Source organism: Nesoenas mayeri (genome assembly GCF_963082525.1).
Source record: "Nesoenas mayeri genome assembly, chromosome: 3".
NCBI lineage: Eukaryota > Metazoa > Chordata > Aves > Columbiformes > Columbidae > Nesoenas > Nesoenas mayeri.
The window spans coordinates 69,135,897-69,378,242 of record NC_137544.1 but is presented as its reverse complement, the minus strand read 5'-3'; the positions used below and the strand labels follow the sequence as shown (position 1 = coordinate 69,378,242).

General features: G+C 39.1%; 2 protein-coding genes across 3 annotated transcripts in view; both read left to right on the top strand.

The window, feature by feature from the left end:
• Positions 1 to 20,522: 20,522 nt before the first annotated feature.
• Positions 20,523 to 201,135, top strand: GRM1 (glutamate metabotropic receptor 1; the record flags this gene model as incomplete). 2 transcript variants are annotated; one of them, XM_080341807.1, is made up of 8 exons in its annotated part: positions 20,523 to 21,237; positions 58,459 to 58,708; positions 133,454 to 133,689; positions 156,374 to 156,620; positions 162,694 to 162,862; positions 164,729 to 164,855; positions 170,263 to 171,193; positions 199,754 to 201,135. In XM_080341807.1, the coding sequence occupies 8 exons, from the start codon at positions 20,538 to 20,540 to the stop codon at positions 200,592 to 200,594; spliced, it is 3,501 nt and encodes a 1,166-aa protein (XP_080197933.1). The 2 variants fall into 2 exon arrangements, with proteins under 2 accessions (XP_080197933.1, XP_080197934.1); XM_080341808.1 differs by lacking the exon at positions 199,754 to 201,135 and adding an exon at positions 188,317 to 188,377 and having other exon boundaries at positions 20,538 to 21,237.
• A 38,302-nt stretch (positions 201,136 to 239,437) lies between these two features.
• The window catches only part of RAB32 (RAB32, member RAS oncogene family), a gene marked incomplete at its 3' end in the record, with an annotated part of 18,954 nt that continues 16,045 nt past the window's right edge, over positions 239,438 to 242,346 (top strand). Inside the window, exon 1 of the mRNA XM_080342058.1 lies at positions 239,438 to 239,783. Within this exon, the coding sequence (XP_080198184.1) occupies positions 239,555 to 239,783 (229 nt within the window). The 5' untranslated portion in view covers positions 239,438 to 239,554. The remainder of the gene's footprint in view (positions 239,784 to 242,346) is intronic.

Genomic DNA, 242,346 nt, shown 5'->3' with positions numbered 1-242,346 from the left:
TCCGCGGGTGTCCTGGTCGGGCGGCACGTCCGTTATCCGTCGGCAAAGCCTTCTGCCGTGGTGGGGCTGGGAAGGGCAATGGGTTATGTTAACGCCTGTGAGGAACAATGCTGGAGGGGAGATTAAAGCCCCACATGGGGTTTGTGAGATGCTTCAGATCGCTACAATAGGTTTGTCTGAGGGCTGTGGAAAAAAAACGCCGCTTGGGGGAAAACTAGTGAAAACCTTTTAATCTGAGTGACTTTAAGGTGGAATACTCAGGAAGTCTGTCGGGTTTAGAAACTGGCAGAGCAGTGGATATGCCGTCTGGTTGCTGTGGCCAGTCACGCACGGAAGAAGGTGACGCTGAGAAATTATTCCTCAAAGTAGCGGTGATGATGGAGACCTTGGTGCCATCCATGAGGGGAAACACGGTTGAGGAAAAAGGGAAGGCACACGAAGGTCTGTCAAATCAAGCCATTAGTTACATAACGAGTGGATTTTTGGGCGATTAGAACTGCAAAAAGGTCCAATGAGTTTTTAATTACAAATATAACTTCAATAAAAACTGCAAAAACATTTATATTGTTGTGAAATACACAGATCCACCCTGGAGGACTCATAACAACTGTAAATAAACAAATGGGAAAGCCATTTACAAAAAGAAGGTTTTTTTTTTTCTTAGAGCTTATTTGTTAGTCTTTACAAATGTAGTAATTACCGTTCTATGTCTGATTCTCTACCTTTTTTAGCATTTTTGGAAGGGTGAGGCCCTTATGGTTTCAGTGGAGCTGCTCAAAACAGTTGTATGCAATAGCAAAGGGAGCCCTGAGGGTGTTTGCCATTATGCCATGGCGGTTTGGCTATTTTAATTCACAATGTTTAGTTTGCCACGTGAGCATTGGGCATTCCTATATGAAAATTAACGTAAAAGTCATCACTCAGTCCTATATTACAACAGTAAATTACCACAGAATGGAGATAAAAGGGAGGACACTCTGGTGTACCTTGCTATCTAGAACAATAGCAACTGAGGGAAGGATGACTGAGCAAACCTCTTTCATGGGGAGTGTCCTGGGCCCATGGGTGGGCCTGGCTTGGCAGGGCCTGTGGCCAGGCAGGGCTGTGGGGAGCTCAGCCCAGCCCTGCTGTGCTGTTGCTGGGACAGGGGCTGATGGCCCCAGGGGCTGACATGGAGTCCCAGGCTGTGGGGATCTCCCTGAGCAGGGACAGCCAAGGGCTGGTGGTGCTCAGAGAATGCTGTGCTGTAAGCACAGCTTTACTGCTAGCTAGGTTGCTGGCAACTGTATGACAAAACTGCTGTGCAGGTGACAAAAGAGATAATTTTGCTCAAAGTTAAGAAGAAGGTCCTATTAGTTTAAAAACTTAAGGCCAGACCTGGATCACCCTGGGGGCAACTCACCATGGGTCCCCATGCTATGATCCCACCCTCAGTGACCTGTGTCTCTGGGTGTGCTGCCTCCTGGCACAGCAGGTCTGTGCCTTACAGCCTGTCCTACCAAGCCAGTGGCTTAGAGTTGCCTTGGGAGGCTTTCTGTCTTCCTCCTAACAAGAAGGTCTTGTTAAAAGATCCCTTTTTTTGTTGGTTTTTTTTTTTTTTTTTCTTCTTTGATGGAGGCCTTTTATTTCTGGATGTGCCTTTTGGGATTTAGCTGTTGACTCAATCAGTAAGAGAGTGAGCAGCTGAAGTTATGTGATTCTTTAGGAATTTATGAAGCTACCATATTTCACTCCCACCTACTGGCATGCAGCCGTATGCCTGGGCAGGCAGCTCCCTTTGAAGGAATGATACCCAGGTTCACATTGCAAGATGTGAACGTCAGATTTTCCCATCCTGAACTGGCTCTCTTGATGACAGGAGTCAGGGCAGCCAGAGGACAGCAACTCCCATCATGGTTACTGAGGTGAGGGGATGATAAAAGTGGTATGCTGTCAGTCTGTGGCAGCATGGTTTCCTCCCACATGGAACCTCAAATGTGGGACTTCTCATGCAAGTGTCCTGCACCTGCTGTTGACAACCTGATGCTGTGAGAAAGATGGAGTCCCACCAGTGACTGCAGCTCATTCTCCTCCACTTGATGAAGTCTCAGCTCTACCAGCAACGGGAAATGAGGAAGAAAAGGGAAGTCCGCCAGGTGGAACAGTGCCCCTTGCCTGTAGTCTTTAACCAAGAGTACTTGGGAATACAGGGAATATCGATTTCACCTAGTCCATTGCAGGTCACCTGCCTTTTTATTTTGGATTTGGATGGCTCTGAAGGCAGGCCTCTGGTGGTAAGCTTCCCCAGAAATACTAGCACCAGCATTACATGACTGTCCAGTTATTGCAACAAGAGACTCAAGTGGTATGTCAGGCCTGTGCATTATAAAGGATATGGAAGGGTCGTCACAGAGATGAGTGAAACAGAGAGAAACACAAAAAGTTTCCGGATTCTTGTAACGCTGAAGGTCAGTCCTGCTTAAATGCAGACTGGGCACAGCTCCTTCCAGAAGGTCTTAGATACCATATAGGCTGTGCCACTTGCCCAGGAACTAGCCTATATCCAGTGGCATGCCTGATAAAGGCTACACAGATGTAGCCTAAAAGGATTTCTGTAAGGATCCATAATTGTTGTCAAATCTGATCCTAAGGTTAGTAATGAGAAGCAGCATTATCAATGTCCTGGAGTCTATAACTAACAATAAAGCTAGCAAGAAACATTGTAATATCCTACTTCATTATAAATCTGTAAATCCTCTTTAAATGTGATTGATCTACCCTGGCAACAACTTGCAGGTTTCCAGTTCAGAATTGTGAGCCCCTCAAAAGCTCCTTGTGAGAGTGAATATTCTGAATAAGCACTAAACTTTTGCACAGGCTCCATCCACTTCTGAATCCAATAGCTGATGAATCATTTTGAGAAATTTTCCTCATTTTCTTCAAACTGAAAAACATATTACAGATGTAATGTTCTAGCAATAACTATCATACCTAGCCCTTACCTTAGCTTCCCCAGGAACTGGTGACCATCAAAACTTTACCCCTTTCCCACTAAAAGCCCAAAGAGCACTTATTTGACTCAGACTTCTCCAACAAATACACAGCAGCACAAAAAAGAACAGACAAAAGTGACTGAACCAAAACATTACATTGCATGGTCTCCTGCAGGAAACAAATAAAAGAAAAACACACAACAGATGGTAGTCAAATCCCTCACCCATTATTAGAAACTGTTCCAACAACATACATTTCAAGAATCCATATAGAAAGAGCGGACAAGAATCCATACTTCAGTGAGCTCTGTTCACAGGCTAAGGGCTGTGAAGTCCTTGTCTTTTAGTTAACTTTTGTGTTTCTATGGTGTGCATGTCTTCTACTCGATTATTTCCTGTCGGGGGTTGGATTTGTGCTTTCCTTGGTAGTAATGGTGGTTTTTTAAACTTTTAATGTAAAGCACTTGTGAAAGTGAACTTTATTTTCTTATCTGGATGTCATAAAAATTAGTAAGCAAGAAAGAAACCTTTCTGCTTTCAGAACAGGGGAAAATAGCACAAAGAAAGTGCCTGTTCTGCATAATAACTTCTGTCTGAGCCTCTCTTTCTCTCCCCCCCATTCTGTAGGAAATATCTTCTTTAGTTCTCAGGATAAACAAGCTGGTTTTTTTTAAATAAGGGTCAAGAGCAGGTGGAAGAATACCCGTTTCTATTCAGCAGCTAATGGCTAAGGATCCTTGTGATTAGTACCTAGTAATTTCCCTCCTGTTCTAAAGAACTTGAATGCATGAAAGAAGATAATTGCCGATTCATTTAACAAAATAGAAAGGAACAGTATAAAGAGAATAGAATATGATATAAATGAGACCATGTGATTTTCTTGATCACACTTGAGAACATAGCCTCCCTTGCCTATGGATAAAAATTCCCCTTTGCTCTCAGTAGCAACTCTTAAATCCCAGAAATAGTAAGCAAATAAAAGCAGGAGACATGCTACTTTACAAAGGGTCTATTTTCTGAGAGAGGTCGGAGAAAATGGTGTGTTAGTTGATGTAATATTTTAGAGTCCTTTCTACCAGTATTTTAGTTGCAAAGGCAAGAAGACGTTTTCCAAAGAAAGTCAAAATTGTATTTGTCTCCAGATTTTTTCTGTTGACAGAAAATGTGAATGGTTGCAGCAACAGAGGGCAGATAGACTATATTGCCTGCACTACGATGATTGAATGTTGTACTGACAAGCTAATTAAGCATCTATGTGCCTCAGCAAACTAGTTAGAAAACCACTCACTGTGTTAATTGTTTAGTTAACTAGTAGGAAAAATCTTTTGTCTTCTAGAGATAAAAATCACCATATGATAGATATGAAAAGATGGACCCCATGGTATGGCTCCAGTCTATTCCAGATGAATGAATTCATGGTCAGTATCCTGTGTCCTGGGAGGAAATTACGTTCATAGGTTCAGCTCTACCCAACTTCCTTAGTGTTTGGTGTTTTAAAGTGATGTAGCTATCATAGGGGGATTTAAAAGTGTTATCATATAATTGCTACCATCCACAGTGCATGATATTGCTTCAGGCAAAAGAGTAGGAGATGTAAATATTTTTAGAGAGCTACAAAGAACATAGTACTTTTGTGTGCCAAAAGCAACCATGTAAGTCAGTAGGCTAGCTCCTTGGCATGCAGGGAGCAATACCATGGAGCCACGGGATGGCAAGCCAGTCTTTTTTCGCTTCTTCAGGGTTTCAGTTCTGTTCCTGCAAAATAACAATGTTCAATGTATCACTCATGCCCTTCTAGCTCTTAGCACAGCATCTCCTGGAGGAATCTAGCTGCACCCCATGGAATAACACTCTTCAGGCCATCTGGCTCAGCTCACATGTATGCACAATTCTTAGACACTCTTGTCCATCTGCTGCTCAGCTGAGCTACATGCTGGTTTTGTGAAAACCAGGTGATGCACCTGACCTCGGGACTGACGGTAGCATCTCATCAGTCACTGGTGGGAGCTAAGCCCATCTCTCTTTTTCCAAGAGAAAAGGACGGTTAAAAAGACTACCTAAATATAGAGCAGGGAAAAAAAATAACCATGTCATTGCATCTAGGCCATCATCTAGAGTTACTATGTAGGATTTGGAATCCAGTTCGTGAAGTTATTTAAATACCTAAATAAGGTGCTTTCATAGCTTTGGTATTGCTTTTATCAATTTTGGGGTTTTGTATAAGAAAACTGTCTAAAGAAAAATTTTGCTGTTCCTGAGAAAAAGCAAGCCCTCTAATAAAACTGGAATTAAGTAAATAAAATATTTATAACAAAAAAACCCACCAAAACCCTACCAAAAAAACCCACAAAAAAGCCCACAAACACCAAAAAAACAATAAAAGCGTTTGGAAATTTAGGCTTAAAATATAGATGTTTATAACTCAATACATGGCACAGTGGTTTGTAGGAGAGCTGAAGGACACAACAGAGAAATATTTCAGAGATTATCTATTACAGATACCTTTCTTAGTGGTGAAAAATCTATATTTTCACATTCCGGCAAGAGAAAATTTGAATTCATAGCTGACTCTCTAATATAAAAATTAAGCCAATCAAAACTCCTGTGAGCAAAATTCTTCTCTGTGGTTGCACTATGGATAAACAAGCAATTCAAAGTGAAATTGAAACAAAAATATGTGGTTTTCTGGGATAATTTTCTTTTGGACACTTTCCTTATGAAGAAGTAAGAAGCAGTCTTTGTATTTTCTGTCAAAGAAAACATGAACTTCATCAGGGATCAGGATGTTACTTCTTTGATTTATAAAATGACCAGTACAGAAATATCTGCAGTACTCAAGCCACAAGCCAATGTATTTATTTAACACAGGTGGAAATCTGCTTCCAAAGATGTTTCCTTGAGGTTTAACAGGGTTTGATGTTAGAAATATTTCATAAAGATTCATCTAGCTTCATGACAGAAGATTATTACTCATTCTTTTTAGAGGAGTGTTACATTTATTTATCTGTGAAAATTCACCTTCGAGCCCACCGGGATTATTACACCAGCTCAGACAAAGCACGGGGTTTCACAGGAGGTGGGATGTTCCCTCCTCACCACCCAGCATTTGTTTTGGTCTGGAGTTGAGGGAACCAAGGGGCAGCGCTGAATCACGGACTGCACAAGGCATGGAACAGCCGAGGAGATGTCGCAAACCATCAGCAAACTACCCGGTGCTTCAGGGTAGTTACATGTTACCTGGCCCTTGTTAGTGCCAAACAACTTTTCTGCTAGAAGACCAGAATATGTGGTATTTGTGTCTCACTGCAGTGGCTGGATGCTGTGCAGCACTACGCCACAAGGGAATCACAGCGAGGCAGTTCTCAGCTGGGCAGCAGAACTGGCTGCTTTGTGCTGCTAATGCGGTGGGATCTGGTCTCTTTTAGCTTTTATCTGAAAGGCACAGTAAATCTGGAAGAGGAGAGGTCTGCCTCTGGTAGTAGAAGGCTGATGCTGCTGTTCAGGGAAAAATCTTAAGAGACCAGAAGCCTTAAGACCCGCAGCCGTCTGGGGCACTGTGGATCTGTGGAGCAAATCTCTAGCAGAGAGGAGCTGGAAGCATCCCTGAGCTGAGTTTTTACTTTGGCCTGGGATATTAACTTGATAAGGCAGCAATCTTAACTAATGAGAAAGAATGTTTTCTCTGGATATAAATGTCATTGTACTTCAAATAACACATACACCTACACTTTTATTAATCGAACTATGTTTTTGCATGTCTTTGGCTTTAAACTTAGAAATGCAGCTATCAATGAGCTATGAAAAGTTGGTTTGGGGCCCTAAATGTGTGTTTGGTTTTGGTTTTCTACATGGTACCATAGGGAGCCAAACCTAGTAGGGACTGATGGAACTGAGTAAATGAGCATCTCTAGTTTGTGATTTATAACCAACATAGGTGGTGCAAGAAATTTAAGTACTTTACTTGGGCACTTCTATACATAATCACCTTTTCCAATTACAGACACTTGTATTTGAATTGTAATATTTTTCTTTCATCTCTAATATGAAAAGACATCCTCTTTTCATTAGTGTCTAATTTTCCTTTTCCCATCCAGCCAAACCCAGCTGCATGTATTGTGTTCTAGCTGTAAAAAAAAAAAAACCCAAAACACAAAACCCTTAAAAAATAATTAAATGTCTACTGTATTTTCGGTAGGGTAGATGCATAATCTACTATGTAGCACTACAAAGTTTTTACACAAATTTCAATAATAAACCATGCTTCAACCTGATCTCCTTTCTGCTTTCAGTGCTCCAAGGGGTTTTCTTTTTGACTTGTTTTGTTCTAAGGCATTTTCCTACAGGGTGTCCCATCTGTGTATGACAGGACTGTTCATGCTTCTTAGCTGGGGCTGGTAGCACACACCTTCTTTGGCTGGGGAAATGATTCAGCAGAAATTACTGTGCATCACTGAACACAGTCTCAGGTGAAAAAAACCCCACCTTGTCACACAATAATACAATGAAATATTAAATCTCACAACCCTGCTTGAGCAAAAATAAATCTTTCTAATTGAGGAGGTAATTGGGAGGTGCAAAGAAATAGGAAAACAGCTTTTATTTGAAAAATGATTGTGAGAGAAAGTAATGGGGTCAGAGCAAAATAAGTATTTTCCTTTTTTTCCAGCCAAGTATTACTTTTCACTATTCGCAGTTTGTTTCTCTAGGCAATAGGAACAGAATACAAGAATGTTGCAAAAAAATAATCTCCTGGGATGCTTATGAACCTGCAGATGTTCCTAATAGATGTAGACTGGGGTCTGCAGCACAGATGGGAAGTGATAAATGATTAAGATATTATAGGATGTAAATAACAATACTATGATGTTGTGTGTAGGGATACCAGCAAAACAACAGGTGCTTATCTTCTGGCTTGATAAGCATCTTGTTTATGGCTTATCACCAATTGCAACAGCCCCTGACCGAAACATAAGTCAGTGTATTTCTGTTAGGCCCCAGGGGGCACCACCAGCCATGACTGCCCCTGCCTGGCCACCCCCCCAGGGCTCTCAGGTTGGGGGCTGGGATGGGCCCTGTGGACCCCCGTAGGGATCCTCTGCTGCCAAAAGCCCCCAGGGAGCCCTACGACATCTGGTCCTCAAGGAGAGCAATGAAGATACTTCTACCACAGGCCAAAAATGGTTTTTACTTTCACCTGTAACTAGAAACAACATTTGTCAGGAAGCCTGGAAAAGACTAACCTAGTGGGAAATCCGCACAATATCCAGTTTTAACCCATATGCTAGAAATGTGGCAGTGATGTGCACAGCTGCTGCTGCTGGGGTCCTACAAAGAGAGGAGGGTTGGGCAACCTTCCTGTGCTCACTGATGCCCCAGGGTTGGTCCAGCTCCACATGCAGGTCAGTGCATTGTTAATAAGCATGGTGTCAGAAGACCTAAAGACAGACATTGCTGGTAACACAAGGCCAAGTTATTTTCAGAGAACCAGCCACTAACTTGTAAGTTATCCACCAAAAGTGATAAAACCCTGGATGCCGAGTTTTGTTTTCCTTTGCTACCCAGGTAACTCCAGAAGAATTATCTGTTGCTGCCGGTGTTGTTTCAAAATTTTGCTCCATGTTCTTAAGCCAAATAAACACCATTGTTCAAGAAAGGAGAAAGGGGGTAGCGTCCACGCCAAACAAGCCCTCACAGATTTTTTTGTCCCGTTTTCTTGCAACTCAAGAGCTTCCATAAGAGGGTTTTGCCTGGGCAGTTGTGTTTTCCACTTCTGCCTGTTTGGGCCCAGCTGAAATTGTTCAGGCTTGGGTTTGGTTTGCCTGATGAGAGTTTGGTGTGGCTTGACTTTTTGGTGCCACCTTTCCCAGGCAATACACACTCCCTGCATCTGCTTCTGCACAGGCAGGGTGGTTCTCTGAGGAGCCAAGCTGATTCTTCCCATTTGTGCCTTGGATTTCTGTGAGATTCTCCTGAAGTTAATGTTGTTTGGAGCAAAATAGCTTCAAGTTGAGTGATCCTTAAGATACGTGTAAGGTAAAGTAACATAAAGGACAATCTGTTCTAAAGTGGTCTTTGTTTGTTCTTCAAATGCAGATGCTTCCCTGTCTCATAGCCCTAAAGCACAATACACTAAACAAATACCTTTCTCCTGAACAGCCATCTTCTAATATATAATTACGATAATTCTTGTCGGTATTGTATGCTTTCATCCACAGAGTAAGAACTTCATCTAATCAGAATTATCTCATAAACTATATAAAGATGTGATACGCTTTAACACATCAAATGCAGATTGCCTTCAAAGAAAAGGTTTCTGAATACATTATCTACACTATAAAATTAAAAATAGCATCAAACTGAATAACAGCTTCCTCTCACCCACATTTCACATCTCTAACCAAGACGGATAAAATGGGCAAAGAGATAAGACAATTTAATCTCAGCATCCTAGAAAGTATAATTTACAACCATGAAAGGTTAAGAGACTCTTTTCTAATGCCTGTTAGAGCTCTTCCACACTCTCATATCTACTGTGCAACCTCTAGGAGCCAATATGAGTTCTGGTCTTGCAGCACCAGGTATTCCTTGCAGCAATGAATAGGCCAGGATGTATATATATGGATGGAAAGCATCACTGTGATGCAAGGGAAACACGTGTGGTGCTCCCTTCATAGAACAGTAGATCCCTTGAAAGTTTACTAGGCAGGCCTTATTTATTTCTTTATTTATTCATGAGGCTTTTGCTGCATTAGAAATGAATAAACAAAATTAAAAACGAACTAGACAACTGAAGCTGAAGGCAGTCTCACCACATACCCCTAAATTCCTCTCCTTACCTTCCTCCTCAATTTCTAAAAAGAAAACTGAGGACATAAACTTAAGAGCTTAGTTAAATGAGAGTAGAGTTAAGCATATGTCCAAATACTCTTTGGGATCAGGTTCTATACATGTGTCATCAGTCTATTTACATGTACCCACAAAATTAAAGCAACTAGGAAAGATTTTTCATGCAAAATTTAGGCTGCATGATTCAAATTTTAGGATGATCTAGAAAATGGGTTGAAAGTGTGTAAATTATGTCAGTGGCATCCACTACATTTTCTGGTAAAGGAGAGTAAGAAGAATGAAGTGCAGATTTTCTTCCTCTCTTGACAGTGGTTGGAACTTAGAGAAAAAGAAAAGCCAGCTAGGACATAAGATGTTCAGTTAGGCCAAGAGATCTAATAACAGATTTGAAAAAGCCAGTTTTCTGAGATGTGAGCACAAGGCAAAGAAGCCAAACTAAGTGCAGATACCATTGAGAAATCAGAAACACAATAGTAATTAAGATGTTTATATGCAGAACTAGCAAGTGTCTGTTGAATTTAAATAAGGATATGGAAATCAATAGCTGCCTATTACTGTAGTGACAGCAGCTGTCAAATCAATTGAGCTGGTTTGGGGTAATTTATTGGGGACTTATGGTTTGCAGCTCAAGAAAAAGTGCAGCGATGATGAAAAAGAGTCTTTTTAGAAGCTCTTGTCAAGAAAAAGGGAAACAAAACCAAGCATATGCTATAAAAACAAGCACATGCTATAGTTATCTAGAAAATGTCCTCTAGAATAAAAATAAAAGGCTATGCCATGAAATTAAGATGTACTTACACAACAAGCTTGTACAGATAATTTGAAAATGAGGACACTTTGTATAAAAGCCATCATCATGAATATGCAGATATTCTTTAAACATACAACTAACTGCTATTTAGAAATTTTCCCTTAATTGAGTTATCTTAATTTAGTGAAGCTGGTGTTGATTTACTGCATGCTTTATTTACAATATGACAGCACAGCAACTCATCCATGTATTCTTCCTGTTCCTTCATCCATTCATTGCTAATTGAGTTTCAAGAATCACCTTGTGAGTTACAATTAATAATCATGATTAACACGTGATTTACACACATGAGAAAATTAGTGGTTCCATGAGGACCCCACTTTCTTACCCAACCCTGGTAAAATCAGGCACATATAATCAGTCTGCATAATGATCGCTCCACCCTCCACCTCTGAAAATCACCTTTCTTGAGTACCTGATTGTACCTGCCCAGGACAGAGGTGCCAGGTTTTGTGGCTGGTCCAGGGCTGCACTGCCTGTGCACTGGGTTGCCACTGCTTGTTATTTTACCTGCCTCTCTCCCAGTGTGGCTATTTATGTTGGTCTACTTCCTCTAGTCAACTACTGACCTTCACAAATTTGAACAAATGTACTTATTATCTTTGAGACCTTTTCAAATTTCAGCAATTTTTTTCCCTAGTTGCAGATTGAATATTTTTTGGTATTTTGTCAAAGGAGACTGTGGAGGCAGTAAGCACAGTAAGCACACTGCCTTTATTTCCTTAGACAACCAACATAAAAGTTTCCTTTAATTAAGACTGTGTGAGGTTCTTCTCTTTGGGTTTTGTTCACTGCCTCTGGCCTTCTTTCTTGATCATTTTCAGTTTAACCTCATGGCTACAGATAGTAATTACGATTTTTAAAGAACCTAATGGTTTTAGGTGCGTCCTTTTTCCTTGTGTCCAATTCAAAGCATATGAAAGTGTCTGCTGTTTCAGAACATTTTTACTCCACTGTTTATAGAAATTTGTGATGTTAGTGTCTTCTATGTTTTGATCAGCTAGAGTAAAAAAAATTTTAACAGCATGTAAGGAAGACGTGCAGGAAAGCAAACATCAAAGTATGATGTCTGAAGCTCTGTGATCTAATGCATGAACGAAATGTGAGCCATTAATCATAAGTGGACTGGAGATATAAATGGAGTATTGCCTAGTTAGAGAATGGGTGGCAAAAGGCAAATAGCTAATGCAAATGCAAGATAGAAAGCGTTTGAATATAGTTACTGAGGACCAGCATTCGCAGTTGATTAATTCAAGCTGCTGGATCAGCTGGACCTAAAACATATTGTGTTATGGTTGATGTTTGTTTCCCTGCCTTAATAAAAGCAATTTTAAAAAAATCCTAGCATTGCACAGTTGAAGAAGAGTTAAGAAAGTCTGATTCTAGAGGAACTGGGATGTGAAACACCCTAAGGACCAGCCAGTTTTAGCTAGTGGCTGAGGAGGAGCCAGGCACCCCAGGTGAGGATCAAGGTCTTGGCACCCCTGAAATGGCAGCAGACCAGTGAACAGTGCGGCTACTTCACCAGAAGGAAATCACAGAGAAAAAGCAATTAATGTGTCACCAAAACCACAGCAGCATACTGTCAGGGAACTTGGAGGAAAGAGAGTTATAACAATGATTCTAATAGATCCTGAAGTAATGAAATGCTTCCAGAAATGCTTTGCCTGGATAGAAAGTCAAAATGATAAAGTCTGTGTGCAAATTCTTTTATCAAGGCAATTCCTCATGAGGACTATAAATAAAAGAAGTACTTAAAAGAAACATATGTACACTGATACTGTTCTTGTTTTTGTTATAGTACAGAAGATATCAGAACGTGTGTAAACACTTTGTGATAACTATTTTTTTTAATGCTCTGACCTAGCCTCTCATTTTGTAGGTGCAGTGCTTTTGTGTATCAAGTTTTTGAACAAACACACCAAGCCATTTGCAAACAGCTGGAACAGAAAAGTTTGTATGCCCTCATGCCATTTCTGAGTATCAGATTTCTGTTCTGTATGTCTTGCTTCAATAGCTACGTATTAAAAATAAATATAGTATCACCTGGTATTTTATGTCATGTCTCCTTGACCGAAACGTTTGGTTCAGACCAAAGCATGAAAACTGTGTAAACTGCACAAATATAAATATGTGAGCCATGTTAAAAAAATACATATCTGCTCCCTTTTTCAGTGTGGAGTATTTTTCTACGACTGTTTACGGAAGGCAGACCATTGCTGATACCTCTTTATCTCTCTGTTCAACGTAACATGAATCTAGACCAGGTCTCCTTCGGTCTATGCACCCGTTCATTCACTTTGCTCACTCCATAGTGCTTATACTATGCATAATCCAGGCAAGACCAACACAATCTGAAAGAGAGCAAAGCCATGGCGCTTCAATCCCTTTGAATTTATTCCTGCACATCTCTGCAGCTCAATGTATCATGCACTTTGAGATGTATTTTTTCTTTCAAACCCCTTGCATATATGAAACTTCCATTATTTTATTGAGGAACTGTATAATGATGTGCTACTCTATCACATTACCTAAATTTAGAAAAATAATCAAAGTAATGATTGTGAAACTAGAACAATAGGGCTGAAGTTCTCCTAGTTGTCACCTCTGAGTTAATTTATACCCATGTGTAGTGAGAGCAAAGTGAATAAAAGCCAGTCAGCCTGATAGCAGTAATTTCAAGGCATCCTTTCCGTCCATCCTGATCAATGCAAATGCATGAAGGAGGTGCAGTGTAGAAAATAAGAGCAGTTAAAGGTCACCACAAAATCCTATTAATCTTTAAGATATTCCATTCTTCCATTCTTTATTTGCTATTGCAGACTTCAAAAATAGGTATTTAGGGAAGCTGATAAAGGACCTTGTATATACTGTGACATAAACAGCAATAGACTGTAAAGGGGAAAAGTAATGTTCTGGGGTATTCAGCATAAGTTACATTTTTGATCTATTAATTTAGGCTTTTTTTGAGTATTGGAAAACTTCTTTAAAATGTGTCAGATATTTGTTACACATGGTTTGATTACTAGACTGATATTTGTAAAACCTCCATTGATGTCATATGTAAAATATTCCCATTTTGGGAAGACTGTCAGCCTTTTTCATCTCTGACCCTTGTGGTTTTTAATATGAATTTTTTTTTCTTCTTTTTGTTTTGCAAAATATCTAGAAGGGGAATATGTGGTGAAATGAAGGATACCGATAATGGGCAGCAAATACAAAGCTGGTTTCTTCAGTGTTGACTGTAGTCATTGGGGAAATTTCAGAAATTACTAGGTACTTGCAGTTGTTCCTCTGAGCAATGCAGAGATGTGTTGTTTCATAGCTCAGGTAAACATTTGATCTTCCTGAGATACTTCTTCCATTTGTAACTGAAATTGGCAGTGTAAGGGATCACAGCTCCCACAGCTGACCCACAGCTCCAGCCTGAAATCGAGGTGGTGGGAGGGAGCAGGGATACCCTTCCCTCATCTACATTGCAAGGACTTCCTTTCCATATGTAGCTGTTGCCAGTTTTCTGTGGTACCAGACTGGATTCCTGCAGATGGCTTTACACAGAACTGTCCTTGAAAATCACTAGAAAATTCCAGCTAGCAGATGCTTTAACTGCCATATTTCCCACGAACAGAATACCAAATCTTTCTCTATAGGGTACAATGCTTCCTAGTTAAATTCCTCACCCTATTTGTTAGTTACAATCCCATTAAATATACCTGTCTAGTTAGTCTGTATTGAATCCCATATATCTAAGATACTGTCTCTCTCTTCACACTTACATAAGTGTCTGCCTGGCAAGTTCAGCCAGCGTGATTCAGACTGACATTTCCAAATTAAATTAGAAGTCTATGGATTTTAAATGGAGAATCTGAAGCTCAGAAACGTTGGACCTTTGACTTTGAAATGCACTTTTCTTTTTGGCCTGATATAATGTAATCTTGTTGGTATGCGAGTCCCAGCACAGATTTATCTATTTACTCAGGTTGTTTCTTAGGGGATGATTTCAGGGAAATTAGGGGATTTCAGGGCAAGAGAGTTTTATCAGAATTCATCAGGCTGGATAGAATTGGTGTGTGTAAGAGCATGTTGTAAATATTGTGTAGCATTTTGGCCTAGAGGGCACCCTAAGTACATTTTTGCAGTAAAAAAAGGAATAAATACAGTAATGGTTTGAAACATTATCCAGGGCCAAATAGTTGCATTGTTTAGCAAAGGAGACCTTCAGCCGACTTCTTCTTCACTCTTTGGGAGCATCTTCATAGTCATCAGAGCACCAAAATTCATCACTGAGTTTCACAAGAGCAGGCATCTGGGCAATCTCTATGCTTTGAGACACATACCCTTTCTGTAATGAAGGGAAACCAGGTGCTTTTGGCTATTGTCTGTCATTGCTCTGATGGCACAGGTTTGTTGGAAAGAAACCATTCATGACATGAGTTTCCCTTGAGTAGAGGCCCTCTCTTCTAGAGCATGCTCTTGCAGTCTGTCTCCTTAACAGTTGTCACGAAGCACTTCTGCTGAGACTTTTTAATATAGTGTTATAAAAGCAATCAGTTACTTATTTTAAAATGTGGAAAGAATTTATCTTAGCTTATTAACAGCTCTGCTAGCCAGACATGGAAACTGCTGAATAAATCTAGTCCATTCATCATTGCATGGAGTCTATAATCCCTAGAGAGCGTAAAAAATTTACAAGACATCCCCGAATGCTGAATTTTGCATTGATTTTAATCTCAGACTTATTTGAAAGACATTTGAAATCATAACCAGGCAAACACTTCTCTGCTGACTAAATCTCTGAGGAATTTTGTTTATTTTAAAAGGATGTGAAATCTCCTAAGCCTATAAAATAAATAAGCCCAAGATACCATGACTTGAGACAGGGGATGAGAGGATGTTTGATGACTAGCAATGGAAGCTTTCAAATTTCTGGGGATCCTTGGGATCAAGGGGTGTCTATGTCTGTCAATAAAAAAGAGCAGAGAAGAGTAACCCTATATAGCTGTAGGTTTATGTAGACGCTATCACTACTTTCTAAGTATCGCAGAAGTGAGACTTACATTTTGTGAGTTAATACTATTTGGTTTTAATGGATCTACTAGTACAAGGAACAGCTGAGCAATCAGATCTTTTTGAAGCTCCATACCTACTGACATTGATCCATTAATGTTCATTTCCTAGCAGTTGCAGGAAGCGTAAGTAACCAAAACTGTTAAAAATGCTGTTGCTTTGTTTCTTAACAGATAGGGTGACTTGAGAGCTTAAATATAAGGAAAAGGTGAAAACTGTGTCGCTGGCATATGCTTTAGATGAAAACTATGAGAAACATTTGCTTTGCTAAGAGAAAAGGAGAAAATATATTGAATATATTAGGAGGTTGAGATCTGTGTTTCAACTGAGTGAGCCTGCCATATGATGAAATTACTCTAAAACCTTGTTCATGAGCAAAAAAATCAGTATCTACTAGGAAGGGCTACCTATGCATGTTTTTCATTTTTACATTGTTTATGTATAGTAGGTGGCTTTTGTAGATCATTAAAGGAAAGCATATGAGTGAGTGGAATAGAAAGAACTACAGACAATTTTTCACATAGGTGGTATATGTTTTAACTGACTTCAGATAGAAATACATGAGCTTTCTACTTGTTTCTAAGGCAGAATAAAATTGTATAATTTTAGCAGCATTGATCCTTGCAGAATAGCTTCAAATTTCCCTAGTAATTTAGCAGTAGAGTCTGCACAACCAGACAGTTAATCTGACTTTTCCCTCTTCATAGGAAGCAGAGGAGAGAGGAGCTGTGTTTAGGAAACCAAAAGTGGGATCTCAGCAAACAAGGTTTCCAAGCTTCAGTCTCTGCCACTCCAAACTACTGCCCTCTCAAACCATTTTCTACAATACACTGGCCTTTCTCATTACAACTGAACAGAACATTTCCAGTAGAAAAGTTTCTGTTGAAAGAGGTCATTTTGATGAATTAGAAACATTTAATAGGAGCATGCCTGTTGTAGCAAAAAAAAATAAAAATAAAAAAGTTGTAGAAATACTGAAACAGAAGTTCCATTTTAAGCTGATGATTGGTTTCATCTGAAGTAAAAATAATCGTACACTGTGCTACACTGTATAAATTGTTTAAAATAAAAACAGAACAAAACACTTTTGATGCCATCAAAATAGAATATTTCAATCAACCTCCAAGTGATTCTTAAATTGTGTTACATTGGAGACTGAAAATTGTTCACTATTCCTCCATTTCAAGATGGAAAAATAGTCAACATCAGGTAATTTCCCTGGGAAAACAAACATCTCTTACAAGCAACCTCCAGCCCCTGCTCTGTTCTTGCCCTTGTCCTCTGCTTGTCTGATGGCAACTGATATCTCTGCAAAAAATGCAGTCCTGTGTAGTGTCCCAAAGATGGTTACCAGATGATTAAGGTACTATATGTTAAGAAATTTGGGAAAGCAGTAGGACTAGGGGCACAGACTGTTTCTCAGGGGAGAAGTGTTAGATCTGTGGGCCAGGGCAGGATCAGGATGTGTAGGACACAGGGACAGAAAGCAGTGGGATGATTCTGACCTCTTTGGGGGGCACAAGAACAGCAGGGCCAGATGGTGCCCCTGCCCCATGGGGAAGCTTTTGTTTCCACCATGACCACTGGGGAAGACCAAAGCCCCTGCAGTCCCAGTGCCCTCTTTTTCTGGCCTTTCCTAAAGCCTCCTGACATCTCAGGTGTCTTCTCATGAGCCCCACACCTCTGCTAGTTTCCACCAAGTTCTACTAGCTGCTGCAGGGATTGGAGAGGCAGCAGCTGAGGCCATGGCTAGCCATCAAGACCTGGTGACCTGCTGTCCAGTCTTAGCAAAACTCAGACCATCACAGGAAGAAGAACAGCTCTGAGTGACAGCCATGTGTGAGACTCAGCCATATGTGAGACTCAGCAGAAAGATCTGCTATCTTTGTGAGTGCGAGTTCGAGGGAATGAAGGCTACAAGGTGTTAATTGTTGGGAGGACCAATGGGAGCATTAGCAAACACTTTGCCTGCCAGAGCCACCAGAGCAAACCTTTCCCTAAACCACTGGAATAATTTGGTGCAATATGGCAGGTTTGTTGTGTCAAGGGCATAGACTAAAGTTTAGTTATTAAAGCATGGGTGAAGGGGAATTTGTACATGTCAGGATGCCCCAGGAGGCCTGATCCTGGCAGAGCTGCCCCAGGCTGCTCTGCAGCACCCTGGGGAAGTTTCATGCCCAGGTTGAGAGGACAGGCAGCCCCTCTGCCCTGGCTCCCTCTTTGGGAAACATGATCTGCAGAGAAAGTGTGCACCGACAAACTCTTCAGCTGGCTCTTCCATAACGAGCATGGCTTGTATAAACACACAATGCAAGCAAATAAGTAGCTGTGTGACAGTAGAAAAAGTGCAAATATTGACAAAGGGAGAAGACATCCCTGAAGCAGCATTCACTGCAAACCCTTCTCTGAATGAGCAATAGTTAAATGTTTGTCCTTGCCTCTTTCTTTCAAAAGTAGGGCAAATATCTATAGAGTTCCCAGCGGGGAGGTAATCTAACTTTAACTTTTGTACAGTCAAGTAAAACACCTGAGACCTGTGTTAGGGATGCAAGCAGGTCGTCTGAATTATGATTATTCAATCTGGTATTATTTTAATCTGACATGCCTCTCACGTGCTTCATGTAGATTCTTCTTGACCTGAAAACTGTAATCTCAATGCCTTTATCCTTACAGGTTGCAGTATCTTTTTTTTTTTTCCTTTTTTTTTTTTTAATATAAATATTTATTTTAATAGCGAAACCCTGCCTGTGAGGCAGACCGCCACATTTCACTGTCTCAGGTCTACCAAGTGTAGTCTGGGTCCCCTTCGAGCAGCAGTCTCTGGCTTTTGCTCTCGCAGAAGATAATGAATTAAAAGCCGCGGGCGGTGAGACCAAACACCTCCCTTGCAGCCACAGCGTGCTCCAGGTGGTGCTTCCTTGCTCGCTTACAAGAAAATAGCCGAAGAAATTAAGGAGGGGGAGAAAATGACTGATCCTTCTGTATGAGATAATGGATGAGCCCGGGATGACCTGTTTTTTTCCTTGCGGTGGAGCGGTGCTGAAGACAGAGGGCACCAGCGCCCAGCCCACAGCCGTCGCCCCGCCGCCAGCGCGCCAGCTCGGGGCGGCCGGAGAGCCGCCGATGCCGGCTCCGAGCAGGCAGGGAGCCGCTGCCTCACTCGACCAGGTAAGTCTCAGGGGTAACCCTGCAAACAGACCGAGGGGCTCAGCCGTGGAGCTGCCTGTGGGGCAAGCGATGCAGGCAAAAGGCACTCGGGAGACGGGCTTCGGGGCTGCCCGGGGAGCCCACTTCACACGGCTATGCCTGCGTGCATGTGCGGACACATAGACAAGACGGCGGAGCAGCGGACCATCGCCTTCTCCACCACCGGCTCCAGCCCTCCGCGCCGCTCTGCGGGCAGCCCCGCCGCGGCATCCCTGCCCGCCGCCAGGGAGGGTCGGGGGAGCGGCGGCCAGTCTGGGGCGGTGGGTGCCTCGGCCGGGCTCCGCGCCTCGGGGTGCGTGTGTGTGAGTGTGCCTGTGTGCATGCAGGAAGACGGCGGCAGCAGCGCCAGACGGAGGACAGAAGTTTGGGTAAAGCGCCCAGCGGTGCTCGCAGGCAGCCGAGCCGGCGGTGGCGGGGCCGGGGCAGGGAGACACTGAGACAGCGGGACAACAGGACAGCGGGGTACGGGAACAGGGCCACACGGGCCAGCGGGGCGGGGGGACGACGGCACAGGGGGCGGGGGACGGAGGGCCGGCTGCCGGGCGCTGTCCCGGGTGCTGACGGCACCGCCGTGCAACAGGGACCTGGCCCGACCTGGCCGCGCTCCCGCCTCCCCGGGCGGCGGCGGCAGCTGCGCCGCCCACCCCCTTTCTTTCCACGGCTTTTCAAGGCTCAAAGCCCAGCCGCCGGGCTGGCTGCCTCTCCCCACCCGAAGTCTGCATGCAAGGCAGGCGTGCCGGTAAGGCACATCAGGACTTTGCCCGCCGTTGCCTTAGTAACTAATGTGTATTTTCCCCCGCTTGCATATGTGTGTCCCTGGCTGAATTACAGTTTTGCCCCCTACACACGGAAAAGTCAGTCTCAACTGTAAAGCAGTTCGTTTCTTCTTCCCTTCGCTGACCTTTAAATGACATTTCCCGTCGCTGGCGGGGCAGATTGCTCGCTTTCTCTTTTCACCCCCTTTCTGTATTGGAAAAGGAAATTCCTGAACTGAGAGAGATGCCTTCGGGTAGTCAGAATGCGAGAAGAGAAGCACTTGTCACCTCACTTGCAAGGCTAGGGACGCAGGGACCAGGCTAGGACAATTCTCGGATGAGCTAACTACCTTGTGAAATTTCCAAAACTTCCCGGGGGCGGAGGAGAGCGTGTTTGCGGCTGAAGGTGCGGGAAACAGCCGCCTTGGCTTGAAAAGCGGACACGAAAGGGGTCATATAAACTTAGCATATGTGAGTATTTATGATCGCGTGTCAAGGAAAGTAAATATATATTTTACTCCCTCTTGAAACTTCCTTTGGAGAGCTTTTACCGAAGCAAATTGACCTGGACATTTGCGAAAGCAGTCATCTCCTCAAACTGTGCGGGATTGCTTTATTGAGCTCTGGTTTGACATCGGTTTCCCGAATAGCGTGTTTTATCCCCTATTTCTATGCCATCAGGTTAAAAGTCACTAGGATGACGGCTGCCTGGGCACCTTCGAGAGTGATGCTGTAAGATTTCGCTGTGATGGTATTTGGAGCAACTTGGGCGCTGGCGGGGGAAAGCGGATGCCGTTTCCTACATGTCCTTAAACCATGTGCAGGCACGAGGAGCACATGAAATTCGTAACCTGGGTCTGGATGACATCGTGCAACAAAATGATTGGCGTGCTGCTGGTCTTTTTCCCTGCTCTGCTCCTGGAGATGGACGTGCTGCCCAGGAGCGCCGGGCGGAAGGTGCTTCTCTCTGCAGCCTCCTCGCAGCGGTCAGTGGCTCGGATGGACGGGGATGTCATCATCGGGGCCCTCTTCTCTGTCCATCACCAGCCGCCGGCTGAGAAAGTGCCAGAGAGGAAGTGCGGAGAAATCCGGGAGCAATACGGCATCCAGAGAGTAGAAGCCATGTTTCACACTTTGGATAAAATTAACGCCGATCCGGTCTTGCTACCTAACATCACTCTGGGCAGCGAGATCCGAGACTCCTGCTGGCACTCCTCGGTGGCCCTGGAGCAGAGCATCGAGTTCATACGGGACTCCCTCATCTCCATCAGGGACGACAGGGACGGAGGCACCCGCTGCGTTTCCGACTCTCAGCCCCAGCCCCAGACCAGAGTGAAAAAGCCCATCGCGGGGGTCATCGGCCCCGGCTCCAGCTCGGTTGCTATCCAAGTCCAAAATCTGCTCCAGCTCTTCGACATCCCCCAGATCGCTTACTCCGCCACCAGTATCGACCTGAGCGACAAAACGCTGTACAAATACTTCCTCAGGGTGGTCCCCTCCGACACGCTGCAAGCCAGGGCCATGCTCGACATCGTCAAGCGCTACAATTGGACCTACGTCTCCGCCGTTCACACGGAAGGTAGGTATGGGGTAGCCCACTGCCTCCCCGGGGGCCCCCGGCAGTTCCCCGGTCGGCCCCGGAGCGCTGCGCCCTCCGCGGGGGCTCCGCAAGGACGCGTCGGTGCTGGGTTACTCATCGGAATCCCGAGGGAACCGACTTCTCCCCGAGCGAGCACAGACCGCTGCCACCTGGGGAGACCGTGGGGGGAACGGGGAGAAGTGTGTGTTTGTGTGGGCATGCGGTTTCCGCCGGCGCGGAGGAACCCCCCGGCCCCGGGCGCCGCGGCTGCGGGAAACGGGGTGGGGGGGTGAGTCAGAGAGTGGGTTGTTTCAGCAGCGCAGGGAAGCCCGCAAGAAATCAGGCGTCTCCTCCCGATGCCGTCCCCCGTCCTCACTCACACACAGAGTCGTTCGTATTTCTAAATAAAAGTTACCAGATGTGTGCACTGAGATCTGGAGCTGATAGCGGCTCTGGCTGCGTGGGGTGGGGTACGGGCTTTATCTGTGGGGCCGACGAGCAGGTTTTACATGCTCGGTCTCTACCACCACGGGAAGTTTGGCATTTCTGCCTGAGCAAAAGGGAGTCGCGGCTCGGCAGGGACTCCTGGATTAGCTACTGTCTTTGCTGCTTATGAACTCTTTGTCTGGGACTGCAAACACAGAAACCTGCAAAACCCTCTGCAGTACAGACAGCCCCTGGAAAGCCACGTCCCGGGGGAAAGAAAGGGCAGTGGCTAGTTTGTCACCAGGTCTGGGCAAGCATGCTGTCATGAAGCTTAAACAATTGTGAAAAATATTGCTCTGTACAATCTGTTCACAGTCAACAGGTCTTGTTAATTTTAAATATCAAGGCAAGAATAACAAAAGTAAGGGTATTTTTTAAAGGAGGTGTTGGTTTATAGCCAGGGTACGTGAAACAAATTGCAGAAGTAATCCTATAGCCCAGTCATGGTCCTGAAAATGGGATTTTTTGGTACTAAATTGCAAACCCGACCACATTATTGCTGTAATTTTACAACTGTTCTGTTTATCTCACTCTGTCTCTTGCATGGATTTGATTTATTATTCCCCCTGGTTACTGAGCTGACTCCGCACCTTTTATTCTCCCAGAGATTCCTAAGTAAAAAGAATTAAGAACATACATTCTGGTTAATAAGTAAAAGAATCTCCAGGAAGAGTTGCATGTACAACATTCAAAGGTGAATTGAGTTAAAGGGGACACATAAAACACGAAAGTGCTGCAACTTGGAGCGGGGGGAGGGCAGTAAGAGCAGGGAACAATGACCTGACTTTTGCAGTTCATTTATGCCCTGTTCAGATGAGAAAACGAACTACTAGCAAGAGTTGGACAAGAGCTATTAAGATTCTCTATTGCTGACAGATACGATTAGATCTTGTGTCAGGCCAGAGTGAAAAATAAACGTGAAAGGGGTAAATTCTTTGTTGATGTAAATCGCCATCTCGCCCTTCAATGCACTTCAGGGGGCTATGCTAACTCGCAGTGCCCGAGGAGCTGCCTCAAGGGACCTGCTCCCTCTCTCCCTCTCGCTCTCTAGATGCAACTATCGTTGGACCTCTCTCTTTTGGAAAAGACCATAGATTATGAAGATTAATTGTTCATTTTTAGAAGATCAGTACGAGTAGCAATTTCAGTCATTGCTTGTGAGAAATTCTAATTAAATATCTGTTTACATGAATGTGTTACTGACTGATGAAAACTGCTTGTTGCAAGATATTTTTGTAGGATTTGAAGTGATACTTTTGAAAACAGTGGATCAGTTCTACCTTCATAAGCCAATAGTCTCTTCTTAGGAAATGTCACAAGGATTTTGCAGATTATGCAGATTCATATTTGCCTTTGTTTTTAAATTATTATTAATCTGTATCTGCCATACCTTTATTGTTAGATTTAAGTTACAAATTCCACTGGAAATATATAACAAGTTTCAACTTCGGTGTTTCTTTCTGGAAAGATAAGTTATTATCCCTGTCTCAGTTGCTGTTGGGTGGATTCCATGGCTTTTTTTTGGTTGTTTTTTCTTTTTTTTAAGTGAAATTAGAACTCAAGAAAATCGTTGTAAATTGTGCATTCCTGTTGTTTCAAATCCCATGCATTCACCGTGAGAGACTTGCTTGCTGGTACATTAAAGGTGGGATCATTCTTCACAGAAAACACAAAGCCTCTCTGAATAACAGTCTGCATGAACAGGAGCTGCTCCATCCATGCTATGTTTGGAAATATGGGGATAAAGTGTAGTTAGAAACATTCCTCCTCCACGCTTACTCATAGGCCTCTATGCTGTCTTGGTGATGGGCTGCAAAATGTGCTGGGAGGAATTCTAGGGCATCATGGGTTGGAGAATCACTTCAGCAGGGACTGAGAAATGCGCACATTTCTAGAAAATGCACATGTTTCTAGGAAATGCGCAGGTTGACACCGTGAAGAGGTTTCACCTTCTTAGTACTTCAGATCCAGGCTGGTCACTTCTTGAGAGCAGACAAGATGCTTGGTTTCTATCCAACCCCTCGTTTTCACGGGAATGGACAATCCTCAGCTCTTGAAGCCACCCAACCACAAGGGGATGCAGTGAGACCACTGAGCTGATGGACTACCTGTGCCAGCTGGCCTTGCTTCTCAGCCCACAGTGGCCCAGGGGCACAGAAATAACCCAAAGATGATGAGCCCTTACTTCGACAATTTGAACCATCCTATTCCTCTATTTACCCTTTTTCCACTGCTGTACTCTATCTGGAGTTATGTGAATGCCCAAAACAATACCAGTCTACACAATTATACCTTTAATGAAAACCAGAAATAAATACACAATCGGTGCCTGCCTTTCTTAACATGAAGCCTACATATACCATAAAAATGAAGATAATGCAGTCACCCAATGTGCAGCATGGTGTATTTAAGTAGTCTCCAATATCCTACTTTGCATTCACAGAATCACAGAATGTTAGGATTGGAAGGGACTTCACAAGATCATCTAGTCCAATACCCCTGCTGGAGCAGGAACATCTAGATGAGGCTACACAGGAATGTGTCTAGGTGGGTTTTGAATGTCTCCAGAGAAGGAGACTCCACAACCCCCCTGGGCAGCCTGTTCCAGTGTTCTGTTACCCTCACTGAGAAGAAGTTTCTTCTCATATTTAAGTGGAACCTCTTGTGTTCCAGTTTGAACCCATTACCACTTGTCCTATCATTGGTTGTCACCGAGAAGAGCCTGGCTCCATCCTTGTGGCACTCACCCTTTATATATTTATAAACATTAACAAGGTCACCCCTCAGTCTCCTCCAAGCTAAAGAGACCCAGCTCCCTTAGCCTTTCCTCATAAGGGAGATGCTCCACTCCCTTAATCATCTTTGTGGCTCTGCGCTGGACTCTCTTCAGCGGTTCCCTGTCCTTCTTGAACTGAGGGGCCCACAACTGGACACAATATTCCAGGTGTGGTCTCACCATGGCAGAGTAGAGGGGAAGGAGAACCTCTCTTGACCTACTAACCACCCTTCTTCTAATACACCCCAGGATGCTATTGGCCTTCTTGGCCACAAGGGCACAGTGCTGGCTCATGGTTGTCCTGTTGTCCACCAGGACCCCCAGGTCCCTTTCCACTACACTGCTCTCTAATAGGTCATTCCCCAACTTATACTGGAATCTGGGGTTGTTCCTACCCAGATGCCAGACTCTACACTTGCCCTTGTTATATTTTATTAAATTTTTCCCCACCCAACTCTCCAGCCTGTCCAGGTCTCGCTGGATGGCAGCACGGCCTTCTGGCGTGTCAGCCACTCCTCCCAGCTTGGTGTCATCAGCAAGCTTGCTGATAGTACACTCTATTCCCTCATCCAAGTCATTGATTAATATATTGAATAGTATTGGTCCCAGTACTGACCCTTGAGGCACTCCACTAGATACAGGCCTCCAACTAGACTCTGCCCCATTGACCACGACTCTCTGGCTTCTTTCCTTCAGCCAGTTCACAGTCCACCTCATGACCTGATCATCCAGACCACACTTCCTTGGTTCAGCAGCAAATCTGTTAATATGATAATTAGTGTTAATTGCTGGTGACCACATTTAATTGTACACAATCTCTACATCCTAGTACCTGAAGCTGCATGGAGATACCTTGTACCTGTTGGGGGGGTTTTGCAAAGTTGTTTATTGAGATGTACAAACATTGCACTTGGGTAGAAACTTCTCAGTGAATAAAATCTGTTTTCAAAAGGGTGACATAGCACATTGCCCCTTTTAGATTAAAATTGACACATAAAGCTCCACATTTAAGAACAAAGAAAGGTGAGTTACTATGTTTGATTATATTGTTATGTATCTCAGTTGAGCATAGTTGCATATCATAAGAGTGCATTTTTTCCAAAGTGGGCAGTAGGCATTAAATGATGTGAGAAATCTGTGCATTTGCTGTTGGAAGGCTGTGTAACTGTATGGTAGCTGCAAGGCATTTTCAAGGCTATTATTTCTTTAAGGATTCTTCAAAGGTAATTCAGTGTTGGAGTTCTTGGTGTGTGCACATCTCAGCTCTTAGGCTTGGAAGTCATTCTTATCTGGAAATGCACATAAGTGGATGTCTAACTCTGAGCCAAGGCTTCCTATAGAAATCAAAGGCATAAAAAGCACATACGTTAAGCTGGGCACAATCCCAATTGTGATAAGGGCAGAAGGAACTACACTTGCTAAAGGTTTCTTTCAAAGTGTGATATTCTGGTCTTCGATGAGATAACATCAGAGTTAGGTATTATTCTCAACTTACTAGGCAATCACTAGTTATTTGGTCAAACTGTGAAGAACTACAAGAGCACATTTCCTTCCTTGCCCAGAGAAGAGCCCCTGGGCTGCCCCCAGGATGAGACAGGGAACGGTGAGCAGAGATGGCAGGCATCACTTCTGTGCTGTTTTGATGCTGAAGGCACAGAAGTTACTAGGGCTTTATCCAGAAAACACAGAGTGTGTGAGAGGTTGATGTCTGTTACACCAACTTCCAAAACCCACAGGACACCTGCACCCCAGCTAGTGGTCAGCACGGAGTCTCCACCAAATCCATCCTCATCTTCAGCTGTTCCTCATACATGAAGGAGGAAAGATGATGGTGTAAGAAGCCTTTATATCACCTCATCTTCCAAATATCACTTTGTCTTCCAAATGTATCTCTTGTGAATAAGCAAATAGTAATACTTCATGCCTCTGTCTGTCTTTTCATTTAAATCATTGCATACATGTTAGCCTTGTGAAATGTATGCGAGCTTTGTGATACTGTGAAAAAAAATCTGTATGGGCAGAATAGATCCATTTGAGTGCTATTTGTGATTTATGGACCGTTCTTACACTTTACTGTACAAATACCCCTTTATAAACAAAATTTCCATTCCAATAAATCAACATGCAGACTTGGTAGAAACAACTTCAGAAATTGAATGATTAAGTTAATTGCACCAAATTTTGGCTGCTTATAGATTAATTTTACTGAGAGCATGGAGATGTTTCTGTTCTTGATTAGTTTTGTAAGATTTGTATTGCCAGGCTACTCCTTTTGCTTGAGTATAAGGCTTAAAATGAACTATGATGAAGCAGATGGCACAACTGTGAAGACTTTCAGATCAAAGTAGATGGTAGGTAGGTTGTCTTCACAATATTTTTTGATAACCTGACTGCCACACGCTCTCCATTGTAGTAATGTACAGGAAACTAATAAACATGGTTATATATGTTGGAAAGAGGATGAAAGGGAGTGAATCTTGCGCTTTATTGCAAATTTCACAGGAAATAATTTCTTTCAGTAGAACTCACTGAAGTAGCTGTAGAGATGCTAGGAAATATTTGTGTTTAAAGATAAGTGGGGTAATATCCATCAAATAACTCAAAAGAAATAATTTTTGTACAATTGTGTTTAATTTCTCACAATGTGTTTCTACAGCCGTTTTTAACAATGTTACATTATTAATTCCATAGTATCTCTCACTCTTTGATAAAATTATGACCAGGCAATATAGAAGAACAACTCTGATTCAAATGTGTGAAATTTCAGAGTTTGCAAACTGTTCTATAGGTACCAACAGTTACAAAAATGCTCTTAAAGGTTAACCTCATGAAATGTTGTGATTTGTGCCTGAGATGGATGTTCACAAATGCATATTCCAATCTATTTTTTCTCCATTTAACTAGCTTCACTAACCATCTGCAGAGGCTTTGTGACAGTGAAAAAAGGAGAGAGAGATGTCCCAAGGAGGACAGAAATTAATTTGAAAACAACTAGGGACTAGAATATTCCCTGCATAGAATACATTAGTTGTATTTATTAGAAAGTCCTAGAGGAATCATATATAACAATTGAAGTCAACAAATTTATTGTGGGTGACAAACACCGTAGAGATCAAGATAAATTTCTTCTTGAAAATATATTGCTTTGCTGTACTCCTAAATTCACAAATAATATAGCTTTTCAACCACACAACTGGCAGCTGCATGAGTTAAATCAACTCAAAAGGCTCATCCAACTTCTGTGCCTGCCTTCTCAGCGATACTGCTGGAGTTCATATTTATCAGTCAGCACTGTGAGTTCAATTGTGTTTTACTTCTATTTTTGCTGGACTATGCCCTTGCCTTCAGATTTGTATGTCCCATGTTCCTTGTAAACTCCTGCAGGATTCTTGTCTCACTGAAGGGTATTTTAAAAAAGCTAAATGATCTTGACTTTCTCAAAAAGCAATGTGAAAATTCCTCTAAAATATTCCTTTGAACATATGGACATATGGTTTGTAATACGACAGTGCTTGTGCTTAGGTTTCTCAGACAGAAAACCAAATGCTTTTTGAAGTGAAATCATATAACTAGAAGTATTGTCACCCATTGAGAATGCTTCTTCAGGGGTCTGATGTGTCAGTGGGCTGGTAAGTGTAGTGGGAGACCAAAAGCATTGCACCTGCCACATGCAACCCAGAAAAATACTGATCAAAGTCATTACTAAATGGTGCTCAGTGACCCAAGCAAAACAAAGTGAAGATTTCAGTGTATTTTCTGGGTGGCAGGTGTTTGCAGCATAAGCCACCGTCACAGATGGCACTAATTAACAACTGCGCTGGCAGACTCTGAACGGAAGGACCAGAAACTGGCTGGACATGAACTACAATAGTGCTTCACCTGAAGAAAACATCCCTTCATCTATGGGGATCTAAGGGATGCCAAGGGATATCGCCAGAGATGGGTGGGGAGAGGTATGTGACAAATGCTGTACTAGTCCTTCAACAGTGGGCTGAATATTAAAAGAAGAAAGAGCAGGACACATATAGGGCATACCTTCGCAGCTCCATGATATAGTGACTTCCCAAACATTATGGCTACCAGTAACCAATGGACCTTTCCTTCATTAATTCATCTAATCCACTTTTTTATCTGCTTATACTTCAGTCTCTACAGTATCATAAAAATTATTTCTATAACTGAATTGTATGTTGTGTGAACAATTGTTATTTATTTAAAAATATTCCTTGATGATTGCATTACCTTCATACATTCATACAAAACTTCTCATCATTTGTTAATTCTAATCATTAATCTATTCCAACATGAAATGTGAAAAAAAAAAGAGCCATATTCAGTATTCAGAGTGGAGGTACACCATGGTTAAACTCATTCATGAAGTAACAATTTCAGTATTGCTCTCAGACCTTTCCTAATAAACCTTCAGTACTCCATTGCCTTTGTAGCTACCACCATGCACCGAACCGATGTCAGAAAATACTTCAAGATTACGGCAACCCCCTTTTTTTTTATAATGTTAAAGCCTACTTCAGAGGCCATTATACATGAGGTTTTCCTCACATGTGTTACTCTTTGTTTATTAACACAAAATTTATTTCCCACAGTTTGGTTCCTATCTGTTAGCCAATTATTAATCCAGGGCCTTCTGTTGTATTCCATATTACCTCTATTTCTGTCAGAACCTTTAATAAGGGGCCTCATCAAAAGTTTTCTTAAATTCCTAGTACTCTGCAGTGATTGTATAATTTGTATGGTTACTTGCTCCAACAAAGAAATCTAATAAACATTTAAGATGTATGTTTTCTCTGCAAAACCTATGTTGGTTCTCCCCTAATATGGCGTATTTATTTACTTGTGCATTTAAACTGTTTTTGTTATGGTTTCTAACACTTAGCTTTGTGTAGAAGTATCTTAAGTCTGCAGAAACATCATGTCTTTTGCTCATTGGATTACCCTCTATGCCTCTATATAAATTCTGTTAAAAATGAAAACATGAAAATATAACATTGCTTTTTCCACTTTACCAATTTCATCTGTTTTGGCACTAAGGCTAGTTTAACTAGTGGTAACATACCACAACAGAAAATTAGCTGGTATTGGCAATGTGTTAATGTCTGTCTTATGGATTTATTCTAAAATACATTCTATTGACACTCTGAGACAAAAGTTCAATCTTATCCTACATAAAGGAACGACCTCTGTATGAGAACGAAACTATCTGCCTTCACAGGCAGTGCACTCAGAGAATTAATTTAACGTTTCTGTTACGGTTTTACCTTCCCTGAGTGCTCTTTTTATATAACTGGTTATCACTGAATATCAGGCAAGTTTCCCATTTCTGGAATATTTGAAGAATGGTAGATTATCAGGTTCTATGCCTTTATGTCTCAAAATTGTTTCATCTTGTTTTATTTTGGTTTTATATTTCCTTTGTCAAGGTATATCCTGTTGTCTTTCCCTCATTAGGACACAACTTGGACTTTTAAAGTATTTGGTTTATTTTTATGTGTTTTTTAATTATTTTTATTTTGTTTTGTTTTATTTTAATAGCTTTAGGAAATTTACTTTTCTGCTTTATCATGCTGGTTTTTTTTGATCCTTTTGGAGCTTTGGCTTTCAGCATCTCATATATTTCTGAGTAGTTTCAACATAATTTCTTAGTATTTCACTCTTTTGGATGCTCCTTTTAATGTCCTTGAAATTAGCTTTCTCATTTTTACATAATTTATTTTGTTTTAAATTAAATATTACTGTCGCTGATGCAGCTTTTTCTATCCAAATAAGACTGAAGTACAGTCACAATTACAGACTATTTTTTTATAGTTAGGTCTCAATAAGGCCTTGTATACTGCTCAAGGCTAAATCTAGAGTTGCTTCTTCTTTTGTGAGTTCAATGAGCAGATGAGTAACACACATGAAAAATAAATCAATACCCAGTATGTAAGATTCGTCTTCATTTTCCATTATCTAACTACAGTCTGGCAGCACCACATACAGAGCCAGGGTGTGTTAATAGTGTTTTGTGACATGTGGGGTGCTTTTTAATGAAAAGTACTGTGCATCACAAGCTGTACTTTTCTCTTGTGACATGCCGCTACCAAGATGGCTTGTATCTATCAAAAACCAGCGTGACAGATATTTCATTTCACTGAAAAGTCATATTGTTTGTTATACAATGCCATGGTCCTCCATTTGAACAGTTTCCATTTGTTTTCTCTCCTGAATGTTTTCAAACAAATGCATTTCTTAAAGTATATATGAATTTTATTAACAGTCAGCAGTGATTTACAAGCCCCTTTGAAATCTGACATAAATGTTGTAAGGATAGACATTTGGCAGTTCTGGTAGACAAAGCAGAGAAGATCATTGTCCTGTGCTGGTGCAGAGAGCAGGTGTAGCTGTAAGGTGCCTGATCCTCCTCTCATTGAAGTTAGTCTTCTGTTGAGTCCAACGGATCCTGAGCAGGGCTCAGCATGGCTATCAGATGTTGTTTTTTTGAGTTATGGAGCTGACATCCTCTGGAAAGCACTAAAAATCCACAGAGCTTGTGAATGCCACAGACGGAACCTCATAGTTAATTGTAAGTAATGTAAGTACTGTAATTGTAAGTAGTGTAAAACTGTGTGAAGGCAAACCGTGTTTGTTGGATTTGCATACATATTAGAAGATATTAATATACATATTTTTTCCCTCCAACTAGAAGAAGGCTGAATCTAGTTCACTTCTTCCAATACAAACTCCCCAGTGAATTCAACTCTTGTTTCTCTTTGCAAATTGTTTGAGGAGCAAACTTTCATTTTCTTAAATACAATCACAATTTGCAGTTGTTTGACCAGCAACTTTCATCCATATTCAGCTGTGGATATGGATGGATTTGTACAAACAGTAATTCCCCAAACTTTTATTCACACAAATTCATCCTGGCAAACAGCAATAAGAACCAGACATGAATATTGCTCAAGTGACAGCTTTTAGAAATCTGAACAAGCGTTCATAAATACTTTCTTAAAACATCTGGCCAGGCTCCATTGAACATTGAATGTTTCTTCCTCTGTGGAGTAGAATATAAAAGATAAATTTGGAATTAATTGTCAGGACATGAGAAAACCTTTCATGCTTATTTGTATAAGCCTTTCTTACCCACATGGTGCTGTGGAGAAACTTTAGCAAATGGTAATTTGGCATGTAGACCCTCGTGCTGGGTATTGAAAGATGGTGATCCTCCTTGTGCAAATGTATTTCTCTGACTGCAAGCTTCACATGCATAAATCCCAGTCTCTTGCCTGAGCAGCAAATACGTGAAACTGAATATTGACATTACTGTGAAGGAATGCTATATTATCAGCATTGCTGAAACTGGTAGGATTTGAGAGACTGGAAAGTTAAAATCCACTCCTACTGAACTATTAAGAATGGATTACAGCACTGGGCTGACAATATTCTCCTGGAGAATGCCAGGCCATATTTTCTTGGAAGAATAAACTCATGTCCAGGGTCAGATTAAAAACTTTATAGCTATATGAAGTTAAGTGCTGAGCTGGGACAGTCGTTCTGCTGGAATAAATATGTTCAAGATTTTGAGAAGCGGGAATGAGCCAGGCAGCAGCTCTGACAGCCTAGATATCACTTAGCCCTTTCTTGTTTCTTTTCCCCACAAGGCACCACAGTTGTGGTCCTCAGGTGTCACTGCATTCCCTTGTAAATATGCTTAGCCTCCCTCTTGCATGTGGACACCTGCCTGACTCAAACTGTTCTTTGTCCACGGTCAATTTTGACCAGGACTCCAACATCCAACAGCTCAGTCTGTGCATACTAAGTGACATGATGCCAGTGTCAGTCACCCAGAGCCTGAATTTCTCCTCCCTCCCATACAGTGCCCATCTGCAGATGAAATTATACGAATGTCAGGAAGATTTTCCAGGAGCTCCTTCTGGATTTGTCACTCACCTCAGAAAGAGATCCCCAATATTCTGTTAAACACATGCCCATAACCATGCCTCCACTGTTGCCCCTCTGCAAAAAATGAAGGATAAGGCTGTATGTACTAAAAGTTTGAGTCTGCAGTGTGAGGACAGTCATGTACAAAGCTGATGTTATGAAGTTGAGTCAGGCAATGAATATTGATTTCAATATATTATGAGACAGCCAAAAATGGACAGTGTTGAGTTATGCCAAAAATCAAAATGCAAAAGACAAATGAGCTATGCCAGACAGCTCTGGCTACCAAGACAGCAATCCTCAGAAAAATAATAAGATGATGATTCAGGATTCAGCTGACAAAGAATTGTAATTAAATAAAAACCAATCAGTGTGACTCTAGGGAAAATAGGTCTTCTCAAACAAACCTGATTTTTATTCCCTGAGGAAAGTGCAGATTTGGTAGCTACAGACAACAGTGTGGCTGAAATACCTTGAATTTCTGTCAGGCACTGAATTAGCATTATAGGATATTTTTATTAAAAAAGTGCTGTGCAGTGTCAGGAAAACAGATGTCACATACATTATAACTCAGCACACAGACCTCAGCAAGTAAAGTGACCATCAAATGACACAATGTCTACCACAATGCACAGAGCTTGACAAAGTGTCTAATGCCTCACTGTCTTCATCAATGATATACAAAGAATAACTGCTGACAAGATATGCAGATTTGTGAAATGGCCATTAATGGGGAGAAAAGGGAAGATTCAGATCTCTTCGTAAGCTAGGTCCAGTCTAAGAAAATGTGTGCTAATACAGGCAAATGCCAACCATAAATAAAGGAATAAAGCACATGTGCAACTTACATAGAAGAATTGTGATCCCTGAAAGAAATCCTAAATATACTATATGTTTACAGAGGGGCTACATCAAAATAAGAAAACTCAACCTAGAATATAAAAAGCTAACATCATCCTTGAGAGAGTGGCAACTTTACCTCAATCTAAGGATTATTAGCATTAATTTTGCTGTTCTTTGTTCAGTTCTGTTGTCAACATTTTAAAAAGAAAAGTAAAATATTGAAAAGAGAGAGGGATAAAACTCCAAACAATTTGAGGGCTGAAAAAGAATGCCTTGTAGCAGGAATCTAAACAAGCTTAGTCTATCTGGTTTGTTAAAAAAGAGGTACAGCTTGAGTTATCAAAAAGTTTCATTTCGTCCAAGCAAACAAAACCAGTAGGAACCACAGGGCTCTGCATCCTAATGGCTAAATGCATAACAAGTGCCAACTGCTGGTAAGCCAACAAGTTCCAATTAGAAAAAAGACAGTTTTGCTTTTGACAGTGACTAACTACTGGGACAAATGACTGAGGCAAGTGATACATTTTCAGACTTTTGATGTTGTCTAATCAAAATTTGCTGCAGGTGTTCCAGAACAGTTTTATTTGAAATGCAACTCACTGGACACAGCATAGTGGGATCTGGAGTGCACGTATGGGCTGGCGTTGTGCAGGTAGTAAGATGTGAAGAGCTGCTATTTCTTTCTGGCATTAAATCTTGTTCATTTATGGATAGTTTTGATTATGTAAGCAGGCAGGAAAAAAGTTTAATTTAAAGAGTAGCTTAACATTCATGTGTTCACTCAGCTGCTCAGCTGCCTTGGAAAATTTGAAGTATCCTGACCTGTTGATATGGATGGTAGAGGAAGAGAAACTCAGGATGAAATAATCCCCTCCATCAAATTCAGTCCACAGTTGCAGTTTATGTGCATTATATTAAGTCAATATTTGTTCCCTTTCCAGTAGCTGGTGCTTGTCATGCATTTTACTGTCAGATTACAGAGCCCTTTAGTTCCCACTGTTTTTGTTTGCTTGGGGAAAATTTTTGGTTTCATGTGAATTTTATACTGCACTTATTCTCTTACTAGTAACATAAATGTTGGCCCCTGTGACTGAAGAAAACAGCAAGTTTTCTAAAAGGACACAGTGACATTTTTCTATGGTCTCATTAACTAGAATATTGTTTTGTACCTAAAATGATGTAATTCATCTGACAGCCCATGCAAAAAAAAAAAAAAAAACAACACAATAAACTAAACCAAAGACCAACAAACAACAAACAAAAACAAACGGAAAAAACACTGTGGAAGAAAACAAGAAGTTGGTAGCTAGAATAATTAACATTTTGACCCCACATTTTTTCTAGAAAGTAATTCAGTGGTGAATTTTGTGAATGTATGTTTTAATTTCAACAGACAAAATATGGGCATTGGTATTTTCTGGTTGTTTCAGAACACAACAAGCATGTTATAGATGCTATCCATTCATGCAATGTCCTCTTACAAGGCAATTTAGAGTATAGTCATGTTTGAAAATTCATTGTCCTTGTCACACCTACTTGTGCCTTTTCTACTGAGTCCAAATATATGTGAAATAATGTATTCCACTTTTGTCATAGCTGTGGTGTTGCCTGTGAAATCTGAAGCAGAAATGTGCTGGTACCACAAATACCCAAAGCCACATCACTGCTTTTTATAGTTCATATCCTGAGGACACATGAATAATAAAATGCTCTTTAAAATTCTGGCAATACATCTGTATTTACATTCAGAACTATGATGTGACTTTAATGCAGTCAATGGGAGCTACTGACTGAAATTTATCCATACATCTGACTCTATGGAAAGATCCTTTAAGGTGCAGAATACTCTTGCTTGAGTACACCCAAAGCGGTGTGAACAGTAGCTTAACTTTAAGCACTTGAATTATGGAGGACAAGACTTAACCACAGGCTTACAGAACACAGTTTCTGGAGATCACTGACATCACAGCAGTGTCCAGTGCTGTACAAGATTAGGCATGATGTGCTTATCCCACATTAAATACAGGCTTTCTACCAATGAAACTAATGTTTATAAGCCTTGTGAAAGGTCTGTGTAGTGGGTTAGGCTAGGGGGAAACAAAACAACCTTAGAACTGTGCATATCAGAGGATTATGAAAACTAATGAGTGCATTGACTAAAGAAAGGCTACAACCCACTGAGGAAAAAGGGCAGGATTTTGGATGTGCTGCTTTGAAGAGATAGGTAAAAATTAGTTTCCACCATCTTGTCTTTATCAAATTAAAGTGGAGTGCTGAAATAACTGATTAGCTCATCTATCTTTTCTAATTTTGTAACCAGAAGATCAAGGTAAGTAGGCAGCTGAGTGCTGGAAATTCATTGTATTTGCCCATGTAAGAATTAGGATTTATTTTAATGTATTTTATTGGTTTTGCTTTTATTACCCATTTGCTAGAAACTGGATTACACCAGGGTGTAATGCAGTCATCTCAATTTTTTTTTCTCTCTCTTTTTTTAATGAATGCTTTTAGAGTGCTGATTTGTGTGTGCTTAAATTCACAAGCTCGGACAGCAATATCATCATAATACGTGCAAGAAAATAAGACACAGAGCAGAAAAAGAAAGGAACTATTTCTGCGTCTCCACCACACAAAAACTTGTAAAAGGCTACTGGCTTTTTGATGTTACCAGTTTCCTTATATCAGTACAAACTTCAAACTTCCTTGACTTCCAAGGAAGCTATCTTAAATTGCCTATCCTCTAACAAATACTAACTTAAATTACAGAATACACATTTTTTTGTGAACTTTTTTTTTTTTTTTTTTTTAATTACAAATTACAGCTCATATTCAGAATAAGCACTATGTACTTCACTGCTTGGTAGGGAGGTTTCATTGTGTACCCAGCAGAACACCCAAGGTGACTGACTGGGAGATGCCATGGAACAGCACTGGGTTAGTTGGGAGAGACTTGTTGAAGAGATTCTTGAAAAATGATTTGATTTCACTGAATAAGCACCTTCCAAAGGAGGAAGCATCTTATAGGAATCTTCTAACTGTCTCTGTCTCTAACTCTGCATCTCATCATCCCATCCCCTAAAAATGAGAGCTTGTACCTTCCTGTACTAAGTTCTCCTGGTTTTTACCACAGCTCCCTCTCTCAGGCCTGTATCTCAGAATCTATATTAATACCTAAAACTATTTCTATAAAGCTCAGTTGAATATTTATTATTCTTAGAAAGTATTGTGTTCTGGAAAAGCACACACTTATTGCCAGATCTTTCTTCTTGAGTACTGTTCTTTTCATGTTTTTATTATAAGCCACCATATTTTGGTGATTTGAACAAACACATGTAAGAACTTCTGGACCATACAGAAGTGACAATCATGCCCTCAATCACTGGGAAATCTGTATTCTTTAGATTAAAAAAAAAATAAAAATCTGTCTGAGCTGATCTGCAAGCTTAGTTTTCAGACAGGCAAAGAATTTGAAAAAAGGCTTTGTAGTCATTACAGTTAGATCTTAATTAGCTTTTTATTGTTATAAGTTATTTTAATCTAAAAATAGAATTCGCTTTCAACCCGATTCCATTGATGTCAATGGAAGATTTGTCACTAACTTCTGTTGGAAGAGGTTTTGGGTATAATTATTATGCAATTTCAATGCAAATATACATACATACAAGGAAAATGTATAACTATATGAGGAAAGAGGCTTATAAAACAGGGGAGCTGAGGGAAAGCCTGTACATCTTATTAATAGAAACAACATTTTATCAGTTTGCCTCATTTTTATGTGGTAATATTTCAGGAATACATTCTAAGAATGTAAGTCCTTTTAAAGAATTGCTTCATGGTAATGTACATTTGAATTTCAGTCTCAGGGAGACTTGGCTTTATGCTACTACTAATTATCTTTGTGGTGACAAAGGCCATTGTTATTTAGAATAAAAGGAAAAGGATGTTCTCTATACTCTAATCGGGAGCACAAATAGGCAAGGACATACATTATTTCAGCAAACAAGAGAGTGGGAATGATGTACACCTGAAAGCACAGATGTTTTACCCATAATTTCTGCAACTTTGATTTTATTCAGAGCATTTAAGTTCTGCATGCATCAGATTTCTGCTTCACTGCTAATAAGGATTAGATCCAGTAGACAAGAGGGATCCAAATATGTTTCACAATTACATGAAGAAAACTCAAAAAAAATGAGGATATTTTACCTTAATCCTAACTCACTTTAAAATGGTGATTTGCTACACCTCAGCTGTAGAGATAAATGATAAATTAATATATTTATTATGGACAAAAGTGCTTTGGACAACTGAAAATAAATTATCTCAACATTAAAACAATGTTTTATTCAGGGGTACTCTTAGTAAGATCCAAGGAGGGAAACATCGTGTTGGTTCTTACTTTACATGTTATCTCACTGATCACACTGACTGGAAGAGAGTTCAGATCAAATTTTCCTCTGAGAAGATGGGAATACCATTTTGTGAAGCATTACTGTAAAAAGTTACACTGCTGTGTTTTGGAAGAACTTTCTACATGTCGATTGTTCCAAGTGGTGGGTTGACCCTGGCCAGCAGTCAACCACCCACACAGTCACTCGCTCGCTCCTTCCCACTCTGTACCATTGGGATGAGAAGAGAAAATAGGAAGAACGAGAATGAGAAAAGTTTTGAGTCAAGAAAAAGAGAGCTTAATAGATGCAGGAACAAGGAAAAATACTGTAGTGAAAGAAAGGAAATTGCTTACCACATCTGACAGGCAGACCTACACCCAAACAAAGATCTCCAAACAATGACCCCCTTGGAAGCCCAAAACCCCTTTCTACCTCAGTTTTTATCAGTGAGCACATTGTCATATAGTACAGAGTAAGCCCCTGGCCATTTCGAGTCAGCTGTCCTGGTTGTGTCTGCATCCAGTTTCTTGCCTGTCCCCAACCTACTTGCTATGGGGGACGAGGGGGCAGAGTGGGAAAAAGAGAAAGCCTTGGTGCTGTGTGAGCATGCTTCAGTAATAGCTGAAACACTGGTGTGTTAGCAACACTGTTTTAGGAACAAATCAGAAGCACAGCCCTATACAGGCTGCTGTGAAGAAAGTTAACTCCATCCCAGCCAGACCCAGTAGAGTTTAGCTGGAGAAATACCGTATTTCAGTGATTCAGTCACTCTTCCATGTGAAAGATGCATTTTCTTATCCTCTTGTGTCAAAATTGAAGCCGCATTGCCCACTTGTCTGATGAGTGCTCTGAATGCTGAACGGCTTGACTTGAACTTTTATGTCTGCAGAGGTCTTGTTGAGTTTGTAATGTCAACATATTGCAGCTTTCACAACTTAGCATATTAGAGTTAATGACATTAGTGTTTCAACTTGTAGCTAGTCAAGTACTTAAAAGTGTAATATTATTTAATCTAGATTTACAACCTAGAGCACTCTAATGGACAGTTCCCAGGTTGGATGCTTCATGCTTAAGTAGCCTGGATGTCTGTGCGACCGCTCTGCTGACAAGTTATAGAGGCATGTTACAGACAAATGACATTTTCTACACCTAAGTTTGAAAATTTCTTCATGTTAAAGATATTTCCAAGTGTTCTAGAAGCTTGTGAGCATATGAGACTGTTTTGAAATAGGAACTGTATTTTAGGAATGTAGACTAGAGGCAGAAGTACAGCTTTGGTGCCACTCGAGCAGAGGTTTCTGAAGAAACAGTCCAACTCAATATCACATAATTCTTCAAGCATCTTATTCATGGACTCCCCACACTGTATAACTGTCTGTGTACACTTAATCCATTTTAAAATCCAGCCTGGTAAATTCCTTAATATCAATAGTTTCCTTGGAATGTTGTTTTAGAATTTAATTCCTTCTACAATTGAAAGCTGCTTAATGCTTTTATTTTGGTTCTTGCTTTGAAGGGTTTTTTTTTGATCCCAGAAGGAGATTGAGCCCTCAGAAATATCACTTTAAGTAACATCTCCCTGTCTTTCATAATCTTGATGGATATTCATTGAAACTTCACCAGTTTTCTAATATCTTGTAGTACTGGATATTACTGCAGAAACAGTCATAATGCTGTGAAATAGAATAGAATTAAGGTAATATGTTCTCTCTCTGTTACTGCAGTATAACACTTATTTATGTAACTAAAACCTAATTATATTATTTTTGTAAGCACATCATTACCTTCAATGCTACTCTATCATAACCCCTAAGCTAGTGATTGCATTCCATGATGGAGTACAAGATCCTGTATGTGCAGCATTTTTATTTCCTGAGATTTTAAATTAATGTGTGTATTTAAGCTGCATATTTCTTTGTCTATGCCCAGTTTACTGAATTATCTAGATCATGCTGCATTAGTAACTTGTTTCCCAGTCTTTCTGTCATTTGCAAATGTCATTGGTAACGCTTTTGTATTTTTTTTCCAGGTCACTGATTAATGTTAACTAGTAAAATCTATGAAAAGAACCTTATGGGACACAATAAAGAGACACTCATTCAATGAGTATTCACTCACTGCAAGTATATGGTGACACCTACCCGCCAGATTTTAATCTATTTTATGTATGCAACACCGATTCTTATCGTTTCAAGTTCACAGCCAAAATGCCATCCAAAATAAAGGTAGATGACCTGTCGAAAACTAACTGTATTGCATTGACATTATTATTTTTAATAATGAAGCTTGTAAATCCATTGATAAAAGATATTTTGGATTACTGAATTTGAAAGACCTAGTTTCCACATATACATTACAATTGGCACCTGTTACGTTGCCTCACTCTCTTAACTTTTTTCCTACTCAAGTTCCATGACAGCTTGTGAGTTATTTTGTCCAGAATGGATGTCAGGCTGATAGACCTGTAATTACCCAGGTTAACTCACTCATCCTTTTAAAATATTGCCCAATACTGCCTTTGTTGCAATCCTCTGGCACTTTACGAGTTCCAACATATATTGAAAATAATTTCTGGTAGTTCAGAGAGCTCAGCAGCAGCTTCTGTCAGAAGTTATCTGAACACATCAATTTAAAAATGCCTGACTTTTGGAACTGCCACTTGATTTCCTTCTGAATTGGGAATGGAAATTACCATTCTTCATCACCATCAACACCGTCATCGTCTTCTGGTATGTATACATTATCTGTCTCTTTTCCAAAATAAGGAACAAAAACTTCTAAAATGCTTCTTCCCATTCTGCAGGGTCCCTTCTAGCACTGCCCCATCATCATTGTCCTTTATCTGTATCCTTTTATTTCTTTCCTTTTCTGCACTTCCCAGCTTCTAATCTTTCTCTGTTATCTTTTGGACTGCCATACCGCCAACTCTAGCCAAATGGGATAATTTCCTGGTTTGTTTTTTTTTTTTCCAAAACAGGAAGGCTAGTTCAGATCTAAGAAAAGAGCATGGCTGGGTGGGCTTACTGGGAGAGGCTGAGGAAGGCCCAGCTCTGCTCCCCAGCTTCCCTGTGCTTAGTCTGGCAGGAAGGGCTGGTTGGTGTTACTAAGGGAAAGACATGATATGTGAGACAGTAGAGGAGTGACAGCTCCCAATAGAAGTGGTCAGGGCTCCCACACTCCACATCTTGGGAGCTGCCAGGAGTGACCGACCTGCTGCTCCAGAGCTTTCACCCAGCCCTGCATCCCAGGGCCTCTGTTTTGCTCATGTATTCAACAAACTTTGAGTCAGCTCCAGTTACAGAGCTCTCTGCTTAGCAGATGGCTGTTGCTGTGCATGTTCAGATGGCAAATATCTGATGGTGTTGCCCAGACAGGTTGCCCAGTGAACATTTGGGCCACTTGAGTCATTGTTGTGCCTTTAGTTGTGCCTGCAGTTGGTTTTCACATTGAAGAAAATAATATTTTGTTTCTCAAGGATAGTAAGTACAGCAGATATATCACAAGAAATGTCTATTTTGAGTGTAGCATTATGACAGATCTCAACTCCGCGAGAAAAGAAAGAAAAATGGTCATTTACAATTAAATAATTTTTTTTCACAGCACCCTGTAAGTTAGAAATAAAATAGTTCATCCATCTCTTGTTGTATATATACATACATAAACATACAGAAAGGCTTTGTATGTTTTTCATTGACATATTGTTTTGTGTTCATTACTCTCTGCTAATATCCATATCCAGTCAAAATAAAACATTATTTAGGAGGGGAGAAAAAAACAACTAATCCACTCAAATTAAGTTGTCAAGACTAAAATAGCTGGCAGAGTTCTCAAGAAATGTTAAGAAAACCAGAAATCTTTCTGCCTTTGACTTTCTATAGATTTGCAAGATTAGAGTGCAGGCATCGTGTCAAAAGAGCAGTAGTGCTTGCGAGAGAGCATTTATCAAGTGCTAACAAGAGGATGAAGGAAAATTGAAATGACACTACAATCTTATTCTTCATTAAAAGTGAAGTAATGAATTTTCCACTAATTCGTTTTGACAGATGATACTCTGACAGAGTTGACACCTATAACAAAATGTGAGTAAAGTGGATGCAATTCAGGAAGTGATGTTGTAATTTATATATTTTTTTCCCCTATCACTATGATGTCAGTGAAATAGATAATTCAGATTTGCATTTTTTTTTTCTTAATTTATCTTTGACCATCAATTCTTTTTGCTCTAGGCAAATAGCTATCTACAGAAATAGAAAAACCATTAGCTTCTTGGACTGTAAGCAAAACTAAATAATTAATCTGATTAACATTGCCAAGGAGAGATGTAACACCTAACCTCTTTTCCCAGGCAATGTGTGAGGTGACATTTGTGAGCATAACTTTGTTAACAGCCTTTTCTATCTCAAGGTGGATTTTATTCATTGGAGATGCAGACATTTCATTGTAACTGTTCATGAGATTTAACAGAAGATGGCATGTTATGTGGGGGAACACTTGCAAGTTACTTCTCGTAAAGTATCAGTTATAGCTGTCTTTGGGATGCAGAGCCAAAGCAAGGCTGGTAGTCATGTTCCAAGATATTTCAGAGGTATTTCAGCAACATATTTCAGATATAAGTACTAGTCATGATGTTTGTTTATTGAACATTGAGATAGACTCTAATCTGCAGCTGAGAAGTACCAAGTGAAACTCATCACAACAGGATTTAAATTCTGATAAAGGTTCCTGAGCTATTCCTGAGCTTTTCTTTAGACACTATGATGATGCTTCTCTAACACTTACTGAGTGCAAGTGATTCCAAGGAAAGCATCAACCACCACTATGTTTAGCAAGTAGTATAGGGCAAAAAGCTGCAAAGCCACTCCACTAGTGAAGAGGCCACTGAATGCCTCCAGGAAGAAGGTGGTTCTCCTTGGGTGGGTGTATTAGCAGTGTGTCGCCAAACATGATCACAGTGCTGTTGGGAACTTGGCTCCTCAGTTGTCTTTCTGAATGGGTTTTGTTTGCCCACAACTGAATGAATGAATAATCTCAGGGACAACAAGGGCAAAAAGAATCATCAGATACAGTTCCTTTGGCTACAGAGCACTATTCAATAAGTTATTTCAGGAGGTTCCTGGATATTAATTCGGTAAATAAATAGTTTGCTTATTTTCCCTTTTTTTTTTTTTTTTTTTTAAAATAATTGCAATAAGCTGTTAGACGGTGTCTTAAAAATACTATCTTTAAATAAGTAATTAAATTTACCTCTAGCAGAGTCTAGTGATTTACACTTTTTATCAGATCCCATTTTGTTTGCTTTCTAATCTCTTCATTTTATTTGTAGTGTGTTTTATTGATTTGTTATGCCTTTTTTGTAAGCTAAGGATGATGCAATAGGACAGTTTGGAAATATTGCCATTCTATATTGCTAAAATTCTCAGAGGCACTGTATAAGCCTGCAACCCTCATTTTTTTTCAGCAGTCTTTTGCTTGAGCCTCTGTTTTTTTAAAAATAAAATCAATAAAAAATCAGTCCAGCTAATTTCACACTTTTAAAAAGGGGTTCCATTTAAAAATTTGATTTTAATTTATTAAGAGCTTGGAATCTCTCAAAAAGTGATGACCTAAGATTGGGGTAGGAAAACTACTTAGCCAAAAATGGATCTTCTTATGCAAAAATACTATACAAATAGTCATCAGCCAAAATAAAGCCTTTTCAGGGATCAGAAAAAGTAATACAATGATATATCTTTTACTTCAACTGTCTTTCAGCAGACCCAAAAGCTACTTGCATGGACATTAATCTTTTCTTATTCCGTGGTAATCTTGCCTTGGCTGTTCTGTAAGTTGTACTTGACGTTCCTCCAGAGTTCAGTAATGATTTCTGGTGATGTGTTTGTTGGTGGTGATGGTTTGTCTTTTTATTTATTTATTTATTTTTTTTTAAAATACAACTCTTCCATTTTCCCACTCCATACAATGAGTTTTTTTAAAATCAGTTTATCTTAGAAGACCTAACCTGTCTACCTCCTAGGATCCCAAAAGCCTATAACATGCCTGGTCAATGATGCATTTTTTTCTGTTAAACATGGCCCCTCTGTACTACTATAGCCATTCTGGCAATACAATCTCCTTGCTTCTGTGTAGACAGCAAGCACCCAAAGAATATATAGAGGAATACTGGAACCAAGAAAGTCAAAAGTTAGAAGAAAAGTGTTGCTGATTTTTATTAAAATCTCCAGACTTAGACAACTTTAATCCCTTGGTCTTTCTCTGCATCAAACTGCAACAGCATTTTTAAAAAATGTCATAATATAAGCCATAGGTGCTTGTTTTTGTCCTTGTGTATGCATTTACGTCCTGACTCAGTTGTTGAAACCCACATCCTCAAAACAGTAGATTTTGGCCTTTACTTTGCATGCTTTCCAACAGCATATAAATAGTCAAGTTACTAACGTTGAAAATTGAGGTCTGCCTAAAGCGTCTCCTTCTCAATAATATGTTAATATGCATAACCATATGCTTTTCTGATTATATTAAAACCTGGACAGATGTATGTGATAAGATTGTAGTTCCTTTGAAAATACCATAGCAATGTGGGAGATGTTTTTAAGGATAAAACTAATCTTAGACACAAAATCTTGTACACATAAAATACAAAACCTAGCTGTTGTTATGAAGGAAGCAGACCACGGAAAAGTCTAACAGGTGTCTGAAAAATGTGTATGTTCATAGAAATTCTGCCCATGATTTTGAGGTTATTTGTTGCCAAAGGTTTTGCAGGAATGAGCTTGCTCACAGTTGTGCCAGTAATTCCTGTCATCAGGCTGACATTTCAAGAGCAGACTTTTGCATTTGTACTCACCCTCCCAGATGCACCAAAACCACAAGCACTCCCTCCTTTTGTGGGGCTGCAGTGACAGTGGAAGAGAGGCCATCGTATTAGCAGAATGAAGTCAGGGCCAGACAGTCCCTGGCAGGCATGTTTCTCTCTCTGTCCATATGGGAGACTTACAGCTTTGAACGAATTGCTCATGGAAGTTGTACATATTGCATACTTGAGGGAGCTTCTTATGGCCTTATTCCTTTGGGTAAGCATCCTGGAGGGGTTGGAGCTGAATTCTTAAAGGAAATATGCTGGAATCTGTGAGAACAGTTTGTGAATGGTTTTATTTATCACTAGCAGTCTTCTATCTGCCTTTCCCCACTGATATTTTGTCTGCAATCAGGAAGTCTTGAGCTGAATCCTGATGGCATCAAAGGAAATGAGCAGTGGCTAATTTCAATATTACCTTCTGAGGCTCTAAGCAGTTTCAAAGGAGATGGAGAAAAATTTGCATCCAAACATATTTTAAATAAAAGCACTGTTCACTACTTATTGAATACACAGATGGTGAAAAATATAGTATCATTTTAGAACAGAGAAATCCTGCTGATAATAAAGCAGCTAAATACTTTCTGCACTGTGCATATAAATGGGATTTGCCTGGTCTCTGAGCATCTCTGCTGTCATGCAGTGCCGACTCACAGGTGCCCTCAACTTCCCTGCTCCAAGCAGCTGTGGGTTTGTTTCTGTATACAACCACATAATTTACAGATATTTACAGAAATATCACTTGTTTAATCTGATCCAATCATAGGGTCTAATAGGAGAGGGCTCTTCAATAGCCTCTAAGGCAAATCTTATTAACTTAAAGGTGCCCTGTAGGATGACTGCATCATGATCAACTTCTCAAATATACAAGTTCATGCAAATCATACAAAGTATTCAGCTGCCTTAAAAATAGTACTAAGAAAGAAAACACTGAGAATTAATAAAAGGGACATATCAGTGACATCCAAAGTGATATGTGACTGGTATATCTCTTAGTTATGTCTTAAGAAGAATTGCTAGTTTTTTTCAACAGAAGTACGGAAAGTGTCCAGGTTTTCTATGTTCTCTTAGTCAAATCGTGGTGCCCCACTAACATTCATCAACTCTAACTTAAATATCTTGCTCACTATGGAGAAGAGATTACGTGGGACTTGTACAAAGGTCTACCAGGTCTTAAGTGTCAGAAATGCTTTGTTGGAGAGTGAAAGAGTTTATATGAGACCTCAGTGGTATGCAGAATTTGCAGTGATCTCTACACTGCTGATTTTTTTTTCTCTAAGAAGACCCATTCTTCCTCCCCAGCTATTTAAGATTTTATGAACCTTTTATGAGCTCACTGTAATAAATGGCATTACTGTTTTAGTTTTTGGTTGTTGGTGGTTTTTTTTTTTTGTTTTTTTTGTTTTTTTTTTTTTAATACTTGGCCAATTTAAAATCTATGCTTAGTATCAATTTTACGTCTGAAGCTTGATGACAATGCAGAAAAGAAAAAAAAATCAACATTTCCGCCCATCTTAAAAAAAAAAAATATTAAATTGTCCAGTACAATTAGAAACTGAAATTTTGTTTATTTTTGGATACCACTTGTGTTTTGATATGAGCACCAATTCAGTTGATTGTATTTGGATTAGATACAAGAAGCAGATGATATCTAGCCTGAAAACATTTTACATGTCTGAAAGATTCAGTATCTTTTCACTGTATGTTGCTAACATCTTGTCACAGAACATTATGTTACTTCCCACCAGAGGAACATTAGTGATGCTAGGTTATACAATGCCAATATGGAATTTCAGTGTCTCATGCTTTTGGATCATACTCCCATGATATCCAGTCAGGACTTTAGGGACTGATTTTCTAATATGTCCAGTTTTAGAAATATATCGGTTGAACTGCTGTACTCCCTTTGTCAAAAGTAGATCTTGCTGCTGGAGTGAAATACATGGAGTATTTTAGCGCACAGATCAGATCTACCACACTCACTGTCACAAGACCAAGAGGGACCCACATACTCATGTATTGATTCAGTCAAGGCAGAAACATAGAACACCCTGAAAAGCCCCATAGCTCCCCTTGATGGAGACCCTCATCAAAAACCCTGACAGATGCCCTGTCTCACAACACTGGAGCTGGCTGAGGCATCCCCTGTAACATTCTCACCAAGAACATCATATCTGCACATCTGCAGATGGATTTTTCCTCGCTCCCACAGCTGTGAGATTGGAGCCAGCCATGTCGATGGCCACCCTTTTGCTGCTGTCAGGGCCGAAAGTCTTGTTTCTATGCTGCCAGCAAAGCACTTCCCAAATTTGCCCTGCTGTCTGCCACCTCACAGCCTGCTTTGACAGCGGTTAATGACAGTATTCCTGGAGAGCTTGTGCACAGCAAACTGTATAAGCAAAGCTGCCTTGCCCTCAATATTTGGATGCACTTGATATATGCACAGCCCTGGCCTTTCTCCTCCTTTTTCCCACCTGCCACCTGGGGTCACCCACCTTCCTGTGACTCCTTCTCCCCTGCTTTCCCTCTCTACCTGAGTTCCCATGTCAATAAAGGGGACATGGTGTGGCAAAGGTGCTGCCCTGCCAGCAGCCACCCACTGGGTGTTCAGCAGAGGGCTGTTCCCTTTCCTTGGCACATCTTTCCAGGAGCGTTCATTTGAGGTCTGAGCAGCTGAAGCCACACTGGGGTGATGTGCTTGGATTCACATTGTTTTGTGCTGGGAACAGGAGGTTGCTTGGGACCTTCTAGACGACTGTGAAACTTGTGAACACCCAGATGTCATTCCTTAGGAGCTGCCTGTAAGCCAAAGGGCTGTGGGAGTGGAGAAAATAAAACTGCAATATCTGGGGGAAAAAAAAAAAATCCTTTTGCCTTTCTCTGTGAATTGTCTGGTTTCTTAACCCAGCAAAGGGTTCTTCTTTCCCCTCTCCAACAAGCTGTTTTACAGGTCTGCATAGCAGTGTTGCATGGATCTCCCCAAGGACACATGATACCTACAGGTGCTGCAGGGAGCCTCTTGCCCCTGAGGCTGCCCTCATTCGGTCCAGAGAGAACTGGGAGCGGATCTGGGCACACTCCCAGGTGTGGGCACTGGAGGTTTCGGGCTGTAGAAGCGTTGTTGCTGGGTGCAGCCTAGCAAAGCCATATGTACACAGGACTGCTGCCCTTCTTGGCCAGAATGCAACGTGCTGGCCAAGAGAGCTGGCTGCTCCCAGCTGCTGAGGCCAGATAATGGCTGCTATCTCTTTTGTGAAATAGCTTTGTGGTAGTTGTAACAGTTTAGTTATTTTGGGGCTTGGCTAACTTGTTATCTGTGCTCAGTCCCAAATTATACATCTGTAGCTTAATGACAATTCAGAGGAGAGAAGACGAACTGTTCATTTTGCTCTTAATTCACAAGCAGTGTTCTTAAGTGCTCTACAGTATCTCATGTTTTCAGGCTTATCACTTTGTCCTACTTGCATTTAGACAGGTGTTTTGGTTTTTTTTTCTATCTCACAAGTCTGCCCTTCTAAAGTTCACTCTTTTATATTACCTCTGTGGGAGCTACAAAAATTAAACTAATAATTTGTTCTTTGCTTGTGGTAATCCAGCTTTTACATTCATTTCCTGTACTAGCTCTGCCTGGATTCTCAGCATTAACTCACCTTTTAATCTGCAGATACTACAGTAGACTGTGAGGAAAGGTATTTCAAATGTTTCACCAATCAGCAGCAGATATGCCTTTTAATATTGTGTAATTCAAACATTTATATTGTGTTAATCCTTGAGGTTATGAACTCAATTGGAAATGCTGGCATGAATATCTCACCTCAACTTTATCATTGGGGAACTGTTCAAAACTGGGATTTGATTTTTTTTTTTTAAATTTATTTCTGTCAGTCTCAAATCCTACAAACACTTGTGCTCGGTGTTTAACGTCTCTACTCTAAGTCTTTTAAAGCATTACTGTGAATATTCAAGTCAGGATCTGTGACGGTGTTTGCAGAACTGGGACTTCAGCTTAGGGTTGATTAGAAATATTTTCACTAAATGCTTTTTGGACGGGGGGTATTACTGGAAAAAATATTTATAAAGTTACATATTTTTGAAAATATTGATTCTGCAAAAATGAAACACTTCTGCTTAGTTGTCTGGGGTTTTTTTTGCTTATGCATTCCAGTCCTCTTTTCCTAGGCCTTGTTCTTTAATTGTTAAAAATGTCTTTTATTTTTTTCCTTATCTCTAGCTTTTATACTGAGCATCTAAACCTTTCTGGCTTTCATTCTTGTATCAGTCCAAGATACAGAATTGTTTAATATGTTATTCTGTGTTTCTTCCATTGTGCCAATATAATTGATTAGAGATGATTGGCTGTAATAGTCAAAATCAAAAGTAGGCTGTGAGTGTAGACAATTTAGATAATATTAGGAAATTGTATTTATTTTCATCAAATTCTTTAATGGACATGTAAGGCAAAGCAGCCAGTGTCTTTCTTAAACATGTTTAAATTAAAACACAACTCTATCTAAAATAATATGATTTTCTTCTGAATAATAAGATTACAATAACCAGGGATTTGATAAAGCATGCATCAAAAAGCCTATCTAACTCCTCATTTGCAAGAAAACCAGAAGCTTATTCCATTTAAATGAAATGTTTCTCTGATGATGGCTAAGCTATGATTAGGTATACTTTTTAGACAGAAGACTAGGGTTTATTACTTAGATATTATTCCAAACCTGATATAATTCACATCTAGAGTTGTGGTCCACAGAAACAGAAAGTTTTGGTGTCTAAAAATCATAGATAAGCCAAAATTGCCCTAAAGGCCATGAACATTTAGCTCTGGAATTATAGTTCAGGTCAGTAGCTTTTTGGATATTTGTTTCGATTATGTGTTTCAGTAGACAGTAATGAATAAAATTTAATAGTTCATTTGGCCCTCTTAAAATTTAATAAGCATCTGATAGTGTAACCACTGAAATTAAGGACTCCAGTGGGAACAGTTCCAAGCACTAACTTCTCCTTAATAAGATGAGTAGAAAATACACTTCAAAAAGTAATTTTATTTCTAACATACTTTCCAGATACCTCCTAAAATCATTGATAATGTAGGTTATTGGGAAGAGTTCATGGTCTTGCTGACTTTTAATGGAGTATCTTATGATGTTTGGCCTTCTAAGTCTCAGCCTAGAAAAACGTATGATTTGTGAGTATCAGGTTGGATAGGTTCACAACAATAAAAATAACTATGTTTAATTCTCAAAATTGTGGGGAAAGGTTAGAAACTGTGATCTCTCTGTGCCCTCAAGATAAGCAGTAAAAATATGTTTTAAAATTTCCATTAATTCAATTATGTTCAAACCTTCATCCATAGTAGGGTATGTGTGTGTGATTTTTGCTCAAAGTTGGCATCAGTATTTTAAATCTGGTGCTTGAAATGTGAGCTAAACTAAATGTGTAAATGACAAACTGTGAGCAGAACTGACCATGGACTTCATTCCTTCTTTTTTAAATGTTGCTCATATTAAAAAAAAAAAAAAAAAAAAGTGATTATTTTTCTATGTTGATGTCCCTTTTGGGTGTACTTTCTATAGCTATTTTTGTAAATGATTTTACTGACTATAATAGTCACAGCAAGATTTGGAAAAAAAATAGATATTATTCATAGGAGAGTGTTGGAACTTAATTCTTAGGTTTACTTTCTCCAGTCTCATCAAGGAACAGAAAACATCTGTGACCCATTGTTCAACCAATGCTAATCAGCAGAACTAACCAACAGTTCATGTTAAGCAACACTAAATTATTTTTAATACATTTTGAAGAAAACTGGAAGCCAGTAACTGATAAATCATGAACAGAAAAATGAAGTTCCACAAGTAAATTTGTTACAAGTACTGTATATCAGTCAGGGTTGACCTGAAGTACTTCCATTAGAATATAAATAAGCCTCTAAAGCTCCTTGTTAGACACAAAATAAATAAGCACTGGGTATAGCCTTTGAATACATTTAGGAAAAAATATTGGCATAAGACCACATTTTGGCATTTCTCTTATTAGGGAAGTGCAATTTAACAAAAATACCTTCATTACTTCAGGACTGATTCCACCTGTGCTTGTATTTCTGACAAGAATATCAATTAGTTTCTCAATATGATGCACCTGCCTTACTCAGGATGAAGGCTTAAATGTAACCACTTTATCCAGTAGCAGAGTTTTACTTAATTTGGGTTTTCTTTACTGAGATAATACATCACCATGGTAAACTGTAATCTAGCATTTACTAAAATAATGCAAATTTTCTTATCTGAAATAGTCTCACATCTCTGAGAAGCTGGATTATGTTAGGAATACTGAATTGATTTACTTGTAACAATCACCTAACTCCATGCTTTTATCTTCTGTTTTAATTTTCTCCCTTGTACTTGGCTTTACTTGACTTTAGAAAATGAAAAGACTGGTCTGGTCCCAACAGCTCACTTTTTGTATTTCTAGAAGGAATTTAATTTCTGAAGAAAATAAGCTGTAAGCACAGATGGCAGAGATCGGTAGTGTAGCAAAGATTATTCATTTAACTCATCCTTCTGACTTTGTCAGGCTAAAGTACATTTGCTTTGAAATCTGTGGTGAACCCAGGAACATTTGTGAAGATACTTTGAAAGAATACAGAGCATGTACACTGCTATTTCAGTTTCGAATAATGAGTTGTCTTCTCAATAATTAAAAGACAGCAAGGCCTCCATTCAATACAAAATCTCTTTAGCTCTGTCAAAGAAAAATAACCAAGGAAATGTAAGGGAAATGCTGATTCCCACAGTGCCATGAGTTGCTCTGTGAGGCAAGCTGGTGGTGATAAGAGGGTCTGTGGTACTTATGGGTGAGAGTAGGTTATAAGCAGCTGTAGAACTGAGAAGCTGTGTGCCTGGACCTGATCTGAGCAGCAGGGAGCTGTGGGCAATCCAGCTGGTCTCCAGGAGAGGAATACCTGTAGTGGGTGCCTGTGATGTTCGACCTGTATTAAACCGTCCTTGGGGGTCAATGTCAGAAAGATTTGTTTCTCTCTTCTTTAATATCATTGTACTTGGGGAAATTAAAATAGCAACTTCAGCATTCTTTGTAAAAAAGCTTATTTTTTTTTCTTTGTTTATCTGCAAACTACTTACAACAAAATCAGAGGTAGAGTTTTCCTTTTAAACTTTGCAGTTAGACTAGGATTTTAGGTCTAGCAAAGTGTTTTCTTTTGCTATTTTCTCCACTGTTTTGGCCTGGCTGATATCAAAACTGGAGTCCCCGTCCATGCAGCATTTTTCTTTTTTTAAAGTGGCCAGTCCTTTAGGGTTTGTGAAGTGCTCAGACAGCTTAACTTACTTGCTTTGAAGCTGTCCCTTAAAAACACCTGGGGTGAAATGTATTCAGTGAAGAAAGAAAAGAGTGTTGAGAAAGCTAGCTGAGCTCTGAAAAGAAACTGTGATAAATGGCTTTAGCTGTCAAAGTCAACATTAAGTGAAGAGAGTTCATAGAAAAAGGAAACACAAATTCTATTTGGAATAACTGAAAACTGGTGAAAAGCAACCCCTCCTGACATCACTGTGATTTTAGCCTTGAAAAAGATGTTCTCGGGAAACATGGAAGTCATAGAATCATAGGTTCTCTAAATGTCTGGTCTTTGCTGTTTGCATTGTGGCAGAGGAGGGATGTTGTCAGTTCAGCGGTCCTGGAAGGCTTGTGTTGATGATGCTGCTTTCTGTCAGTATAGTATTTATGTTTGGGATATATCAAAATAACACACATGGGATGGATCCATTTCTACAACTTTTAGTTTTTTGCCAGTCTGCTACATTCAGGGAAGAAATGTAGACTTTGGCTTTTATTTTTAACTCTCCCAAACAAAGGAGTGAACAAATGGATGTAAGTGGTCAAATCATTACAGTTTAGAAAGTGACTGCTTGTCATCTGAGACTCATTAGCTGACTATGTATGTGTTTCCAATCTGTTACTAACATACTAGTTTAAATTTGATAGTTAAACTTTTTAATTTTAGCTTGCGATGGACTAAGAGTATGCACATGATTATTTAATATGGTTCAATTGATAAGAAATACATTAAAATGAGATAAATCAGTCATTAACTGACTCTATTCAAAGATGCCCTTGTGGCACAGGGAAACATAAGATGTTATAGGAAGGAAAACTGGCACTCTTTTTTGCCTTAAAAAAAAAAAAATAAATAAAAATTTTCCCCCTCACCAGTCTAAAACCTTCCAGTCTCCCCAGACTTGTATTCCACATCTGTATAGTTACTGCCATATTTAATATTACTACTAGTTTTTAAAAATCAGTTATTGTAACATCAGGAAGTAACTTCATAACCAGATCATGTCCTTGTCCTACTCTTCTCAAATAATCTGCCTCTGCAGTAGAGAAGCTTTTGAGTAGTTACTCCTTGCTGTTATGTCACACAATGCTCTTCTCTTATTTTCTCTCTGCTGAAAAGCAGTTAATTAGCTGAGGAAAAGAGGTGTTTTATAGTGAATCAATACTAAACACAAACAAATTTCATACCTCCAGCAATGTACCTACAATCTTGGGAGAGATGAACAAATCATGATGTTGAGAGAGGAAAGGACAGGGACCTTCCTGTGATATGACTTACCTCTCTAGTACTTTGCAGTGAAGCTAGATTTTGTGGTTATCTTGCCTGTGCACTTCCTTCACTATGTGTTTGCAGGGTATATGTTTTTTTTTGTTTTCACCTTTCATCTCAATTGTGGTTACTACTGCTGTTTAGAGGAACACATGCAGCAAATGAGCCCCTAATGGCAAGAAATAAGTGACCACACCTGAAGGTATTGCTCATGACCCACACAGGTGCAGTATCTTTTTCCTCCCTGCCTTTTTTAATTTAAATCCATTGGAGCGTTATTCCAGGCACTGTCCCCTACTGTGGGTTTTTGTAGGTGTGTCCCTAAAGTGGTCTCTAAAGAAGTAGTTGATATTTCCTATTGAGACAGAAAGCAGAGTGAGAGAACAGATTTGGTCTTCCTCTTCAGAATTCTGGTTTTCTTTCTCTTTAAGTGTGTGTGGCGTTGTGGTTTTGTGCTTTTATTTATTTATTTTATCAGGTGCTAGCCTGTATTTCGAGGGGATGCTTTCTGGAGCACAAACAGGAACAGTTCCTATTTGCTTATACTGCCCCAGAAATAAGTTATAAGCTCCCTGAAAACAGCACTTGCTGTCATGTGGCTTGGGAAGACGCACACAAGCACTCTGTGCATCCCTCAAGAAGACAATCTCCAGGATTCTCATAAGCTTGTAATTGCTGAGGCTACATTTCCACTCAGTTTCATAAATGAAAAAGAAATGGTTCTCTTGACAAAGGGAATAGGGGTAAATTTGCCAAATAGCTATAATAAAAAGAAGAATATAAACCTTTTAGATGGAGCTCATGGGTTTTGCTCCCCATACTGCTCAAGTGTTAATACAAGCAAATGGTATTACTGTGACAAGAAAGTAATACTTACTGTCTCATAGGAGCAATTTATGAGGCTAAATTTTTGGTACTTCCTTCTTTTTGTCTGTTTTCTGTTGATCAAGATAATATCTTTGATTTTTTTTTACTACAGTCTCTTAATGTTTTTGTTAAGATATTTATATTGTGGAATTCCATGAATGAGAATAATTCCCACTACGTGTAGCTCTCACTAGCATCTTCCGGTATGTGGGTCCTTCTCAGGAATGACCTTATACAGTGGTGAAGCAAAGCTCTCTTTGGCACTGAGAGAAGTGTCATGAAAATCCTCTTAATAAAATTGTAGCCATGATAGGGTTAGAATTTACCTTTGCACTGCTGTACAGGGTCTGCTTAAAGCATACAAGGAAAATATTCGGTTCTTTGAACAGGGTACAAGTTGAACAGAGCTGAAAAAAAAGAAAGAAAAAATCATTAAACATGAGCAAGATATTGTGGGTCTCAAAGTATATTGGTGACTCATCCAGTGTTGGGTGAAAGTCAGAAGCAAATTAGTTGTTTGTAGCTTCACAATAATAAATACTTGGCTTTTCACAGCTGATTCTGGTAACACAGCTGATTCTGGTAACAAAAAGCAGTGGAATATAGGATTGAATCTTTCCTTCAATGCCTGTTTCAAAGGAAAAGTAGCCCTCAGTGCATGGCTGTGTTTTAACTCTTCACTGACTACTGTCTTGCGCAGATTTCTGCCATTACACATTTCTCCTCCCAGCTGTTGCATGTGTATGTATTGAAACAGATGTGTGCAGCAAGCTGGTACAGATAGATATGTTCTTGGCTGTTGTACAGAATTAATTAGTGTTTTCTGTTCTATACATACTCTTACATAATGCTTACCCTGCCAGTTGAATGCATTGAACAGTGTATCTAACATCTCACACGCATTCGTTTTCTTCCTGATTTTTCCCGTGGATGGGGGAGATGTGGAGCATGCTGTCTTGCCTTGGGAGCACAGCAAACAGACAAGGAGAGGACCTCTCAGGTCACCACATCTCATCTCTGGCTGGTGCAGACATTTGTGTTACATAATGCCTCTGTGAGCTGAGCCAGCGCCACTCCAACATCAGATTTCTTTTTGTGCTGCTGTTGGAAGCCTGTTCTGCTACTTCTTTCAAATAAGGGTTAGAAAACTTTCATTTTTAGCCTCAAATTGTTTCTGCCTTGTTTTCTTTGCCTCTTTGATCTTGTGTCAGTGTTGTTCTTGATCTTAATTAGGTTTTCTCCTTCTGGGCTGTTTATCACCCTTACTGGATATATATCAACAGTCTTACTCCCTCTTAGCCTATATATTTGTAGGTTGTTGTGCTGTCAGTACAGATGTCACTTTGTTTGAGGTAATTGTTATTTCACCAAAATTAAAGCTTGGAAAAATAATTCCAAGTGGATTTAAGTTTTCATTTCTTGAAATCATTAGCTTGAATTACACAGCATATTTTATGCAGTACTGAATGTATGAGAAAATCCTATCTCACCTTAATACGTAGGTAGGAAACCTAGTGTATTTATTTTCTAATATGCATTGCCTAAACAGCTAAGAAAATTCAGCATAGTCTCCTGGCTCCCCTTAGATAAGACTTTTAGACTAATCCTACTGATTTCAAGTGAGTCTGTGTTGGATAAAGTTCCAAGTGAAGTTGAGAAACTAATTTCCTTCCAAAGCACAATGTGCTTGATAATGGCAAGTCAGCAATGAGGCCATCTTGCTTCAGGCTGGGACCTCAGACAAGTCATAAAAACAGTACAGATGAAACTGCCTAGACCCACGTCCTTGATGACTGCAGGTTATGGCCTATAAACATATGGAAATGTTTCTACCCGTGTCCTTCTTGGCATATTGGATATTAGGAAAAATTTATTCAAGGAAAGGGTTGTGAAAGACTGGAGCAGGCTGCCCAGGGAAGTGGTTTAGTCCCTGGAAGTGTTTAAAAGATGTATCGATGAAGTGCTTAGGGACATGGTTTAGTGCTAGAGTTAGGTTATGGGTGGACTTGAATGTTCTTAAGGGTCTCTTCTAACCAAAGTGATTCTATGATTCTACAGGAGAAGCCCTATATGAGGCCACACCATTTACTCAAATACAGGGTCCTGGGATGGGGCTGCAGGGCTGAGCCCACACAGGAGCTGCTTAGTGCTGCGTTCCCATAGGGCTCAGCTCTTTCTCCCTTCCCCCCTCCCTGCAGCCATGCAGGGCTGTGGCATCACTCCCACTCTGCAGTGTGTCTGGCTCGCAGACAGAAAAGCAGACTGACCTGCTTGCTGTCTCTGGCATCAAGTCACAGTCTGGAAAAGAGGCCATTCTTCTGTGCTGCAAATTTGTGAGAAACTAGAGCAATTCAGTGCAAAAGGCTGGGAAACTTGAGTTTTAACACTAGACCTGTCAGGTTTGCCTGCATGCTAGCATGACTATGACTGTTGTAGTGTGTCCAATCTGCAGCAAATGATACACATTTCCAGAAAAAATGCATTTATTTCTACTGGATTTATAAATTAAAGAATGCCTGAACTTTCCCTTGCTGAGTTTTCTCTCTGGTGGCTACAACTTTTGAGTTGTTGTGATTTTTTTTTTTTTTTAAGAAGTTAGGCTGATTAAGAAGTCTTCCTCTTCGCAATTTTCTATTTCAAACTGTTGCTGCAAAGGGGGAAGGTGGACCTCTTTGGTCACCCACTGGTTGAAAAGGTCTGGGTCTAGAAGTGATCAGCATATATCTGATGTTATTCCCTCAATAAATTAAGCAAGCATCATGGATATGGGTAACATAAAATTAATGCTTCTCTTTTTCAACTATTTCTTGTTACTGTTAATAGATGGGTTTTTTTGTAATCCATCTGCTTCTCTTGTGTGATTGATGTTCATCATAAATGCTGTGCTCATGGCAGGCATAAAATATTCAGAGAAAACCTGAGATATCACCTGTCTCCGTAGCTGAAGGCACTTTGAGTTTTGTAAAGCTGTTGATTAGGCTTCGTAAATCGTATGAATGGGAAAGTGAAGAGAATTTGAGAATGAGCTTTGATGTTGTCTAGAACACAATGTTCAGATATTTCTATATTAGAAAGAGTTATTTCTGAAGGTCTTACAGATAGAAAGTCTCCTATTCCAAGAGAAACATCATGCCTAAATTTTAACTGTCATGAACACTGGTCAGTCAAATTATTGCAAGTGGCTTTCCAAATACTACCAGATCAGTGTGTGTTAAATTTACATCCAACTTTGTCACCATTTACTGCAGGGTAACAATAAACCATGGCAGATGCTCTCTGTTAACCCTCCACACTCCCCAGTAAGGGAAGGTAATAGGAGGAAAAGGGAGAGAGACTTGCAAGTTGAAAATGTTAAAAATGCTTTACTAATGCTACTAATGAATAGAGAAAATAATACGAAATATACAAAACCAATATTGAATATCCTGGGGTAGCACAGTGTTTTCACCCTCCCGTGGTGGGTGGAGGTGGTGTGGCTCCAGCAGCTGCTGGGCAGGCACCCAGAAGTCCTGAGTGGGATTATGCAACAAACTGGAACTGGATTCAGGGATGCAGGGTCTGGAGCCAGGCCTCAGATTGCAGGGATGACAGGCAGGGTCCTCTTCAGATGCCAGCCGTGGTCAAAGACAGTGAGACTGTTGTGATCTCCTACTTTTATAGGGTGTATGAATTGTATGGGATGGAATACTCGGTCAATTTTAGTCACCTGTTCTGTTCGCCCCTCCTTGCAATACATCCCTCTCACTTACGGACGTGCAAAATTTATCAGTAACCTTGACTGCCATAGCAAGAAGTCTAAACCTTTTGCTCTTCAGCATACCATTGCTAACGTTAACAGCTCTGGAGCGCAGTGTCTGAAAAAAAATTTGCAGCCAAATTCAGGAAAGTGCAGTTACTTAGAAAAACTTAGCTGAAAGAAAAATTCGCTAAAAGAGAAACTGGCCTTGTTTTTAACAAAACCAGGACAAATTTTCATTCACTTTTATGACGGTGAACTGCATATGCTACAGAATGGCTTGGAATTTAATCCTTTTTTTTCTCTTTACTGTGTCTGTTTTCCTGGACTAGCACAACTGTGATTTTTGCCATAGACATGCTGATAAAACATTATTCTTACTGTTTGAGCTGCCTTCGCCCCCTTTCCTACCTGTCTATCCCTTGTTTGCCTTTAATATCCACTGTTAAATCAATGTAAGAAAAGAAACTTGCAGTCTTCAGGTCAGTTAAGAGCTACTGACACATGGATATCTTGTTGCTCCACTGAACTCTGAGTATGTTCACATTGGTGGATCTTATTTGCTCTTCCTTCTGCTAATGCTGGCTGTTTTGTTGTTGGTTTTTTTTTTTGAGGAAAACCATCTCTTTCTCATTACAACACCCCTTAATTAGTTAAATCCATGATATAATACAAACTATTTATTTATTTTTTTTTCAACAGGGAATTATGGGGAAAGTGGAATGGAAGCCTTCAAAGAGCTGGCTGCCCAAGAAGGTCTCTGCATTGCTCACTCAGACAAGATCTACAGCAACGCCGGGGAAAAGAGCTTTGATCGCCTGCTCCGCAAGCTGCGTGAAAGGTTACCCAAGGCGAGAGTGGTGGTTTGCTTCTGTGAGGGAATGACGGTGAGGGGGATGCTCATTGCCATGAGACGCCTGGGAGTTCTTGGGGAATTCCTGCTCATTGGAAGGTAAGGCACCGAGTGTGACTTCTCTGCCCGTTCTCTACCCCTCGTCCTGCAGGCAGTCCTTTCACTTCAGAACTGCGCAATTCAGTCTACCTGGAACTTCCGTATTTACTTGTCTAATGAAGGAAAAGAGGTGGCAAGATGGTAGAGCAGATCTCAGGAAGTGGGTATGAACGTGTATGTCAGCTTGATCAGTGGTGTTAACTTTTGCTGAAGTAGATGTTAATTGCTAACTCTTTTATATGAATATATGACATTAGTGCTCTTGTGCTTTTGCAGATTCTAGGGGAATGTTTCATACACAGATTTTAGAACCAAAGTAGGGAGTGAAGAATTCTGGTTTCAGAATATGATCTGGAAGTGTGACACCTGACAAAATTTAATGTGTTTCACTAAAGACGTGTCCTGATAATTTGAACCCCCAAATTATCAAATGGTTTTAATTACTTGAACTTTTTCCAGTTTTATGATTACAACCTGGTATTTGCACTTGTACACTTTGTTCTGGTCTTTATTATTGAAAGCTAGGGCACTGATAATATGCAGACTTGTTTCTTTTTTAAAACATCAAACTTGCTGATGCTCAATTCAGTATGTACGTGTGTTTTTATATTATCAGATAACAGTGCAAACATGTTGGGACAGGCTATATTGTCTTTATCAAAATGAGAATGGTTGCTTTTTTCTTTTAGAGTTTATCTTTGTAAATATTCACTGAAATATGGTCATTTTAGTTCTATCGCATATAGTCTATCCACACTTCCGCTTTTGTGATAGCTCTTATTTTGAGGCTTCTTTGACTTTCACCTTGGTTTTGCAATGCCTTAATGTCTGGTTTACCGTTTCAATGAATCTCGCTCAAGCGATGAGGACTGACATTTTCTATCTTGTCTGTTAGGTTGATAATGTCTTGTTTAATCCTTCTGTTTACTTTTTGTTTCTTTTTTATCTATAGTTTAAACATCATTCCTTCAAGGTCTTTGACAGTTGTCTTCATACCTACTAAGCTTCTGTTGCCTTTTTATTCTGTTGTCATTCTGATCTATCAGACTTCTTTTTGTCCTTTTCTTTCTCTAAAGTCTTTGTCTGTCATTGTCGTGACTGGGATGCTCTTCTTTTACTCTGTGCTATAATATTGGTCTTTTCCTGACTGCATTGCTCAATGCCATCATGATTTCTGAGTCAGGTAGCTAATCTGGCCTAAGTAATCATATGAAAGCAATCAATGGTTCCCTTTCAATTGTTTATTTTTGTTGCAGTCTTTGATTGCAATCTATTTGGTGCAGAGACTGTATTTCTAGAAGCGTGTCTAGATAAGATAGAGCACATTTGGAAAACCATCAGCATTAAAATGGGAGAGTGAGGCAGTATCGAAAAAGGTGTTCTAGATTTGTACATGTACTTTTCATCTGCGTCGTTCAATATGCATCATTTGAAATGAATAATGGAATTTTTCAGGACTGACATCTTTTAAGTATGTTTTTTCAGTGAACAGAAGAAACGATAAAATTAGTCTGAATGACAGCATTCCTGGTCTTTTTGTAAATGTCCTGCAGCCTTGGGCAATGCTGCGCTTCCTTCATGTATTGTAACTCTGTAGTGGTGTCTTATTATTCACCTGCTTTTGTTGCTCCCTCTTGTTACTGTCCAGACAGAGTGCGAAAGGAAATCAATCTCTTACATTAAGCACCAAAACTAGGTACTTTGGTGGTACAAATCTTAGTTTCCTATTAGGTCATTTCCTTAATCCTCCATGGATGTGTGGAATATTTTGGCTTGAAATTTTGACTACAAACTTTTACCCAGCATTATGCTACTCTCTTTTGTTCAGTGGTGTGTCTCAGAATCTGCCCAACAATGTTGTTCTGAGGCTTTGTCAGAAATTCTCACCTATTAAATGTTAATAATGGGATTTCTTTGGAAATCACAACACGTTTTTTCAGATAGGTTTTCACATACCCTTCTTTTATTCTGATAATTGAGTATGGGGGACTCCTTTTTAGGGTTGGGTGGGCTGTTCTGATTGTAAAACAGGCTGGCTATTCCTTTGCACATTCTGGATTGTGCCCAACAGCTGGTTGAAACAAAAAAGTACTACAGGGCTTGCACATGTTTTATATGTACTTGCAGAACTAAAAGAAAAGACATTTTATTTGAATTGTCCTAATTAAGATATTTTAGAAAATGGCAAATCTAGCAAACTTATTCAGAAGTAAGTTTCAGTGAAACTGCAGTGCTATGAATTTGGTCATCTATACACAAACAGGAATGAAGGCACACATTAGCATCTCTCTGACACACTGTTTAGTCTTTTTATTCAAGCACCCAGCTAAGCAAAAACCCCAAAGCCTTTTAAGAACATTCTTTTAATTGAGGAAAGTGATATTGACTGTGAAATCAAGATTTTTTGCAATAATGAGCTAAACAAAGCCTTTAATTTTACCACAGGTTTGTTATCAGCCACACTGTACCAACCCCGTACTCTGCTGTGACTCACTGTAAAGAGGAAGCCTTTACAAAGAGACACCTGGCTAAACAACTCTCTTCCTGCTATACCTTCAATATTACTATTGATCAAAGCAGACAAGAACAGCTTAGCTGACTAAATTCAAGGTATCAGAAAGAGAGTTGGGAGCCAAATTTGACTTCAGTTGAACCTGAGAATGATACATTGGGAATTACACAGGGTCACTGAGCCTCGACTGGTTCATTATATACCGGGGATTTTTTGGGATGGACTGACTCTTCTCAGGCATAGAGTTAGAATGCTATTTATGCCAATATTCTCAAATTCAGATTGGAGATCTAACTAGAAGTTCATACTTCTTTGTTCCTGAAAGGGGGAGTCAATAGTATTAATGAGAAGAAAGGGAATTCCGATTTCTGAATCTGTAGGGAAGCTAGGATTAAGGCAAGACATGATAAGAAGTTACAATCCTGCCTGAGGGAGAATGGCAGATGTTCTGAAGTTGATACAGTGTCCAAATGTAGTGGAGAGTTCAGTAAAAAAAAAAATAAAGCTTTATCATCCTTAATTCCATATCTTTAAAAGTGGCTTATAATCAAAGGGAACGGCGAAGGCAAAAAATGATCATGGCTTTGTATAAAAACAGTGATTAGAATAGTATAGAAATAAACTGTACTCTTATGGGACACAGGTGATAGGGGTTTTTTTAGCAGGAATTAATTTTCACATGAAGAGATTATGTAGAAAGATGTTCAACATCATGTGTCTAATCATGTTTATGCAGGCCACTGGGTTTCATATTACTTAATAAGCATCAATTAGGTTTTGTGAGGATCTTGCAAGATGGATGAATCTCTTGTATATCCCCTGGGATGATGCATCAAGGCAAGGCATGTAACTGACTTTCCAGCATCTGTCTGTGTAATGCAAAGCAAATGAAAGATGTAAACTAAATCCCCAATTTTAAGAGTTACTCTGAGATCACTGGAGAAGAACATGTTAGATAAATAGTTGGAAAGGAAATTTGCAATTTGACAATGTCTCAAACTCCTACACATAATTCTTTGTGTAACCATATGAGGAACTTTAGGAAGGAAGGGATATTTTAGTGCATGTGATATTTTTCAATATAACACTTGGAAATTGAATATGTACGACTTTCCTTTGGTAGGCTTCCCAATGTTTTATGGTCTCCATGACTATCTCTCTATGGGCTGTTGCAGAACTATGAATTTTAAGTGTTGGTATGGTGACCTCCCCTGAAAGTTTGGACACTGGGCTGTGAAGATACAGTTGGACTGTTTACTGTGAACCCAGTGCGTGACAGAGGCCAAGTCAGTTCTTTTTCTATATCATTTCAGCATAGGGTGACAGAGCTTTTATGATGCGTAGTGTGATTAGTTTTTTTCTGACCACTTACCCTTCACAAGCCAATATTAATGATGTTTTCGTCATTTAACTTCACACTTTCTAAAAAAATTGTCAAGGTATTGTTGTCAATGTAAGCTATTTGGTCCTATTATCTAATGTTGGATATGTGGAATTTGATTTCATCCAGATATAAGAGTAAGCAAGTTGTTGGTGAATTGAGTTTACAGAGAAATGTGCCCTGATGTGGTCAATCTCTGGGTGGCAAGGTGTATGAGATGATTTGAGCAGGTGCCTAGGGCAGCTATCACCTTCCAAAGCCTGAACAGGCATGTAATCCCATTGAATTGGTGCACCACTTGAGAGGAGTGCTTGCCTACTTGAATGAAACCCATCAGTTCCTAGCACTGTGACTACTGAGCCTCTGTTTGGCTCCATCAGAGCAGAGGAAGGAGGGCCTCTACATCTGAGGACGCTGTGGTTAAGATAGGTACCCAAACCCTAGCTACAGTAATCACCCCAGTAGTCAAAAAGAAAAATTGGAAGCAGAAATTGACAGCTCCATAGCATCAATTAGTAGTGGAGGAGGAAGAATCTGCTCAGGAGCCTGCTCCTTCAGCAAGGCAACAGGAGAAGGAGGTGACAGAAGTCACTCTATAGGCAGAAATCACCTGGTCCCTGAGTGAACTTTGAGATGTGTGGAATGATTGTCTCTGCCAGCCAGGCCAATGGATTCCTACCTGGTTGCTCAGATGCTGGAATACTGAGGTTGTAAGTCAGGAATTAGAAGGTAAGGAAGCCCAGAAGCTGGGACCAGGGAAAAGACAAAGAAATTGCAAGAGGCAACAATCCAAAACTTCTGCAGGTGGTTCCTGTTGAATGTGAAGACAAGATAACTCCTCAGGGATGATCTTGTAAATTCCCAAGGGAAGCAGACCACCACAGAGAAAGGTGGTGTTTTAATTTGTATCTTTGTTTCTCACTGTCCAAATCTATTTTTATTGGTAATAAATTGAATTACTTTGTTCCAATTTGAGTCTCTTTTGCCTGTGATGGTAACTGTTAAGCAATCTCTCTGTCTTTATTTTGACCCATGAGATTTTTCATACTATTTTCTACCCCTGTCCTGTTGGGTAAGGGTAGTTGGCAAGGGTCTGGGTGGACATTTGGTTGCTGACCAAGGCTAATCCACCACCAATTACATTAGTTGCACTTCTATCAGCATGATGACAGGTATTTCTCTTTCTCTTCCATTCATTTCTGACATCACAAATATAATAAATAACACAGAGTATCACAAATACCACCTTCCATATCTGGCTAAAAAGACTGCCTACCTCTTCCTCCCAGAAGAGTTTCTGGTGCCAGTGGTTCATGCATTACCTACAAATTGACTGAGAATATTCTGCTGCTAGATTAGGATGTTTTTCATAAAGAAGATGACCATTAAACTGTTCTTTTAAGTTAGACTAGCTGAAAGAATGGTGCTGTACTGTGTCTCCAATGTACAGTGTCTTCTTTTACCACACGGGCTGCCCCACGTTTATGAAAAATCAATGAGAAATGTCCACGTTCTCCCAAAGAAGCTGAAGTGCTTTGCAGGGCCAATTTGTTTAACTCCATTTTCAAAATAATATGATTAGCTACTTCTAAGTACCTACAAGATTACAAATAAGTCAGTAAGAGCCAACAGTATGATGTCAGTGGGGAAAAAATAAACCCTGCCTTTGCTAGCCTAGATTATGCAGGATAGGTTTGGGCCTTGTAAATCTGGCAAAAATAGTAGATATCACACAGTGTTGCTCATGATAGTGTTTTGTGCCAGCTTGCTGTGAGTGGAAATGTGGTGTTAAGAAAACTGGTAGTAATCCAGCATTGCCAAATGGATACGATAGAAACCAAACCACTAGCATACCATGTGCTGTTTTTTTGGGGCGAGGGCAGTCTCAGTGTTAAAACTCATGGTGGTTTGAAAACCTTAAATAAAGATGATAACACAAGTGGCATGCTGACAAATAGGAAGACAGTAATTTAAGTAGCAAAAGGTTTACTTTTCATGCTGTTTACAACAGGAAGAGGACTGTTTCATCTGTCTGGTACTTCCACGGCCAAAGATGCTCTGAATGACTGTTACTAAGACTGTTGCTGATGATCCAAGTTAGCGGAAGACTCTGTATTTAAATAGGTGTTCAGATATAATCAGAGGTTTAGCTGGGTTTCAACTGAAATTGCTGGATTAAAATTCAAGTAGATTCCATGAAACGCTGAAATAATTTATGATCAATATTCAAATACTTTCAAAGTCTAACTGAAGTTGGCAGTTAAGCAAAATACTGTCAATGAAGATAGTCCCACCTGGCAACATCAGCAAATTTCCTGAACATTATCAAGGTTGGTAATAGGATACATAACTAAGTCTGGAACCTCAGCACATGTCAGTTTCTACAAATTTGTATTCCTTATTCATTCATGGTTCAATTTGTAGTTGTAGTCTCGCACCTGTTAACTATGATGAGAATTTATAATTAGTGTGGATGAAAACAGCATTGCATGATATAAGAAGACTATGAAAAGGCAAGTTTTGTTTACCCTCTAACCTAAAATAACATCAATCCATGTTAAAATGGGATCACGTGTCAAGCGCCAATTAAATAGGCGTACAATAGAGCAGAACTGCATTTGATTTGAGTTTCGTTGTAGTTTGTGCTTAGATCTCATCAGTAGCCATTCCATGATGATAGTGATGACAAGTTAGATATAAGACTAAGGCTTACTTATCTGGGATTTTAGAGAGCACTTCTGTGCTGATCTTAACAATAAGAACAAAGTTCATATATTCAGAGACAAGAAAATACAAGAAATGTACCTATTGTTTTTGATTGTAAAATAGGAGTTAAGTGTTGCAGTGGGCTATTTTTAATTCCTTTTGTCTGTTCAGTTCCTTCTCCCTTCTATGTGACATGAGGTATACTAGGTTTTGGATATAAACAAACTTATCTCTTCCACATGTGGGCACCCAGAATGAATTTCAAAAACATGTATTAACCCTTAGATATTTCTGTGGATATACTCATTGTTTTTAATGAGGATGACATTTTCAGGAGTTGTAGGTGAGGTATTTGTGCCTTTGTAAGTGTTACTCAATTTTATTAAACATCCTTCCCTGCTCTTTTTTTTTTTTTTTTTTTTGTAACTCAAAATGAGATAGTTTTTTGCTTTATGCAATAAAAATAGATACAAAATAGTAAATTTCGGCCATGGTCTCTTTTTGTTATTCCTAGTTCTTAACAGAAGACTTTAACACATGATTTCCAGTATGGTGCTTGCTAAAGTGAATCCACTTTGGAAGAAAGAGATCACATCACTAACAAGTATAAGACTGTGTTCCAGCAGTCCATGTAAATTCCTCCCCTAATAGTCAAAAAGACATCCGTACTGACAGACAGGAAATACTAGATCTCCAATAGCTTGGAGACATAGGAAAAAACCCAAACCCTTCATCACAATCTTCTTTCTGGGTTGATTTTTCCTATATTTACTTTAGAATTCTTTGTCCTTACATGCCTGGGTATCCAAAGGCTTCCCGAAAGGGCCAAGTTTATAGGGATTTAAGGTTGTAGGTCACGCAGAGGTGAAATGATAAGTTTAAGCTGTATGGGCTCAAATTGGAACACAAGAGGTTCCACTTAAATTTGAGAAGAAACTTCTTCTCAGTAAGGGTAACAGAGCACTGGAACAGGCTGCCAAGAGGGGTTGTGGAGTTTCCTACTCTGGAGACATTAAAGACCCACCTGGACATGTTCCTGTGTAGCCTCATCTAAGTGTTCCTGCTCTGGCAGGGGAATTGGATTAGATGATCTCTTGAGGTCTCTTCCAATCCCTAACATTCTGTAATTCTGTGATTCTGTAAGTGCTTGCAGGCTATCTGTGGTAAGAAGTAGATTAGATGCAGCTTTGAGTATCTCCTGTTCTTGGACAATGGTCATAGATCACCCATTTGATTTCTATACAGGACTTTGAAAGAAAAAAACATATCCCGGCTATTATTTAGAAGTATAGATATCTCTGTATGGATTTTTAATATAAACATTACAAAAAGTAAATACAACAAAGATTGAATACACGTGTAACACTAAAGTGGAAGCAGTATTAATTATTAAAACACAAATATATAAGTTCAGATATTTTAATAAAGTAAATACACAGTTTTTACAGTGATATGAAGGATTGCTGATTTAACAAATACGACATGTGAAAACCTGTTTGAAGGCAATGTACGCTTTTTAATAGTAGTCAATGTACCTTTTTCATAAATGTTGATTGTATCGAGAGGAGAAAAGGGACTGAGATTTTCCTGTTTCTGAATTTATAGTGCAATTGATTGTCAAGGCAAAGTAATGCTCTTTTTCACTTCCTTAAGTGACTGGAATAGGAGGGAAGACAAAAGCACACAACCAAGTATCTTGAAGCACAATACAAAAATTTGAGGCTTAAACTTCATGACGGTAAAACTTGTGAGGACATAACCCCCTTCTTTATGGATTTCTGGTAAAAACTTCCATGATTCTAAGGCAATTTATGCTTTTTACTTATCAAAGGAAAGCCAAGACTTGGTTCAGTGTTTTCAAGTTGTCTTGATGTGGATTCTGCAGAGAGAGTTATCTAAGCTAGTAACATCCAACAAAATGCAAGGAAGGAACAGCCTTGACAGAAATAATTTATCTTTAAATTTTCTGCAAAATCTTCCAATGCAGAAAAAGTGCATCAGTTCAATTTCTCCTTGTTGTCTATGAATTAATATGGATGTTAGAATCATTGAGTTATTACATAGTGGTATGTGTTGTTGATGGATTATTTATCAGGCAGTACATGTTTTATCATGCCTCTGTAGAAATCAGTAGCTGGATGGCTGCTGCTCACCTGGAAGAATATGCTGTACTTCTATGTGAATGAATCATACTGAATGATGCTACCTCAAGGGTCTTTACATAATTTACTTAGGGCCAGATGTTTTCAGGCATGTCTGTGTGTGGCTGGGATTCTTTAGAAATGGCTAGGAAACAAAGCATATTTCTACTGGCAGCAGTTAAAATAAGACCCTAATACCGTGAACTTTGGAATTTCTGCAGTTTACTTCTGCTGCATCCCACAAAAATATGAATCTTCATAATTTTTTCAGGTTTAACTTGTTAATTCTAAACAGTAAAGTAAACTTTTTGTTTTTTGTTTTTTGGGTTTTTTTAAGAAAAAAGCCCAGAAATTAAAGATGAATCTTTCTTGGGATACTTTTTTTCATTTCGTTGTTATTATTTAAGAATAATTATTTTCATGTTTCCTGCCCAGACTTTGTATAAAAATAATTTTTTCTGCTCCAATATATGAATACATGTCATCACTGTTAATAACAGTTCCAGTCCTTGGATAACTAAACAATGTTACCATTATGGGTAAGTTATTGCCTGAAGGTAATCAGAATTGGCTGAGCTGAGTTCATATAATTGACACATGTTTTGGCAAGGAGCAGCATATCAGGAGAAAAAAACAATTTAGGTCCCAATTTAAACACCTTTCTACTGAATCCTGTAAAGCAATGACTGAAAAGCTTTAGAGCTCCTGTGGATAATCAGCTGTCTGCATTTTCACTGCTGCAATTTACTGCTTGTTTAAGCCTTTGGTGCATTGACTAGAGAAGGCAAACTGAAAGCAGGGTACAATGCTGTGGTGAAAGAACATGTATTTCCATATACTTTCCATATACTACCCAATTTTCATTAATTTTTCCCTTTTCTTTCATAAATGCCCTCAACTTAATGGCCTTGCTGGAGAAACCCTGGTGCCTTTCCAAGGCTGGAAAGTGCACCCAGCGTTTAGGAGTCTGAAGAGCTGAATTCATGTGAAGGGAGACTAGCGCTGAAGCATTTATATGAACACACAATGTGGAAGTTTTAGGTCATGCAAAGGTTGTGATCTGACAGCCAAATACATAATGTTTCTGAAGGTGAAATTAGACTGGAATCCAGGCAACTGGCCCATGCTGATAGATCCTTAGTCTGTTGCTTTTCTGCTGAAATTTTCAGCCAAGGCAAATTCTTTTCATTTTGTAGGCATAGTAGTGTCTTAGGACCTGATGTGATGTCAAGAACTTGTTTCACAAAGTTAAAGCTGGCTCTTTCATGTTACTTTTGCCTTGCAAGTACTACCAGTGTGTTTTTATGTAGGACTGAAAGACCACAGAACTGCACAGCTCTTGCCCACCTTTCGCTTCAGTCATTGTTACCTGCATCTTAGTTCAGTCATTTCTACCTCAGATAGGAAGAACCAAAAAAATAATTTCATTTCAAAGCCTTGCAAATTCACTGCTGCCTGATAACTGACCTGGCACTTATTTTAACTGACTTTGAACCATATGCATTATTCACTACAAGCTATTTGTGGGTAAGCTTTGGTACCTTGGGTTTATACAGTTATTTTCCATGCTGGCAATTTGGTTATATTTATTCATTCTGTGGGGAATAAGTTCAAGTTGATTCTTCATGGCCTTATTTTCCTCAAAGACTGGAGGGATGCAATAAAAGTCAGGATTAGAAAGAAAAATACACTACTGTTGTTCAGTTTAGTAGAAAAACATTGTGTTATTTTTCTGCTTTACAGAACAAAACTGAATTATTTTGTTTCAATCCAAAGAAGGCATTGGTAAGAGGCTGAATTTCAGCTCTTGCATGTTAACATGAGGATTAGAAAAACTGCACAATAGGTCAGATTTAAGCATTTCTGTATGCAGAAACAGCAACCTGAATGTGATTCCAGTTATGATTTCTGCTGAATTCTCACAGCAGGTTGAATCATTATAAGTTGCTATTTGTAATGCGTAATCTCTAAATTTTCTCTACTCTTCCTCTAATATATATTTGAATATAATTTTAAGTGCCTCCTTATTGTTATACATTATTTACATTCTTTAGTTGTTCCTTGTATGCACCATCTTGTTCCTTGCACCTTCATCCATCCTTTCTTGGTCTTCCTGTCCCCATGTACCTGAGCCTCAAGACTTTCTTGCCTATTTCTTGCCTATTAAAATACTAAACTCTTCAGCACCTGCCACCATTATGGGGCTTTTTTTTTTTTTTTGTAGTGAAAGGTCTGCACTGTTGGCATAATTTCCTTTTGTGAGGAGTTTTATCATTTTCTTAATCAGAAATAGAGATAAGCAAAAGGTGCTCCTGAAAATCCTACTCATATTACAGAGATACTTGAGAAAGAGGTTAATTTCACAATCTTCTGCTGCCTTCCCTATTTGCTCCTATTATGTTAGGCAGATTGGCTATCTACATCCTTTTTTGGAAGTCTCACCCAAAGCCATAAGTAAATAAACCTAACAATTTAGGAATGCTGTATCCTCTTTTTGTTGATGGATGTGCAATAGCAGTAAAAAAAAAAACACAGCTCCCCCACACCTCAAAAGTAGCTGTGCATCTATGTAAGACTAGCCTTTTTGTTGTTTTCAGCTGTTCTGTTCTTCGCATCACTATTCCCATTAAAAAAATTCAGTATGAACTTTCTTTATCATATTAACCGTTATTGCCTTTACAGACCTGAATTATGTAAAGGTAATTGACTTGAATCTGTTCTCACATGTTATCAACAAAATTTTAAAACTAAATTCTGAGGATAGGCAATGGTATAAAGGGAAAAACTGCAGAGCAGTTCCAACTTCAAGCCTGGTAGCTGATCGTTTTCAGAGTTACAAGCTGAGTAGATATGAACACTCACTAAGAGGTAATGTAATGTAAGCAAACAAACCAGATGCTGAAGTTTATAGAAAGTACTACTGCTAAGGCCAGTGTCCAGACTGATTTACAAAGGAATACACAGAGTACAAAATTAGATGTGTTAATCTGCATGTGTTTCAAATAAATTTGTCTCAGCAGTGTGATTACAATGTATATTAAATGAACTCAGAATGGGAATGGAGAGTTTGAAGTCTTCACAGAAACCTGCTGCTGTCTCTCTGGTAAGAATGGAAATAGAAATCGAGGATGCTAGAGCAAAATAATGTCTCAAGAGCTCTGTTGTCCAAGTATGACCAATTTATTTTTTCCATTTGACTTTATATTTGTGGGATGGGAAGACTTGACTGAAGTAATTGCACAACCTACTAATCCAGTAGGGTATGAATTGTAGAGATGCAGGAAGAATTAAGAAGCAGGAAAGCTAAAAGGCTAAGAAAGGAGAAGTGGTAATATAATGTGAGAAAGAAAACATACATTATAGAAAAACTGGGGAAGTGGGAGAGGACAAGTTATAAGAGTCTGTAGATAATAAAGATTTGGTGAGTGATAGTTTTCATTTCAGGCAATGATTATTTATTCTGATCCAGATTGAGATTTATTAAGATACATGAAACAAGCTGTCTCAGTAAGTTGCAAAAATTGAATGGAAGAGGAATCATGACTCCAAACTGAAGAAAATGGTGGACTGCTAGCCCATCAGGATTCAATGCAAGAATGCTTCTGTTGATATTGAAACTCTTCAGTAAAACACCAGGGGCTGAATTCTGTTTTCATGGTGCTGTGTATCATGGATAATCCTCTGAAGCAAGTACTGTTAAAGTGAGTGTGAAATAAGAATAGCTTTCTAATACAAAGTGCTTACTTGTTAAAACAGAAAAATGTCCATGTGTTCCAGGACTGTGTTTCTGTCAGTGGTGAACATCCAGTGCTTGTGATTCCAAAGAAGATATTTTACTTTTTTCTTTCTCCTCTGTGAAGAAACATCTCCTGGGAGCACCTGATGACTGACTTGCTTCAAGCCAGATGATTGACACTACTTGCAATTTTTAATCTTTGGCATGGAAATTACAGATGTTGTGCTTGTTTGTTAGTGTCTGATTCTTGCTTAAAGATTCCTAAGATATTTACTTCCACAAAAATTCAGTGACGTCCATGATTTCCACATGTTAATCTGAATATAAGAGGATATTTTCTGTGTGCTTTACATTTGCTGGCTTTTAATTGAATCAGGTCTTCCAAATGGAAAAGGAAACAGGAGTATACATGGATTAATTTTCATCATTTATGTTAGACATAACATGTTTTTTTCTCATGTCTTTTTCTAATGAAATGCCCGGCTTTTAACGTTCTGCAAGCTACAGATGTTTTGAGGAAGGAGCAATCTTTTAGGTCTGTGCAGTGCCATAGACAGGGGTACCTTGGCTCATAACTGAGTTAGCTGGTGACAACTGCAACTCACGTAAATAGTAATAATATTTTAAAATTGAATAAAAATGACTTAGGAAATAATGTATAGGAAAGAGTGGGGTGGAGGATTATTTTGCTATTTTAAAAAGAGACTTGCTGTGATGTTAGGATAAATTATATATACTTACTAAAGCCCCATTTTGACATTACAATGGGGTTGTGGCCTCACTGCTTAAGTGGAGATGTTCAGGATCAGCATGAGCAGCTGTGCCACTTGTCCTGAAGCCCATGGAGAGAAGTGGGCCTGGTGCCTGGAGGAGAAAGTGTCTGTATCAAGGCGCTATGGTTCTTTCAGACTGTATGGGTGCACTGAGTAAATCTTCAGTTTCTCTGACAGAGAAACAAAACCAAATACTGCAAAGTGATGGAATACTACCTCAAGTTGTGCTCTTTCTTTTCCTGGCTTGAGCCAATGGAAGTTGTAGGAAAAAATCTAACCTTTCATCTTTTAAAAACTTAAGTTTTCCTTAAGCTAGAGTCCTTGGATTAGAGAAAACCATTTTTGTGAGCAACTTGTAATATTCAGGGCTCCATGTAATCTGACTTTGAGATCACAGTTCCCATTGTAGAACTAGGCTTTATGGTATAAGTGTTGCTGTTTCATTGCCAGGTATTTTACTGGATTGAAATGTACTTTTCCTGTTAACCTCAAATCAGTCTCTGTGTCCATGGGTAAGTAGAGTTACATGTACCTGCCCCTTACCTGTCCAGATCCTCCATCTCTTTGCTCCTGACAGCTTCTGAAAGAAACTTCATACATTGTTAGCACCTAAGTTTGCAGCATAGTGAAAGCTGAAATAGTGGAGACATTGGAAGAATAAATTGAATTTAACATAAAAAAAAGATGCCAACTGTTGTATTGACTGCATTATTCCCTGTTGTAGGTAACTTAATATAAAGCTCTGTGATTCATTTAAATGAAACTGCCACAAATTTTCAGACTGAGATGCAGAAGGAGCCCTATTGTGTAACTGAAATCCCTCCATGAGGTAGGTAGCGATTTATATCCCTCTTGAAGGAGCCAGGGTCTCTTGACCGTTATGGGGTATATGGGGAGCAGAATGATAGGGGCAAATGTACAGAGGGAGAAACAGCTGTACAGTGCTCTAGGTGATATGTATCTGCTTATTGTGAGTTTACAATATAGGAACTCAATTTATGCTGCAGTTGGTAGCAGTTTAGTGGCTGAACTATACATTCTGGAGGCGGTGCTTACAACAAGCCGAAAGAACTTTTAATTACTTTAATAGTTTGTTTTCTTTTCTCAGCAGAAAGAAAAATTTTATTCTTTGCCAACCTGAAACATTTTTGTTAAATACTGAACAATGTTGTGTCATTTCAAAACAAATATGTTATTTCAAAATAGGAAGTCAGAATGTTCTTATTTTGAAAATATTGAAACTATTTCTACCACACACTGTCAAAATAGTCATAATATTTAACCCTCCATGCTTTCCAAATTGGTGAATAATTTTGATCTCCCCATAAGTGTAGTTTCCAGCAGATGTATTATTCATCCATTTCTTTGTAGTTTTAGTAATGCTTTTGAAATCCCTGCTGATAGCGACTCCACAAATCAAAATTTCCCACCATTTTCAGTAGTCTGAGACTCCATTCTGTTCTTATGGATAATGATAGTAACACAAATCTCTTTTTTTTTTTTTTTCCCCCCCCTCTGTGAACTACAACAACACAGTATGATAATTATATAGACTCAAGTCTGTACAAGTACAGGACACTGCAATATGCTTTCTCAGCAGCACAGAATACCTTGAGTACATCAAATCCACCATCTGTTTGCATTGTCTTCCCCTAGGACAGTGACTTGGTTTTCAAATCCTTACTCAAGGTCAGATTTCTCTTCACCCATAAGGAACTTTGTGGTCTTTGACAAAACTATCTAAAATACATGAGAAGTCTTTGGAGTCAAAATTGTGGCTGATGTCTTCACTAAAAGGGCAAAAGAGAGTTTTCTGTAATAGTGTAAAGCACTTCTGTGTAAAATACAAAGTTTCTGTCCGAGAGTGGACTCAAGATGTATGTTACAAGGTATGTGACTACATGATGGCTTCTCTCATCAATACTAATAAAAATATGTACATGAGGAGAACACAGAGTGCATACTCCTTAAACAACTCCGTAGCAAGCAGCTGCAAATGTGCGTTACAACAGAAAAGCTCTATGATACATACTGTATCAGCAAGAGGAGGAAAGAACCAGAGAGGCAGTTGTTCAGGCTCACAGTCCTCCTGTTGGAGGTTAGGCTTTTCCTGCAGTACCTGAGCCAGGAGAGCCATCACCCTGAGCTCTCTACAGATGGCTAGCCTCTGAAGGCACCTGTCCATCCCTCTGTCTCCCTGCTCTCCTGTTGCACTGGCTACAGGGATTAACATGACTCCAAAGTCAAGCAAGAGAAATCCAGACCTCTGAATCTAGCATCAGACATGGAAGTTTGAAAACATTTACAGAGCTAGAAAGAAACAGATTTTCTGTGAAAGGCTTCTGTCTTTCAGGGCAGAAAAGGATCCTGTGCTGACAGCAACAGTTTTATTGTTGAGGAAGGAGGGAAGTTTGTCAGCAAAGAAGCAACAAACTCATTTTTCCCGAACCCCTCGTAACATACTGATTCCTGCTAAGGTAGATGAGAGCTGGATGGTCACCTTCTGGCGTAGTTTCGTTTGTCCTGTATTGCTTCAGTCTTCTGGGAAATGTTCCTGTTTCCATCCATGCACTTCTTGTTGGGGTTGTATGGGTAAGGGCAGGGATGATGTTCTTGTTCTGCACAGATTTGTTTAAAAAAGGCAGCAAAGAGTGAGAGGTCAGGTTAGGAGTTCTGTAAATGGGCCTGCACACCTTCCCACTTAAACATTATGTCTGGACTTTTGTTTTACTGAACGTCCTCACACTTCCTTTTTCTTTTGGCTGTGTGGGTGCCCATCTCCTTTATTGACTTGATCATTTTCACGTTATGCTTACTGACTCAATTCACCTTCACTAACTTATTTTTTCCTCAGATTCTTGTATTTTTCCTCTGTGTCACTGCTGCCTTTTTTACCGTAACTTCACTCCACTTCACAAAGTCCAGCTTATCGAACCTATAACCTGCACACATAAATCTTCCCATTGATTCATAGTTCAGTTCTGAGATGATACAGCCACTGCAGTACAGAAATCTGTGGAGACGGTTGATATGCAAAGCTATTGCTCCTGTTGGTATAATTCTTGCTGTCTTATACTAGTGATGTTTAAAGGAAGTCAGCCTGTACCTGGCATGAAGTAGGGTATAGAGCACTTCTTTCCTGGATGTTCTGGTACTATGAAAATAGTCATGCATAGTCTTTGGTCCTTTGAAGGCATTAGCTGAATTTTGAATCTTAGTTCCTTTAACTGGGAACTGATTCAATTTCTAATAATTTCAAACCAGCTTGTACTTCTTTTTTTTTTTTTTTTTTTTTTTTTTTTTTTTTTAACAATAAAATGCTGAGGGAATTCTGAGGGTTACTGTTCTGAGCAGTGGAGAGACAAGTGATATTGGAAATAGAATGGATATAAAGTTGTACTGGACATTCTCTGAGAAAAACTGAATATGGGACTCACAGAGAAAGCAAAGCCTTAAGCTGTCTCCAGTGAGTTTCCTTTTCACCACTGTTGTGGTGGGGGCTACTGACACAAGGGTGGTGCTTCAGGAACAGGTCAGGTCCTGGATCATAGCTAGGGTCAACAGTGCTGGAGAACCTTCTGACCTCACAGAAGGTTGAGGGGGATCTCCTGAGAACTAAGTGTATCTCTGGGGCTTTGAGCAACTGTTTTCATACCTCTAGACTCTGTTTTGGTTTGTGGTTTCTGTAGAGTGACAGAGGACAACTGAGTTCTCTTATGTCAGAAAGCCAACCATATCCTGGGTTGCATAAAAAGAAGCATGATCAGCAGGTCGAGGGGGTGATTTTTACCCCTTATCCTGCTCTTGTGAGACATCACTTGGAGTACTGCATTCAGCCCTGGGGCCCCCATCATAAGGACAAGGTCCTGTTACAGTGAGTCCAGAGGAGGGCTATGTAGATGATCAGAGGCCTGAAGCACTGCTCCTATGAAGACAAGTTGAGAGAGTTGGGTCAGATGTAAGGAAGAAATTCTTCACCATGATGGTGATGAGGCACTAGAACAGGTTCCCAGAGAAGCTGTGGATGCCCCATCCCTGGCAGTGTTCAAGGCCAGGCTGGATGAGGTTTTGAGCAACCTGGTATCCCTGCCCATGGCAATGGGGTTGGAACTAGATGATATTTATGGTCCCTTCCAACCCTAACCATTCTATGGTTCTGTGCCAAAAGCCAGAGAGCTCATGAAGTTTGTAAGCCTGCAGAGTATGAGCCTATTGCTGATGTGCTGTATTCAACTTTCCTTCCATTTCTTTTTTAATTTGAAAAGTGATAGGCATTTTATATTGGCTTCTAAAATTTAGTATTTGAAGTTTTTCAAACAGAATGAATATCAGCAGTAACCTTGAGGCTATTTTAGAGAGACAACAGGAACTAGGTTTATGATTAGGTTTTTATCTATATCAGAGTTAAGGTCTGGTTTAATATTTCTGGTAACAGAAAAGTAATTTTGCTTCATGTTGACAATCAGCTATGATATGAGTACACATTGCAAATTACTAAGCAGTGTCCTAACTTTTCAATTTAAAGTATGACTAATTTCCTTTATCTATTGTTTGTATTAAAAATTAGATGATGTAGTTTTCATTTACACCAGCATACAGACTATACATACTTGATGCAATTAACATAGCTACATGGAAGGCAGACATATTTTAATACAAAGGCAGATGTCAGTTGGTAATTTTCTGTCATAAAAGTGTGCAATTAAGTAATCTTCTGCTCTGACCTACAGGAGAAGCTGAACCTTGGCTGCAACAAGCATATAAATAGTGGCCCTGTGTAATGAGGAACAAAGGGTGATATTTGCAGCAAAGACAGCATATTATCAGTGTCATCATCACTCTGTAGTTAGCAGCAACTGTTTCCGAAGGGTCTCCCAATGTTACAATTTTACCATTCAAAATCTGGAAAACACTGAACATTTGCTTTTGTGTTACTTTTTTTTTTTTTTTTTCCCTTTTTATTAGTATAGAACAACGTGCAACAACATATTTCAGGCTGCTATTTGCATAAAATTGGCTGATGCCATTTCAAATATTAGTTACTCAGGTGTTACTGGCCAGATAGAGCTTGCCCAGGTTCCTCATTCCCCTGGAAAGGTCCCGTTGCTCCTCGGTTGGGATTCTCTGTGGGGCACAATGCAGAGTTCTCTTTGATGCGGTGCTAGAGCCGAACAGTACATTTGGTAGGCACATATGTCTGGCTCACAAATACTGCTGAATACAGTATACTAAACACAAATACTCCCACTTTGAGAAGGAAAACCATCACTTCTCCCTCCTCCTCTTTCTGTTTAGCCAGCATCATGCTGGTCAGGATTTTAGCTGTGCAGGAGAGATTTCAGAACTGCTCAGCATCCATAGGGCTAGATTCTTCTCTATGTGCTTAGCTCTTTTGAAAGCCTGCTGTAGCTGTCACACTGGGAAATAATGTGCTCTGAGCAAGAAGCTTAATAGTTATCAAAAAGACCCAGAAGTAACTTGGATACCTGGGGACACTGTCCTGAAATAAATTGCGATCTACAACAGCCACTATGACGGCATCTTCTACGGTTTCTGGTCAACCATTTGGCAAGAATTTCCTTTTTCACGTCTTCTTCCTTCTTGGTTTGTCTCTTGTCAGACACCTCCCATGTCTTTTGGAATTCAGTACAAGTAAGAAAATATTGCTAAGCACTTTCTTGATTACCACCTGACAGTCTCCATAGTTGCACCAAAATGAAAAACTGTTCATCAACACATTATGACTGTGATATGTGATACAAGATCCTTACTGGCTGATAATTTCACATAGCTATGAGCCTAGGATTTGGTTTTAAGTGTTATGAAACTGGTCAAACAACGCTTCTCAATTGTGTACGTGTTAATTTATAAGGTGAATTAACACTTTTTTGTTTGTTATGTGCCAAGAAGAGTATGAGAGAGAAAAGCAGAGCACATATACTAATTAACAGGTTCTAATAATGGAGTGAGCCTGTCAGAGTTTCAAACACAGAGGTTTAGATAACTATCAGTTTCTTCTCCAGTTGTGATTATTCCACATCAGTTGTCCCCTAACTTTTCTTGCTCACCAAACCATCATGTAGAAGCAGGACCTGCTGCAAGGCTTGCTGTGTGCAGAGAACATGCTTGATGTGCCAGTGTACGTGGTGAGGGAGGGACTGCAGTGCTGTGCTGGGGCTACAGATGCAGAGTTATTATCATGGCAGGTTATGGCAAGGTAAGGACTGTTTGCCATGCTTTGCTGACCACAATTCTGGGAACAACTGCTGGCCATGATCAGTCCTGGCTACATGCATGTTTGCTTTGAAGAATCTTTATGCTTTGCAGCCTGGGAAATGTTTCATTTATGGCAGTGTGGAGTGCTTACGTATGTAATGGAGAAAAAGTGTAATCGAATGACTTTTTTTTTTTTTTTCTTAATTCTTTTAATGCATCAGAATACACACATCTTAGAGACTCTTTCTTGAGGTAGGCTCACACTCTGTGGTTTCTACTTGGTTAAAAAACTGTGACAAACATGGTTTCCAGTATTTCAGATAAGACTGAGTCCTGAGACAAACTGTCTGCATCCTGAATATTGTGTTTGTAGTCAGTTGTTGCTTATTAATAGTGAACATTTTTTGAATCACTGCTTGACATTTCTAGCAGAGCTGACTTTCAAAAGATTTAGAGTCATTAAGAGTAGACATAAAAAGTCATGCAGTACAGGTTACTAAGAGAGCAGAAACAAGTGATGGGACTAAAGATGAAATCCATCAACACAATCACCTGTTCTTTGTTTTTTTTCCAGCACTTTTTGAAGCAATAACCTTCAATGACTCTAGCTGTATCAGGCTATGGGCTACATTATTAACCTATTTTTTTTTTTCAGAGGTTTTAGGATTGTATTGCTACTTTCATTTGATTTGTTTCTGAGAGCAGGCTGGGGAGATGGTCATGTTTAGCTAAAGCTTGATAGGAAGAAAATACTGATTTATGATTATTATTTCTACTTTGTGGCCCTGAGCAAACCACTCCCGCAAAACAGACATATTTTTTTTTGCAGTCTGTGAAATGGGCATAGTAATGCTTTCTTGGCATTGTTTTTCTGTAGGAGTGTTGTGAGAATTAATGTGTTAATACTTTGCTGTTTTTTTCTAGATTAGAAAATCTCTGTGTATTCAGGTGTTATTTAGGAATATGATTATGTCTGTATATTTCCCTCAGTTGTCCTGAAGTAAAAACATGCTGAAAGTCAAATGATACTTTGGTTACATAAGGAAGATGACAGGGGATAAATGTATGCTATCTAACCAGGATATATTAATCATTTTAAAAATTATTTTTGGAAAAAGAAGTGAAGTTAGTTTACACACAGCACACTAAAGGGAAAATGTAATACGAACTGAACAGATATGGTGTGAAACACCTAGCAATATAATGCTTCCAATGAAAGAGGACAAACATCTTTGGCCTCTCAAACAGTGATACCAAATTATATGTCAACTACATTTGTGTACCAATGACACTGTTTTTGTTTCACGAGGAACAGGATTCACATTAATAAACATTCAATAACAGACACTGATTGGTATGGTGATCTGCTCAATAAGTTTCCATTTTCAGTGGTAAGCCTGGACCTGAGTACTGATAGAAATCTCCACATCTCACCACCTGTTCTGTAAACTATCTAGTTCTTATGGATACTGATTTTTTTTTTTTAAGAAATAATTTGAAAGTACTAAGATTACTTTGTCTCTTACATCAATGTTTAAGGATTTCCCAGTAATTATATGTTTGTTTTTAATTAAAAATGCTCTTCGTAATTAGAGGAAAAAATGAGGACAAAATATAGATATACAACCTGGTTCTAAATTGAAGTATCTGGTACTGGCAAGAAATGTATCATCAATCAGTAATAAGAAATACTATGTAAAGTAGTTCTGTAAAAGGCTACAATTCTGGATAATGGTGAGACAGATGTGAGCAGAAAAATAGACATCTAGCATACATTTGTCCTTAAAAATATAAAATAGTAATTCTACTAATACTAATAAAAACAGTTGACTGTGTCTTGGGGATGCTTAGGAATCTGAGTCATTTCATTAGCAAGAATGGTTGCATTTATATGTTTACTTAAGTTCTTCTATCACAGTGTTGCTGGAATGCCCTTAACACGCAATTTCCATTCACAACAAGGACACAAAAAAAAAAAAGGGAGGGGAAAACATCTCAATACTTTCTTTCAAAATGTAGTATACCTTTTACTTTGTGGATAATCACACTTTCTACTGGCAAAGCTAGATCCATAAGAGATAAGCATCTAAATACTTAGTGATTAAAGTTTTATTAATAGTTCTAAAAATGAATGTGAAAGGGTATGAATTCAGCTGAAACCGACTATTTTTCTTATCTTCTGTAGGAAAAAACAGCCTGTATGGTCAGTCTGCCTGCTCGCCTATCAGGCAGCCTAGAATAAGTATTGACCCTCTTGACCAATTTCAAAAAGATTTGGCAGATGAGTAAAGTTCTTCAGGGTTGAAGTTCCTACCGGTCTTACCACAATTGGCATATGTGCAGAGGGGAAACCCCCAAACAGTGTCCTGCAGCTCAGTGAGAGCTCAAGTGCCCTCTTCTGCCTCGTGGCTCACCAAACAGCACCTCTTCCCTGGCCAGGCAGTCAGCATGGAAAGGGGTCAGATGTGATTCTGCTGAGTCTGAGCTCAAAGAAGGGACTAGCAGAGGCTCTGTGGTTATTCTTTGTGGAGCTGTGTAGAAATGCAGAAACCAACTAGAAAGTGCTTTATTAGCTGCAGTGCTGCTGCAATTAATTTGTTACTGAAATAAATTGGTGTAAATGACTTAGTACTGAATACCCATCAGGAAAAGGGTTTGTTACTGGATGATCTGCAAAATACAGTGAATTCTGGTGTGATAAGAAAGGATAAAAGTGATATTGTTCCTTAATGTAACACAATTGGCATTGCAAATGGCGTTTACTATTCCTTCAGCATTCCAACCTAGCATTTGCAATCAAAAAAGTGGTTACTTGTCTTGGTTGGAAACAATTTGAAATCTGTAAAATAGTTAAAGATTTCTTTCTTTTTACAGTTATTCTTTAAATAAATTATTAAGGAATGTTAAATCTGAAGGAGATGCGTTGCTTATGTACAGATTGAAACCAAGTGGAGTTGTATACATTAACAGCCTTGGCCAAACTGAAGTACCAGATGAATGAATTGGTTCAAAATAGAAAATATGACCCTAGCCACAATAAATGAGTTTTGCTGACAGCTTGGAAGAGGAATCTACCCACCATAGCATAATAAAGTTAAAACATGATTTAATAAAGCAAGAGGTCTTGTGTCAGATAATTCTAGTTAAAGATTTGCCTAAATTGCAGAGTGTAGTGTCAACTGATGCTTAAAGCAGAATCTACTAGAAAATTTGCTGGAACATGTAGACACACACACATTCATCCCCCACTATACTGAGCCAGTACAGGAATTAGAAGTAAATTTCTTTGAGCTAACTAACTCTGAAGTGATGAAATGCCTGTTGTTGATTTGTTTGTTTTCTCTCAATATCCGTTGCCTTCACATACTGCTTTTTCTTGCCAAGTATCACAAGCTACATCATTTTCCAGTTTTCTTGGAGTGTTTCCATTACTAGAATAGTCTAAATTGACTGTTTGATCTAATGTGCTTTGATAACCTACCGGTGAAGTAAGATGTCTTTATGTTGAACAAAACTGAGCTAGACAATGAATGGTGATGTGTGATGAACGTGAGGTTAACTTCCATGGCACTGATAATACTTTTGGTAACAGTAACTTGAGTAGCATATGTTAAGAGCAATACCAGGACTTTTAGTTGCTTCTGTGAAGACAGTAAGTGACAACTTTGGGATTCCTTTTACCAGCATCCAAGGACAGGATATATGCAGCTCACAGATTTAGTTGTCTAGTCATGCTCTCAGTAGAACTCAGATTTTGTATTTTGTGTTTACTGATGCTCTCATGCATAAAGAATAAAAGATAGTGACCCAGACACCACCAGCCTTTTGGATCACGCTTAAAAATAGCACAGTATAGTTTCAACTATGCAGGGTGCTGGATGCTCTCTGTTCAGGACTGATGAGTGATTTTGGCCAAGATCATCATGTGGAGTGCATCAGAGAGAAGTGCCTTTTCATTTTGTATAGTGGAAGCAAGCACAATTTCCTAAGCATCTCTGAGTATGTGCTCATGCTGCAGCTGTAGGCAATAAAATCTTGAGTGTTCTTCAATGTGAGAGGGCTAAATAATACCTTGATGACATTTTTGACATCTTGTAATTCAGCATGGACATGAATGAGTAAGCTAGATAGATGAATGGAATATTAAGGAGATGATTCTCTCATGTGTGTCATGTATCTCCGAGAACATCCAGATGGGTCTTTGGCTTTACCATATTAAAAGGATTTTGCATGTCGGGCTGAAATTGATGATGTTTCAAGGCTAGGGCTGGTTTTTACAAATAACTTAAATTATGTGGGACTGGTCACAAAATTATGTTTTTCTTACTGCTTTTGGGGGAGCAGCAATCATTTACAATAAATTATTTGAAGAATTTTATTGGATGTATTTGACTTGGAAAAGAGGATCTGCCTTTAATCAAACAATCGAGGTTTCAAAATGTATTTTTGAATGTGGATATACACAATTGTGTTAATACACAATATATCCCACACTATCTATTCTACCTTTGAACATGGAATGGTTTTTGTTGCCATACCAACAGTTTGTTTGAAAGTTCAAATGTACTAGACATAACTGTCTTGGATGTGAAGGAATTTTCCTTTCAATATTTTTGTATTGCTATTCACTGTTCATAAAATCACCTTCCGTGAAATCCTGTATTATAAAGGACAATACCACAATGTGAAAATATACTATTTCTTTCATATAGTATGAATAGTGTAAGGAACAATTTGATATAATATGTTGGAGCCTTTGTCAGTGGATTTTTTTATTTTATTTTATTTATTTTTTTTTTTTTAAGCAGGCTTCCCCTGTGTTAAAGAGGAAAGCTTTCATGTAAGTTAGAACAAGTTATCCTTACTTCTTGGTCTATGAATTTCCTCTCTATAGGGATTGAATTGTCCTTAAAGTCATGCAGCCTGTAATGGAAAAGATGCCTCTTTGCTGAGCAACCTTGTGGATATACAAATCACAGTTTCCCTTTTTGGTTCCCTTGGCATCTATGCAAGATTCATAAATATTTTAATCACAGACCTAGCCTAGTATGGGCTTGTTTTTAGAATTTTATATGTAAACAATGAAAATAGAGATGGACATAGATGGAAAGTGATGCAAGCAGCAGGAAGGAAGTACTCATGTATGGAAGAAGGCATGTGATGGTGTCAACAACATATAGTGATCAAGGTGATAAAAGCCTTGCATGAAAAATGTAGATCTTAACTGTCACGTTGTAGAATTAAAAATTTTACATCATTCTTGTGGCATCTTGCAGTGAAATTCAAATTGATTTAAAATAATTTTCTAGACTTTTCCTTTGGGATTTCGTCTGTTGGGTTGTTCAGCTGAGCTGATGAGCCATGAAGGGTTGTGGAAAGACTAGGGTGTGTTTTTAAATATTATACATGTGTAGCTTGTTACTCTGAAGTAAAATAACTAAGCATACAAAAATATCCTTGTATGCCTTGCAGTAAACAGGCATGACTCTTACCTCACTTCCTTGATCTTACATGGATGTATAACTTAACCTCAGTTGACTTAACTTCCAGCATGTTATTCTGTCAACTTTATCTCATGTATGGTATTCAGATGTGGATTTCAGACCTACTTTTGCTATAGAAATCTGTCACTGAATTCTTCCTGTCCTAGAAACCACCAGCTAAGTATATCTTTGTCCTTTCACTTGATATATGTAACCTTACAGCCCAGGAAAAAATTGGTGGTGTTATTGCTTGTAATAGGCCACAAGCTTTTTGCTAGGTTTTGTCTTGGCCTTCCTGGAGCTTTATTTTAGCTTGCAGCACCAATTACCTAATGAGCAGGTGACAGTTACCGGTTTTGTTTAACTTTTCTTTAGCTCTCTGTGATTGTGTGGTTGTGATACTTATTGTTATTTCTACGACTAGTAGTTAATAAAAAGGGCTTACTGTGTGTAGAATGAACTTATCTGTAAGTCTAGAATAAACTGCAGCACGGAGCAGTAAAGGCATGGGGTGACAGGAGGGGTCTTAAAAGCACAGGTGCAGATAGGTACTGGAAATTCCAGGGCTATAAGCATCTCATCATTGGCCTGCAAAGGAATGGGAGCTTGGTAAAACCTGTTTCAGGCATAATAAAGAGAACAAAGAATAGTAACAAAATAGATAATATACAACGAATTTACTCGTAATGTGGACTTGATGACCAGTGAAGAAAAAGAAAGGTGTAGGGCATGTTAGCAAATGTAAAAATTACTCTGAGTGAGGACTAAGAAACTATCCAGCATCACTCTCCTGGAAAAGTTCTCTTGATACTGAATACGTTCCTTCTTTTCTCCTCTCCCCTGCGTGCTCTCATCCCCACCCCCCACCCATCCCCAACCTTAAGGTTGGCAAAACACCAAAGAAATGCATGAAAGTTTGGATATATGTAATTTAAACTGTACATAATTAGATATAAGCAATACATTATACTACATGTTACATTTTAATATGTATGTAATAAAATTTTAGTATCATTGTAACTAGATGAAAAATAATGAATCAGGTTGTTAAGACCAGTTAAACTGACAATGAATTCTTGAGTTTTTATATAAGGTGTGTTTCTTCTGCCCATAACAAAAATTTTAGTGTAAATGATGCAAATTAAGAAATCATTAACTTGAAACAACAAATGGGCAACACACATTTACAGTGAACATGGTATAACTGGTGCCATGCTCTGCATCTGAACCCTCTTTTAAGCCTCATTTAAAAGGAAAAACTGAGTGCCATGATTAAAGTCGCAGCTCAAAGATTCTTCACATTTGGGTGACTTCAGTTGAGCTCTGTATGGACACAAGTAATCTCATGCACAATTCACTGCTGGTTCAGCTAAGTAACCTCTATTATAAATAAATTACCTGCACAACCCTGTATAAATAAAAATATCAGCATTAAATAAATCATGTCAGAAAATAAAAATTAAAACAAAAAATGAGATATTTGGATTTGGATGGTTTTAATTAAACTAGAGAGGAAGCATGTTGTTTCCAAAAGGTTTTGAAGGGAGAAACAATAATTTTTCAGTGTGGTCTGCTAAGCTGTTCTGTTGGGAATGCTAAGCTATTCATGCTGGGAGAGTGCATTGCTTAAATGGCATAGTAAATGCATGGATGCACAGAGATGGCATCACTGTGGTCACATGTGAGTTGGCATTTCCTCCTAATCTCTCTTTGTTAGGCACTTAAAATTTGAAAAAAATGTTATCCATTTGAAGAAATTTCTCATCTTTGATGTCTAACCAAAACTGTTTATATTGTTAATTTTCATTGCAGGAAAGTCTGATAGAATACTATTAATCAGATTTAATTTGTATTAATGAAAAAAAAAGTAATAAATTGCACAGTCTATCTCCTACTCATGTAGCTGAACACTTCATTACTGAAGTTGGCATGAGAATTTCACTAGAAACATTCAGGTAATTATTAATCAGTGGAAGAATAACATTATATCCAATAGAATATAGGATATTTTTCTTTGTACTTACTTGAATAAAAATTCATATTAATCTCAATAAGCAAGGGAGATAATTACCTGATTCATTTTGCAGAATGGCTTAAAGCTTGGTAGTCCTTAATAAACCATTAAGGACTACTACACATGCATGTATATCATACTGTAATATGTTTTCTTCCATTTGAAAATACTGATAAACTGCTTTCTTGCAGCTCACTGATTAAACAAACGTGATGCTGCTTGTTCAGTCTCAATCTCAAACTTGAGTGTTTAAACCTGGTAATACAAAGGGAAATGTAGCCTTTCCTTTTGGTATTTCTGAGCTAAATAAAGAAAGTGCAGATGTACTAGGTTGGTTATTACTTGTAATTATTGAATGTTTCTTGTGGTTTTAGGATTCATTTCTGGAACAAACAAAAGGCAGTCTCTGCAATGGAACTTTATTCCTTCCCCAGAAAATAAATATGCACTTGATTTATCATTTTTTGAGGGGGGAAATAGTGAGTTTGAATCCTGTTGCAGCCTACAAGTTTGAAATGTATCGTGATTGATTTTCTGCTGTTGTTCGTTTTTAAACTGAATTGAGCTGTGAAGGTAAATGGATACATGTGAGTTGAACTAAGCTGGTCAGAGGTATTAGAAGGGGATGCAAGGGCAGGAAGGCTCTCCAGCAGCACATTCATTGCGGAACAAAAATTTCTTTAAGAGCACAGTCAAGTTAGGCACTTTGCCCAGTAAAGCTGCCCCTAACATTAATTTCAGTCCTTTGTAGGAAGCTGTGCCAAAGCCCATCTTTTACATACCTTCGTGTATGAGCATTCACTTGCAGTTTCATATAATCAAACCCAAGTTTTGTTTTTCCAAATGAAAACATAATTCATTGTTGTGTAAGGAAAGAATAACACCCAAACATAGCACTTGTGTTTGCTCCTACTGCCTTTATAGCTGCTTCCTTTATTGTGTCATTTTAATATGGAATGATTAACCTCAATTTTTCAGGTATATGTTTGAGATGTATCTACAGATCAAGACATCTAAACTGGAGTGTCTTAGTGAAGGTGTCAACGTGTATGTCATTTGACCAAGATCCCACTATAGTTACTGGAGAGCAAGCCAACAAAACCTAAAAACTATTCTAGTGTCCCTAAAGCAGACACCTGCTCCCTGGCTGTCTGAACCACTGTCAAGTCTCTGTTACCTGCATTTGGTTAAATTTGTTTTGACTATAACGGCAAATTTGACAACTAGCTCACATATAGGTAAGCATACCTCCATATACACACATAAATTAAGGTTTCATACTGTGAGACTGAATTACAACCAGTATATCTGTGTTTGTGTAGCATCCAGTACAGTGTGTGGAATTTAAGTTGCATTGGTTTTGACGGAAGTGTTTCTGAACAATTTTTGGAGAGACTGACAGTGGTGAAATGACACTTTAATACTTTCTGTGAAATCATGGAGTTTTAGTTTCTCTTTTCAAAGCAACTTTAAAAATTTAAACAACTGCTTACTACAAAATAATAAACTAAACTAAAATAATTTATTTTGTATAACATTATTTTCCTCAAAAGAGAAATATTCAAAATGTTTTTTCACAGAGATCTTTCATGTTTCTAAGTTTCAGACCTTCATAGCTCAAAGCTAAATTCTGAAATCCTCTATATAACTGCCTTCTTTCACAACTATGATGACAATTTCTACACAGAACCATGCAAGAATTAAAGTCTGCTTTCATTTATGATTGTGTCTTAAAACGGTCCAACCCAGGTCTTGCAGTTTCTTTATTGTGTCTTCTGTCCTGAGCTGTAAATATCAAATGTTGTACACTCAGAAAATATGGCATGGTCAGAGAGTGTAGCCCCAGAGAATATGCAATGTGAGCTTTACATAAATTTAGGGTGTAGTGGCAGGGTTAAATACACAAGGGTTTTTTACATACTTTCATTTTCATGTGAGATTTAAACAGAATGATGTCCATCTGAATGCTCACTTGTTGGCTTCAGGTTTTATTTTGGTTTTGTAAGCAATGGGAAAGTATGCATGCAGTGGATAACATCTACATGTAGATGCAATTCAGAGGTATAGAAACTATAAACTTGGACTTTCTCATTTAAGCCAGTGTGGGATACCTGCATGTAAGAGTGCTGTGCTTACTTCAGATACCCGAATGAGTCCTTCCTTAGTTGGTATAATGATCTGTTTATAGGGGGTGAACTGCAGGAAAAAAATCATTTAGTAAGTGATCTTATCAAGTCTGCTCTTCTTATATGTAACTGACTCTTTGATACTTCTGTTCTCCAGAAGGTAAAAGGTATGAGGAGTTTACACTTTGGCTGACAAGCCAGTTATCAAAACTAGAAAAAAGCAGATCTCTAAAGCTTCTCAGTTGCCTGGCCTGTGAAAAATCCAGCTGTGTTTCTATAGCAACTGCAATGGGCCGGTAATGATGTCATCACTCAACAACCAGCTAAAATGCATATCACCTTATTGCAAATACTGGATACAAATAAACATTGATTCATCTAATTGCTAGTATGAATAAAGTTTCCACCTTCTTTTAACAATTTATTACAAAGAAGAAAAGGACTCATACCTGACTGGTCAAAATAGTAACCACATGCAATCATTTGAAAGAGAGGAAATGTCTTTATTGCCAAACTCTGTTCTTTTCAAGCATGTACAATGTAGATAATTACTCAAAGTATTTTTGATGTTTTCAGTCAACTTGGAAAAAATTTCTATGGTACTTGATGTAAATTCTGGGAGAGATTTGTATTTCATTTGCTGAAAGTAACTACTCAAACTGAGTCTTTCGCACACCAGCACCGCTGCCTCTGTGGAGTGGAGCTCTCTGAATGATGTGCAAGCCCAACACTGGATGCAACAGTTGCTACTTGATATTCTTCTCTGCCAGCTACCCTTGGAATAAAGGACTTAGTTTATCTCTGAATTTTGGAAGGAATTGTTGTCTTATGGGAGGTGGAACTATCATTTTCCTTTAATTATTCTCCATAAATCAATGGACAAGTACAAAGTGTCAGTCAAAATTTAGAACAATATTTATAATGCTTTACTAATTTATTATCAAGGTGGTTGTATGTTTTTCTGTGGAGTTTTTATAGAAGAGCTGTATAACACTTCTAGTAGGAATACTTCCTTTTCCCCCCAAATTATGTCTTTCATTGTCAGTTGTATCATGCTGTCTAGCATGATTTTCATTGGGCTGGGTATCTGCAGGCCTGTATTTTCAAGCAGAGACTAAAACAAAGTCCCTGTACTTCTAGTAGAAGTTGTTCACTGTTCTATATCTATAGTTCTCCTCTATCTGAAAAATTACTATATTTTTCTCAACTCTTTCTATATACCTATTGAGAAAAATCTTAGTGTTTACGATCAATGTCTGGTTGACTCTTCTGGGATTGCCCTTCATTTTTGTATTCATTTTCAGAAAATTAATTTGTTAGTTTTTCCGTAATACTCTTGAACTGCTTACTGATTGCAAGTATTTGAAGAGATATGTGGCTCCTTTTTGGGCAGACTTCCCATCTCTGTCTTTCATAGAACTCTATTTCCTGTTGTGGTGGCGAAGGAAAAGTATGAGCTCCTCAGCTGTCTTTTTGTATTTTTGTTGACTCTCCCAGAAAAGGAGCTTTCGTCAAGCTGTGACGCAAGGTGCTACATGGGCTTTCCTCTGACCACTGCAAGGCATCTACCCAGTCTTCCTTCTTTCTTGCTTCTATTTTTGGCCTTAACTTCTTGATCTTTTTCTTTATTCCTCAGTTCAATCTCTGCTTTGCACTCACCTCATCTCCAAAGCTCTTTGCTTCTTTTCTAGTCCTAGGTGCAAGTCAGCAGTTCTTCTCCAGCTTGACTTATCAGTGTCTTTCTGTAGCCCTGTCTTGGCTCTCTAGCTGCCTGATGTAGTCCTGCCTTGGCTTCTTTCTCTTCATATTGAACGCAACAACTGTTACCCTCTACACCTGAACATTATCATTCAGAACTTTTTCTTTATGGCTATCTCAGTATTCCCATTATGGCATTAGTCTGGGGAAAAGAACACAAGCGAGAATGACAAAGTGTGAATATAATGATGTGATCTTTGATGTGAAGAGCTTATTAAAAAAGGGAAAAATGTCTTAAGATAGAAGATAACCAGATGAATGGAGATAACACATAGGGAAAATGTTATCTGCAAAATTACGGTTTATCAAATCATAGTGTAGTGAGAGAGCTGACTTTTTTTCCTATATACTGAAAATGCTGTGATTTGTTCTGTGCCTTTATCAAGCTGTAGATGGATTTTTGTGAACACACATGAGTGGCAAAGGTAGTATGCTGGTAGAAGGATAGAGTGAGCCTTGGAGAAGAAAGCAGAGAATAGGCTGTGGGAAAGGAGAGTACTGAGTCTGTTGCAGGGGGAAGAGCGAGGTAATATGACAAGGGACAGTTGGAGAAAATTGGCAGCAGTGTAGAGGAGCTAGTAGAAGAACTGGGTCTAACATGGTTAAATGAACTGGCTAGTAAGGTTGTGTTGTATAGTTTTTATTGAGCAGGGCAAAGGAGTTTTGCAGCAGTCAGATCAGAACGTGAGCTCTGAGCGGATGTGAACCGAATCCTTAGGAATGCTGTGTGCAGTAAAATAAAAGGGAGAGTTGAAAACACAGATTAGGGATCTGAGCAGCAAAGAAATATTGAAGTACAAGACACTTGGTGTCTTCAAAATCCTAACCTTGCTTTAGTCTTTTCAAGTCACAAGTACTGCCGCTTAGAGCATGTCACTGACCAAACCTCTGAAAAGAGTGCCATTTTTGTTTCATCCATTGCAACACATCTCATGTCTTCTCTACCTTCTTTCACATAGTTTTTATTTGAAACCAGTTGTTTTCCCTAGAAGAAATTCATTACACTTGCTTTTACCTTAACCTAAAAATAGGTAAGAAATATATTAATTCTAGTATTAACATATTAATTTGGTCATCATAATTGCTTCAGTAAGTTAAACATTTCTCTGTCTAGGCATCAGAGCCAGATGTTAGGAGAACAGTGAGCTTCAAAATAAAGCTTGTCATGCCTTCAGTATTATAATAGCCAAAGCATAAATTGTTTGTATTGGTTTGATAGTTTCAGCAAAAGCTATTGTCTGTCTTTTAACAAATGCTTTGTGCTTTTGTTTCTATGGGATATCAGGGGAAATACTGATAAATGTTCTCCCTCACTGCTGATGTCTATGCTCAGGATGAGCCTTTGTTTTTCTTTGGGATGTATGTTATACTGGAAATCCAAGTTTAAAGGTTTTATGAGTCAGAGCACAAATTCAAATAAGAAATATTTGCTGTACTTATTTGGAAATTTTCATTAACACAGTGAACAGCTTGCAAATCTGCCCTGCTCTGAAGACATTATCTAGAGCGAGGGTGTCAAACTCATTTTCACCGGGGGCCACATCAGCCTTGCAGTTGCTTTCAAAAGATGGAATGTAGTTTTAGGACTGTATAAATGTAGGAGTAGAAACTGGACTTTTTGAGCTGTGCCAGAATTTTCTGTATGTAGTTGAATATGTTGTTGTAGTTCTAACTTGGAGTAGAGTTGACCTTGTTGGAAAATTGGGAATGATGTTATCTATGTTAATTAATCTATGTTAATTGCTTCAGCTAATGAGGATTATATTGCTATGTTATTGCATTATTGTGGACTTTATTGCTTGAAGATTTTGTTTTTCACGTACTTTTTCTTATTATTTCTTCTGCTCTCTGATAAAAATCTAAAGCAATAAAAAGCCACATACGTCCGATAACATCCATAACATAACATGTCCCGCACGTTCCCAATTAAAAAAAAAGCTAATAATTAAGCCTCTGGTAACTCCTAACCACCAGTGAGATCCTTTACTTTCTCTGAGATACATTTTTCAGCATGTTCTCAAATGTGTCTTCATTAGAAATGTGAGATGGGCTGAAACTGATCAGATATCATCTGTCATAATAGTTTGAATAAATGATAGTTTCTCTTTTTCTACAATATACAAAGAAAACAAAACAGAAATCTCTAATTTTGAATAGTTCTACTACTTTTAAATAATTTTTAGTAAATATTCAAACCTGGTAGTGCAGAAGCTTTACTGAGTGTGTTATATTCCTGTATTGTCAATGACATTTATTCTAATCTAACATAATTTGATAGTTATATGAGCTTCAACACAGTGTCAGTCAGTGCCTGTTCTGTATTCTCATGTAAATGCTCCTGTCAACAGGAAAACTCCTTGAAAAGAGAAGCAGAAGTAGGATGTTCTTGAATGGCTCACCCTGAAAAGGCAACAAGCACATTTAAGAAAAGCTAGTATGGTCCTTTTGCTATATCACCTAACAGCATTGCCAGCAATTAGCTTTACAGTAGGGATCTGAAAGAGGAGATACTATGTTTGTCTGAGCACTTCAGTAACCCTTTATTCCAAGGAAGAACAGAAAATGAGCAGCAACTGTTTTCTCTGAAAAATGCTTCAGGTTGATCAAAGGCCTGTGCTTTGCCAAGTATTTAATTTTTATTTAAATTCCTTCAAAGATACTTTCCTAACCTAGGTTCTTTCTCTCAATCAGACTGTTGTCCACTTTGCTATGGGATGGGTGGAGACGATCCATAGTTTATTTCATGCTAGAAAACTGGTGAAAGTTTCTGATTTGGAAAGGAGTACTGCTGAAGAGAACAGGTATCCAAGAAAGAGACAGCAATGGGGGAAATTTCCTTTCAGGGCTATTACCCAGTCTGGTCCATCAGTCAGAAGTCCTGTCCGTTGCAGAGCCTGTGCTGCTGTGCCAGCATTATCCTGGGGTCCGATGAGACATTAGCCTGGGAGGTTGGAAACAGCTTCTTTTGGTTTATATTTTCATGACAAACACAAGGGAGCTGGCTGCATTGTTAAGGATCTGACCAGCTCAGGTTTCAGTCAACCTTCTCCCCCACTTTATCCCTCAAATCAAAGGATTTTGGTATCAGCAGAAAATGACGGTCAGTATTTTGAAATCTTACCTACTTTAGATCATAACTTATGCATTGTGCTGGCTCAACATCTTTTTTTGGTACATGTATTTTTCCATATATTCATCAATGATTTGGATGAGGGAATAGAATGTGCTATCAGCAAGCTTGCTGATGACACCAAGCTGGGAGGAGTGGCTGACACGCCAGAAGGCTGTGCTGCCATCCAGTGAGACCTGGACAGGCTGGAGAGTTGGGTGGGGAAAAATTTAATGAAATATGACAAGAGCAAGTGTAGAGTCTGGCATCTGGGTAGGACCAACCCCAAGTTCCAGGATAAGTTGGGGAATGACCTATAAGAGAACAGTGTAGCGGAAAGGAACCTGGGGGTCCTAGTGGACAACAGGATGATCATGAGTCAGCACTGTGACCTTGTGACCAGGGAGGCCAATGGCATCCTGGGGTGTATTAGAAGGGAGGTGGTTAGTAGGTCAAGAGAGGTTCTCCTTCCCCTCTACTCTGCCCTGGTGAGACCACACCTGGAATATTGTGTCCAGTTCTGGGGCCCTCAGTTCAAGAAGGACGCAGAACTGCTGGAGAGAGTCCAGCGCAGAGCCTCAAAGATGATTAAGGGAGTGGAGCACCTCCCTTACAAGGAAAGGCTGAGGGAGCTGGGTCTCTTTAGCTTGGAGGAGACTGAGGGGTGACCTTATTAATGTTTACAAATATATAAAGGGTGAGTGTCACAAGGATGGAGCCAGGCTCTTCTCGGTGACAGTCAATGGTAAGACAAGTGGTAATGGGTTCAAACTGGAACACAAGAGGTTCCACTTAAATATGAGAAGAAACTTCTTGTCAGTGAGGGTGCCAGAGCACTGGAACAGGCTGCCCAGGGGAGCTGTGGAGTCTCCTACTCTGGAGACATTCAAAACCCGCCTGGACACATTCCTGTGTAGCCTCATCTGGGTGTTCCTGCTCTGGCAGGAGGATTGGACTAGATGATCTCGTGAGGTCCCTTCCAATCCCTAACATTCTGTGATTCTGTGAAATAATGCTGATTACTAGTTTTTATAATAATTAAACTGAAGTACAGATCTGTGTTCAGTATAGGCTGTCACTGGAAAGATAACAAATTCAACCATAAACTTACAGTCAGGGATGGTACTCCACTAAAAAAATCTCTAATTGAGAGTTAGAATGTTATCTGAAAGTCAAAACAGTACCAAAACATAAGTTATTTATTTAAGACTTTGATGGAATTGCTAAAGTAGTGCAGCATGTGTTTGCTAATTGATGTGCCTCCAATTGTAAGAAGACTAAGTTAGCTTCAGGTAATTAATAATTTTATACAAATATTTATGTTTTGGAGCTGACATGCAGTACACATCAAGGTCATATTTTAATGTCAAAGATGGTATTTTATAATTTTACTGCTACACTTTAGCTACAATCCTTAGAACTACGGAAGCCCCAAATGTTGACTGGTGGTGTCACTTGAGAGGTGGTTGTAGTTTTTTAGTAGTCATAAAACACTGCCCAATGAGAATGAAAAAAAAAAAAAAAAATTACACCTATATTATGGAAGTTTTAGCTTTTGTATTTTGTTGTTGTTGTTGAATTAGTTCTGAGACTAAAAAGAAATCTTACATCCAGACATATTCTTTTTTTTTTTTTTTTTCTGATTTTCTTGCTAAGCTTTAGTGAATATGCAATTGGGAAGTTCAGTGGTTCAGTGCCAAATAGCTTTAATTATGAATTACCTGGCTCGTTTCAATCTTCCTTAAAAAAAAAAAAAAAAAAAAAAGTAATGTAAAATACGTAAGCAATCCAGGAAACAGTGAGTGAAAGCTTAAAGTCCTTCCCTTGACCTTGTAGCCTAATTCTGGGCAACGGAAACGGATTTCGCTGCATGCTCTCCTTTTTAGCTTCTTTTTCACACTTCAGTTTAGCTGAAGCTACTGAAATTGGGAGTGCCTGTTGGCTTCACCTGTGGCTAGAGACATGCCTGAGAAGGAATATGGGCCTTTTATGTCTCTTAGAGAAAGGACATGATCCCAGATTTCTCTTGCTGCCATGTGAACAGCTTTAGGAGTAGGCTAGTGTGCAATGGAGGATGATGCTCCTGCTTAGTCACATTCTGCCATCCAAGTGTCTCCTGCCTGCCTGGAGAGGCCTGAAGCAGGTGCTGTCAGAGAAGACCAGGCTGTCTGTTCCTGGTCTACTGGCTCAAGATGCACCAAGGAGCCTTCGACTGCCTGATAGAGATCTTCACACCTTTTTTTTACTATGTGCAGAAACTAAATTCAGGACTCAAAATCACTCCACTGATGTTTGCTTTCCTCTTTTCCTCTGCAGTACAGAATTTAGATGACCACTATTGGTCTCTGAATGTGGCCCTTGTTATAATGGATGTGTATTGTAAAGGTCTGAGCAGTCTAAAGAGTTGCATATTTACTCTAATTTCTGCTCTGGGAAAAAACCCCTAACTCATTCAAGATTATTCTGACAATAATTGCAGTTTGAAATATAAATTGCTTTCTGGAAAAAGTAACCACTGCGTGTATTATGCTATTCCTAATGTTATTGACAATTTTATGTGGGAAAAAATAAACATGTTTGGGTTCTACAGTGCCTGAAACCTGATTGGCTGACACTAGAACCACACTGGTGAAACATTGCTCGCTTTATTGGAGTCAGTTATGACTTGGACAGAAGGAAAGCAGTTCATTACCTCTCACCACAGTCCCTCATGCACCTCCCTTGCATATTGTTATAGATTAAGACAAAATTGAATTGAGGCATCCCTGCAACTCTACCACTGCTATGTTTGGAGGCCTGGCAGTCGGCCAGCTGCTCAGTTGCCCATCTGATGCATATGCATCACTACATTTTCCTAATGTCTGGTACAATCATTAAGTTCTTACAAAACACCTCAACAAATTAAAAGTTGGCTCTGATGATTACAGATTCTGCACTATTAACAGTGACTACAAAAACCTTTTCTAGTGATAGTACTGCTGGCTCTCACTGCTAGGGTAGTGACAAAATTGTGTAGGATTACAACTACATAACTTCATGCATCTACCTTTACTGTTACCTCTTGTAGTCACATGACACATTTTTTTTGTAGAGCTATAGAAAATAATTTCTGAACCACAAGTCAAAAAAAACCCCAAGCAAACAAACAAAACAACAAAAAAAAGAAAAATCTCGACCTTCTGGAATAAAATTCAATGCTTTACATGAGTTTCTCTTTGATAGTGCTGTTGGGCATTCTTTCTATTTTTCATACAAAATGTGAAGACAAATCTCTAGGGCTATTCATTTAAGAACTGTTTTTAATGTACATCAGAAAATATGTATCTTCTTTTACTGTTGGAACCAGATCAGGAAATACATTTCACAAAATCCATTTTCTGAGGCAAGCACATCTTAGTTCCCCACTGCAGAAGCAAATTTCATTCTAAAATGTCATCTCAAAATGTGATTTGAGAATACAATACATGGGAATCAGGCTCTGTTTTGGTGATCATAAAAGAAACTGCAAAATGTTTAAGGCATTATAGTTAGCATTGCATTCTCACACAGGATTTTTTTTTTTAAATAAATCCACCTGCAGTCAAAGTGACTTGTGCTGCACTGGCTCCACTTTGGACTTGAAAGAGAGTTAGGTCCATCACTTGAATACAGATTTTCTCTGGTGCAACACAACTGGTGTACTTGACGATGCCAAGTACTCAGGTCTAATTGATGTATCTTGGCCTATGTATTGACTTATACCTATGTCTTCATTATTAGTTGTGGATTTTTGTGTTTATGTTTTTGTTTGGTTGGGTATTTTTTTTTTTGCTGCAAGTTAGCAGATATTAAAATTCATGACGCACAAATCTTTACAGGTAGATTAAATAAAATCTGCTAACTCTAGTCATACAGTGGTGTGAAGTGACTTAATCTTTCAGAAGACTAGCCGAGCTAGTAATTGTGTTTTGACTGGTGAACTTTCATTATCTGCAGGGTGTCTTGGCAAAAACCTTATTACTATTAACCTCTAGTCATCTGTCAGTATTAAAAGAATATTAAACTGCTGCATATTCCATCTTCTTGCTGGTATATGTAAGAACCACAACCTACAGTTTTAAAGCTTTCTACTTTATTTATACAAACGTACAAATTAGTTTTCATCAGCAATTTTCCTCCTTTCTCTTGGTTCTGCAGAACCATTCGGATAGCTGACTCTTATTTACTCAGAGTAGAAAAAATACATATACATATATATCCTTGAGCTGAAGGTCAGTTGAGGACATGTGTACCTTGAGTGCTTTCTTTTGAAATGTTATCCTCTCTAGTCTGAACTGGACCTCTATCCTTCATAGATTTTCCCCCAAGAGAAATAAGTGTGTGAGTTTTATAAAATGCATGTTCCCCAAACTGCGAGTATCAAACATCTTCAAATATGTTATTTGAATCACTTTCGGATCCCTTCAGCATGCCTGTTTTGTACAAGCTATCTGTCCTTTTGCACAGCAAAGTAATATCCAATATTAGTGCTGATATAATGCAACATTGCTCATTGTCTGAGCAAAACCAAAGTATGCAGAATTTAGTTAAGGCAGTTTTAAGATGTCATTTACCTACTAAGGAGGAAAAGAGAAGGCAGGTGGAAGTGGTGGAACCTATGGGCATGTGACATCTTTGTTTTCAGCAGTCATTGCTAGTTTGTTTTTCTGGGTTTCAGTTTCAGGTGATGTTTTATTTGACATAATCTGAGCGCAGGGGATAGGACAAAGATTCAGGTTTCACAAATTCTCCAGCAGCAATTATAAAAATATGATATAATAGCAGGGCTTTTTTCAAACCCAGTGGTGTGCCACAATGTTTTTTTGTCACTGAGAAAGAAGTTCAGTCTTTACAAACCAAACAGTAGTTGGAGTGCAATTGCAACAGTAGAGTTAACAAACACTGACACCAGTGACTCACAATTCATTTTTCAGTTGTTCAAACAGCGATGGTGTTAGGCCTGGTGCAAAACATAAATGCTAGAGATGTGCGGCTACCAGTCTCCTCTAGGGTTCAGCAAATTAGAAGCAGTGAATAATGCACAAGAAGGAGCAGTCTTAGTCAACTCCAAATTAATTTAGGTTTTATTTGAATTTGGTGAGGTAATTTGATTGATAATTTCATGTTGAATAAAGTGTTGATGGAATTAGATACCATTCACAAAGCTATCTAGGATAGACTGATAAGTGCTTATAATCCAGTCATCAGATTAGTCATTTAGGGTTAGCCAGACTGCTTCTACACGTTAGAGTTAGAGGAAGGATGTTGGTTGTGAAATTTGACAGTGTAAAAACCTGGATGTTGTGTCCTACAGGCAATGGAATGGCCCAGCTTTTCACCCTCTCCTGTTGAGGTTGTTTCACCTTGTATAAACACCTGAAAAAATAGTAGTTAGAAGGTTATCTGATGTCCAGCCATGATTACCAGGCGCTACAGCAAAACTTGTTTACTTAGTGAGTAAATGAGAGTTTCAGCTGAACATGATAAACAGTACTTGGCTGCATCCTAAACACCACTTCAGCTTCCTGCTCTGATTTGGGAGGGGTGACATTCTGAATATAAATTTTTCTATGGCAAGTAAGTGTCATAATCATATACAGGCATCTATGTAATGTTACTTAAGTCCTTTTCTGCATCCAACATTTTGCATTTAATAAGAAGATCCAGAAACATGTAATGTTTGACTAAAAAAAAATCATCTGAAATTTCATGATATTCCTGAAAACATCTCTTTTTTGCTTTAAACATTTTCTTCTTTATATTGAATACAGTTAGGGGACATCCTTGTTAGTTATTGCTAGCTAAAGTAAGAAGCAATGTGACCTCCAAGGAATTAATATTTATGGCAAAGGCCAAAGATGTCTAAAACTGAATAGAGAAGAAAGAGCATTTAAATAGAACTATTTAAAAGTATGCTTGCATTTTAGTATTATATAATTCCTCTATTTCTAGAATACCACATATGCCCAACTCCATGTACAGTCTTCGGATTATTTTAACAAGAATCCAGAAAACAGAGTTATCCATCTACTGCATTTTAAATCAAACCAGGAACTGCTACTGCTGTTGCCAGAGTATGGCTTGAGGCAGACAACACAGGTGGATCCTGGAATTTGATGTACAACTGGCAGTTGGTGATCCTTTAAATTCAGTACTTGCATACTGCCTGTGTCTGCTGTGGCAGGATTATGGCTATCTCCACAGCCACGCTTGGAGGAAGGAAGAAGAAAAAATGCTTTATACTTTGCTTACACTTGGGATATTTTTATCCTGTAGGAACAGATGTGTAAATAGAGACTGGATACAAAGGATGTGTGAGAAGGTGTGAAAGCTTTCTAGAGGAGGAGGTGTTCTTGGGGAGCCTGGTGATCCTGTTCCTTGTGATACTGCTGTAGAGAGCACCTGGGCTGGGGCTCCGTACTCTACATGGAGGGTCTGGGTTTGGGATTAGGATGGGTGAATTCTGCTCTGCAGCTGTTCTGTAGGCTTGGCATTCAAGTGGTGCTGAGCACACTGTCCCTTCCCAGTCTATTCTAAACTGGGGATTAAACATCTGGGTGGGGGCATGTGGGGTGGCAGTTACATCTTTTCCCAAAGTGGGTGCAAAAATGAAAATTTCAATTGAGTTTGACCTTGGTTTCTAATAGCTTTCCATTTTTTTTTTCCTTTTTTTCTTTTTTTTTTTCCTTCCTGTGAGATACATTGTCTTGCATGAAATCTGTTTTTCTGAGTTGATATGAGATGTCAGTTCCACTTCATTGCACTTCTTGTGGAAAACAAGTTCTTTGCTGCAGGTCTCTGTTGGAAATCAAAGGAAGACCTTGCACATCACTACTGTGTCCATATAATAGAGCCATTTACACTATTAACTGATGAAGTAATTACATTTTCCTTTTTTTTTTTTCTTAGCCCCAATTTTTCTTCTTTTATACTTTTGTTTTAAAAGGCAAGAAATAACAGCTTGTGCCTTTGAGAGCAAATAATATACTTTAAAAGCAGTTGCCAAGCAACCTACATTTACAGTTTTGGTGGGCTGCTGCATTTGCACTAAGCTCTGAACAGCAATGAACCCTCCCATTCCAGCACCCAAAATAAAATAAAGTTGAAGTAAAATGCACATAGACAACCAGCCATTCTAGTGCTCCACATGTTTTCAGTACCACAGAGTCTTTCTTTTACAGTGACATTCAGGGTGGAGCAACCCGTTAATGTTGTGAAACAACACATTCAGGTCAATGAAGGAAGACTAGTTTTTTTTCCTAAATTCACTTGTTTACCACAATTTTGAGAATGGAAGCAGCAAAACTGTTGATATTTTTCCAGTCAAACACATAGAAAACAAAGATTGCATACCAGTCCCCATGAAATGCTGTGAATCACGACTCTTTCTGGAAGGTTTAAGTGCTTGTAGACTCCAAGCATCTTTCAGCATTTGAGCTTGTATCTCAGGGCCACAAGTTTTTCCCCAACAGCCAGTCTGAGCAGCACTAATGCTCTTGGGTGTTATGAGGGAGCTGGCTGGGAGCCACCTGTGGTAGCAAACTGCTTCTCCCACTGCTTCACATGTATTTTAGTATGTGAATTTTTTTTAGTGGAGATCTAGATGGAAATACGAATAGATGAGATGTGAATAATGTGAGAAAAGTGTTCAACTATGGCATTGCCAATGAACTCATGTACTCTAACACAGAAATTGTCAAGACAAATGCACATATACACACAAAATGCCCGTATCCCGTCTTGTAATTGTGGTGATTCAACTCTGTGAATCGTGGAAACATCAGAATATGAACAAAAAATGTTAGTATATGTGGTTTTCTTTTCTTAAAGGCAGAGCAGAAGGACTAAGTTCAGAGCTACGACTGCACTACAGAGCTTGACACAAGCAAGAGATTCACCTGAGCCCTGGAGCCTGAACATGCTCTGGATCTTGGAGTTTAGGTGGAGATTTAAGTGTCCCAGATTTATGCTCTGATCAAACTTTTTTCTGCTATTCCATGCAGAGTGGAATAAGCCTTTACAGAGCCCATAGAGTCTCCATTGAACCCCCTTGGTGAATTGTGACATTTTGTTTAAACGTATCATATGCTTTTGGAATTTTGTCATTGAGTGTAATTTTCCTTCTTTGTTTTCTCTTTTAAAACTGCTGTATAGTGCTTCTGTGTACAACTAAAACTCTTTTGCATCCTAAAAGTCCATTTCAGTTGGGAAACAGTTTATTACAACTCCTGGCAAGTTCTTAGCCATTCTGCACTGACTTAGCAGTGAGCTATTCAAAGGTGAAGGTTTGCAAGACCTTGAGTCTTCAGACTACCAGAAAGAAGGCAAATATAGAGATTGTAGAGGAATAAAAGGGTCTTGTTTTCTTTAGCTGTTGAGTACTCTGCATTGATGTCAGCAGTATTCTTTGTTGAACATATCCTTTCTTAATTTTATTTTGTTATCAGTCCCCTCTCTTTTATTTTCCACAAGAGGAAGGCACACAGAACTGCACAGATTTGAGTTCTTCATTGGATTGCTTTCACCATGTGGCTCAGCATTGAAGCATATTTTAAGACTAACAGTACCTTAGGCCAGGGGGACCAGATGGACATAGTTCATTGCCCTTCCTTCTTTTGAGACAGGTGTTTGTCTGTAAAATACAAGAAGAAAAAGCACATTGCTGTCTTGATCCCCCTTTGTGTTTCTGTCAAGGGGCATGAAGATTGTTGTTTTTGCAATCACTTCAAGGTGAACTGCCTTTTGCACAGAGCTTATCATTGATGCCTTCTCCGAATGACTTCTCCTACACATGAAAAATAATAATGGGGATGGCTCCAGATGTGAGCCTGGTAAAATATTTTAGCTCACTTGGCAATCTGTCGGAAAGCTCCCTTGGAGCACCTAGACAGCAGTGTGCTAATATGCCTCCTGGTGTCAGCAGTGAAAAAGTGATTTAAAAGATGGAGAGTCCCACAGTCTTTGTAGTATCTGTAGGCTTAGGTTGCTTTCTGCTCAGTGGGAAAAGGAGAACATGAAATAGCAACTAAAGACTGAGTTTGTGTTGTATGACTAGGTTTTTGTTCAAGAACTTTTCAGAAAAGTTTAGTGGAATATTCATGGGTAAAGAGAGGAATAGGAAAGACAGTAAATATAGAATTAGCACAGAATCACGGAGTGGATGATATTGGAAGGGACCTCTGGATGTCTTCTGGTCCAGCCCTCCTGCTCAAACAAGGCCACCTAGAGCTGGTTGACCAGGACAGCATCCAGAAGACTTTCAAGTATGTCCAAGGATGGAGACTCCAGAACCTCCCTGGGTAACTTGCACCAGTGCTTGGTCAACCTTGTATAGCGCAACTCAGTGGTGAAAAGGACAACTCAGTGATCAGTTGGTTAAAAACTGTTGAATGGCACCTTTAACAACTGTACAGTCTTCCTAATGCACAGATTTGGAAGTATAGGCAGCCTCTTGGAATTCACTTTTGCTATTAATGTTATTTAAATAAATAAAGGTTTTTCCTCTGCTGTGAGGCTAGAAAATCTGTTCTCTTACTGATTTTTCAGCTGTACCTGGAGACTGCAAAGCTGATAATTAACTCTTGTTCAAGCTTCAGAGGTAAGAGGGTAATCACAGGGACTGTGTCCTTTGCAGTCTGCATACTGTTCCTTTATTTGCAAATATTGGAGCATGCTGTCCTAATGTATAAATGCAATCTACTAACCTAAAAAAGAAAAAAGTTTTTGTCAACATTACAACAATATTTTGTACATGTTTCATGCAAATACCTGCCTGTTCTGTGGAAGGTGAAACAGCAATTGCAGATACCTGCATAGTGACATATAATTAGACACTAGTGGGGTTTTATTCTGGCTGCTGGGAAGTGCTTATTGTACAGACCTTTTGCGCCTCACTCAGATGCGATTGTCACACCAGTATGTTACACCACAAGCAGGAGACATGAGAAGATGAGAACTCTCAACCTGCTTTAAATAGTTATGGATCTTAGGTCTTTTAAAATTATTTTTTTCCAGCTATTTCAACTGTTCCAAATACAATGGAAGGATGTTGTAGCGGTATCAGGCAACTTGTAGTTCTGTGTATTATTTACTACTGCTACTGCAACTGGCATACTATCAAAACACAATCAAACCAGTAACAATTCTAAATGAAGTGTTACAGAACTAGAAAGAGACATTGAAATCCTGACAAGGATTTTAGGATTTTGACAACTTTTTCACTGGAAAGTTTTTAAAGATGAAAACCGGACCTTGGTTTGTGCTGTGACTGATGCAATTGATTTTTGTGGAGACTTCAGTTATCTGATTGCATAGAGGAGTATAACTGATTTTGGCATTCGTTCTTAACAAAAGACAGTTGGTTTACTTTTCATTGCAGTGGTTTTTTTTTAAATTGTAACAGAATCATATCAAACTAAAAGACTCCTTCATTTTTACTGGTTTGTGGATTATGAGTTTTGAAAAGTTCTTGTATTTTTGACCTGTCTTTCCAAAGGTCTTTTTATTTCACACACTGATGCAACGTCTTTATCCTCTGGCTGCAAAACAACTGCATTAAAATATATATAAACCACAAAATAAATTTTGTGATATTTCAGATACCTTCCACTTTCCTTACCAATAGAAATAATGATGTTGTCTTTCAACCTCTAGATTTGGAGGCACATATCTTATTTTAAAGATATTCTGCAGGTAACTTTTTTCTAGCAACCTTTCAGAGGTACTCATAAAAAAGATTGAAATAAGAGATTTCACCATTTTTTAGTTCATTATTCAGCTAGTTATAGGAAGAAATACTGTGGAACAGTCTGAATTGTACTCCATTTCCAGCCCTAGGTATTCTGTTATCCTCAGAAAAGTTATTCTAGTTTAAAACCCTAGTATATCACTATTGAACCAGCTTTAAAAATCCTGTTTAAAATTTATTCAGGTTTTTAATTATTTCCATACACATTTGTATGAATGAATTTTAAGAGCTGGTGTTTCTTTTAAAGTGGACAGTGAAAATAGATGGGTCATCTTTTCATTTATTTCTAGCAAATTGTCCAACACAGAAATGTAATAGCAAACTTTGTCATACTGAAGTCCTATGAAAAACACCACAGAAATGCTGCATTAGATTTTTTGGGAGGTAAAAATATAAAAGTATGTAAGTATATAAAAGGTCAAATATAATCTGACAATTTTTAAACCAAATCCAACAGTTTAATAGTAGTATGGATCACAATAAGTATTCTATATTGCTAACTACAGAAGAGAAATGAGATGTGTTGGCAGATAGAGCCAATGTCCCAAGTGAAATATCTACCTATAGTCAGTAAAACATTTAAGTCATATTGATTCTGGAGGGGCTTGAGTACATGCCTCAAGTTGAGTGCTCTGATGAGGAAGTATGGATTTAAGTGTGCTCTTAAATATTCTGCTGACCACAGACCTGAACTTATAACGTAATAGTGATCTATTGAGCAGGTCTGTAGAGAAACCACTGAAATCAGCAAGTATCTGCAGGGCCATAAAGCTCTGTCTATGTAGAAGTTTTTTTCAGGATTAGACCAACATCAGAAGAAAAAGGTGTTACTTTTAAAAGTCTTCAATTAAATCCAGAGATGTCTTAATATTCACAGTTATAAATATGTTTAAATTTTCATGTATTAATATATAACCTGGAGAAAATTTAGCACCAGAATTCCTTATAAATATATACATATGCTAATATTTTGCAGCTCTTACATTTGTTGGTGTAGGGTAGGATACCAGTTGCAGCCATGGCATACCATGATTCAGTAGAAGTCTCTTTCTGGTTTTAGCATTTAGTATTTTGCATTCAACAGTTATTAAAAGAGGAACATGTAACATAAATACATCTACTTTTCAAACTATAGTTATTGGTAGATTATGGTTTCTTTACTTTCCTTTCCAGATTTCCTGGGTGTTGATTTCTTTTACTTCATTCCATGCACTTTACCAGCAGCTGTGTAATCTGAATGTCACTTTTTATTCATTAGTGCTAGGATGCTTCTGGTTCTTCAGGCTGATCCAGACCACTCTAAAAAAAACTCATGTGGCCTTTGAACATGGTCTCATATCTTCATACTCTTTCATATTTGCTCCTGATTAGATGCTGCTGTCCAGTTAAGATTTTCTCAAGTATGGATTGTTGCAAGTCAATTTTAAAAATTCATGACTTGTATAAATTAGGGAGGAACATGTGTCCAAGATAGATATCTAATTTTCTTTCTGTGAAAAAAGTCTAGAAAATAGTTGTTTAAGTCACGTATTTCATAGATTCCAGCATTTCTATCATTAAATGTGTTAAAACAGCTAATATTGCAGAACTAACTTAGATGCGTTATTTATTTTTTGGTATGTAGTACTTTCAAACTTTCTCCGAGGTGTATTTTGTGCTCTAGGCTTCATTATTGCTCACTAGTGTATATTCCTCATGTCTTACAGTGTTTGCCAGCATATGCAATGAGAGTATTCTGAAGGAGAAGCAATCTCCTTACAACTGTAGGACCGTCTCAGTTTTCAACATGTCCAAATTCACCCAGAAGCAGATGCTGAAGTCTTCTCTCTCTCTTGCACAAAAAGTAATTTCCAGTTCTCCATGTACAGAAGTTCACAAGGTTAAGTCCTTCTTGGAAATCACCCTCTAATGGTTTCTAGGACTTTACTTTCAATTTATTCTTTCCCCGGATAAAGAAAGGAATAACTAGCAATAAATACTTCTCTGTACTGGTATTATCCAGAAATAATTTTCATCAGCTGGACACTTATCCCATTTGATAAATTGATTCTGGCTCACAAAGACCATTGCAGAGACCATAACAGTGCTACATGTTTTAGACATATGATTGCTGAGTGGTGAGGGCAGTTCACAGAGGAAAGAGTTAATATACCAGAGATCATCCCCGAAGCTAATTTTGTGGGATGGCTATTGTACTGGATGATCTCTGATTTTACCCATTGCAATTTAGTGTTGTGAGAACTCACGCTGTCTCAATAACCTTGAAATCCAGATCCTTTGCCAGATACCAGTACTGCTTAGTCAATTGATTTTCACCTTGATGTTTTCAAAGCAGTGCCCAAGGTGTCAGATTTTTGACTCCTGCTGAATTTAATGGAAGTATAACAGCTTAATTTCTCTTTATTTTCCATGTGTTATTTTGAAAATTCATCCCTACAGACTGAATGATAACACAGGAGGAAGCCCATTTTCTAGACAATAGGCGATCCAGGTTACTGGATTTTATTATACTTGTTAGCAAGAGTGGGTTTCTGGCCATTACCATAAGCAAAGGAAAAGGTCAGAGTGAGAAAAATAATCATAAGCTCTGTTATAAGTGGTACATAACAATTTTAGTCTGATAATCATATCTTTCCCTGACTTTAATTTGCTTCAAATGATTCCTAAAATTAAAAAAAAAAAAAAGGCATTTTGTCACTGTTAGATGTTAAATGTACTGTCAAATAGTGTTGCAAATATTTTTGCTATTTATTAATTATGTGGTGTGAGTTTACAAAATTATCATGCAATTTTATCAGCCTAAGCATATCTTTTTTGCAGTCATTTACTAAAGTGAACATTTTTACTCATTCATTAAAAAAAAAAAAATAAAAAAAATTACTCATTAAGGATAAACAAAGCAGCAGAAAATGGTGGTAAGTCATCAGCAGACACTGTATAGAAAAATCTGAAAGCAAGCTTCCTTATCTCGTGGACTGCTCAAATGCATACATGCTTTTAAAAAGAAGAATCTGCTCTGGTTGGAATGAAATAGGTCCCTATTGCATTATCAACTCTTAAGGTGATAAAACGGACTGTAACCTACTTAAAGGATCCCTTACTGCACTTTTAAGAAAATTGTTGTTTATTTTTTTAATAAGAATCAAAATTCAACAGTGAAAAGAACATCAAAAGAAGAAAACAAATAAAACCTAACATTATTTTTTTCCTAATTGCTATACTCTAAGCAGTACTTTCTTTGGTCTGTATTTCTCAAATGGATAACTAGAACAACATTTTGCTAAAATGAGTAGATTTTTCAGGAACAAAAAAGATATGATTCTTGAGAATTTTGATGTCAGAACATGAAACTAAATCTCCTGAGCTTAAGACCTGCATTTTACTTTTGTCTAACACTGTTTTTCTATTTTATTTCAGTTATATTTTCCAGTCTTACTCTTTCTTGTCATCTGTGGCAGTAAGCACTGAACTTTTCTTCCACACTGTAGTGTTGAGAGTTTTGAAGGAGTCTCATGGTGTGAGCAAAGAAATAAAAAAGATTATTAAAGCTGAGAATAGTAGATGCCCTTAGCTAATAAGGAACAATAAATATTCACCTCGAAATGGCAGAGAAGGAATTTTATTTCAGTGACATGAAGCATAGAGGGCACTACTAGACACCAAGAAAAATTACATTTAGGTAGGATTTGTCTTCCTATAGGGAACATAGGCAGGCAGTGTTTTCAAGGCTGGGAAGAATCCTTAGGAGGCAACATATGACCAAATTAATGCATTTACACATAAGAATTCTTAGTTAATAAAATAATGCTAGTATGGAGCAATCTGTCTGCTCAGTAAATAATAAAAACAAAGCAAAACCAAACCCAGCACCTGTTGCTTCCTGGCCAGTAAGCAGATGTAGTCCATCAAGGTAGGGATTGACTACCACCTACACCTCTCCCCGAGCATATTAGTAGCTGTCAACACCTCTGGATCCATTTAATTAATGGAAAAACTTGAACAAAGAAAAGAGATTATTATTTTGTCCTGATAGATACTTTCACAGTACCTGAACATTCCATTTTAATTTTCTGAACTGTCAAAACTCATGTTGGTCACCAAAGTATTTTATTTACAGATCAAATGGATTCCCCATGGAATATGGGACAAAATCTACATATTCAATGTCATATACTTATTTAAACTGGCCTGCATATACTTGGCCTGATTTCTTGTTGTGAGGATCCTTACTTATTTGTTTAAAAAAAAAATGGAAACACAAAAAGGATCTGGAATATAACTGCAGGAATAGAAAGTTGCATGAGTCATCAAAGCTATGTTCAAATCCTTAATTTATTTCTTGCCTGATATGTTTTCACAAGAGGAGATAACATACAGCTTAATATATTCTATTACAAGGGTTTGCTGGGAAATGCTTTCTTAAAAAGAAAGGAAATAATGGGAAGAAGAGGACATACATGATGTGGATGTGCACACACACACACAGATGCACACAGAGAACTACTTCAAAAGCTTTTTCCTGAAGTTATGAAGCAAATCCCTTGGAAGATAAGAATGCAGTGATGCACTATTTAATTACTTAAGTGCAAGGTTCTTTCTCCAGAAGACACTGCCTTATTCAGAACATGCTCCAGACCTTCTCTGGGCATGGGCAAAGCAGTGTCTAGAAGGCCACTGCTGTTTGGAATAACTCTGCCTCAGGGAATGCTGAAATATCATGGATGTAGTAAACAGAACAGAGGACAACATGATGAGAAGGGACAGTCTGTTTCTTAAGTTCAATGCCACCATTTATGATAAAGTTTTTTTAAAAAATCCCTATATCTGCCACAACATCACGTGTTGATCATATTTCTGTTTGTTGCCAACTGAGTCACTTAGAATAAGATTTTAGCAAGTGGCCAGGCTTTGAAGCCTTGGAATGTGATTTGCGAAAGTGTAAATGCATTCAATTGTAATAAAAACCAATGGAAAACATATACAGTACAGATTTTTTTAAAAAATAATTATAAGTAGTCTGAAAGATTGGGTCCTAGATGTCCCAATTGGACATCGAATTCCATCACATTAATGCCATGCTCCACATTTAAGAGCGAGACCTTCTGGTTTCTCGCTCCCTTTTGTCTTGCTCTTCCGCTCCTCTCACTCTCTCTCTGGGGTGCAGCCAGGGGAGTGTCTGGTGTGGGGCCCTTAGTTCATCTTTTTACCATTTTGCAGAGGCCTCTGAGCCTTTCTGCCTTTTTCCTTTCTTCTGTCTTTCTGAGATTGGCTGCGTGACCAGGGGCTGTTTCCTAGAACTCACTGTTCAGTGTGTTTGTGAGGAATTGTCTTGAGTATCTTTTATTTCTATTATATATATATATTTACTAGTAGTGTATTAGTGTTTTGTTATTTTATTAAACTGTGTTTATCTCGATCCAGGTTTCTCCCTTCCCCGTCGATTCTCTCCCTTATTGGAGGGGTGAGTGAGTGGCTATCATGGTTGCATTGCTAGCTCAGGTTAAACCACGACAGGAGGGTTGGACAAGAGCCCTCCCTTCACCTCTTCCCAACTAAGAGACTTCATGAGCATTGACTATAGGCAGATTTTCAGTCAGTTGTCTAACAAAAATATTGTACCCTCTCACAAATTTCAAGATAGAGTTTGCAAGAGCTTTTCTGAAGAAAGTAATCAGATAATTTTTGCAAAGGCAAAACTATCTTTTTCTGTAGCCATTATAATAGAAATTACATTTTTTTTCTGGGTGACATTCAAAACATATAAATAAAAAAGAGAAGCTAAGGTAAACGGCAGGCAAAGATAATTTCCATCCACGCAGGTATTTTTCTGAGTTACAAATTACTGTAAACAAAAACTTACCCTAGGAAGTAACAGACAATTTTAGTAATAAGCAGGGAGGTCAACCCAAGTTTTAGTAAAAGTTTGGGATGTGCTGGCTGGGCAAAAGAATTTGCTGGAAGCTGTTATGATGAGAGCCTGAATAAAAAGCAAAGGGTTAAGTAAAACTTGGTTCCTAATCCTAATACTGATGCACATGTGATCTGGTGAAACTCTCAGGAGGTGCAGACAGGAAGCCCTTTGAAGTGTTTGATCACAAGAACTTTGCTACGATTACAGCTCAATAAATTCAGCAAAAGTTGTTATACTTTTATGTTCTGCTTGTCAACTATCTACCGCATATCTATACACATGCTGCATTGCATGGAATCCCCAGGCACACATACCTGGGCAAGCACAATGAACAGGAAAGGCTGTTTTCATAAAACTTTATTTAAATGACCGTCAAAGACAAAAAAGAGCATCAAATGACCTGAAGCATGAGATCTCTGCTCTACTTTGCAGCTTGCCAAGAAGGTTGTATTTTGTTATGCCCTTCTCCTTTGCTTCTGTGTGATGCTATCAGGTTCAGCTATGCAGCATAAAAAGTAATAGTAATTTCACAATTTCCCTATGTCTGTTGCACGAAGGTTTTATTATAATGGATTTGGATGGTGGACTGTTATTGTGTTAAGTTATGGGTGTCCCATAGTTGTAGAACATTAAAACAGAAATAACATTACTAATCTTTAAATATATGTTCCTCTAGGATTTCCCTCTGTGCATGATTTCATCTTCACATTTTACTAGACTAATTATATTTTGCTAACCCTAGATCTACCAGTTCTGTTTTACTATTCACTATGATATGAAGAGTTGCAAAGGAAGATCCCTGGTCGTTAAAAATGACACTGTGAGTCAGTTAACACCTCTGGTTTTTTTAAAGGCCATACCTGGGCCATTTTGTCTTTATGCATTCTTTGTGATCATGTTGTTTACAAAACCCCATTTATACAAAGTGACAGCATCTGAAAATCTTAGTGGCACTTGACTGCTTTAACCTATTAGCACTGTTTTAAAATCTTTACCTCACTTTCATATTGAAACTTGTATTGACCTTAAAAACTTACTATAAAGAGGTCTCTAGTAGCTGTGCTCCAAATAGCTGACTGGATTTCGTCACCTTAGACCTGTGGATGCTTTCTCTATTTTTTTCTTTTTTTTTTTTTCAGAAGTAACTGTTTCTCAGCTATGCTGTGTTAGCATCTTAGATCTGGAGACTTGTTTTTTTTCGAAAAAAACAATTTAGAAGACATATTTGTTATTGATTTTTGACCAGGGATTGCTAACATAGTTCAGCTTAAATACCTATTACAAATCTTTGTAATTCTCAAGTTCAAAATTGTTAGTGTCTCTGCAGTTCTGCCTATAAACTAAACATGTCAAAAAAGAACACTCATTTTGATATAATTGCAATCAAACTTAGAGGAATAAGTTTTAAAAAGTTCAGTTTCCTCTGATAAGATTTTGAAACTTGAGTTACAAGGTTTGCATTATTTTGGTGGAAAAACTTGTACGAATGAACCTTAAAACTCTGCTGTTATTATCTTTCACAGTGGCTGTTTTTCATCATATAGCTACTAGAAATTTTACTGAACTGCTGTGTTTATCAGCTATGTTCTGCTTGGTCCTTGGAGCTATCAGAGGGGGTTTTATCCTTGACTATAAATGAGTGCAGTCTTGAAACTCATAGTGATTTCCTTCATCACTCAGCAAAGTGGTTACTACAGCTTTTCTGAAAAGGTTCTGGTGTGATAGTGTATCCTAGAATAAATGGAGGGAGGGAGTAGAAGGAACACTAAAGCTGTCTCTAGCACGACCTCACACATTTTGCTTTCTGGGAATTTAGTTCCATTTAAAGATGAATAAATGAATAATCATACGGTGCTCCAGCATCTTGGAAAAAAAATGTGTGGGTGCTCTATGTGTTTTAAATTCATTTAGCTAAACATACATAACCAGTAACACACACACATTCAGTACTTACTCCAGACTGTTTTAATGTTTCTGTCAGGAAGCTCTTCTTCTTTAGCATGCTTTCTGTTCCATTTCACATTTCAGTGGCTAGATTAAGTACATATGCAGTACTTCATAACCTAATGTAATGCTTCCTAGGACTGGGCAGGGCACAGTAGATCATTACACCTTGTACTTTTCTCTCAAGGATGTGTTTTATCTTTCTTCCCCTATAATTACAGCTGAGAGACATAATGAAACTGTGTCTTAAATTTCTTAAATCCAGATTTAGTCATCAGTTGGTTATAATCTGTGGTGTTTTTCATATTAAAAGGCTCTGATTCCTTATGACAATAGTTAGGAGTCTGGTGAGTCTTTTCAAACTTCTGCCAGCCTTCAGGAAACAGTTTTTGTTTTGTGATAGGAAAACACTTCTGAGATGGTGAAGTCAGCACTGTCCCTTGAAAAGCAGCAGAAGTGGATTAGGCAAACTCTTTCAGGTATGAACTCCATAGGTTTTGGAAGACCCAGCTGAAGGAGGGAACAGGGCTGAGTATTAGGGGATTAGGTTGGCTCACGCCAGAGGAAAATAAACTAGAAGTAATATGCATAACTATGAAAGGTATGGAACTACAGCTAAGGAATTCATGAAATGAAATTAATTAATTTTTTTTAATCCATTACCAGGCTTGACTTGTCTTTTTTATCTATCTATCTATCTATCTATCTATCTATTTATTTATTTATTTTTTATTTGCTCCTTTTCATATGCTACTAAAACCTTTACTGGATTTTTTTGTAAGTGGGCCAAACTATCTTTGAATCCTGTTTCATAAAGGAACAAAAATGCTGGAAGAGAGTTACATTCTCTTAATTTACTGTATATGTCATCTTTCTTTAAATATAGCATCACATTATAGATATTCTACCTGTTGCTGCTGCCCTTTCACATCTAAAGCTTATTAAATAGATTATGACTTATTCTGTGACTTTCCTCAGTCATGTATTTTAAGATCCTGAGTCCAGTACATACTCACTTATAGCTACATGCTGCCTTTCTAATCTTCTGCTTCCTGTGCTAAGATTTTAGTAATTCATCCCACAGGTCACATTCAGAAAAGTGGGACACTTTTTCCTATAAGGTTATTCTGCTATTTCCAACCTTCATGAGATGGTGTTTTTATCACTGATCTTTTATGAAGACTGGGTGGTGTTTTGACATTTACACATCCTGACACTCCCTCTCTCTCTTTTAGTATGCCTAGCTGCTACTTTTCATGATGCCACAAGTAATACTGGCCTGGATTCTTCTCTTGACTCTTTAAGATTACACGTTTCCATGTTGTGAAGTCTTGCTGGTTTTATCATCTCAGTTTTTCTGTTTACTATTTCAAGCATTGATGTAGTTCTTCAGGATGGTAACAGACATTTTCTCAAGAAAGTATGATTGTGTTTCTGCTCTTCTACACATATTTGCATTAATACAGTGTCCCATAGATAACCTAAGCATATATTCTGCACAAAGAAAATGGCATGCTTATGAGAAAGAAAGGAAGTTTAAAAGCCTGATCAGGCCCAAAAAGATCACTAACAGTAGTCATCATAATCTGGCCCTGCATCTTAGTGTCTTTGAATACCAACTTCCTGCATTGTGCTGCCCCTTGATTCTGGGTTGTCTTGATCAGAGACAGACTAGACAGCCAGTTAATCCCAAGTGCAGCTGAATCCTAGGGACTGATACCATCCTGGCATATTGTTGCACATTCATGTCAAGGAGCTTTGTAAAGTCTAAATTTAAAACAGACCCAATTTTGTACATACATATGAGTCCTGATGCAATTTCTTTTATTGTATTGTTTTGTAACTCCATTAGTTTCAGCTGTTCCTGAGTGACTCTGGTCTCAGTGAGGTGAGTATTGAGCTTACGTGTTGGTTATGGAGTTAAAATGGTTGCACAGAACATTGGAATTTTTCATCTCCCAGCATTTTTGAATGAGAACCAACACTATAATTATTGCAGAATTGTTTGAATCCAATCAGTTTCACATTTCCACAGCTGCCTGATCATGCCAATAGTGTCCTATCACTGTAGTTTGGTTGAGGTACCCAATGAAGCTTTGCTTTACACTGGTTTTTGGGAGATTACCATTGTGGCTGCTGCTGTTCTAGCTGCTGAGGAGCAAGACCTCTACTTTCAACCAATGTCCAATTGGCTCTGTAGCTATAACCATATGCATAATTATATGTTTATATTACTTATTTGGCCCATGCTGGCAAGCATCTTCACTGCTGGTGTTTGGATGTACTATATTCACAAGACAGAAGCCAAGTACACTTCTTAGCAGGCAAGGAGTGACATCACTGGGAAGCAGCAAGAAATGGGTTCTTAAACCATCTTTCCCATTTTCAATGTTATGTGAACACAGCTCACCTGCTTCAACCCCCAAAAATGGTCATAAGGGAGTGTATAAACTTTCTCTTTGTGCTGGACCAGAGAAGAAAAGAAGCACCTAGAGCGTCAAATCGGGCTCATCTATCAGGTGGCAACCAACAGCCAGATGATAAGTGATGGAACTTGTCTTTGTCACCTCTCCATTGTCAGAGTTACTCCTTCCTGTGAAATTTCACTATCGGTCATACAAAAAGAGGGGATCCAGATTTTCTTTCTTCTAATTCTAACATGCTTTCTGCTCAGAACTCACTGTTTTGATTTGATGATCTCAGGTTATACTCTTTGTTATTTTACTCTCAAAGATTACTTCAGCAGAGCTCCACATATTCTTGTTGGTCTTCTAAGAGTACTTCAGACTTTGGTTGATTTTCCACCACTCTGCAATCCTCTAGCAGCTCTGCATACCATCCAGCTTCTAGTTTGCTTTCAGGGGAAAGCTGTTTTCACTCCTCTTTCACGCACTTTTTTTTTCTCCCAGAGAAGAACACCATAGAGGCTTAAAGCTTTCCACAAAAGTATGTTCCCGAGTTTGTATAAGATTAACAAAGCATAGTTTCCCAAGTCACTGCCCCTTTGCATCCACCAAATGCCAATAGGTATACAGTATGTCCCTCCAGGCTTCCAAAACTTTAATACACTGGAATTCCTGTCATACTACAATGGTATTATTTTATATTCCAAATCAGTTTTGTCTTCCATTGTGTTCTTCACTAACCAAGTAGACTGATCTTGATTTTCATGTTTGACAAAATTTCAGTTAGTGATAGAACATTCTAGAGATGGTGCTCACACATTCATGAGCAGTAAGTGTACATCTCTTCCGGAGGTGCTTCTGAATAACCCTTTATCTGTCTCAATGCCATTTTCCACCAGATCATTCAGCTTAGGATGTCTGGTACTTAGTGTTGAATCCACAATCCTCTGCAAAAGTTCTGCCTGTCAGGTGGTAGACCACGATCAGATGTAACAATTTGTAGGACATGTTTGGCAAATACAAATTTAATACAAATACAGATTTTTATACAAATTACTCCATGTAGCCTTGTGGTAACACCATAATAATAATGCAACAGTATTGCTTTTGAGATGGATTTTTGGTTGCTATTTCCATGTGCAAAAATATTTCATTATTTTTGAGAATTCATCTTGAGAGTGTCTCTATCAGTACATTTCCTGGTTTATGCTATATATTCAAATATCGTAATTGTAACTGAAATAACCTCACCTTATTTTGCAGCTATATTTAACCAGTGCCACCTTTGCTGTGGGCACAAATGTTATGTGACTAGTTCCTGCTACTGCCAGTTTTCTGCAGGTAAATATGTAAAACTTCTTTCATCTACCCTCTTTCTCTCTGCTAATGCACAGAGACATTCTGATTTGGTAAATGTCCAGTATTCGCCTTATTGAGTAAGCATCCCACTCTTCAGCTATTTTCCAAAGTACCCAAAAATGCCTAGGTCTGTGTAATGGTATCAAAATATGTGAAGACAGGAACTTTATAAACCGTGTAGGCTTTGAATGTCTCTGTCCAAGCTTGAGTACCATTGTGTGCTCTTCTTTATATGTGCTTGACAGCTACTAATAAAGACTGTCAAGTCTGGCATGAATTTTCCTGGAGATTTTACCATCCCTCCCACTTTGCACACTCCTTTGTCTTTTGATCTTTGCAGTCTGGAATAGCTTGGAGTTGACTGCCTTCTTTGTACCATCTTCTTTAGCCCTTCTTTCAAACATTTTCTGGAGCTTAAAGCTTCACATTTGTTATATAATTTGGGTTCTAGTTCATAGTCCTGTCAAATTCACTTTTTAGTCTTTTGTGGTGTTCTGCTGTTTTCTCACAAGTCAGAACATCATCAATATACATTTCAATAGATTCAATTCCTTCAAGTGCTATGCACTTACTGAAAATTCTCAGGAGTGTATTTTAAGCCAAAGGAAGCCTGAGAAAGTACTATAACCTTCATAGGAGTTTGAAACTGGTTTGCTTGAACTCCTCTTATTTGGAGAGATTTATAAGAGCAATGCAGATACATTTAAATTAGTTAAAAGATTAACATGTGTCACTTCATGGATTTTTAAAAATAATCTGTTTAATTCTCTTAGATCTAAGCACAAACAGCAAGGGAAATTTTCTTTCAGTGTTAGTAGTACGTATTCAGTGGCCTTTTCTAATGTTTCTCATCACTTGTTAACTAAATGGTTGAGTTTCTCTTGGAGTTGCTGTCTCTGGCTTAGAGATTTCTAAATGAACAAGATGGCCGTGTTTAAACATACACCATGTTATAAAGATGGATTTTAGGTCAAAATATTTGTTCCCACTGATTTTAATAACTGAATCTGTTTCATTTTTACTTTCTATTCAAGACCGCAGAGTCCCTCACTTTATCCTTCCAATATAAGATCTCAATTCTACTGGACTTTCCAATATGTATTTTGGTTTCTGAATAAGTTGTTTGGAGTTCCCCTCAAATTCTGCTGTTACAAACAGGCCCACAAATGTTGTTCCATTACAAAGTCCCTACAAGCACCTTCAAGGTTTCTTACCCAGACCCAGTGAAAATTTGAGAAGGGGCAGGACTGGGAATGTCACAGGGAAACCTTGGGACTACACGCTTAAGAACAACCCAGACAAAAGATATACCAGATAGCCAGCATGTGTGCCAAGGAGACACACTGGCAAGACACTGTAAACCAAGCCTATAATATATTGTGGTTCCACTGAATTAGCCTCCTGCTACACACACATCTGCCTAGCAGCCAACCTCATCGGAGCTGGAGATGCCACTGGTCAGTCATACGATGACAGTGTAACCAGTGCCCTGCACTTGCATGTCCTAAGAACATTTCAGTAGCTACCACACATGACTACTGCTTACTTGGGTCTGACATGCCTTGCCAGCCTCACAACAGAGGCCACAACAGCCAGACATAGAAGGCCACAAACTCTTAGCTAGAGATAAGGCAAACAGGAATGGACTTCATTTGTGTAATCCATTTGCCCAAGACTATGTGCCCTGCCACTGCCCTTCTCTCCTTCTCTCTTAATCTCTCATTTTCACAGCCTAAATGCTATAGAGAGGCCAGGTGAACCACAACCCCACAAAACCCCACAGCTTGCTTTCTGTCTCTCTCAGGAAAGAGAAATAGGCTATAAGAGGATCTGGGCTTCCTCCTGAGCATAGCACTATCCTAAAGGACCTTTTTTCAGCTCTGTGACCAAAGTTCTGAAGAGGTAATATTCAAAGTCAGTAATTTAATTTTTTAAGGCTGTTTAACAGTAGCAAAGAGTTCACAAAACCCAAGTGCTGAAGGCAGTGATCTCACAGATCCCATGTGCAGTACCTCTTTGACCAGGGGTGCCAAAGTGGCCAGATAGAAAAGTTCAGTCCAGATCTCTTTCATCTTTGTATACACCTTTCCCCATGAACCCAGACCTCTCTGCATGCATGGTGAAGAGTTTAACGTACATTTTGAGTTGACAGGGATGAGAACTGAGCAGAGTTAAAGACTGCAGCTTTGGCTGGGACATGTTTTTCATTGGAGATGCCAGAAGTAGTGACCTTTCATTCTTCTTTCCATCTCCCATGCAAGAGCAAACCCAGGGAAGACAGGGGAGGCACAGCAGCACATGTGCTGCCACTTGTTGAGGCTTTGTGAACTTTCCTGGCAAGTCCATGGCAAGTACTGGTGAGCTAACAGGAGCAGAGCTGAGCAGTAAGATCTCCGTGTAGCTGGGGAGTACAAGGACTGTTCTGAAATAAATGACTACAGTAAGCAGGTAACCAGTTTTCAATTTTTGTTATTAAGTACAGGTGTGTGGCAATATATAGTCAAACACAGACAAAAGCATATAGAGAAATAGCAATAAAAAAAATTACTAGGTCCTTTCAGTGCCAAGGAGGTATTTACAAAACTATTTGCTTAAAGAATGCTACACTCCTATAACTGTTGCATGGTCAGATTCCCATCTCCTCTGGTACTAAGTGATATACCCGTGTCTGAAGATTAAATCATATCTTAAAAGTGCTGCTTCTGATTTGCATTATTTCAAATTAATACTGAAATTGCAAAGAGAGGTTGTTTTTTTTTTCCTCCTAGAAACATGCAGTATAAATTACAAGAGCAATTATTTCAAAATGTATATAAGAAATGCATATCAGTAAGGTGCTGTACATAATTAAGAACATTATTTGTTCAGCCTGGCTTTTTGATCATTCTTGTTTTCTGCCAAGTGGAAGGATGTGACAGTAAGCCAAACAAGAACAGTTTGCAAAGAAAGGAAATTACAACACATATAGATGCAGATAGCTTGTGTGTTAAGAGACACTGGAGAGGCTTATGCAATTACAATGAGAAAAATAAATAGCAGGAAGGAAGTAACCTCATGAATAAAGATAGAAAAGAATGAGTTTAAAATGTCTAAACTAGCTGCTGTTTAAATCTTTCTCAAGAGAAATGAGTATGAGGCACACAAGCATCTAAAAAGTATTGAAGGACATTGCAAATACAGCTGTTGATATAAGAGAAAGAAATCAAATGTAGAAATGAACAAATGGACAAATAACGTCAAAGATGAAAACCATTAGGTGGCAAAAAGAAAGATTCTAATTTAAATTTTGCATGTAAATAATTTATAATATAAAAATATACTGAGGGAGACCATTAAGGGGAGTATAAAATTCTGACAAGTCCATGTTAATGGGGGATGAGAAAAAATCTGGGTGTATTTATATGTAAATGTGAGGTTCATAATTAATAACAATTTTTTAGCATAAGCTTTCCATTATGCAGCTGTGAGTGAGTCTCAATGTTTTGAAGTGTAATAACAATCACTAACAAAATTTTCGTCTCCTTTTGTTTTCCTCTATAATTTTCAGATGTCAAATCTCGGATGCAGTCTTGGTTCCAGGCTTTTTTGAATGAAGAATTTTTTTTTTTTTCAACTTGGGAATATAAGGTTACTCTTTATCCAAGACATTCTTGGGATATTGAAAGCTGTTGTCTTTCTATAAACCCAGGACACCAGTGGCTGTTTCAGATGCATACCCCAAAGTAGTTTCCATTAAAATGTTGAACAATTAGTAACGTGTTAAGGAGAAACCGGTGTCCTCTCTTTCTGGTCTGCAAAAATATTATGAGTCTGTAAGACCAATCTAAGAACTTAGGCACTTTGTACTATGAACATGCAAAGCTAAAATGCATTTCAAATGACTTTATATTGTCAGTTCAGTACAGAGCAGCGAGTCTATCTTGCATGAATATTTCTGCTATTCCCAGATTTTCTGGGAAATTAACTTAAGAAAACTGAAGAATGGAATACTACAGTTTCTCCTAGCCCTTGTGTTGTGGCCACACTTAGTTTATTAAGTATGCTTCTCTGTCCTTGATGAGAGAAGCAGAGTGAATTTTTTTTTATGTGCGATTTATGGATTATTTTGTATTTCTATTCAACTCTTGTTCCTGAAGGCATGCAACTGTATAAGAATATTTATTTCCATTTAATATAAAACAGTTTAGCTCTTGTGATTTCAAAGAAAGCTTCAAAGAATGAAACATGTGAGCCATGAAGGCTCTCAAAATTCTGTGAAAATATTGTATATTGTAAGATCTCTTAAACATGCCATGCAATTTTATAGTTTGTGCTCATCAAATATTTGGGTTATTGGTAATGTGAAAATCACAGGGACTTGATTCTACTTGAAAAACATGTGAAGAGCCAACAAGAAACATTTCAGCTTCTAACGATGAAGCATCACGTCTTTCGGTACTGTGCATTAGCATAGACACAGAATAAGTTAGTGTTGTGTGATACATAGCTTTCCTCACCTCAGTGAGGAAAGGACTAATTTTTCCTGATTTTGTTTTTAATAGATGTTAAAATAGTAAGGTATTTGCAAAGCAGCTAATGACCATTGTGGACTGATACTGGTTGGTTTGAATTGATGAGATAGAAGGTGGTGTTGGAGAGGAGAAAGGAGTAGCAGTATCTCTTCCCATTACTGTTGAATGGGCTCATTGGCTTTAAAGGAGCTTATATTTCAAAACAACAAAAAAAACCCCCAGGCCTGGTTAATTAGACTCTGGGATTTCATATATATATATACATATATATATATATATATATATATAAAAGAAAACACATAAACTAACCTGTCCCTTTTGAACTTCATTACTTTTATTTTTATTGCCTTTTAAGAAAAAAAGATTTCTTCAGAGAAGGCTGTCAAATTAACACTGGTGTGTGCTGCTCTAAGGATTTTCTGAATATACCATTTTAAAAGGTTATCTTATTAAACCAATTCCCATCAGGCAGTTCCCTGTCAAACTATTTCTGCAAAATAATCCTTGTTATTTCTGGTCATTGATTAGACAGGCGCATAAAAAAGGCATGCCTCCCCTCTCCTTGGATATTAGAAAACATAGTCCTAAGCTGGAATTCAGTGATACCTGTGGATTTTGAGTCCTGAGGTAGATACTTCCTCTCCAAAGTAACAAGGTAAAAAAACCTGAGCTAGCAAATATTACTTAAATTGTCTGCTAACTGTGTGGTTGTTGTTGTTTTTTGTTGTTGTGGTTTTGGTGTTGTTTGTTTGTGGTTTTTGTTGGTGGTGGTGTTGGTGGCGGTGGTATTTGGTTTTTTTTTTTTTTCCAAAATCCTTTCTTGCTTTCCTGTTTTCTTGGCTGGCAGAATTACATGATGTATATATACAAGATCCACACATGATTATAATATGACAGAAGGCTGTCTTTTTTGGGAGTGATATTTTAGTTCCACCATGGTGACATACTTCCAGTTTCCCTTCTATCCTCTATGCAAAAACATAGTTTCAAAGTCAAGTGAGTTCCTAGAAAATGTGTTTCGATGTTCTAGCAGTTACATTTTAGACAGTTCAAGCATCTCCTTGACCAGTACTAGATCAAGTTCTAATTTTGTTAAACAGATGTGTTTATTTCCTAAAAATTATTCAGAATGCAAACATGCATTTATTATAGGACCAATAGTAGCAATAGAGAAAGGTGAAATTAATACATTTTATGGAGTTCACATTTCTTATAGCACAGTTAAACTTGATGTTTGTGCAGCAAAAGGAACAAAGAACATAGTGATCTCATCATTTGTAGTGGGTCAGTCTTCCAGGGACAGTGCTGTTCTTTCTCTGCCAAAACTGCGTAGTTCCCATTAATACAATCTTAGTCTTTCACAGCTAATTCTTTTTAACTGACGTGTGAACCTTCTACTATATTGTATTTCACTAGGCATCAAAATGTATTTTCCAGTGTGCAATTGCTGGCTGTACATATGGAGATACTGTCTGTCACATTATTTCCAATAGTTGTGTACTCTGCCTGCCATGGACCTTCCAAAAACATGATGACCCACGATGAAAGCAACATTGATATTGTCCTTGTGTTCCTTCCTTACTCTAACTGACCAATATTTACTAATGCTTAACAATCTCATTTATTTTCTGCTATATTCCTCAGATCAGCAGGTGTTACCAGATCAGAGGTAGAGGATTCAGACTCAATCCTGTGGTATTGACTAGGGATAAGTCATTTGATCCATGTGAATAGCTGATCCCTCAAGACTCAGGCTGCTGCAACTCTGTCTTCTGTGTCCACTTGTTTTACTTGGGTACATTAAGCCTACCCAAGCTTTAGTTCTCAGTGGGGCAGGAAATTAGGAGTTTTAATGCACCAAGAATCAAGTAAAGAGGAAGGCAGAAGACTAAGCACAGGTTGACATCAGTAGAAGGTAAAAGGCACCCTGGAAAACTCAATTTTCCTTCCTAAGACAGGAGGAAGCAACTGAAAGAGCTGTGCCTGTTTGGCTTTTAATCACATCCCAAGTTTCTCGTAAGGCAATAGCAACTGTACAATCTTCCTTTACTTAAAGCTCACAGGTCATAATACACAAAATCTATAGAGCTCTTTCCTCTCCATCAGTTTTTCTTCTTTCATCTTCTATCTTTTTATGAGCAACAGTCTGTGTATCCAAACTATTTGAAGATTCAGACTGCTGTTCTTTTGTTTTCCCCACAATAATATTTTTATTGAAATAGCCATTTTCCTTTATTTTTTTCCACTGTTCTGTTTGTTTTCTTAAATGTGCATGTGACTTACCTTGGGGTCTGCAGGTTTTGTTGGGTTTTCACTGGTTGAATACAAGAAAGTATTTTTTATTTTCATTGCTTCTCCAGAAATAACAGTTTTTTCTGGGTCTCATGTATAAACATGGATTTAAAAATTTCTTTTCAGATTTTGTTGATAGAGGTAGACCATCTTTAGTTTCACTGAGATGTATTCTTAACCTTTCACATATCATTTAGCTGTAATGTAAAATAAAGTGAAATAACAACGCTGGGGACTTGCCGTCTTCTCCATGGCTTTGAATTTCCTTTTCTATCTGATCATCAGGAAATGGCAATTGGTCCAGTTGGTTGTCATGAGGGTCATTTTCTCTTCTGTCTGCACATGTGTTGCATGTCTGTGGTGACTACAGCAGTTTGTGGAACAGAAACATTAAGAAAGCAATGTTTCCCATTTCAATTTAAGAGATTATAAAAATCTGAAATTATAAAAAACTGAAAACAGAAGGGTGGCTTCTGTTGTGGCATCAGTCAGCTTTTCAATTAATGTCATCTGATGTTTGCCCTCAGACACATGGTGTGAATTTTGGGGTTGTCATATGCAGGGATAGGAGTTGGAACCAATTATCCTTGTGCTTACCTTCCAATACAGGACATTGTATGATTCTATGAATCAAAGTGACAATTATCTGTTCTGCATGAGTTCATAACCATTCCTCTTCTCTGTCTGGATTAATGACTGGAAAAGCTAAAATATTTCTCTCTCACTTTGTCATGTGAGAGGAAAAGCTGCTTGAACATTCTGTGGCCTTGCACAAAAGATGGGCAAAATCAGGTTCTATTTTTAAAAAGTTTACTTCAGTTTTTCATTAATGAGTTGTGACATCATCACTAATTAATAAAATCTGATCTTAAAAAAATGTTGATTTTTCTGAGGTCAATAGGTTAATAAATATAAAAGAAGTTTTGGCTTCTTAAATAAAAGCATAAGTTATGGAACCAGATTTGTTTCCCTAGTCACATGACTCATAGCTTTTCTAATGACCTAAAGGCAATGACAGGAATGAGCCAAATTACTTAAGGGAGGATGCATGGACCATATATCTTGCTAAGCTATAACATCTCCAGGGGCCCCTTCCAACCTAAATTATTCCATGATTGCATAAATAAAGGACAAAAGCATAGCCTCTATGGCAGAAGAAAAGCCCACATCCTTTCTTGGGAAAGATCTAGAAGGAAAACTGTTGTCCCTTCAATCTCCAGTACAGAATTAGCAAAGAATAATTCTTTGTTTTATTACTTTTGAAATTAATCTGATTGTATTGTGCATTGGTATGGTGATTTGGTAATTTAGAGACTTTGAAGAATGGTGGCCTCCTCAGTTACGATTTTGCTGGGTTTTTGTATTCTTATTTATTCTAATGAAATGTCAGTAGTTCATTCAGTGGTCCATTTAATTAATTATAGGTTGGCTTGGCCATTTAAAAGTATGTGGAACTATTTTACTCTTGAAATTTTAAGCAGGTTTCAGATACCTATATGCATAACTAAGTTTGGTTTAGCCAGGCAGATGACTGTACTTAAATTTATTATTTCATATGAATAACACTTAAACATTGATGACTTTAAGACAACAATAAGTATAGAAGAACAAGTGAATAATACTTTTATATATTTTTAAAGTTCACTGTAACAGTTGCTTTAGGTCAAGTATAATAGTATTGCCTGAAAAAAAGTGAATTATAAAAAATATTCAAAACATTACACCTACTTTGATGTTCAGTAACTGTTTGTGAAAAGATTGCTTAATTTTCAGGTGAATTCATCATTCAAATTATTCATTGATTTCTTGGTTTGCGAGTGGTTTATGAGCTGTTCATTGCAGATACAATGCAATGCTCTGTTAGTTGGCTACTGAAGGCTAATGATTTTACCTGATTTATTCTATGAAAGCCTTATTACCTGATTCTCTCGCTGGAAAGGTTTATGTACTTAAGTGACTCACTAGCACAGTATGAACTGGATACTTTCCATATCAATATGTAATTTGAAATAACAATTTATTAACATTTGAGTGGAAAATATCTCCTGTATAAACATTCATAGTAATCTGAATGTTCAAGTATCCACAGAAAGCAAAAAAGAAAGAATGGCAGGTATGGCCAAATTTAAAATAGCTTTGGTACAGACAGAAACGGCTGTTTAAGGAAATAGTCTCATATGTGTTAACTTTGATTAATAGCTTCAGATTTTTTTGTTTTTATCACAGTATTAATAATATTTTACCTTTTGTTTTCCATTTATTAGATCTGATGTTTTGAAGCCCATGTTAATATGCTTTGATATGGAATGGATAGCATGCTCTTATCTATGGCTACCAGTTCCTCTGCAGACATGGTTTCACTGAAGGGCTATCAAATCGATGAGCAGTTCCTGCATAAATATGTGTATAAATGTTTAGTTTTCAAGCATGAGTGTGGAAATAGCATTCCAGAAATCTCGTACAGGTATGGAAATAGGATATATGCAAATCAGTAATAGCAACCTGCTGAGAGATGTAGAATGTCCTCTTTAGAAGTGCATATTTGAAATATTATTTCCTTTGAAAAATGGCCTGTGAACTCTGTATTTCTCTTAAGCATTATCATATGAGATAGTTACAGTAAAGGATGACTTGAGGGAATCACATAAAATAAGCCACTGAAAAAAAGTTCTGGATGATCCTATGAAAGTCAGTATCTTGGAGAAATCTAAATGTTAGAATTCAAGGTACTTCTGAGGTCAGCACAGTTCGTGCAAAAACAGAGGGGAATGTAACTCTAAGATATTTCTTTATTTCCCTGTTCCTCAGCATCTCATCAAGCAAAGCAAGGAGACAAGAAAGGAAATGTGCTGTTGCTTTTTCTGCTTTGTTTAAGGAAGACATCTATGAATTAATCTTTTAGGAAGCACAAAAATGTTCACATCCAAGCATCCAGCAAGCTCTGCTGGAGCAGCAAAGATCAGAGAGGGCCATGTCTTTACCTGTTCTCTTTCCTGTATGTATACGTGTACCTTTTTGTGTATTTCTAGCCGGTTTCCTCTCCATATGGTATCTCTCCAGTCCTTCAGATCTCGCCCTGAGACTTGAGTAGTTTGTAGTTGGCTGTAGCAGGTCTAGGAAGCATTCTGTTCTCCTTTATGCCTTTACATGGCTGCACAGAAAAGACCTCAATCTCTAAGACTTCCATACAGAATGGAAGTTCTAACAAGAATATTTCTTTCTAACTATCCTCCCTGAAAAGAGACTACAGTTGAGCTCTCCATGGCAGGAACTATCTTTTACTTCCATTCAGTCTTCTTGCACATAATTTGCAGCATGGCATCAACAAGAGGATAAATAAAAATCCTCAGGAACTGGTACAGAGAAGCAAAGATAAAAGATTTCCAGTTTTATGTGTATTAATAAGATGGCAAAAATCTTTTTGGCTGCACATACGGGAAGCCAAGAAGCACTTTATATGAGGAACAATGCTAAGATTAAGGCTCCCTATTTCATGGAATCATAGAATAGTTTGAGTTGGAAGGGATGTTTAAAGGTCATCTAGCCCAACTCCCTTAAAATGAGCAGGGACATCTTCAACTAGATCAGGTTCCTCAGAGCCACATCCAAGTGTGTTTGTTTAAAACTGGATACTCTCCTCCTCCTTACATGCATGCTTTCCTTTGGAAAAGATATTGCATTTTCATGATGCCCTGTGTTGTGAATTTCAAATATGCAGAGCAAGGATTCAATCCTCCTGACAGTCTGGGGTGAAAGTGTGTGTGCACCTCTTGAAAATTCAACTATTGCCTTGGAGAATACATGTGTGGTTGCTGATTTTCCAAGATATGCACCATTGTGCACCCTTAGAGAATGGTAAAACGTTTCCTGCATGAAAACAGCAACTACATTTACGAAAAACTGCACATGCCAACTGTGTCAAGAACCTTCAAAGCAAAGACTCCCCAAGATAACGCCTGCATGATAGGCAGTTAAATTACATTATGTAAATTGCATGCAAATATATGCACCACATACAATAATTAAAACCTTCCTAAATACATATTTGCAAAATACAATCCATCATGGTCCATGAGGTTATAATCTACATTTTTTATGTGAATGATGCAAAAACCCTGAAAATTCACACAAAAGCAAATGATAATAATTTGAAACATTATGACCTATCATTTACCAACTTAGGTTCTGTACAGTGTCACTCATTCAAAAGAAACCCACTGATTCACTAAATAAAAATTGGAAGCCCTTACCAACAATTTGTGCTTGCATAAACTACGAGAATTAATATGCTACAGTGACTGTATGCTTTCAGTAATCAAGAACAGCAAGTGAGAAGTTGTATACGCGATGGTATGAAAGCAAACCTGGCATGAACAGAAAATTTACTAAGATATATGGCAAAGCACTTGCAAGAAGTGGTCTTGGGAATTAGTTTTAGACTTCATGTTTCAATTTCTTTTGAAAAATAGCACCTCCTGTAGGACATTAGAGTTCAAACCATGATGGCTATATGCAGGTTTCTCAAGGGGAGTGGTGTTAACTCATAAATCATACCAGTCTCTTTCTGAGCCGTGCTGATAGTCTCTAGAGATGTCCAGCCCAAGTTCTGACCAGGTTTGATCTACTCTTCATTCTGTAGTCTGTGGCAGGATTACAAGCCACAGTGGCATAGTAGTGCTGTGTTAGTTGTGAGTCTAAAATCAGTAACTGCACAGTCTGGCACCAAATGCTTTCTTTTGTGTGTGTGGGAGATTGTCAAGGCAGCAGTCTTCTCTCTCCCTCTTATATTCCATTGCTCTCTCAGAAGGAGTTTTAGTGGTTTTCTGCTCCTGCTTCCAGTTCTCAGAACTGATATTCCCATGATGTTTTCAGCTGATTTGAGTCAGGACTGACCTATGAAGGTCATCAACTCAGAGGAATCTAAAGGCAGGAATTCAAGGTATTATATAATACATTTGAGCACAGGTTAGTTTGCAGGGAAAGGGAATAGGTACAAATCTCACAGCATCTTGTGATGCCTGCTGCTAAAGACAGGCAGCTTAGGAAGGTGATGACTCCTGCCTACCTCCATCTATGACTGCAGGAGCAAAACTACTGGCCTAGAAACCCTCTTTTCTTTTTTTTTTTTTTTTTCTTTCTTTCAGCTGACAAGTTTTAGTGACTTTGATTCTTCTGGTTTTAAGGAGGTCAGTCAGTGCTTAGCAAGCCTCTGGTTATAGCATGAGAGTATACAGCCTTTCAGACTGGGCTTTGCCAGCACTGAGATAGATACAGGCTTATCTGTAGACATAGGACTAATCTCCTATGATTTCCAGGACATGTCACAAATGTAAAAGCGGAACTGTGCTTTTTAACAATTCATAGTTCAGCCACTGAGGAACACTTTCCCACCCTTCAGTGCAAGTATATAGTACTAATGAATTAACAGAATTAATGAGTGCAAAAATGGCCTTTTCTTTCCTCATGTTTGAAGTGATGCTCATTAACAATAACAATCAGAACCTTTCAGCTGACATTGGTGACCACTGCGATTGACTGATAATGCATGAGCCTAAGGAGGAAAGTCACTTTGCCAGTTGCTGACTTGTGAATATTGAACAGTTTCAATTTTCTTTACATGGCAGCTTCTGTCTGAGGCATGTGTTACACAGACACTGAATATATTGGGTCGAGTTCCTTATTGCCAGAGAATAGTCCACCGTCCTTCACAATAGCTAATTGTGTTTTTTCTTTCCAGTACATCAGGCTGGTGAAATAAATATATTTTTTTTTAAGTCTACCCCCAGAAGAGGGCAGGTAAGTAACCAGCTACAGTACTGTTTGCAAATTACTCCAGGCTTTATCCTGCCACTTGTGCTCATAATCAAGTAGCAACACTGATTTTTTTGATAGAGCTGCTAATGAAATCATTTCACCTGCCATAGAGGTACTTTCTGGGCTGGCCTTATGCTGATCTCCAAGTATCCATCCATTGTGCCAGAAGAGCAGGCAGGAGGCTGTCACAGTCATACAACTCCTGCATACAGGCTGGAGAATCCATGCTGCATTTTCCAGTGGGGCACTGTCAGAAAAGACTTTTACAAAAAGAGAAGGTTGAATTTGCAGGCTTCCAGGTCTGACCAGCTCTGGAAATCCAGAACACTGGCATTTATCAGAACCAAATGACAAATTATTTAAACTCCCCTTAACACTATCTGGGGTTTGTAGCATTCTCAAATGCCCCTAAATAAGCAGGGTCTGTGCCTCTAAATAAGCGGTATCTGACCACCACACAGAAAGATGGTTTTGCAAAACGCACTTTGCACATTAAATGTCCAGCCTTTTATTGATATAATCTGGCATATAAAAATTATCCTTAAAAATAAAGATATTGAGATAAATAAAAAAAATGGAATGGCACTTTACTGAATGTCGAATTCTTTGAGTGGTGCTGTCCTCATATTTACATCTATTTGAAGTTTAACACAACAGCAGGCAAGCTGGCAGCCTTGAGAGCAGTGGTAAGAAGGCATTCAGAAATGTGCTCTGTGGGGATGTATATTGACATGAGAAAGGAAGTATATTAATATGGGACTTAGTTCTGTGGAAAGGAGAGAAAAGCAAGAATATAGGCTTTGATGTTTTGTGTGTCATTTATGGTCACCTGGGGCCCAGCTACCCCACCTGAATGTGATATCTGCAGGGAACCTCTGTGAAGGTTGAAAGTTTGAAAGTAATGTTTCCAATTTACATATGTATAGCTATGTGTAACATTGTTTTCAAAGTGGATAAAAATATCCACTAGCACAGGAACAGAACCTGTCCAAAAAAAAAATAAAAAAAAATTAAAAAAAAATATATATATATATATATATAAATATGATTGATTTATTCATTTTTATATTGACAAGAATATCTGCTGTGGGCAGAAAGATTATTGCAAAAAATAATTAATTACACCTTTATAAAGGGTGTTTTGCTCTTACATTCTCTCAAATATTTTATGACTTGGCCAATACAGCATTAAAAAAACCTTAACATGAATGCAAATTTCTGAAGAAGACTTCATCTTAGCTCATGGAAAGTGAGTGACAAATCTGCCAATGATGCAGCCCTCCAGACAGAGAAGTGTAAATCAGTTGCCCTCTACAGATTTCGTCCATCAGATCAGGCCTTATAAGGGTGCAAGGATCAAATTGCCAGTCAGTGTCCACGACTGACAAATGTTTCATTTTGTTTATCCATGAAAGCTTGCTACCTCCTACAATAATCGCAGGGCAAGTAGTCTTCATAAACAACAGCATGTTTTCTTTTTGTGTGTTTGCTTATTTGAAAAAAACATCTGTAATAGGAATGCTCTGAGTGCTGTGCAGGGAAGCAGAGGTGCTGCTGCATAGGTTAAGAGTTAAGTCCCGAGGAGATGAAAATAGAAAGCCTGATTGCTGGTTGTCTCATCAGCCCTTGTGAAAAGCAGCTGACAGTGTTCATGTTTGGAAGAGGAGAGGAAATTGGAAATCCATTACATTTCTTCTGGTATTTCAGTCACAGGAATTCATGTGTTTGCAGTTCAGAAAATACAGAGAAACTAAGATGCTGAAGCTATGATTCAGAAATGTCCATTGTCACACATTATCAGAATAGTAAACTGGTTAAGAAAAAAAAAAAAAGCTTTGTTTCTTCAAACTCAGCCTCTGGTAACAGGAAATAGGACTTCTGAAGCTAGATGAAGATAGCTCTGGACTTTTTCCCTTTCTGCTTGGTATTTGTTTGTGATTGAATGCTGAAATTTGGGTTTGGCATCATGAATGCCAACCACCAGACTGGGACTTGCACTGAGAGTAGTTTGCAGAATATTGGTGACCATTTTGGCTGTGATAAACACCACAAAACTGTAACAAACCAGTTGGTTCTTTCTCTCCAAAGAGCAAACAAAGTGGTTGCTGGTTTGACCCCCACGCGGTTGCCTCTCCCTCAGTGTTTCTCTCCCCCTCATAGAGCTTCAGATCAACTGTTGAACAAGATACTCGACATGTTTCAAGGCCAGAAAGTCACAAAAAATGTACAATGAACACTCATTAGGGAAGGCAGTTTGGGTTATAGATATTGGGCCACCTCCTGAAAACTGCAGTAAAAACACATAGGAAGATGTTTTTGCAAAGAGTGCTAAGTGTTGTGCTACTTGCTACTCAGCAGGATAAAAGATGGAAAGTTGGTGGAAAGTACTCGATTCTGACAAGAAAATAATAGCATGGGCTGCCATTTTTAATGAGATGTCATTTTTTGTTGAATCAGCTATTGATCTTGTGCTTCTGTCACTGACACACACACTGTCATCTGGACTTCAGTATTGTGCTGTTGCTCAGTGTTAGAAATGTCTTTTTACCGTAGTATTCTGGAACACTATCCATTTATTCATAGGGCACTAAAGATACACAGTTAGTTCCTGGACAATCTTTTTTTACTTTTCTATATTTTTACTTTTTCACTTATATATATATATATATATACACACATACACATAGAGTAAAAGGGAATATATATATATATTATATATATATATACACACAATATACACACACATAGAGTAAAAGGGAATATAGGCAGACCTTATAACAAGATCTTAGGTCTCTGATAATCCTCCCACAGCTGCTGGTAGGCCTGTATGGTCCCCTTAGGACACCTTTCAGCACAGCCAGCCTGCAGCCACTAGGATGGCAGGGGTCCCCTAAGAGATCAGAAGACTCCTTTTTGTTTCCTTGGTTTTAGTGAAAGTAGAGCAAAGCTCCCATATGAACTTCAGCACAAATGATCTTCTTTCTCTGATTCCAGTGTCTTTTCTTCACATTTTGCTGCATACAAAACTTATCAGACATTTAACAATTTGAGGAGTTGGAAGAGAGAACAAAAAACATTTGAGGCCAGAAAGTGACAAAGAAACATTAGATGACAATCTGTGTTCCGATTTAGGGGAACTTTTCCACCAGCTACCTTCAGACCACTTGAAATACACTTTCTCTTGCCTTTGCAGAATTGCTTTGCTTTGTCTTCAGACTGAACGTGGCAATTTTCCAAGCCAAACTTACAGAGGGGAGGAAATAAATCACTCTAATGTTTGTCTGGTAGGAATCCAAGCAGTAGAGAAACTTCCTCCTTTCTAGAAACTTTGTAAAAAATGGCCTGGTTTACTTATCTTTTGGACTCACTAATGTTTCTGCTTGAGTCTACATTTTGCAAGCCATAAACATTCTGACAAATAATGAAGTAATCATGCAATTAGGACTCAATTAATTATGCTGTAAGAGTGACCTCTTGCTTGTTTTTCCCCCACATAATAAGAAACAAAGATTGTGCCTTTTTATTCCCTCTGGTGCTGGTTTATGTGAATTATGTGAAATCCAGACAGTTCATTCACCTGGTTTTACCTTTGTAAGGTTATCTAAACTGTGATCTTGAGGCAGCCAGGGTGCATTTTAGTAGATGGCCTCAGTGCATGGGCAAGTGAGGAGTGTGGGGATGCAGAGAGAAGGAGCTGTGGCTTCTTTCCCTCTCCAAAACTCAAGATATTCTAGAGAGGCAGGGAGAAGAGAGGGACAAATCATAGCTTTTGAACTTTGTGCACTCCTATGGCAATTTAAGAGCAGCTGTCAGGCCAAGGCTGTGCCATGTGGTTATCTTTTGGGCTGTATTGGTAGAAGGGCAGGATCTGAGTAACTCACATTGCTGGCTGCGGGAAGAAGCTACCCAGCAGGTGCTGTCACCTGCAGCCTGGCAGAGTCACTTTGGGGTACTGCATCATGCCCACCCCTGTTCCACAGTGGGACCTTTCAGCCATCACTGACTCCCTCTTGTAACCTTCTCCCTGTACCTCCCCCTACCCTCCACTTTCTACCATGTGTGTGATGCAACATGCATCCTCACTTATCTCATGCTGCTTGGCTATATGAAGATATTTGTCAGTGGCTTGTAAGCTCAGAAATTTTTTGGCAGTTCTACTGCATGGTTCTGGTAACGGGTGAAAAAAAGAAGAAATCCTGGCTCAAAGCTGCCATGTAGTGCTCTCTTAAAGTATAGCTTTTTTCCCCAGGCTCAGGTGAAAGGGATCACAGTCACTGTGCTACCAGACGTCCTGTGTCTTAAATAACTTCCTGTAATAGAGGCCTGGGTTGTGTGTCCCATATGGAAAGCATTCAGTATATGGGCATTTCTGTATTTCCATGGAGACCTGCCACTTTTTTCTAGGTGCCTACAGCACATGCAGCAGTTAATGTGAATGGCAACTAAACCATGCAGCTGTTCAGTCTGGTGGCTGGAGACAAAAGGCTCACGTGTGCCCAATGCATAGTTACTCTGCACCTAGGACTGCGACAGAGCTTACTACTTCAAATTTTGTCTGTTTTCGATTGTGGATCCCCAGGCACATCTGTGTGAGTGTCTCATAGATACCCTCAACTGCTATGGTCTGCACCCCAACACTCTTCTCCAGGCTGGGTGTAAATGAGTTCTAATGAGTACCTTCTTTCAGTCTGCCTGGAGTTCGGGATGCAAGACTCTTTGGGATGAAACAGAGACTTCTCTCTTAGTCATCAATCACATTTTTCCTCTTCAGCTCTTTTCTGCTGCAAGTGCTTTGTCTGTCTTTTTTTCAAAGTAGCAGTGCAGCTGATTTGATTCTGAGGGGATAGAGCTAGGTCTGAGGTGCCAGAATAATCTATTTCTCTCATGACATGCCCAGCATATTAAAATGAAGCAATGGCCAACTTATATTTGCACTTAAATTGCACAGTAATAGCATTATTCTTAGGGGAATCTAATAAGAACTAGACAAAGACACTAGATCAATGGACTTGTTAAAAGAACTAAACTAAAACTGGGAGGCTAAACCCAGTGAACATTGTTCAAATGTGTTAAATTAGACTTTTTGTGAAACAGTGTTGTCAAGAAAGAGTTTTATCTTCAAGGTTTTGAAAGTAACTCTTATATGAATAAACGAAGAAATAAAATAGATAGCCATTGTTAAAAAAAAAAAAAAAAAAAAGAGAGAGAAAAAAAGTCAGGTTATCACAAATCCCATGCAGTGTGAGAAAAGCACATGGTTTTCTTTTTAGTTTGGTCAACTTTATCATGTATTCTTATTCCGTTCTCTTCTAACACAATGCATTTCTCACTTGATGCTTGATTTGAATTACTCTTCTAGCTGTGAGATCCATGCGTGCTGAGATCTCTTCTGCAAAACACCCAGGAATCTGGCTTAGTTCCCTTTCCATCAATATTAGTTCTTTCAGTTTCCACCCCTTACAGGACACTCTAAATAATGCAGAATCTCTTTAGTCATAAAGACATCACACCAGAAACTATGCCCAAAAACCCTTTCCAGAGGGCCAAGGATAAATCCTCATCATTCCAGATGAGTTAATGGGGACTCTGCATGAAATCAGTCAGACTGCTCATTACAAGTCTCTACCACTGTGCTTTCTTCTTTCATTTTCTGCCTGTGTTTTAGACTTACCTGTAGATTTCCCCCTTAATCACTGGATTCCAAGGGTGCTGCTCTGCCTTTTAGTGGTTGCTTTTTCAAGACAAGCTTCCTGCTTTTGTGTAATAAGTGTTTTTTTGCCTTGTTTCAGTGACGGTTGGGCAGACAGAGATGAAGTCATTGAAGGTTATGAACCTGAAGCAAATGGGGGCATCACTATCAAACTGCAGTCTCCAGAGGTCTTGTCGTTTGATGACTACTATCTGAAGCTGCGTCTGGACACCAACACCCGCAACCCCTGGTTTCCTGAGTTCTGGCAGCACAGGTTTCAGTGTCGCATTCCGGGGCACCCACTGGAGAATCCCAACTTCCAGAAGAACTGCACGGGTAACCTGACAATTATTTTCCTCTTTCAATCTGTGCACTGGCAAAAATTTGTCTTTGTGTTCTTTGTGGGCTTTTTGTTTTGTTTTTTAGTGTATAAATCACCAGTGAAAAGTGTTAACCCCAAACTGTACAGACATAAATTTCATCTCTGATGGGAGTATGTCTGGCACTGGTTGCACGACCTCCTCTCAACTTAGTTCTGTTCTGTTGAAGGGCAACTTGTTCCTTTTTCGCATTTTGATGGCTGTACTGAGGCTGACAAGGGTGCCCAAGTTTGTAATATGACTTGTAATAAATAAGTAACCATTACATTTTAATGAAAATAAGAATACATTTTTACTATTTTTTTTTTCTCAAAGCCAGTTTTTCTGATCAGCTGAATAATCAGAAAATTCACAGGAAAACATTATGGCAGAAAACAAATTTTAAGGAAAATTGATGAGTCTTAAAATTGTCCATTAATCTGCTTCACCCTTTCTTTTCTTTGCCCATTAAAACATCTGTAATTTATTTCCACTATGTAACACTCATATAAAAAAGCCACACTGTCCTACAGATAGAAGTAACCTGACCCTCACTTCATAGCAAGAGAAAGGTATCTGTGCATAGACAGGTTTTCTTTTCCATAGCAGAATCTGAGAAAGTAAACTAAAATATTTCATTAAAATTAAATTTATTAGTAAACTGAGAGGTGATCACTTTTCTGTAAAATATTTGCTGATTTTTTTTTTTCTAATATTTTATTTGTAGCTTGTAAATATTTTATTTCTAGTCAAAAATGTATATTCTGATAGTAAGGAAGTTACTCCATTACGAACAAAACTAATGAAGCCTGACTTCCCATGGATTTCTGTCCTGTTCTTTATGTCTGCCCTCCTTCTGTCCTATAGCAGTAATCTCATCTGGTCTTTGTGTGCTCTCTGAACTGAATTCCCACAGTGTTTCTAGTTCTTCTCCTCTCCATCAGTAACTCTTCTTAACAATATCTTCCATATTGCCTTCTATTTCCCTCCATTTCTCTTATTAACAGCTGAAACATATCACCAAATACTGTCACTGACTCAGAACAGGCCTGGTGGGCTGGCTGGCTGGCAGACAGGCTGGCCCATCTGGGTGCTGAGGGGCTAATGGTAGGGCACACAGGCTAAATTAATGTTGAGGTTATACTGTTTTGTTCGGTTTTTTTTTTTTCCTTCAAAGAGATTAACTTCAGACTCCAACAAAATTATGATTTATGGTATACATACTTAATTGGTTTTGAGACTGCTTCAGCTCAGAAAAGGGAGTTAATATGGGCCAAAAAGGGCAGAAATTACTAAGGGGATGTTGAATGCGGGATACACAGTGCAAATGCACAGCGTTCTTTCTTGCAAAAACAAGCTTAAAATTGCATTGTTTTGGTTGTTCCATTCACATAAATAAATTTCATGCTGATGATCTATAAAAAGGTCTCATTTCTGAGGAAATCTCAGCAGCTGTTGTAAACATGGGTAGTTTGTTATCCAGCTTCTGTTTGGTTATGAAACTAAAAACTTTAGTCTGAACCAGCATAGTCATTCTTCATCTGCTGCATCAAAGGCAAATACCAGGTGGTGAGTTCAAAATAGCCAAGATAGGGTACTTCTGCACAGAATGTGTAGATGAGTTTTCAGACAGTGGTTGCTGTAGACTCTAGAATTGTACTTGAGCCAAATAGCAGTTGAACAAATTCATAAAAGAAAACCATAAAGGGCTGCTTTATGGAAAAAGTTAAAAAAGACACCCCAAACTAGCTCAGGAGATCCTAGGGTTGAAGTCACTGGACACTGGAGAAGGTGCTGCAGATACCATCACATGTCTGCCCTGGTGTCCTGTGCCTCTCAAGGTGTCAGGCATCAGAGACAGGAACCATCTCGTTCTGATAATACTAGTGAAACACAAAAACATTTGTCTACATTGGTTGACTGTGACAGTTAATAATCACAATTCAGGCACTCAAATGTCTTTCCCTCCTCCAAAGAGCTGTAAGCTTTTCCATGAAGCCTCAAAATGTGTGATACTTTTTAGGATTTGCTGGAAAGCATTCAGCTCTTAACTTTGGTGGTGAACCACTGATAACCCTCAGGCATATCGCATACAGCTAAGCACATCACCAAAGGGAAGCACCACAAGGTATCTATTAGCAATAACAGCATACCTACAGAATCAAGAGCCCTACATGTCCCCAGTAAGTCTGGGAGCAATGAAATATCGTATTTATTTTTCTTTAACTGCAGAGAGCTGACTGTTGACTGTTGACCACCAGAGCTCTCTGCACACATACCTTTATCTGACCTTCCTGTAGGGCTGAGAATGTCACTTCAAATACCAACAGCTTCAAAGCTTGCTGGTGGACTCTTTCTCTCCAAGAAAGTCTAGTATGACAGTGCCAAGTAACTGCCTTCTTTATCTCTCTCTGCTTTGGAGACAGACCTTTTCACAAACTCTCTGTAAAAAAGGAGTCTGAGTTGCCTCCTTCCTCCTTCACAAAGTATCTCCATGCATGAATTTGAAGGAGAGAATCCATGGCGCTCAATAAGTAATAAGCACTAGTATAAAGTTCTGACTTCTTTGTGGTACTACACATTTAAGAACTGTTGCTACAACTGCACCACCCCATGAAGATTATCAGTATTCAATACCGGTGTTAAGCACTTTAAGTTGTATCTAAGAGCTTTCACTCCTACCTCACAGTATTCCCTCAATATTCCTGCAACAAGGTACATAGGCTCCTGCATTATGAAAAAATCTGAGTCTCCTGTGGTCCCAGGAGTCCATGAACATCAATAGCATGTGTTCTGACTGTTTCTGGGTCCTGATCTGTTCTGTATTCCAGAAGCATGCTGGCAGTTCTCACTGGGAACAAAGCATACCCTTACTTTTGCATAGAGAGAGATTTATTCAAAGGCAGTACACTGTTCAAGTTCATCTTCCGTATCTGGAGAGTTAACATCTTGGTAAACTAATGAAAAATAAAACCAAGGACAAAAATATTTGTGATATTTAGGGGAGCATAGTGCATTTGTACTTACCCAGCAGTAGGTTGCCTAGGAGAAATTTAAAAAGAAAAGGCAGAGTTGTTCTCTGACTACTTTGTTAAAAAATATACAGAATACTTGGACCTATCCACTTTGAAAAGGAGATTAGTTATTAGTTTATTAGGAGATTAGTGATTAGTTATTAGTTTGTGTTTGTTTGTATTAGTTTGTATTATTTGTATTTGTAGTTATTAGTTTGCATTTGAGAATCTTCTATTACTGCCTGCCCAGTATAATTTGCCCATATACAAGCTAATCATGTACTGAGTGATTTATTCAGAATTGCCACTGGAATGTGAAGTTCAATTTTTAGCATTCATGGATCGGCAAGGGCTTCTCCTCAAGCAATTATAGCTGCATTTTCCATTTCTCATACTCTCTTACTGTTGAGTCAGCACTAATTTGGGTTTGCAGGCTCTCTATGAAGCAAGGGAAAGCCAGTTCCTAGAAATCTGCTTTCTTTGATGACAGGAATTACTGCTTGAATTCCATTATTTAGTCCTTGAGAAGACTGATGTTGACCTTAAGGAATTCTCATGGTACACTAAGCTCTGAATGCACATGTGTATTTTTGGGGAAAAAAGGCTATCTGGTCTAAGCACTACTGGAACAGAACAAGTCCAAGTGTGTTCTGTTCTGTGAAATCTGTGGGGTGCTGAACAATTGGCCACATTTTCAGAATAGCTTATCCAGATGTATTAGGACTCTATATTCTTGGGAAGAGAAGACAATAATCAAGAGCTTTGCAGTGACTGCTCTTTTGGATCATCCCTTCTTGCAAAAACTAAACAACTTATTTTTCCCACTTGGGTGGCAGCCAAATATGTGGGAGCTATTTTGACTCATTCTTTGAAAATGTTGTAGCCAAATGCCTCTCATATGAGAATGTCCCTCTCCTTTTCTCCCTCTTTCTCTCTCTCTCTGCTATAGGAGATATTCTTCCTCAACACGATAGGATTCAAGTCCAGAAATTTTCTTATATGTAGATGTATAGGGTCTGGCTGGGGTGAAGTTAATTTCCCCATAGCAGCTCCCATGGTGCTGTGCTTTGTATTGGTAGCTAGAAATGTATCACTAACACAGCAGTGTTTTGGCCACTGCTGAGCAGGGCTGGCACAGCACTGAGGTTCTCTCTCCATTCCCCACCCCACATGAACAGCCAGCAGGCTGGGAGTGGGCAAGAGGTTGGGAGCAAACATAGATGGGACAGTTGATCCAGACTGACCAAAATTTCCCTACCATGTGATGTTGTGCTCAGCCATAAAAGCTAAGAGAAAGGTGGGGTGAGGCGGGGGGCAGGGTAAATAAGTTGCTAAGGCACTTATCTTCCAAAGCAATCACTACAAACTGAGGTACTACTTCCCAAGAAGTTGCTGAATTTCACCTGCTGATGAAGGTAGAGAATAAATCTTTTTTTTCTCCTTTATGTCCATGCATGGCCTTTATTTTTCTTTTTTAAACTGCCTTTATCTTGACCCATGAGTTTTTAATTTTATTTTCTCTCCCCTGTCCTGCTGAAGAGGGAGAGTGAGTGAGTGGCTTGGTGGGCACCTGCCAGCCAGCCAAAGTCAACCCACCAGAGAAGAAAAGAGATATTTGTATATGACCATTCTCTTGTAGTCTCCATGATATCTAGCAGGCCAAAACCACTTCCAGTACAGAGTCCTTCTTCTAAAACTGTCTGTTGCACTAAGGTGCTTTCAATGTTTTCCATGTAGCAGCTACATTCTTTAGGAAACAAAGCATGTCCTGCAACTCTGCATGGACCCCTGACTCATCATGAGGTTCAGAACTTTACATTGTTCTTCATGCCCTTCAGATGAAAAGTCAGAACAGAGCAGACAGTTTTAACACTTATCAGGAAAAATGCTGTTTCTGAATTTGAGGTACTAAGAAGTTACCTTACTCAGGATGGACATGATATTAAGTTACCTTAGCACACAACCTCAGGCACTGCCCCGAACAACAGTCGAAGCTTGTCTCAGTTCTTCACACAACTCAGCCTTTTCTGCATTTTGGAGGCTGTACAGAGATTGAATGCTGACAGCAAGATTATGCGATAGACTATGTGTGTCAGGCAACAGACTTCAGATACCCTCCCAACAGTTCTGTATGGTGTTTTTCCCTCCCTAACCTGTTAGAAATAGCCTAAATAGAAGTGTGTCTCTCCCCACAAAACTACAGTGACAAATATTTCTCTGTTGAACTTGGTAAGCCCACATAAGCCAGGATCAAATACAAGTTGCACTAATGGAGAAATAGTGTAGAACTCAGTGCAGTGCTAACACTTGTATGGAGGTCTAACTGCTCTTTTACAGAATGTCTTATTCAGATGATACAATGGCTGTAGTTTATGTAAACCGAGTGAGATGAGTACTCCTCTGCACTGCAAGAGACAGTTAAGAAATTGGTTGTGGAACTGATGGAAACATTAGATTATGCTCACAGTAGTTCATCTGCTGGGACAACAAAAGACATTGGCAGGCAATCAGCACAGACATTTTTCAACAGAGTGAAGTGGAAAAAAGTGGGTAATTCATGATTCATTCATCAATTCAATCGATCTTTGAGGAGAACGATTCTTTGTCAGTGAACGTATTTGTGGCAGACAAGAACAAGAAATGTAGGGGGTTTTTGTTCCAAATGAGTTCACAGTCCAAGTGTCCTGTAGGATGCTTACTCATACCTTGATCATGCCATAAAGATTGCTTTATCTGTTAATTCCTGTCTTGATCCAAGAGAACTACAATCAGCCTGAGTGCAGCCAGAGTCACAGAATCATTCAGTATGGAAGACAGCTCAGGAAGACTGTAGTCCAACTCCCTGCTCCTCCCATCATGCTTCACCACAAAGAACTTGTCTCACTGTTCTTGATAACCACCCCATAGGTATGAGGGGCTATTGTAAGGTTCCCCTGCATCCATCTCTTCTCCAGGCTGAACTAACCCAAGTTCTTCAGCCTGTCTTCAAAGGACAATGACTGCAGCTCTGGATCATCTCAATGGCCCTCTGCTGAACATTCTCCAAGTTACAAGTGTCTTTCTGTACTGGGAGTTCACAAACTGTGTGCAGCATTTTAAATGCACCCTGATGAGTGCAACATAAAGGGTGGTGGTAGTGGGGAGGTAATTACATGCTATACTCACTGGCTGTGCTATAAATACAATCCAGGATGCTGCTTGTCTTCGTTCTTGCCAGGGATCTGTACAGCCACCATATTCTTGTATCAAATTTGGTCCTAAGAAGATGTATCTTTTCCCATCTTCTTTCTGCATCAGCAAACTCACTCTGGAAGAGGACATAAGCTTTCATCACACCTAAGTAGTTCTGAATGTCCACCATAAATCTTCGTAGTATGTCAAATCATGGGCAGAACACAATAATGATAGCACAAAAGAGCTTGTGAGGAAGACTAAATATTCCAGAAAAGGCATTTATGCTTTGGTATGAACAACTTCTTGAGACAAAAATTGCAGGTAATATAGATTGGTTTGTCACTGTAAAGACCTTGAGTCATTCACTTTGCTTGATATAGCCATAATCTGAAAGAGATGTGGAGCATGGTGCAGAGGTGTTCTAGATATCAAAGACCCGCACAGCAACATGCACAAAGAGCAGTGCAGTATTACATGTTCAAGTACAGGAGTAGTATAGTCGTGCCTGTGGGACATCATACTAAAGCTACTAAATCAAATCATTTCAACAAGTGCTTCTGGAGCCAGCTTGACTTGTCTATTTTGGTAAGTTTTCTCAAAAAAGCATCTGTGTTTGCCACCTTTATTACCGACTTGTTAAAAAGTAACTGGTTTTATCTCATCCAGGCAGAATCCTTATACTTTTAGTGAGGTTGCAGAAGACTGATAGCTGACCTTTTTCTATCCTCAGACAGTTTTGCACATGTCTAAACATCTTTCAGACTATATCCAGTACACCAGTAACATAGTTCAGAGCTTCTGTTAATCAAGGATTTTTTTCTCAAGACCCATCTTATTTTTGACAAATTTATATGAGGTAACATGGGGCCCTCATTTCCTCATCTCAGTGGACAAAGCTCTCCAGGATGTGTATTTATTTTTTTTTTCTACTGTTTGCTGAAAGGATGAATGAGCTAATCTAAGTGGTTTTCAGAGTGTCTCATGTTATGTTGTGAGTTGGACAAATTAGATGCAGCAGACATTATCAGTGCTCATTTTGCTGTGTCAGACGTGCTCATAGGTGCTTCTCTGAGAACGTTCCTTTAATCTCAATGTCTGCAAGGCTCCCCCATGGAGCATGTGTTCAATGAGACTTTGCATCATCAGAATAACCTACGGTAGGATCCACTTTCACTACCATACGTCGGAAAAAATATTTCTAAGAGAACAGCCTGAGCAGACACTCTGCCAGGTCAGTCACTGCTTGTAGATAACCCGTGCCGTATATAGGAGACACATTCATAAGCTTTTGAAGAAGGAATCAACCTATTAATGTGCCATGACTTCTTCAAGATATATTGTACCTTATGTATCCTGTGACTTGCCCTCCCTGACACCTGCTTTGTATTCCCATTATATACTTAGGTCCCTGCAGCAGAGAAAGAGCTGAATCCTATGTCACTGCCTTTTTGTCCTCAGAATGAGGCAGGAGATTGTAGGATTCATCCCACAATAGTGACAAAAATTGATCCCAGTTTCGTGGGCACCTAGAATGAAGCCTGTTAGGAACAACTTGTCTGAAAGAACTTTAGTTGCTACACTTTTTAGTCAAGGCTTTTTATTCAGCAGACAGGACAGGAAAGCTGTCTCATTTTATTTTTCAGACAAGGCTACAGACAGCTTTTAAGGCTTAAAGAAGAGGAAGATTAATAATGTACTTATCTGTGACAAATCATATGAATTATTTGGAGAAGGTATTATCTATGGCCAGATTTTTGTTCATTTGCTTCTAGCTTCTTATTTCTGTGTTTGGAAGAAAGCAGCTACATTTATCTAATATTTTTAATTTCCAAAAATACTTATAAACAAGGCTGTCAATCAAAATACAATAACAATAAATATTTTCCCTTTTTTTTGTATCCATCAAAAAATGAGATCATCATCAAATAAAGGGAAGAAGCAGTATATATATATACCTTTGTAAAGAGCATAGAAGACAGTTTGCAGAACATATATGTATTACAGCAGGATATGACAACAGTTTTCTGAATCTAGTGTTTACATCTACATTTTCTGTAGTGGGTTTTAATAGTCAAAATTTCCACTTCTGGGATCAAAACTATCCTGGGGTAGTCCTGTGATATTCAGCCTTCTCTGTTGCACAAGTAAACCGATGGTGCTGCAAAGGAACAGGACATGAAAGACTTGCTCTCTTGTGCCTCCTCAGGGCTCCTGTCTGTTGTGCCTGGAGAGGGACAGGGCAACTCCTGACTATTCAGACTGTCACAGTGCTCTGAACTTCTATCAGGAGCATGGTGAGGACAGAAGCACACAATTAAAATTAATTGACTTGTTCCTAGAAATCAATTGTTTGCACAGGTCACACATCAGAACAATTAGCCTAGATATAAGCATTTAACCAAATCATTAAGTAAACCAGATGAAACAGCAAATGTAACTGATTTGAAAACAAGGCCAACTGCTTTCTGTCAGGACTCCTGGTCTTTTAGTAGATCATATCTCCCCTTTCCTCATTTATCTGTAGGTGGAAAGTTTTTAAACTCACCTGGCAATTTTACAGGTTGTCATTACTGGCAGCATTACCCCCTAAATACAAGTGCAAAGGAGATACAGTAGATGCTAACATGTGTAGGTGCAAACCCACACACTCACACATCTAGCTGCAGCCCAGAGATACACTTTGTGCACAAGGATATTTTCTGAAAAACAGCCAATAGATTTATTAAAATAAATGTGTTCTTCTTAATAGATCTTGGACAGTGGTGTAAAGAACAATAAATTATGAGCCTGAGTAATAAAACTCAAACCATACAAACCACAATATTTCCTACTCAGAATAAGTTGTATTGGTATCCACATAGGGAGAATAATCTGATGAAAGGTGTGTGCTCCAAAGAGTAGTGCTGCCAGAATAAACTTCTGTCTTCTCACTCATACTGGGAGGTGTGGGGGAGCTCAGAAGTCTGCTAGTGTGGAGGGAACTTGGGGAAAAATAATAAAAGCAGCTATTGCAGCTTGGCTGGGCTGCCAGCTGGGCCAGAGAGGGCCACTGCAGTACAGCAAGGTGTGAGACAAGATGATTTACAGAGGTTTCCTTCAGCTCAGATATTTGAGATTCATATAATAGAAAGCAGCTTTGGAGGAACCTGAAAGATCAAAACTTTAATTTAGCTCTGGGTTCAGGCTCAGCTTTATAAGGATGGAAAATCATGGCTGTTCTCTCCACAGCAATAGCATTCTACACATCATGCTATGCAGTGTACCATCTACTGTCTGCAAAGGCCAGTTTACTCTACCTGCTTTTCTAGGTTTACTTTGTCTAAAAATTTGCACCACAAAGGCCTATTTTTTGTGAGATCTCAAGTACTCCAATAATCTGGGTTTGGCTGGGCTGGATAGAGCCTTTTTTTTGTGCACTGTCACGTTTGGCGACACCCAGGAAAAAAAAGAGGTGTGCTGAAATGAATGCTTTTAAAATTCTTTCAGATCTGAAGGAATCCTCCTGTTTTTCTGTTGAATTTAATGTGTGAATAAAGATTAGGGCCACTTATTTTATGTTCTGATTTGCTTAGCTCTAGTTCACTGCTAATCAGCAATGCATTGTCCTCATGCAGTTGTCATTCAGAAGCTTCTAATCTTAGCTCAGGTTTAAAATGAATCTTTTCTGTAATACTGTACTTGAACACAGCTCTGAGCATATGTCCATCTAAGGGCAAAATAAAGCAGATCTTTGTGACCCGTGTATTTGCAATGAATGTATTCCATATTGCAAGGGTTACAAGGGAATCATCCTAACAATCATTTGAAAACTTCACCTAATTCAAAACAAAAATATTGAGTGTGCTCTATTAAATTATAACATGGTCCAGCTAGGCACTAATTAGGGTGGAAGAGGCCACTTTGCTCCTCAGCTGCCCAGCAGCTGCCTTTGATCCTGGGAAGCCAAGGGAGTCTGTGAGAGAAACTGTGTGGCTGCAGGGCTGCTGCGGAGTCTGGGCACGCAGTAATTACCCACGTTACGTGTGTGAAATCCACTCCATTGGTAGGTCATCATGTGGTTCCAGGAAGATAGCCCTTCAGAGAGAAAGTTTCTTGTGTGAGGTATGGTTCTTTTATGGTCTATTGAAACAAACAAACAAGAAAATGCAAAAGCAAAAGCAAACTTGGCAAAGGAAAAATTTGGAGGGAGCTGTATCTCTGCAGAAGTGAGACACATTGGTGTTCATATTGATTTATAGTCAGTCAGCTAATGCTGGTGTTCTTAATACCACCTTAACATTAAGAAAAGAAGTGAGGAAGAAGTGGTTTGCTCTTTTAGAATAATAATAAAAGAAAAAGAAACCCCATAGTATTGGCTGATGGGTGGTACAGTGTCATGCAAGAATTCTGAAACTCATCTTAAAGTGTGATAAATTAGATATGTTTCCTGACTGTTCTTCAGACTCATACAGAATCACTGGAATTTAAAACAGGAAAAGACCAGTTAGGCCAGCTAGTCTGCCTGCCAGCCACGGGTTGATATCCTACCATGAGGGGATGATGTTAACATGAGATACTGATTCAGACTTTTGAAGTCTTCAGGATCTCATGCCCATACACTGACAACCATGAGCTAGTACTTAGATGTTTAAAGGTCAAGATTAGTGGATGGAGGAGAGTTTATGTGATTTGTTCCATTTGCTGTCTCCATGCCAGATAGGAGCACACGCCTCCAGAGAGGATAGGTTAATGAATATGTGTATTTTATTATTTGCATCGTAATTTTCCACTCTGATCTAAAGACCCTGATTAATAGTTTTGAGTGTTGTGCTGGTGCCAACTATTTAACATATACTAAGACTAGATTTCTGTGAACTTCTTTACCCCATTCAGTGGTAATACATTCCATGGTTAATATGAAGTTTGCTTATTTTCAATTCTGAACCAACATTTTCTGATGAAGATGCACAAAATTAGGCTCCTGAAGTGCATGTTCTGAGACCTAGATAAATTGGCCTGATTTTTAAGGATACTGATCTCCCATAATTCCCATGGAAGTCAATAGCAGCTAGAGGAGTTCAGGTACTAATCAAGTCAATTAATTAGGTGCCAGAATATGTATTCAGGTTCCTAATTTAAGTATCTAAGGTGCTTAACATTCTGAAAGCTGTAGCACAATTACAGAGATATGTCTCTCTCTTTCAGTCTCAGACTTCATATGGAAAGCATGACACTTGAAATGCAATCAGTCTTATTTCCTGTGCTTTTCATTTTTCCATAATTGTGTGTTACAACAGGGTATCTGTAAAAGTATCTGTCTTTTTTTTTTTTTAATTAAGAGTGAAAAGCATGATTCAAGATAGTAAAATAACATAAAAATCTGCAAATATTTCTTTTAACTTTTAAATAAATTTGATTTTAAGTGTGTTAATTCCTGTCTCAGATAAGAGTAGCAGCAACTCATTATCTTTTAGTCTTGTTCCAAATAACAGACCTGTTAAGAATAGTAGTTCTAAATATGTCTTTAATGGAGCGTGCAAATAAGGCAGCAAGGTTACATAGTTACCTGAGGGAGAGGGAAAGATTGAAGGCTGGGTTTTCTTTATTTTTAATAGTTTCTCCACAGGAGTTCAGGTCATGTAGAAAATGGGTTCTGTGGAACCTGGTCCTTAGAGAGACAGGGTCAGCATTCAGGATGACACTGGAGGAAGATTGTAAAGAAAGTGAGAGAAACAGGCACGTCCTAGGTCTCTGTGATAATAATCAATCACTTTGAAATGATGCCTGAGGCACTGGGAGCATGGGCACATGTGAGACCCTGCAGAGGCTGAGAGAAAGTTTGTTCTTGGACTGGCAGCAGCAGCAGAAGAAGGACATCCTGTAAAAGTAACAAACTGAATTCGCCGTTGTCATATTCCCAAGAATGGGGACAGAGAAAAGAAGAAAAAATAGCTTCAAAGAAAATCAATTTGGCCTGGGATATCATGATGCCAGATCAGAGTATGGCTTCTGACCAGGATCAGGCAGGGCGAAAGCCTTCCTTTCCATTTGCTCTGTATGTGAATCTTCCACTAAAATAACTGTGGTATTTCCTATGTCCTTTAAAGGTGAAGGCTGAGCTTGACTGTTCAAATGGCTTTCCAAGCATTACATTTTAGTCAGCTAATGAAATAATAAGATGGATTTCAAATGCTATATCAGGGTTTGAAATCAGTGTCTTTGCTGATTATATATACAAACCATTTAATCAAGGAACAAACAAACAAAAAAAATCAGCTGGCATATTTTATTCCTGTTTATAAGATGAAATATTCATTTCTAATTAAAATAGGAGCTGAGAAATAATGTCTTGCTGCAGAAGTTAAATAATAATTTTGAATAAATAATAGAACATGTTGCGGTCATTTTGCAGGCAGTTTGTGCAAAGCCCAGCTTTTAAGAAAAACAAATTAATCATAATAATTATTTGTCATGCTCTCATAATATTACTCTGTCTCTAAGAAATGCACTGGAATCACTTCAGATTATCTTCTATGTTTCCTGTTTCTAGAACGAACATATCGTTTCATGTTATGTCCTAACTATCTGAATTACAATAGATTTTTTTTTAAAACCTAAACTGCCTCTGATTTGATGGATTCCCCATGTTCATAATCACAAGCAAAGTTTTATTAACTTCTAGTTTTGCGTCTTGAATGTTATGTTTGGGTATTTGACTGTAAGTATGAAAAAACTGCTGTCATTCCATGCAAGATTGCTGGTCAGTTCCATGAGTCTTCCAATAAGTTATCACAATATTTTATTTGTGGATTTGCGGATTAAGCTAGAAGGACTATACATTGATTTTTTAGTGATCATCAAATAGGTTAGATATCTTCATAGCTTACTCACTCCATGATGGAGTTAATTCCAAACATCCTAATTAGAATGTGCATCATAATGAATATTCGTAGTTGTGTGTGCATTATGGCAGTTGTAAGCATAGTCCCAGTTCAGTGCATGAATGCAGCCATGAAAAGGATGACATATAAATACAAAGGCATGTTTCTTTTCAAACTGTTTGAACGGCGTTTGCCTGGGAGTCCAAGATACAGAAATCGATTTATCTCAAATAGGGACAGTTATTTTACCCTGATGTTTTCTAGATTATTAATTCCAAAGGACAGGAATTAAGATAATAGCCAAAATGAGATAATCAATAACCTTAAAACCTTATTTTCCTGTCAATTTTTGGTTATGTTGCTTCACTGTTGGACATTCCATGGATTGTATTTCTCAGGTTGATCACATTGCAAGAACACAGTGGATCTTTCTTTTGCTTTTGAAGGGGTTTTTGTTTGTTTCGCTTTTTCTTTGTGGTTTTGTTTTTGTTTGCTTGGTTGTGGGATTTTTTTTGTTCATTTTTGTTGTGTGGTGGTGGTGGTGGTGGTGTTTTGTTTTGTTTGTGGTTTGTTTATTTATTTATTTGTTTATTTAACCCTGTACTGAACTATGCTTTGTGTATCCTTCCATTTTGATTTCATTAAAAGTCTTCACTGTAGAGCTATTTTATCATGATCATTCCACAAAAGGTGAGGAACAAAGAGAAGCAATACTAAAATTTCCTGCCAAGGTTTTATCAGCTTATAGCATTGGATGTGTACAGCAGAGGTTTCAAATACCAGCTTGCAGGATTGTTTAGAGGAAAAAGAATCTCAGCAAATCGTCCTCAGAGAGCCATAAACCATGTTTTTTTTCTTAACTAAGATTCCTTATAAAGAATTTTAGTCCAGTGGGAAGAAACACAGGGGTTTCAAGCCACATTGTCATCCCCTCCAGAAGCTTCACGAGGCTGGTGAGCTTCTGTCAAGCCACCTGCTACAAGGAGATCTCTCCAGACCTGTATTTAACTGCGTGCGCATATATATTTACTTGCAGAGGATGTTCTCTGCTTGATATCCAGTTTCCTGCTCTTTTTCCTGTTGTTACCATTACTTTCTGTGGAGATGTATACTTGCAACTTTTCAACCCTGTGATCAGTTTCTTTCAGCTCTCACTGGTAGGACATGGGGACAATATATGTAGATTGCACTTGTGATGGTAAGAGCTACACCTGGCCAGGGACAGCCTAGTGAGGGAGGAGACAGGAGTCTCCTGGGGTGGCTGGCATGCAGGCAGCTCTGCTGTTAGCATGGCCTTTAGGTGGTACATTATAAGCCAACACAAGAAACAGAGCAGACAATGGCAGATTTATGAAGAAAGGCGAAAGGAACTTTTTATCCACCACAGGCCTGTTTCACACTCACCTACCTCCAACTCCAGTGATGCAGTGCTGACAAAGCCAGGCTGCCAGCTGCTGCAGAGGCCTCCAGCTTTCCTCTAGCCTCTCCCAAATGCAGAGGGGGGCTGCAGCATCGCACATCAGCTGGGAGTGTTTGTGAATACATAATGTCTCACCCAGACGTGCTCTCTCTGCTCACCCTAGCACTGTCAGGTACAGACATCAGGCTCTTCTCATTTGCTTAAAGCTGCTGCCAGCCTTTGGGAAATGACAGTCTCCTCATTCCCCTCTTAGCTCCTTTGGGTCACTAGAAAGGAGATGTAAGATGAAAGCTTACTCTGCTCTCTGTCACAGGCACATTTGAGCACAGCTTTGTCATCTGCCACAGTGTGAGCATGGGTTATGTGTATTGTTACCTGGTGTTTACATCTCAAATGTGCTTTTCCTGGAGTCTTATGGTTGTGTGAGAATCTGAACATCCATGGGGAGAAGAAAAAAGGGCAGGGAGGGAAAGTGAGTCTTCAGGTTCTTGTGTCTGCTAAGCAAAGTTTATAGACTGGGAAAGACAGAAGCAGTTAGAAAGAGATCAATTTCTTTTTATTTTGCTCCCAAGTTGCATGGTGTATGGGCTGGACCTGTGAGTTCAGTCTTGGCGTAGGGCTGGCAGCCCTGCTCCATCCCCTTTCTTCTGTTCAGTGCCCCGGGACTCTGAGACTCTCCCTGCATTGAATTGATGAGTGAGTCAGCAGCTTGTGCAGCCATTGCTCCTCAAAATATTTCAGCTTCACTGTGGCACTGTTGTATTTGTGTATGCCAGCCTCATTCTGGAGTCTCTGACACTAAGCTCTTAAAGCCCTGATGTGCTTACATAACATGATATGGAGAATGAAGAAAGTAAATGTAATTAAAATCTTTCCCCCACTGCTTCTGACACACTGGGAGAGACAAAAGTGTTATTTTCGAACACTGAAGAATAATGTGCCATCCTCATGAAAACAGACAAGGAAATGGAAGACACTGGTGGTGTATATTACATCTAGAAAAGGGACTAATCTTCTAAAGTTTAGGTGTTAGACATGTAAGATGAGGAAGAAGCTGTGCCTTGATGGTCGAATTCATGTTTTACTTTCCTTTAGTCATTGAGCTGACATCTATGACAGATATGCTGGTAAAAATAAGTAAAAACAACCAACCAAACAAAACAACAAACAAACAAACAACCCCCAACACCATTTTAAAATCAATATAAACTGTATTCTAGAAGAGGGTTCATTAGAGATTTGAACACCTTTGCTAGTGAAAATAAAGAACCCATTGCATACAAATATTGCTGTAATCAACACCCTGTTAATGCCTTAGATAGAGAATTCTAGTGTAAACTTTTGAGGAGTTTTTGCTGAATGCCCAGCTTCTGAATGGCTTTCGCTTCTCTCTGTAGTTTTATACAAGAACTGAAGTACACCACTCGCAACTAAAAAGTAGCATTCACCAGATGTAACAAAACAGTAGTATCTGAGAGATGCATAGATTTCCCTGTACTCAGAGAGAAAGTAGCAGGTTATCTCAACTGATAACTATACTTGTATCCTAACTTTTCAGGGAAAAATACATCAAATATAATTGCATGAATTGAATCTCTTTGCTTGGGGAAATAAAAAGCATTTGAAGAATGGAAGTGAAACATGTCTGATTTAATGACAGCCTGAAAATGAAGTCTGCAACCCTGTGAACTCCATTTATTGCTTCATAAGTACTGTAAGATGTCAAATGTTTATCAACGTGTTTTGAAATCTGGTGTACAACCTGTATATTGTAAGAAGTTCCCTCCTTTTAGCTGCCCCAGTGAAAGCTCTGCTTCCTCTCTTCTTGCCAAAGGGGAGAACAACTTGCAATTCTATAGAATGTGCTGCATTATTTTCTACAGACTGGTGACATGATGCGCAGGAGGCAGTTAGGGAAAGATCCCTTTTCTTAAATAATTCGTCCTTCCTCACCCTTATCTGACAAGTAGTGAAGCTTCATCCGGTCAAACAAATAGTTCACATACAGTGGGAATTGAGCTACCTGTTTTATCTTGTATCTTTTTGATAGCCCTTCTACCATTCTCCCTGTATTTCCTATCTTTCTTCTCTTTCAGTGTATTTACTTGCCCCTTGAACTTACCTTCCAGACAGACATTAAAGTAAGAAGTGGAGGGGAGACCAGTACACATATAGTCCTTTTTTGTTTGAAAACAGTATAATAACTGGTTGCCTGTGAGCAAAAGCCACACAAGAAACAATCATTTACTACGATGGAATTATTTATTGTAGGTTAAATGAAGCATTGATTGTGATCTGTGACAAATTTTTCAGCCTATCATTCTGTCTACTGAAAATCATAAACAATTTTTAATTGATATTGAAACAAAATATATATATATATATATAATTATTATTTTCTGATGCTCTTTTGGCTTGGTAAAACATACAGAAAAAAAAATCATTTTTCTACAAATCGTTTGTGGTCATGTTAGTTTGCACATAGCGACAGGAAGGTCATTGAAACAGCCCACGACAAGTGATGCCTGCAGGTCTGTTCCACAATTGCTTGTTCTGGTTATCAGGTAACATTTACTGGCCTTTTGGTCACAGCCAGTCAGTTACATCCAGAATTGCCTGGAAAACAGGCAGCTGAAAACATAGCTTCAGAAATTCTTGTAGCTGTCTATTTGATTCTGAGCAGAAAGAGATGGGTGTTTGGGTGTTTTCAAGTAGAATAAATGACTTTTACTCATCTGATTTGTGGCCTGTGACTTGCATTTGTACATAATGAGCACAGTGCTGTGCAAAAGAGGACAAAAGTCCTCTTTATACCACCAAGAGGTAGGGATTTCATTCAGCCATACAGTATTAATGAACAGAATGAAGTTCTTATTAAGAAGGTGATATGAAGAGAAAAAGCCAGTTCATGTACAGATTTTGAACATATCATCATTATACTAATTACATTTAGAGACACTATAATCTGTTATTCATTTTGCAGTGCCTGAAAGTGAAATTTGTTAAATAATTTTGTTGTTATCTTTATTGTCAGATAAGGTAAGAGATGCTATAAATAGAGTGTAAGTGGGAGTGAAGTGGCAGTATTTGTAAAGCATCTGAACCAATAACCACAAATGAGTTAAATCAAATGATATCCTTTGCAAAAAGCATTTAATATATTAATTAGTTTGGTGTGGTTATTCAGAGGATTAGCTATTACTTAATTTTTTATTTTTTATTTTTTTTTTAAATCAAGGAATTGGTAACAGAAATGTAGAACTGATTGCATTTTCTTTCCTGTGTGTTCAAAGGTAAAACCATTAAGGATCCAAATAAAAATGCTCTAATTTTTTGAAGAAGCCTAAAATCCTAAATTTCCACTGAAATCACAGTAGGCTAATTCTGTTCATCACCTTTCATGCATCATTTGGTTGTCAAAGTAATCTTTAGCAAATAGGCTTTAGGGACCCAGATTTGAAATGACTTATCATTTCAACATATTGGCCTTCTGCCCTGTTCCTTGCATGATCCTATGACACAAATTTGTTGTGGTCAAAGTTTGTCAGGTCTTCTCTAAAATGAGACACAGCAAGATATGTGACTTCTGTTGTGTTCCAAGGACATGCTATGTCACTGGCACAGCTCTACACAAACTTACACAGGGACAGATGTGCATGTTTGCTGAGTTGTTGGGGGTTCTTTTGTTTTGTTGAATGTTTTTTTAATTCAGTTCAGTTGGAAGGGACCTCCAAAGACCATCTAGTCCAGCTGCCAGACCACTTCAGGGCTGACCAAAAGTTAAAGCATGTTGTTAAGGGCATTGTCCAGATGCTTCTATCAGGGCCACTGGAAAACATGATAGTTCTCCTAAGAGCTGCTAACTAGACTAAGACAACAAAATCTCTTTTTATGTGACCTTGAATATTCAGCAGATGACAGTAACAAACCATAAAACTATCTGCCTATTGCAGGGGAAGTATTATCATTTATAACAATTTTATTCAACAGATTTTGGCTTTTTATTCTAATCAAGAGTAATCTGTGAACAGACTGTGTTCTTTATCAAATGTGTGTGTTTGTTCAAAATTTACCAACTGGCTAGGTATTCATCAGATTCCCCAACGAAAATGTTTTTACATTTCTTTCCACCCCAAATTCCTTCCTGCCTTAGCCTTCCTGAGGACTGCAAATGAGTAATCCTTTGTGCTTAATTTCTTACTGAATATTAAAATAGACTTTTTATCTCTTTATACAGGAAAATTAATTACTTTCTAGTCAAAATTCTAATACTATAGTTTTTTCTTAATTTAGTTTTTTTGAGTGTGATTTGCACAAGTACTTGCTCTGCTCTTGAGGGGAGAGCCCCACACTGATTTCACAGCAAAGGCACTAGACTAAATTCATGGTTGCTTTACATTCAGGTCTTTCTAAGTACTTCGCTGAAGCTAATGTTAGTTAGATTTGAGGGATATTATAGTAAAAGGAAAGACTCACAGTGAGCACCATGTAATTTTGGTCTGTCCTGTCTTTCCCTCTGCTGCGGAATCACCTTTAGCAGTGTTGGGAGCATTTTTCAATTGTGTGCAGCCAGAGTGTGGTGTTTGAGACCTTTGTTTGTTTGTTTTAGTAGTATATGTGTGTATATACCCTCCTCCTTTTTCAGCTTTAAAATTGACTTACAGAAACAAAGACTAAAACCAAAATTGTAAGAAGAAAAAATGACCCAAACTATTGAGGGACTGTTAAATTATGAAAGGAAGAATTGTATTGCATCCAGTACAAAAATAAGTAAGCATGAAATTCAGGACACCTAAATTCTTCAAGGTCATTTAAAAAAGCAAGAGCCCAATTTAAAGAACTTAAATTAATCCACTGTTCACATGGCTTACAATTTTTCTTTGCTTATTGAAAGCTAAGGTCCTTAAAATAAAAAAAATAAAAAAAAAAACCCAAAAAACAAAAGCAAAACAAAACAAAAAACAGAAAAGAAAGCAAGCTAACAAAATACTTTTCTATTTTTAATATTAATAAACCCTAGTGTTCAAATCAGTGGTATTTTTTTGAAAGGATGAGAGAAAATGGAAGAATAAAAGTTTCACAGTCCAGAGTTCTGCTTTGCCCTTTCAAAGACCTGCTGAGAAAAATACAACATTACAGTTCTTGCATTTATTGAAAAGCTGTCCCATGAAAACTTACTTGAATGTTGATTGTCTCTGTTTTGTTTCTGACTGAACATAATTACATTGTTACATTTGTTTTTTAAAACCCCTCATATTTCTTACAGATTGTCATAAGTGAATTTTTACAAGCTAAAGTACATATCAATAACTTATAATTATGAAAATGAAATAAAATGGATTTCGACTGTAGGAAATTTAGGTAAAGCATGACTTCTCGTGCTGGATTTACTGGAACATATCTTGTTTATACAAGATTACTGATTTGTAGACAATTCATTACCAGAGATGCTTCACATGTTGCTTTCCACTACAGTACAATTATTTGTATAGGTGATGTTAAGGCAGTCACCTCTGCAATGTGTGACTCTATGCCAGGACCCTCAATGTAAGCTAGATGTTCACTCCTAATTACCGAAAGCAAATCCTCCCATTTTCAAATATTTATTCTCTTCGGAGTTATGCATGTTATGTTTAAATATAAGAAACCAAATGTATGCTTTGCTGAGTTAATAGCTAGTTGAGACAAATGGCCTCTTTTCAAAACATTGTCAAGTTCTGTGTTCCATTTAGTTTTTTTCCTCGGCTGCCACATGAATGCTTGCCTCAGGAAACACATATGGATGCTACCAAATCTCCTTAGAGTATTACCAATTTCTACATTCCTTTTTTGTTGTTGTGGTTTGGTTTGTTTGGGGTTTTTTTGTTTGTTTGTGGTTTTGCTGTTTTTTGTTTTGGTTTTTTTTTTGTTTGTTTTTTCTTTTTAATTAATTGAAAATTTAAAGAGGTACCTGAGATAAACTATCAGGTAGAAAAGAGTTGATAGTGAGTGCTGTGCCTTATTAGTCATCTTGTGATCTCTTCTGCAACTTGCTGACTAGAAGCTTCACCAGAAAGAGAGGACTGCTGTGCTGAGCTCAGGGGCTTTCTGCCTCTCACATAGAGAAGAACAACATTTATTCTCTATCTACAAGAAAGCAGAATTGGTGATAAATTCACAGTGTGTTAATCCTGAGGGATGAATCAGCAGATAAAAGACACCTAGAGATGGCATATTCAGACCACACATTAACATACTCAGGCAACAGATGTCCGGAGTATGCCATACATACTATACATGGTACGTAAGTGAGGTACAGGTAGTGGCATATTCTTTGCTTCCTTGGGTAAATACTCTGACAGATTACATATAACTTTTCTATTGTTTCTGTATTTGTGAACATGGATCTGAATGGTGTTATCATGTGATGTGAATGAGAGCTATCAAACTTCTACTGCAAAGAAAGTGGCAGATTTGTTGCCTCTGAGAAATATTTCTCCAGCTGCCTCTTGCTTGGTGGTGCTGGTGGTGAATGCAGGGCAGTGAAAGAGGCACATGAACAGTCATATTATGCTATTTTCACACAGCTTTTTAATTCACCATCACAGTTGTTTGCTGTGTTCTGCTCATCTGGAAAACAGTTACTGAAGCAAGACTTTCTTGCCCAGTTGCAATGAATGTCCTGTGTGAGGAGGACCCAGAGAAAGAAACTTAGACATACCTGTGTTTGGGATCTCTGCTATCCTAATGAATCCACAGTTGACATTTCTGAGTTGTAGGACAGATGAGCTGAGAAGACCTACCAAATCAGAGCCTGTTCCAAGGATAAATGTAAGGATGGTCTTCATGATTAGATTTGAAAGGCATATTATATCTACATTAGCATAAGAAATTATTTTCTAACTTGAAAGTTTCAGTGAACTTGTAGATTTTCCTTTTTTCTTCATATTATAATGACAACTACCTTCTCCAACCTGGATTTGAGAAGTGTCAGTTAACACCTAGTCTCTCACACATCCTACTTCCCAAGCATAGACAAGGTGTTACTTAGACAAAGTAACAGAGACTGGATTGCAAATGCCTGTTAAACACGAGTAACGTGGGAGGTCTACAGATAAAAGCATCTTGCAGTTTGGAGCATATTGCAATAGAATGAATCAGAGGGAAGAGAGCAAAACAGGTAGGATTCTTACTTCCAGCCCCCTCAGGACTCCTGCAGCCCAGGTCTGCCATGACCTGGAATTGCGGCTGATGGCGTTCAGCAGCTCCTCATGGGATGGAGGGGAACAGGACAGGACGCAGCAGGATCTTGTGTGACATGCAACCACAAAAGGCAGTGGCAGTGGTTGCACATCAGCAAGCAGGTCAAAGCTAAAACCTACCTGTGGGGAAAACTTCACTGCCACTTTGTTTCTGATCAATGGACAGAGACTTCAATGTCTGCTCATGCTGCTGTTAGAGAAAGTCTTTTAGTGTTAGGACCTTCGTTTGACTTTCTGTAGCATATCTACTACTACTTTTAGCTAAAATGATTATTTCTTAAAACTTTAGAAGTGATGCTGATTTAGGTTTTTTTTGCTTATTAACACTGAAAGGAACACTGTTATCTCGGCCCTCAAAAACTTGAGATTTAAAAAAAATCTTCAAATGAGACAAAACGTCTAATTTACAAGCAAATTGCTTTTAGAACTTGTTCTAGCTGAAATGTACCATTCTGATGCCAGACTATTTAACTCTTCCCAGCATAAATATAACTGTGGAATGACAAGGAAAAATTCCAAAAAGAACAAATTAAATCTGACAATTTGATTAAACTGGTTCTTTCTCATGAGGCATTTAACTTCCAACAAATTAAATATTTCTGGGAAAAAAAAGGCGGGGGGAGAGGGGGGTTGGCGAGTTAGTATTTGGCTTTGGTTAGTTTGGTTGTTTTTTGTTTTAATTTGGTTTTGTGTGTGTTTGTTTTTTTTTTTTTGTTTTGGTTTGGGTTTTTTTGGAGAGGGTGTTTGGTTTTGTTTATTTGTGGAGTTTTTGTTTGTGGTTTGTTTGTTTGTTTTTGTTTGTTTTTAATGAAAACCCTGGCTGGTACCTTGTCTATGCATCTAAAGCTTTATAATAGAAATAAGAAATTCCCTTTTTATATCTCATTTTTTTTTCATAGCTTCATGTCATTTAATTTTTGTTTATAACAACACTTTTTTCTTACTATTGTAGGCAATGAGAGCCTAGAAGAAAATTATGTGCAGGACAGTAAAATGGGATTTGTCATCAATGCTATATATGCTATGGCCCATGGGCTACAAAATATGCATCATTCCCTTTGCCCTGGACATGTTGGGCTGTGTGACGCTATGAAGCCAATTGATGGCAGCAAGCTCTTGGAGTTCCTCCTCAAATCCTCATTCATCGGTGTTTCTGGAGAAGAAGTTTGGTTTGATGAAAAGGGAGATGCCCCTGGAAGGTAAAGAGATGTTTCATCTCAACTAAATAAACCAGATGTTTGGAACTGGGAAAATTGCTGCGTTTGGTGACAGACATTTCTTAAGGCATTTTGCTGAAGAATACAGTGTGCATACGGTGGACATAAATGGTATTATCTGGATTAGCCTTACCAATAGCCAGGAGTAACACTGGGAACATATGATTTATTGATAGCTACAGTCACATTGGGAAGGAACTACAGTAAAGCCTGTATAATTTCTAGTGTACCAGGAGAGGACAAACCTTGTATCTCACAGACTTTTGGTGTCTGAGGTACTAGTGGGGCTGAGCACCAGGGTTTAAATATATATAAAGCCCAATATAAGTTACTGGAATCTGGTGAAGCATTCTCTTGCTAAGGTTTTGAAGGTCGGGCTATAGAGCACACAATTTTCCGATGGGAGCTCTGCTGCTCCAAGTGCCTCTGGAATGTAACACTGCATCCTTGCCAGAGACTATTCCATTTTGCTTGCTGAACGCCTGTGTGGTTTCCTTAATTTGTTTCACTCAAAATACGATTGGTGGTCCCAGAGTTTAGAGATAGGTCTGAGTAGGACAATTTTTTTTGTTTTGGTTTGGTTTGGTTTTTTGGTGGTTTTTTGTTGTTGTTGTTGTTTTGGTTTGGTTTGGTTTGGTTTTTTGCCAGAGGGTACTGTGTTTCACTCATTTGGGGTCTGGTAAATTCCAGCTGTGGTAGCTGCTGCTGTCTGCCCCTCCCTTGCAGACACAGGATGTACCCAAGCAATGGGTGAGACAGCAACAGTATGGACTTGGACATCACCTTTGTTCTTACAGGAGCCACCTGACAGAAATCTTTTCCTTTTGATTTAGTTCAGTGGGCTCTGTCCAACTGTTTTAAGTGTGACACCTTCCAGATGGATTTATTTTTGAGTTGTTTTTATTAGTAAGTTTAATTCAGCTGCTGAAGTACTCAATCCATTGTTAACTGAAACCTACTCAGGGGTTACTTCGTTGAAGTTAGTTTTCCTACTGAGTTATTTAAGTGTTATAAAAGACTCTCTCACTCCATCTTTGGGCTTATTGCATAACTGCATCTGAGTGTGAACACTGCACAAAGAGAGTGCTCTGGAACAAATAAGAGTTTGCAGTCTGACATGCCTTCAAAGGGTATTTGTAACACACAGTGCCATTAAAGCAACTCTTATCTCTATTAATAGCCTTTATTAGTAAAATTGACCAACCTCTTTCCCATTTGGTATTTGTATTGCTTGTTATATTTAAACAGTATGTACATTTAAACAGCTTGTTACATTTAAATAGTAACAAAAAACTGGTCAGTTCAGTCTTGTTGAGTGTTGTACACTTCAGATTATGTTACTTTAAGATATAGATGAACTAGGTCAGACTGTGAAAGTGGAGGCAAGTAATTGCCTTACAGTTAAACACATACTTATTGACACAATGCATAAATCAAATCTTTGCACATATAGCTTAGGTAATACAAAGAAATTACTGCTTAGTGTAGCTTTAAGTTTATTACACACTAATTATCTCCATAAAAAGCATTACTCCAGCTTTGCACATGCTGCATTGTCTTCATGTTAGTTATTTACTTTGATGTTTAGGTGTAATTATCCAATTTTAGCACAAATCTTATTTATTACCTTGTCATCTGAGGGTATTTCTGCAGTTCTCGTCAGTACCAAGCATAGAATTAGAATGAACAGTTCCTGAATTCAAAATATAGGAGGGTTTGTGCCAGGATATTTCTCTGAGTGGATCAGAATGATAGAATTTTTTCCATTCATCATTTTGGTCTATGGCAAGGTTCACTTCTCTTGATTCCCTGACTTTTTTAGAATTTGACGGGTTATTTTAAGTAGGGCTTTTTTTGTTGTTTCTCATTTATATTTTCACAGCTGGCGTTAGCAAGTTTGGGTGAGAAAGTTCAATTAACCTCTTTGTTATTCATGCTGTAATCCTTGGATCAGTCTGTGGCATTTGTGACATGGGCAATATCGTATCAGAGGATGGATATGTGCATATGAAATGTGATCTTTACAGTTTTTCAGATCTTTCTATGCCAGCAGAAGTTTATGCCCATGCAGAGTTGCATTTAGCTCCAGATTAGCTTTAGTGTTTCCACAGCTCCACGTGAAAAAGCCCTTTGTGGATGAGTGAAAGGACTATACCACTGTATCAACACCCAAAAGAGCTTTTGTACCTCAGCGAAATGAAAAGATTAACACCACACACAACACCTAAATACAGCAAAAAGAGCCAAATCTGAAATTTCCTGTTTTTTTAGCTTTTCTATGCCAGTGCAAGAATGTCACACAAAGATATATAAAGTTTTTTGGTATTATGTTACTATATCACGTGAATAAATCAACTTCATAAAATGGAATAAATCAAAATTCCTTCTTAGAAGACAGCAACCTTCCTCATACTTTATTTTCAAAATCTGTGAGGTTTTCTGAGAAATTAACTCTCACAACCCCCTATTTACAATCATCAGAGGTAAAGCAAATAGAGAAGTCTGTAGTTATGCTTGCCTGACACTCCCATAATTTCCTGGTTTGAACCCCTTACAGCTTTGTCAAACCTTAACCATTTGTTTAGATATAATGCTTTCTTTCTTGGCTCAATTCATGGTTTCAAGCTTTTATCAAAATGATATGAAGCACGAAGCACTTTTTCAAAGGTTTATTTCTTCTGTGTGGAATCTTTTCTTTGAAGAGCTTTTATGCAGAAATGTGAAGCAGACCTTTATGAGAAGGGCAGAAACGCAGTCACTTAGCTGACTGCACTGCCTCCAGTAAAAATTACGTGGATATAGCTATTTCTATACCATCATTAAGAACATGCTGGTAAAATTGCTGAACTTTTTACTTTCATTGAATACCTCCCATTTCCTTTCTCAATAGTAATCATATCACTCAGATTTCCATAAATGCCTGGAGAAGGCATGAGGGCTGCAGTAGTCAACACCAGATCCTTCTCTGGGTCTATGCAAGGAACAGAGGACAAATCCATTTTGAGTTCTTGTCTGTTCTAGGGTAGCTGCCTACTTTTACCTTACAGCAAGTATGAAGAAACTTACATCTCTCGGACAAACAATTTGCACAGGCCTCTGACCATAGAATGCTATGTGACAATGGGCAGGAGAACTTTCAGCCCCTGCAATGGACCTCTGATGTCTGGAGAAATGCAGAGGTTCACAAGCTAACAAATACATTGTTGTTCATTTTACCTTACCTAGGCAGGGATGTCAACCCATATAAGTCTGTCCACTTCAAAAATTTCAGTAGCTGTTTTGGCTTCAGACATGGCAACTCTATCAACTCCAATTCTTTGATCAAATGTGTAATGCAAAGACTTCAAACTTGTATATAAAGGAATTTTCTGTCAAACATATTTGGAGTTTGGCTTCATGAGTAGTTGTTTTGGCCAGTTACAACCCAGGATTGCTCAGCATTGCTGCTTTCCATTCTGCCTTTCGGGATAGCAGTCTGGTACTATGGCTATGGAAAAAGGTAACTTCAGCTATCTCAGACTAACCAGAATAAGAGTGTGCCTGTGACCAGCTGGCTCACCCCACAAGTAACTTGTTCATATGATACTACCTGTTTGGTCACATTGTCTCCCAATATATCAGAGAGCTTGCTCTTATATTAAAAGAAGGGTTTATTTTATCTACTGAATGGTTTCATGGCTTCTGTAAATGCTGCCACATGTGTGTGAAATTCAACTGTCTCCATGGTCCTCACTCTCTTAGAGCTTCACAACTCCTGTCAAACACACTTCTTTTGGGATAATAATTTTTAGCTCGGACATAGCCCAAAGCCAGTAAAGTTGTACATATGCAAACAAGAGGCTGGGGCGAGGTATTCCAGCATTGAACTTGTCCTTACTGAAAGCAGAAATTTTTCATTAAGGAAAAGATGGAAAGAATAAACCAATTAAGCATATGTCCATATACCAAGTGTACTTGTTATACCACATTTTTCCACTTAAAATTCAAAGCTTCAAACATTGTACTACAACTTGTCATATGCAAGATTGTGTAAGAGCTTTTAGCCTGCATATTTTGTTTTTTTCATAGATAACTGATAGAAAAGGGAACAGTATTATAAGAACACATAAGAATGGCTTTCAAGCTAAAACCATATCCCTGAAATTGCCAGCTCTTGATTGATCTTGCATTAATGCCCCTCTATGCCTTATAATATATTTTTGCAAAAATGAAAAAAATCTGTCCAGGTTCAAAATTTCCATTAAGGGAATGGGAGGTTTTAGTAATCTTTTATTCCCCTTTCTGAATTAACTTTCCAGCTCAGAGTACCTGATTTTGTATCAGTCTAATAGAAGGTCACACTAAAATCCAAGTAGGTTCTTCTTGCTAAGAAGAGACATGTACATTCCTGATCAATTTTACTCCTATCTGACAATTGTACATTTTAAAGTGCCCAGCTCTTATTTCTTCTTGCTATCCCAATTCTTCACAATCCTGAAAAAAACCATTCCTTTCTCTCTCTCTTTTTTTTTTTTTTTTTTTTTTTTTTTTTTTTAGTGTTCTTCCTTTGCAAGAACTGGGATATGAGAAGGATTAGTTTCCTAGTGAATTTGAAATTTACCTCTTTTCTAAGGAACTCCTCACTTAGTAGCCAATTGCCAACCAATGGAGCTGCCTCCTGCTTAGAGCTCCATTGAACTCAGCAGCAAGAGTCCCTTTTCCCATATGACTCAGTGGAGCTCTGTAGTGGTGTTGGCATAATCTGAGCATGCATATTTGCAAGACCGAAGTCTAAATATAGCTGTAAATATGCACTTCTTTAAATCATCTTTAACTAGAGAGATTGCAAAGACTCATTTAGGAAAACCAGGCATCCAGCGAGTAATTCTAGCACCTCTTTCCTCTTTGAAAAGCAGAGAGTTGAAATTTTGCATATTTGAACCTCAGAAGGGAAAGAAATGGATATGTGTCTCTCTTTGCCCACAACCAAGCAGCTCAGTTTTATTTATGGCTCATACTTTGCTTACCATTCATTCTTAAAGCACACACAGATTAACAACACTCCTAAACAGAAGATTTTTTTTTCCCCAGAGACTAAGACAATCCAGTAGATAAAAACAAGGCAGCAACTCCCAGGCTTGAAAAATGGAAGATGTTTTGTGATTTTCAGCTCCAGTGCTGATTTCTGGTTCTCAGCCCTCTTTCTCTTGTCCTTTTTTAAACAAAGCCCTCTCCTTTCTCATCTTACAAGGCCAGGCTGCAGGTCCAGCTTCTTTTGTGATTCTTCTTCTCAATGCACTCTCCAATATTCATGATCCCATTCTTACTTATTTCCTGCTAAGGAATCACCAGAGTTAATCACTACTTTGCACAAGCCACATTCTGTGTGTTAAAGAAGGAACAGAATAATTAGCAGTAAGGGTTGTGCTCATATCTGGTCCAACTCAGGGAAGGCAATGATGGAGGCAGAGAAGCTGAATATTTATTGTACCAATGGTTTATGCTTCCTTTACATTAGCCTTGGGAAATTCTCTCCTACTTGCCTAGGGCAAGGAAGTAAATTTTGAGCTGCTAACTGTTCCGGTCAGCCTCACTGAGTTGGGTAATATACACACTTGAAGCAGTGCTTATGGTTAACTTATGGCATACCAGTTCAGTTAGTTTGAGCATTTCTACTGATTAAAGCTCCCAGCAGGGGCTATACTGCAACCAACCTGTATGTAGGCACCAAGCAAATGTTTAAGACATCATGGCTGAAAAACACACCATCCAGACAGTGCCCGCATGTGCATCTTTAGCAAAACTTTCTGTCTTTGATGTGCAGTTCTTCCTGGACACACACACACCTTTTAATCCACAGTTTCATGTAAGCAAGGCAGGCAATCAGTAATTGTGTGGCAATCAGAGCTGTCATTTCCCATGGTTTTGCTACAAATCCTACAGTATCTGGTGTTTCTGTCAAATTCTAGTGCCTGATGTTAAGGGAACATTCACGAAGGCTTAAGGAGAAGGGCAAGGTAATTTTTTTCCTTCATGTTGCAGGACAGTGACTCACTTTCTCTTTTTTCCCTTGCAGGTATGACATTATGAACCTGCAGTATATAGAGCCCAACCGTTATGATTATGTCCTCATTGGGACCTGGCACGAGGGCGTGCTCAACATTGACGACTACAGGATTCAGATGAACAAAAGTGGAATGGTCCGATCAGTGTGCAGTGAGCCTTGCTTGAAGGGCCAGATTAAGGTTTGCCTTAGACTCTTTCTGCTACAGAAATGTGAATAATCAGTCAAAGGTTTTTCCCTAGACCAAAGCAAGCTACTTTCAAGCCAAGGAATAGAACTTCATTTTCTTCAGGAAAGCCAAAAGTATAGAAAGACTCCTAGATTAACATCTTACTCTTACAATCCCATATATAGGCTTATGTTTTCTAAAATTGCCCTTTGTAGTGATGCAGAATCTTCTAGTGTAACAGGATTTGAATTTCACCTTATGCGAGAAAGAACAAGATTTTCACTTAGTCATTGCCTACAACATTCAGTAGCTGTGAATCACTTGGGGGCTGATCCTGAAAATAACGCGACCCAAGGGAATCCAATATTTAGTTCCAGCAATAACACCTGCAAGAAAAAAAAAGAAAAAAAAAAAAGCCTATTTGTATCTCATGTTCGCAACAGGAGGTATGGAAACAAAAAAGAAATCACTCTGTGTTTACCAAACAGTAGCACTTGTATCAAGCTGCAAATAATTTGCCACCTGCCATGTTTGGATGACATAAAGACATGTTCCACCACTATAAAAATGGTACAGATGCAGTAAGTTTAAAATGGCAGGGAGCCCATTCAGGAAAATCACCTTAGAGCAGACCTTCTTTTCTAATTTCATTTAATAAGCACATTTGCAGATTTTTAATTCTATATTGCTACTCTAAACAATAAATGATTGATGATTTGGCAAAGATGTAGTGACATACTCCAGCAATCTTGGAGGTGAAACATTATTGGTATTTACTACCCTCCCAAACATCTTTTCCCTGTTTTTGACATTATGCAGTTTGTGTATGTGTATATATGTAAACATCATGCATACAAAATGCCAGCTTCAGCTCCCATTGAAGTCTATTGGACTCTCTCCACAGACTGCGGGAGGAAATGTTAACAAAAAGCCCACAAAGCCAGCATTCAATAAAACAAACATTTTATATTTCACTACTGCACTTAGCTCTGCATATAGATGGATAGGAAAATCCTGTAGAGAAAGCTGGATTCCTCTTTTCTGGCAAACAGAGCCAGAGTCTTTCCTGGAGGCCCATGAGCTTGAGACATCCTTAATCTTTCTTTCAGCCTCAGCATAATGAAACTAGGTATTAAGAAGAGGAAACCATCTTTTTGACATTGGATCATTACACTTAGCAGCCTTCACAACAGAGAAAGATACAGCTTTCAGGGACACTTGTCTGCAAAAGAGCTGTTCTGAAGCATGCTCTTGGTCACTGCGTGTTGGATTTGTTTTCTAGTAGAATCCACTGCATCCTTTTAGCAGTATATTTTTTAATTTAGTCTTATTTGAATTTCTATTTACACTAGTTTAATGAGCCACAAAAAGACTTCAATGTAAATTGGAATTTACATGTGTGTGCATGCTCTTGTCTATCTATGTATATATATATACATTGATCACTTTCTGTTCTAACCTTGGACATTGTTTACTGCTTTTTTACTATGCAATAGGTATTAAGTGTGGGCTGAGCTATTTGTCTTGATGTAATCCATCCCTCAGATTAAGCCTCTTCTCAGGTTTGATTGAAAATATAACACTCACCATGCCTCTGTACCAAAGGGAAAATGGCTTTGTACTTTTAATTCAGAACTGCTCCCACCAAACCAAAATAGAATTGTCCCCAGAGATTATCCTTGAACTCTTAAGCACAAATTCTAATATGCAGGGTTAGATACAGAATCAGGATTCAGGTTGTCCAGTTGTTTGAAACATGCCATGCACAGGAATCCTGTCATATTTTAAACAATGCAGGAAGTATCTATTTGCTAGAGGGGGGATGCTTCTTCATTGTCTTATGGAGGTTCATAGCTGAGGATGTATTTTGCATTACAGGTGATCAGGAAAGGCGAAGTGAGTTGTTGCTGGATTTGCACCGCTTGCAAGGAGAATGAATTTGTTCAGGATGAATTCACATGTAAAGCATGTGAGCTTGGCTGGTGGCCGAATGCTGACCTGACAGGTAGGGACACATCCTTCCAAACACGTTCCCATTTTACAGAGCACATGTAGAATAATGTGTGGTGGAGAGTAAGGTGACAGGATGCAGAGATATAAAAAGTACATAATTAAACACACATCCCAATGCAGTTTAGGGTGAGAGAAGAGTGTTCTATCTTTTGGCTCTGTTCAACAGCAGTGACAATAAAGATGGCAAAATTTCTACCGAGAAGAAATGACATAGCCTGTCTGTTCCTCCCTTTCAGTTAGCATAAACATTGATAAAGCTGTTAAGACTACTAATGAACCTACCAGCATTTACTGTAATTTTAACACTTATTATCACAGGAACTCAGTGCATCCTTTTCAGATTGGCTTGATATTCTTTCTGATCTTTCTATCATGCAATTAGCAATACTTTATCTGGGATTTCAGGCCATTTGATAACTGACTACCAGACTTTTGTTTGGTATAGAGATCATTCTCACCAGCAAGAGAAACATCAACAAAATCCTCAGAGAGGCTGGCAGAATAAAGGAAAGAGCTAAAATTGGTCTCCCTTGCATATATGCTTTGGATAAGTTGTATGCTATAGCAACTTTCTGTTATTTTGTACCTATCAAGGTTAATTTCCACACCTGCTCTGAGGTTTGCAGTAACCATTACCCCAAGAAAATAAATTAAATGCGCTGAGAAGCATCAGCTTGACCTTGGGATCTACTTTGTATCACTGTAAAAGACTACTGGCACCTCTGCCTCATGACACATCTGCAAATCTTGGCTGCTAGTATTCAGCAGAGCATCATTCCTAGTCAGAGGAACAATGTGACTACCTAGCTGATGATCAAATGTGTGACTTATCACATCTCTGTCTTTTAATATCCAAGAGATGATGTTAAGCTAGTCACTGTAGCCAAGAGAGAGAATTTATTTTGAGAGGGAAAGCTGGCTACTTCTCCAGCTAAAAATATATTATATTATTATTCACAATATACTGCAAAACTTGGCACATTGTCTATCTTGGTTTTCTGTGGAAAATAAGTCACGGTCGTGTCCCAGATGTGTGTGTATCTGACCGTATCCCATAACTCTTACTCCAAAACCCTGCTCCCTCCTCCCCTCCGCTTCTCCTCTGGTGTGCAACTGAACCTGCTCCAAACAGATTTGTCAGGATAAGGAAATCTCAGTGATCATTCAGTTCCTTCGTGTAAGTGGGCTGTATGAAGAAGAGTTCTTGAAAAACACCCTCTGTAAGACCCCCAACTGTGGAAAAAGTCTTGTATTACTAGACACCAGAAAATCCACAGCACCCTTCAGAGATGTCCTGCCCATTGCAAAAGCTCATGTTTGACTCCTACCTCCTAGGATACCAGTGTCTGGTAATTTTAAAGCAGATATCCATAGACAGCTGTGTTCTGTTAGTCTTGGAGGTTCACTGAATTGTTTGTATCTACTGTTCTATCTACTGTTCAGGGAAGAAAACTGGGACTTAGTTTTAATCAATAAGGCAGAACAAGAACATAGTGAGAGATCAATGTGCACTTGAGTGAATATGGTTCAGTGCTACCAGCTGCCCAAAATAGCTCAAAAGGGGCCATGTCAAAATGACAGGCACTGCTGAAAGGGGTTGAAGAAAGTATCAGTGCTGGAAAAATCTCAGGGGCATGTTGCAATCTATTAACTTTTAATGAAATCAGTAGATGACCTGCTGATTTGCATTTCTTCTCAGCAAGGAGACCGAACTGCTGCTGTGCTAAAATCACAGTAGCATGAGCCAAATAACAGCATAGCCATCGACTGATTTCCTAGAGAACATTGAAATGGCAGTCTGCTCCTGCACAGTTTCTTCATTCTGTCTTATTGAGGAAAAAGCTTTTTTTAAACCTTGCAATTCATTTACTTGAATTGCAGTACAAAGTTGTGAAAAGAAGCTGATGCCATCCTAACATTTAGAAAAGGGAGATTGAGCTGGATAAATTCAGGTTCTTGACCTTTATGGAAGTCACCGTTGGTACCATTTAATTTGGAATTCTCTTTTCTTGCTAGGATTTTCCCCATCAAATGTATTTTTATAACTTGCTTTTGTGTGTTGTATTCATACCCTGCCAGTCACCATAGCACCTAGACACAGATAACAACATCTCACATTTCAGATTGTTTTTCCCTTTGCCTTAGACTGTAAATGTTAAACATGTATTCAGTTTTAGACCCATTTTCCATTACAGATGGAGGCTCTAAAAATCATTAGTCCCTTTAAGAAACATGAAGTACATATTAACCCATTTCCTAAGACATGCTTTTAAAGGTGTATATTACCTCCATTTGAAATCAGTCTCTGTTACTCAGCAATCCTTTCCTGACATTTTAATTTTATTTTCAAATGTACAGATTTTTTTTTAAACTGCTTCCCCTAAATATGTGTTCACCGAAGCAGAGTCAGCAGGCAGGATTTCTCACCACAGATGATAAAAACCTGACCTGACAAATAGTCACTAAAACCAGTATCTTAAGGCCTTGTGCCAAGAAGAGATATCTTTTATAGTATCAGAATCTAATAGAAGAAGAATGAATGTCAAGCTAGTAAACCCGGTTTACATAAATCATCTTAAATAAGCAATAAAACAAGGTAGGACAGGAAGATTTACAGAGTTATTATGAAATGAATCATAAAGGTTTGGGGCCATCAGTTTCCTGGGATGTGTTAATGACCTCAGAAAACATCCCAGATTATCTTATTGGTCTTGCAGTATGAATATAATATAATAATAAAAAAAAGAGATTAATCTTCTGCTCTAGGAAATGATTCATGGTTAAAGTGCAGGGAAAATAGTAGATGAAAGCTACAAAACAGCTTTCAGCATTTTACTGGAAACTTTTAACTGTGAAGCTTTTGTCACTGATTTTCTGATTTTTTGAGGTTTTGATTCATTGTAGTCGGCTTTTCGGGGGATTTTGGTGTTTGTTTGGTTTTGTTTGTTTTGTTTTGTAACCTCTAAGTACACCTTTTCCTGGGTAGCTTCCCCCAGTCTCAACAAGGTTCCCAAGCCTAGTTTCTCCTAGCTGGGAAATGACCCACCTTCATAGGTGCTGACAACCAACAACTGCTGATATAAGCAGTGCAGGCAGCTTTCTGCAATGCTTGTATCATTTGTGGCTCTTGGGGCTTGCTAGTGCACAGGAATTACACTGATTTAACAAAATAAATTTATAATACCTTACACAGGATAAGCTTAAAGCAATCAATAGGCTTAACTACCATGCTGAATCAGGGCTAAGGCTCTGAAAATATAATTTAAGATGGAATAATATGAGTATGGCTTGATGTTGCTAAGCTTAAAGCCCACATTGAAACTTAACCCTCCCAACAACCACAGACTGGCCTCTTGCTTCAGAAGAGCTTTGCATGTATTAATCAACAAGCAGAAGCTTCTGATTCTGTCTTTTATTAAATCAAAAAGGAGACAACTTCCACTCAGGGCTGCTGTGGCCAGTGGCCAGGTGTTCCCACTTCTGATAAAAAGCTTTTCCTCCATATTTCAACATAAAAATACCAGTTGGAAGAATGGGTTTCCTCACCCAAGTCTTGAACAGACCACTTTGAGCAAAACAGAATTCTTTTAGTTTATAAAAGAAGACTTCCAGTTGCACCTGCTATCATTTTTACTCTTTGTGATTTTACAGGTATGTGTAACATCATTACCTGTAGTTAAGTCAGCCTGGTACTCTTAGAGACAGAGTACAGAATTATAAGACATTCCTTCAGTTCATATGACATTGGCAGACATTAAAATTTTGACCAGAAATTTTCCATGTCAGGACTCTGCCCCAGGTTACAGTAATACTGTTCAACCCGGATCCATGTGTCTGCTTACGTCTCCTATACTTGGAAAGAAGGACTTAACATTTTGGTAGAGGTATCAATTGGTAATTTTCTGTTACCCTGTGGAAGATGCATATAAATTGAGAAAAACTGTGGGCCTCAGAAGTTTTTAGTTCAGAGAGGTTAGTTGCTGCAGATATAATCCATACTGAGGAGGATGAGTCTGAGCATTACTTTTGCTCATCACAATATCAGGGTTCTTGCTAAGATTTAGCAGCAAAACTGAGAGGGGAAAAACACCTTTCTTATATTCTCAGCAATATCACCGCCTTTTCCCTGCTCTTCTTAGCTGCATCCAGCCATCCATACAGGCAAAGGTGATGAGCAGCTGGTCCAGGACGTGAAAAGCTGGGCCAGCAGTGTCTGTAATGGAGACACCGGGGGAAAAGGTGACTGCCTAGAAAACTGAACTGGAAGGGGAATTGAGATGGGGATGGTGAGAGACTGGGAGGAAAGATACTTGAGAGGTGGGGGAAAAGCACAAAAGGTGACCTGGGGCTAAGGGAAACTGAAGGAGGACAGAAACTAGAAGCAGAAGTGGCCATGGATACTTACCTTGGGATACAGAACCATGTTAAAAGCATTTTGGCATTATTCAGTCAAGAACAGAATTTAGGAAATGCCAGAATGAAGATTTTCAGTAACTCAGCTTCACAGCCATAACATCCTATTAACATGGAGGTTTTCTGTTTTTTTTTTTTCTCCAATGGTTGTTGCTGATATTACCTCTTCAAAACAGTGAACAGGGTAGCCAGAGGATCCTTTAGCTTTAGTGTGGGACAGCACAATTATCTCAGATGATACCTATGTTTGCACATCTGTACTAATTACAAAAAAGAGCTTTTGCAGTTGTTTTTTGAAGGCATGCATATTTTGTGGGTTTGACTTTTGCATAAAAATTAAATTGCATTATTTAGTGAAAAAACAATGAGCAGAAGTTTTGAAAAAATGAGAATAAGGTAATGTTAAGGGAAAAATAGCAGAAATTAACTAAAAAGCTACAGTATCTGTGGTGTAGTTCCATCACAAATGGATTCATTACTGTTTTCTTGCCCACATATCTCTAAGTAATTTCTATTATTTGTGAAATCACCCTCACAAAAATGTCATGGGTCAAGCTATAGTGATTTTGATGAAGATTAAAATAAGTTAGCCTGAGGAGTTCAAAATGTTACATAGTCTGATTTGTAGTAATCCTTTCCCTGCTGAAATGAAGGAATGGTGCTGAGTTTTTCTGGATTCTGTTCCCAGCTCTGCATTTGGTATGCTGGGCTGGTCAGCAGGTACCTCAAGAAAAATTAGGAAATAATTTCCAAATCTCATTTCCTTTTGTAGCATCATGAGCAAATGTTTGGGACAACCTAAAACTGATGGCTTTATTTTGAACAGATTTCAACCAAATTTTCCATGCTGCAGTTCACTCCTTTGTAAAATAGTTTGCGCATAGGCATAAGCTAATGTTTGGATTATACTGGGAGCCAGAAGCAAAAAGTTCTTTCTTCAAGCAGTAATCCTTTCTAACACTGTGTTTCTTTTCTGTACACTGCAGGCTGCGAACCCATCCCTGTAAAGTATCTCCAATGGAGCAATATAGAGTCTATTGTGGCCGTGGTCTTTTCCTGCCTGGGGATCCTGGTCACCATGTTTGTCACCCTTATCTTTGTGCTCTACAGGGACACCCCTGTTGTCAAATCCTCCAGCCGGGAGCTCTGCTACATTATCCTTGCTGGTATCTTTCTGGGTTATGTCTGCCCTTTCACCCTTATAGCTAAACCCACCACGACATCCTGCTACCTCCAGCGCCTTCTGGTGGGTCTCTCCTCTGCCATGTGCTACTCTGCCCTTGTGACCAAAACCAACCGTATTGCTCGCATCCTGGCAGGCAGCAAAAAGAAGATCTGTACCCGCAAGCCGCGTTTCATGAGTGCATGGGCCCAAGTGGTCATTGCATCCATTTTGATCAGTGTGCAGTTGACACTGGTGATCACACTGATCATCCTGGAGCCCCCGATGCCCATCCTCTCCTACCCCAGCATTAAGGAAGTTTACCTTATCTGCAACACCAGCAACCTAGGCGTCGTGGCTCCCGTGGGCTACAATGGACTCCTCATCATGAGCTGCACATACTATGCCTTCAAGACTCGCAATGTGCCTGCCAATTTCAATGAGGCCAAGTACATTGCATTCACCATGTACACCACTTGTATCATCTGGCTGGCCTTTGTGCCTATCTATTTTGGGAGCAACTACAAGATCATCACCACCTGTTTTGCAGTGAGTCTGAGCGTGACAGTGGCACTGGGGTGCATGTTCACTCCTAAGATGTACATCATCATAGCCAAGCCTGAGAGGAACGTCCGCAGTGCCTTCACCACCTCAGATGTGGTGCGTATGCATGTCGGGGATGGCAAGGCACCTTGCAAGTCCAACACTTTCCTCAACATATTCCGAAGAAAGAAGCCAGGGGCCGGAAACCCAAAGTAAGTTATTGACTGCAGGTACACATCTGTCTGTTTATGTCCCTCTCTTTGCCACCCTCTCTTGGTTGACCGTAGTCTGCTGAATAGTAAGGTACGTAACAGTTTTTCATCTCACATGTAGTAGAAGAGGTGGAAATGGTCCTTTAGATCTAAGCCTCAGATGGATATTGACATGTTGCTTCTTAATTTCTCTCCTGCTCTAAAGGCAGCCCTGTACACAACTCCCTCTGCCTCTGGGACAGGTCAGGCAGTGGCAGAGCAACAAAGCTCCACTGGCAGATTCTCCCATCTCTCCATGCATGTGGGGGCGATCTCAGGCCCCCTATGTTCAGTTGCTCTCCATTATGTTCAAACTGAGGTGCTATTGTAGCCTTTTGGAAAAGCGGAGTAGAAATCTATGCCTGAGTGGTTGTAAATCACGTGTACTTGTCTAAGGCCACTGGAATGTGTGTGTGAAAGCTAAGGATTGAACATTAGTTTTTAAGGTAGTGTTTTGTGACAGTCCTCATGATTGTGATCCAAAAGTGCCCTTCATATTATCCCTGTGCTCTATTTAATATTCAGAGTTATGAGCAATACTCTTAGTCATCGTTAGTGTAAACTTGTCCATGTTCTCAAACACAGTGTTGCTGCGAAAGTTGCAGAAGTCAACTGGTGGTGAAAATGAACTTGCAGCCACATCTGTTGAACCTGTTGTTTTCCTTGCTAATAATTAAAAGCAACCCAGCTGGAGCAGAGGGGGAGAGAGAACTGTTACTTCAAACAGCATCTCCCTGTGATCAGCTGTCTGAACATTTGCATTCTTTATTATCTTATTGCTTTTTAATCTTTAAAGAAGCACCACAGGGCTAGGCTTGAGCTTAGATTACTTTTGTCCCAATTAAAAAAATCAACAAAAAAATAACCACTGAAGTCTACATTTCTGAGGTTCCTAATAGAATTAAGATAATTTCCAGCTATATGGGATCTGTAGGTTTCTGAGTCACTCGAGTTGGTTTTGATTCAGTTTGCATAAGAACCTAGAGATGGAAGGGATAAGGATAGAGGTAATAGCATAGAAAACTCACACTGTGATAAACTTTGCCTTTGTGCTGCTTCAATAGTTTTCATTTTGTTGTCAGACAGCAGGTGGAAAGATAAAGGAATGGAGACATAAGTAACCCAACTATACAGCTCTGTGTACCATGGAGGCCACGATAAGGCTGCCAGTTCCTGAGTTCAGTGGAGAGGGAGCTGGGAGTGGCAGGCAGCCCTGGAAGCCCCCCATGCAGTGAGATGGCCAAAATTCTCTGTAGGTCAAAAGCTTAAATTCCATGCAAATAGCAAGCTGGAGACTGATCCACCTTCCTCTGACTCTATGGAGGTTGGATGGGGTCTTACATGTCTGTCAGAAAGTAGTGTGTTGTCTCTGCAGCATAGTCTTTGGTTAATGCTGTTGGTATCTTTAAGATGATGTCTCAAAATAAAAAGGACTAATGAGTAATTAGATCATGAGAAACTTAGTAACTAGTTCTTTGTTATGCTTACTGTTCTACTTTCACACACAAAAAAGGTATTTTAAAGGTTCAAATGCAATATGTTTAGAATAGAGTTCATAATATGAGAAAATATTTCATCCTGTTCAAAAAACGAGCTTCCCCTCAGCATTGTCACCTTAAAAGAAAAAGAACAGGACTTACCTGAGCTTTTTAACAACTTGTTTCTTAACTTCTCTGTTAAACCTGTTTCAGTGGTACGAAGTGAAAAAGCCCTCCAGAATTTTAAGGCACTCTTCTAAACTAAAAGCTCAACACCTAGTTAAGATGCTTTTTTGTCTGAAGTTAAGCCTCCAGATCTTTTACACAGCAAAATCCAAACCTCTGACCTAAACCTCTTGTGCAGTCACCACTATGTTCTTCACCTAAACCAGCAGAGATATGGAGGTGTGCCAGGCTGACTGATGGAGAAGGACAGCAAACCTCTCTGTACATGGGCATGAAGAACTGAAAGCTGTGTAGTATACAAACATGCAGCTTTGGAAATAAAGTCACCAAACAGTGCAAAAAGTAATTTCAGGGATTTTGAGGGTATTTGAGCTCCTAGCAGAGTTCATTGCAAAGTTTGTAAGGACACTGCACTGACACAGAAAAAGAAGTGTGATTCACTGAGGAAACCAAGAAGGAAAAAGTAGAATTTGCTGGAGCCTTTGAAGCCCCTAGATAACTTAAATATGTAGTCAGGTCCTTCCTGAAACAGGACTTGAAAGGACTGGATCATGTATAATGCCCACAGGAATGGCCTCCAGGCTGATTTAAAATGTGGCTGGTTTTGTTTGTTTGTTTGTTTTTTTCATTTTCTATCAAAATCTGGGATTTATTTGCCATTTTTTTCAGCAATTCAGGTCCCTGAGGCTGTTGCTCTGCTTCTTGATTCTGTAATTGTCCCTCCCTACAGCCACATTTTTCTGTCTGCAAGTGGTCAGCAGAGCTTCACTCGAAAGAAATGTGAAGCTTCTGGAGACAGCTTTCCAGCTGTCTTACAACAACTTTACATCCATTTTCTTGTTATTTCTTCTCTCTCTTCCTAGTTTGTTTTTGTTTTTCAACTTTTCAATTTTCATGTCTCTTTTCCTGTCTGCATCAAACCTCTCCTCTGCTAATCTAGTGAATTCCAATTCCTAAATAGAAAAGTGGCATCCATCTAAATTAAATTGGTGTGCAGATATAGAGTTAAATTGAGTTAATTTTAAAAATGGAAACTAATTTACATTTACAAGGACAAGTCAAACATATAATAAGCCTTGATAAAGCACTCACATGCAAGGTTGTACTCTTAGTTTAACTAGTATAGCTTGGGGACTAGAGCAAGCCAAACCACTCTTCCTTTTTCCTTCCTAAATAAGAGCAAAAGAATTACCCAAGGAAGTCTATTAACACAGCATATATTAGTCAGTTCAAAACCTTCAGCTACATCTGGTGTTGATACAGAGGCTAGAAAATCCTCTTGAAAAATGTCTGTCCCAATTGCATTACGAAGAGTTTCAATGAAAATAAACTGTTTAGTAACATCGCTCTTCGCTTAAGTAACCAGTGCGCTGCCTTTACTGATCTGTTGCATTCTAAAGATGCTGTGTGCAACCAGGAGGGTTTGAACTCTCTTGCTTTGTTGAATTAAACTATGTGCAATTACAGGCAGCATTGTTTTAAATAAAGCTGGTCAGGAACTTTCCAGTGGAATATGTTTTCCATCAGAAAATTCTAACTTCTCAAAACTGGTCTTTGATAGCAGGGATCCTTTCAGAGCCAGAGAGACTTTCTTTTTTTCCCAGGAAGGGATGAAGGCATTGGGAAAGTGTGAGGGAACTTTACTCCAACAGCCATTAGTTAAGGCACTCAAGTTACAAGCATCACCTTCACTTCCCAGGTGAACACCCTATAAGCGAGCTCCAGGGCAAGTCTCCTCCTTTGTCTTCTTGAACAGAAATGTGTCCTGGAACAGAAAAAAAAAATCCTGATGCAAACCCTAGAGAAATACTTTGTATTTTTCTGTGATAGAACTTGAATCTGGGTCTGAGATCCCTTGCGAGTGTCTTCAGTACGGAGCTGTTGTCAGTCTCACCCTCTTGTCAAATGAATATTTAAATATTTATAAAAAATGGAGCAGCTCCATCTGGAGAGACTGATATCTTCTGCTTTTATTGAAGCTTTGTGGGGACATATATTGTTTTAATTTGCTGCTTGATGACATTATGAGATCCTAGCTCTTACAGGATGATGACAGCAGCATTTTTTAGGAGAGCCTTTTTAATTATGTTTTGTTTTTCTTTTTCCCCAGATGTGAGATTGCAACTTTTGGATAGGGATCTTGCTGTGATCATTAGCCTTGTTCTTGACCATAATGTTACTTCAGTGTATGAGGCTCGATCACCTTGAAGAGTAGCACTCTTGTACAGTGCCTGTGTGATTGCTTCCCTGAGGAAGCAATGCTCCTTTCTGTACTACATGTAGAAAATAGAACCAGTGACACTGAAGATCTTGCTGATCTTGAGGAAGGTTCAGGAAAAACTTTCTCCAGCTACTACTTGGACCTTACTCGATGTGTAGGAGGCTGGAGCCAGGCCTGTGGCCTGCAGGTCTGTCGTGTTACTTTTTTATAGTCCACAGACTCACTTCAAATAAAGCTTGAGCCACAGAGAAAGGCTTACCTCTTCTCCCACACTTCTTGTGGGCTGCAGTGGCATGAAAAGTATCAGTATTGCAGAGGGGACCACAGGGGGTGAGTTTGTTGTGCATCTTTAGGTAATTGGCTCCAGGTTTGATGGTGATGCTTAGCTGCTGCCTCAAAAAAGTATAAATTATTTTAAATTTATAGTTGAGGCCCCAGGTCTGGACACCATTTTAGTGCATTTTGAATCAGAATAAGTAAGGATTTAGTTGTCAACATAAGCTGTGTAGCAAAATCTGAGCTGATAGGAAGGTCAACTAGCAAGACTCAGTGAGTGACCAGGACTCCACATGAATGCATAAACCACCTGCTTCTTCCCGTGTAATTTTAATATATTTGTATTCATTTATGTTTCCTCCAGCTGTCTTCCCTCAGAAATGAATGACTGTTTTAAAATATTTTCAAACATATACTTTTTATTTATCTTTTTATCATACTTTGGCAGTCCATGCCTCTAGACTGTTCTCACAGGCATCCACTCTAAGTAGTGTCCATGCAGTCATCTGGACCAAGGATGTCTCAAAATAGCTTTATTTTTTTTTCAAGTAAAAAGTTTCACATAACCCAGCATCCCCTAGTGGGTTCTGCCTGCTTCCTTTACAAGAGTCTGTTCCTGTTCTTCATCCTCTCTCCCTCTGCACTGGGTCCCTACATGCATTTTTTAACTGGGAATCAGGTTTTTCAGTTACCTCTAGTAACACATACCTGTTCCCTTATCAGGTCTTAGGGAACTATCTGCTTTTTTCTCCTGCTAGTTATAAAATTATCTCCAGGTGTTCTTAAGTTACTCTTTCTTCTTAAACTGACTTGCTGAGTTGCCATTTCATCTTGAGCAAGCTGTGCTGACATGTCGTGTTTTTCTGGGACTCATTTCACTTGGCGACTCACAGTCCACAAAAGCTTTTGGGCTCCTCAGCTCTTTCATTTTCAAAGCCTCCCACAGACTTGCAGCAAGGGGAATCACCATAAGTACCTCCAGAAGGCAGGACATTTTGTTTCACTGTTTTTTCGTGGTGGTGGGAGGAGACAAACGCACAGTGCAGCATGGCAAGAGCTGGAGCTTCCAGAAACAGAGAGTAAATGTTACAGCATGTTCAGTTGCAGTCATACAAATGCAGATCTTTTACAGTCCCTCACTTTATCTAACTTGAGTGCCTTGTCATAGGAAGAGGTGCTCAGAAGTATTCCCTCTTCTCGCTCTCCCATTACTACTCCATGCAGTCAATATGCTATCTTTAAGCAGGAGGTTATGGATGCAAGTGGGGAGGGGATAGAAGTGTGAACAGAAGACATGAAAACACTTTTAATGTAAGTGAAGCAACGACTTTTGTCCTGACCTCTGCAGGCTAAAGTATGTGAAATCAAACAAAACCAGTCTCAACCTGGCACAGCCGCACAGGGAATATTTCACTGTGTCTAGCTGAAATGCATCAAAAGATCTGAAACAAGAAGATAAAGTGGAAAGTGCAAGGAGGATTAATAATAACTGCTCACCATTGTACCTTTGCCTATGAAAGATAATATATTGCTAAACTCCTGCCTAATCTGAGAAGTCCACAATATGTTTAACTGTTTTCTTTGGTCCTAAATTGTGTCATCTAGCCTGCAGCATGTAAGAATTATCTTTAAATGCTTGCTGTACAGATTAATATCTGGTATAGTTTTATCTTCTTACAGCACTGCCAAACCAGTACAGAGACAACCGCTGAATCTAATAGGAAATGGTAGGCTAGCTTGCTTTGCAATTTAGAAAATTGACACAGTGGGTAAATTTCTCATGCCCTGTAGTAGTATTGCGTACACAATAGGAAACCCCTTTATTTTTACGATTACAGATTCCAATTTTATGAAGTTCCAAGGCATTTAAGGAAGGTTTTTAAACTTGCTGGGCCTGCACAACCATCCTGCTGAGGCTTACCCCGAGGGTCAAGGCATATTATGGAAGAGAGTTTTGAAACAGCAGAGAGGTTGTAAGCTCCTACAAGTGGGAAATAATAACAAAAATAAAATTAAACAACAACAACAACCACCACCACCACCCCCAAAAAAAAAACCAAACAAAAACCCAAAAACAAACAAACAAACGAACAAAAAAACCACAAACAAACAAAAAACAAACAACAAAAAACAAACAAAACAAAGTGGGAAAAATTATTAGACTTATTAGACTAGGGCGCAAGGCACAGTGCTGGTCCCTGGCTGTGTGAGTCCCATCTCCACGTCAAGGCACAGGGCTCCACAACCACAGGGCACTTGGTTCACTGCTACATCCCACCCAGGGCACACCATGGAGGAGTCTGCTTCCTTCACAGTATAGATGGAGAAGTGGCAGCTCCAGTGTGATTCCCTAGTGCCACGGCTGTCACAGGGGAGACTAGTGGCACCCTAGTCTGGCCCAACTCATCTCCCCATCGCAGCCCTCCCTGCCATTTGCCTAGATTCTGTATGCAGTGTACTCCTTCACCCTTTTCTGAGGTTGCAGTGACTTTTTGGGAAAGCATCTTGTGTGCTTACAAAGATAGTTGGAGGTTTTAATGCCAAACACCTCTCTCGCAGCAGTTGGTATGCTTGCTGGCTTTGCTGGGTGATTTACTGGGCTTAGACCATTAATGAATTTGTGGACACATAGTACTGTGACAGATAACAGCTCTTACCCAGTTCTCTCTTGTATGTGATGTGAATTTCCAATAAGAAGATTCAACAAACTCAGTCAAGCTGTTCAGTCCCTGTCAGTATATTGATTTAAATGAATATTTAAAACTCCCAGAAGACAGTTACATGTTTCTGAAGCGACTCTTACAATTGATACTAAAAAATTGGAAAAAACCACAAAATAATGGTGTCTGAAACGTAACAATCCAATAGCAATCTCTTCTAGTCCTGCTGCAGGGTTGTCCTTTAAATTTTAGCTATGTAATTATATCTAATATTCTCCTCTGTAACCTTGAATTTGCATTTCCTTTAATAGATACGATGTAGTTCTGTCCCATGCACCAAAAAAGCACAGAACAGGTGATAAATAACTCTGAGATGTTACTTTCACATGTACATTCTTTCCAGTTTTTTAATCATATATATTTATCAACCAGACATGGCAAATGTATACACCAAATTATATACCAAATTGCACAGCTGTGTATATATGTGCAATAGAACCAGTCTGGAGAGAGTTTATTTTTTCCTTCTAATGAGAAATAAGGGGCAAGGTTGCAGAAGTCACTGCAAATTTTCTTTGCAGATTATCCCAGCTAAAGGGAGTCCCAGCACATACATAACCAACAACACGTCGCTCCTAATGCAAGCGGAGGAGAAGAAGAGGGGACAGATATGCAGTATGACTGGGATGATTGGGATGATTGTCATTAACCACAGTGGCAGTTTAGGCTTATTCCTCTGGGTTTCCTCCTGTGGTCAGGGGCTGCCCGAGACTACATTTAAAAGAAGCAAATAAAAAAAGCAATGAGGTTCTGCAGTGGCTTCCCAATGTGATCAGTGGGGATAAAACCCCCTCAGAAAAAAAAAAACTGGTTATGTTGAATTAGTTTACTGGGCACAGTACTAGTACCCTGGGCTTCCATCCAGACTTCAGCTTTTTTTGTCACCAGTGAGAGCCACGTTTTATTTGGATGGTCCCTTTAGGTGAAAGGGCTGTTGTGTAAGGTTTATGTAATTTCCTCCCTTTCTCAGAAGTTCCAAACCCAGGGATGTTTTGTCACTTGATTTTCATGGATCTTCACGACTCCACTCTCCCAGGGGATTTTGACAGGACGTAAACCCAAGGAACGGTCTCTGAGTGAAGCCTGATTCCTACCAAAGGAATTCTGGAGAGCTTAGCTTCTCTGGAGATGCTGAATCACAAAATGTTGTTTTACTTACAGGCACTGCTGTAGCACCAGGCAGTAATGAATCTCAACTATATCGGGGGGAGCTTTACAGCTTATGTACCACAATCTCTGCTTCTTGACCAAAAGGAAGCAAAGGCAGTGGTACAGAAATCCTTGGGAATGCTAGTATCTTTCTTGGCATAAAACACAGGAATAAAGACAGCACTTGTAATTTAATTTCTTGCTTGACTGGATGACTTATTACATTTCCTTGTATTTTTATATATTATTTATTACATTTTTATTTTGAAATGTAGCCACAACAATCTTGTTAGGATGCTACAAAAATCCACCAACTCAGCAGAGCGATACAAAAATTGTGTTTACATGTAGGTATAAACAAAAGATGTTTATCTGCTTAGCACTGTAATCTCATGTTGTTTCAGTTAGAATTCTCTCTGTGAGAAAAATAAGGAAGAAATCTTCTCCTTTTAAGAATGTCAGATCAATCAATAGGTGTTGAAGACTGCATCCAGATAAGCACCTAAAAACCTTGGTATTTCCCTATATTACACATAGAAGTCAGACTCCAACTCTCATAAGCACATATTTAGGAAAAGAGAACAAACACCAACCCATGTTTAGGGGAGGTCGTCTGAAGTATCATTTAAAAACGTGTAACAACCATTTACTTATTTAATTCAGCATTTTAAAATGGAAATACAATAAAGAACTAAAATACGAGTTTCCTAGAGGCTACTTTAAGACTTCTTAAGACATTGCATTTTACCTCCTTCCTGTCCTCAAAGGCAAAATGTTTCAGCTCTGTGCCTCAGTTATTCACCTCCCCTCAGCAGAAGCAAATAAAGCTGTGATATTTCATGAACACATGATAATTTGTGTACAAATACTTGCTAGAATGAGCACAGAAGATATTCTACAACTGTTTATTCTGCAGGGATCTCTCAGCCATCTTGTGATCTCATACATCTTTGAGCTAATTTAGAAGTGAACAAAAATGTGAGTACTGAAGGATATCACATGGACCTCTGATATTCTCTAGATAAGGATAAGGCCATAACACAACACAAGCACATCTATATATTGTTAATACAGAGGTTTGTTTTTTCCTCAAGTTAAGACATAGCCTGACAAATATTCTTGATTCATCCCAGCAATTCATTGCAAAGTTCCTAGTGTGAAATGCAAAGCTACTGCTAATTTATTTAATTCTTTTTCATGCTTAGGGACACACAAGCACATAAGAGCCCGAGAAGAGCACTTTCCTTGCTCAGGGATGCCCCACATAATAAACCACTGTGATCTAAACTGCAGACACTGCAAACACACGCTGATAGAGCACCTGATTTTTAGAAACACTCTGTAATTCATAGGCAGATCATAGCCCCAGGGAGAGAAGATGGTCAATCTCTGTTAAGGGCCCTTAGACATGTCTGTTTTTCCACTCTGTTAAAAATTTAATCGTCTGAGCAGGGTTTTACTCTGATTATGCAGTGTTAGTTCAGTGTTGTTCTGTGCGTCATTTAAAAAATATCTTCAAAACCCTTGGTGGATGACACTTACACATACTTTTTTTTTTTTTTTTGATGTGGGAATAGGCCCGCACATTGCTCTTTTCAGTTGATCAGTAAATGTGTTTCAAAGCAAATTTGTCAGGATGATGCCTGCTGTCACCAAGGCACAAAACCTGAACTATGCTGACTTATATCATCAGTGTAAATTTGGAATGTTCTCCATGGGTCTTTCCTATCCTTCTTACCAGTGGTAGCTCAGGTTAGCTCCCACCCAGTATTTGTATTCCCAGAGCTGGGAGTATTTTTGACAATGGGAGTTTTACTAAACTTTGGAAACAAAGTCAAGCAGTTTTAGCTTACATATGCTGCAACAGTGTGAATCACTTCTGATAGCACCAGCCCTTGTGAGATCAGAGCCTACACACATTTGTGCATTATGGTCAGCAGCAGCTGACTTTTGGTTATTACCCAGACAGAACACACAGTAGCCAGGCACCTGCAGAAGCCCATTTTTCTTAAGCCACTCCAAAAGTCAGACACATTCATTTGCAAACACCTGTACTACCTCATATAGCATTTAACACCATCCTGATTTTTTACATGCTTCACATTACTTTCACAGAAGAGAGAAGATGCACAGACTGGTGCTGATATGTGGCAAAGCAGAGGTTAATTTCTGGTGCACTGCTTAGTTCAAAATTTGAATGTAGTCTTTGCTAAATGCTTGTCCCACGGATGTTCCTAATGGAGCAACTTTCTTTTTTATCTTTATTTTTGTCTGTGGTGATTTAAGAGTTTATAAGGCAAACAGTGAGGAATGTCTATCTTCAGTTCCTTCTTGACTGTATTTTTGGTTATTGTTTCTTTTTTAGCTAGTATGGTTTAATGTGAGGTTTTTTTTCACCTGTTTTATGATACTATTTTCCATCTGTCCCAAATGCACGGAGTACCATTCACAGCCACAGCAGAGATCTGACCATGTTCTCCTCTGTTGTCCCAATTAGCTCTGTGCCTCAAGGACTCTGAATGGGCAAAATCAGCATCACCAGATCTTTGTTTGGGATTTCCAGACCCATGTCTGGAAGTCTGCAGAACAAAGGTTTTGACAGATTTAATGTCCACACAGAAGATATCCACTGTCGAAGAGTCACTAATAATCATGGCTAATGACCAGGGTATGTTCTCTGCTATGCCGAAGGAATCGAGGAAGACACTTTAAGTGTGGGTTGAAAAGGAAAGTATATTTTACTGATAGAACATCTGCCTCCACATTGAAGTTGTTAAAGACTATTTAATTTTGAAATAACAAGTCAGCTAATTCTTCAGAGCATATATGTGCTCTGGCATTCAGCCTCCCACACCTGACAAGCATAGGTTAAAAGGCATTATCACTGTAAACAGCAAACAATTGTGCAGGCTAGAAGTAGTCACACAATTTGTCACTTTAAAGCCCACTTGAAAGCTAAAAGCTCCAGGTTTCTCATTACTTCATTATAGACAATTTACCATTTCAGGCTTACTGTTTCAGTTATCTTTTCTTAAGCTGTTTCCTCTTCTCTGCTCTGTGGTTCTTCTTTTGTGCATGCAGGATGTTGTTTTCTTTCAACCCTGCAAAATTAGCCTTACGGGTTGGGGGGCAGAGGATAGAAGGCAAAAAGTGAGTTATTGTCTCCAGGATTGTCCTTGAGCCAGATCTCAAGGTCAGATAAACATGAATATCAGCACCAGTGAACACATCCCTGCTGCTCCTGGTTTGGGTAACAAGGGCAAGAGTTGTGCCTTTCAGCAGCAAATCATTAAATTAGCTCAGCTGTGTTGCAGCACCACAGCTAGAGATGTCAAAGCTGATCTTAAACTCTAGAAAAACAAGTGCTCCCAATCTGATTCTAGCAGCTCCTCACTAGCAGGTGGTTTGCTGGTGTTTGTAGTTTCAGTTTGCTCAGTCTCAGGTACCCCTAGAGAATCACAGGCTCAGTTTAAATGCCTGTCTGCAAGACACCTTCTAGCTAGCATTTCCCCCTTTTCTTTACCCAGCACTATGCATCTTTCCTCAACCTTAGTGTGTTCAAGCCAGGGATGTCTGTTCTTGCTATTTTCTTACTTCAAGTTCTAATTAGTCTTCCCCTGTACTTCCATGGATTCTTTTTTTTCATGTTGTCTTCTGGACATTTGTTTTCATGGCACAAGCTAGATCATTTCAGATGGTTCAGTTCAGCCTGTTTTGGCTGCCTTGCAAGCCTTGCATTCCCAGATTAAATGTTTTTGGGAAATTTGGACTTATTCCATGTTACTCATTTTTTTTGCATCCTAAGGCTCCCCAAACCAGATAACTAACCAGCCAGCAGCAAAATACCCCCAAACGAACACCAAAAAAGCAAATCCAGGAGTCTGTAAGCTCCCACGGAGGAGGGATTATCTACCTTGAGCAGACTGACAAGGGGTTATACTTGAAAGCACAGGCAACCGCAAAAAATGCCCAGCATGCAGATGAAATGTGGGGATGGTGGTCATCCTACTGAGCCCAGCCGTGGGCTGTGAGGGCTGGGCCAGCCGGAGCTATAACCTACACTGCTCCAGCTTTCCTGCCAGAGGGACAGGTTAATGCCATCAGAGGGCAGGTACAGCCCGGTGGCTCCCTTGGGAGCTTGGCTGTGTCCAGCATGGGCTCACAGGATGCAGGGGGAGCTTGCGTGTGGACAGTAAAGGTCCTGTGGAGTGTGGCCCCAGAGAATGCTGTACTCCTTAGTTAGTAAGCAGTCCTTCCTCTACTTCCTTGTATTCTCTGAAACCTAAATTACACACATTTCTTAATCCTTAGGGTTATACAAATTATCTCAAAAATCTTTCCTGTCACCGTCCTGGACAGCCAAGAGATTTGCCTGCAGTTACTTTAGGCTATCATAGCCTGTAAATCTAGAAAAGCTTTAAGCTACCCTAAACCAGAAATGATGCCCAAAGCCTTCTTTTACCCTGTGCTGTCCCTTCACTTATGCAGGGACAAGAGTCTGGATAATCATGCTGTGAACCAGAGTAGGAAACCGATAGTATTTTCTTTCCCTTTATTTTTCTGGTTTAGCTGTGACCCAGATTAGTTGTCCCTGTCATTCCCTGCCAGCTGGCTGAGCAATGGCACTGAGGGTTGTGTGGGGACAAGGAATGGGTGGAGTGGCAGGAGAGAGCAGCCGACACTCCCCTGGGCACACAGCTGGCTCTTGCTGGCTCATAGTGACCTGAGCTGCAGCCTCAGCTCTGTCTCCACCATGCAGCTCAGCGCTGGCTCTTTCAGGGCATCCTGCTGGGACTATGTTCTCCTTGGTGACTGTGACCCCTCTGCCCTCTTTGGCAGATGCTCACACTTCAACAGATATGGTGTGTTGTGAAATACCTCCTGCTCTGCAGCTCTTCATGGGTGATAATTATTCATATGTCTCACACTGCTTGGCAAGGGTGAATGACCCTATAACTTCCTTCCTACTTGCTTGTACTCCACAGCTCCAAGCAATTCATTTCTGTCCAAAAGCTGCCACCGCACCATTGATTAGCATAATTAAGTTAAATCTCAGACCAATTATTTCTAACCATCACTTAGTTTGTCTTGTGTTTTAAAAATGAATTTGTACTAAAAACCTGTCCATCTTCCCAAAAACCTGTCCATCTTCTTCTTCATCTATTGCAGAAATCTTCTATCAGATCCTGGCTGATAGAAAAGATACTGAAAATTCAGCTCCTTCTTCAGGAAAGGGACATGGCCTTCCTTCTTTTATGTAGATATCTTTTGATCCTGCCATGACAACCACACATGAAACATGACCTTTCAAGGACACAAACATGAGAAGATGAAGATGCTGCTGCCTTGGAAGATGCTAGATTTAGAGAGGCAAGAGGATTTGGGAGGAACATTTATTTGAGCACTATATTGCTCTTATTCTATAGACAAAGTGTGTTTACACCCACAGTCACCTTGCAGATTGGTTCGGGGAGGTGAAAAGCAGCCTAGAAGGTTTGTGGCTTTGCTGAGCTGTCCCTTGGGAGTGGGGAGGGCAGTCAGTCCGAGTGCTGGAGCAGGAACTCCTCTAGGATGTGATGGCAGTGTGTCCAGGGCACAAGACTTCTTCCTTTCCTGTATGAAAGCTAGGGGTTATGTGTAAGTTCTTAAAAACTAGGGAATAATTCAGGACTTCCACTGTAAGTACCAGCATGATGCCATCACCACTTCTCTTGAATTTCCTCCCTGCCTTGCTTTCTTCCTTATTTTATGGATGGTCAGTTGTTTCAGATTAGATTGTATAAAACCTGGGGCTCTGCTTTTCTGTATGTTTTCAACTGTGGGAAAAGTGAAAGCTTTTCTTACAGCTTGGACAGCATCTACTGTGGAGGATCTCTGACTGTGGCTTCAGATGGTAGGTAACACAGTGTCCTGTGCTTCAGTTATCTTGGATGCCAGACAGATTCATTCAATTTGTGTCTGTCTGGGGAGTCTGGATGAGCAGAGAGAGTAATTCCAGATCAGAAGGTGAATGTTTCTTGTTTCATAGCTGTCCAGATATAAAGCATTACAGATAGCAATTTACACTTTCCTACAACTCTGACACAGCTTTTTGCCTCATGGGATGATTCATTTACACTTAAGAGAAAAAATAGTGGCAAGGGTGACTCTTCCCTCAGATCCTTTATATTCCTCGCTGCAGATTTCAACAGGCCTGTTACCTACCCTGAGTGCTGAACGACTGGCTAGAGGCATTTTTCTGCTTCAAAGGACATAAAGTAAAGCAATTAATCCACTTCCTTCAGAACCCTCTGCACTGCCACCCTGCTTCCTCTGCCAGACTCCCTGTCACTGCACCCAGGGGCTTGTTAGAAAGCAGTTCAGACACTTTCATGATGGTATGCCAACTCCTCGTTCAAACGCACAGAAGAACCATCCTGCCTCGGGGCTCAGGATACAAATAACCATCTTTAACTCAGCAGGAATTACCCTTGAGAAGACTGCCTCAAAAACGACCCATTAATCCTTATGTTGTAAAGATGGGCAGGCTATCTAATTTTTTGGTAACCAGACAAATACATGTGAAGTTCCATCACTGCCTGTGAGGCTGGGAAGAAGAAGAGAGTATACATTGTCATAATTAAGAATAGAAGGAAAAAAGTGAGGTACAAAGATCTGGGCACTAATCCTGATCAGGGCTCTGCAGTATTAGCACACACTACTAGGAAGACAAAGCCAGCTTACAAGGATACTTCAAATTTAATGCTTCAAAGGCATTTATTATTATTTACGCAGCTGACAATTATTTGATAATTGCAAAATACACTGAAGTATAATTAACACATGCACTACACTCCCCATCACACTATAAATCCAAAAGTCACTGTAAAACCAAATCCAAATTTTACTGAAGCATGAGCCTTGAGATTTAGAGCTGATTTCTAGAGTGTGCATGCTGTGTATCACCACATGAGGTTCCCCCTTGACCCTGACCAAAAGGCAGACCACTGCTTTGATGGAGCTTGGCAGTATTTTAACAACAGCCTCCCATAGAACGCAAACCTGGGGAGCCATTTGGGGGTTGCATACTGTATTACATGTAATATCTGTGTTTGTTTTTGACCGAGGAGCACAACCACAGGCACAGTAAGAAAAGAGTAAACTGTGTTTTGAACATGTTAGGAAGCATTTTGGACTGCCTGGGGAAGCAGGCTTCTTTCTTCCTTTCATGTAGTAGGATTTCATAACAAGACCTACAGATGCCCAAAGCTTGTAGAGCAAAGTGCTCTGAACTGACTCCAGGGCTATATCTGAATAAGAAAAAACATAGCAGAGAGAAAGAAGGGATGCAAGTAAGTAAGCCAGAAGCAATAGCAGACTGCAGTAGCTGAGGGACAATAGCTGGTAAAGCCTGTTGACTGAGAAAGACCCAGGTCCCAAGCAGTGCTCTGAAACAAAAGTCTTCCACCTTTTCCAGGGTCCTTGAGCAAGGCTCTCCATGGCTGTGAGCCCTCTGTTATTAATATAGCCCTGCATGTGCATGAAATACATTTAGAACTGGATTTTTGTCTCAGATAATCAACTGCACATTGCTACTTGTTTTGTAAAATTAGCTCCTGTGACTGAATAAACTACTAATTTCTGACTTTTAACAAAGCAAGCACAGAAAGTAGAAAGCTCTTGTTCTGTCAATAATGAAGAAAGCTGGAGGTCTGTAGAAATGTTGCATTTTCTGTTTAATCAGAAGCTTAATAATCTCTAACTTCAATAAGGTTTAGGAGAGACCGTGGTAGCTAGGTTCCTAATTATGACTGCCTTTAACTTGTCAGATCTCAGAGATCTCATTGCATCTGGTAAAGCATTTAATTATTCTAGAAACTTCAAAGTGAGTAGGTTTGCAAAATTGCTCAGCAGTATGTCTTATTTGTTTTATTCATAATAGTTCAGAAGTCATCTCAAGGCATCTACCTCTCCAAAAGGGGTATGCATGTATTCTGTGTACATCACGCTGTGCTCCTGTGCTTCAGTATGTGGTGAGAAAAATGGCTTGTGTGGCTCATTAGCAGCTGTACTGAATACGTTGCACATGAACATACCACCCATGAATCTGTTGTTTTGAGGTAAATGGAAGTCTGACAAGCATGTACTATGATTGTTCATTTAATGAGAGAAAATGCTGAATTTTGATCTCCACTTTGTTTGCAATACAATGACAATATTTTTTTTTTTACAGAAATTCATTGATACATTCCAGTGCAAAAATACCTGAGATTTTTTTCAAAGCACGCATGTGTATTTATATGTTTTTATTGATATTGGGAAGAACAAATGACAGTTTGCATTCACTCGACAGGGTAAGGAAGAGGAGAAAAATGAAGTGGAAATTGTCTTGTATTTGTGGCCAAAACTGCAATCTGCAGTTCCTTTTGGAATTACCATTGCAGATAGAGACTAGAGGCTAGTAGACCCTTCATTTCGCATCTACCTCAATACGTCAAATGTCACCAGGATGAAAAAGAAGCACATGCAGTGAAATCACATGTAATGAAAGCTAGTGACTATTCAGGTAGAGCTAAAAACTGAAAAAAAGAGAAACATATAGGAAAGCAGATTACGGGAATAAGAGACACAGGGAAAAAGCAGGAGCTGAGTAGATGTTAAAAACTCCACCCACAAAACCTTTTGGTGATGCTTTTGTAAGTAAGATGTGCAAGGCAGTTGTTCCTTTTTCATCATTTCAACCTGTGTTGAGAATACCGAGGGAGAAGTGACACTGACAGCTAAATGCATAGCAGCCCTTGCCATCTGGTATGTAAAGTGCATCAGGGCTCAGCCGAGGAAGTAGGGACAAACCACCTTGAGAACCTATTTTAAATAAAACCAAGCTGGAGCCAAGGAGAAGACTGTGTGAAAGTTGAGATGACTGGCCCAATGAGCCAGGGGAGAAAAAATGGGAAAATCCAGAGTGCCCCTAAGGCATAGGTGAGGGACAGGCACCCTATTGAGTGGTATAGCCACCATGTGTGCACATGTGTATAACCACTCACTGGGTGTCTTTTTCTTTTCAATCTTCAGGAAGAGGCAGCCAGAATTCTCGCCCACCAGCCAGTGTCCGTCGGCACATGTGCAGCTTTGAAAAATCCCACACTGCAGTGAATGTGTAAGAGAAGCTGCATGACAAAGAGTGGTTTTACCCCTTGCTTTCTCTTTCTCATTGGTTTATCATGTCTAATGATGGGACAAATGTGGTGCATGCCATTAAAGATGGGAAATTTGCTTATGTCCCCTGTTTTGCAAAATGCTTTAATCTCATTGTCCAGATGTGATGAAGAGGACACTGAATAATTATTTTTTGCAGCTTTTATTTTTTTAAAGCCTTCAATTTTATTTGTAAATGCCTACAACTTTGCGAATACATCCTTTTTGTACTAATTTTATCTTCTTTTTCCATTTAGCCAACATTTTTTTTTTCTTTTTTACAGTTTTGCATGGAGATGAAATTATCCTGTGTGCTTTAAACAACAATCTAGAGGTTGTCTCATAGCAAGACACCTTTGCTGAGCACAGCTCTTGCTGACTGTGCTTGTTAGTGAACTGCTGCTGCAGAGCCAGCAGAGGGAACACAAAAAACACTGGTTTGGTGGGATTCACAGAACAGGGAAATCATGAGCAGTCATATGTAAATAAAACTAGCAGAATCTGACCTAGGAACAAACAGTTGCCCTTTGAAAAATAGCAGAGAAAATTTTCCTGTTATAATTTCTGAAAGGTATTCAGATTCTGCATATTCTGCATTTAGTGAACAATAGCAAATTTCAGCTCTTCAGAAAAAAAGAAGTGCAAATACTGCCCTCTCTGAGCAAACACAAACCCTGTGGAGAAAACATGCTAACTGTTGCAGAAACAGAAAGGCCTCGCCTCAGTTCTTCCAGAACAGATTTAAGCTCGTTTCCATCTGACAAACTGCAGATGTGAAACAGTCCTGCTCCCTGCCCCAGGGAAGGTTGTGCAGTGACTGAGTGGAAAGCGGCCTGTGATCCACTGACACAGCATTTTGAGCAGCCGTCTCTGTATGGCCAGAGATGCTGCTCAGCTCCTCTAATCAGCGACAAAGCAGTCTAGCTCTGTACACGCCTCTGACAGTCTATGCTAATTGTCGACAGGTAGCACTGATATAAACTCAATCAAATCTGCCCCTCTGATTTGCAGATCAGAACAAATACATACGATGCATCTTATATTTGCAGCAATAGTGGTGGTTTTCCAGGGCCTGTGCAGCAACCTGAGATTTGCAACCCTGAAAGGCAAATTTTACAAAGCCAGTGTAAGGAGCAGTACAAACAGTTTGTTATTAGCTTCCACTCTGACAACAATACTCCCTGCTTTTCTGATCTGGAACAAATGCTGCAAATTCACAGGGCACAGATCACCAGTTGTTTGTCTGGAAAGACTGATGATGCAATGGGACTCCAGCACAGATATACCATAAGGAGGCAAAGAAAGGCAAATGCAACAACAGATTATTTTCAAAAAGCTTGGGCACAAACTGTAAAACTCCTGAGCACAGGGAAGGCTGAATCTCCTACTTTTTGCATGACAATGCTTGGGATTTTTCTTTCATTTCGGAAAAAAAAAATCCTTATCTACATGAGCTCCTGAGAAACACCTCTGGTGGGATTCCCACCAGTCAATAGGACTTCAAATGCTTGTGGCAGTTGCACAGATAAAGAAGGCTTTAAAAAGCACCAGAGCTTTTCAGACCCACTGAGCATGAAGCTTGCTATTTTGGCTTCTCCCCCCTGTCCCTGGTCCGCAGGCTTCTCCTTCCAGCCAGGGCTGATGCTTTCAGAGGCCGGGCAGTGCTGCACTGTGGCCAGGGCAAGGGCACGTCCTTCATCAGCAACCGACTGCCTCAGCTCCCTGTGGCCACGCAGCCCAGGCTGAGCAGTGGCATGTGTCCATCATTTCACCAGATGCCCAACACCACTGCTTGGCCTCATGCCTGAGCCTCAGTCACCAGAACTGCAGCAGTTCGTGAGTCTGGATCTTCCTGGGGAAGCCGTGCTTTGCTCCCCCAAGATGCTAGAAATCCCTACAGGTGCTATGATTTCCGTTGCCTTCCAGTTCCAAGTAAAAAGGTGTAGGGACTTGAAACACTCTTCTGTTTTGATATACACAATACTTAGAATCTGTTATTGTGCTAATGTTGACCTCCATTCTCTGTGTGATCCTGGAGAAGGCCAGAAGTGTATAGTCATGCAACCATAGAATAATAAAATTTTCTTATCGTATTAAAAAACTCAGCAAAATCAGCTTTGAGTTTCAGGGCTCTTTTCTTTGAAGCTGCCCATTTGTTACCATGGAAACCTCCAGATACACCCAGAAAACCCACAGGCTTTACCAGCTGCTTTATCTACTGCAGCATATTAGGGAGAGCTGAATAGCACAAATGAGGGGCCTCATGACTAAGCTTCCTGTGGCAACTGGGTTAAATTTGCATTCAAAATGTTGGCATGTTAAGACAAGTCTGATGGCTCTTCAAGCACTGTTTAAACTGTTGGGAGTTTATTTTATTCGCAAGTATGCCAGAGAATCTGACAAGTTATAGCTGGAGAAAGACTCATTGACTGCTACATCTGCAAAGGCTGCACACTTTTTGGCAGCAAATATCCAGAGCAACAGGCTTCAACATTAGGAATTTATTCCTGCTCTGATAGAGCTATTGACTATAAAGTTTTCTGGATTTTCATTATAATTTTTCCCTTTTTAAATTTCATCTAAGGCTCTCAGTTGTGCATCTTCATGCTATATGAGATACCTTCCAGCCTCTGTTCTAATGCCTTTTGGTTGTTTGAAATCTGTTACTGGGTTGTTGCATCAAAATGAATACATTCAGCGATTTTAGCTATTTCTCATGCATTCTTTTCTCTGTCCCCAATATTTTTTTTCTTGCTGTTCTGTATACAGCTTTCAGTTTGTCAATATATTTCTGGTAAAAAACATGGTGCTCCAAATCATTTTCCATCAGAACCACAGAGGATTACAGAAAGCAAGGACAAACCTCCAACTGTCGTAATTACTATTAAACTGCATTCATAGGAAAGACCTCCTAATGTCTGTACCATGGTGTGGTGTTTTTGAGCAGGGAACAGAGAATTCCTGGGCTATTTTTTGTGGTTTTATTATATTCAAAATTCATTAATTACTGTGTTTTATTCAACAGCAGCTCCATGGTATTTCTTTTTAGTCAATGTTTTTTGAAGCTTGTGGATCTTCACAGCCTTCCAGTCTTACAAACTACTTTGTCTCAGCTACACCCCCCTACACTTTTCTGAACTTAATTTCATTCTATCATTTTCTTCCCATATTCCTAAGCTTTCCAGGTGCTTTTGCTCAACACATTGTAATTTTCAGTTTTCAGGTTCTGTTTGCTGTGCTCTTGTTCGAGCCTGTCTAAATAAATTCTTCAGTTCAGGTGTTGTTATTGGCTGAACTGTCATATATATTTTTTTGAATGAGCGGTATGAGAGATATCTTCAGAAAACACAAATGTGCTTCTGCATTGATATCAGAGGATCTATAATGACTTAAACCAAGATTTTTCTATGCACTAACTTTAAAATCCTGAAAAAAAAATTATAAAGATAGGATGAATTAATTCTGAATATTTGGTGGGGTTTTTTTAATTAATGACAACAAAATAAACATATGCTGAATTTTTTCACTAGTAAGAGCACTTTTTAACTTGCAGGTTTCTCATCTTAATTTCTTGAACACTGGATGAATTTGCCTGCTATTTGAGACAGACTGTTTATTGTCCTGAACTTTGTATTGTCTATTAGAATAAGTTGTTTTCTCCAAACAATATATTTTTTTCAAAATATTTAATGAAGAGTTTGTGAGCTGCAACACTGCTTTGCACTTTTGAGGACACTTTTATAATGTCAAAACTAACAGGGAACAAGTAGTTTGCAAACTCTGCAAATATATTTCTTTAAATTATTCGTAGTAACTTATTTGTAACCAGTTTTCTATAACAAAACACACAGATGAACTCAAAGTTTCTTTGTTAATAGTTAGATGAATGATTGAAATGTGAAACAACTTCTATATTTCAGATCAGACAAAAATTAATATTAATAACAATAATTACTATTCAGGTCTTTATACACATTATCAATGTAATTTTCTCATACCTTTGTTGAGCTTACCTAAGTAACATGTGTGATCCATACTGAAGCTGTAGGATGTTAACCACACTGAATCATTACAATGAACAACTCTCCCACTACCACCCTCAAAATTACAGTTGTATAAAAGTGTATATGTACATATATGTAAATGTTAAGTCCTAAAGTGAATGAATCTTTTTATTTAAGGATATTTGGTTATATCTCAACTGCTGGGTTTGGGAGTACTTCCCTGCCCCTGCGACCAAGCATGAGCCTAGCAGAAACCCACTTCCACAGCAGCATGAGCATAAAGTGTGTGACCCCACTCTTGGCTCCTGCTTTCCCCATCTGGGTGACCAGGGCATAGAGATAGTGGGGGGCTGGCACCCTCTGATCCTGCCACAAGGGTCTGAACCCAACTAGGGCACTCTGTGGATGGAAACCAGGATCACATCACAGGTACACAGGCTAGACATAGCAACTGCATCTACATTACAGACTGTATAATATTAAGATTTCGATTTAAAAATAATGAAAAATAAAATCAGCAAAAAATCAGTTATCAGTAGTGTTGATGTACATTAGAAAACCTTTGTGTAACTCACATCAAAGTAATGTTTAATTTTTGCAGCAGAATAACTAATGAAGGCAATAACTAGGTTAGATTTAGTTGACATAAGCCAGTGACAAGACAGGGGGCTGGAAAGGTGGCTCTGGGGTTGTGGTCACCCACAACAACCCCAAGTCTCATGAGGTCCTGTGCCTGCAAGGCAAGCTGACAGTGTTATGTTTTCCTGTAGTTTGTGTAGCAATTTCCATCATACATGGAGCAGCTCTCTAATTTACATAGAACATTGTATCCTATGCCCAAGGCGAATTTATCCTAAAAAAAAAAAAAAAAGGAAGGGAGTGACAGTAAAAAGTTAGTTCAGTAATTTCACTTTCTAGAAATGCCAGTGAGAGGTTAAACTTTGCTCTCATTATACAGCACCACAGAAAGCACTGGAGTCACACTGTGAGAAATGTTGCAAGGTCATCTTATCAATGAGATAGCAATTACAGTGTAAATGGACTGAGGCTGAACTTGAGGTTTTTTGTTTGGGTTTGGTTTGTTTGTTTGTTTTGTTGGTTTTAGTTTGGAGTTTGTTTGGGGACTTGTTTTTTTCTGTTTTTGGTTGGTTGGTTGGTTTTGGTTTTGGTTTTTTTTCTTTAAGTGATAATAACTGAAGCTTATCAGACAAAAAAACTGAGCATACACCAGACTGGGACTGTAGTTGATGATGGTTCCCTCACTCTTGGATGAGCCACAGGGTGGTTAAACCTGAATTAGTAAAATAGATGAGTCCCTAAAAGCAATGCTCCAAAAGCTGGGGGTGCAGGAACATGCCAACCAGCGTGGCCTGCTCTGCCATTAATAGTGAGTGTCACAGCTGATGGCTGCAGGTGAGAGAGGGGGGTCCTGTTTAACACAGGGAGGTATCACTGCCCTGGATTAAAACCAGTTCACTCCCTTAAACAGATTTCATGCCCCAGTGGTCTTACTGAAATGGAAGCAGTAATGGAAGAGACCTTGGGGATACCAGCAAAGCACCTGCAATGTGCTGCAGTGCAGATACTGGCCTTAAATTTTAAGCTTGTTGGCTTTGGTCCTGGAAATGGTAAGGCTGCAGTGGGGCAGAGCTTTACTCAGGCTCATTACTGCCTCCTATAAGACTGCAGGTTGGAGAAAGCTTATGGATGGCTAACTGCCATTCTGTGGGCAGGGCAGAAATTCCCCTGCCTGATTCCCTATGAGAGCATTCAGCAGCAGCTGCTGTTTACCAGAGAAAGACTTTGTCCAATGTGCAGCTTTTGCATGGGCCCTCTCCTTTGCTCTGCTCCCCTGCTGTTTCCGAAGGTGCGCTGGGACAGCCTTGTGGGTGCTGCTTTCTGGAGCAGAGTTTTCAGGTGGCTGGGAATTGTGTCCCGCTCTGTGAAGGTGGGAGCATCATTTGTTGACTTGGCAGTACCTGATGCTGACCTCATCTGGTTGTTGATAAGATAATTCAGGGTTTGGTTTGGACCAAATTTTTGATGAAGAAGTTCATAGGCCCTTCTCGAGTTACATTTAGCGTTCATTCCTAAAATCATAGCTTTGTAGAAGGGACCACTAGATTAACCCACTGCCTCCTACTGGCTGTTGCATTTCAGTTACTGTAGTGATTACAAAGTGATAGGTCTGACCAAATCATCAGTCTGACAATGAAAGAAAGGGAACATATATGACTTCTCTTATAAACTTTTCCACTGGTAAATTGCCATTGCTACTTTGAAAAACAGCCTTATATCATAAATCCGTGCTCTGAATCTTGTCTAACACAACCTGGCCTGACCCAAATGACTGTATTGCTCATCTTAGCAAGCTTAAGCTGCTCCCTCAACTCATGGCCACTTGGAGAAGATAACAGACCACACGTCTGGCATCCTAAAGGAATGAAACAGGGGATGAACTCTAGCAGATCAAGGAATGTCCCTTTCTTTTTAACTGAAAAGGCACTTCTCAAACACTTTGCATGACTGCATCTCCAGCTGTTTCACTCTGGCAGTGAGAAGCACTACCTCAAATGAGGAACCTTTCTGCAACTCATTGGCTCCTGAAGTTAACCTCATTAGAGCACATATCACTCAGTTGAGCCACTTCATGTGATATCAGTTGGGGATTGTTTTGCCTAAAATGTTCAAGGCAAAAAAGACAAAGGTTCAGGCACACAGGACTGAAAGTTCATCTAATACTCTATGCTCTGGGTCTCAGACTATAGCTTTGCTGATGAGATGACTGGGAAGTTGCACAGGCTAGATTCCCTTAGACCACTAGGGCAATCACCTTCCACCTCAGGAACATTCAGTCTCCAAGATTTAAAGAAACCATTGCTAGTCAATAACTAAAGTAAGACATCTTCAGGACCCTGCAGTGTGGGGAGGAACCACCTGTTGTGTGGGGCTCATACTCAACATTGCTCCAAGGAAGCCAACAAGATCAGATCCCCCAGGCACTGGCAGAAGCAAGACTCGGTTCTTGGCCTATGACTTGGTGGGGTTGGGGCAGTCCTGATCACAGGCAAGAGCAGGATTTTGGGAAGCTGGAGTTACTTAACAATGAACAATGAGCCACCTAACAAGATGTAGTCCCAGCTGGGCAGGGGTATTTTGGACCACAGTCCCAAATTTGCATACATTGCGTCTTTTAAAAACTTTCTGCAAGTAACTATTAAGGTCTGAAGTTGTTTTCTAGCTTGTTTATTGTCCCTAATAATCTGCTGAAAGTACCTGAAAATGACTGCCTCAGAGTCATGCAGAGAGTACATTGGAAAGGTCAATGCATGTATTAAAAATAACAGTTAGAATTACCAAAAACAGTGACAGACCTGTTTATGGAACTAATAAAAATTCACACAAGAAATATACTTATGTCTATTCCCCTAAAGTACAAAAACTCAGACAACTCAGTGGAGAAAACTGAGAAACTGCATCTTAAGTCATTGTATAATACATCCTTGCCTATAAAGGAAAAGCAAGCCCATCTTCTGTGTTGATAGGATATCTGAGAACCTGTCTGAGCATTTAGTCTAGATGAAAGAATTTAAATAAATCACACTTGGAGTTTTACACTGTGTATACACAACTACAAACTTTAAGATCCCTTGAGACTCCAAGGAATTCACTTGTAGGCAGTAAGTGTGAAGTCTAAATCTATGGAAGATTGTATAAAGGAGAAAGTTAAGAAAGGCAAAAGAATACATGATGGACATTAAATGGGTAACTGTCCTATGGATAAAAGCAAGAAAACACAGGTTAGTCCCACCTCGTCATTGTGCAAATAAATGAACATCATGTTTTCAACACTCTAGCTGTTATCTGGCTTGCTGCCCTCTTCTGCCCTTCTGTGGAAAAATCATCCCTTCTCCCACTATATCAGGCAGATTATTTTAATCTTTGCTTTCTTCTTAAAAAAGAAGGTGACAATCACTTAGTGAATGGTGACCATGCATCCCTGTCATAATTTAACCCCAGCCAGCAACTAGAATCATGCAGCCACTCACTTATTGCCCCTCCTCCAAGTAGAATAGGGGATACACTTGGAAAGAAAAAAAAAAAAAGAGGAAAACAACAAACTTGTGGGTTGAGATAAGAACAGTTTAATAGGACAGTAAAGTAAGAGATAATAATAATAATAGAATATACAAAACAAGTGATGCGCAATCCAATTGCTCACCACTCACAACACCAATAGCCCATTTATTCCCAAGCAGTGGTATTTGCCCCCTGGCCAACCGTAGTTTATATACTGAGCATGATGTCACATGGTAAGGAATATCCCTTTGGCCAGCTTGGCTCACCTGCCCTGACCTTGTTCCCTTTCAGCTTCTTGTGCACCTGGTAGAGCATGGGAATCAAAAAAGTCTTTGACTACCTGGCAACAACCAAAACATCAGTGTATTATGAACATTTTTCACATACTAAATCCAAACACAGCTATTAGAAAGAAAAGTAACTCTGTCCCAGCCAAAACCAGGACAATCCCACATGCAGTCAGGATCATCATCATCGCTTCACACAAGTGGATTGAGTTGTATCTTGCCGAGACCCAGCTCAAGTTTGAGCTTTTCCAGCCCCATATTTGCTTTTTGCCTAGATGTTGATTAAAATCATTCAAGGTGGCTGATCTTCATTCTAGGATAGCAAGTGTTTTTCTTGCATATTAATTGTCAATTCTGCTTGAATGTGTCAATCTTGGAGTGACTCCCTACCAGCTGTTCAGCAAGACAGAGCCCAGGTATTTCTATGACATTCTTGTGGTTCTCCCTGAGATGCGACTCATTGACAGGCTAATGGTGCATGGACACAGTGAAGAGAGCAAGTTGAAGGAAAGACCTGGAACGAGAGACTAAGGAGAGCAGTAACAGTAAGGAGAGATTTCCCAGTAGAAATTGCCAGACTGACCCCATGAAGAGCCACTGTGGGTCTAAAGCTATTTGTCATCGGAGCCATGAGCATCTGAGGCGCTTTGCAGGCACCACGTTTCCCCGTAGAGCAAGCTGGTAACAGGCAAATCCTGATTAAGCAGTTTGTTCACATTTGGGTGCTGCAGACCCAGCACAGTTTGTTTTAAGTACAGCTGTTGACTTGGGCTTGATGAAGTACATTATGAAGAGTACTACAGAAGAAAGAAGTCAGAAGAGCAGAATTTGAGAGTGAGGGGGAGGAGAATGAACTGAATAGGAGGAAGATCTGAAGACAGAGGTAGTGAGTTCCTTAAAATAGCAGTGCTTGCCTTTGATGTAAAATACAAAATCTTGGGAACAAAATGAGACAGAGACTAAATGGATGGTGTGAGGAGGGATTCAAAAATGAGATGACACACCAGAGCTAGATATGAAGATGTAAATGATGCAGAAGTGGACTTAGCATAAGAGACAGCAGATACTCATGTTTTTTTCAGAAGTCCTTTGCACTGTTTGTAAGCTATAGCATCAGCAAAATACAATATGAAAAAACTCAAGTTATTTTCCTCTATGCAAGAAGAGACTTGTTTTGAAGTCAAAGCAGATAAAACATGTTTCTCTGTGAAGAGTTTGCAGACCTTAGTATGTTAAAATATTACTTTAAAAATCTTTCATGCTCAACAGTTATATTCATTTGCTTATCACTATAGCACTTCAAAAAATGCCATACCACAACTCATTTTGATCAAAATGGGAATGCTTCTAAACCTTCGTTCTTATCTTTTCATTGATACATAGAGGTTTCATTCTTCAGCTGGGAACTTGGTTTTTTTTCTTTCCAAGATAAGTCTCTAAATTCAAACAGTTCCAGGTCCTACCAGCTACATACTTTGTGGAGTTATAAATTTTTTAGATTGGTCAGTTCTTGTGAACCAGTTCCCACAGAAGTGGTGAGTCACAGGTCCAATGTCTGGAGTCTGGAGTTGGAGATGAACTTCCCCACTTAATTTTAATTAAGTGCCACATTTTCATGTACATTGCTTTTCCATTTTGCCAGATTTACAGCATTATCTCTCATGTACCAGTTCCTCCCAGCTATCACAAAGTCAGTCTTTTTTTTTTTTTTAAATATAAACTCCGACTGTTAATTAATTGCTCCCTGAAAAAGACAAGCGCAGGAGTCTGAGCACGAAAAAGCAAAATACTGAGAACAATATTGCAGGCTGTACATAAGAGAAGCAATCTCCTGGTGTGTTCAGTAGTGGGAGGCAACGCTGCTGTGCCAGCCTCCCACACGGATTGCCTCCCACCTGCACTGCAGTCACAGGGGCTGAAATGTAATCCTTTGTTTACTTCTGCCCCCTGAGGGACGAAACCGTGAGATAAGGCTGCTCCACATACATCATCTGAGAATTTCTCTCCCATCTCTAGTTTCCACCCAGGTGATGTGTATTATAATTTGTAAATGTTCTCTACTGTCTGACCTGCAGTTAAACAATTGCTTAGTCCTCTTAAGCAGCACTCAGCTCCCTGTCCCACCAGCTGCTAATGAGACATCACTCTGCTTTGAATACAGCTCATGGAAATGCAAAAATCCCACTACAATTCCTCAGGGACAGACCTGACTGATCCTCAGGTCCTCACTCAGCTAAACAGTCCAGCATTTTGATGGGATCCAGCTCACCTGTGGAGTCGGAGGGTTTGACTCGCCATGATTGTGTTGCTGCTTGTTCTCCACCCACACAAACTCAGTTTTCAATCCCAGCATTTTATCCTGGTTTGTCAACCACAGTCTCTTGGGAAGAAGTGCATTTGTCTCCTACCTGATGGAGGTCCTGATGGTCTTTCATTTCTGTAATAGCTAATCTGTTCCTGGGTGCAAAAGGGGCCAGGGAATAAAAAGGAAAGGAGGGGCTAGTGACAATTCCTTTCTCTAACCAGAGTGTTTTGAGTTGTTTTTCTTCCAACAGTTTGGAAATACTTCCTATAAGCTGTAAATTGGGTTTAATTAAAGCTATTCCTGTGACTTTTTTCTATTTTATTTTATTCCTTCTGCAAGGTGGGGTGGGCAAACCTAGCTGCAAAATGCCAAGGCTAGAGTCCTTTAAATATTGTCAGTCCTCCCAGAGCTCTCCCTGGGCTAGACTTTCCAGGCTGGCTGTGAGGTCGGTAACCAAAGTGGAGTAATTGCTGTTGAAAGACAATGTTGTCTCCTGTAGCATTTATGGGAGGACATGAAGAACTAGGGGGGAGGCTTATCGATGAGGCAAAGCAATCTATTTTTGTTGGCTTGCTTGTGATACTGACCATGTGTGTGTAGTGTAAATGCAAATAAACCCATCTTTATTTTATTCATAGTTCTAATGGAAAGTCTGTATCATGGTCTGAACCAGGTGGAAGACAAGGTTCCAAGGGGGAACATATGTGGCACAGACTCTCAGTTCATGTGAAGAACCAGGAGACAGGGTGCAATCAGACAGCGGTGATCAAACCCCTCACTAAAAGCTACCACGGCCAAAGCAAGAGCCTAACTTTTACTGACATTAGCAGTAAGACTCTGTACAATGTGGTGGAGGAAGAAGATAGAGAGCCCGTTTGCCTCAACCAGCCTAGCAGCCCCTCCATGGTAGTGCACAGACGGGTGGCAACGACCCCCCCACTGCAGGCCACGGCAGAGGAGACCCACCTCTTCTTGCCTGAGCAGTCCCCCAAGACCCTGCCCCTGCAGCCACGGTCTCTCATGGACCAGCTGCAAGGAGTGGTCAACAAGTTTGCCACCGGCATCCCTGACTTCAACACCGTTCTCTCCACTCCCATCTCGGGGAATGGCATGCGGCCACCCCACCAGTCCCCCTCACCGCAGCAGCCACCCCTGCCGCCCCTCCAGGTGACTGCCTTCAGCGAAGAGCCCCTGTCTCCCCCGGCCGAGGAAGCAGAGAGCGAGAAGCTGAAGCTCATTCAGGGATACGTCTATGAGAAGAACACAGAGGAGGATGAGGACGAGGAGCCGGTGACCAGCAAACTGACTCTGGAAGACTCTCCGGCGCTGACACCCCCATCCCCTTTCCGGGATTCAGTGGTTTCGGGCAGCTCTGTGCCCAGCTCCCCTGTCTCAGAGTCAGTGCTCTGCACCCCCCCAGATGTGACCTATGCCTCTGTCATCCTGAGGGATTATAAGCAAAGCTCATCCACCCTGTAGAGTCGGACAGAGACAAGACAAGAAGGACTTTGGCAGCTGCTCACTGGGAGGTTGTGTGGAGACATGTCTCCCAGGGCTGGAGGGAGACAGAGAACAAAGTCACAAATGACAGGGCAAAAACTTAATCCTGCACTTAAATAAATAAAAGGAAAGAAAAAGAAAAAGAAAAAATAATCTATTCTGAGGGCTCAAAATTCTCTAGCTGTTAAAAACAAAAATATTGTACTTCGAGAAAATGATAGGAAACTATAACAAAGCACAAATGCAAGAGATAACTTCTATAGCAAAAAAAAAAAAAATTATAAAGACACAGGAAAAAAAAATCACACTTAGCCACACCCTCTCTTGGCAAAGCTTGAAAAGGACTCTGGGAAGTGTGACCTGGAGAAATTATTAGTGCATCTCATGACTGCTGTCTGTCTGCTATGGACGCAAGACACCCAGGAGCTGCAAGGGCGGAGTGCGGCGAGGAGGAACGAAGCTCCTTGTCTATGAGACATATATGCATACATATTTTTTTCCTGATTTCTATAGGTGGTATAACTGCATAATGTGTTTGGGGGAGAGGAGCTGAGATAATGTGAAAGCACATGGCTCTTACTGACTTTTGTGTGAACAATTTGTTCTTCATACTGGGCTGCTTCTTTGGGGGATCTGGGCTTTTTTAAACACTGATTGTAAACAGAGAGAGATATACAATCAAGTTGAAACTTGGGAGGTTTCTGAAGAAAGCCTTTGCTGTAGTACTCAATAATGTGATAAGGACTTAGAAAAACTGCCCTTTTGTATAAGGTTGCAAACGATGTGGCTAAACTGTTACACAACATTTCCTGTAGCAGAACAATATTTATTGACTAACTTTTCATAATACAACATATTTGCCATGTGATTGCATCATTCATTTGTGTTACTTTGGAATCAAATTAATTGAAAAATAGTTGTATATTTAGAGCAACAATTATTACTCTGAAAGAAAGGCAATTCCATACAGGGTGTTATAGAGTCAGTCTTGAAGCAAGAGTGAGTGAATGTGTTTCTGTATGCGTGTGTACAGTACGTGTGAAGTGTAATGTCTAGTGACTACCATTGGAAGATTGTCATATATACTATGAATATTTTTATGTTTAAATCATGTTTTATATTGCATTGTTACAAATATTCAGTAGATCTTTGGAGGTCTGTAAGCTGTGCTAACACATTTTTTTTTTCATATACAAGCTGAGGGAGTTGTTACCTTATAATAGGGTGCTTTATTTTGCAGATATTTTATGAAGTAGACATATTGTATTAATTACCAGTGCATTGAAACCTTGTTATTTTACATGTTTGCAGCAAGTGTGGTTAACAAAATAAAACAAACAAGCAAACAAACAAACAAAAAAACCACCACAACCAACAACAACAAAAAATAAAAGAAAGGAGTCTGTTTTAGAAATCTTGCACATACTAGTATAAAGGAGATACAGGAAAAATAATTAACCTATTTTGTTGATTTACATAATTTAAAATAAAATTATGTCTGGACAGGAAATTTCATCAGTGCTTAATGTGTGCATAAAATCACAGCGTTTGTTATATACAGTTCTTTTAATATCCTTATGATGTTTAGTTGTGGGTTCTTTTCATATGCTTTCACTTTCATTTAATGTACAATATTGTATCTTAAAGATGACTTCTAGGCAGCTGTAGTTCTGTCATTCATTCCTCCTCTATCCTTCATGTGTTTCCTAGAGATGGGCCTAATCCAAAGCTCCCTAATGGCTGGCATGTTCAACGTCCAGGTCTAATTGCCATGGCTTGAACTTAAGGAATCTCTTCATGCTAATACAGCTGCAAAACTTGACTTTAACCATGCTTCTTGTGAATATTCTATCATATTTGTATTCTTTTTTCTATTCTTTTTCTGTCTTCTGTCATATGAGTTTTAAAAACTTCTGCTGCCAGTCCTCAATTCTTCTCTGCAGATCCAAATCTTATTATTTTTGCTCTGATTATACAGTAGTTGTATTAGAAGGTTTGGCTGGTGCTCAAAAGCAGAGAGAGCCTCTTTTCCTCATTCTCTTTTCATGTTTGCTCCTTTCAATATGACTTGTGGCCAGTTGCTATCAATGTCCCAGTGTGTAAAGCAAGAAATGACCTTGCCCAAAGACAAGGGTTATGTCTTTGTCAGTAGATTGATGTCTCCATAATGAACTAAAGACACCTGAGAATCAGTTGGTTGACTTTTGTTTGCTTGGGTCTTTTTTGGGGGGGTATGAGGTTGTTGTTTCTTTTTTTAAATGCGATTACTCATTAAAGCAATGAGAATAATGCCATGTTTTCTTTGCTGATCACAACACTGGCAATGAATTCTTGTCTTCTTATAATCTTAGTATAAGATTTGTTGTGCTGTTTCCAAAAACATACATTGACAGTAGCACAGAGCTAATACTAGGAAGTTGGTCTTTGAAGAAGTGAGATAGATAAGACAAACAAACATATCAGGCTCGTATAGATGGGAGACAGTACTGTGGGCAGGTACTATTGTTTTAATATCTGACGGTTTTGAACATATTAAGCACTGGTTTTATTACTGCAATGTAATTATATCATGTGTAGGAGTTTCTTAAAATTCAGTATATTAGATTTTAGTTTGTAATTGTTAAAACTGGAAACATACACATACGTAAATATATCTAAAGATCAAGAATTCACCTTGTGTATGTAGTTGTATGAGTTACGAAGCTTCCTGTAAAAGTTCTTTCTTTTGGTCTGTCAAATGCTTGATGAAAACTGCCTTTTTGTCAAAATGATCTTGAAAATGTTGTAAAATAAATATTTTCTATTTATTATTTCATAATAGAATGCCAAGATTGTTAATTTTTGCTTCCTAAACAGAAAATAGTCATGTCTAGTATTTAATTGTTCCAGGACTTTTTAGCATCATGTGAGAGGGGTGGTGGAATGCTCAAATGGAGTTAGGTATGGATTAGATTGTGGCATGTAAGTGAGAAGGGGGAGGACTGAAGATTTTTGTTTAGACAACAAAAACCACATTTTGGCTTCTTAATAAAAATCGGGAGCACTGTAGGTATGCATTTGGGCTGACATGTTGTAGAAGAGAATTCAATGGGAAATGACAGGAAATTTTGCTATCCAAGGACATGGGGTAACACCAGCCCTTCACTGGAAGAATTCTGTATGTTTGATTCTGTGAGATCTCAGCCTCTCCCGTCAGGGAAAGTCAAGTATGCTTTCTTGACAGCTGTAAGCAATAGTCATTGATCCCCCCAGACATCTTGTGCCTCCTTCCTTTACTGCCTTTGTGTAGAGCAAAGCACTGGGACTCTCAACTCCTGCTCTGCAAGTCTCACACCCTGTGTGTGACCCTTCCTGATGACTCCTGAACTGCTCTGTGTCTCAGTAAAATGGAAGTATAAATGCTTTTTCTGGAACACTGCTGAGATTTTCAGGCCCAAGTGGCACTAAATATAGAAAATCTAGTTCTTTTTCTCTTTGCACTTGTGAATAGGCTAGTTTCTAGTGGCTCCTTGGTTTGGATCTGACCTTGCAAGAACCTGTGTCTGAGGAGTCAGCCCACCTACAATGACTGCATTGCTGAAATACAAAGAATGACATTCCATTCAGAGGTAAGTGCCAAAAGTTTAGTCTCTTTACTTGTAGAAGGTTTTGTGAGAGTTTTTTCTTCTTTTTTTTTTTTTTTCTTTTTTTTCTTTTTTAAATTATTTATTTTTCAATGAAAGTCTAGGCAATCTATGTCCCAGTTCTGCTGATCAAGTGGATAAAAAAACCCTCGGGGTAACACAGCAGTTCCTCCCCTCCAGAGCCCCAGTACAGAGTTGCTGGCAACACCATTCTTGCAAACAGCTACTGTTTGTGGGACCCAGCTCACAGCATCTGATCCTAAATCCACTGCATGTCCCAGTAGTCGCATATAGCATTTGGGGATACGTTGTACATGAACATGGGAATAAGTATGATAGTAACAACTGAAAATAATCTATAAATATTATAACAATTGTTATCTGGTCTCTAACTAGTTACATATATGCTGTGCAAATTAAGTAATTTTGAAATTGCAGTATTTGCATAGGAGGTTAGTACTGATTGTTTTATGCATGACTTTCCAAACAGTCTGACTAGCATAACAAGCCCAGCAAGTCTTACTTTCTTTTTGATGCAGTTTCAGTTTTTGTTTTGATGTGCCTTGAGCTTCCATCATGGATGTGATCATTTCACTTTAAGTCATTCTAGACCACATAAATATTTCAGTTAACATTATTTTTCTTTTCTTTTCATTTTTTTTTTTTTCCCCTAATTTCTCCACATAAACATACAACAATATGAACAGTACCAGAAAGAGCAGATTGGGCAAAATCTATATAAACAGACTCCAGTAGATATGAGCAAACAACAGTTGGTGGAAGTGCTAAAGGAAAATACATAGAAGGCCAGATGCTCCAGCCTGTTAAAGCTGCTTTATAAGTCTCTAGATTTCCAAATTTTCCAGTTCCTAATGTGTTTTAGTCTGACAAAGGAAAAAACTACTCTGTTACTGTAGAGTCTTTTTAGAGTCATTTGGCCTCCTCTTCAAGGGCAGATATCCTGACAGGTGGAAAGGGAACAGAGTTATATGCCTTCAGCTATATTTCTTTAATCTAACCTAAGAAAAGGCATAACAAAATCCAAGTTTGAGGAGGCACAAGTATGAAAGCTTTAAATTAGAAATAAACAAATCTGAATTGTCAAGATAATTGAGTACTGCAGCAGATGGTTGGGAGATTTAAGCAAATTTTCTTTAAGTCTTCAAAACAGTGAAGAATTTCACAGGGTAGACTTGATAAGCTCTTTCTATGCAGGGGGTCAGATTAAATGATCATTATATTCACAAGCTGCCAAAAAAGCCCATCTAAAATAGCTCTGCTCTGAGTAAATGGATGACTGATCCAGGACCACAGAGCAGCAAAGCAGCTTAGTGTACTTATAGAATCACAGACTGTCCTGAGTTGGAAATGACCCACAAGGATCATCGAGTCCAACTCCTGTCCCTGCATAGGACAACCCCACAGTTCACACCGTGTGTCCGAGGGCGTTGTTCAGTCTCTTCTTGAACACTGTCAGACTTGGGGCCGTGACACGTCCCCGGGGAGCCTGTTCCAGTGCTCCACTACCCTCTGGGGGAAGAACCTTTTCCTAATGTCCAACCTAAACCTCCCCAGCACATCTTCCTGCCATTCCCTTGGGTTCTGTCATTGGTCACCAGAAACAAAAGATCAGTGCCTGCCCCTCTGCCTCCCCTTGTGAGGAAGCTGTAGACCATGAAGAGGTCTTCTCTTAGTCTCCTTTTCTCCAGGCTGAACAAACCAAGTGTCTTTAGCCGCTCCTCATGTGGATTCCCCTCCAAACCCTTCACCAACTTCATAGCTCTCTTCTGGACACTCTCCAGTAGCTTAGTATCTTTCTTATCCTGTGTCACCCAGAACTGCACACAGTGCTCCAGGTGAGGCCGCACCAGAGCAGAGCAGGACAGTCACCTTCCTCGCCCGGCTGGCCATGTTGTGCCTGATGCACCCAGGACACGGGTAGCACTCTTGGCTGCCAGGGCACTGTTGGCTCATATTCAACTTGCCATTGATCAGAACCCCCAGATCCCTCTCCATGGAGCTTCTCTCCAGCATCTCATTCCCCAGTCTGTATGTATAGCCAGATTTTCTGTGTTGCAGGTGCAAAATCTGGCACTTGCCCTTGTTAAAATTTATGCAGTTTTAAGTACCCTTGGATGAATCCCATCAGGCCCCATCAACTTGTAGGGAACCAGTCTCCAGCCTTCTGCCAAGGACAGAGCGTTGGTGATTCTACCAGCACAGTCCATGCCTATCTGCCCAAGTTCTACTCAGTAAGCTGGGTCTCTGGACCCAGGCTAGTGTGTCACATCCAGTTTGCATGAAGTAAGTGGCTGCCAGAAGCAAAAGGCAATGGAAATTTGGCCCCTGGAGTTGTATTCTTCACTCTTTAGGGAAAAGCAGAGAAGCAGATTGTGAATAGGTGTTCTATGCAAGGTCTTAGTGACTGTTTAAAATATTTCTTACATTGGAGTGGGAAAAGTGTGGTTTTGCAGATTGAATTGTTGTGAAGGGTTTTTTTCCCCAAATAAATGAGTCACTAGACACTTGGCAAGTACCTGTCTGCAAATCGCTGGAAAGGAGAAGCAGACTGTTGCAAATATCTAGGCCTATTTTCATCTGCATGAGTTTTGCAACAGGAATATAAGGGAGATAAGGAATGTCGTGCAGTCAAATACATGGTGCTGCCACAGGCCTCAATCTGGACCTGGACCCATGTTTTGGTGAACCATCCAAGCTCTCACAGATGGCAGTTGAAAGCAAGAGTGGCTGGTTGCCATTTCCAGTACTACAGGTAAATCCTATCCAACTCAAAATACAAGCAAAGGATGATTTGCCTTTGCTAATTCAATTTTCAGTTCTCAGTAAATCACACAAAAGAGGACTGCTCCCCACCTGAGAGAGCAGGTCACAGTTTGGTACCAAGAAACAGCATCTGCTATCTACTCAGTTTCAAAGGTGGGTGTAAGCAGTATATCTCTACAGAAGTAAAATATAATTGTGAGTTGTGGGTTTCCATAACCAAAAGGCCTCTAGGTAGGTGGAGAAGCAGCTGGCATGGATACCAGTGCAGACAGATAAGTGTTTAGGAGTGGTATGTATCTATGACATTCAGTCCACCCACTTATTTATTGCACACCGTGCAATATGTAGGTGGCATAAGATCCATCCCACCACCCACTCCACGGTATGGTGTATAGGACTTCTACCTCTCTGTGCTGCACTGAGTCTGTGTCAAGAATAGGGATCTCCCAGACCTCCTTGCTGGGAGGTGATATGCCTGGGGGACTGGCTCAGGGCAGACAGGTCTCTGGTCCGCTCCCTCTGACTTTCAATTTTCCTTATACTGAGGGGCTTTGCAGGACATCAAGAACTTTTTTTTTTTTTCCCATGCTGGGAAATCCCACCTACAGATGTGGGATTTCAGTGCTGTGGAAAGCCTCAAAAAACATCCATATTTTAACAAGAGCTTCTTCCCCAGCTCCCCTCCAACAGATGGCATGAAAGCTGAGGTGAGACCAGTCTCCCCCATGATGGCGAAGCAGACCTGTCAGTCCTATGGCCTGAATCCAGGGAGTGATGAACCGTCGCTTTCCTGAATGCCCACAGCAGGTGCTGCTCAATGTCTGTGGTGTGCCTACAGCCCTGGAGCACCTCCTCAGCAGAAACATCACTCCTGCTGCTCCCTGATACTGGGAGGTCTGAGTGGCACAGAGGGCTAGCTGTAGCTTTTGCTGTCCTTAGTGACAAAGGGAAAGAGAAGGAGCAGAAGAGAGAGAACAACTTGCTTTTATCTCTCTTACATGGAAGGCAGGCAGGACCATGCTGTGAAGCCAGCAGTGCGTCCCTACAGACTTCAGCTAGATCCTCTCTTCTGGCAAAGTCACATCAGCTCCTGCAATCTGCATTTGGACAGACCTGAAGATCTGGCCTTTCATTCTTTAGCTACTCTTGTTAGTTAACACTAAAATAGACCAACTGCAAAATTATCAAAGCAAAATGCTTAAATACCACCACTGGGAGTGATGGCTCTCATGGAAGCTGAGTCTGAGCAATGTTTTCAGAAACTTACAGTATGGGAGTTTTTTAATGTGCCTTTCAGACTTAAAATGCACTGACAAATAGATATATCTTTCTTTGGGTCAGGAGGCAAGAATGAATGTGTTTTCCTGGGATGTATTATACACATGTTTCTTGAACACTTAAGAAAACAATTCAACTGTATTGCAATTTAGCAGGTACCTTGGCAATTTTTTGTTGCTTTTGTTTTGTTTTGTTTGGTTGGGTTTGGGTGGAGTTTTGTGGGGTTTATTTGTTTGTTTGGGGGATTTTTTTGTCTATTTCTTTGGTCTTGGTTTTTTTTTTTTTACTTGTTTTGGTTTGTGGGTTTTGTTTGTTTTGGTTTGTGGTTTGGTGTTTTTTTTTTAGTTGTTTTTGTTTTGCTGGGTTTTGTTTGTTTTGGTCTTTTTTCTTTCTGCTTAAAATTAATGCTTGGAATATCAAGCAACATTAATAACTGTGCCAGGATTTTCATGTGCATCTGTGTAATGCTAATTTAGAAAAATGAAGCCTTTAGGTGCTGAGATCCTCAATGAGCTAATTCTTAAAACAGACATATTAGCTACCAAACTTAATAGTGGACATGTTTGAATTTATTTCAAGATCCTCTTCCTAATGCTTTAGTCTCAGCCCAGCCAAAGGGTGAGAATAATGCTTAACAGGATATCAAGAAACAAGAAGCCTTGTAGCATGTCAATCCTGTCCCAAGGATTTATCTATCTTATGCTCTTTTGCAGAAATCTGTACTATTTTTAAAAATTTTGAAGTGATGCATCAGCACCCAGATTTCACAAAAATGATTAATGTGAAATGATCATGCCAGAGGAATCAGGGTCCAGCTCATAACGCAAAAGTGGCAAAAAGTCTTCTTATTCTTTAACACAGATTTAAAAGTATCATTGCAGCTGCAGAATACTTCAAAGAAAACTTGTATGACTCCCTACCAGGAAAGGTCCACTCAAGTACTGAAATATTTGGTTTAGTACTTAGTTTACCATGTTGCAAAAAAAGAAAAAAAAAAATCCTCCTGCAGACTTTCAGGTGTGTATAGAAATTGTATCACAGCTCTCACATCAGCTGTTGGGCACACATTGCGTACTGCTTGACCTAAAGAAGAAAAGGGAGAGGATTATCTAATTATGAGCATTTTTCCTAAGGTTCTTAGTCATGTTTTGTTCTCTACTACAGCAACTACAATTAAAGATGCAGTATGCATGTTTTCTGTATTGCCTGACTAAAGCTGAACACCTGATGTAGTGAGCTAATGCCTGACGCTAATAATCCAGTCAGGCCAGTTTTGCTAAATTTCCAAGAGGTAGTTCTCTTTTGGGCAACTCATAACTGCCATGAGTTGCTAATATGCATTTAAACAGGTTCAGACAAAGAAGAATAATCTTTAACAGAAGATTTGGTTTGATCTTTTTCCTTTATTTTGAGAGGAAAGTCCTGTATAAACCCATTGAGCAGTTACACTTTCTACTGCATCTTTTCCTAGAAATATGTTGCTCAATGCTTGTCAGCACTGAAAGGTGTTTGCTCTAAAGAAAGAGTGTAAAGCTATTTCCTTGGGGGAAAGGATTGATTCTGCACTCAGAAACCCTGATATTTACAAGGCAGTAACCACTTGCTAATGATTGCGTGGTTCTGTCTTCATCACTGACAATCACCTCAAGTTATTCAGGAAAAGTAGTTATTGGTCTTAATTCAATAAATAAATGGTATCAATCCACCTTTTTTATTATCAGCAATCAGCACTTTTATTGAAAAATATAAGAGGGAGTAAACTTACCTTCTCATGCCTGCTGAAGCTACTCAAGACAGAATTAAGCCTCACTAATATCTTCATTCTCTCTCACAAGTAGCTCCAAGAGTTTTTAAACTGATGACATGCCATCTTACAAAATACTGTGTTTACACTTAAGCAGCTCAGTCCCAAGTTCTTTCTGCCCCTCAGATTTGTGTCATGATTCAGCCTGGTACAAGACTCTTGGTTCTTTGGAGTCTGGCTTCTAGAAGACTATGAGCACTCCTCTCCTAGAGCTTTACAGAGCATAAAATAGCCATGGATTCAGTCTATCTGTAATATAGTGTGTTTGTGTGGGATGTAGCACTGTCCTCCCCATTTGGCAGGAGAGGAGGCTGACACATTGTGTACTAACACCAACATTTGCAAATATTTTCCTAAAGCTAAGCACTAAGTTATTATTTTGATATTTAAAGAAAAAAAATAGCCTGTTTCAGTTCTCATCTTCTCCTGAAGTTATTGGCAGCTACAGATATTAAGCACATATAGAAAATTTGGGTTGTTGATCTAACTTCTAGTGCATTTAGATGCCTTTCTGAAGAAATGTTTCAAACTATTGCTCCAAGGAAATAATCTTGTAGCACAGGTGGGTATTAGTGGCACTGAGCTGAAAGAGAAGTGATTCTTCTCTTTCTACTGTATGATTATTTATTGATACTCATCTTGAACATTAAAAGCTATACAAATGTTGTGTAGTACCATCTAACCCCAAATCTAGCATTCTGAAATAGGACATGCCCAAAGTAAGCCTACTTGTTCATCTGCAGTTCTGATTTATTTGTAGACGTTCCTTAGGACAAAGCCATCAATTATGTGACCACATAATCATCTGCCTTTTACAACAACCCTCTCTTCCAGTGCCAGGGATGGACTGTGCTCAGATAGTGAGTAGCTTTTCACTATTTTATTGTTCTTTTTATTGTTCTATCATTCAAATTAATAAAATTAATTTTATTTTATTAGTCTTCTATGAGACATCAGGACACTATTAGTCCCAAAAAGTTATATGTAAAACTGAGACAGAGAGAGGGAAGGGTCAAACCATTAACTATAGGTCCTCAATTTGACCAAGCTACTTCAATTTACACAACATTATGACATTACATGGAAGTCATACATAAAATCACAGCTTCATTACTTTGGTACCACATATGACAGCCCAAAGCTGAAAATCAAGCCTTATATTTTAGTCTTCTGCCTTCTCTCAATCACCTTCTTCATTTACAACAGGATTTTCATTCACCACATGAACCTGATTCATTCCTAAAACAAGTTTATCCTGTTACTGAATAGAAAAGTAGTCCATGGGAAAATGTTGTTCGCTTCTGCCTTTAAAATCTGTCTTCACATGTCTATACAAAGGGAGCAAAACAAGGTTATGCTTTTTAAGAGTTTAAGTTTACAGAAGGTACATGTTAATACTGTAGCCAGAATCACTATTTTTTTCAAGCTGAAACACATTCTGGAGTTCGCAGTGAGCAGCAGGACCTTGACAGCCCTGTGATAGCTGCTCATGGCTTGGGCTGTGTTGAGTGATTGCATAGTCATTGGAGTAACGGAGTGGCAATAAGGGGTCCTCACACCCTCAATGTCGCACTAATACAGGGTGGAGGGATGCTTTGCCAGTGAACAGCGTGTGTTGGGACCACTGTCTCACTCTGGAATTTCCCTGATCAGGGGAGAAGTTCTCAGTCTCCATACCCAGTACCTTGTATCCCTCTGCCAGACACATTGTGGGCCTGATCCTCATAGTAAATTCATACTGAATTTCAGTGCTTGTTAAAGAAGCTGTTGAATTATTTTATTTTTTAACTGACAAGAGGAAATCTTTTATTTTACCTTTTAAAAAGTGAGATTGATTGAACTGCTGGAAAATCACAGCAAAAAAAATGTAACAAAATTTCAAGGAGCTGCATGCAAAATCTTGCAACAGGAGATTGTGTAAAGCTCTAAGACAATGCCAGGGTAGCAGCCCTCAGTGACACAAGCTGGGGCAGACCATCAGCCAAATTCAGAAGTACTGGAAAGCACCTTTGATGTTCTCATTTCTGCTCAGTAGGATATTTCTTGCACTTCTAAACCACTGTCAAGCAGTCTGTCTGGTTGAAAATCTAGATGCATCCATTATCCACTGACATTTATTGTGACTGTGTGCTATTTAGATGAAAGAAAAGTTATTCATCTGGAAATCACTTGACAATATAAGTGGTGTTATTTTGGGCTTTTGTTGCCACTACAATTAATCAAATGAGAGACAATCACATTTTTTTTTGCTTCTACTACAGTTCATCTAATAAATCTGGCAACTTCCTTTGCTAGGCAGTGTTAATTTTGATATTCTGTCCCATTATAAGGGCAGTTTTCATCAGTTTAGCAAAGAGGATTCTTCAATAGCTTTTAATAGTGTCATGGGCTCAGACATAATATGTAAGACACAAAACAAAGGACATAAAATGTGCAGCGAAGCCAGAGAAAGCTCCTTCCTTCCTACAGCTCCTTACATATAGACACCCTGGCAGCCAGGAACATCCATCCCTGTTCCACTTGACAGAATGTCCATTGCTCTTGGGTTTAACTATGGGCATGTCCAGTGGGGCCCTGGTGTTTCATGAGCCTCATTCTGTGAAAGGGAGAGTAAGCTGCTGTGGGTGACGGGGATAAGAAGCCACAGAGGTGCTGTCAGGTCTCTAATGTCTCTGTGTGAAATAAGAGACAGATCTAGAGAAAGTTCTAATATTTCAACTCATAATTCACATTATTTGTGGGAATGCGCTACTTATCTAATGCAGATAGATGTAACAAGATATAATAGTCCCTAATGAATAATTTACAAATGACAAATAATTGGCATTGCCAACTTGTTATTTTCTCACATCCAAATTAAATTCAGTGAGTTTTTCCATGGCAAGCAAAACCCCTCCCCATCTGCAACCTGAAAAGCAAGAAAATCTGAATATTCTTACAGTTCAGAAATGGGATAAAAGATATTCTGTGTTTGTTAAGACAGCCAAGCATCTCACTGAAGAAAAACAGGGGGGAAAAAAAAAAAAGATAACAAGCTGTAAAATCTGGCTATCACAGGCCATTTCCTTATAGCTTTAGCAACCTAGCTAAAATAAAGGAAAAAGTCAGGATTTAAAAATATTTTAATTAAACCTTTCATCAGCTTAGAAATATTCCAGCTCTTCCCTCTTTCACAAATCTGATATACAAAATAAAAGTATATATATCAACAAATAGGGAACAAGGAAATAGAAAAAAAAAAAATAAAGAAAATAAAAGAGACCATTTCATGTAATTAGCAAGAGGACTGCAAGAGGTATTGGGATAATCAGGAAGAAACAGACTGTGTGCTTGTATTTTTTGCTCAGAGTCTGTTTCCTTTCTTTTATTCTCCCTGAAATACAAACTTTGATCCTATAGACAGGACACCTGACACTTTTTAGATTCCATTAATAAAGAAGTCATTATTCCTGCACAAATATGTAAGCTTTCTGTTATTGGAAGATAGAAAGAAAACAGTGTCTCTTGTATGAATTCATTTTGACTGGTGCATCTAATCACCATTGTGTCTATGGGGTCAGTGATAGATAGAGGTAAAACACTCACATTCAGTAGTCTTCATAAAAAGGTCATTTATCAGATGCTGTGGTTTCATAACATCACTAAGCAGCTAATCTTTCAGTGTGATGCACAGGGGTCCCAGTCGTCCATCAGAAGTCCTTGAGCATGTCGTCGCCATATGATGCCAACGCACACATGCAGTTGAACGCTAGGCCTCTTTTCATCTGGGATTGTTCACCATGCACACTTGGTGATCTAGAATGTAAGCCGGCAAAGCTGGCAGTATCTTCAAAACAAAACAGTCTGAGGTGGAAAAAAAAATAAAAATGGGTATTTTCATAGTTCAAAAAGAAGACCTCAAAAAATATTTCAGAAAGTAATATCTTGGCTGCAGTCCAAAGCAATTCAGAATTGACTGCCAAAGGATTAAGTCTCCAGAAAGACAAAAATATCTTTGTACACACACAAACACAAACACATTCAATATATGTCTAAAACCCTATTCAAATAATACTTCATGATTCAAACTGGCACAACTATGTAGGATTGAATTTCAGCATGTGATTTTTAGGATTAATGTAAGAACAATTCTTCCTGCAGGTGAACATCATTAGCAGACAACAATATTCTGAATGTTTAGTGACTCTTCAACAAATATTCAATTCAGCATTCTGAATTGAGCCTCAAGGTTTGAGCTGTCCTCTGCTGTTATGCACAGTCACTAATGTGAAAAAGGTTGCTGGTAAAATTAGCCAAGTTAGAGTAATATATCAGCAGGCACATTTTGTCAGAAGACGATGGACACTTCAACAGCTGAATGTGGAATGACAGCTGAAGGAAAAAAAATACTTTCTAGGGATTTCAGGCAGCTTTTTCCCCTCAAGTACTCAAAATTATTGTAAATACTTCAGTGGTGTAGGTTTTCTATGCAAAGCATCACAGGAAGATTACTGGAGGAATTCTGTCAGAGTCAGACAAGTGACTGATGAAAAAAACCCAAAATGTCAGTTTAGCACACGGCTCACAGGGTTTCTTTTGCTGAAGGCTGGATCAAGGTCTGTGATTAAAATATGTACAAAGAGAAAAGGGTCTTCCTGTTTTGATGGTCTTGTAACCTTGAGTGGTGAAAGAACATTCAAAGGAAGCTTGAGAGCAGTTTGTGAAATGATAACACTTGTTACCACTGTGATACTTTACCCGTTTGTTATATCATAGGACACATCATAACATAAAAAAATTCAAAGAAAGATACATAAACAAGGGAATGCTTCCTGTCTCCAGGCCAAGTAGACCAATGGCTGCTCCATTAACATGTTGACTTGTAAAACTTCATACATTTATCCAGAATTTGATTGTGTATAGGGGATTATGTTTGGGTAATGCTGCTCAGAACTTTGTGTCTTGATTAATTTGAGGAAAATTAATTTTCAGCACAATTAAAAGTGTCCACATGGAATATTCCTCAGTATTGAGGAGCTATCATCACTTTCTGTGAAGAAACCATAGGAGCATTTTGTTTAATGGTGATTTGGTTATTAATCTGCATCTGTGTCTGCCCAATGAAAGCTGTAGTTTGTATGCTTTGAGTTTACTTTTTCTTCCAAGGCAAAGCCTCATAGCTAGATCTGTATCTTCCCACTATGCCATGATTTCCTGTCTCCACATTTTCTGTAGAGTAAATGGGGCATCTGATGTGTCTCTTTCACCATTTGCAGCAGCAGCATGCTGTTTCAAAGCAAACCAGGTTGGAATACACATTATTACACTGCTGGTGCTGAGGTCAGGGGGACTGTACGGACTCAGCAGAAGGTAAAATTCAGCTAAAATCTATGAGACTGTAAGGTGTTTATGATCTTTGTGTAGACATTTGGAAATGGAGATTTATAATTACTCTATTGAGAGTATTAGCTAGAGCACCTGTTGAGAACAAGGTAAATGGCCAGTCTATACTGAACATGAGGCTATTACAAAAATTATGGATGATCTTATTGCTTTTGGAGATTAGCTTAGAACTGCTGGAACCCCCAGCTACTGTTCATTGTATTTCCAAATTACCATGTGATCCTGATGGTGAGATACTGAGGCACATGTCACGTGACATCTGTAGACTGCGTAATGAGTAGAGAGAAATACATTTTACATTCTCTTTTTAGTCTAAAAAATGAACTTTCAAAATATTTATGCCATTTAGATTAAATAATTCAAAAACTCATTCAGTAAAAGAAAAGAAATTCTACGTTTTAATACTAGACTCACTAAAGGTGAGTGTGCTTTAATTATGTGCTGTAATTTGGACCACAATTCAAGAATTAAATTTTTGATTCAGTCACTTCAGTGTTCTGGTGTTTAGGTAAAAAAAAAATAAATCAGCTTCTGCAAGCTCAAAGACAATTAATTTCACAGGAGGATTGAAAAGGGCACAGATCTCATTGGATTGTTAATAAAACACTGTATCATTTGAATGTAAGTTGAACAAAATAAGCTGTCAAAAGCTTTTGTCCTTTTTGTCCTTCTGATGTCAGTTCAACAGATTGCAATATCAATATGCAAATGTCACAGATCAAAGCACGCAACTAACAGTGACATTTGAACTACCATTTTTATTAATGGCAACAGTATTCTTTGGAAGGGGATTCCAAACATAGGCACGGAAATAATTTAAAACATCATTTAAAGAGCACAGGCTGGCAAATCACAAAAAAAGTCTTTTTTATAGGAAAAAACCCCACACAAACTGCTTTCGTAAGCCTATTAGAGGAACACACAGTCTGAGTTTGCCCATGCTAACATTCTTAATCATGTTTCTTAGATCTATGTTACCCTGAAAGACAATATCTTCTTGAGTTTCAAAGCTGAGTTTTCAGATTTGCACCAAAGTTTAGGTGTGGATAAAGCCTAACTCAGGTGAGACGAAGGCTCAGCATTACACTGCTCTCCTTGCCAACAAACCTCTCTGGTGGGAAGGTTGAGGAGATGATGTGGGTTAGATCTCGCTTTTTCCCAAGTGCACAAGGTTGATCAATTCCAGGGAATTTGCTGAGGGGATGTGGTACCATATGACCTTCCAGATTCACCTCATGTCCACTGCAACCATGGTGTGGAGCGGGTAGGTTCAGAGCATGGTGACTGCAGTCAGACTGTCTGCAGCTTTCACCATATATGACAAGCAGAGTTGTCTTGTCCAAATGTCAGGCAGCAGCAGGCAGAGCACAAGTATGTTCTGCCCAGCAGGAAGGGGCACAGGCTTGTGCTCCTGCCAGCTCAATGTTTGCTGCTGTACACTGCAGCCCCAGTGCCTATAGGGATGCTAAATAAAATAAATCAGACCTAATCTCTGCCCTGAAGCATACTGACACAGCTTGAATCTCTACAGGTAAAATCCCTTACTCTCCAGCACAGAGCAGTCACACTTGGATTGCCTTTAGGGATGGGTCCCAGCCCATTCTGGCTCTTGACAACACCCAGGAATTGCCTGGGACACCCCTCATAGGCATATACCAAAAAAACATGCCAAGAAAGGGCTGTGCCATCAATTTGATGGTACAGACTATTTTAGCTCTGCTTAGTTTCATAGGGCAGATAATGGGCAGCATTCTCTTGGGCAGCATGGCCTCTGCCATCCTAGGTAGTCTCATTCATCAGTCACGACTTGCTGCTCCCTCACCTGCTCTGCCCCAGGTTGGTCCCCACTTTTCCGTCTCTTGGGCCCCTCCTTCCTTTCCCCTTATGCAGGAGGGTCTCAACTATTTTTTACCTTAAGCCCTCTCAGTATAGACCATGCCAAAGGAAGCTTAACAACATGCACAAAGTTAGCCCCTATCAGATGCCATTTAAATCAATGTCCTGCTAAAAAACCCAAAGAACAGCCGCTGCTCAGTAATGTCAAGAAGTAATTACAGATGTATGATGCTGTCTCTCTGTTTTAAAAATACCAAGCAAGACATAGCACCTCATATTTAAAGGTATGCAGAGTAAGACACCTTACAGATTATATACAAAAACTTTCACAGTAGATTGAACAAATCCTGCAAGACAGAAAATTTGAGCTGGCTGAAAAGTGCTTTGCAGAGAAAAAGAAGAAAAGCAGTGTGAAAATATTTAATTTATAGTGTCCAATTTTGGAAAGGTTTATTTTCTTAAAATCCCCAGAAGTTCTCATATGAAACATTGTTGAAATGATATTTTCCTTAATTTCTTTTTCATAAGAAAAAAATCTGACAGGACCAGGTGATGGAGTTCCTTATCCCTTGAAATTTACTAGTTTGAGATTGGTAAACTGAAGAAATGCAAAGATTTCTATGGTAGACTGAACACAGGACTGTACTTGAATGGTGGTGGGAACATGATGCTCTCAAGTTAGCTGTGTATTTAGTGCCATCCACAAACCCAAAATTTAATTCCGCTCAATTCTGCCTTTTTTAGAGGATACATAACAATAGGTATCAGCTGCAGTGAAAAATTCAATGGAAGATTGCTGGAAACCGCAGCAGATAGCAACACCAATCCATAGATTAGCATTTCAGCATTATTATTCTTCGGGCTGTGCAGATGGTGGTTTGCTTAGTGCCTGATCTTTTCAGGCACTGGCCCTAGTTTCAGGCACTATCTATGCCTTACCTCATTTGCATCATTTTCCTTCAGAATAATAGTCTTTAAATTTCACAACGTTTTCAAGCTCAAGAGTGCCAGAACGACCTAGATAGTGGCAGACATCTGCAGAAAAAAAGCAGACAGATGGAAGTGTTATAGATTATGCTTACCCAAGCTCTGAGTTATCCAGTCCTCTCTGATTTAAAACTTTCTTCTCTCCTTAGTGGAGGTATATACTCCAGCATAATTCCACACTTCTGAACCAATTGTTGCCAAGAGCCAAGAAGATTACTCTCTGAATCAGTCACAAGTGGTTACTGGGCTCAGTAGTGAATAGGTGCTATGACCTGTGCTACATGGTGACCAAACTAGTTGATCAGATACTCTCTACTGTCCTAAAAGGCCGTAAACATTTAATTTATGGAGACTGTTACTTTGATTTATCTTTGTTTGACACTGGATTATTCTGAAGTTTGCCAGGTTGAGGTTGAAGTCCTGGAAAACAATTGTGGCCATCTTGATGCAAAGATCCTGAACTCAGGAGATATTGTAGATAAAAAAGGGAGGCAGGTGCAGGAAACAAAGCCTGGCATAAGTAATGGGTTGTCCATCACATGTGACAGGGACAGGAGATGGCACAGCCAAGAGAGCAGCAACACCCAGCAGCAGCGGATGGCCAATGCATGGGCCTGGCACGACTGCAGCTGCCAGCCTGCATCCACCTGCTGTTGAGGAAAAACAGCTCTCAGATCCTCCTGCTTTCGCTTGTGCTTGGATGAAGTGCTCACCAGAGTCCTCAGAGGGGGTTTTGCAGGAGACGATTCTTCTCTGCCTGTTTTTACCCTGCCATTTAACTTGGCATGGTTCTTTTCAGCATTATTTAGTTTTCAACTCGACCCTAAATCACAGTCAGCTTCTGTGCCAGGTGTGACGGTTCTGAATTTAAGTCTGTAAATATGATTGCACTTGGAGGCAGGCACACAACAACATTATTTACAATTGTCCAGGTTGGGCTGTGCTTTGTCCTCCTGGGATGCACAACCATCTGCACCCTGGCCTGTTCACAGAAGCACTCAAGCAGGCAAGGCCAGAGGGAAGACATGGAGACTCTTATACCCTTCTGCATAACTAGGGGGGAATTTTCAGCTGGAAGGAGGAGTGCCAGTGGCATTTTTATTTTCTATAGCGTAACCCCAACCTCTCCTGCTTTCCAGGAGGTAAAGGACAAACACACATGGATGCTGCAATATGTTCAATGCTCTCACCCTGAGTGGGTGTCAGGAGCTTCTCATAGAAAGCACCTCCAGGGATGTTTCTCATGTTAAATGAACTCCACAAAACATTTGGATCAGAAACACCGCATAAGGGAGTATCATGCATTAATTCATTGCATAATGTATGTCATCTCCTTCCTTCTGAGAAATATCATGCAACATACCATATGACTTGGTAAAGGACAACTTCAAGACATATGAGAATAATACCAATGGGCAGAGAAACCTCTGTCTTTCCTGTCACTAGTCACTTAATGACTGAATATTTGATTTTTTTATACAAAACGTATCAATTTCCAGATGAGTCCTTGGCTATGACTCACCTTGCAATAAGAAGCAATGCAAGATGCCATAATTTAAGGCCCTGTTCTGAGTCAAGAGGTTCTCCATTATATTACATTGCCTATACTTACTCCCTGGCAATTATAGATCAAGGACATTATCCTGATTTTTAACAGAAAAACTACTGTACGCTTAACTATTTTCTTATTAAAACTGACATATTTAAATTATTTCTTACCGTTTCAATGAATTAATTTCGAACTAAAGCTCTTTTCTCAAATACTTTCTCATTCAGTGTTATCTAAAAATTAATATTACCAAGTACCAGGTAACACATGTATAAGCCTTAGAATTCGCTGAAAGACCAGGTTTGTAAGACAGCCTTGGATGCCAGGATTGGTATGCCACTTATGCCACATTTAGCTCCTAGCTCTGAAGTTTACCTCCTGTTCACAAATAAACATGCCTTTTCTAAAAAATATTTGATTTTGGTATATAACCATGTCATAAACACATATAGGTTTAATTATTTTACTGTTTGTTCTAAGAAAAAAACAGGTAGAAATAATTAGGAAAAAAATATATAATCTTTTCTAAGTATTTTTCTTAACATTCTGACAGTTAAATGGTTTGACTTTCTGATGTAAAGGTCTTTACCTAAAGTTCCATCTACTTAATTTTCTAAATGTTCAGAATATGAACAAAAAAAAATAAATCTTTTTATTGTTATTTTTCTGGAAAACATTTTTTTCTTTTATCCAGTCTGCAAGTGAACTGAAAATCCAGTTTAGCACTTTTTGGCCTATTGATAGCTGATTTTCCGCAAGTAACATCATCTAGTGTTCTGTTTATCTTCTACCAAATGAGAACAACAATCCTTTGTAATACTTTTTCTCTCTTTGTCTCTTTAGTCGAGAGACTCTCCTTCACTGCACCCAGGGATCACACTTGGCACAGTGGAATGCCCATCCCCCAAGTGCTGTTTGACTTACTATAATAAAAATGTAGTATTACTGAAGTGGAACCAAACAGCCTTTCTCTTGTCTAGTAATTACGTGAATGATGAGAACCTAATCTCCAGATCAAGTATTTTCAGAGAGGTTCTCAGTATGTTTCAAACTGAGTAAAGCTTTCATTTTACTCTTGTGAGGCAGGCATTCCAGATTAAACCTACTTTATACTGACCTTATTTTCATAATGCATTTAAGATTTTATTGTATTTGTTTTCAGTAAAGTGCATGGAATCTGCACTTTGTTAAACTGTGATTCCCTCAGGTTAAGAGATACAGGAATCACAATGGATGCAAATACATCCATGTTAAACTGACTTATTTGTGCTTAGAACAATATTGTATTACTTAATAATTTTAAGATTCTTTCCAGTGGTAAGAAATCCAGTTTCTTAGTGTCATACATGCCTACAAGCTTTAGCACTAGAAATCTTACATAAATAAGAGCAGCAACATTAAAAAGCACTGGAAGGCATGTACACATGATACTCACCTAAAGATACATGAGTGCTGCCTGCCATTGAATACTCTTGTGATCATCCAGTGGTTACAACACAGGGCTGTGTCCTGTGCCTGAATTTTCTTTGAACCTGCTCTGCAATATTTGCTACACGTCATCATATCTTTTCAAACACTGATCTATTAATCTGTGAAAGGGTAAGACTGGTAACATCTCAGTTATGAAGTGCTGTATTTGTTGACTGTATCTGAGATCCAGTTCTTCAAGGTGTCCATTGCAATTTCCTGGCTATCTGTATACTATAACAGATATTGTGAATTCTCAGTAAGATATGAACAGTATGTCACAAACTAAACTCCAGAAATTGAAAGGATGTTGCTGAGTAACCTTATTCCCTAAGTGGATCAAAATGCCTGTGTAAAACCTTTTGATGAGGGTGACTTGGTACACGATTGGTCTCTTTGAGCATGATCCAAAGCTTATTTAGCTCAGTGCTCAGTGCAAAGACTGAATACATGGGTTTTAAATTATACTCTGCGTTTCTGTTGAAGTCTTTCAATCACTCCCCTCTTTCAGGCAATCTCAGCTTCATTTATCTAGCACTTTTTTCTTGCCGAGTTTTAGCCCTCCCTTTTGTTTTGAAGTGTCTGTGACACATTGTCTCCTTATTCTCTTCACAAAATACTTATGTTGTATTCTCTGAGACCAAGAGAAATTTAAAAATAAACAAGTTCAAATATTTATTCTCACAGTAAGGGATACACAATTTTATTCACTAAGTTTAAGCAGTAATACAGCCAAGAACAATCGCAATGACCTGATCTAAACGACTGATTCTCACCTTTATGTGGCTCAGCACCACTTGAGAAATACTTTCCTGAGGCTCAGAGCTCCTTGCCAGACTGAGTCCAGCTCCTGTCTCATTTCCACAGGCTGACCAGGGGCTGCTTCCTCGGCTCCTCAAAACTTCCCTCTCTGTGTGTGTGGCAGAGGCAGCTGAGCTGGTCTTGCACACCGCTCGTCCCTTGGGAGCCATGTGGCAAGGATCTTGTGCTTGTACTCCAGAGATTCTACTGCTGTAGCTAATTTAATTTGCAGAAAGTCATATCACAAGGACTTGATGTCAGCATGCTAGGGAGAACTGGGGTAATATTATAAATGATTACAATCATAACTTTGTCTTGTTCTGCATTGACACATAGGCAGAAAAATCTTATCAGAACAGATGGCTTGATGTATGCAAACATTATTTCGTGAATATCTGATTGTACATGGCAGTCATTATTTCACACACCCAGATTTTTATGGGAGAAGCAATACCAAAAATTCTAAATTTTGAACAAGGCTTTTTCTGCAAAGCCCCTGAGTGGAAACTTAGCATATATGAATAGCTTCCCTGCTGGTTTGGTTACATCAGCTACACAGACAACATAAGCAGAGCTGACAAAAGTTGTCTTCCTTCTGTACAGCTACATCTGCCAAGGAGCCTGGTTGCATAGTGTCATCCACTAAGGTGACATAACACTTTGTAGTGCCAAGTGACAGTGGTCCTCTGTGCAGCTCACACTAGACCTACCCTCCAAAGGAGCAGCGTTCAGTCTGGACACATCCACAGGATCTGTCTTTAACCCCAGTAGTTCACAGTAAAAGAGTTAAGTCAGCCTGTAAAAAGAGCAACCACAATTGATTAGTCATTCTCAGAATAACTGTCAAGTATTTTACCTGATTACTGTGAAACTGTAACTTATCCCATTAAGAAGTCAAATGCTTTCTTCACATTCTCTGTTCAAGTATTTCTACATTGAGAGCTGTTTAGCAAAGCAATGGCTGAACGCACAACAGCAGATCCTTGTCATTTTTTGGCCAATAGCAAGGAATGTGGTGAGGTCAAGTGGGCAGAATAATAGTTTAGAAAAGATCTTTACTAATCAAACATCCTCCTTTTCACCAAAACCAATACTGCTGTGCAAATGAAGTAATAAAACCAATGGTGAAAATATAAATGACAAAGAGCACTTTTTGTCTAATGTGTAAAAGGAAGTTATACATGTGTTGGTTTAGCTAATGTGTTGGTTTTGCTACAGTTGATTATAAAAGCAGAACCTGGCTCCTATCTGGAGATTTTCTGTCTCTTTTTTTTTTTTTTTTTTTTTTTTTAATGTGCTTGGGGATACCCTTTCGTGTACATTGTTAATAAGTAGGAAAAAGAATCTGAACTCCAGACTGAAGCTATCTCAAAATAGCCTAAAAAAGACAAAAGCTGTCATAATACTTTCAGGAAAAAATATGGGAAAGATGGGAGAAAACTGGTGTCTCATTACTGTTACAATTGGTTTTTGCAGGAACATAGTTTGGTTCGGGGGGTGGGGGGGGTGGGAAAAGGGAGGTATGTAAGTGTTGTTAGAATGAAAATGCATTATAATTTTCTGTATTTCATAATGCTTAGGCACAAGTTTGCTTTCCCCTGTTTTTGATGTTTGAAGAATTATCATTGCCTGACAGTTCTAATATGGAAAATAATTAACAATATTACACCTCTCCTCACCTGGCTCTCGACTACAACTTAGCTGTTGGATGTGTGCACAGAAACTTTGACCATAAGTAATAAAATTATAGTGTGCTATAATAACATGATAATTAGATATGTCATTGGCGCTTCAGCCTTCTGTAAGTCAGGTCATAGTGAGAAGATGTCAGAATACTGGAAAAAACTGAGACACTGTGGATGTCTTGCAGTAAACTTCAAAATGGGGAGAAAAAAGCTTGTGAAATCAGGGGCCCTGAGCCATATAAGTAATGATTTGTGCCTTTGCAATTAGATGTGATATCTTTACTGTCCCACGTTGTTTGGTGGAAATTGTAGTGTAAGTGGTTTTAAATTAAGAACAAGGTTCATCACTTTAGAACAGAGGGAGTAATTGATTCATTCAAAGAATGACATCTTCTAAGAAGTAAAATAAGGAAATGTGATTAGTTTACAGAGAAGAACTAGAATGTGAGAAAGATTTACACTCTTTATAGACTTCTCATACCTTGTGAGACTCGTCTTACTCAGATCATTATTAAACAGAAACAGGTCCCTACAGGCTTGTTTTTAATTTAAGGGTAAAAAACTGAGAACCATGATGTACAAGCAAAAGCTTGCAGAGTAGAAGTGAATGATTACAGAAAGAAATTAGAGTCTCTGGTGTGAAGTTTCATATCTGCTCATTACATTTCACAACATCCCTACAATTCAAGAAGCTCATTGTTAAGCAAGTAAGAATACATCAAGCAAGGTCCGTAATTCAACAAGAGAAGTAATTTGTAGTCCCGTTAGTCCTTCCTAGCAGAAAGGAGAGGCAAAAATAAAGGACAGCCACATCTTGTTCATTAGCTGTAGAATGGATTTGTTTCAGAGCAAATAGGGAGATCTGTCATGGAATAACAGCCTAGCAGCATGTCATGCTGTGTGGGAATGTTTTTAAATGCCTTCATGACTATTGTACAATCTCTCTCTAAATAATATGCTCCTTAAATCTTTGGGAGCATTTCCTCTTTAGAACTCCCTTTTTAATATTATATTCATGAGCCCAATTCACTTAAGAGAGTGAGTTTTTATTCATTTGTGAAATACAAAGCAAAGCAAAATACATTAATAGACAACAGGCTTTATGTTAGAATCACTGTATAATTCTGCTCGACTTGTCCTTTGGCCTTGTTTAGATTGTGAGCTTGGTAGCGTAGGAGAAATGCCTTCCTTGGTCTTTCCTCTATGTGCCAGTGCTCAGTGGTTACAACAGCAGTAATTTCCCCTTGTAACTGCAAGTATTTCTACCTCTGTGAGGTGCTTCTCCACTGAGAGCTCTGTGGATGTCATTAAAGAGGTTTAATTGTATGCCACAATCTCTAGGTACTGTCTTTATACATGGGCCACACTAATAAAAACAATGATTTAAGTATTTCATTTTTGGGCTGTTTAGAATACTGTACCAGAAGCCTCCAAATCATTCTCACAGCTGTTTAGAGTTCTCATGGAATGAGGATGTAAATGGAAAACAGAGGTGTAAAGTGATGATAGCTTAAAGCAGACAGAGATGATGATTTTTCATCCAAACCTTGGCAAAATCTAATGGCACAAGAGCACTTGAATTCGGAAACCAATTCTATGATAATTCAGTGGCATTTTTTAATCATGGCAAACTATTTGGAAGAACAGTGAGCATAGCCTGAGATAGACAGCAAATGGACCTGCTATTCAATGATGAACCAGGAGAAAGTGCAGATGACTTCGCTTCTTGTGATGTCCTTCATACCGAATTGTTCTGGTGTGTTGCCAGTCTCTGCTAAAGGCCCAAGTTTCCTTGTATGCAGACATTAGCGTTGCTCAAAATGCCTGCAAATCAAAGCATATATGATCTAGTTTTAAGTTTTAAAGTCTCATTTGAAAAATCTCTGAGGCACATACCACATCAAACCCAATTATCTGCTTCCAAAAAAGATGAAGGGTTTACTAATTATGCAGCTGATCTGTTATGCCATAAACATGTGCATTCTAGACAAATCCAGGAAATGGCTCAGTTTTCTGAAATTCCTTCAAAAACTATGCATTCCAGACATACTGAGGAAGACCTTTTAGCAAAAAAATGAAGGATCACCATACATTTATTGTGGGGTTGTCATACGCAGGGACAGGAGTTGGACTTGATGATCCTCGTGGGTCCCTTCCAACTCAGGACATTCTATGATTCTATGATTATCATACAGAGATTACCATAGGAGATTTTACCTTTATTCTTTACCAAGCTTACCTGAACTAAATCATAATAAATACCAGTCATATTTTCTCAGACCATCTAAAGAAACTATGTGACACCATGGATGGGTATTAAAGTGTAGAGCTTTTAGTTTCTAGAATGATTTTTAAAAAACTGATTTAGGTCATTTTTTCATGTCTGAAAAATATTAGCACTCTATTGTCTAGCTTATCATCATGAGAGGTGAAAGAAAACTCTTTACTTTTATGTACTTACTCAAAGATTTTATACTGTCATTATCCCTGCAAGTATCTGAACAGCATTCACGTAAAGGTGGTTGAAAGAGCAAATCCTCTTTATGTAACTGAAGGTATTTTTGTCTTCTCAGAGCTAGAAACCCTCCTCTTGTTGAGGATGTTTTGTAGGAAATGGATATTGCTTCTGGTTTGCCACGGAAAGATGGCCTAGGTGTTTACATGGTCTGCATGTTCATTTGCCCATCAGTCCTTTCCATACCAGGCGTTGAAGAAACTGGTTAATTTCAGTCATGCACAGATGGAGAAAGGGGAAGCAACATTACAGCCTTAAGTAATATTACGTTTCAAAAAAGTCAGGAACTGGATTTATGGTACATACCCAAATCTCATCACAGGAAAGCAGGTGAAATTTGTCCACCCTGCATCCAGTTGAACAGCAATGTGTCAGTCCATCAGTGGTCACACCAGCTCTGGCCTGATATCAGGACAAGCACAGCTCCGTGCCATCCCTAGCATGAGTGGTGTCTTCCTCAGCATGTTCTGGGTTTTTTGAAGTGAGAAGGCGGAAGCATTAGGACAATGAAAAGACATAACTTCATTCAGTTCCATTGGTTCATTGAAAAGCTTGTTTAATCTAGGTAATTGTTTTTGCTCCTTCAGGGATAGAACCTTTTTTGCCTGTTTGGGTTTCTATTTTCTGGTTGTGCTTTTTGAGTGAGTGTGAACAAGCATAATGAATGCTCAAAGGTACAAAATCAATGAGAGAAAAGGCTGCTTGGCAGTTCCCAGAGGAAAGTGGGTTGATCTAGCAGAACAAGCACTGGATTGAGCCCTGAATTCCAGTTCCAGTTCTGCCATTGATTCCTCTCATAGCCTCCAGAGAGGGATTTTTTTCCTCTTCCATGGACAGTAAATGGAGATAAAATGCATTTTGTCTCATAACAGAGATATAATCATTGAAGTTTACAATTCATTTGGGTGCTGTTGTGAGAAATGCTCGAGAAAGGATCATGAGGAAAAGAATAATTCTGTATTCATTCCATGTTGTAACCACTAGTTAAGTAGCAAGGATAAAAACAGTGAACAGATGATGGATTCTGTAAGCATACCCCACTACACTGAATGAAGCTGGGAACAGGGGAAGAATATGGTTGTGTTATCAAGGACTGGCACATATATGGTGCCAAATTAAGGTTGGATGGGCAGCCCCACTTCTGGCATTTCATAACTTTGAATGCTTGGCTTTTCAAACATAACATTATTTCTTAAATATCTAAAAATGTAGTTTCAGTCAACTGTACTGTGCAAAAGAAGTCCACTGAAAAATACTGACCAAACTGATACAACATGCTTAAAATTTGTGTTATGTACAATGGTCAGCAGTTGGTGGCATATTAAACAAACAGGTTAAGAGGTCACTGGATGATGGGTTCTTCAATCCAGGAGCTGAGTTGCATAGGAGAAATTCCTGTTGCTGAATGTGGCCAACCTGTGTAGGAAACCTGCAGACTTTGCTCTCTCAGCAGTCATTTAATAAAGCACTTAAACACATTAGCTGTGAGGTGTAAGTCTAAATTACCATCTGAGCTTTCCTACACCAGCTCATATGTTTGAAACTAAGCATATTCTAAGTACTCTGTTGGATTGAGGCTAGTTTTTTTGTTAGTCTCGTAGTTTTCAAAGACTACTAAATTTACTCCAGTCCTCAGCCCTTTATAAATAGATCTTCACTGTAGTTAAAAGAGATAAACTGAAGAATCGTTGAAACGAAAATCAGAAGTCTTGAAATACATTGCTGTTTTCAAAAATCAAAATTGCTATTAGGTCAAACTCTTCAAATTTCAAACATCTTGAGTAATTTTCTGGAGGGAAGAAGAAGAATAGTAGGTCAACTAGAAAAAAAAAAAATAAATAAAAAAAAAGACTACTTCTTTGAAGTAGTTTATAAGAGGCTGCCAGAAGAAATGTTTTCATTTAGGAGAGAAAAGGAAACAGCCCCTCCTTGGTATCTATGATATATCATGTGACAAGCTGCTATTTGAAAAGACTGATTGTGGTTCTTAAAACTTCACATCTGAGAACAAATTTTGGAAGAAAAGATCTCTCATCTGCAGGACACATACAAGAACATGTTATTTGGGACATTTTAAATGAACATCTTCAGTTCTAAGTGGCATTTCTATCAATGCAATCTGTAACTCAGTTCAAGTGAGTTTCCTTCTGCCAAGAACTGGGTTCTTTTGAATTCTTTGGTGTTTTGCATCTATTGCAGTAGGAAACTGCAAAATTAGCTCCAAAGAGCTGATACCTGAGCTCTACAACAAGCCAGCTTGTTGTTGGGAAGAAAATGTCTGTCATCTGGAAGCCATGTGTGAAGAACTCAGTATCTCCATCACAGAGACAGTCACAGACACAGAGATGCAACAGCATGGAAAGGAGTGGGTTTGCGCTCTGTAATCCACCATACTGAATTTTCTGTGTGAATGTTTGAGACAAGGTTAACGTGTAAGAACTATCTCTACAACAAAATTGGTTAGACACCATTAAAATTGTTGACATCACTACCAGTAGTTAGACGATTAAATTAAACAAACAAAGGAACAAACCACAGACTGCAGCATTTCTGAAGTAGTCGGGAACTTTTTGTTCCTATAAATTAAATGACAGATTAATTGTGCCTGGTTTGTAAACTTTAGACAGTATCTTAGGAAGATGCTAAGAGAAGTTAAGTTTCTTTAGTAGAATATTTTACCAGGAGAAAATAGCAAAAAAAAGAATTAAAAGAGGAATTGAAGGAAGATAAATAGGTACTGATAGAAAAATAGAAATACTTAATTTTAAGCTATATTTTTTTCTCTTTTATCAAAATTACATATGAACTTAAGGACTCTTGGTCATCAGTCATGCATCAGACTAATAATTATAAAAGTATTTTTAATTAATAGGTTTCCATCTCAAGTTTTCCAAAGTTAATGTAATTATTTTTGTTTTGTAGATGATGAACCTTGACCAGGAAGAGTGTATGACTTTCCTAGCATTGTGTAGCATGCTAGTAGCAGCTGGAAATAAAACACAAACAGAAATTCTGAGATATTGGTTTGACATTTCACACCATGGTGCCTTCCTAGAAATGAGAGATGACTTAGGACTGAGGGCCAGACAAACATAGTAAGTTTTTTGAGGAATCTGTGATGAAGTTTTATTTTTGCCTTCCTGCTTTCACTGTGAACGTGCTACAATTGTCTGTGTCTCCTTTGTGGTTCGGCCTAGTTTGATTTGTGTGTTTTGGGGCTCTCTTCATGATCTGATGACTTTCTGAAACTGAAGGTTCTGAAATCAGGCACAACTGTGCACATTGTCTTCTCTTTCTTTCTCCCTATTTTGTCTTTCTTCTCTTTAATTTCTTGAAAATTGGCAGTAATTTAGTACATCTAATTTCTTCCAGATTTCCTTGCAGCATTGCTTGGTCCAATTTTAGGAATTCACCATATTTGTCATCTTTTTAAATTTCACTGGCATCTCTAAGCTGCCTGAGGAGAATCAATTATGCTGAGCTGAAGTACTCTGGAATGAAAGCTTCTTCCCTCATCCAAAGAACCCTAGGAAAACACATGCTGTCTTCCAGATTCCTACACTAGAAGGCAATTGCTGTCCTCTAATCAAGAGTGATTAGTCACCTCTAGGAAACTTAGAGACAAATGTCTTCTGAAAACCTTGGATCAAATCAAAAGCTTGTTCATCGGCTGTTTGTGCTGAATTACTTGCTTGTGAATGATATAAAGTGTAAAGTCTGAGAATACTGTGAATATTATGTCTGACATAAACTGTGCTCACAAAGCAAAGTATTTAGAAGTAGAAAGATTCGCAATGTAACTGAGGTTACTGTGGTGTGATGGAAAGTGAGATAAAGATTATAATTTCATTCTAAGTTGTCCAGTTGAAGGAACAATCCTAAAACCTAAATGTGTAACCCAGTGGCAGTTTTAAGTACTCTCTTGGGAGTAGTTTGCAAACCAGCAAATTATAATCAGTCATTAATAATCTCAGGTATAACTTGATAATAGACAATAAGCCAGATGCCCTTTTCCTTGCTCATTTCTGCTCATGGAATTAGCAACATTTACATCCTAATGTTCAGCTTGATTGTTATTCAGCTTGAAAAGAAATTCCAAATATCCTGATCTGATATGGGTTAGGGCTTATTAATTTGTTTAATTCATTCACCTCTCTCACTAGCTATGGAAATTAATGAACAAACCAAACCAAACCAAACAAACAAACGAAAAAAACCGCACAGAGGACCTGTGCTTTAGAGACATTGTGTATGGGTAAATGTGCAATTATTTTTTTGAAAAAAAATCCTGCAGCTACCTTTTAGAAGAGTATATCATAAGTATTAAACACAGGGTTGGACTAGATGACATTTTGAGGTCCCTTCCAATCCTTAACATTCTGTGATTCTGTGATATTCAGTTGCCAGGACTTCTGCCTGGAGAGAGCTCTTTGTTTTCCATGTTAGAGATGTGTAGGCAATGAGGTGTCTATGGAATAAATAGAGGTTGAGAAAATAATGCTATAACTTAGGTAGAACAAACTGACAGTAGCTTATGTTTAACTGTCTGTTGCTAACAATGCAGAAAATAGGCACCGGTGTTTTAGATGAGCCCACAAATAAAAATAAAATGATGGAAAAATGATAAATGACCATAGCTAAAAGAAGCAAAATGTGTATAGATCAGCAGTACAGTGATGAAAACTGGCACTGACCCAAGAGTCATGCCCGTCTGAAGGACAAGAATGTCTTGGGAGCTGACCAGAGCAAGGATAGATAAGTGATTGTCCTTGTCCCTCAGCTGATCAGCCAGCTGGCAAAAGTGCTCAGCCCCCCTTCCCCGGCTGCCAGCCCTGCATGGACTCAGCAGTGCTGCTCCTCAGGCAGGATCTGGCAAACAAGGCACATACAGCCTGGGGCAGGTCAAGAACTGGAGCACTGTGAAGGAGTACACATTCAAGAAAGAAAATGGCTTCAAGGACACTCTAATCCTGTACACACACACACACACACACAAAAAGTGCTTTTCTCAGTGAATGATGAACCTGAAGACTGTTCTCTCTGCAAATACAGGTAAAGTAATTGGAGAATTAAACCCAGCTTCATTCTCACACAATCACAGTAGTCACGCACTATATTTGCATTCCAAATATGTTATTTCCACACTTTCCGTTAAAGACCACTGATTGAAAAAAAAAGCTAATGTGATTAGCAAAATACACTTTGCTTATGTAGATACATCAAGCATGAAGGTCTTTAAAGATGTAAGAATCTCAGATAGAACAGTCAGATGAAGAGAATACACCAATATGGAAACAGATAGGACTTTTTTTTTTTTTTTTTTTTAATGATTGAAAATGGTGGGAAACTTATAAAACTGTTATTCAAATACATATAGAAATGAGGAGCAGTGGAGGTAGGATGATATAGTATTGCAGCAGGAGCTAATAGCTTTCCCAGTAATGAAGGCTGGGAATATTCATTATTGTTCTTTAGCCTGATTGAAACTTAAGCAAACCTTATTCATGCCAGGTATCTGGCTGAGGCTGAAAACCTCTAAAATTTGTCAGCAAGAGCCATTCAGCCATTTCCCAATAACAAATTAAAGGGGAAAATATTATTGTACCAGGTCAAGGGAAAAAGCTTTTTTTTTTTACTGGAAAGGTTTGAACTCCCATGCTTGTCAGCAGGACCTTGAAAACAGACACAGGAGAAGCACAGGAGCAGCACAAATCAAACTTCACATACCCATAAAAAACTCTTAAAATTGGTCAGGGGCCTCTTAGGCACCTCAGTTCAAACATTACTTTTAGCAACTGTTGGTTAAAATCAGCTGTAAGAAAGACACACAGTTACAACCTAAATTCCATCACGATCTCCACATAAATTAGACTGAAGCTGCTATTCACTTTGTTTGTAATATGATGTGCTCCATTGCACAAGCTCATGGTCTGCTTAAGGCACAGAATAGCACTGAGGCCAACACAAAATACAGTAAGTATGATTAGTTTAATTCAAAATCTTTGTCAGATAAGCTTGCCTTTTTGAATTGCAATAGAGAAAAGAAGTTCATCTTCATCTCTCCTGTCATAGCTGTGAAACTGTGTAGCAAAGAATGCAATAGAAAGCATCTACATTTTCAGTTGAACCTGCAATGAGCGAACAAATATGATTTATATTTATGTTTACATACATATAATCTGTATTTTCTGGTCTAATGTAATACTGGTCTTTTTCATTCTGTGTCCCACCACAAAAAGTAAGAAGCTGGATGCATGTGAGAAAGCTCATGCACATGAATAACCTCTAGAAAGTGAGGTGGATAGGATGACTCATGATGTCTGAAGTTCTGCACTTGTTTAGGTGTGTAAGTAGAATGGGGATTTAGTATTGCGTAGTTTAAAGAACATCACAGGACACTTTTAATTTCAGTTTTTCTACTTTGCTCCATGTGTAAGATACAACAAATGATGCTGCTTGGAAGAGTCATTACAAATGAAATAAATTTTAACTAATTAAAATGAAATATGGGGATCAATGTGGATTTCTTTACATTAGCATCCAGTTTTCACTCTTGTCACTCTATGTAATTTGGTATCTATGTTTCCAAGTTTAATCTTTAGCCATACTTCTGTAGCTGCAGATATTGTTCAGTGTGGCACAGGAACAGTACACTTGTCAACCCAGATAAGCTAAGAACAATAAGGATTTTAGATAAGAATGATACAAAACATTATATTGCCTCATCAACATAAACATAATTGGGAGTTACAAGTGCTTTCCAGTATTTCAGTTTCAAAACTGCTTTGAAACACATGAAAAGTATTTGCCTAGGGCAGCTTGTCTGGTTGGCATCTGCTACAGAGTCTGCCCTTGTCCAGCTGGAGATGCCACCAGTCGCTGCTATAGTAAATCCTCTCACCTCACCCCTACCTTCAGCTGCTCACAGCCTTCATATTTGGCTGGTGCTGCCATTAGTTAATCACCATCTGGTAGGCCATTGCCTAGTCTTCTGTGTTGATATCAAAATGACCCTGACTTTGTGGAAGAGATCAGGTGGAGGCACTGTGGATGGAAAGTAAGGGCCTTGCAGGTTCCCTTCCTAGCACATGGCTTGGGAGTACTGAGGACAATAAGGGGATATCTAGTGAATGTTGGAAAAGACGTTGGGGAAATCTGGGGAAATAAGGACCCCTAACAAACTGGAGTGAACAGCTAGTAAGGGAAGAAAGAGTTTACAATAATCCTTCCCTCCCTGTCTTGCTTCCCTGAACCACAGTCACCCACTGTCCTCCCTCCTGGCCCTCAGTCTTCAGACCTGCAATGATGTTCTACAAGTACTCCTATTTTGCCACAAATATGCCTGCCAATTACTCTCTTGGGGAGCACTGCACTGGTTCAATACTAGAGTACTGAACAATTATCTTCTTCAGAGTGCTTATAATGAAGGCAAAAGATTTACCATTCTCATACGCAAAGAGGAAAAAAAATGAATATTTGCAGTGGAGAAGATTCAAATGCTGTTTCTCTCATTTTGTTGTCTAATTAGATATAGATGTACCACAGGAAGGCAAGGAAGAATTCAGCAAATCTTTAGCATTTTCACTACCACCTGCCCCCATGTCACGTGTTGCAGTCACAGTCAGAGGACAAGAGAGTCTCTAAGGCCCTCTTCTAGCCCCAGCAGTATTGTATCCACTCACCTTCTGACTAACACAAAAGCACAGAAAACTTTCCAAAACAACAGAATTAACAATAAAACAAACATAGCCCAGAATTTGCTTAACAGGAAGCCTGTAGAAGGGGAACAAGTACACTTGATTGCCACGTGAAGATGGAAGTCCAAGTTCTGCAACATTTATTTGCATAGATTACAGATGAGCTCATCTGAGGGAGAATATCTTATCCTCTCTGCAAGACCATCAGACCTCATGAAAAAGGTCTATGTCTGGGATCATCAGGGCTCACTCCAAACATTTGCCAAAGACTGGCAAACATCACTGTTTGATGTGACTTCTTTATGGCTGGTTTCTGTTCCTCTTCTAGACGGAAGCATTTGTCCATTACTTCATTGTATAGACCATTATTTTATGGGTTTTAACAAAACCTTGACATTTATTTTTCTAGATTTTCCAATATATATTCATGGTTGTCTAATAATAGCTTTGATTGCAGGCATCCAAGATACATTTTACAACTGACACAGGCACAGTATCTGTATTTCCACAACTACATCTTTCAAGTATCAGTAGAACTGACCTATATGAAGGCTGTGTGCATGCTACAAATTCAAGTCCATATAATACAGTGAAATTCATGGTCAGGAGACCACAGTATATCATATCACATTGTAGGAAGTGAAGCCCCACACAAACTAATACATATAATCTTAGCTTTCTGTGCATGGATGTTCTCATACAATTGATGGAGAATATTTTTAGCGGGCAAAAACTAAGCATGCATTTGTAGACTGTAATCTCATATATAAGTTTTGTGCAACTTTAATTCAGTCCTCTTGTCTATATGCTTTGTTGTCCAGTGTTTTACCTGGCCATAGCAGTATTTTTCCAACAGACCCTCAGTCTTGTATGCTTACATTGGTCTCTAATTTTTGTATGTTACTATCACTAAAAGTAGTATTTTGGGACATTTCCCTAGAAAAACACTGGTAAAAGAAAACATTCAGTCGCCAGCACTGCTCCAGGCCATACAATCTGTCTGTTATAACAATACTCTTTCACAACACAGATTTTTTTTTTACCCTTTGACTGTTGGGAAATGCTATATGGAGCAGAGCAAGTATTCTGGGCGTCCTCCACCTGAACAGAAAAGCACACGGAGAGAGGTAACACAGCATGCAAATCTGCTCAGTCATGGGGGCTGAGCAGCTGCGCTCCCTCATATGGATACAGAGAAATCTTCCATGTGCCATACTTTATCCACTTTTCCAGCTGCTCACATCACCCCTTCAGCTATGAATTTCAATTCTATTGCAACTACTGGGGAGAGTAAAAAAAAATGCACCCCTGTGCTTCAGGCAATAATATGCCTCCTGCAGCTTTCCTGGCTTGACTAACTGGCTGAACCTGCTGCTGTCCCTTCCTTGCTGAAGGGCTGACAAGAAGAAACATGAAGAATTCCTTATTCGCTCCAGAGAAGAAAAGCTCATATGAATGGAAAGATGAATATGAAAGGGAGAAATAATAAAAAAAAAAACAACTCAAAAGGCCTAAACTGAGGTGAGGTAAAGAACTTTCAAGGGAAGAGGAAATAAAAATAGAAAACAACAACAAAAAAAGACAAATAGGGAAAGTATTAAAGAATAACAGTTGGTATGATGAAAATAGAAGGAAGATAAGGCAAAATAATGTTGTAGATGAAGTGGAGGATAGACTAACATGGGAAAGACTAGAAGAAGCAGACTTGAAGGAAGAGAGATACGAAAAGTTGTTAAGGATCAGCAAAAAAAGAAGCTACGATGTCATCTTACAGGCAAAGCTATTTTACCAGTCCTTTGGTATTTATTGTGCAGTGACCACGAGGCTATCAAAAGTTCTGAGGCATTTCCAGTGAGTAACCAGTTCCTTGAACCCAGATGCTGTTGGAAGCCAATGTTCTGACATGTGGATAAATTGATAATTTAGCAAAGGACCCCAGTGGATGGGTAGGTTAACAACAGCAAAGAGCAACTGTAAAAAAATAGCTAGTTTTCATTCAGACCAGCCTCTAGCCTTCAGGCTGAGAGGATGCCAAAAGTCTATTTGGTAAGATTTACATTTTGTCTTCCTCATTCCTGGTATCTCCAATGCTGGGGGGGCCAGGGGGAAGGGGCAAAACAAAACAAGAAAAAAACACAAACAAACAAAAACTTTTACAGTTGCCATTTGAAATATGAAGCAGACATATTATTTAAAGACAACCAACCAGATAAGCTAGTAAAAATGGCACAATAATAACCTTTTTCTTGTCTTCCAGTGTAGGTAACTGAAGGTAAAGTATAATAATGTAATCCAAATTATCATACCATGATGCCAGCAATCCGTGTTCAATAGAGGACTTTTGCTGACATTCAACTTGGTAAAAGAGAGTCAGTTAAAAAATAGAATTACAAGCAAAAGACCAAATGACAGTGAAATTTAGCACACAGTATAAAGATTATCTACCCTGCACTAGGCAGGTGGTGATTATACTTTATTTTGTAACCTCGTGCATGGTTGATTATACTGCACCAGAGAGAGACAGCACAGTAATAACAGGACTGCAAACGACTGAATTTTGCCAAGCTGTTCCACACAGATATCAGCCAGCCTGAACAAAATGAATAATAATAAAATTAAGGCAAATTATTAGTTCAGGCAAGATCCACTGCTATATGTTTGGCATGCTGTAAGGTAATTAGAAGCGATCAAACTATTAATCATGGAAAAATTATCAGTCACATTTTGCCCTTGTTTCTGTTAGTGACTCTTCTGTGAACAGATCATGACTTTTATAGACTTCTTTGTTTTTGATGTTTGTCCTAATTGCTCAAAATCAATAAACGAGGGAAAAATTAACCTACAGGCTTCTTTTGTGCTGTTGCTATGAAATTTCAAGTATACTTAAGTACTCATATTCAGTTTACTATCACTAGCATATTTGCTCACTTAGTTGTCTGATCAATGTTCCCTACTGTTACAAAATGAGGAGGAGGAATGAAGAAAGTAATGGGAGTAATGAATTTCTATGGCATGTAAGATAAAGAGGGTAGTAGGCTGGCCTAACAAATGGTAGGAAATGCCTAAAATTTCCACCCCATCTATGCAAGAAAAAGCAATCATCTAATGGCGTGAGAAGCCTGCAACTAGAACAAGCAAGCATTCCACCATATACAATATAATGGCAGAATGTGCCTGGCAATCAATTAACACAACTCTCCTGTAGGGTAGGGAAGTACTATAATCAACATCTAACAGGTAAGGAACAAAAACACAATGACAACATCTGAGGCTGAAGAACTGGCCTTCTGCATTCATGTTAGATCCCAGCCACATCTCTACTGGAACATGGATTCTCTTTCATCCCACCTTGGTTTTTGCAAGGAGACAAACTTGAGCACCTATGTGGGGAAAGATCTTCAGTGCACACCAGCCAAATCCCCAATCTGAATGGACCATATCTGTGCACACAGATAGACATCAGTCTAGGTACAGTTAGAGTGGTTTACCAGAACCCATAGTCATCAAAGTACATATAACTGAAATAAGATGTCTCACATCCATCTTCAGCCTCCTGATTAACAGCGTTCTTTGTTTATCTCATCTCTTGAGAGCCTGTCCTACCTTGTGACACCCTGCACCCCCCAAAAAAAACCCCTAATTTTTGAGTAACACTCTTCCCTTAGCTTATATTCTGACGTTGTTACTTCTGCTGGAAAGTAATGAGTAGAATAATTGTCTTAGTACAGCATGATAGCTTAAATCAATAAATTTAACCCTAAATCTCTTAACACAACTTTTCTCCAACAACTCTAGCTTTTTTTTTTTTTTTTTACCTTATTTTCCCAAACAGCTGTGCTCTTTACCCACTCCCATCTACACTGCATGCATCATCTTTGTGTGACATGGAAGTAAGCACACTCCGAGCCAACTGAGGAAGTCTCGATTGTTTTACTGAAGCCACTAATTTAAAGTGTAACAAAGGAATTAGTATAAGCAATAAAGTATTATAAAATCAGGAGCAACTGATGATTGTTTGTCAGATAAGTTACCAGATGTTTTAACCACTACTTTGTTTCCCACTGGTGGCATCCCTTCAATCCTAATTGGATCTTCACTTGGGCTCATGACTTGTACATACACGCTGTCTGGACAGTCACGTAACATTTCCCTTCCAGAGCAGTCCCCATGCAACTCCAGCACCAAATAGCTGTTAAGAAATTTACACCATAACTGAACACTACAGCACTAAGACTGTACCACTTAGCTGCACAAATCCATCTGCTCATTGCAAGGACAGATGTCTGGGGTTGTGTTGTTTCATTTGCAGAGCATGTTAGAGAATATGTTTTTCAATTTTTTTTCCCCAGCACCTAAAATCTGCACACATGGTACTATGTGGTCCTAGGGACAGGAAACATGTTGAGTTTTGTGTTATGTTGGGTTTTAACAATGTATCTGTTCATGGTCTGATGTAATTTTTTAAAACAATCAGAGAGTGATACAAAATATTTTGCTAGATTAATTTAGGAACAAGAGGGAACCAAATTTAGTTGTAGGTGTTTGATGGGAATGCTACAGATGAGGAAGTGGTTTCTTCCTTGGTTACCTGAGCCTTGCATGCATGACGGCCTGTGCTATGTCACTGCTCTTGCCTTTGCCCTTGGCCTGTTTGCAGAGGGTGAGCTCAGCACCACCCTTCCCCACGGGGCAGTTTCAGGTGTTATTGCAGGGTACGCAAGCTCAGGGAGGCAGCATGGGTGCAAACACCCTGCGCTCACAGAGCCCCAGGCTGGCTCCAGGTGGGCAAGCCAGCAAGCCCGGTAATGGACAGGAGACTGTGGGTACACGTGTGCATTACTGGAGTACTCCTATTAGCAGACAACCTGATGAAGCTCTCTTTGCCCCATGAACTTCTTTGCCATAACATGCTTTGCCGAACAGCGAGGAGAAAACTCTAATGTTTTCAGACACTAGGGTGCTTCCGAGACTTTGCCAAGGGAAAACTTTGCTGCCATTACCAGCAAAACGGGGCAGAGAATGCCACCGGCATAAAGCTAAAACTTCCTCGGCATGAGTCCCCTTTTGACGTTCAGCTCCCGCTACGGCCGCCGCCGGGTGCCCCACGGACAGCCCATCCCGGTCGGGCGAGGAACCAAAGAAGTCGAAGGGGCCCCAGGGACCCCATCCTGCCACCCCGCGTCACCCCCCACCCAGTATCCCGGAGCAGCGGGGCGGGCCAGGTCCCTCCCCCTGCCCCTCCCCGCCGCCCTCCCCCGGGGTTTTATAAGGCCGCGGAGTTTCCGCGTCCTGTGACTGCAGTCAGGTGGTTGCGGGGTTTCCCTTCTCCCTCCCGCCCTTCCTCAGTCCCGCTCCGTCTTCCCCCGCTCGCCTCCCCGCCCAACGTGGCCCGGCCCAGCGGTGGGTCACCTGGGGAAAGTTGGAGGAAAAGTTGCCAGCTGGGGGAAGTTTAGAGGCGGGAGAGCCGCAGCCCCGGCAGCCCGGCCTCCCCGCCGGGCCCCGCAGCGCTCCGCTCCGCGGGAGGGCCGAGGATGGCCGGCGGGGAAGGAGCGGGCTCCGGCGTGCCGGAGTGCCGGGAGCATCTATTCAAGGTGCTGGTGATCGGGGAGCTGGGCGTAGGTAAAACCAGTATTATCAAGCGGTATGTGCACCAGCTCTTCTCCCAGCACTACCGTGCCACCATCGGGGTGGATTTCGCGCTCAAAGTTATCAACTGGGACAGCAAGACCCTGGTGCGGCTGCAGCTCTGGGATATAGCAGGTAAGGGCCGGGCGTCTCTGCAGGGTGAGCCCCGAGGAGGCAGACACCCGTGAACCTGATTGCCTCGGGTCCTGGGGCCCGGCCTCTGTGGAGGAGAGTATATTTTGACCCTGAGGTCTATCTCTTTTTTTTTTTTTTTTTTTCTTCTTCCCCGTCACCTGTAACCCCTCTTGTCTGTGTTTGAAGCATAAGTTGGGGGAGTTCTCGATGTAGGAGTGAAGTTTTTGACTTTTTATAGGCTCTGTGTGTGTGCTCCTGTTAGCTGATGTTGTAGGGCTCTTGGCTTGGCCCAGGGTTTTACAGCAGACTCCAAAAAGCTGCTGTGCTTGCTGCCTCCAGGGCTCCTAGAGGGTTCTTGCTCGTACTGTTCCTCCTGACTCATTTGCCTGGGAGCTTCTGGCTTTGGTTATGAGCATGACTTAAATTCATTCATGGTTATGGCTCCATAACGCTTCTAGAGAAAGTCAATATTTTTTCCAAGCACGTTGTGTTTAGTAAGCACACTTTACAAGTTAAAGGTAACTCACGTAGCTGAAATTGTCCTCAAAGGAAGTATGCTCAAACTTTATATGTTTGGAGTCACTTACTTAATTTAAAAGTAACTTGTGTCCACGCAATATGGAGTAATGGAATGAGACTTGTGTTATGTTTCGTTCTACATTCAAATCATGGGTTTGTGTATCAGAAAGATACTTTGAGCATATGGAAGCAGAAAAGCCTTGTTTGCATGTCTGAACTACATGTTACTCCTTTCCTTTATATAATTCAAAGCTGATCTTTAACACCTCTGTCTTAAAGGCTCCAACTGTCTACCTATCATGGTTAACTTTGCTTATGCTGCTGTTTTGCTATGGCATTTTGAGAAGTCTAGGTCTTCAACTCCTTAATCATTTCAAGTTAGTGTTGCATTTCTAGTTCTGTGTGAAGCCCTAATATTAACCTGCAGCTCTCTTCATTGCTCTCCACCATGTTCATAATATCTTCTTGAATATGAAAATGTAGACTTCATTTCAAATGCTTATGTTTAAACTTATACTAGTGGAAGATACTAGGATAACACCTGGTAATTACTGTTTCCATGAACTCTGAGCTTTATCAAGTGGCAGCTCAGAAAAGAGGAACTGTAGCATGTGGCTGCTGTAACCCTGTGACAGACCAGCTGTGCATCAGCTTCTGGTCTTACTGCTCTAAAGGTTATCCTAAAACACTTAAAATGCTATTTCCCAAACTGAAGAGCCTGCTTCTTACTGCTTTATGCTGAAACACACCATAGATCTTTCTGCTGCTGGCCTGTAGGGCAAACTAAAATATTTTGTAATTGCTGTTCTGGAGAGAAAGCAAAGTATTGTCAAGCTTTTTCTTCTGATGCATTCCTTTTACAGATCAGTTTTAATTTCCTTTAAATCAATTGGCAGTATCAGTGCAAGCTGCTACAACACTCTGGGTGTATTTTAGCAAGTCTGGGCTCCAAAGATTAAAGAGGTGAGACTATCAGGATCCTGGGGTTTGGCAGCCTACAACTTCTCAGCCCTTGGTGTCTGAGACTGGGGTAGCCTGTGTGCTTTGCCAAAGCAATGCTTCAACAAGCTGTGAAGAAACTTATCTGTAACTTTTAAAGCAGCTTGGACAGAACCTGTTTACATTATGGGAAGTCCTGTCAATACATCCGTGCCTTAATTTCAAGATCCAGAAGTATTATTCACTCTTGATTGTTGCCCTTAGTGTATGTTGGATATTGTTTGGTGAAAACTGACTTAAGAGCTGCTGATAAATCCTGGAACTATTTTTCCTGTTTTACAGTGTGGTATGCACTTTTCTGTGAAACTCCTGACTAGTTTTTCCCTAGCAAAATTGAAAAAAGGAACATACAACTATTTGCAGTTTGTACTCCAGACTCTTATGTCTAATCTGATAGTTTAGGCTATTCTGTTTCCAAGGGGGTGAGGGTCCTTCCCCAATTGAAAAACGAGACCAAAACCAGGAGTAATTCTCTCTTCCTGGATAAGTTCTGAAAGTGTTAGAAGTGTTAGTGATTTTTTTTTTTTTTTTTTTTGATTGGGCTAGGCTTAGCCTGTGTGAGAGTAACAGTTCAGGGCTCCTATAGAACTTGACATCTTGGTTAAGCATTAATCATGAAAATAAAAGGGGTTTTGGTATCTGTAAGAGTTGTTTCACGGTCTTAAAACTGCTCATCTTTGACCTGAGAATGTGTTCTGCAGCTGTTTATGTCCATACTCACGAATATTTCTAAATACCTGAAGATATTAATAGGTTTATATATAAATTATTACTTGGAGAACTAGGTTGAAGATGGCTTCAATATAATCATAGCATATATTGCCTAAAGGGCATTATTAAAGTGTGTAACAAAGTATCTGAGCATGTGATAGTCATTCCCTTTTAACTCATCAGTCCAGCTGTCTTCTGGCTTATGTAGATAATTTTGTCTGCTGGTGCATGCAGACAGACAGCTTTAGATCTCTTGAAGAGATCTAAATCTTATGGTAAGTAATGTTACATGTGACTTCCCTGCAAGCAATATGGTACTGGCATTCTGAATTGA